Raw genomic sequence first — 288,358 nt, 5'->3', positions numbered from 1 at the left:
GGCACATCGTTGGCAAAACATAAAATTCTTAATGCAGACGGTTGCCTTGAAATTTCAAGTATTCTCAACTATTCTTTTTTTTACAGTGTATCTGTGTATTGGTATGTTCTTCAACTATTGCGAGTGAAAACTAAATGGCATTAGTAGCAATAGTTATGGCGAGAGAAGATTTAATGTGTCCTTTCAATTCATTGGCTAGATGGATATACGACGATTTTTTAAGAGAGTGAGTGAGGAACAGGAGAGTGACAAGGGAGCTGATGCTAAAGAGGTCTGCATGATCGAGGTCAGTAAATGTCAGAGAAAACAGGGCCGAGTTCAACCAATGCACCATTTTGAGACGGTTTAGCTACGGTTTGATCTAGGCCACTATAATTGAACGAGGTAGCCTATTTGGCTAAAAATAATAATAATAATTCGGCGCGCGCGCGCGCATTACTGATCACACTCCTGGAAGCCCCCCCCCCCATCTCTCAATCCTAGTAATGTCCATGGGTACACGCTTCATCAGCTATCAGCTCATGTACGACTTGATTTTGTGGAATAACTTAATTATTTTGTCAATATTGCACACACCTATTCACTAGATCAACAATTCGGGCTTTTTTTTAAAAATCTGTTTCTTTGGAGTGTCCGTCGTACAAGTCTCCGTGAATGAGCTGTTACTATGGAAATGATGTGTTAACATAAACCTGTGATTTGTAGTTGCACTACTGACAGAGCTGCTATTACAGAAAATCAATCAAAACCCTCTGACCTTTATACAAACCTATACAGCATTGTGCAGAAGTTAAGGACTGCCATCTTGTTTTCAATCAAATTGCCGTCTGGTGGCAAAAATATCAGTGGGGGAAAAAATGTTATTTTCTGTTAAATGTGTTTTCCCATGACTAGTTAGTGTGTGTGGTTAGAATGGTCGCCTCACAGCAAGAAGGTTCTGGGTTTGAACCCAGCAGCCGGCGAGGACCTTTCTGTGTGGAGTTTGTATGTTCTCCCCGTGTCTGCGTGGATTTCCTCCAGATGCTCACCCACAGTCCAAAGACATGCGGTTAGATTAATATGGGACGGCCTTGGGCTTAAGTGCCCTTGAGCGAGGCACCGAACTCCCAACTGCTCCCCAGGCGCTGTTAGCATGGCTGCCCACTGCTCTGGGTATGTGTGTGTGTGTGTGTGTGTGTGTGTGTTCACTGCTTCAAATGGGTTAAAAATGCAGAGAGGAATTTCACAAGTGTGTGATGAATAAAGTTGTGCTTTCTTTTATATGTATATGGGGGGGGGGGGCGCTCAACATTGTATTGGTTATTATTTCAGAAACAATGTTTTTGCAATTACAGAAGCCGCGAGAGGCCCTTCATATAATCTTTTTTTATTCACCTTGTTATCCCGAGATGACGACATCTCGAGAAAACACAACTAACTCGAGATCTCGAGAAAACAAAACAATTATTCCGTGATCTCAAGAAAACAAAACAATTATTTCATGATCTCAGCTGGATCACTGTATCTCCGTCGGTAGAAACGAAGCCGGGCCAGTCTTCTGCGGACGTGCCGCGGACTAATTTTGAAATTATCCCTTATTAAAACTTAATGCAATCTCTCCCTGTGTCAACCCCTGATCAAAATATTGCCTTATTAGGTGATCGATTATTCCAGACATTCTAATGACCAAAGTTGAGTCTATACAGAATGAGAAATAGCCCCAAAGTCAGCATATCACAAGTCTCTTGGCGCACCTGAATGAACCATTTCTCAGCTGTTTACTCGAGATCATGAAATAATTGTTTTGTTTTCTCGAGATCACGGAATAATTGTTTTGTTTTCTCGAGATCTCGAATTAACGGTTTTGTTTTCTCGAGATCTCGAATTAGTTGTGTTGTTTTCTCGAGATCCTGAATTAATTATGTCGTTATCTCGGGATAACAAGGTGAATAAAAAAAAAGGATATGAAGGGCCTCTCGCGGCTTCCGTATGCAATAGACGCACAGCTTTAGATTATATACACCTTGTGTTTGACAAGTGTCGGGGGAGGAGCTTGTGATCAAAGCAAAATATGCATACTAAACGCTGGTTGGCTCAAAATGAACGACGCGTGACGCAGTTGAAACGCCTGGAGGCGCGAGGACTCCCTCATTCAGAGTGATCGAGACGCGCGCGCGCTCACTGAAGTTCACGCCGTGGGTGTTTACGGAGTGTTTAACGGAGATCCACAGGTGACACGCGCTCCGTTACGAGCCGGTTAAAGATGGCACGCGCGGAGTGACGGTGTGCAGCACATCGGCAGGTAAACGCGCAGCTTCATCTCTGCGCACTAATCAACAGCATGGAACTGCGGTGAAACAGGAAAATCTCTCATCGCTCTGTGTGTGTGTGTGTGTTGCTGTAGGATAAAAGAAACTGTTGCATCTGCCGAGTGTTTGGTGCAGTGTGTTTGAAAGCATGAACCGAATTTTTGCAAAAACGGATCAGTGAAACGTTGCGTTTTAAATGTGTATTAACACGTGTGTGTGTGTGTGTGTGTGTGTGTGTGGTCGCTGTTCAGAACAGATGGTGCTGAACTCGGGTTGCACATCAACTTCCCTTAACTCAAGTAAACCACTTTGTTTCTGGTTTTGTACAGGAATGTTTTTAATGATTTATTTCAGAAATCTGAACGTATTTCATTTCCACCTAGCTAGTGTTTAATTTAATTAACTCTCCAGTAGCTACATACTGTGTGTTTTAACATTTGCCATACAGTTTCCAGACACTGAGTTGTACAAATTGATGTAGTTCAATACCACTTTATAGTTTAAGCACTTTATCCTGATTAGGGTTGTGGTGGATTCAGAGTCCATCCTAGGAACAGTGGATATGAGGTTAGGAATACTCCTTGGATAGGACGTCGTTCAAATTGCAGGACATCGCGCGCGCGTGCGCACACACACACACAGATCGAACCAAAGACTCTGGAGCAGTCAGGCAGTAACGCTACCCACTGCACCACAATGCCACCTTTAATAGAAACAGAGAATTATGCTTCTGTACATTCCCACTCCCTGAGGCTCGTCATCTTGAAAATGGGTTCTTTAATCGTTCTTTGAAGAATTTAATGTTCCTGATTAGGATCCTTTCCAAAAGGGAAAACATGCTATTGTAGAGGTTTACATCCAATCATTAAAAGGTTCCCCCAGAGAGACAAACCGGTTCTAGATTTAAACTCCTCTTCCTTCTTATGCAGTACGTATACTCTTAAAAATAAACCTGTCTGAATGGTTCTTTACAGTGATGCCACAGAAGAACTAATTTCTATTTATTGTTTTCCCTCTAAAGGATATTTTGCTGGATGATATGTTAAACAGTTTTGGCCAATTTATGCAGAAAGATGCTGATCATTCAGTTTATTGTGGAAACAAGAAGAAATAATCATTGATAAAAAGCAGTGTTGTAATCGAGTCACTAAACCTCAAGTCCCAAGTCAGAGTCAAGTCCAAGTCATTAAAGAAAATTTTGATTCAAGTCCGAGAACAAGACTCCAACCGCACCATTTGATGGTGGCTGTTGCTGCCTTTATGTGAAAGTGTCTCTGCTACTGTGTTGGACTAACGTTACTGCTCAACTGCACCATTTTAGTTAACAGGCTACAGATAAAAAGCTTGTTCATTGCTCAGCAAGCCCCGCCCACTATCAACAGGGTAAATAACATGAGAGAAGGTTAACACTAGCTAGTTCATCGCTCAGCAAGCCCCGCTATCAACAGAGCAATGAACATAGCGTGTCACTTCCTTCTCTGGGTGGAGCCTGACCAAATGATGATTGAAGTTTGAGGTTGTCCCCGTCATCTCCTCCATAGTTCTTCTATGTACATATGGTACGCATAGCAGTGCATTTTTTCCCACTGCACGAGTAGTCTGTATAAGCAAAGCGGGCAATCCTAGGGGCGTCTCTCCAGGCATTTTAGCGCCATTAACGTTAGTTTGTTCCTGAACATGACGTATAACAGGTGAATGTACATTCTCTTGCACAAAATTACTATAAAAATTAATGTAGATATAAATATCTTATGCCAAATTATTATGGCATGTTACAAAAATAAAGAAAAAATATCTGAGTCCTTATCTCCAATTTACGAGTCCGAATGCACTTAATGCACAAGTCCAGTCAAGTCACCAGTCCTTAAAATTAAGGCACGAGTCGGACTCGAGTTCAAGTCCTGGACTAGAGTACTACAAGCCTGATCAAAAGGTTCTTTAATGGATTGAAGATGGTTGGTTGATGGTGCCAAAAATGGTTCCTCCATGGCGGTGCTTTAAAGAACTTTATTCAAGTACTTGGAAGATGATGCAAAACTCAAAACTATAAGAGAAAGCATGAAAGTGTCAGAGTTGAAGGCTTCTTCACCGGATCTCAGGAGAATTAGGTTGTAAGAAAACATACAAACACCCAACTCTAACTTTAAATTTTCATAATCAATTACATCATGCAAAATCTTGTAAACGTCCAAGTGTGCATCCACGTCGTTAAATCTAGTGATGCTTTTTGTTTTGTAGTGACAGTATAATATTGCGGGCGGCACGGTGGTGTAGCAGTAAGCGCTGTTGCCTCACAGCAAGAAGGTCCGGGTTCGAGCCCCGTGGCCGGCGAGGGCCTTTCTGTGCGGAGTTTGCATGTTCTCCCCGTGGGTTTCCTCCGGGTGCTCCGGTTTCCCCCACAGTCCAAAGACATGCAGGTTAGGTTAACTGGTGACTCTAAATTGACCGTAGGTGTGAATGTGAGTGTGAATGGTTGTCTATGTGTCAGCCCTGTGATGACCTGGCGACTTGTCCAGGGTGTACCCCGCCTTTCGCCCGTAGTCAGCTGGGATAGGCTCCAGCTTGCCTGCGACTCTGTAGAACAGGATAAAGCGGCTAGAGATAATGAGATGAGAGGAGTATAATATTGCTTTTGTCTCCTTGAACTTCGTATTTGACTGATTTGTTTTTAAGGCAAGAGTTTTAAAATGCGGTGCTTCTCTTCTACGTGCTATTTTTCTTAGCAGGTGATCGATGTTTTTGGCAGAACCTACAAAAACACTTTGACTCTGGTGTCCCCTAAAGTGAGATTTCACTTTGATGGCAGTAGACAGAGGTAGGAGAGACAGGCATAACCATTACTGCATAAAGATTAATAAGCGCCTTTGAATCTCAGTTAAGGGCAAAATGGAGAAAATATCAGTAATCCAAGTACGAGGTCTGAGTCATCAAGAGTTCTCAACCAGTTGTTGTGGAATAACTGATTTAATGAGTGAAATACTCTCTCTCTAACCCACTCGAGTCACTATTCTGTGAGCTGTGATGTGCATTCGCTTATTTTGTTGCCTCTGTTTCACTATGGTAACAAGGAATCGTTTGTATCTGGTATAGTCAGGCATTAGAAGGACTGTCGCTGGTGGCTCAGATGCATCAGCTGGGGGAAGGGAAAAAAAAAAAACAACTCCCACTCAGTTTTGGAATGGAAGGAGCATTAAATCAGCTGAACAAGACTGTCTGAAAGCTTGTAAGGATCCAAGGTTAGTCAGTTTAGTGGTGTTATAATGAAGCATTAAGTGGTGAAGAGGATCAGGAAAAGATCTATTCAGTCAGTCACTATATAAAAACAGACTGTGAGGAAAATGGGTAATAAACTGAGGTTTTAAGACAAATATACTGTAAATGTCTGTCACTCTCAAAAAAAGGGGTGTACTACGACTACTCGTCAAGTTTATTTGTATAGCGCTTTTAACCAATAAACATTGTCGCAATGCAGCTTTCTAGAGAATTAAAGACTTTAAACATGAGCTAATTTTATCCCTAATCTATCCCCAATGAGCACACCTGTGGCGACGGTGGCAAGGAAAAACTCCCTCAGACGACATGAGGAAGAAACCTCGAGAGGAACCAGACTCAAAAGGGAACCCATCCTCATTTGGGCAACAACAGACAGCATGACTATAACATTAACAGTTTTAACATGAAGTCAGTTTCGTTGATGTTATAACTCTTCATTGATGGAAACTCGAGTGCAAAACTGTTCATGACAACTGCAGTCCTATAGTTAGCAAGTCAACTGTAGTCCTCAGCCATAAAAGCATGACTGTAAGAGTCCAGAGCGTCTTCCCAGGTGTAACTTTCAACTGTCCTCATGGGGCCGTCCTCCACTAGCCTGGGCCCGCTCATCCTAAGCGTGACGCAACACGAGGGCCTGTTGCGAGCTTAGTCTGACCAAGCAAGCTATCTACAGCTCTTCCGAGCTCCCGAAAAATCGGGAGCCAATCAACTTTGAGCATCTCCAACGGCCCTGGGTAGAGGCGTGTTCAAGGCACTGACGTAGTAGAACTGCAACCGGAAGCCATAGATTGTTTATAGAATCTATGCCGGAAGCGCTTCATTCACTAGAAACATTACGAACATGGAGCAAGTTCTCATTGAAAACGGAGCAAAGAGTAGCCCTGGAGGTATTTATTGAAAGGAAGGACGTTTTCACCTTGCTCCCGACCGGCTTCGGTAAGAGTTTAATCTACCAGTTAGCCCCGTCGCGTCACATACGTCAGAGGAAAGAGTGATGTGATTGGTTTAAGCTTCATCACAGCCTTTTCTGGCTTCGACCAGTAGCAAACTGAGGCATTTCAGGGAGGCGGGTCAACCACGCACTTTGGGAAACGGTTGGGCGTAATATCTTTGCCAGACCAAATGCTCGCAGAGCTTTGAAGTCGCGTTAGCCAGACTAGTCCTCCACAGGAGTGATGCGATGAGACTCCAACCAGACACAGGGCACCAGGATGGATCAAGCAGGTCTGAGGAGCAGAAGAGGTCAGCATCTCGATCCCAGGACCAACATGTAACTACTACTACTGTATACTGTACCATTCCTTGTCACTGGGATAGTACCGTGAAGCGTACATCTTTTGTATCTTCATCATCCATCTTTAAGCTGGAAATGTGTCTGTAGTGTACCTTTACATCAAAAGGTCCAGTAATGTACACTATATCCAAAAGTTTGTGGACACCATTACACCCTTTGTCCTTGCTGAGCATCCGATTCCAGATTTATTCTCCCTTTGCTGTTATAATAAGCAACTACTAGATCTGAGCGTAGCCATGGGGATTTGTGTTCATTCAGCCACAAAAGCATTAATGAAACCAGATACTTATGTTAGCTGAGGAGGTCTGGGGGTGCAGTCGGTGTTCCAGTTCATCCTAAAGGTGTTCAGTGAGGTGGAGTTCAGTCAGGGCTCTGTGCAGGAGTTCTTTCGCTCCAAACTTAACACACCAGGGCTTTCCCCAAAGCGCGGCTATGCAGCGCTCTGCCACGCTGTATGACGTCAGCACCGTGCTGTCACTTGTACACCAAAAAAAACCCACAACAATACCATAAATTGAACAATGCAGAGTCCTTTCTGCACCTAAATATCTCCTATTCCCCTTTGAAAATGAGTAATAACTATAGAAATAGGAAGATATTGTAATATATATATAGGTCTAGACTATCCTGGTATTCAATCCGGAAGTGAAAAGAGGTTTCGCTGCGTGCACTGACTGCCATTAACAGCCATACATAAAACCACATTCTAAGTGCCGGTCGCTAGATGGCGCTGTTGCATGAGCTGATCTCGATTCTGTTCCTGGCATCCTGGAATTGGAAAATGAAAAGGCGTGCTATGAAGTGTTTCCATTTCAAATCTAATTTTGCCCTTTAAATTTTGTCCCTTGCATATTTGACAATTTCACCATGTTGAATTGTGCTTCAAATCAGCCCTAGATGCCACAAAAATGCACCATTTGAAGTCTCCAATTTCAGAATTTTCCATGGTAACATGACCCCGGACCCCCCTAGCAGCCAGCCCTTACAGTTTGGGCACCACATCAGTAGCACCGCTGTGATATTTTTTTTTTCTGGGGAAAGTCCTGCACACTAAGTCTACATGGAGCTCGTTTTGTGCACAGGAACACTGTCAGGCTGGAATAGGTTGGACCTCTTGGTTCTAGTGAAAGGAAACTGTAAAGCTCCAGAATACAGAGACATTCTATACAATGGTGTGCTTCCAACTTTGTGACAAGAGTATGGTGGAAGCAGTGTACACCATCAACGTTTTCCAGGAGAAAGATACATGCTAAACGCTATAAAAGACAAAGGCAGTGTTGTTGTCAAGTCACTAAACCTCGAGTCCAAGTCCAGTCTCAAGTCCCCAGTGTTCAAGTCATTAAAGAAAATGTCGAGTCGAGTCCAACACAAGCCCCGCCCACTATCAACAGGGCAAATAACATGAGAGAGGGTTAACATTAGCTAGTTCATTGCTCAGCAAGCAAGCCCTGCTATCAACAGAGCAATGAACGCAGCGTGTCACTTCCTTCCCTGGGTGGAGTCTTGCCAAATGCCGACTGAAGTTCAAGGTTGTCCCCGTCGTCTCCTCGATAGTTCTTCTACATATGAAACACATAGCAGTGCATTTTTCCCCACTGCATGAGAAGTCTGTATAAGCAAAGTGAACAATCCTAGGGGCGTCTCTCCAGGCATTTTAGCACCATTAACATTAGCTTGTTCCTGAACATGACGAATGAACAGGTGAATGTGCATTCTGTTGCACAAAATTACTATAAAAATTAATGTAGATATAAATATCTTATGCCTAATTATTATGGCACGTTACAAAAAATAAAGAAAAAAAAAAATCAGACTCCTCGTCTCCAGTTTATGAGTCGGAATATAGTTAATGCACAAGTCCGAGTCAAAGTCCGAGTCATCAGTGCTCAAGTCCAAGTCAAGTCACGAGTCCTTAAAATTAGGGCACGAGTCAGACTAGAGTCCTAGACTCGAGTACTACAAGCCTGGACAAAAGGTACCATCCTTGTTCTTGTTCATGTATTATTCTTATTACATGAGTAAAATATGATTACTAAACAGATATTTTCAAGAAGCAGTATGAAGTCTGGTTAAATCTTTACACAAAAGTTTCTTTCCACATCCTTGTACATGACAAAAAGCACAACAGTCATGTCCCTGTGCAGAGTAATGGGTGTGCTGTAGTGTGACTTGAGCAGAGTCCAGAGGGAAACACCTTGTGGAATTTTTGGAGAGTCGCAGCCGAGTACAGAAGGGATGAGAAACAGTGGAGAAAGGAACGCAGACACACAATACAACCTTGATTCCAAAAAAGTTGGGACAAAGTACAAATTGTAAATAAAAACGGAATGCAATAATTTACAAATCTCACAAACTGATATTGGCAGATTCTACCATAACAGAGGCCAGTTAAGTCCCATCTCCTTAAATTGCTGAATTGATTATTTTGATCATTCTATTAAGTTTTTCTAGTAGCATTTGGGGTCTTGGACATTCACAGTAAATTTTAGGACAGTAATCCTGGTAACTAATTAATAAAAGCCTGACATGACAGACATGCTAAATGACAATAGAAACACATCGGTTTCTATCATCAAAGTCTGACAGACAAACTAACGTCTACCATCATATTCTGACAGACACTCTAGATGACAATAGCAACAAAACTGTTTCTTACATTATTAATCTGACAAATTTAGTAATAATATTAAAATCTCATCACTAGAACCAAATAATAAAATATTGAAATAAAAAAGATAAAATTTATTTTCAAAATTGAAATATCAACAATAATTGTCAGAACAGTGACGATAGACACGACTGTCACTTTCGCGGGGAAATAACACATTGAAATGGCCTGTCGGCTGAAAGGGTCGCAAGTGGCTCTGATTTATCTCAACTTACGATAGTTTTCCTCCAGAAAAATTTAAATATGAATGCACAAATATATTCTCAATGTTTCTATCGTCAAAAATTTCTATCGTCAGGATAGCCGAGTGAAAATCTTACCTTGATTTATTTGATGAAATCTAGCTGTCAGAACTCCAAGTCTTGCCCAGAAGTAAATGTCTGCTGTCACAAAAATCATGCGCAGTAGAATTTCCTCTTTGCGTCAGTCAACATGTGCGTGGTGAGGGCTTGAATTTTGCTATCGTCAGGTGCATTTGACTGACAGACTGACGATAGCATTTTTTAAAAATAACTGGGCTTCTCTCGTGAACGAAATAGATTAACAGCGAAAAAACTATTTCAACTCTATCTGTTGACACCCAAAAATTATAAAGCCTGCTTCCACACGATAACTACCAAAGATCCATAATGGCGGAGTCTATCATCAGGTCATCTGACAGAAATTCACTGACGATAGCAACAGGGATAATGAAAGGGATTTTTAAAATGGGAGTTATGTCTGTCAGATATGTCAAAGAAATAGAACTTTATTCTTTAAAAATCTTTTATTGATATACTCAGTGTATTTTTAAATGACGTGCTGTTTTAGAAGACCAAATACCATATTTTCAATCTTGAAAATATTACCTCACTGAAAAAAGGACAAGAAAGATTTCTTATTTTGTGGGCAAGTGGTTAATGGATCCAGTTACGGTAGAATCTATTCACAATAGAACACAGACAACATATCAAATGTCGAAAGTGAGACATTTTGAAATTTCATGCCAAATATTGGCTCATTTGAAATTTCATGACAGCAACACATCTCAAAAAAGTTGGGACAGGGGCAATAAGAGGCTGGAAAAGTTAAAGGTACAAAAAAGGAACAGCTGGAGGACCAAACTGCAACTCATTAGGTCAATTGGCAATAGGTCATTAACATGACTGGGTATAAAAAGAGCATCTTGGAGTGGCAGTGGCTCTCAGAAGTAAAGATGGGAAGAGGATCACCAATCCCCCTAATTCTGCGCCGACAAATAGTGGAGCAATATTAGAAAGGAGTTCGACAGTGTAAAATTGCAAAGAGTTTGAACATATCATCATCTACAGAGCATAATATCATCAAAAGATTCAGAGAATCTGGAAGAATCTCTGTGCGTAAGGGTCAAGGCCGGAAAACCATACCGGGTGCCCGTGATCTTCAGGCCCTTAGACGGCACTGCATCACATACAGGCATGCTTCTGTATTGGAAATCACAAAATGGGCTCAGGAATATTTCCAGAGAACATTATCTGTGAACACAATTCACCGTGCCATTCGCCGTTGCCAGCTAAAACTCTATAGTTCAAAGAAGAAGCCTTATCTAAACATGATCCAGAAGCGCAGACGTCTTCTCTGGGCCAAGGCTCATTTAAAATGGACTGTGGCAAAGTGGAAAACTGTTCTGTGGTCAGACGAATCAAAATTTGAAGTTCTTGATGGAAATCAGGGACGCCGTGTCATTCGGACTAAAGAGGAGAAGGACGACCCAAGTTGTTATCGGCGCTCAGTTCAGAAGCCTGCATCTCTGACAGTATGGGGTTGCATTAGTGCGTGTGGCATGGGCAGCTTACACATCTGGAAAAACACCATCAATGCTGAAAGGTATATCCAGGTTCTAGAGCAACTTATGGCCCTTTTCCACTACCCTTTTTCAGCTCACTTCAGCTCGCTTCAGCTCACTTCAGCCCGACACGGCTCGCGTTTCGACTACCTTAAAACAGCACGACTCAGCTCGCTTCAGCCCTGCTTAGCCCCAAAACTCGCACGGTTTTGGAGTGGGGCTGAAGCGAGCCAAACCGAGCTGAGTGAGGCTGGGGGCGTGAGCAGACACTCCCCTGTGCACTGATTGGTGAGGAGGAGTGTCCTCACACGCCCCGCGAGCACCCTGAGATCTGTAAACCCGGAAGAAGGAGAATTACGAATTACGAGAATCTCTGAAGCCTTATGCGCCTCGTCTCATCTATACGCTCTTGCCAGTATCTGTTGGCGTTGTCGGTGACAACAAGCCACAGCACCAAGACCAGCAACACTAACGACTCCATGTCCTCCATGTTTATTGTTTACTATCCGGGTTGTGAGACTACCGCTTAAAAGCTCACTCATGTCACTGTTTGCGCCGCTTAACGACATCACGTGACGTCCACCCACTTTCACTAACTCCACCCAATGTGTCCACCCACTTCCAGCCAGCACGGTTCAGCGCGGTTGTAGTCGAAATGCAACTCCAATAGCCCCATTTGGCTCGACTCAGCACGGCACGGCTCAGCCGCGTTTGTAGTGGAAAAGCGGCAATATGCTCCCATCCAGACGACGTCTCTTTCAGGGAAGACCTTGCATTTTCCAACACGACAATGCCAAACCACATACTGCATCAATTACAGCATCATGGCTGCGTAGAAGAAGGGTCCGGGTACTGAACTGGCCAGCCTGCAGTCCAGATCTTTCACCCATAGAAAACATTTGGCGCATCATAAAACGGAAGATACGACAGAAAAGACCTAAGACAGTAGAGCAATTAGAATCCTACATTAGACAAGAATGGGTTAACATTCCTATCCCTAAACTTGAGCAACTTGTCTCCTCAGTCCCCAGATGTTTACAGACTGTTGTAAAGAGAAAAGGGGATGTCTCACAGTGGTAAACATGGCCTTGTCCCAACTTTTTTGAGATGGGGTGTTGTCATGAAATTTAAAAATCACCTAATTTTTCTCTTTAAATGATACATTTTCTCAGTTTAAACATTTGATATGTCATCTATGTTCTATTCTGAATAAAATATGGAATTTTGAAACTTCCACATCATTGCATTCCGTTTTTATTTACAATTTGTACTTTGTCCCAACCTTTTTGGAATTGGGGTTGTAAATATATTTATATATATATATATATATATATATTTTTTTTTTTTTTTTTTTTTTTTTTAAGCGGATAAGACAGAAATGTGTGTGTGTGTGTGTGTGTGTGTGTGTGTGTGTGTGTGTGTGTGGAGAAATAAGGCTTTGAAAACGAGGCACCATTTATTTAACTGAATGCTTTGTAATTACTTTGATGTCCAAAATTATCTGAAAGAAACTCTGATGGAGATCCTGAGAAACTAAGTTTCCCTTTGTTCAAGGTTCATCAAGTGTTTTCAAGACATTGTGCATTTTCTGAAAACTGGAGCCCTTTAGCTGGAAACTTTTAGCAGGCAGAACCAGAAAGTGTTTGATGAAGAGAACATGAAATCATCTTTGTGGTTTCTTTTTTGTTTTGTTTTTTTAAAAAACAGTGGTGATCGAGTTGAAAGCATGGCAAAAACCTTCTACAGACTGCAACGCTTTTTAAAACAGGCCCAGCTGCTGTTTCTTTTCCTGGGTGTGGCTTACATCATGGCAGGAAGTGTGCTGCTGCTCCAGCGTTCCAATGTGGCCTTGTTTCAAAAAGGAACCTATCCACCCTCGTTATCCTCCTCTGTACCATTGCCCCCAAGATCCCTGCAGGCACCGAGTGTTCGCTGGCACCACAGGAGACCTGGAGCCACGATAATTCAGGATGTGGAGAATAATCCGGATTTGTCAGGAAGTACAGCAGATCGAGAACGATTCATGTCTCGGAACCTGAAGATTAGACATCTGAGACGACACTGGATTCAGGGCCGGAGAACAGACCAAGAGAACTCGGCAGAACGCAGTCCATCAAACAGGGAGACCAGGCATAAAGGTACGAGAGGAATCATGTTAAAATGTCTAATTTTACTTGCTCTCAGAACTTTCACATTAATTATTCTCTTAAGGAATCTACATCGGATGCTTCGTAAATGACGACAAACAACATGCACTTGGAGGAACCGTACTTTACGACTTCCGAAAAATGACCAGCTCCTTGTGTCACGACACCTGCTCTGAAAGGTACGCACAGGACTGAAATATTGAATAGGAGACAAATCAGTGTTTGGTAACACTCTTTATGAAGCCCATGTTCATAAGTTATTATGCTAGAAACCAATCATCGGCACTTAACAACGAATTATAAGCATGTGGCGTACTGCACAGCCTTTAGGACGAATAGTGAGCTGTGCTTAATTATAAAACAACTAATATTTAATAACAATTATAAAAATTACTACCAAGTTCATCACCAAGTGAAAGATGTTAAATTATTCCTTGTTATAAGTAAGACGCTATTATAGCCAGGTTTACAGTGTACAATTTTTGGCTCATGAGTTGAAATCGTCAGCAACAAAGTTCTGACCGTGTCGTAAATCTTGAACCAGTTCCGTTCAGGATTTGTTGAACCTTGGTGCCTGCTAGCGAACCAGCCCACGTTTTCACCAGTTTCGAGCCAAACCGTTGTAATTAAGGATGCGTCATGAACAGAGGGAGTGGCACAATTCATAACCAGTAGTAAACAGTAGTCGTAGCAAGATAGAGTGCAGCAATTACCTGTGAGCTTTTGTTTTGTTTTTGCAGGTATTCGTTTTCACTCCATTTTTCTTGTAGATGTATCCTTTTCCATTGTGTTCTCCATTGCTGATTTCTGATTCCTCTCCAAACTGACATACCCACTGATTTTCAGCAGCATGGTTCGTGCTAGAAAAACTAGCTACATTTTGGTTCCATTTGAGACCATTTTGGTTTTCAGGCTCCAAACCAATTTTCGGTAATGGTTCAAAATTTGGTGAGTGAACCAGAACAGAACCCATTCCCTGTTGGTTGAAAAGGGGTACGTTTGAGAGCTGCGATGACACAAATCTAAACTCCACCAATAGGTGGACAGTTTAGTATAACGCCAAATTCACAGGACAACTACAATTATTCTATCCACATTTCACTGGATATGAGCAATCGCGCACTCTGACTGGCTACTACTAGGATATCGGCTCATATACCGTGAGTAGAGAAAAACAAAATGGTGGAGCGTGTTGCTGAACCAACAAAGGACAAAATAAAACTCTACTCGAAAACAAAACCCCAAAAATTGTGATCAAGTATTTAAAAGAAACAGAAATAAAAGGACGTAGTCCCCCCCCCCATATCTCCTGTTCCACACTCCAGCCCAGTCGGTGGTGGTAATGCACCTTTAAGTTGGTTTGTCAACTGCCAAAAAACCCTGAAGAAGAAAATCCCCCCAAAAAAATTTAAAAATGGAATAAAAAAGTATTTGATGGTAAGAACGTATCTCTTTATTTTTTCAAGAATTATCGCATTTCACAAATTTCTCCTGTCATTTCGTCGGTTTGTTTACATTCTAAGCGGAAATGATTTTGTACATTTTACATAAAGTTTTTATTTATCGAACTTGCAAAAAAATAAAAATGCTCCGTTTCTTAAAATCCAGTGAATTTGGATATTAACAGTTATTCCACTCAATCTCATACATGGCTTATAGATAACTCTGTGCCACGCGCCTCGTCGGCTGTCAGCTCATGTACGACTCGATTTCATGGAATAACTGTTGAAGGGAGACGGCCTTTCAATTTCATAAAAATCGGTGAAATTTAGTTCCCTCTGAAATTTGGTCCTTGTGATACTTATTTCTGTAATATCTCAAAAAAAAAAAAAAAACCACGCCATTCTGTGGCTAGGAAGTTATTTAATTTGAGGGGATTCCCGAACAAATCATGTGCATGAAATTGCTCGCTTCACACAGTCAAGCAGACAGAGGAAGTCCGTATGCGCAGGTTTACCTTTGAGCGTGCACTGACAGTTCCATCATTCTGTCACTAAATGAACAGCTGATCACACCGAGGTGCTCGCTGAGCACCAATATTTATTAGTTTGGTCCTGCGTTTCCTTTCCTTCGCAACATAACGTCTTTTCTTCTCGCTTTCTGTTACTGTAGTCAGTCTTTCACATTTCATTCGCACACTCGCGTCCTCCATTTTTCTCTCCTGTTTCAAATTTGTATCCCATAATGCCTTGTGTGAACGGGGAAAGCCCACCATGTGATGCATGATGTATCTTGAATTGGGTCATGGTGAAGCAGGAAAAAATAGCGGAGAATTTAGGGCCACTTGGCCTTAAATTAATTAATTCTTCTATTTAAAAAAAACTAATAAAATTGGAAGTCTGTGATTCGAATTCAGTAGCTTTCGGTCCACTAAACAAAAATAATTGGGTGTCGGGGAAAATTATTTTTGTGATCTACACTTGAAAATCTGAAAGGCAGGCTACCTTTACATATGGTAGGGTTGATGGCAAAACATAAGTAAAGAATACTACTGAACAGAGAAATCACTGAGAAGAATGTTTTTTGCAGAAACTGATTGATGCTGTACAGAGTCATTTTCTTTCATCGTAGGTCGATCATTAGAGGATCTTCATGAAGAACACACATTACAGCACAGTGTTATAGAATTCATCTTGTACAGTGACTGGTTCTGAAATCTCTATCTGTTGTGCAGTTGCTTAGAGCTGTATGACGCGTTATTACAAGGCGTCATTATCAGCACCGTGGGAACGAGTTACAAATGTTGGATTGTTTTGAGCAAGTGAGGGAGAATGCAGGCAGTGTTGGTCAGCAGGCACAGGTGCCAGAATACATACACACACACACACACACACGTACACGTGTTGGGGCTGTACCAGAATATATGTGTGTGCGTGTGCACACATCTTTTATTTGCTTTACAAAACATTCAGCATGCTCAAAGGCTTTGACAGCCCAAAGCACACTAAAAACATCCTGATCACTCGTAGGCAAATTGCCACAAAAGCTTAATACTCATCTCAGAAATGGAACGTATTTGTCTTGGATATAATTGCACTGTCAGCATCACTGCTCTGATTCAAAGCCAGAAAAAGTAAAGAAATGTCATCCAGAACCATGCTGTCTGCTCTGCCAGTGATACATAATTAATACCATTGAAACATAAAAGCTCATTGTCTCACAGAGCAGGGCAAAACTTTCTCTGGCTCAGATGGTGGGAGATGAATCAAGCTGCATGCTGTTCAGGTGGTTTTTTTTTTTTTTTAACTCCAGAAAATATATACATTTCTTAAGTATCCATTAGATTAGAGCGTTGGTTCTCAAAGATCCCCCAGGGTCTGTGATAGGGTATTAGGCAGAAAAAGAAATTTACCAGTCAAAAATAATATTTTATATAATCCTGATAAGCGCCGCAGGTGCGAAGACGAGCGCCGCAGGCGCGAAGTCCCTCTAGGGGGGTCTGGGGGCATGCCCCCCAGAAAATTTTTGAAATTTAGACTTCATTTCCTGCATTCTAGGACATTTTCAGGGTGAAATGGCGTGTAATTTTTGATCAGAAATATTGCATATTTTTACTTTGTATTTTTTTCAGTTTCACTCCTGAATGTATCAGATGTATGTATGGTGTTTGATTTGGTAACAAAAGTGAAAAGAAAATAAACAACAATGAATTGTATATAATCTTTTGATCTAGTTACAGTATTTAATAAAAAAAAAAAAAACCAACAGTATTCTATTTTACCATACCCCAATGAAACCCCCTTGTTAATCAATGTATCACACATACCTTTTCTGTCTTTTTGTGGAAAAACGAATCAGTTTTTGTCACATTCAATTTGGGGCGTTTGTTGGGATTCATCTTGATCCAGAAGAGTGAGTCAGCAAAAAAAAATGCGGTTCTCCCGCCAAGAAAGAGGAAACTACAACGCAGGGTGTTTGGCAATTTTCGACCAATCAGAATTCGCGATTTATTCAGTCCGCATGTTACAAGATTCAGTGCGGGCCAAAATGGCGGAAACGATGAAATATTCTGATTTTTCATTTCAAGTTTTCAGTATTTTTCGTATTAAACTGTGTTTCTTACGATTTGTAAATGATGGCGGAACCACACACGGACTGGCCATCGGGAGTAGCGGGAGTTTTCCCAGTGGGCCGGTGGTTCAGTGTGGGCCAGCGGAGAAAAAAAAAAAAAAAAAACAGTTGCGCGCTGGCCTTTAATATGATAAGCAATGTTAACAGTTTCTTTAACAAACTGTTAACATTGCTTATCATATTAAAGGCCAGCGCGCAACTGTAATAAGCAATGTTAACAGTTTGTTAAAGAAACTTAACATTGCTTATCATATTAAAGGCCAGCGCGCAACTGTAATAAGCAATGTTAACAGTTTGTTAAAGAAACTGTTAACATTGCTTATCATATTAAAGGCCAGCGCGCAACTGTTTTTTTTTTTTTTTTTTCTCCGCCGGCCCACGCTGAACCACCAGCCCACCGGGAAAACTCCCGCTACTCCCGATGGCCAGTCCGTGTGTGGGCGGAACATAACTGGATTTATCGGATGACATGTGGGAGTATTCATGTGCGAAAATTTTCGGCATTATCGTCCGTTTCAGTATCCGTCTGTGTGTATACTTGCCCGTTGAAATCGGCAATTGCCCGTCAAATTTACGGGTGGACGGGTCTCTGCCTAATACCTTAGTCTGTGATGTATACCCAGTGATGTGTTCCTGACTGTATTGCTTTTTTAAAATGGCATGACACTAACCGATGATCTCCATCACAGTCATGGTTGTTCTGGTTATTATGTAGTCGTAAAAGCTGTAAATGTAACTGACTGGCCACTTGAAACAAAATGAGTAATTTATTAATCAATCAATCATTTGACTCCATTTTTAATTAACCGAGGAAGTGATGTTAATGTAACACACAGCGTTTCAAATCTACATCTGGGTGAGAGGAAAGTTCAGGAAGAAAAAGCTCCAATTGTTCAAAACCCGCACAATGTTAAAGATAATTAGTTAATTTGCTAGAAAGTAACAGGAAGTCGTGTAGGCAAGACTAATGGCATCCACAGAGACGTGGCAGTGTGCAGCCCACTCAGCAAGACTACCGAGTAAAAAGAAAGCTCTCAGGAGAATACCTTTCCAACTCAGGTTGCTGGAGATGTTGCTTAATAATGAATGTCCACTCTCAGACCCAGCTGTCACAAGTGAAAGGATAGAATTACTGTATAAACTGCAGAAGTTGGTCACAGAGTACTCACAAGAGTGGCGTACAACCAAACCACTGACCACACAATCGCATAAGGACACTGTTCAGGATTCTGTAATCTCGGTAATAAAAAAAATAAAATTAAAAAAAAGGTTGGAAAATGGGCTATACTGAACAGGACAGCAGAACATCCACCTCCCAAACCCAAACTGAAGCCAGGTTTAAATCTGTTGGTTATTCTGTTGAGCTGTCAAAAATATATACTATAAAATATTTAGTTTACAATCAACACATGTGGTTGTACTTTTACATTCACCAGCCACTTATAAAAGGAATACCTCTCTCTCTCTCTCTCTCTCATATCTCACATACACACTTTTTTTTTGGCATGTCACTACAGTGACATGGCTGCTCTGACTTCCATCAGAGTTTCTAGGGTATTGGTTTCCCTTCTACTGAATTATTATAGAGGTTTTCTCCTCTCAACCATTCACACACATGGGCAATTTAGAGTAGCTAGTTAACCTAACCCCATTCTTTGGGCTGTAGGGGAAACCCGAGCACCCAGAGGAAACCCACGGTGAGAATACACAAACTCCACACAGAAAGGATCTCGTTGGCCCCTGGGCTCGAACCCAGAGTCTTCTAGCTGTGAGGCAACAGTACTAAGGCCAAAAAAAAAAAAAAGTGTGTGTGTTTCCGGTTACCTGACCGACCCTAATCCGTACCGCCCGACCCTAAACTTTTTTTTCGTTTTTTTCCCAGTCGCGACTTTTCCATATAACCCAACCGCGTGAACCGGAAGTTTTTGTCACTCACTGGGAAAATCAGGGCTTTCCACAAGCGCCGGCTGCCGGCCATACAGCCGACTACACAAGTCTAGCCGGCTACTTTAATGACTATTATTTTTGTAGCCCACAGGCTCTAAATATTAATTTTCGATTTTAATAAAATTAAATGTTTATCTAACGGACTAACAATAATGTCAAACTGAACCGCACTCATTTAAGTTGTGATGCGCGCTGTTTGTACCGATAATAACCACAAATTCCCCGCAGACTTTGTTGATCAAGGGAGAGTAACTCATCCGCGGCCCCGACATGCGGTGTATGCGCGTGCGCACTCGGCGGAGGCAGTAGTGTGTCGGGGTCATCGGAGGGAACAGAAGCAGAGAGAACGCTTATTTTGTCTTTCACCTAGAGACATGATTCAAACTTTAAAACGGAGACAAAATTCTCCTGTGTGGATCTGGCATTCAACTTTTTTGCTAGGTTCTATACTTTTTGATCAGTCACAGATCAAACACCATGAGCAAATCTGGAGAAATTCCGGCTTTATAATGGGTGTCTATTGCGTTACACACCAGTGGAGCTCAGGAGTTTAGAGTGGAGGCAGCTTGAAAAAAAAAAGCTCTAACTTTTTCATTTAAACTGTTTTCTCAGCCACAATTTTCACTCTACACACACAACTTTCTCAAAAGTTGTAGTCACACATTGTGTGAATCAAGACAAGTGTCTACCTGAGCGATAGGATTTACAGTTTTTGAATGAGAAGCCTGAAAGTGAGGAGAGGACAGCCGCGCTCTCCCATAGACTCATATTATAAACGTGGCAGCGCTTTTACTGCAAAATCAGAAAAGTCACTTGTTTTTAACTCGCTCTAGTGTCCACATTTTTTACACTAGGGACAAAAAAAATTACATTACTGTGTTCATGGGAGCCTTGTAGCACTCAATGTAAAAGAATTTTGTGAATAGCTCCTTTCGTTTCCGTGTAAATCAGCGTTGTTCGAGGAGAGGGAACTCTGAGAAAAAGCGCTCTTTACTTGTTATATTGTGTCTTTTCCCTGCACTGTTACCAAGGCGATGAGCTCCACTCAGGGAGCAGAGAGGGGCGGGGCTGCTCTCTCTCTCTCATGGTGTATTGAGCTGTTATATTTACAGAAAAATTCATGTTAAAAGGTGTCTCATGCTGCATCAGATTCATCAGAAGGTGGTAACTCAGGTGACCTGCAAAGAAATTCATTATATTTTGTGAAGTTACTCCTGTCTAAATACAAGTTATGGCAGCCATCTTGAAAAAAATTATTCAAAAAAAAAAAATGCCTGCCTACCGACCCTAGTTTTGAAATCTACGTAACCGGAAACACTTTTTTTTTTTTTTTTGGCCTAACCACTACACCACCGTGCCGCCCCAGAACACCTCTACACCTGCTTATTCATGCAATTATTTCTTAAGCCAATGATGTAGCAGCAGCACAATGCATAAAAGTCAGATATACAGGTCAAGAGATTCAGTGAATGAGGTTCATGTCAAACCTCAGAATGAACAAATGTGATCTCGGTGACTTTGTCTATGGTGTGGTTGTTGCTGCCAGATGGTCTGGTTTGAGCATTTCAGAAACTGATGACACACAGTCAACAGTCTCTACTCAGAATGGTGCAAAAAACATCCAGTGACTGATAGTTCTACAACCAGAAACACCATGTTGATGACAGAAGTCCAAAGAGATTGGCTACATTGGTTTGAGCTGACAGAAAGGCTACGGTAATTCAAACAAGTCAGTCAGTCAGTGACAGCATAGCTCAGTCCGGCCCCATAAGAAATCAAATCTGGGTAGAAGTTATATGCACCATAGGTACCCCTACCTTCATGCCAGAAAGAATCAAAATCGGTGAAGAATTGAGGGAGAAGAAGCAATTTGTGTGGGAACTGCTCGTTAGGGCTTAATTACTCCATATCTTCATTATTAATTGCAATTATGCAAATTTGGGTAGAAGCTATATGCACCCCAGGCAGACCTACCTTCCTGCCAAAATAAATAAAAATCGGTGAAAAATTGAGAGAGAGAAGTGATTTTTGTGAAATGTGGACGACAGTATGAACTCATCACCTGTCGGCGGGATGAGCTAATCACCACTCTTTATAACCACAGTGAGCAGAAAAGCATCTCAGAATGCACAACCTTGAGGTGGATGGTCAGTGAACGTATATATAATGAACAACATGGAGCCACTGATTCCTGTCGTACCATTTTGAAACAAAAAATACAAGGTTTATCCATTTTGCTTGTGGATAAAGGTATCCAACAGCCAGATCAGTACTGCGTTCTCCCTCTCACAGCGGCTACCGGTTTGCTGGATTAGAATATGGTACAGAGTGTCACTGTGGAAACCGGATTGGCGCCCCTCAGGCCCGGAGCGAGGACTGCAACCTGAGCTGCAGGGCCGAAAGGGACTCGCTGTGTGGAGGCGTGGCCAGGCTGTCAATCTACAAAGTGGAGGAGGGACTTCCTGGCCACAGGAGATGTGAGTTTGCCAGACTGAACCTTCACTTATAGGGTATACTGCATAAAGGGGATATTACATGTGTGTGCAACCTCAATTATTCCCCAGGGAAACAGGACTGATTCAAAGCTAGTATAAAAGGCACCATTTTTAGATACTGAAATCAAACTATTTAGAATGAAAACATCTGCAAATAAAATTAATACAGTACTCAAGATTCATTTAGTATTTCCAGGCCTTCATTTAATTTGATTTTTAAATTTAAATTCATTTTCAGAATTACTCCTCATAAAATGTACACAATATAATTAAAAGGTTCGGACTGCAAAGTTGAATTCCGGGCAAAATGTTCCATCACTGTTAGAGTTTCGAGATGTTGCGCTGCTGTGCGCGCGCGCGCACACACACACACACACACACACACACACACACACACACAGTATCCTGTGTGTAAATGTTTTGCCGAGATAAAAAGCGTTCCGCGTTTTACGATTCCAGAGATTGCCGAAGCAAGTGAGCAACAATATCGTGACCACCGTGGGGCCTGTTTGACCTACACTTAAACAAACATGGGCAAACATGGCGGACTCCGCGCTCCTGTCAGCTAAAAGCCAGGTGAAAAGAAAGGTTATGTGACGTGTCATTTTCTGGACAGATAACTAAATCATTCCAGCTAGCGCTTAGCAATCTTAGCCTTAGAATGCATGGGCTCGACTCCATGGTCATGGGTATGACGTTATACACCTAATGTTTTGATCTTACAGAGAAAGAAACGAGAACACAAAAGCAGTTACAGAGAAAAATATATTTGTCTTTTGTTACATGGATCTATTCACGAAGGTCAACCATCTCTGCATTACATCCCTGCGACTCAAAACTCTGAGGTTGATGCAGAGTCACGATGTTTTCCGCGTGTCACCATCTTCTTGTGACGCAGTTCCATAGTTATGCTAATTAGTTAAAGCTCCTCCCCCCCCCATTCAGCTGTTTCCTTGTGTCGGGCCATACTGTTTACCTCAAGAGGGAGGAAAACGGTCCCAAAATGGAGAAAAGCAACCCTCAGGACATCAAAATAATCACATCTCATCCGCATGATATTGTTCTTGAAAATGCCATGCACAATAAAAAAAAAATTTCAGATGACTTTGCAGTCAGTCAGTACCTTTAAATTAATTTGCGTAATAATTAATTTCTTTGCCATACATGTTACTGAGAGAAAACAGGTTTTTTTTTTAAATAGTACATTATATTTTATGAAGTTGTTTGCGTTTGTTAGACAAAACAAGTAATTTCTTCAAATGGTCAAGAAAAAAAAATTTGAATGATTGATTTTTATCCAACTATTTTTGCCTACTCTCATGAAAGGTTCCAATAAATCTGGAGTGAGTTGATAGAGGTATACTCTGCACTCCCAAACATATGCAGGCAGGCAGACACACACACACACACACACACACACACACAAACACACACTCAGTTTCATAAGAAATCGCATGTGTATATGTGGGAAGATGCAGATTTATTTCACAGGAATGTATTTAACAATATGTCCACTGTTTTTCTCTCCATAGCCGTCCCTCACACATTTACACTTCTCTCTGCTGCATCACACCTGTTTACATTTAACACCTTCACTCTCCAAGCAATAACAGAGTATTAACCAAAATAGGTATGAAAAAGATACCAACATAGAATACATATAGAAATGCCATGAAATGAAAATAAGTTTTGGATAAAATCTAGAAGACAAAATATTTAATTTGTACCCAAAAAAAAAAAAAGCGTTACGTTTCAGACGTTGCTTCATTCTAATGCACTCAACTGTACATGGCTCTTTCTATGATAAGGGGTTACTACTTTGTGACATGCCACTCAAAATTTTAAACTGCAAGGAGAGCTTTAAATATGGTTTATAATTAATAGTTATAGTACCCTGGTATATACATCATAAGGGGGAGAGAAGAGAACTCTCCCACTGTGCTGTGCAGGAGACCACATTGAAAACCATGAAATTCTGGCGTCACGCTTGTGACCTGGACGCTAATTTTTGAGCCAAAAGATTTACAAAAATAGTCATCATGATTTCGCATAGGGGAATATAGGAACTCTTCTTAAAATGAGATGGCCTTTCGATTTCATAAAATCGGTAAAATTTAGTTCCCTCTGAAATGTGGTCAGTGTGATACAGGTTTATTTCTGTAATATCTCACAAAATAAATCCAGCCATTCTGTGGCTGGGAAGTTATTTTTTTTAAGTTGAGGGGATTCCCGAGCAAATAATATGCATGAAATCGCTTGCTTTGCGCAGTCAAGCAGACAGAGGAAGTCTGGTGTGTGCGTGTTTACTTTGCGGCGTTGTCGTCGTCTTCTTTTGGGTTTTACGGCAGCTGGCATCCACAGTGTTGCATTACTGCCATCTACAGGTTTACCTTTGCCCGTGCACCAACAGTTACATCATTCTGTCACCAAACGAACAGCTGATCACACCAAGGTGCTCGCTGACTGCTGATATTTATTAGTTTGGTCCTGCGTTTCCTTTCCTTCGCAACATAACGTCTTTTCTTCTCGCTTTCCGTTACTGTAGTCACTGTTTCACGTTTCATTCACACACTCGCGTCCTCCATTTTTCTCTCCTGTTTCAAATTTGTATCCCACAATGCGTTGCGCGAATGGGGAAAGCCCACCACGTGATGCATGACGTAGTATCTTGAATTGGGTCACGGTGAAGCAGGAAAAAGTAGCAGACAATTTAGGGCCATGTGACCCTACCTGGCATATGGCATTTGTAACCCCTGATCAGAGAAAGAGCCATATAACAGTGTACAAATCTGCAAGAAAACATGCACTTACAGTCAAATTTGCTCTGATAATTGTTTCAACCTCTCTCTCTCAGACAGAAATGTCCACTATCATGGCTGCTTCCACACCCAAAAGAACATCAGCGCTGGTTTCCTGCTCCATGCTGGCCAGCATAATGTGACCTCACAGCTGTGTGTGGAGATGTGCACTGATCAGGTTGGATCCCACGTCCTTGAACTCGCTCGCTGCAGCGTTTCAGTTCGCCTCCTTTGTACTTACTTCAAAAGAGGCCATCGTCAATCAATAGCCCTTTGTGATTCAACAGCTTCTCCCCCCCAAGTCTTACACAGAAATGAAGCTCTGTTCTCTCTGTGCACAATCACTCGTTTTTGCCAGAGAAGGCATAATGGAGCTTTAATGAGAAATGGATTTATATAGTCTCATTAGTTTGTATTTTTGTTTTTGCAGTCTGAATCCATGACAGTATGATTATAGGGTGTAATATTCTGACCCACTCAGGAGCTGCCTCTGGCTGTACTGAGGGGGCGGGACTGTCTCTGTGGCCACACCTCCACTTTTCTCCTTATGCAGAAGAATGTAGACAGCCAGCTGTGTGGGCAGGGCAAAGCGACAAACCACACCTCCAACGCAGACTACTTACAGGTGTACAGCACACCTGTGCTAGGTAACACACACACACACACAGGCCCTGTGTTTACTCAGGTCACAAATAACTTTTGCTCTTATACTTGGAATAACCTATTACTAAAACCGAGTGAATTGTATATTTTAGCCTTGTATTACCTGGAGGAAATGGACTTCTGCAAATTTAATACTCTCTCCAGATGTACTAATTAGTGCACACTATTGCTGTTCCGAAAGTGACTTTTAGGTTTACTTTCTCATCGTGCGAGTCTCAAATATCCCATTCGCATTGACTACCATTTTATTATGAACATCTATTTCTTTTTCAAAAAGGTTGATTTATGTGGAAATTAATAAGAGAACGGGTGAGACCATGGAAACAAAACCTTTTAAAATAAAAATGACAAAAATAAATCTAACCATAACCTCATCCCTAATCTTAATTCTAACTACCTTTGTGAAATAACCTAGATTATCATCTCATCCGGCCAACGAGCGATGAGTTTTGCCATCATGTGTTGTCCGTCGTCCATCCGGCGGCATCCACATTTCACAAAAATCACCAGTTCTCCATCAGTTCTTCACTGATTTTTATTCTTTTTTGGCAGGAAGGTAGGTCTGCCTGGGCTGCATATGGCTTCTACCCAAATTTACATAATTGCAATTAATAATGAAGATATGGAGTAATTAATCTCTAACAAACAGTTTCCACACAAATCGCTTCTTTTCCCTCAATTCTTCACCGATTTTGATTCTTTCTGGCATGAAGGTAGGGGTGCCTAGGGTGCATATAACTTCTACCCAGATTTGCTGAATTACAAATATTAAATGAAGTTATGGACTAAGCCTTAATGAGCACTTAAAAAAAATTTAAAACGCTTCTCGGCCAGTTCCTCGCCGTTTTGGATTCTTTCTGGCAAATAGGTCGGTATTCCTAGGGTGTATACAGCTTCTATATATCTTGTATATAGTGTATATAGCTTACAACATTTATTGTGCAAGGTGGCCCACTTTAGATCACTCCTCCTAGACTAGACGGAACGAGCTACACCATCATTGATGGTCTTGTTTAATTTTTCAAATAAAAGCTGTTTGATTTAAAAAAAAAAAAATCACAGAGAAGCAGTTAAATGTCACCACACTGGTAATCATTGTCACACGTCTTTCATCTGGAGGACATCATGGCTCTCGTAATAAAGAGATAAATACATGGCCCCTCCTGCTCTCTGCTCCTGCCCAGCCCGTTCAAGACTCCTGTCTGTTCTGGTCCCCCGTTGGTGGAATGACCTTCCCATTGAGGTCAGAACTGCTGACTCCCTGACCACCTCCAAGCACGGCCTGAAGACTCCCCTTCAGGCTACACCTCTCCCCTTCTTCCCTGCCCACTGTGTAACTACACTGTGGTCTAGACCAGCCTCTCTCAACCGGGGTGCCGCGGCACCCTGGGGTGCCGTCTGGCTTCGTTGGTGTGCCGTCAAAAAATTATATATTTTAACATTGAAATAAATAAAATGAATTAAAATTCCAAAAAACAATAGTTACACTAGGGCGGCACGGTGGTGTAGTGGTTAGCGCTGTCGCCTCACAGCAAGAAGGTCCTGGGTTCGAGCCCCGGGGCCGGCGAGGGCCTTTCTGTGCGGAGTTTGCATGTTCTCCCCGTGTCCGCGTGGGTTTCCTCCGGGTGCTCCGGTTTCCCCCACAGTCCAAAGACATGCAGGTTAGGTTAACTGGTGACTCTAAATTGACCGTAGGTGTGAATGGTTGTCTGTGTCTATGTGTCAGCCCTGTGATGACCTGGCGACTTGTCCAGGGTGTACCCCGCCTTTCGCCCATAGTCAGCTGGGATAGGATCCAGCTTGCCTGCGACCCTGTAGAAGGATGAAGCGGCTAGAGATAATGAGATGAGATGAGATAGTTACACTAATGCAGATCATCGCCACCTCATGCATCATCAAAATTTGTCTCGCGACCCCCCTTCCCATGTCACAACGTCACTGCTGGGGTCAGCATATGGTCAGCGTGACTGCGTATATTTTATATGGGGATGCCTTGAGAATTTGCATACAGTGGTGCTTGAAAGTGTGAACCCTTTAGAATTTTCTATATTTCTGCATAAATATGACTTAAAATATCATCAGATTTTCACACAAGTCCTAAAAGTAGATAAAGAGAACCCAGTTAAACAAATGTGACAAAAAGATTATACTTGGCCATTTATTTATTGAGGAAAATGATCCAATATTACATATCTGTGACTGGCAAAAGTATGTGAACCTTTGCTTTCAGTATCTGGTATAACCCCCTTGTGCAGCAGTGACTGCAACTAAACGTTTGCGGTAACTGTTGATCAGTTCTGCACACTGGCTTGTAGGAATTTTAGCCCATTCCTCCATACAGAACAGCTTCAACTCTGGGATCTTGGTGGGTTTCCTCACATGAACTGCTCGCTTCAGGTCCTTCTACAACATTTTGATTAGATTAAGGTCAGGACTTTGATTTGGCCATTCCAAAACATAAACTTTATTCTTCTTTAAACATTCTTTGGTAGAAATGACTTGTGTGCTGAGGGTTGTTGTCTTGCTGCATGACCCACCTTTTGAGATTCAGTTCATGGACAGATGTCCTGACATTTTCCTTTAGAATTCGCTGGTATAATTCAGAACTCATTGTTCCATCAATGATGGCAAGCCGTCCTGGCCCAGATGCAGCAAAACAGACCCAAACCATGATACTACCACCACCATGTTTCACAGATGGGATAAGGTTCTTATGCTGGAATTCAGTGTTTTCCTTTCTCCAAACATAACGCTTCTCTTTTAAACCAAGAAGTTCTATTTTGGTCTCATCCATCCACAAAACATTTTTCCAATAACCTTCTGGCTTGTCCACATGATCTTTAGCAAACTAAACATGAGCAGCAATGTTCTTTTTGGAGAGCAGTGGCTTTCTCCTTGCAACCCTGCCATGCACACTACTGTTGTTCAGTGTTCTCCTGATGGTGGACTCATGAACATTAGCCAATGTGAGAGAGGCCTTCAGTTGCTTAGAAGTTACCCTGGGGTCCTTTGTGACCTCACTGACTGTTACACGCCTTGATCTTGGAGTGATCTTTGTTGGTCTACCACTCCTGGGGAGGGTAACAATGGTCTTGAATTTCCTCCAATTGTACACAATCTTTCTGACTGTGGATTGGTGGAATCCAAACTCTTTAGAGATGGTTTTGTAACCTTTTCCAGCCTGATGAGCATCAACAACACTTTTTCTGAGGTCCTCAGAAATCTCCTTTGTTCGTGCCATGATACACTTCCACAAACATGTGTTGTGAAGATCAGACTTTGATAGATCCCTGTTCTTTAAATAAAACATGGTGCCCACTCACACCTGATTGTCATCCCAATGATTGGAAACACCTGACTCTAATTTCACCTTCAAATTAACTGCTAATCCTAGAGGTTCACATTCTTTTGCCACTCACAGAAATGTAATATTGGATCATTTTCCTCAATAAATAAATGACCAAGTATAATATTTTTGTCTCATTTGTTTAACTGGGTTCTCTTTATCTACTTTTAGGACTTGTGTGAAAATCTGATGTTTGAGGTCATATTTATGCAGAAATATAGAAAATTCTAAAGGGTTCACAAACTTTCAAGCACCACTGTACTTCTGAAGGGTGCTGTGACTGAAAAAAGGTTGAGAAACGCTGGTCTAGACCAACCCAGGCTGTGTACAGTCTAGCCTGGGTTTAGCTGGTTTGAGTTCTCCTTTATATGGTTGGTTTGTTTCCTTGGCCGTTTGAGTATTGGTATTTCAACAGCATATTACACTTGGTATTGCTGTTACGTGTTCAGTTGGCACTAGAACTTTCTTGTCTAGAAGTTCAGCACTTCATGTACCTGACTTTTGCACTCGTTGTACGTCACTCTGGATAAGATGTAATGTAATAATGGCATCTTCAACACACAGCACTACACACACGCTCCTATTTCCCGTATTGTCAGAGTCTCAGTGTAGAGAGAGGATGTTTCTACCCGAGAGCTCATCCTCCCTCACGGCGTTGTCCAGTTTTCCTGGAGCGGGTAACACTTGGTTGCGGCACCTCATCGAGCTTGCGACAGGTTACTACACAGGCAGCTACTACTTTGATGGCTCTTTGTACAACAAAGGTGAGACCCTGTTACTTAATGTCATGGGATTAAATAAAAATTATGTTCAACGTTATGATCCATGTGGAATTTTATGAATATTGTTTTCATACAACAAACACTACCACAAATACATACAAAATGTCATTTTATTTTATCTCTATTTTACTATCACTGGTAATAGCATGCAGCCAGACACACCTCCTAAGACTATTTTTTTTAAAACGACTTTAAAAAATAAAAATAAAAAGGACTTTTTGATTGACAATGTTCGTAATTCAGAGACCAGTACCTTGTATACTCTGAGGTAATTCTTGTCCCATTAATAATGCTGAAGTTTCTGAAAGCCTTTACTGAAAATCTCACTTTTTTCAACTTTGTTAGGCTTTAAAGGAGAGAAGGATTATTGGCAAAGCAGGAGAACCATCTGTGTAAAGACGCATGAGAGCGGGCAGAGGGAGATCAAGAAGTTCGATTCAGCCATCCTGTTAATTCGGAACCCGTACCACTGCCTCGTGGCAGAGTTTAATCGCAAGAATGCTGGGCACTTGGGCTATGCCACAGAAATGCATTGGAAGAGTAACGGTAATCATGAACTAAGACAAATCTGAGTGTTGACGTTGAGTGTTTAGCATTACTCAATCATCACACCCTGTTACGCCAATTACTGTTCTGGCCTACGATGATTCTGAAGAAAATAAATAATATACTGAAATCTAAAACATGCGGAGAGTTTAAAGAACAAGCTGGCTGAGCATTCAGCTGTAAAATAAACGTTGGCATTATTTTATTAATTCAGCAACTCAAAACTGCTAAATGAAATTATAAAATGGCCAAAATCCCACACACATACACATTCATGAACTCAATTTATTATTTCATGGTTTCATTAAGTTGTATAGAACTGTTGGCAGGGTGTGCTGGATCAAGTGCTATTTTATAAACCGAATAATAATAATAATAATAATCAGCGAGTGTGGAAGGTCATTAAATTGAATAATTTAACAAAATTTTCAGTGATTCATGTCATTAGCTACAACCAGAGGTGGACAAAGTACCCAACTTCATTACTTAAGTCAAAGTACAGATCCCACTGGTTAAGTGAAAGTTGTACGGTCAAATTTTTACTTAAGTTAAAAGTACTGAAGTACCTGCTTTTAAAAATACTTAAGTATTAAAAGTACATTTTCCATCAACGAACTGTTGCATTATTGCCACAACGCTCACAATACCGAATGCCTCTGAAGCAACCTACTGGATTCACTAACTAGCTTGTAGAACCTGTAGAATAAATGCCTGGTAGAAATGTTACAAAATCAAATGCAACTGATTTGACAAAAAGAGTCAGTCATTTTTTTTTTAAACACTCCTACCCACCCCCACAAAGCAGCATGTTAGTGTTCTGACATCAAAACAAAACTAGCCATGTGTTAACGTTAGCCGTGGACAAGGCTATGGCAACTTGGCAGGCAAATCCATAGAAAGTAATTTGACTTACCAGACTGCATAGCTATTGCAACGTTATCGCTAGCTCAAAAAGCACAGACAACTTCATTGCAAACTTTCTCTTGGAATAAAACGTTTACAGACCTCAATATTCTTCCACAGGTTGGATGGTGAGTTTTTGTAGGCCGTGATGTGGTTCGTTTTAGGCAAATGAAACAAACATTTAAAACGAAACGAATCTTTAATCCTTTCAGAAAACTGAGACATGGGTTCATGGGTGCATGCATTCCCCAGAAGAACCGCCTTTTCCACTCTGCCATCAACTGATCGTGTTCAAATAATGCTGCTGAGAAATCACTGAACTTGATTTTTACACAGTCTATGGACGTGACCCTCGCAATTACTGATGGGCTGTGAAAAAAACAATCACATTTTAGAAAAGGAAAAAATCATCCACTTTCAAAGCTGCTTCATAGTAACAAGGAACGAGGACCTTGATAGAAATGTAGTGGGGTGAAAAGTACAATATTTGTCTTTCAAATGTAGTGAAGTTAGTCAAATTTTCAAAAAAAAAAAAAAAACAGTACAGTACTCAAGTAAATGTACTTCGTTACTGTCCACCTCTGGCTACAACCAGTCACGCAGCAGTATACTGGTGAAATACTAAACTCTTAACGTGCGTAAATACTGACGTAAATTTGGACTCAACTTTTCAAGTGTGTGATGAATAAAGTTGTGCTCTTTCTTTCTTTCAACTCTGAACAAAATTAATATGGAAATGGGACACTTGCCCAAACCCTGGAGGGAGGTCCACCCTGATTTTCATCATAGCTTTTATATTTTATAATACAGTAACACCTGCATGTCAATACCATACCAGATTTTCTAGTGAAATTTGAGCTCCACGTGACTTTCTTAATATTACGTCCCGTCATCCTCAGAGTGGCCCGAGTTTGTGGAGACCTACTCCTCATGGTGGGCGTCTCACGCGCTGGCTTGGCTGCAGTTCTCCAGACATTTACTGGTGGTGCATTACGAGCAGCTCCTCACAGACCTCGTCCACCAGCTCCGGCTTATGACGGCCTTCCTGAACGTCACTGTTCCTGAAGAACGACTCTTGTGTGCCGAGAGAAACCGAGACGGCCACTTCAAACGCACAGGACCTCGACGTTTCACTTTCGACCCCTTCACAGAGGGCATGAGGACTCGTATAGACGGCTACATGCTGGAAGTGGACCGTGCTCTCCGGGACAGAAATCTGAGTGGGCTGCCACAGGAATACATGCCCAGATGATGAACGCTAATAAGCTAGTGCATGAGGAAGGTGGATTTTTCTCTGCAGGATGGGACGAGAGGATACACTGGAAAAAAAAAAAGTGCCTGGGAACTCTCAGTTAACTCACACATCTTGTGGCCTTCTGGTGGTTTATGCTCTTTTTCCTTATGATCATGTTGCTTGAATAAATGGCAACAATTTGTTAACATTAAATCCCACTGTTGAACTTCTAATCATGATATCTTTGCTTCAATTCAATTATATTTAATTTATCTCGTGCTTTTAGCAACAGATGCTGTCACAAAGCAACTTTATAGAAATCCAGAAAGTAGATTTAGATCTAGGAGAAGCCAGAAGTGATGGTGGTGAGGCAAAACTTCCTCAGAAGGCAAGAAAATGAAGCCTCGAGAGGAACAAGATTCACCAGATAGTGAGATTATAAATCAGTCATTAAAGGATGTTCAGTATGAGCAGATTGTGAACCTTATTATACTTGTATTCACGCAATTTGTGCTTTTTGGTGTCCTTAATCTGATGTAATTAACCAATCAACACGCTCTGATGCAAGTGTTCGCTCAGTGAGAACCTTGTAGCTTTAATCCGTCTGGCAGTTTGAGTGGCAGACACCATGGTTTGGTGGATCGACTCCATTTGGGTTAAGGAGAACAATTTATCGATCTTTTTCTCCAAACTGCCACTTTATCCTGAAAAAGGGTGACTGAAGCAGCTGGTTTCCACTCATCACTGCCAGATGTGCTCAAACATATTCCACTTCCAGTCTCAGATGTCCTGGAGATTGAAGTAAGTAGAGCAACATGAACAACGCAGAGTCACTGCCTTTGAACTATCCAGGGGTGGAAAAAGTTTTAAATAAATAAAACTGATTCAAAACGTTGATATGAACATTTAATATACACCGAGCTAAACACTACATCAACAAACCAACTTTCACTGAAGTTCAAACCGTATGTCTACAGTTGGCATATCAGGTGAACATTCAAATTCAATCCAAATTGCTTAAAACTGCTCATTGAATTCAGAATTGAATTCAAAACATACTTTTTACAGAATTAAAATAGGCTTATACGTTCTTGAGATCTTACAAATTAAATATTGAGGGGGGAAAAAAAGGCTTAATTTTTAGAAAGTTGCCCTAATATTCTGTATGAGGATCAAATGGTCCAAAATGGGCTTCATTAACCAATGAGATCAAATGTTTTTTCTTAATAACTTTTCTATTTTTCAAGATATGTACATGGAAATTGGCAGGCCCATAGATGGTTGTATACTGAAAAAGTATGAAAAATTAGTAAAAACATGTTATGCAAAATTAGTATTAATTATGCTAATTAGGTAAAAACGTTAAATTGGTGCACTCACTGAAAAAAAGAAATGTAAAAAAAAAAAAGATTATTTCTAAATACCCTCTTTGTACTCTGTAGGGCTTTGTATTTCTCAAAAGTAGGGCCTACTAGTGTTTATATTAAAGAATATAGATGATCACCTTGGAAGCTGTGAGCTGTGAACCTCAAAAAAAAAAAAACTGTGTGAGCCACATCCAATAAACAATTCACATTAACCGAATTGAAATTAACACTTGCATTTCTGACTTCTGGTTTTTAAAATATTCTGACCACAAAGATCTCAATATTTTTCATCAAAACAGCCCCAGTTATATTCTAAAATAGTTATTTACATGAATGAGTTTGATTTGAAAAAAAAATAAAGTCAGTAAAGCTATGAAAACTCACTTCAAAGTCTCCCGTGAATCATAACATCAAAATTTTCCATCTGCTAGTTTTGCTGAATTCTTCATCAGAAACAGTGAGAGCGAGAGAACATCCCTATAAAAGTTATCTGATTGATATTAAAGGTCCCCTTGCATCGCTTTTTCATTAATTGTGCGGTGGTCTCTAGTATGAATGAATGCCCTGTGAGCCGGTTTTGGTGAAAAAAATTCTCCTGTTTCAGGCTGTTCTAGTTTGGTGGAGGAGTGGGTGGCGGGAGAATGACAGGATTTCAGCTCTTACTCATTAATATTCATGACATGCAAACGTGTTACCTCCGATTGGCTAACAGCACTGTGACGCTACCTCCAGTGGGTCAGAACAAGCGGATGTGGGTCTTTGTAAAAACTGTTTCGATTGGCTATTATGGTCTCGACATCAATGTTTTGACCAATAACAATGTAGATGTGGCAGCAGGGGCATGGCCGAGTGTCGGTCTGTGGATGGAGGGCGGAGTCAGGGAAGGTAAGTGGCAGAATCAATGCACCTGACGGGAATTAGCGTGTGTTTGTGCGTCTTCCCCAGTGACCGCGCCCTATAAGAGGAGAGGGAGAGCAGAGGAACGGAGCTCTCTCCCCAACCAGAACGCTTGTGTGTGTGCGCGCGCACGCGCGCGTGTGACTGGGAGGGATTCATTCATTCATTTAATTGAATACTCCCTGCGGCAGCGGCTCTCATCAAGGCACGGAGCGGAGCTCGCCTCGGGGGGTGTGGGGGGAATAACGTCCCCTGGCTGGGAGCTGACGGGCCCTGGCAGCGCTGGTTCGTTCGGGAGAGGGCAGGGGTCGCTGGCTGCCAAGTCTGGGGACGCTGGGACCTAGGGTTAGGGTTAGGTGAATTACGTTCCGAGGCGCGGAGCTAGCCCGCCGAGGGAGCACTCTTTCGTTCGGGAGAGGGCAGAGGCCGCTGGCTGCCAAGTCTGGGGAGGCTTGGACCTCCCCTGCCCGAGTTACGAGTGTGCAAAGTCGGGCTGCAGCCGCCGTTAGAAACGAAACTGATGCGGAGCACCGCGCTGCGCCTCGGGGCGAATTACGTCTCTCTCCTTGTGCTTTCTTCCCGTGGGCGGTCGCAAGCCAAGGTGGGCGAGGCCATGAATATTAATTTTCGAAGTGACGTAACTTCGTATGGCTTTTTCTGATCCGCTCGTTTTTCCGACTATTTTCTTTCATAAGCTAATACAGGGAATGGGAGTAGAATTACATTTTCACATGCAGCATGCATATGCAACTTGGAGTGAACTATGGTATTTCAAAAAGAGCCAGTATTAAACGTTTTTGGTGGAAGGGCACCTTTAACAAGTAATCCAGTTGGAAACCGATCAGAAGAGAGAGAGCCTGACCACTTTCCCATGACACAAAATACACCGGCAGTTTCCTGACGTCACGCGAGCAGAGTTTTTACTCTGTTGTACCGAATTCAACCTGCCGTTACTCCCAAAGTACTGAACAGATCTTAATGAGATATATCTTTGCTTTCCAAAGAAATATAAGCTTTTTAATGATAGTATTCACGATAGAAAATATTCAAGAGTTAAGCAATGACAGATTTGGAAACTTAGATGAGCGTCTGCATGCACAGTTTTCACAGCACGACCAGCGAGCGTCTGATATGCCTCTCTCTTACTTTACATTTCTAGAAATTTACTTCCCCATTAAATTGTTTTTCTCCCTTTGTTTTACTGTCAAATGTTTATTATTTTTTTCGCGGTCCAAATCCTGCGCTCTGATTGGCTGGCGAGCGGGTCCGTATCCTATGGTACGGACCCCAGTTACGGACCTCTGGTGACTCGCTCGTTCACAACAACAAACATAGTAGCATTTTTTGTCAACATTTATCTTTTTTGAGAAGATTTATTTAAAAGATAATCAAAAATCTTATAAATTTTTGCCAGCATTTCTCAGGAGAATAGCATTAATTTTACAGCATGGATGGCGATAACGACAGTGTTCACAGCGAAAGCGAGTTTTACTACCCTGAGGAAGAAGAAATAAAAGAAAACATTTCAGGAGAAAGCTAAAACCTGTAATTTGCTAATGCAGAGCAAAAACATGGCTGAATCCTGAATGACTCCTATTTGTATAAATAGGGGACTACATAGGCGGCAAAATGTAGCTTTTTTCCTGCCATGGAAGTGCACTTGTATACCGAGGAGGAAGCAATTTGCATTACAGCCGTGAATGAGGATTCAAAATAGCATTAATTTTACAGCATGGATAGCGATAACGACAGTCTTCACAGCGAAAGTGAGTTTTACTACCCTGAGGAAGACAAAATTAAAGAAAACATTTCAGGAGTAAAGCTAAAAACCTTTCCAACTTGCTAACACCGAGCAAAAACATGGCTGAATCCTGAATGACTCAGTTTTGGATAAATAGGGGACTACATAGGTGGCAAAATGTAGTTTTTTCCTGCCATGGAAGTGTACTTGTATACCAAGGAAGAAGCAATTTGCATTACAGCCGTGAATGAGGATTCAAAATGGCGGCTCGGCTCGGGTTTCCCTTTCGGGCGCTCTCGTTTTCTGTTAGAATTTGGTAAAGAAAAAATAAAAATATTATTTACCAGCTGAAGGTCGGTCCATATGGTGAAATTCCGTGACCTCGGCCTTGAATACTGACCTCGGCCCAGAGGGCCTCGCTCGGTACTTTCAAGACCTCGGTCACGGTATTTCACGATACGGACCTCCCAGCTGGTAAATAACATATTTCATTTGTACTCCATTAATGTGAACATCACATGCATCATTTCATTTTTTTCTCCATTTGTTTATCAAAACAATATTTTCATACACTTTTCTTTCCTTCTATTTTCTCCCCTCTTTCTTTTTCTAGGAGTAGCTTTAATATTCCAGAAAAATGGGCAGGTGACGGTGGGTTTATAAACACAAGACAAACAAAAATACTGAAAAGCACAGCTCCACTTTATTTAACAAAGAAAAAAAAAAAAAGCTTGTTTCCTTGATTCTACATGGCAATAACAAAACATCCCTTTGAGGCAACGCCTATATGCCATATATAGACAATTGTGGGTGTTTTGTATTTAAATGAGCAATGGAAATGCATATGCATGGTGGCTGTGAACATTTGGTATTTACTAAGCTTCCCTGCTTACATCTGTGCACATCATACGCATACACTTAATAAATCACAATTTTATTGTTCACATGAGACACAATGTTGATAAATCAGGACCTACCAGAGTCAGTGCCTGCATCCGTGATTAAATCTCATACACAGCCTGCTTGTGCTCACACACACAGAGCTAAAATTATATGCTAAGCCTGCACCTAAGCAGAAGCATGTTGTGTTGAATGAGCTGCCATCTGTTTTTCAGCTCCAGATTAGAGGTTGATTGGTTGCTCTAAAAATACCCAGGAGGTCAAACTGCAGTTGTTTGTTCTGCTTTATGGGTCCTGATGATAGTGTTTTCTTTTCCCGACACATTTAGATTGCAGTTTTATACGCCAGAGACACCGAGGATGAAATATGTTGACTGATATTTTTGATCTGCTGCCAAAGCAGTGTGATTATCATATTAAGTGAGTTTACTGCAACATATTATCGCCTTTAAATCAGCCTCATATCAATGTTGGTGTCAGGATCTGATGTCCTGATTTTAAAAAAATAAATAAAGGCAGGACATATGAACAAGCACATTGGATTCTCATCACATGCAACCTGTTGTCATAATTCAGGAAAGACAGAAGCAAGAGAAATTTATCTATGATTTCTTTATTATGGATTATCCGAGCACCATGATCAGAAAATCAGCCTGGTGGACAAAGCAGACTGATGTTTTAAAAATAAATAAATAAAAGAAAAAAAGTGTTTTACCACAGGAACCTTTGCAGGAACCAGGAATTCTACCTGGTTAGTTTTAGCTGGTCAGCCTGGAAAGCAACTCTCAGCAGCACCACTGATGCTAATTATATATACACACATTACATAATATACAAATGATACGACCGATTGTCAGAGGTGTTGAACAACTAAAACGGCTTGCAAAGCTCACAACTAGTTACAAGCACTGTTCAAGTCATCCTATTCTTTGAAATTCAGGCTACAGATGTTCAAATGTTCACTTTTCAAATCTTAAAATACTAGTCCAGATATTTGCTTTAATTATTTGGACATTTGGGGGCACAGCAATGATTGTGAATTCCGTTGTTCGCTCACAACTCAGCAGAGGATCTGAAATACACTGAGAATGGATTTTGTCCTGCATGGGAGCATCATCAGAAGCTTGGATTGTTTGTGTTCTTGTTCCACTTACACCACCAAAAACTATGTCCAGGTACTTTATCAGATCACCACTCCACTATTAAGCATGTGATCATTTTGGAATGAGAGTTTTACACTTCTATGAGACCGGTAAACCAAACTATCTGAAATATAAAAGGACTAGAGACCAGAACTCAGGGCACCAAGGAACCACCTGCCTGAGAACCTGCCCAAACTTTGTTTCCTTCCTGGAGCTGGAATCAGTAAACAGCCTTTTTTTGTGCTTGGTGAAAGCCACATTCTCAAAGATAAAAGCGCAATAACATTGGTACACCATATGTTTTTCACCACTCATTAGGCCTCTGTATCTGAAATGAGGGCTTTAATAGCAGCGGCACATATCGTCACTGTCTGAGCTCTGCCAAACAAGTCTATCCCACCATCACAAGGCTCATGACTTGCTGACGTACTGTCCATCTGCTAAATCTTTCAAGCAATTATGGCCTCATGAATGTCAGCTATAAATGCTCATTATCCCCCGCTGGCCGAAAGGCCCGAAGAGGGACTATGTCGTGGCGATGTCCATCCGTCCCAGGAAGGGTGCTCACCTCCTGAAATCAACTCCTCTCACAATTTTTGGAGGAATTTCAAGAAACTTGGCAGGATTCTTTGTTATATGTCAGTAATACTGTAATTGTGTTAAATTCGGTCACATTTTACCAGAGTTACAGCCCTTGATTAACAAAATGATACTTTGACAATTTCACGAGTGTTTGTTTTCCTTTTGAAATCAACTCCTCACAATTTTTGGACGAATTTCCCGAAGCTTGGCAAAAAGCCTCGTTTCAGACGGTAATACGCATATTGCAATTTAATTTAATTTGTGAAAATTTTACCAGAGTTTTGACCCTTGATTGAATAACTTGTACTTTGAAAATTTGATGAGGGTGTACATTCTTCTGAAATCAACTCCTCTCACAATTTGTGGAGGAATTTCACCAAACTTGGCAAAAGGCTTTGTTATATGACAGTTATACGCATATTGAAATTTCATTTTATTTGGGCAAATTTTACTAGCGTTATGCCCTTGATTATTAACAAACTTGTACTTTGGCAATTTCATCAAGGTGTGCTTGCTTTCTGAAATCAACTTCCCTCACAATTTTTATCCCCTGCTGGCCAAAAGGCCCAAAGGGGGATCATGTCGTGGCGATGTCTGTCTGTCTGTCTGTCCCAGGCAGGTACTCACCTTTTGAAAATAACTCCTTTCAATTTTTGGAGGAATTTCACAAAACTTGATAGGATTCTTTGTTATATGTCGGTAATACGCATATTGCGATTGCGTTCAGTTCAGTCGCATTTTACCAGAGTTATGGCATAGTTTCCAGCGGGGGATATTGTTTCTCTCAGAGCACTCTTGTATTACATATTATATCGGCTTTACTACTATTCTGTGCTCACAGGAAGCTATTTAGATAAAATGGTCTGTGCGTTTATAACAATCTGGCTAGAACACCAAGCATAAAGCTGTCGACAAACTGGGGTGCAGTTTGTGTTCCAGTAGATCCAAAAGGTGTTCAGTGGGGTTGAGGTCAGGGCTCTGTGCAGGATACTCGAGTTCTTCCACTCCAACCTTGGCAACCCATTCATGGATCTGGCTTTGTGCACAGCAAGACCGTCATTCTGGAACAGACATGGGCCTCAAAGACATTGTATACAATTATCCCCTTCAAACATCGAGACAAAAGTTTGGGGAAGAATGGTCAGGTGTCCACATATTATTGTCCATATCGTGTCCATCCATCCATTATCCGTAACCGCTTATCCTGTGCAGGATCACAGGCAAGCTGGAGCCTATCCCAGGGCATGAGGCAGGGTACACCCTGGACAAGTCACCAGATCATCATAGGGCTGACACAGAGACAACCATTCACACTCACATTCACACCTCCAGTCAATTTAGAGCCACCAATTAACCTAACCTGCATGTCTTTGGACTGTGGGGGAAACCGGAGCACCTGGAGGAAACCCACGCAGACATGGGGAAAACATGCACCTCCACACAGAAAGGCCCTGTCAGCCACTGGGCTCGAACACAGAACCTTCTTGCTGTGAGGCAACAGTGCTAACCACTACATTATCGTGCCACCCCTCCATAGTGTACTTCCAGTAATTCACCCCAGTTTATACCATCTACAAACTTCTTATTATCATTTTAAAAAGTGCAAGCTGCAGTACTGGACCACTCTCACATAACCACAGAGAACATGCAAGCTTATAAGGAGGTGGTTGAGGCCTTTCAGCCAAGCAAATCAGAAAGATGAATGACGTCAGACATTAAAATCTCATCACATCATCCAAGTTCAATCAGTTGGCAGGACACCAGCATGCTAATTAATCTCACAGACTGTATGCTAGCTTTGCTGTTTAGTGTTGCATCATTCAACCATTCCTAACAACTTCACTGGGGGCCAAGAAGAACGACTCCAGCCCTCATCTGATTAATCCTCATCCTCTGTTATTGCTGTAAACTTCCTCTCCTTTAGTGTCTCTCCTTTCCTACAGGGAATAAATTTCATCCACAAAAGATCCACCTCAAATGCAGGGCTAATAAAAGTGTCTGGCTTGGCCTTCTCATTTCACACAGAATCATCTCGCTGATGGAGTGGCAGTAAAAAGCAGCTGTTAAAAAAAATGTCCCTCTCGAGAGCAATGTTAGTCATAAATATCTGTTTCTGCAAGAAGAGTGTGTGTTTGTGTGTGTGAGACCACAGCATTGTCATTTCCCTCTTACATGTTTAAGGTTTAAATATCTCGCAAATAAACAAATTGAGCCAAAAGTCAGTCTTTGATACCCCTTTTCCACCAAATCAGTTCCAGGGCTGGTTCGGGGCCGGTGCTGGTGCACAACTCGTTCAACTTGCGAACCAGCTGAGAACCAGTTTGCTTTTCCATAGCTCAGGGTGCTAAGGGGAGCCACGTCATTATGTCACTGTATACGTCAGTTACGTCGCTGCGTTTGCATAAACCTTGGCGCGAACATCGAAGCAACAACAACACTGAGAAGAAGAAGAAGCAGCAACAACAACAATAATGGATGACTGCTGCTTTACTGCATCCATGATATCTCGTTGCTTATTTAAAAATGGCGCCCTCTCACAGTCTTGCTATTGTTGTTGGTCTTAACAACTCCGCCCCCTCCCCTGCTGACGTAAGCAGTTCTTTCCTCTAGCCCAGCAAAGAGCTGGTGTTACCATGGAACCGGTTTTTCTGGCCCAGTGCCAGTTCTTTGTCAGTGGAAACAGAAAACCTGGTTCCAAACTAAGCACTGGCCCCGAACCAACCAGCCCTGGAACTGATTTGGTGGAAAAGGGGTATATGTCTGTCCTAATTTAAAAAAAAAAAAAAGGCTGCATGTTGAATTTGTTCTTAACAATATAACCACTAAAGTGATGAAAATAGACGGGACTATTTTTTGTCAGGGAGGCCGCCATAACGCCATCGTGTGTGATGTCATTTTCCGCAAGCACAGCGGAGGTGTACAAGTGCATGCTGTACTAGAGTATAGTCTAATATTATGGCGTGACTTCTGGGTCAATTTGTTTGCATTTCTCCACAAAAATTATGGCAATGCAGCATTAGAAAAGGAATCAAGATAAAGTAGTGGCTAGTTTATTGCCTGTTTGTTTAAAAAAATACTTATCTGCTTATCTTCCATCCATTTGATGCACGACACGGTATGCTGTCATACTGCCGGTGTTTTGTGGTGAAACAAAGTCGGGATCGCGTCTGGTTTCAGTTGTCGTTTCTGCCTCGTATCTCGCTTCTTCCCAGTGATTTTTTTCAAACAAGTCCTCCACAAAACAATCTTCTCTAATATACTCCCTGCACAATTTGCTGCTTTTTCCAGGAGTAAAGTTTTCTAGCTTTACTTGATGAAGCCCGCTCGGCCAAATGTCTTGGGCCCAGGACGGAATGAGCAAAACGTGCGGAATCCTATGTCACGCAGCATCACCCTCGTTTTCATCTCCAAATATATCCATATATCTGGCTAATCCAGTGTGGCCACGCCCGGGGAAATGGCCCAACGGACTGATGTTACAATTTGAAAATTTTTTTTAAGCCAAGTCTGCTTAATTTTTCACATCTAGAACATCTTGTATTAATGTATAATGATGACATTTCATAACCCCGTAACTTCAAAATTTCCTGCTTAATTGCTTTAAGCTCCTTGATGAAGCCCTTCATGGGTCATTGGTTATTCTTCTGGGTGAAATTTTAAGGGTTGTGTGTAGAAACCTACAACACAGTGGTTTCAGGCAGAACCCTTTTTTCTGAAAGCTTAGATCCAATGAACCCTCTAAGAACCCTTGAAAAACCCTTGTTTCCAAAAAGTGGGCAAGTGTGTGGTGCAAATACCAAGTTATTGGTTGTTAGTTTAACACCTAGAAGCTGTCACGAGTTTGAGATTTATCCAAAATTGTTTTAGTATTTCGTACAATCTAAGAAAAAAAAAATGGTTCAAGGATTCTTTAAAGTCTCATTAGCGTTCTACTTGGAATCTTTTCTCATCGGGTTGTAGGCTTAATGGTTCCCCTAGAGAGATGACCAACGACTTTTGTATTCTGCTGAAAGATTTTTTTTAGCAATAACAACTTCAGTAACATTTATTGGTTGCAATGTGTGGTTCCTAAGTAATAGAAATAACAGAGATGCTTCATATTTGTTATAATGAACATGATATCTGAAGTGAATAAAATTAAAATGTTCAACTCTGAATCTCATCTTTGCAAGGTGGCATGGTTATTGAGAGTTTTGTCCCCCCACGTGAACACAATGCTGCTTCGTTCCAGACACCACCACCCCAGAATTACTCAAAAAGGGGACAGCGGAAAGGATAATGATGACACATTATGTAAAAATTGTGAACTAATGACCACCCAAGCAGCGGGACTCCAAGCCGAGTGAGCACTTTGCTTAACTGATGGAGGTAAAACGAAAAAGCCCCCAATTAACATTCCCCAACATCCTGCAATCTCATTTACGATGAACAACTGAGGCCAAATAAACAGTTTCCACTGCTCCATGTCTGTTTTAAAGATCAGCAGATACACCTGCTGTATGACAAAACAAATTCAAAAGCACATAAATAAACAATCGCACCTCCCTCCCCTATAGAGCGTGTATTTCATCTATCCATCTATGAAAAGTTAACAGCAGTCTGAATTTATGATGCGTTCCTATACCAGCACCAGTGAATCACTCAAAACCTCCATTAACAGCAAATGTGTCTCTGTTAATGTCACTATTATTCTACGCATCATATTTGAACTTCATTTTTTTTTAAATAAAAAGCTGTGTTTTCTTTCTCTCCCCCCCCCAATCTGTTCCTCTGAGTTACATGTCAATCCTGAGCTCTAGATGCTGAACCTCTTCTGTTCCTCAGACCTGCCTGATCCATCCTGGTGCCTTGTGTCTGGTTAGAGTCTCATCACATCGCTCCTGTGGAGGACGGCCCCATATGGACAGCTGAAAGTCACATTTGGAAGACGCTCTGAACACTTACAGTAATGGTTTTATGGCTGAGGACTACAGTTGACTTGCTAACGTTAGGACTGCAGTTGTCATGAACAGTTTACATCATTGAAGAGTTCTCATCTCATCTCATTATCTCTAGCCGCTTTATCCTGTTCTACAGGGTCGCAGGCAAGCTGGAGCCTATCCCAGCTGACTACGGGCAAAAGGCGGGGTACACCCTGGACAAGTCGCCAGGTCATCACAGGGCTGACACATAGACACAGACAACCATTCACACTCACATTCACACCTACGGTCAATTTAGAGTCACCAGTTAACCTAACCTGCATGTTTTTGGACTGTGGGGGAAACTGGAGCACCCGGAGGAAACCCACGCGGACACGGGGAGAACATGCAAACTCCGCACAGAAAGGCCCTCGCCGGCTACGGGGCTAGAACCCGGACCTTCTTGCTGTGAGGCGACAGCGCTAACCACTACACCACCGTGCCGCCCCAATGAAGAGTTATAACATTAACAAAACTGACTTCATGTTAAAACTTAATGTTATAGTCATGTCTGTTGTTGCAAAAAAAATGAGGATTGGTTCCCTTTTGAGTCTGGTTCCTCTCGAGGTTTCTTCCTCATGTTGTCTGAGGGAGTTTTTCTTTGCCACCGTCGCCACAGGGCTTGGGCCATCCTTAAAAAAAATCCGTTTCCTGTCCACCGGGTGAGCAAAAAAATTTTCAGTCGGGAGGGATTTTTTTTTTTTTAATGGATGGATAAGAAATCGCAATGCTGCGTTTGCTTTTTCTTTCAGTACTTTTTTATTACAAAAGCAGACACATTTAATAAAATGACAGTTTAATCAACTGAAACTTGTACAAAAACTTTAAGTTAGCATTTTAAACGCTGACTGCAACATTTGCAAAACTTTTACAAAGGTACTTAAAATGTCCGACACACGGACTTTTTGTAGTTCTAAATCGACCGTTAGGCCTAGTTCGGATCAAATTACACTATTAAAATGATCACTGAATGATTTGTTTTTCTGAATCTTTACTATTTTGTTGTTCGCTAGAATACCATTTTGCGATTTCACACTTACCTAAGCAAATGTTTGAAAACTCCGGATCTCCTTCCTTCATGGTGGCTGCCATTTTTTTGTGCCGCACGGTGCATGCGCAGAGCTGATTCAGTTCAGAGTGCGCGCGCACTCGGCGGAGGCAGTAGTGTGTCGGAGGGAACAGAAGCAGAGATAACGCTTATTTTGTCTCCGGTAAACCAGCCTTCTCTCGTTCAATTACGTGCTGGCATCAAAAGACACCGTTGGTTGTAAATGAAACCAAACTGAGTGGTTGGAGTGTATTTTCATACACAAATGGAAAAATGTTCGCTGAGTGTTTAATTGTGTAGCCACCACTGCAGACCATTGTCGTTGTTAATTCATAGCATGCTCAGTTGTGTGAATGTGTCATGCACTGAAAATAAGAGATTTACAAGCCAGGAACGCCTCATGATGCAATACGCAAGAAAAGAAAGAAGATTTACTGCCATTTTACTTTGTATTTGAGTAAAGTGAATAAATAAATGGTCTGTGGAAAATACATTTAATCCTGGGAACTGCGTGCACAGGAGTTTATTTTGTGTTTACTCCCCCCCTCCCCCGGCTGGCTACTTATTTGTCATGGCTGGCTAGTATGAGCCTTAGTGGAAAGCCCTGGGAATGCGTAAATGTCAAGTTCGATTTTAGATTTACGAACCCGAAAAAAAATGTCGAAAAACCGGCGTTTAAAAAAAAAAAATTTTTAACCGCACAAACGGCACTCACCCGGCCGGTGGACCGGAAACAGAACATTTTTTAATAATGGCCTTGCTCATTGGGGATAGATTAGGGATAAAATTAGCTCATGTTTTAATTCATTCAAATTCTGTAAAGCTACTTTGTGACAATGTCTATTGTTAAAAGCGCTATACAAATAAACTTGAAAACTTGAATTGAAAAGCATGTCCAAATGATACACTCATCCAGCTCCTTATCAAAATGAGTCCAGACAATTGTGCTGACAATAACACACAAATTGGGGGTGGGGTGAGGGGTGTCAATTTACTTCATTTCCTCTAGTTATTACAATTTAATGAAAGAAAAAAAAAAACCACACTTGCGTCAAAGGGGCCGAACACTTCACATCTAAAAAAGCATATCTGAAAATACAGACACATCGCCCTCAGCCTTGTTATTGCTGCCACTGTTTTAACTTGCGCTGCTCTTCATTTATTCATCTACTAATGGGCTCTGGCATTAGCACAGATAGATCAGCCACATGGCACTCACTCAAAGCAAAGGGAAAAAATAGCCAGATTTCATGTAGACTGGCTGAATACAATGAGAGAAAAAAAAAAAAGAGCTGCATTTTAGATTACGAAAGTAAACTTGCATGAGCTCTGAAACCGACAGGAAAATTTAATCCAGGATTGAGATATGGTAAAAGATGTTTACTCTGAATTACAGTGATGTAGATCATATTTTTACTTGTGGATTATATTAATTACTTATCAACTGAATGTGAGGTCTTTACGGGAAACCATCAGACCAAGGCCTTGAAAGTCTACAAAAAGACTTTGGTCTGATATTTTCCTGTAAAGACTGAGCAAGCAAGGTTCATAAGGAGGACTTTATTATATGCCTTGTTTTTATTTCTAAGATTAAAATAGACAGTTGTTATAATGAGGTGCGACACTGCTCTCAGTCACGTCATATTTGTAACGTAGTTGAGTCACACATGCAGAATAAACAGCTAACGGTTTCAAAACTGAATTAGTTACCAGTTAGAGGTTTCTGAATGCTCTTCATTGCTCTTTTTTTTTTTTGAATAACTGACTCTCGTTTGTCTTTCGTCCATTTTTGATTTCCAATTAATCTTTTTTGGTTGTTTTGTTTTTTGCAACATTGAAAGTCAATGCCTTGGAAAGTCAGTCCATAATCGCTCACGGGCATTTCAGGAAAACTCTGCCCGCCAAGGAACCAATCAGAGTGCACGATTTTATTGCACTGATTTTGCACTTGATAGATTCAGCTATTAACTGAACATCACATCGCCATGACTGAAAGTGACTGAAGGTTATTAGTTCATCCGGCTGACAGGTGATGAGTTTATGCCATCATGTTATCTGTCGTCCGTCCGGTGTCGTCCACATTTCACAAAAAACACTTCTCTCTCAATTCTTCACCAATTTTTATTCTTTTTGGCAGGAAGGTAGGTCTGCCTGGGGTGCATATAGCTTCTACACAAATTTGCATAATTGCAATTAATAATGAAGATATTGAGCAATTAAGCCCTAATGAGCAGTTCCCACACAAATCACTTCTTCTCCCTCAATTCTTCACCGATTTTGATTCTTTCTGGCATGAAGGTAGGGGTACCTAGGGTGCATATAACTTCTATCCAGATTTGATTTCTCATGGGGCCAGAGTGAGCTATGCCGTCATTGACGGTCTCATTACTTTTCACCACTCAGGATGGCGTATTTTTCTTCAAGTCTTACCAGAATCAGAAACTGATATTCACCATTAAAAAATAAATAAATAAACAAAATAAACATGAAACCTCTTGGTAGTTACAGCACATTATTTTGACACTGCTTACAAGTAGAGCAGAATCCAACTGAGAACTGAAGGAATTTGATCAAGCCAGAAAAACGTTTTCTTTCTCCAGAATCAAACGCAGCTGAGATACCAGCGTGCACATCTCATGGGTGTCGTTCTTCAAAAAAGACAAATCACGACAAGAAACTTCTCTGAAGTTACAAACTGTCCCTTAACACTTCAACCATCTGTCTGAATAAAGGCAATTTAATTAGCTTAGGGGTCACAAAGATAATGAAACTTTAAAAAGCCATTAAACAAAGACAAAGTCGTTTGCAAGGACACAGCAGTCTGTCGGACTATTCTTGTCGGAATCGGAGCTGTAACTGAACTCTAACTGACTCAGCATAATCAGGGTTTTAATGGGATACTCGGCTTTTAGCTAGCATGATGATTAAAAAGAGAAAGAAAGAAAGAGAAAGAGCAGGGTAATGCATTATTAATGAATTACTTTGCTTGAGACTTTGGGGATGTCAATCAGCTATTTTTTAAACTTCATTATTATGCAGGATCTGATGAACTGCACCTTGAGAAAAGCATAGATCCTGATGAAATGAAGCACGCATTGTGAGTGCTCAGTGCTCGCTGAATTAAAGTGCTCTCCTTCATGGTAGTCTGCGCTCATTTTAATGACCATGCTTGCTAATACCACTTTGTATGCTCATATCGTCCTCATGCTTTCTGTTAAAGATACCATTTAGATGCTACAAGGTGTTTGAGGTACTATAGTGATGCATATTTTCACAGAGCGGTTTGCAGTCTGCTTTGATTCGATTATCAGCATGTCAAATATCATGACAAGTGTCCACACTGCTGTCATTTTGCCACATTGAACCAGACAACTCAAATAGCCATGGTGCAACTCGTCCACACTGATTGAATCTCAGTATCCTTTTAAAAAAATTAAAATAAAAAATAAAAACACACACACACACACACACACAAGTAAACTGAAAATCCATTACATTTAAGAAGGACAGAATACTCTCCACAGCACAGACATATCGTTCAGACACTACATGCCTGGCGGGGCTTTACTTTATAGTGTTTATGAAAAGCACAAGCTTCTTTCTTTCATGTTTCAAAATGGAAGAGTCCACAATTTGGCAGACTCGTCCTTTAAGCGCATGGATAAATGATACGCCGATAAATTCGTGCGACAATAAAGTGATCTATCCAACTGTCCGTGTTAAAGACGACCCATCTTAAGCATCTCGCCAAAGCATATATCGGTTCCATGCCATTAGACATGCAGCATGCCGCTTCATTGCTTGAAAGTGAATGAGCAAAAGAGCAGTCATAATACATTCTCGCAGCAGGAACACGCCAGCAGGGTTTGCTCAGAACGTTGCTCAAATGGCATGACTGCCAGTGTATAGAGAGGACACTTAAGGATGTCGGCACCATCCAAAACTACTTTTAGCTGAGACAGGGAAGCACTGAGCTGTGGATAGAGAAGAAAGAAAAACTCAACAGTATAATAAACTTATAGCTGGCTCTGAGAATAGTGGCACGTCTCTATTTTTCTTTCTTCTTCTCCTCTCTCTCTTTACTACAACCAGAGTTTTGTGTAGTAATATTTTTCCTTACTCGAACAGTTTAAAAAAAAAAAGCCAACATGACGATGAGAATATATTTTGCAAGACAAAGCACGTTCATGCATATTCAAAACATTTCTTCATTGTTAATCTGGATGAAGATGTGAGTAAGTGTTTATGCAAAGGCCAGGTTCTCGTCATCATAAAAATCATGACACAGATATCCAACACGTTCTATTTATGTAGCACTCATTGGATTGCTCCCCATTGATTCAATTTCTTTGATTTTTCCATCAAATCCAGCTGACAGCGTACGCGAGCTTTTTTCAGCGCGGAGCCTGACAGCTCATCTACACACATGTCAAAGTGTCTGCTGTGCTCCTCTGTCAGGACACACGCTGCAGCGGGGCTTTGATCACAGTGACAGCTGTGTGCCCCTCCGTCCAAATAGCGCATGCACATACACACACCCACAGGAGACAGCCATCACAAGAAGTGGAACCTTGATTTGAGCACTTCCCTCATTATCCGCCGTCTCCTGTGATGCCAGAGTGGATGAGATGCAGGAAGAAGGACGTCTTAATTTAGACACAACTTGACTTTCTTCGTCAGATTTTTACTTTTGAGCCAGAAATGTTGCATCGCTGCAGGCAATTTGTGGAATGGACACATGGGAGCTCTTGACTAAATGCAGCCATGCAGTACGGAGTCTGTCTGCAAGCACATCCGGGTTTTATGCCTGTTTCCTTTCCACATAATTATTTGCCCATACTCGCACACCCAAACAACTTGCTTTATTAATCTTTATAATTAATGTGTGATCTTTAATGGCATCAAAGGTTTATTTTGTAATAGCCCTTACTTCATCTCTACATAAAGAGAACAATGCAGCAGCACTTTAGTCCTTTAATCTTCTCCAGCTCTCTCACATCTCATTTGTATGCTCTGCTCCAATGTATCAGCTTTCAAAGTTTCAACTTTCACGTCGATGCCGCCATCACGCCGCTTAACACCACTTAATGCTCGGCTTCTGATGTACACATGTAAATTTGACCATATTGGTCCAGTACTTAAGCAGCTTCATTGGTTACCAGTAGAGAAACAAACTTCAAGATTCTACTTCTGGCCTTCAAAGGGTTGTATGGTCTTGTGCCTGGTTCTATCAGTGATACCCTACAGCTCTATGTTCCAACAAGAACATTTAGATCTTCAAATGCTGTGCTTTTAAAACTAATTACCATCTCAAGACATACAGCTATCATTCTTTTGCTGTAGCTGCACCTCACCTCTGGAACACGTTACCCATGGACATTAAAGCTTGTGACTCACTCTCTCTCTCTCTCTCTAAATCAAAACTTAATATTAATCCATTTAGAACATTATATGACTCTCTTAATGCCCATTCATATATATTCATATATTGTATATTTAGCGCTCAGAACTCTTTCGCCATGAGCACTTTCTAAATATTTTTGCTGTTGTCGTTGTTAACACCATCATATTTGTCATCTCATAGGTTGCTATCTAGCCAAGCAGACTTTTTGCCATAACTCAGTGTCGTATCTACATTTCTTCAGACGCCAATGGAAGCTGCCATAACAAATGACAACCTCCGCTTGCCGGTTTTGTGCTTCCAGTTGCCTTGCAAGTGAATGACGGCACGTGACGAACATAGCTAACCAAAACTGACCTTAAAATATGTAACTAGCTGATACAAGTTTTTTAAATGGGTCCATTTTCAGCCTTTGTTGGTTGCCAGAACAATTCAAGGAAATTGAGCAGCTGACTGTCTCCACGACTCCACTCATCCTTAGCATTACCCACATCATGGGTTTAGTCTGACTGACACTCTGGCTGAACGCTACTGCTGCCTTCAGAAATATAAACTTATAAAATTATATAAATATAATTTCTGTATTTCTTCACTGTCAACACCGTCAGAAAACACAATGTGATCAATGATGTCAATGATGTCAGCTCCTTGACTTTGCTGACGAATTCCAACTCTCCATCTCTAACACCAGATTCATGAAGTCAATGAGCAAGTTATGGACTCACCAATATCCCACAGGTGCTCACTCACAATTAGACTACATCCTCTTAAGAAAGAAGTGGAACTAGACAGGGACACTCTAACGAGTGCAAACCCCGCCTTTTCCCTATTAAAATACATTGGGCGAAAATTTCGAAGTTCTGCCATGACCTTGACCTTTGACCTCCAAAATTTAATGGTTTCCTTCCTGGGTGATTGGCAACACATGTACAAAATTTGGTCCAAATCGATCCATTGGTTCTTGAGATATCTTGCAGACACACAGACAGACAGACAGACAGACAGATACACACACACACACACACACACAGACTGACGCAGGTGAAAATAATAACCCCTCCGACTACTGTCGGCGGGGTTAAAAACAGCATCAGAAACGCTCAGGCATACTCCTCTTTTGCAAGTGTTGGCTCTGACCATAGGATTGTAACCTGTTCTATCAGCTTAAGCCTTAGAGCTCTAAAGAAGTCCATCAAGCATCCCATGACGGAAATAGACTGGCGACTCGTTTCGTCCAGCCCCGATCTATCCTCCACCTATGCTATAGAAGTGTACAACAGCTTCGAGGTGCTAGCGAACCCCGACAATGATACGGATACCCAGTACCTAAATATCATGACTGCAGCCGAAGAGGTTGCACTTAAGAGCCTTCCAAGAAAGAAGAAAACCAAAGCCAACCATCTTAGTGCTCATCCGCAAGTCATCAAGGCACGGGAAACTGTCCTTCAAAGATCCAAGGCACTCCAGGGAAATCAGACACAAGCCGCCAGAACGGCCGTAGTAGATGCCCAAAGAGAACTTGATGATGCATATATCCAAGCTGAGACCGAGCTTATCCAGGGTAAAATCGCCCAGCTGGAAAAAGAAAATGCTTCGAACCTACATGCCGCCGCCTGGAAAACCATCAATGACATTACAGGCCGAAAACACAGATCCTCTTATCACCATTAAGGGTGGACCTCCAGAGAAAAGAAAGGACAACTGGCTAACCCACTTCTGTAATCTTCTAGGCCGTCCTGTAAACACTCCTGACACTCAAAATCTCCCGCGAATACAAGTTGCCGATAACTTGGACATCTCAACTGAGCCTTTCACGATGGCTGAGCTGCTTGTCGTGGTTGAGACGACTAAAATGAACAAGTCCCCTGGCCTTGATAATATCCCAGCAGCATTATGGAAGGACCCAGTATTCCACAGCTTACTCCTGGATATCTGTAATAACACCGTCACAGATCTGACGCCACCCTCGAAATGGTTAGAATCCGGCATTATTCCTGTTCCAAAGAAGGGAACTCTCACAAACCCGTTCTTCTATAGAGGCATCTCACTAATACCAATAGCAGCAAAAATGTACAACAAACTCATTCTGAACCGACTTATACCACCGGTGGGCCCGCTCCTTCGCATGAATCAGAATGGCTTCAGAAGAGGAAGATCTACCATCACCCAGATTCTGACACTCAGAAGAATAATTGAGGAGATGAACAGGTACAACATGGATGTCATCTTCTGTTTTGTAGATTTCAAGAAAGCTTTCAACTCCATCTGCAGAGAGACCATGTTTGAAATACTTCCCCTCTATGGAATACCTGACCACATCGTGAAGGCGATCCGGGCACTCTACACCAACACCAAAGCTGCTGTTATTACACCTGATGGAGTGACTGAATTCTTTGATATCCATGCTGGAGTGCTACAAGGTGATACACTGGCTCCGTTCCTCTTCATTATTGTGCTTGACTATATCCTCCGGATATCCTTAGACATGCACCCTGAGAAAGGCCTTCAGCTACAAACAAGAAAAAGCCGCAGACACCCTGCCGAATACCTTACTGATCTCGACTATGCAGATGACATAGCCATTATTTCGGAACATGTTAGAGATGCGGAGTCCCTTCTCCAAGCCCTCGAGACTTCAGCCTCCCTAGTAGGTCACTATTGTAACGAAGCCAAGACGGAATACATCTCTACTACCGCAGGTACCACAAGTATTTCCTGTCTCTCTGGTAAAGAACTAAAGCGCGTGAATGATTTTAAGTACCTTGGCTCCCACATAATGGACTCATAAGGATTTCAAGACCCGGAAGGCACTTGCCTGGAAGGCGTGGAACTCCCTTGACAAGATTTGGCGCTCGAAACTGGATAACAACCTGAAATTACACCTCTTTAAATCTGTTGTGGAGCCCGTTCTACTCTACGGAGCTGAGACCTGGACCCTAACAGTGCAACAACAGCAGCGTCTGGATGGCAATTATACCAACCTACTATGCCGTATCCAGAATATACACTGGTCGTTGCATTCCATGCTACAGGAGATCTACAAGGGCCTGCCTCAAATCTCTACTCAGGTTAGGAAAAGGAGACTCCAGTTTGCTGGGCACCGTTTCCGCGCCAAGGAAGAGGCGATCTCCCGCCTGCTGCTATGGAGCCCAAGTCGGCTTCCTGTGAGGTTGCGCAAGCTGACCTACCCTGCAACCATCTCTAGGGACACTGGAATCCCACTCTAGGATCTTCCATCGGCAATGGGCGACCGGGAAGTGTGGCGGACTGTCGTACAAGGTGTCTCGGCCAAGGCCGCAGGATGATGATGTCAATGTAGGTAACATCGGGCCATTTCTTCACGTCAAGGAAGCCATGGCCTAATGGTGAGAAAAACAGCTTTGTGACCAAAAGGTTGCCGGTTCAATTCCCTAGACCAGCAGGAATGGCTGAAGTGCCCTTGAGCAAGGCACCTAACCCCCAACTGCTCCGGGTACGGTATGTTGTTTATTGTTCTGGATAAGTGTGTCTGCTAAATGCCATTAATATCATGTCATGTCATCTACACACTCCATGAGAAGTGTATCCACCTGCATTTTTCAGCCATTTCTGCTTAAATTTGGCTTTTACAACAGCCATGACAGTCAAAACATCCACACTGACAGGCAGAGACAGTCCAACCGGAAGACCAACCAACCCGACTTCTGCTATGAATCATGGCTAAACATGAAAAGCCAGGAAACAGACAGATCATTGCTTTGCATTCTGGAACTTCATTCTTCATCCATTTTCACCAACGTCTCTCCTCATTCTATGTTCGATTTCTCTTGAATGCGAGTGCGAACATCATTGGAAAGTGGTAAACGAGAAAAGACGACCTTGCCCTTTTGTTTTTAGTAGCGAACTGTGAAACCTGATTGTTCTGCATTGTGTTTCAGATCACTGGAACTTCAATAGCAACACAGTAAGAGCATTCCCATGCGACATCAGAGTGGCAAACAACCGCTAAATTCTCACAGGAATCACAAAAATACCACAGCAACCAACAAATTAGGAACAGAATCACTAACACGTCACAAATGTTTCCGTATAAACATATCTAATGTGTTTGAGGGTGGGGTTTTTAAACATGACCAAACACTATCATAGCAAAGCAGAAGACGAGCATGGCTACTAAGCAGCAAGTCATTCTCTAACAATTATACTCAATGCACTATTGCAAAGCTTTAAAACTCAGCAATGTAAACACTAAACACTGGCATGGCGGCCATGACCAAAAACCAGCTGCAGTGGAAATAAACATGCGAATATATACACGGTTTTACCATAACCACCAGGCAAACTATTTAAATATTACAGAAGTGCATTGCATTCACAAAGGAAAGAAATTAGACACCTTATCTTGTAGTTATGAGTTACTATCTCGGAATTATGAGAAAGTTAAGGTAGTCTCATGATCAATCATCACCAAACTAAGCTACAGGATATAGCACCATCACATTTAATCTGCTGTATTTCCTTCTCTGTATGAGACACTAAAAAATATTAACGTTAGTGGATGGCATTAACATTAGTACGTCACGCTGAACCCAAACAGGAAACGCACGGCTCACCTAGCTCATCTTAGCTGTGTGAAAAAGCAGGCAAATTTTACTAACTTTAAAAAAAAATCCTTCTTTAAAATGATTTATTGCATATTTTCTCGCCTCATCAATCTCATCAGAAAGTGTTTACGTACACAGGATATAACATTTTTGCTCAAAAATAAACCAAACATTTGACACATTTCCAGTTTTACATAACTGCTCAATCCTGATCTCAGAATTACAAGACCTTTTCTTGTAATTACAAGATAGTAACTCAATTACAAGACAGTCTCTATGTTTTCCCCTTTTGTGAATGCACAGGGCTTCTGTAAAATATCAACTATTAAAACATCTGGAAAATATATATATGTGTCTGTCTCAGAAACTGGGTACTGTGGGGGTACCCCACTAAATATACCCACAGTCAATAAACTATACGGTTTTGAATGGTGACGTTGGTTTTAATTTGAAATAAAACGATGAAAGAAATAATACAGATAAAACTAAATCTTTGATGTGAATATATTCAGAATTTGGCAAAAATTCTGCTAATTTGTGGAAAAATGGCGGCTTGATCTGGGACATGATAAATGGTTGACTACATCGCATTCCCTTAAAAAGGTTGTAGTCCACTGAAAAGTCTACAGTTATCACTAATTGTATTTTAAGTTGTAACTTTATACACCTAAGGACTGGTGCGCTCACAGAATAATCATGCAAAATATTTGATCACCGTTGTAACTCCATTTTCCGCATACCCATAACCAATACGATTGTGTGTTTTGATCTAAACAGAAAGCCTCAGGGTCAAGGTCACTACCTCACCAAAAGTAGTAAATTAAAATCACTACGCCATATAAAAATTTAGTTATAAATCTGCGATTTTGTTTTTTAAAACAAAAGCTGAAAGTTAGGTATAGAATATGTTTCTTACAGAATATGTTACGATGATAGCTGGTCTTGTATGAATTTCTGAGCTATAAAATGAGTTGTGGTCTATTTTTTACCGTAACGTGTTATTTGTGTGCGGGGAAGGACACATGTTAACAATTTGCATGTGTAGAATGGAATTTTCCACTCCAACAGTTAGAAGTTGATCATGCTTCCATTTGCGGTCTTTCTGTTACACGAGTGATCTGTTCGGACGTTATCACTGAAAAGGTGAGTTTTGACAGTTTTATTTTGTTTTAGTCTTGCAGTATAAGGCAACAGAATGTTTATTTTTATGTCGCTGTTCTTTTACCAGCGCCGTTATTCTCATCTTTCCGGTGTGTTCTTGATTTTTCCATTGTGTCCGATTGTCCTATTTCGCCATATCAAATACTCAAAATGTATCAAATTCATATTTAAGTGAATAATCAATTCAGTCATCATAACTTGGCATTTTTAACCCAAGCAATCAAAAAGAGGTAATTTATTCAATATTTTCACTCATCTGTGAAGGAGGGGCTTTAATTCTTCATGATGATGTTATTTTATATGGAAATCAATTTTACAAAAGCATTTGAATTGTAATAAAAAAAATTCCACAGTGGAGGCCAGATAAAGCAAGATACTATCTTTATTCTTATTAAACATGACAAAAGAAACATTGAGTGTTAGGTAAATGCAAAAAAAAAATTTAGTAAAATTAAAAAAAATTATTTTTTGACCATAATGTCCCAAATGAGAGACCAGTTTCTGAGACGGACCCATTTATATATGTATTTTATTATATTAAAAACAAATACAGCTTTAAAAAAAAAATTCTTCATAAAGGCTCACATAACACGACTGCATGAACATATCATTTAATTTTATTCAACAAAAAAGTTTATCAGCCTCAAAATTGATCACATAACACTTTATGGAGCATTTTCTCTCTTTTTTTAAAAAAATTACTGAATTTCAAATGAAAGAACATTAAAGATATTAACAATAAGAAGTAAACTTACAGTATTTTATCTAGTTACTTTATAGAACTGAGATGTTTGTTGTGCTGTTTGTGACATTTACATTAAAATGTCTTGTTCTTATTGGACAAATACATGTAAATGAACTTTATACTCTGTATACAGTAATTATACTGTAGAAAATTGCTATATTATAGAAAATACACAAACTTTTCCATTTTCACCTGAACGTTTGGTCTTTACCGTAAACTCCGCTATATACGCACATAACAGATTCTACCGCTATAACAATAATACTTTTTAAAAAGGGAGAAAACTTATTTTACTCACTCATTTCTTGGTCATTCGACGCCACTTCTTTTCCACAAATAATGGCAATTAAACCAGCTACAAGAAGACAGAAAAATAAACCATAAACTCCAGTTTTTTAGCTAACAAACTAGCCGTACCAAACCGTTAGCAACTTGCTAACAGACTGATAAGAGTTTACTGCTTACCAACAAGTTCACTGTCGAAGTACAACAAAAAATTATCGAATTACACAAACTTTACCTTGTCAAATTATTTCTTTCTTCTTTCTCTTTGCTTTTCAGTTCCACTTTTAAAGATTTATTTTAAAAAAATATGCACATTGACACTTTTGCTAAGCTGCTCCACTGTTCCAAACCACTCACATCAATCAATCAAACTGAAGCGATTTAATTAAACCGCCAAATGAATTAGAGCACGTGACGAAAATACACGCATCCTATTGGATACAACTCGTGCTCCACAGAACTGAGAACTTTCCAGAATCAGAGATTGTATGTACCTGGAATTATATTTCAAATTCCGCAAAAATAATGCAGGATATAGTAAGGAAAAGGTCCCAGTATGAACATAAAGCTGTAAAGTAGAATAGAAAGTAAACTGTAACCATGAACTCGATTTATTTGTTGTTTAATGCCTACTTTAACAAGGTGTAAGTGACTGGGGGGATTACAGGAAAACAATCAAGGAAGGACATGATGGTGCAATGAATTCAAGTGTTTTATTCCTCTAAAAAATACAGTAATTTGCCAACAATTATGAACAGCCTGTCAGAATTCATCCATTTATAGTTGCATTCAGTGTTGTGGAGCAGCTGCAAAACCAAGTTACAGCAGCTTTAAACAGCTGTTATTCCTTCACCAGTCTCTTTTTTCCCTCCCTTTTAATGTTAAAAGTAGCCTGCCTTTCAGATTTTTCAAGTATAGGTCATAAAAAGGGGGCGGCGTAGTGGTTAGCGCTGTCGCCTCACAGGAAAGAAGGTCCTGGGTTTGAGCCCCGTGGCCGGCGAGGGCCTTTCTGTGCGGAGTTTGCATGTTGTCCGCGTGGGTTTCCTCCGGGTGCTCCGGTTTCCCCCACAGTCCAAAGACATGCAGGTTAGGTTACCTGGTGACTCTAAATTGACCGTAGATGTGAGTGTGAATGGTTGTCTGTGTCTATGTGTCAGCCCTGTGATGACCTGGCGACTTGTCCAGGGTGTACCCCGCCTTTCTCCCGTAGTCAGCTGGGATAGGCTCCAGCTTGCCTGCGACCCTGTAGAACAGGATAAAGCGGCTAGAGATAATGAGATGAGATGAGAACAATTAATGAATTTAAGGCCATGTGGCCCTAAATTCTCTGCTATTTTTTCCTGCTTCAACATGATCCAATACAAGATGCTACGTCATGCATCACATGGTGGACTTTCCCCGTTTGCACAAAGCATTGTGGAATACAAATTTGAAACAAGAAAGAAAAATGAGGGACGCGAATTAAATGCGAAAAACTGACTACCGTAACAGAAAGCGAGAAGAAAAGACGTTATGTTGCGAAGGAAAGGAAATGCAGGACCAAACTAATAAATATCGGTATGATCAGCTGTTTGTTTAGCGACAGAATGATGGAACTGTCAGTGCACAGTCAAAGGTAAACCTACGCATGCGTACACGGACTTCCTTTGTCTGCTTGACTGTACGGAGCGAGCGATTTCATGCACATTATTTGCTAGAGAATCCCCTCAAATTAAATAACTTCCTAGCCACAGGATGGGCTTTTTTGTGAGATATTACAGAAATAAACATATATCACAATGACCACATTTCAGAGGGAATTAATTTCACCAATTTTATTAAATTGAAAGGCCGTCTAGCTTTAATAAGGCAAAAATACCGCACTGTTGTTGTCATGTTACGAGAAAACACAAAGCACAAACTGTTCTTCCCTGAAGACTTTCCTATGGTGGAAATCTGACTGACCGTTACAAAGTGCTGACGCTGGAGACTTCGTCTTTAACCCTTAGATGCATGGACGACCAGACCTACACTCTTCCATGAGTGGGGTCAAAAATGACCCCAATTGGAATTAGGGCATTTTTGAGTGGAAACTGATTTTATGTTGTTCAGAGTTGATTGTTAATGCCATATTTTGATATTTGACATGTTCATTCACCACTTTGTATGTTTGTGTTTGTCTTATGTGAATTTGTTTGTTTATTTTTGTATGTCTGTACATGTACAGTTGAATTTTTGTGTGTGTGTGTGTGTGCTCATCCGTATAGCGGTATCTCAGAGGATAACATATTCTCCAGTGGAGAGAATGATGAGAGAAACAGTAATGACACAATGACAACAGTATGATGTTGTATGATGTTCTCATGCACTTTATTTACATGTTTACTTATCCCCTTAACACCCAAATATAGAAAAAAAGTGTAAAAAAAAAATTGTTCAACCTAATATATGTTGTTCTAGGAAAGTTCTGATGCAAAAATTGTGTTTCTTTTTTAATTTTGACATTTTAGCAACTTTTGGGGGAAATGTTGTAAAATTACAACGTTGGCTCTCAAGGGTAGGTAGCAGAATTTCACTGGCATCATTCACACACTGTAAATGATCTGGGTGTGTTTGTCTTCACTTTCCTGCTGATAAAGGGTCACAGAAGTGATTGTATCTTCACAACAAACAACAACAATAATAGTCAGACATGTTATATTGTTTTATGACAAGTAATTTATTCAAAAAAAGTAATTTCCACTCTTTAACCCTCTGGAGTCTAAGTGCCCACCGGTGGGCAATTTGACACTTCTCCAAAAACACATCTGTAACCCTATCGCTATTCACATGTAAAGTACCCGGTGCTTGAGTGGCTATTCAGAGGTGAGAGCACACCCATCTAATTAGTATTCGACACTGGCTTGACATACAATTACTTTTTTACATTTTGTATGGAAACAACAAAATATTTCTAAATGCTCTTTTTACTTTTATGCAGCCAACACTTTTGTTTACAAGGTTCAAACTTCAAAAGTATTGGCTAGATATATTTATTGTGTGTTTTCTTGCACTCATTGGATTGACCAACACACAGTAAAATGGCAAAGTCCAAGGATGAATGCTGTATGTACAAATCTGAAAACAAACTTAAGATGCATTTTTACATCTCCCTTCTTTACCTATGGTAGTCCAAAAAGCAGTTTCTTTGTTCTGAAAAACAAAGGCGGACATCACACTTCATACAAACAGTGTTAGTGTAGCCTTTAGCACAGTGTCTGCACCTTCCCCTGTCAGCTTTGATGGGGGAAATGACCAGTCATGTCTTTGCAGACATCACTTGGTGGGTGTGCATTTCTCCTCTTAGAGGGCCTAGCAGCTGGAGAACTCATAGGGCTTGAGGATGGCCGCCCTCGCTTTGGCACTGGGACAGATGTGCCAGTCAGGATAAGGGAGGATGCCAACTGGGCCTGAAACTGTCTCCTGATCAGGATCTCTTTCTTTGGAATAGCCCAGGCCTTGCAGTCCCGTTTGTACAGGAGCCAAGCGTTGATCACAGCTAGAATAATTGTGTGCCAGAAGATGTAGATGTACCAATGATGGGACTTGAGAGGAAACTTGTACTTGGCCGCAAATGAGTCCAGCAAATCCACTCCCCCCATGTTTTTGTTGTAGGTCGCCACGATGTTAGGCCTCTGAACTTCCACAAATGTTTTGGCAGTTTTGTCCCAACGTTTAACCTTTTCCACTGGTTCTGGGCCAGTAAAGGATGACACAAGTGTCACCTGACGGGTGTTGTACCATGTCACAGCACAAATATTGTGGTTCTCCTCCACTCTGACATCAAATGTCCCTCTTCCCAATTTCTTCAAGGTTTTCTCATCATTGAGGTTGCAGTTTGGAAGCCATACTTTACTGTTAGCACAGTAAGCTAGTGTAATAAAAATAAGTATAGAACAACATAAGTATGCAGTAACAACACAATCACACAAGATTCATTGATGTTGAAAATAAGTTAACATTTTAGGACTATTGTATGGCGAATAAAACTGATGATAATACTTACATGTGTGTTGCTGAGTAAAAATGCTCAGGTGGCTCAGGTGGATAAGGCGCCATACCATAAATCCGGGGACCCAGGTTCAATTCTGGCCTGAGGTCATTTCCCTCTCTCTCCCGCTCATTTCCTGTCTCTACACTGTCCTATCCAATAATAAAAAGGTGAAAAAAAGCCCAAAAAAAACAAGACTATGATCCTGACAGGTGATGTAATGTCTCTCTTTTTTTCATACAGTAGTGCAGTCTAAACCAGTGATGTAATGCTTCATCATCCATTTATGTTATACTTCGATAACTTAGCTTTGTCAAGTAAATCATCATTATCCAATCACATAGCTACAACACACTCTTGAATGTGAATATACAATCATGTTTGTCCTACAATAAACTGAGAAACATCTCTGAACCACTGTGTCTGCGTAAGTGATTGTTTTGCTCCCGGATCGATCCATGAGGCAGAATCTCTTAGACAGCAGAGCTCTACATTCCCAGATCACACTTTATTAATTCAACCTCCTTTGCTACAGACAGATCAAAAACCGAACAAGATGTTAGGCCCTGGTCACACTACAGCTCGCAATGGGTTTGCAAATACTTGACGATGAAAAATTCATAGCATCGCCACCAATCATGCGATGCACAGCAAATGTTCTCCGAGCTTCGCAATTTGTTTTTTGGTGTGTCTCTGCCTCACGAGGGGCCAAAAATATCGCAAAAAATTTCAATGCATGCATTGAAATTTGGTGCCGATGTTTTCGTCGGCAAACTAAGCGGCAAATACTCACAGTTGGGTTTGGGAACACTTCCTGAAGCTTGGGGAAGCATTGCCGAAAAACAAAACAAATCAGACCAAAATGATTATTTCCACCTGTAGTGGCTTGTTTTTGTGTTACTAACTCTCACCAAGGAAAAAATGAAGGAAAAATAATCAATGATTCAATAACCTTTTGCCATTAATATAGTCAGCTTTTCATATATCATGAAAGCAAGCCAAAAATCCAACAGATCTTCAGTACAGTCAGTCCAGAGGTGCTGTGTTTGAAGCCAGGCTTTTCACCTCTGAGTAAAAAGCTACTGTTGCTACCACACACACACACACACATGTACACAGTATTTCAAAATGACCTGGCTACACAACACCCACACAGCAGGGTTTATTTAAGCTGAGTGTGACTCATGAGCATGTTTTTTTTTTGGTTCTGTTTTATTTCAGACTCCATTTGCCTTTTGAAAACAAGCCTTACAACACGATCAGACACATGAACATGACATTAGCGCCTGTGTGTTTGATTGAAGATCAGCCTCATTAAGATCACTCGAGACAGGAAGTTCAGGTTGCACTCCATGACTCGTTGGGAGTTGTGTTTCTAAAAGACACTCTCCAAACCTTGGGTCTGAAATGAAGCTAAATCGGCTAGTTGCCTACCAAAACGTGTTGCCATGCAACCGAAGTCATAATCACCTTCTTTAATTCTCGCTGTGGGCCTCTCTTTTTCCTCACTTGTAGGAATGCATCTGATTATGCGAGGAAGGAAAATATCTCCTGCTCTCTGCTGGGCTCATTGTATTAGTGAGATGAAACACACTGGGGAGAAACATGCTCATGATTTCAGTCAGCTAGAAAGCAATCGACTCACAGAGATATGAGAAAAAGAGCATTTGTGCCTGTCATGTTTCTCAGCATGATGCACTTTTGCAAATGCATGCATTTCTTCTTTCATTCGATGGTCCAAATGTCACACTTGTTTTCAGACAAGCACATCAAATATCGCACTTTACGTAATGGTGATGGGCAACGTCTATGACACACCCGTCAGATCTCATTACCAATGTTACAACCAATAGCTGAGACTTGTCAAGCAGCCGAGCCATAAAGCAGAAACGACCCCAAGGCGCAGGAGCCATACTGAGAAGCCTGCAAACATGAAGAAGAGCATCTGTTCGTTGTAGCTACATCACCAATCATGTGCTAGTTGCAGATTTCCAAGAAAGCAATAATCAAGAAAGAAAAGCTTGTAAAAGAAAACCGTATGAATTAGAGATGGAGCAGTGTGCTAACATCACAAGATAAAAGGTTCTTCTGAACACACACCAAACAGGTTTTAAACTGACTCTTAAAGTCTGAATCATGTTATATAGCTTATTTTTTGCATTTAAATTGTTACCACAGTGCTAAATTATCATCCTTTCTGTCCAAAACTAATTCGTGATGAGCTCACTAATCAACTTTTAGCTACAGAATCTGTGTGCTAATCTAGCAGACTAATTAATCTAGCCAATATTAGTTTTTAGTATAAATACAGAGGTGATTAGAAAATCGCATATGTTGATTGGTTGAGAAATTCAGACTATTTCTTGATAAGCACCTCGAGCGACTTCGCAAAATGGCGGCCAATTGCTTCGTCACCGTAAGTGAGGAAGAATTAGAAATTATGAAAAACAAAATGCTTTTCCTAAAAGCACTAAAGATGCTACGAAGTTTGGTCTAAAACTATTCAAAGGTAAGATGGAATTGTGATTTATTTTGTCGATTTCAAAACAAAGTATTTTATGTGAGTCAGCGTAGATAAGAGACACAAGTCTGCGCCACACCTTTATTTCATTTGCATGCCTCTTTTGAAGACTTAAATAAATTATTTTTGTAATACTTTGAGTTTATTTTGGATTTGGTTTGGTTTATCTGCTGTTACATAAATCTGTTAGTAGATGACTAGCTACTGTACATGCTAACAAACAGTCAAATATGCAATGAATAAAAACACTCAGGGCATGCTGCCATAGGAAAATAATTAATGACAGGGTGGTGCGATGAAGCAGAGTTGCCATTATCACATAGAAGGTTATCATTTTCCAATAACAAGACATCTGGAAGTGTTTTATTCCTCTTATACAACAACAGTTTGTTTAGTGTTGTGAATCGTACACAAAACAAGTTCGGGCCCATTATCGCTTATGTTATAGCATCTACTAGTGTTCTATAAGCAGTCATTCGCTCACGAGTCTCTCTTTTCTCTCTTGAAATTGTCAGTTTACCATGTTACACAGAAACTGCAATGTGTAAATTCATCCATCCAAAGTGAAGTCGTATCCATATCAGAAAATTACAAATTTTTGTAATAACACAGTATGCTGTAGCTAATAACATACCTCATCACAGAGATCATCAGGGTGGGAGCTGGGATGAAGAGATCTGATCAGGGTAGGAGGAAGACATGAAGGCATGTCCAATTTACGAGATTAAAGACAGTTTATTATGTTAGATTATTTTAATAGTTAAAACAGACGTGCTGATGGTTTAAAGAAATGTTATTGATATTAAAATGGTAGATATGAATATTGTCACGTTTCAAAAACTGACAGAATGCTCATGTGTCGTTTTTTATAGGTGACACAGAGCCAGGAAAGGAAATAGGAGCTTTACTGGGGAGATGGTAGTGACGATAAGGGAGTCCATACCATAATCATTACTCTAGGATCATTACTTTTGATCATTCCCAGGAGCTGAGTGAAATGTTTGGAGTGTGTGGGGGAGAAGCCATCAGCCACAGACAAAGTAGTGAGACAAAAATGGTTCGCCTACAATTCACAGCTTCTGAAAAGGGTGTTGGATTTTTCTCAGGCACAGAGCATGGTGCGAGTGTCGATCTTAAAATGAATCCAAAAAGCAAGAGCTTTGTTTCAAGGAGGAAACATCTGACAGAAATATTACATACATTCCCCCATGTTATCTCCATGTGATGGTGCATTTCGACATGACTGTTACACCATGAAATTGTGCACATGAACCCAAAAAATGTCAAAATTAGCATTTCAGAATAAAATAAATGAATCATGTGAAAGAATCACATGTGAAGATAAAAACATATGCTATATATTTGAAAAAAGAGCTAAATGTGAAAAATGAGCATGAACCACATGGAAAAAAATCCATGTAAATATAAAAACAAATTGCCTAGATGTGAAAAAATTCATGTCTGAATATAATTTAATCATGTAAAAAATAAAATCACATGCAGTCCGTGGGAAAAAAGTACCATACATGAGCCAAAATGTGAAAAATTAACATGAATCATGTGAAAATGAATCACATGAAAAAAAAAATCACATGGAAAAAAATTAATCTTGTAGGGAGGAAAAATCAACATGCATGAGAGAAAGTTAACAAAAAAAGAAGTGTGAAGCGTAACACTTGAAAGTTGTAAATGTGTATCATGTGATTATTCATGCAACAGCAGCCTGTGCATGAGACACACACACACACACACACACACACACACACACACACACACACACACACACGTTCCTCCTTATGTTCCTCCATCTGGTTCTGCTTTCATCAGTAAATGCAATGACAATTGGACTCCGACTTTGCAGTCGAGTCATTAACTGGCAGCTAACTGAGCCGAGCAGTGCCACCAGTCCTATGGAGTGAATCCATCTTCATCACCTTCGCTGACAGCAGCGCAATAATCAGCACCCGTGCCAATCACACGCCAATCAATTCCTCATAGTTGAGCGTTTCTCTGAGTGAGAGACGAAGCAGCAGCTCAGCAGCTCGACTAACAGAGTCTGCGTCTCAGGGGACAGATCTTCAGAGCATCAGATCTGGGGAAGATGTCTGATGAAACCAAGAGTGGATTTTCCTCCCCATTTGAACTGGAATGATTACCTGCAACAAGGAGGTGATGTGTTCAGTGCAGTTTGTTTGTCTGTCTGTTTGTTTGTCTGCCTGTAAGTAGGATTGCGTAAAACATACCAACTCGATTTCCATGAAACTAGATGGAAGGGTGGAGGATGGCCCAAGGAAGAACCCATTAGATTTTTGGCGAATCCATGAATGTGGTTTCCGTTTCACTAACGTTGTGAGATATGACATTTTATCCACAAGTCTGAGCTCAACATTGCCAGACATCTTAAAATCCAGTAGAGTTCAATAGTAACAAAACATAGCCAGTGTAGAAATACGATGACTCCATATCACAATCCACATTCACAGACACCAGTAATCCTCTGGGATACACATGTCGGCACATAATACTAAAAGTTTTGGATATATATATATATATATATATATATATATATATATATATATATATATATATATATATATATATATATATATAAATAAAGTGGTTGCAGTTTCAGATTTGCATGTCATAGAAGAGTCATCTATTGTCCTTGGTGGAGGTCTGCGCTCTCTGAGTGCCCTTCTAGTTTCCAAGTTGGCTTTGGTATTTCATCAGCAAATTTAATTAAATAATTTTAGCAGCTTGTGCTTGAGAAGTGCCAAACGCAATTTGTGAGACATTTTATCAGGTTATTCAAGGATTATAATATTATGACTGAAACGCAACAGGCAATAATTTGCTAGATTTTCAGACTAGAACAGAATGAAACTGAACTATGAAATGAAAAAGGATTTTATGAAACAAAGGTGCCATGATGAAATAAGTCTAGTCTTTTCAAAGAAACCATTTTGAAATAAAACGTTGTTACTATGAAATAAAGCTAATCTGAATTAGACACTTCATCACTAAAAATACTACTTTAATAACAAATAGTACCATTTCACATGTGGAAAAAGTCTTATCTTTACAAGTATCTAAGAAACGTATAAGCGTTTTTTATAAGGCCTACAACCTCCATTCTACCTCTATCGTTACTAAACAGGAGAAAGATCTAGCCATCATTAGAAGGTGTGGACTAATGCTATGAGAATCTCCATCTGCAATCGCACCAAATCCATTCAATTCAGAATTCTGCATCGCACTCATATAACACCTGTTTTGAAAAATAAAATGGATTCTGAGCGGCATGGTGGTGTAGTGGTTAGCGCTGTCCGGGTGCTCCGGTTTCCCCCACAGTCCAAAGACATGCAGGTTAGGTTAACTGGTGACTCTAAATTGAGCGTAGGTGTGAATGTGAGTGTGAATGGTTGTCTGTGTCTATGTGTCAGCCCTGTGATGACCTGGCGACTTGTCCAGGGTGTACCCCGCCTTTCGCCCATAGTCAGCTGGGATAGGCTCCAGCTTGCCTGCGACCCTGTAGAACAGGATAAAGCGGCTAGAGATAATGAGATGAGATGACAAAATGGATTCCAATGTGCCTTTGCTCTGCTGGAAGTATAACTCTGAAACTGGTCATTACTTTCACTGTCTCTGGTCATGTGTTAAGTTACTGGTCTAGTATTGTTAAAGAACTGTCTGTCATATTTGATGTCCCAATTCAACTTAATCCCATGTGTCTCCTGCTTGGCTTCCCAGATGCTCATGCTGTAAACACAAAGCACAAAAGACTATTTAACCTGTTGACTTTTGCTGCCAGGAAGAACATCCTGCTCTTCTGGACTAAGGATGCTGCTCCATTCAAAAAGTCCTGGCATAATATCATTATGGAGTGCATCCCTAGTGAATATATCTCCTGTCTGCTCCACTCCACAGTGGACTCCTTTCACAAGGTCTGGGACCTTTACTTAAAATATATTGGATCTACTTTATCATCTTCTTTATTACAAGGATTTCCAAGAACATCTTAGACTGAACTTGTGCCCTCTAAATTGGACTTGAGTTTGCTGACAGCTTTCTAACCTTGTTATTCACAGATGTACACATGTTGCAGCATTTTTCTATTTCAGAGGCAGGAGTAGGTTATGATACCCACTATTACTATGTCAAGTGTTTATCTATTTATGTTTCCTGGAACTTGTTTTCCCGCCTCGTCTTTTTATCTACCATGTGATGTCCAAGCTGTTTGTGTGTTGTGTTGTTCAAGGGAAAAATCAATAAAGATATTCTGGGGGGGAAAAGATAATCTGACATTTGAGAATGTTATACACCACGAGCATATTAATTTATTTCGTTTTGCATAAAATGGCCTTCCATCCAGAACAGCCAGTTGAAAGAGCTGTTAAATGTGAAACACAAGGTGGTGCTGCCCTCTACCGGTTGACCAGAGCACTTATCCTTTCAAATACATTAATTCTGAAAATAAATTAATTCTGAATTGAAATAAAATGGACATGAAGATTTTCAAAGCCCCAGGCCCACTGAGAATGTCTACTAATGGATGATTCCATGGTTACACTGCCATTTAACTTAACTTGTGTAACTTCTCATCAACTAAACATTTTATTTGTTTGTTTTCCATAATTCAATGTAAGATACATGTAAGCATTCAAAAATACCCATCTCAGGCAATAATTACATTTTATATATGTATTTGTGAAAAATATCAAAGACACAAAATACTTAACAATATTATTATTTATCTAATAATTTACTCTTAATCAATAATTTGAGTGACAAGCCCATTCAGTCTGATTGATTCATAATTTAATGACACAACATTCCATTATATCTTCATTTATATAATCCAGTTCTGGAACTACAGTGGACCAAGCCACATGATGTCCAACAGTTAATGTCCCTTAGCAGAGAGCCCCGGCAGGCACAGAACACACCATGGTAAAGATCCACAAGTGCAGGTCTTTAGCATTACCTTGTCCAGATGTCATTATATTTCTGTAGTTTATGTATGAAATGGAAGATTGGCCAGAAGTTTGGACCTGTGTGAGCATTTAAATACATAAGTGCATTAAACACTCAGGGGTGGATGTTTAATGCACAAAAGCCTCTTAACAGGGCAGCATGGTGGTGTAGTGGTTAGCGCTGTCGCCTCACAGCAAGAAGGTCCGGGTTCGAGCCCCGTGGCCGGCGAGGGCCTTTCTGTGCGGAGTTTGCATGTTCTCCCCGTGTCCGCATGGGTTTCCTCCGGGTGCTCCGGTTTCCCCCACAGTCCAAAGACATGCAGGTTAGGTTAACTGGTGACTCTAAATTGACCGTAGGTGTGAATGTGAGTGTGAATGGTTGTCTGTGTCTATGTGTCGGCCCTGTAATGACCTGGTGACTTGTCCAGGGTGTACCCTGCCTCTCGCCCTGGGATAGGCTCCAGCTTGCCTGTGATCCTGTAGGACAGGATAAAGCGGCTAGAGATAATGAGATGAGATGAGAGGCCTCTTAATGCTAAGAGCATCTTAACTAGGAGAGAGAGCGTTCATTGTGCTGCTCGCTCGACCATTTAACGATCTTTGTGCTACTATGTTTTTGGGAAACTCAGGCCAGACCAATTATACACTGGAAAGCTTATATCTGCATCATTTTATTATGCATTTGCTATCGGCTATTTGTTGTATTCCGGGGAAATGTTGTGGCCATTTTGATTAATATGTACATTTAACATTTCAGACATTGCAAACTTTGGGCAAACAAACAAACTCTACTCAGAAAGTGGTTTGTAATTTATATGGTGTTTTTAACCTCCTCACACAATACTGTATAATACTCATGTACTATAAAGACACACTGGACACTAGGGGGAGCTAGAGCTCCTCTTTTTTTTTGTTGCTGCTGCTGCTTTTCAATGCCTCCAGACATGGCAACAGTGCAATCACTTCAATTAGGAAGACTCACTGTCTTGCTTATCCAGTCCGTCTCTCATGCAGTATTTCCAACGAAATGTCGCAGCCCCCCCCAGCTTTGCTCTGGTGTCTGGTGCTATGATTCTAATTTCTTATCGCGCTAACAATTAATGTTAGTCTGTCACCCAAAATATTAAATACAAGCTTTAAAACACATCCAGTTCTTTACTGATGTCTTTACAGAGTGCTCATGTAGTTTAAGACTTACTATCATTCATAAACATGAACTAAATATCACCATGTAGCTGAAAGCTGGAACCTCATGGAGGCGGCCATCTTGGAAAAACAGACTCACTTTGTCCTTTTGCACAGTTTGCTGTCATTCTTCAGATTAAGTTTGAAGTAGGAATTGTACTAGAAAGTGCAACTCACTGAGCAACATTTAAGAAAAAAAATGTGCCATTTTTTGCTTATTTAAATACAAAATAAGTTGAAATGCACTCAGTAAAAGGGTTCCTCAAGTGCTCTTTGAATAGTTACAGGTTCCCAGCATACTATTCCAGGTTTATCTATTTGGAATTCTCTATCACACGGTAATACTGTAATAAGGTTAAACATACAACCTATAAGGTATAAACAGAAGTGTCTTAAGTATGTAATAATAGCAATTAAATCTGTTAAAACAGTAGTCTAGCACAATGACTATCATTTCTGCCTGTACGATGCTCTTCTGATTGTTTTAACCTCCTTTGATCATTTTGATAAAATCAGTTTGTTGCACTGAAAGCATCATTCTAATCAGTGATTTCTCAGATAAGACCTCAAGTTACTTAATTTCAGAGCTACTGCTCAAAATGTGCCACAGCATCTGTCTTGGTTTTTCACATTTTTACTGATGCTGAACACATCTGTGAGATTTGTTCCAGTATAATAACCACTTGACGTGAATTTGAGATCCTTCACTCGCCTGGTTTTGAAATGGCTGTTTATGGGACGTAGACAATTTGAAATCGCAGTACGATCCGTTGATGAAATGTGAAAAAAAGAAAAGGTTTCTCGAGGCTTGTTTGGAGAGTTTTTGCCTCCTAAAGACGTTCAATTTTGCAATTGACTCTAAAAAAGAAAACATCTTGTTAGATTCTTTGTAGAATCTTTAAATTAAATTGTTAGCTACGTTATCCTGATTGATTCAGTGCCAAACTTTGGGCATTAAACACTAAGCAACTACACGAAAGAAAATAAGAACAACAACAAAAAAAGCTTCTTTAAAAGCAAAACAATTTGGAGAATTGCTGGTTCTTAGCTGACTATTTGGGTCTAATCTAGTATTAGGAACTGGAAAAAGGGAAACGTTTGCTGCAGTGTTCTTCATAGAAGTTCTCTCAGAAGGGGAAGCCAAAGACCCTTGTAGGATTATATAGTGAACACATTTTTAGGGGTTAAGTCTGAAATCATACTATTTAGTGCACTATTTTGGGACTAGTCAACTAGAAAATACCCAGTGCACTTGAGAAAAAAAAATCCATTTGTTTAGTGACTGTTTACCAACAGATCCTGGATTGTACTGAAGATTGATAATAGTGTACTTTTTGAGGATCCATATTGGTATATATAGTGAAAAGGTTGTAGTTTGGAATACAACCACTTGAGACATTACGTCTTTTCATTGTATTGTGACTTCCACTCCATGTATTGACTACTTTCACATTACCCATAATGCTTTGTGCCTGGGGGGGAACCAAAATATAAACAAACTAAAACAACACGGCATTGCACACTGACAGTAATCTTTTGAATTTAAATCTCCCTAAAACCTTCAAAGAAGTGTCAAAACTAACTAAACCAAAGCTTAAAGAAATCTGCAAAGGCTTTTCTGTGGACTTTGAGAAATCAATCGGTAATAAAGCGCTTGTAAATATCGTATCGAATGCTTTGAACATCTCTACTTTGGGCGACAGTGAGTCAGCAGCCTTCTTCGTCTGCCAACACAGGTGTTCCAACAATTACTTACCTGCAGAAGTTAAAAGATTGGCAGAAGAGCTGAGAAAGATCAACACTGATCGTAGAAAAGGCCACAGTGAAATGGTTTTTGCTGGGTGCTGATTACGACGAGAAAGCTGTAAGAAAATACAAAATGCTTCGTGCATGGGAACACAAGCAAGGAATTCACTCAGTCAAGTAAGTACTGTAAACACAGCAGAACTGTCAGATTTATCTTTAAGTTGAGGTTGATTTTGATTTCCTTCACCCTGATTTTCCTTGAGCTCATATGCTACCAGATTACGACAACCTGTGGGTTGTTCGAGGAAGCTGTTCGGACTACAGGGTCAAACACTACATTTGATCTCCCTACATAAACACTAAAAACGGAAGAACATGTAAGCTTACTTACACTGCATCGTTTGTGCTTTGTTTTGGGAGTTGATCCTTCAATAAAGTCGTCCTTTTCAGTTCTTTGACTTGTCCATGCTTTTCAGTTTTCGCACCTTTTATGACTGAACACAAAGACAGATGGGTTGTCGGCTTCGTGATTTGGATCATCAGACATTACTCCATCACTGAAGTGTGTAGCACACAGTTGCGTCATGTAAAATTTTGACGGCGAATTCTGTCTAATCACGCTTTTCGATGTTTAACCTCTTTCGGTATTCTATATTTAAATCAGGAAAAGACGTTTTTCCCCATGTGAATTCAAAGAAATGACTGAGGTGATTTGACTTAGTAAACAAATATAGCACCTGGTTACCCCCCAAGGCACAAAGCATTATGAGCATGTGAAAATAGTCAATTAGTGGACGACATTGTGGTTATGACTCCTCACACTAAAGACAAAGTGAGCTGGGAACCAATGAGGCAGGACAAGCTCATTCTGTACAGCGCAAATCCTACAAGGGTCTTTGGCTTCCCCTTCTGAGAGAACTTCTATGAAGAACACTGCAGCAAACGTTTCCCTTTTTCCAGTTCCTAATACTAGATTAGACCCAAATAGTCAGCTAAGAACCAGCAAGTCTCCAATGATTTGTTTCATTCTGAGTAAAGCTTGGACGGGATGTTTAGCGATCTGCATTTGCTTCATAAATCTCACCAATTACTTTGCTCAAAACCATTCAGTCAGTTAAGCTGCTATGGCAACACAAAACTAATAATAAAATGAAAATTATTTGTGTAGTGCAGGAGTCTAGGTCAACAGCCTTTCACTGGGTTTGTGCAACAAGATGCATACAGTCAACTCTAATTATTGGCACCCTGTTAATACATAAACTGAATAACAATAAAATGTCACGAGTGATATTTTTAAACGATTTTGAACTTTCAAAATTAAAAAGTAGTATCATTAATTATCAGTTAATATTATCTAATATCTGAAGAAAATAACAGGACTAACCCTTGTTCTTGGTCAAACAAGTTTGGAGAACATGCCTGAATTTTCTCCAGGGTTACGGATGATAAAAGTGATTTTACATGCATACAGTGCCATATTTGGTCAAAGTTACTGTGATCAATTAAAAATAAATATATTTTTTCAAGGATGACAAACTGAGCATTTATTTTGAATATTACTTTGGCATGTGAACAATTTGGCTACATTTTTAAAGGAAACTAGGATCATGCTACAGATCTGGAAACGAGTATACATGTAAATGCATTTTGCAGAAAGTTTAGATGAGAAGAGATTTGGTCAAATGCAATCTTACATGGTACAGCATGTTGGGGACATGCAAATGTATGCGGAAACTTAACACCTTATTCCCAGATGCAGGTCAGAGAGCCTTTACACCAATATGCTTAAGTAGAGTCAATTAGACACGTACTCTAATCTCCAGCTGCCTTCCAGCCCGCGTGTTATAAACGTTCCCCCTGTTCAGCCTGTCAGATCCTGCACCAAGGCCGTCCTGTGTGAAAGAGGCTCTGTGCGATAGTGTAAAAGGTGCTCCTGTGTGAGGAGTCTAAGGAGCAGCGATCAGATCAGTGACGTCGCACTCACTACCTGTTCTCGAGCGTCCGACATGTTGTGCACGATAGACGCTCTAGTGCACAGCCAGCTGTGGCGGCCATCTTTGTTCAGGGAGCCTTAATTACTGCAGAGGGGGGTTGGAAAAGAGTGAGCCGGGGAAGAAATCAATACATCATCTGCGGCCTTGATGTCTGAGACACACAGAGCAGAGGTGATTTGAAATCAATAGCTGTTTAATCAAGCCTTTCTTTCAGGTACTGCGTACGTACTGTATGCACAATGAAACCACATCCAGGGTAAACTGAACCTACTTCGCAAGAAAACCCACAACATGATGGACATGTGTCTTAGCTATTTGGCATTCCAAATTTGGGGTTAAAGAGTTTATTGCATGTAGGGCAGTAGATATGAATAAGCAGACACTACAGGAAGAAAAGAACACACGCTGAGTCTCCTTTGTCAAAGCGAATCCCGCTCCCTCTGCTTTCGCTTGCAGCTGTTTACTTTGGACTCTGCTCCTCATGGGTTGGGTTTGTAACGCCGAGGAACCGAGCTGTTTGGCTTCGCACAGATGATAGTTTGCTTTATTGTCCTCTTTTATTTCCACAGGAGATCCCTCGGGGCCGCACTTCAGAAGAAAAGTCAGCAGATTCATGATAACGTGTACAAGCAAAGAGTTTTTTGTTTTACTCAAGCAGACCCCCTCCATACACACATACACATACACCAAACCCCCCCCCCCCCCCCCCTTCCGAATTAAAAGTCGCCTTTTGTGCAGATCTGGTTTCCCAGGCCTGTGCGTCCACAAGGGTCCTTCGGGTTCAAAACCACAACTCGGGCCTGCAACAACACTGTAAAAAAAACAGCCCTCTTACAGAGAAGAGCAGTGAGATATCAGCTCAGTGCGAGCATGAAGCCTGAACAAACAGACTGCTGGAGGGGAAAGGGGGCTTGTACAAACTCAATGACATTACACGGTGGCCTTGAGATTATCTTCAGTGAAAATGAGATGCTAAACTAGAGTCATGGTTTGAGAAAAACGGCAGAGCACGAGCTGAAGAACAGCTGCTGAGTCACAGTACTTCGGTAATTTATGAAGGTCACGCGGCGTTAAATGAGTAGGATTCTGACTCTGAAAAGACACTCTGACCTTGATGTTCCCCTGTTTCTCGTCTTTTAAAACCAGACCGAGGCTCACAATAGCTTCCTAGCGCACCAGTTCTGAGCTTTAGTGTATCATATAACAATGCCGGGCTTTGATAACTTCTCAGAGGATGAGAGAACATTTTGTTTGGGAGCGACCTCAGAGACGGCATTCCTCCCACGTTTATACCGCTATTTCGGCTTCACATCTGTCTTGGCTACAAATCCAAGTCATTTAATGGTGTATTCTCTCAATATGAATCCAGAACACATCAGTGGGTGGAAGGACAACTCGGAATACTCGGAGACGTGGGACAGATTTGGATTCTCTTAAAATAGGATGCTAAACATGAAGTAAGGCCATTGTCAAAGAAACAAGGTGCTGACCCCAAGACATTCACCTCGGGGGTGGGGGGGGAGAATCAAGTCCTGAGAAGTTTTAAGGTTGGACATGATGTTTAATGGTTGAAGCTTTATTTATAGTGATTTATAATTCCCAGCTAGGTTCTGGGTTAGCCATGCATGTTTTCATCTCTTCACTCGTCAGACATCAGTTAATTAGCTGTTTATTTGCACCAGGAACGTTAAACCAAGAAATGGATACTCCAGAACCAAGTTTAGGAACCACCAATGCACTGCATCAGTTTGACTTGAAATGTGGCTTTTGTCTTTTAGAAGGTTCATTCATTTATTTTCAGTAAGCGCTTTATCCTGGTCATTGTCGTGACCCCAGAGTGTATCCCAGGAACACTGGTGAGGTAAGAATAAATCCTTGAATTGGATACCAGTCTCTAGAAGATAAAAGTCTCAGTTTGGTAGAGTTATGGATTCATTGGAGAACAAAAAGAAATAACCAGTGTTTACACTGTTACACATACCAGTCTTGGCAAAACAATGGTGTTCTTTCAATATAGGGGTAGGAAATAATAATCGCTTTGTTACTGTACTCAAGTCTGGTTTTTGCATATTTTACATATTTCTATTTTACTTGTTTTTCTCTTCACCTTACATTGAACTTTTACATTTCAGGAGAAAAATTCAACTTTCAAACGCTACATCACTACATTTCTCTGCAATCATATTTGTAAAGTCATTAAGTGACGCTTTTGCATTATAAAGTATCAGAATCTAAGTAAACTAGAAACTGGGTACTCTAAATTGCTCATAAGCGTGAACGTGAGTGTGATGGTTCTTCATCTCTGTGGTAGCCCTGCGATAGACTGGCGACCTGCCCAGAGTGTACTCTGCCTCTCGCCCAAAGTCAGCTGGGATTGGCTTGAGCTTCCCCCACGACCCTGACGGATAAGCGGTACAGATAATGGATGAATGGATCTAAACTTCAACAGATGTAACGGAATGAGATCCAATACCCATCACTGTAATCTAATCTGCTGCTGTGCACATGTTGTGTCATTATTATTATGTTAGCTAACACTTCAGAGGTTAGAAATAAAGTTGTTATTAGTTAGCTTGAGATATCTTCCCATGTTCCTTGGTTCTATAACGAATTAAACTAAAACTGTACGGTTCGAGTCAAGCATCTTTTCCTTCTGGGAATCTTTTTTCTGATTTCATTTCCAGACTTCTCATCTCATCTCATTATCTCTAGCCGCTTTATCCTGTTCTACAGGGTCGCAGGCAAGCTGGAGCCTATCCCAGCTGACTACGGGCGAAAGGCGGGGTACACCCTGGACAAGTCGCCAGGTCATCACAGGGCTGACACATAGACACAGACAACCATTCACACTCACATTCACACCTACGCTCAATTTAGAGTCACCAGTTAACCTAACCTGCATGTCTTTGGACTGTGGGGGAAACCGGAGCACCCGGAGGAAACCCACGCGGACACGGGGAGAACATGCAAACTCCGCACAGAAAGGCCCTCGCCGGCCACGGGGCTCGAACCCGGACCTTCTTGCTGTGAGGCGACAGCGCTAACCACTACACCACCGTGCCGCCCCCATTTCCAGACTTAAGTTTCCTAATATGAGTGAGGATTTTGAAGCTGTACTTCAACTTTTACCTGAGGATTTATTTACACTTTTACTTGAGCAAAAATATGGGGACTTGTATTACCCCTGCCTCAGTATGAGCCCTGAATATCAGATCTCTGGTTTATGTAAAGTCTGAGACACGTGACAGTGGGGTCGAAATTAGATTTAGCAGGAGACATTAGACTTGGCTCGCAGTCTGCCAAAATGCAAACAGGTTTGGACGACTGCTGACTCATGGTGCTAACTCAGCGTCTGCAGTTCACTGAGGTTAGAACTATGCAGCATTAAATGAGCAGGACTGGGTAATTAATTATAATTGATGATAACTGAAAACTTGACACTCCCTGATTAGTCGTCTTTTAAAGCCATTTATACTTGTAGTCATCTGAGGACGAGCTATATATGCTAGCATAAAAAGCTACTACATATGCTAGCGTTAAAAAGGATTACTCCCAAAAAGCCAAACCAGAGTCTTTGTTTTGTATTATCATCTCATATCGCACGAACCTTCACTTTGATATATTTTCACAGGACAAGAGATCATTTTGTTTGGTTTATAGATACACTGGAGTGACTGTGGAGGGAGATGGCGTCCGCCCATGTTTAATCTGTCTTAGCTACAAATCCGACTCACTTTAAGGTGTGGTCTCTTTAAAGATTTTTAAAGATGAACTCTATAATCTAGGGGGAATGAGGCTCTGAGACGTGTTTCAGCAATTTCTCCCTCGGAGTTAGGTTTGAGTAATGCACAGACAGGGAGATGTGTGTGGAGTTAATAGGAGCAGGCTGGTGAGGGACAGAGCAACTGCCTAAGCCCCTCTGCTTTGTTCCCACATTGCAAGGTTAACGATTTTCCGTCCTGGGTGGCTGAATTAGAATTCAGCTCCCGTCCTCGGCACTGAGACGCTGTCTGCTGCCTTCCCAGCAGCCCCAGCGTACGGTGACAGGGAGATGGATGATATCTGCAGCATGGGCCGCTCCGCTTGGGAGGAGGGGGAGAGGGGGCATTGAGTGCACTCTCTCTCTCTCTCTCTCTCACTCACACACCCAGACACACACACTTTTTTACACACACACAGCCAGACAGTCACATATATGACAGCACATACACATGCACGCTGTCATGCACACATGAAAGCACACACACAGATGTAAAGACACAAAGCATAACGGAGAGTCTTGCGTTTTGATGTAGATGCACGTGCACACATGACAGTGTGGACACACACAAACAACATGCACACAACACAGCATGACACATTTGCATGCAGGTATATCTGATGCAGGTGCACAAGTTAGGACATACAATTGAGCAACACACACACACAGGCATCTGTGCTTTCTGAATTACAAGCATGTACATTCTGCCTGTGTATACATAAGTACATATGCACACAGATAACATATAAAACCACATGAGTTTACATTTATACACAAATACACACAAACACAGCTTGTTTTGGGTAATATTAAATATTATCATACATATAGGCCACTTTTTCCATGAATTAAAAACATGTATTTTATTCCCTTCTAGTGGGTTTATTAATGGCATGCAGTATTGTTATTGTATCACTTATCCTCCATGTATTACGCCACTCTTCCCAATGGAGAATGAGTGTGCAATATTGTTATAATGTTGCACATTGTCAAGACAATACAACATCATACATGAAGATCCAATGACAAAACTTTTCTGCCGCGCATGCGCACGATCATTTCTTTGTCGGCCAGGAGAGAGAGAAGACAGGGTGCTAGGTTTAAGCACTAAATAAACAAACTGAAAACTGAAACTAAAGAAGCGCTGAACACCCGAAAGGCTACCAAAACTTCATTATATATTCTTCGCGCATATTTACTAGAGAAAAACATACCAACAGACATCGAAAAACTGGAAAAGAGACACATCGGAGACATAAGACTTCCGCGCTAGCAAGTGACTGTGACAGTTTGTACACAAACATGGCCACCAGGTTTACTTCGTTAAAAGCGGAAGATTTAGAGAGAATTCTGAAAGAGAAAGACACGGTGAACACCCAAAAGGCTAACAAAACTTCACTGGATATTCTTCACGCATATTTACAAGAGAAAAACATACCAATGGATATTGAAAAACTGGAAAAGAGACACGTTAGAGACGTAAGACTTCCGCACTAGCAAGCGACTGTGACAGTCTGTCCACAAACATGGCTGCCAGGTTTACTTTGTTAAAAGAGGAAGATTTAGAGAGAATTTTGAAAGAGAAAGATGCGCTGAACACCCAAAAGGCTAACAAAACCTAACTGGATATTCTTCACGCATATTTACAAGAGAAAAACATACCAACGGACATCGAAAAACTGGAAAAGAGAGCAATAGCAGAAATATTGTCAAAGATCTACGTGAAGGTGAGGAAAAGTGATGCAGACTTTTACAAGAGGACTTCACTCGTGGACTTCACTCAGCAAAGCCCTTTTGTTTTGAACAACTGCAATGCAACAATTAACTACGACCAAAAGTAACTGTGAACTTGAACTATCAACCTGGATATAGCTTGTATACAAGTTGGGTTGTTGTTCAGGCTTTTTGGACTTGGACTATTTTTATTGTTACACTGGACATGTATATTGGATTGACAGAACATTGAGTTACATTCGATCAGAATCAGGATTCAATATTGGTAAGTTACTGCCCTGTTCTTAACTTTTTGTAAAATCTATAACTGTTTCATCAAATGTGTATGTATAATAATAATAATAATAACGTTGGGTTTTTTTCATGGTATATCAGATATATTCCATTCAGCTACTCGTCTTCGACTCGTTCAATATCATGCTAGCTGAATGGAATATATCTGATAGACCATGAAAAAAATCCAGCCAATATTATATAATTAGCAAGCCTGCATGCTCAGAAAAAAGGATACTAAGCTGTACCTGTTATCTGTTGCTGGGGTAGTACTCTCAAGCATACACATTTTGTACTTTTAATATCTATCTATCTATCTATCTATCTATCTATCTATCTATCTATCTATCTATCTATCTATCTATCTATCTATCTATCTATCTATCTATATAAAAACTCTATAAAATTGATAAAGTATGTATGTGCCTTTTTTTGAAAGGGTATACTATATCTACATTTCTAGGAAATTAAAGTTATAAATGATAAGTATACCACACCAACAACATACAGGAAAGGTACGGTACAGCACCTTTATTTCTGAAGGTGGCTCGTTCTCTCAGTATCCAGCTACATCCTAACATGAACAAGTACCATGACAAACTTCAGAAAGTTCACAATTTCAAACATCACAATGAAAATGAGGAGTTTTATTGTACAGCGTTTAGAAGTGAAGTTACATTTTGTCATGATGAACACCAGTTTAGCCAGATTTGCAGACCGTAAAGATGTGGTTCATATTATATACGTGAGTGGATGTGTAGTGATTAATACAACACACAAAATAACAAACAATCCAGCAACACATTAGAAGAGACAAAAAAAATTCCATGATATTTTATTGATCATTTTGAAATTTCAAAGACACATTGTATAAATGTAATTTAAAAAAATAATAATTTTTAATAATTTCATATTTACAGTATAAGCATGTCGTATAGTACTGTGTAAAAGTCTTAGGCATCCTATTTTTTTTTAAAGTACAGACTAGTTTTTCAGTACAAAATTAAATGTTACCAAAAAAAAAAATCTTTGTATGTCAGTAAAGAAAGCAGCATATTACATAAGAGGCCACTTTACAGACATAAAAACAATGAAGGCAGCTGGGTTTTGCTGCGAAATTAAGAAGCAGGTGTGACAGTCAAAGTGTTCAGAATAACTGAGGCTATTGCCTCATTGCTATTGATACTGACTTTGCTTCAGTTATTACAGTTTACTGCTCTTTAAAGTATTTTTTGAACGTAGAAACATTTAATTTCATTATTTCTGAAGGCATCTTTGCTCGGCAGCATTTCTGTGCATGTGCCTAAGACTTCTGGACAGTACTGTATATATATTATATTTACTGAACGTCTGCTTCATCCCATTGTGGCTACGATAAAGAATAAAAGGAAAGCAGTGAATTTAAAAAGGACCAATTTGCAGAACAAGTTATACTTATTAGGTTTATGTTATTGTGGAAGTTATAGGCCTGTGTGTGTGTGTGTGTGTGTGTGTGTGTGTGTGTGTGTGTGTGTGTGTGTGTGAGTGAAAGCCTTGGCATGTATTTATATCTTGGTCACCACAAGGATAGGAATATGTGGCAGTTTTGTCCTTGTGGAGACATTTGGCTGGTCCTCAATGGACAGTCCTCATAAGGACAGTGAGGCAAGTGTGTGTGTGTGTGTGTGTGTGTGTGTGTGTGTGTGTGTGTGTGTGTGTGTGAGAGAGAGACAATGAACTCAATCACCTCTTACCTTCTGTTTGAGATGATGAATACACTCATGTGTGTCTTTGAGTCATCCGTATATGCAGAACTTACCAGATGTGCTTTCCATACGACACACACACACACACAGTCCCTACCATGTGACTTACACACACACTGCCGCAGGTGAAAGGGGTAGAGCTACATGACTTATGCATGACTGCAGTGGAAAAGCCTTTACGTCGTTCTGGATGGCTTTTGGGGAAAGTCGTAGGCTTCAGTTAGGAGACCGCGCTGCTTTACATCGGGACAAATTGCACTAACAGAAGTTTTCAGCAGCACTTAAGGTGTACCAAACCTGGAAAACAAACAAACAAGTAAATAAATAAACAATAGGTACCACCATTAGCATTATGTGAAGACATTATACTATTTTATGACATTATTATTGTACTACACAATAAAGCTGTACAGAACCGATGCAGATGTGTTACTATCCTTATGAGGACTTTACGGTGACATAGTTATTAATGAAGCTAATTATTGAACTGCTGCACCAAAATCTAACTTTAATCTGAACCTCAGTAACCAAAAGGAAATGTTTGGGCTCTTTTAGATTTTTTTATTTTTTATAAAAATTTGCATTTTTGTAAAATAGCCTGAGGAATAGCTGGATGTCCCTACAAAGTCAAACCTGTGAGATATTCCTTTTCTTGTGTATGTATATATTCTGAATTAAAAGCAAGTCCACGTGTATAAATTATAAAATACACACACTTTATTCTTCAAATTTTACTTTTTATATTTGTATCTTTCACACTCACAAAACACGAGAACCAAAGTTTTTACCTGCATGCTGCACAAGGTGACTTCTTAACTTTCAACTCCTGAAAAAAAAGAAAAAAAAAAGATGAACAGGACATGAGTTAATGAGACAATAACACGAAAAGGCAGATCTGTGTTTTTTCTTTCTTCAGAGTTCACTTGAGGATGCAGGAAAGCAGATGTACGAGTTCTTCCCTGCCAAAGCTCTCTGTGAGCTCAAGTACAAAGGAAGACCGCAAGCTGAGTAGTGTAGGTATGTGTGTGTGTGTTGCACTCTCTTTCCCCTCACAGTACAACTTCACTAAAGTTCCCACGTTCAGCTGCCAATCACACACCAGTCACATTCTATTTACACAACCACAAACACAGGTTCGCTTGAGGGAAGGTTTCAGCAATATAATCAGAATGAGTGGTGTGTGTGAGAGAGAATGAGTGTCTACAGCAGAAGGTTAGGGCTGATACACCTGCAGAGCATGTTGCTGCTGGCTGGTGGGTTAAAAGTGACGCCAGCTGCGGGTCGTATCGAAGCTGTGGCCGCTGGAAAGGCCGAGCTGTGAGACAGAGCCTCATTATCCTCTACAGTGAGAGAAAAAAAAGCTAGTCGCGGTTCAATAACTCTGAGCAGATAGCATGTTTCCCTGGCAACACCTCCGAAGCAGCTCTGCAGAGATCCCAGAGAGAGAGGCAGAAAGGGGGAGGGTGAATAAGAGGAAGGAAGGAAGGAAGGAAGGAAGGAAGGAAGGAAGGAAGGAAGGAAGGAGGAGACCTAGACAGTGTTGGGGTTGGAGGCAGTTCTGGGTGACACTTGTGCTCAAACATTAAAGACTGTTAACACACACAAACAGGAGTCGAGTCGAGACCATATACACCTATACACTTTTTTTAAAACCGGGTAATTTACTTCTAATCATGAGTTTATATGTACACATCTTGCATACACACATTTTCTCCATATTAACTTACATCCTTTAGGAGAGCAGAATCATGAGGCTCTGGAAGTAAAAACCTCACCCATAACGATTGTAGGTAATTTGATGGGCACTAGCCAAATGCCAAAACTGATGTATCTGTAGAGATTCCACATGAACAAAGATTCCACTTTTGTGACATTCACGACTTAGGAAGTCAACTTTGGGAAATTCCACTGTCACTCTACTTTTATACTCTTTATATACAGTAAGTGCAAGCTCATTACCATCAGTCATTAGATACAACAGTGATATAACAGATAGATATAACACTGAGCAGTAACAGTGAAGGATGCATGTCCTTTAAGTCTATAAGTACAGTGAAGGAGGTGTGTCCTCTATGTTTTTAAGTACAGTGAAGGAGGCGTGTCCTCTGTGCCTATAACGACAGTGAAGTAGGCGTGTTCTCTGTGCCTATCAGTACCAGTGATGGAGGTGTGTCCTCTGTGTCTATAAGTACAGTGAAGTAGGTGTCCTCAGTGCCTATCAGTACTAGTGAAGGAGGCGTGTCCTTTAAGTCTATGAGTACAGTGAAGGAGGCGTGTTCTCTGTGTCTATAAGTACAGTGAAGGAGGTGTGTCCTCTATGTTTATAAGTACAGTGAAGGAGGCGTGTCCTCTATGTCTATAAGTACAGTGAAGGTGTGTCCTCAGTGCCTATCAGTACTAGTGAAGGAGGCGTGTTCTCTGTGTCTATATGTAAGTACAGTGAAGGAGGCGTGTTCTCTGTGTCTATAAGTACAGTGAAGGAGGTGTGTCCTCTATGTTTATAAGTATAGTGAAGGAGGCGTGTCCTCTATGTCTATAAGTACAGTGAAGGTGTGTCCTCAGTGCCTATCAGTACTAGTGAAGGAGGAGTGTCCTCTGTGTCTATAAGTACAGTGAAGGAGGCGTGTCCTCTGTGCCAGTTAGTCCCAGTGAAAGGGGTGTAGCCTTTGTGCCAATCAGTACCAGTTAAGGAGGCATGTTCTTGAACCCAAACACAGAATATTGTATTGCAGCAGATAGTTTTAAAAGTATTTTTCAGGCATCAGATTGTGACAAGATGCACGACCACTGAACTACCACACACTGACCGCTAACACCAATGCTACTGGCAACGCCCACTGCAGAGCTTTTGTAAATGATCCTGATGTTTCAGTATAAGGCCAGTATGCATTAAATGGTTGGATGGTTTAATGGTTGGGTGGCTATAGCATTGTGAAGACTGCAACGGCAAAAATCTGTGGCTGTGGAGCAAATGTTTGACTTTGGATTGGGACGGAGTCCAATTCTGATTAGAACACACAATCTGTGATTGTGTTCAGGTGACTGTCTGGCCTCCCGCTGCAGTGTCTGGAAATTCAGACATCAGACTCCCCACCTGCTCCCCCCTCCTGTGTGTGCAACACACACACACACACACACACACACACACACACACACACACACACAGCTGGCTCCTCAGGCTTGGATTGATAAGACTTTGGCAAAGTCTGACATTAACACAGCCTTCGATCGAATGGAAAAACAAGGTTGTAATCCTCTAAATCTGGACATCGTCTCAAACTCCTGAGCTTTTCTTAATCTACTTTCAGCATGTTTCACATGCACAGATGTTAAGTAGAGTTTGAAAGGGACATGAGTTCTTACTTTACCCCCTCCTTGACAGGCTGCTTTAATATAAAGTCTACTACCATCAGCCTTTCTCGCTTGACATTTAACAGAATTTTCTTGTGGCGTTTCACAAGACAGGTGAGACGATGGATCAGAACGAGCACCCGCGTGCCGCATTTTCACAAAACAATGAAACCACCAAGAAGCTGCTTTAATTTAATACAAATTGCTTTAAATAAGTGTCGTATGAATGCTCATTATGGGGAATTACTGAGTTTCTAAAACTGAACTGTTTTATTACATCCCAGCTTGTGTTTTACTTTTTTGCAGGAATGTTAATTGATTATTTCATGAATGAAGACAGGCCTAACGCAAGTGAGGTGAGCTCAAGGTAAAGCTATATAATGAAAAATAAGTGACCGTGACAAGATGACAAATACTGATGACCTCCCTCAAGGGAACTAATAAAAAATAACAACCTTTTTTTCTTTTAAAGAATGTGTGCTCTGTAATTTATTATGGAACACAGTGCGCTAATCAAGCGTGTTAAAACTGTAGTAAATATGTGAGGGTGACAGACACTCCCTCATAATAAAGTCTCATAAATGAAACATGAGTTAGTTAGCAGATGCGAGTAAAGCAAATCATACAAATCAGCATTTAAAAAGCTTTTCTTTTTACTGCTTATGGAGTCAGTGATTACTGTATCATCAGGATTTGAACCTCTTTATGAAAAGGTCTTTGTGTGTAAAACAAACCAATACACACATATGACCTATATGCCAAGGTATCTCTGACTAAATCTGTAAATATTAAATGCAAGCTGAGTGAGACTGTGCGTATGTGTGCGCGCGTGTGTATGTGTGTAGCGCACCAGACCCTTTAAAACACATCAATCCGTTTATTAAACTTTTTTTTTTTTCATTTGCGGTCACACCACATCCTCTGTATTTAGCTCTGGAGGGGGGTCGAATATTTATAGGACTGTTCAGATGAGCTCTGAAATGCGCGCTGTGTGTGTGTGTTGGTGGGGGTAGGGAGAGCGGTGAATTTCATCATTGCCTTGGCGCTGCCAGGCTTCGGCAAGTGTCAGACAGATTCTAATAAAAGTGTCTGGCCCCACGGTGGGCACCGGGCTGGCGCTTGCTGTGCCGCGGCTGACTGCTTGGTATGCGTGGAGCATGGCAGCGCTTCAGCTGTTGCTGGGGGCTCCGTGGTAAAGAGTCACACTGATTAGTTGGCATCGGCCATTGTTCGGTGCGAGACCAAACGGGGGGAGAAAATACAATTAGAGCCAGAGAGAGACGGTGAAAGAGACAGTGAGACAGACAGAGAGACAGCAAAAGGGAGACAGAGACAGAGAGAGAGCGCATGAGAGCACGTCTGAGGGGAAAAGCGATTGTTTTTGAAAAACAGCATTTCTAATGTGGGTAATTTAGCAAAATTAGATTTTTAAAAGTTGAACACTCCAGGGAGGATGTAACAAAATTAGTCGTAAAACTTAATGAGTTCGGTTCGTGGAGAAAAAGAAGAAGAGCGAGTCTAACTGTACCGAGTGAACCCGGACTGCAGATCTGTTGTTAAATGTCAAGCCACCTTTCCAGTGCATGCAGATGCCTGGGTGGCATTAGAGAAATTAACCTGCCATTCGGTTCTGATTGTCTGCACTATTATGAGACGAGGTGTGTGGATTTAATTAAGTGGCAGAAACTGTACTGGGAGTCAGACTTTCTAGTAGAAAAAAAAAAGATGAACAATGAACACGTGTTTACTCAATATGTGCAACCCTTTTAAGGACAAGGTGGTGAATAATGAAGGAACACGAGGAATACCAAGTGTAATTGATTGATGTTTAAAATGGAACTGAGGGCTGAAGGATGAGCTGGGTGCCTGGATGAAAAACGGAGATGTTATTTGAATATTACGGAATATTCTTCTATTGAAAAAAAAATGCTGATTTTAAACATTATGAGCCTCCTTAAACCTCCTTGTGACTAAGAACGGTGTTTTGCTTTGCGTCTTTTCTCTGACAAGTCGATATTCAATTTTCATTCAGAGAATCGTTAAAGAAATTATCTCTTACTGACTTGAAATGGCGACGAGATGACACGTCAGTAACCTATGCATCTTAATACATGTTAAATTTTTTTTATACGTGTTGAGTAACAGAGGTTCGACAACACATTGTGCTGCCTAGTGGCCTGTGAGGGAAAAACACATCAACAGCTAAACAAGTTTGACAAAAAAAATCTTTATTTTAAAGTTTTATGCAACAATCTCGACAAGCGGAACACAGATTCATTATAGAACATGCGGCGCACTGCAAGCTGCATGGAAAAAAAAAAACGAAGAAAGGCGTTGTCTAGACAGCAAACTGCTGTAACAGCAGCTTTCCGCTAAGTCTAACTGCTTCACCGTCCCTGGTTCATTTTAGTCCCTGTTCCTAGGACATCAGTCGGCGTGCTGTATCGCTCTCCTGTCGCCTCATGAGGAAAGTTCCGAGTTCTGAGTCGCTCTTGCCCTCCGCCCAGGTCCCAAGAGCCTAACCCGTGATTTTGCATTCACTCAGCTCACAAGTTAGGGTCTCAGGGAACAGGAGAAGTACAGCATGGTCCGAAGAGATGCAGGGGTTAGAGTGTGTGGGGGGGGAAGAACCAGGATCCTGTCTCTCTCTCTCTTTATCATGCACACACACACATTTACACACACGCACTCTTTCCTGTATGGATGCTCTTTGTTCAGCGTCCGGCTCTGTTCGTCTCGGCGGGCCAAAGCTCTGTCTGGTACCATACAACAACACCGGCCCTCTGCAGATGGATCAGGATATCAAAACACACACACACAATTCCCCTCCTCTCCACCCTGATTTTTCACCAGATAACTTGTCCTGCATTCCTCGCTAGTCGCTACAATCCGAACGCTGACCCAACCGGACGAAAGAAGGCAGCACGACCGATAAAGAGCAAACGAGTTTTAAAAAAGAACACGCCTTTTCAGACTTTTTCATTTCTCCGTCAAAAACGCAGCGGCGAGTCCGTGGCACCCTGCTCTGCGCTAACTAGCCTTTGTTGGCTGAGGTAAGCCCCCAGTCAGACGGTCAGTCTCTTTTTCTCTCTCTCTCTCTCTCTCTTTCTTCTTTGTCTTCAGAGCCACAGCATTAGTGTGCATCCCTCACCTTGCTGATCTGCTGCAAGAGGCTTGTACGGAAAGGCAGAGGTGCAGCTCAGACACAGAGAAAGGGGGAAGGACTCGGGATTCGCGCCTCTCGCAAACGATTCGGTATCAGCAAAAAAAAAAAAAAAAAAAGTGTGAGACGCTGATCGGCGGCGGCTGCAGTTCTCCTCCGCTCCCCCCTACTCCCCCCAACCTGCACTCATTTAACTCAGACACACAGTCACTGCGACACCCCCGTCACCCCCCCCTCCTTCTGACAGTGGAGCGCTCCGTTCTGGACTGAAGTTGTCATTCAGACGTGATCACCAGATCGATCAGTAGAGACGACAGCGCCAGCTTTCTCACCACCTTCTTGCTAGTCCCGACATCAGACTGGCCAGGCATCAATTTCAAAAGCGCACGCGCCAGCCAAAATGTTGTTTTTCGCCACGCTTGCACACAAACACACATCACTACCAGACTCCTCCCCCCACAAACAATCAGCCAGCTTCCTCCTCCTCGAGGGAATAGGGAATGAGTGGACGCTGCCGGAAATGAGAACAGCTCGACATGCGCCTTAAACGACCCCTCCTCCCTGCCTCACACGAACACAGGCACGCCGTCAGAGCCGACACGTATGATTTGTCATTTCAGAGTAACGGTAAAAGGTAAGAGGAAAGACAGTGTGCAAGAGAGAGAGGGAGGGAGAGAGAGAGAGAGAAGGTGAGTGAGCTATCCCAGACAGAGGCAGGTCACTGAGGTGGGACAGGAGTATGTGAGGTGACGAGGCAGTCGTCTACCTCCAACACCCACTCTCACCCCCACCCCATGACACCAAATCAGTGCAATCTCTCTCTCTCTCTCTTTCATCTCATACACACTTTCCCATGCACCCCAATACCGGAAACGGTCACTCACCCCAAAAAAATACCACTCTCAATCTTTTCCCCCAGCGACCCCCTCCCCTTTCCTCTTCTCCTCCAGGTCGCCGCACCTGTCTGGCAGAGTCTCTCCAGCGCCTTGGCAAGTCTGATATCCAGTCGGCAACAGTGTGCCGCACTACGCGCCCTCCCTCTCCTTTCCTCTCCTCTCTTTCTCTCTCTCTCTCTCCTCTGTCTCACTCAGTCCATCTCGACTGCTGCAAAGCCTTCCTCCTGCACTGATCAATCCTTTCCTTTAGGGAAAAAAAGGGTTTGCAAAACACATGCTCATACACACGATGCGCAGCCAGCAGGACAGCAAGCTCGCTGTTGCTACACACACACACACACACACACACACACACACACACACACACACACACACAGAAGGTATGTTAAAATATTGAGAGCATGTTAAAAACCAAACCAAACCAAACTAAAAAACGTTAAGCCAGAGCAAAGTGATGCGATCATATCTGGAGGGAAATGTGATCTAAAAGTATGCTGAATGGTTCCAGGATTACAAATTCATATAGCATTAACTATTCAATTAGTTTAAACAGGTTTTAGGTACAAACAAAGCATAAATGACGACGACATTTAGTGGAATGTTGTAGAATGCTCAGGAATAAACTGATCAGCCTCTGGGAAGCATAACTTTTCACACACACAAAGCGTAGTGCCATGTGACAAAACCATTGCAGTTCATCAAACAACACTTAAAAAAAAAAAGAGAAAAAAAAAGCTCATGAAATTCTTCGGTCAAAGCAGCAACCAGTCTCTTTTTTTGAGGAAAAAAAAAGAAAGTAAAGCCCAGTCAGTCATGGAGTCTGAATCAATTCTCGGAGAAGCAGACACATTTGATGAGATGGGATGATGGTTGATTTATCTGTCTGGGAGCGCTTCAGGACGACCCTGTCTTAATCTCGCAACCTGTGACCTTCTCTCGCCGCTCCCCGTGGCGCAGATGGGGGTCGCGACCCTTACGCTGACAGCCAGTCATTGATTATGTGCTTAATGCAAACACCGCTGATGTCAACCGCACTGCAATGCAGAGCCTGGCGGGCACACACACACGCAGAATGGAGCAGACTAGCTGAGGGGCTGTGGTTCAACCTAATGGCGATCCGAGAGGCGACTTTGCCGATATGAGAGCACACCATGCTGGTTCAGGATGAAGAAGGGTGTCGGAGTGTGTGTGTGTGTTTGTGTGTGTGTGCGTGTGGTTTGCAGCAGCGAGGGCTGGTGAAATCAGCAGGGAAACCTTGAAGGAGTGATGGTGATCAATCAACTCTATTACCGCTGTGGCAGTGTCTGGGCCGGTGGCCAAGCTCATGCACACACGGACCGTCAGCAGAGGGCCGCCGTCACACACAATCCAGACAATAAAGCGCAGCTGAGTCCCTACACACACAACACACATTAGAGACAACCATTAACCCAAGCGCAAACGCGTAAACACACACACGCATGCATGAGCCAGACACCAAGCGACTTGCGATGCTCAGCTCACCGCCATTTTGTTGAGAAAAGAGCATTCTCGACACGGTGTGAGTCAACACTTACATGAGGTTGCTACTACAAAGGATTAAAAAAAACAAACAAAAAAACACCTTTGCACTAATTTTCTACACTCTCTGCACTGAGAAACTCTGCACTCTTTATTCACTGAAACATTTGAAACGTATCAAGATGAACAGAGCTAACAGTCGGGGGTTGTCTCGATATATCGATATCGCAAATATCAGATCATTCCCAGGTATCGTCAAATGTAAAGAATTCACTTTAAAATGGGTTAAGATAGATCTGAACTCACACGGTACATCGACTTATCCGAGAAAATCTTAACATCGTTTATCGTGAACAAGTCTGATAGTATATACGAGGATGAGTCAAACGAAAACCTTCTCACGTCCACATTGTCTATTACAAATAGGTGTCACAAATGCGTATCATTTTCCTACATAATCTCCATTTTGTTCATCTCATCTCATCTCATTATCTGTAGCCGCTTTATCCTTCTACAGGGTCGCAGGCAAGCTGGAGCCTATCCCAGCTGACTACGGGCGAAAGGCGGGGTACACCCTGGACAAGTCGCCAGGTCATCACAGGGCTGACACATAGACACAGACAACCATTCACACTCACATTCACACCTACGCTCAATTTAGAGTCACCAGTTAACCTAACCTGCATGTCTTTGGACTGTGGGGGAAACCGGAGCACCCGGAGGAAACCCACGCGTACACGGGGAGAACATGCAAACTCCACACAGAAAGGCCCTCGCCGGCCCCGGGGCTCGAACCCAGGACCTTCTTGCTGTGAGGCGACAGCGCTAACCACTACACCACCGTGCCGCCCCCATTTTGTTCACTGCGCAAAAAAAAATGTTCCAGCTTTATAACAAAAAAGAAATCTTAGCAAATTAAAATATTGCTCGCGTAGTTGATTTGACAGAATAGTTCTCATTATGAGATTCAAACCATTAGTAAAACTTTTTCTCTACATTTTACTCATTTCAGAGAAATCTCCTTCTATTCGCAGATAACTGAACTTAAAATCATGTCAATTTCCAGCTTGGATTTAGTTTAAAAAATGCAGAGACACAGGTTTAATAATCATAAATCATATTTGCTTGATAATAATCTCATGAAGAGAAACATTATTTAAATCTACCTATACTGAAGATGATTGTATGATTTATTTATATGTATATAATTGCTATACTGTTATTTGCTGTGGTGTAAAATAAGTTAAGTAGTGTCCAACTAACGAGTAAACAGACCCGAGAGCTCAAAAAGACAAGGCGTTGATCCAGAAAACTCTGCATTCTTTCTTTATCTGAAAGAAAAAAAGCCGTCACGTCAATCCAAACATGAGCCGAAATGAAATCTGGAGAAATCTGTTGTAGCGCCATCAGCATGACATTGGTTTAATGAAGGATGAAGGCTAAGATAATGTTGAATAATAATCTTGAAGAAAATAGCAAATGAATGAACGAGTAAAACAAACACACAAGAGAGTAGTGACATGGAGTAGGGGGTTGTGTGAGTCGCGCTCTCTCTCTCTCTCTCTCTCTCTCACACACACACAAAGACCAGCATTAATGACCATCGTGTCTGGTCCCTGTAGATGACAGTCCAGTCTGCAGCCGCTGATCAATCCCATCGATTTGTCCCAGAGGTCAAAGGTCACGGGTGTATTGATGGGAGAAAGTGCTTTACGCAGCAAGGCCGGTCCTGACTCCAGACAGATCAATGATGCCTCAGTCATGTACATCATATGCGTATTTATTTGCCATCAAATAATAGGATTTGGGCATTTTATTACCCGGTCTGTCTCTACACAAAAAACAGCACGGTGTATCGAGCACCTCGGCTGAAAACCAGCTCACTTGTTCACTCGCTGCAGACTTTATCACCACCAGTGATGCTCAGGTCATGTTCACTGATGCTCTGGACTTGGACGGGTGAAGGGCAGCAGGCTAAGTGTTCAATCTCACACACACACACACACACAAACAAACAAACAATTACATATGAGAATGTGCGACTGATGCAATGCACCTACAAATAATCCATGCATGTATTGAATTACGTTAAAACACGCTGTGTTATGAGGAAAATGAAGGTTATCAATAAAGCTTCAAAGCTCGACATGTTCTGCCATGTTTTGTCCAGAGAATGGCTTTCCTGCACTTATGAGACACAGACGCAAATCAATTCCTTACACTATTATTCTATTTTTATTTATTGCATTGCTTGTTTGCACGGTGGGTCAGAGAGGACTGTAATTTCATCTGTGCTGTATGTCGAGCATGTATGGCATATTTGACAATAAAGTTGACCTGACTTGACTTTCTTCACAAATGTTTTTAGCATTGTAAGAAACGTGATGGCGGCACGGTGGTGTAGTGGTTAGCGCTGTCGCCTCACAGCAAGAAGGTCCGGGTTCGATCCCCGTGGCCGGCGAGGGCCTTTCTGTGCGGAGTTTGCATGTTCTCCCCGTGTCCACGTGGGTTTCCTCCGGGTACTCCGGTTTCCCCCACAGTCCAAAGACATGCAGGTTAGGTTAACTGGTGACTCTAAATTGACCGTAGGCGTGAATGTGAATGGTTGTCTGTGTCTATGTGTCAGCCCTGTGATGACCTGGCGACTTGTCCAGGGTGTACCCCGCCTTTCGCCCGTAGTCAGCTGGGATAGGCTCCAGCTTGCCTGCGACCCTGTAGAACAGGATAAAGCGGCTACAGATAATGAGATGAGATGAGAAGAAACGTGATGATTTTCTTTTCCGTTTTTCTGCCTGTCCAGACTCTTCTTTTGTTTGGTTTTCTTACATTTAAAAGTTATTAACCGTATCATGGAAAAGGAAAACATGGAATGTGATACACAATAAGGAGGGTGAATAAGGAAAGTTTAGATCTTTACTACGTTCAGATCCTATAACTTTCACAACCAAAAAACAAAACAAAACAGAAACATGAGTGAATGTCCAAAACTCAGTGTCCAGGTCTGATAATGAAGACCCTTTTAAATTAAAAACAGACCGACATCAGAAATGTAGAAGTGTCGATAGGAATGGCTGGTATGAGAAAAATATCATACCATGATCATTTTCTGTGATATTTCTCTTGCTACTTTTTTAAATCTAAACAAAAACAAAAAATCTAATTCTTCTTCTACAGAATTTCATCTTCTAACACTGAAAAGAGGTAAAATAAAATACATATTTTTATATTCTAAAATTTATATTTTACAATGTTATTTATTGAGTTTTATCCAGTCAAACTACTGTAATAACTAAAAAAAAAACAAAAAATGAAATGTATATTAAAAGATTTCCTGATGCTCACAATAACTAAGAAAAGTCTATTGTAGTACAACCCCGATTCCAAAAAAGTTGGGACAAAATACAAATTGTAAATAAAAACGGAATGCAATAATTTACAAATCTCAAAAACTGATATTGTATTCACAATAGAACATAGACAACGTATCAAATGTCGAAACTGAGACATTTTGAAATTTCATGCCAAATATTGGCTCATTTGAAATTTCATGACAGCAACACATCTCAAAAAAGTTGGGACAGGGGCAATAAGAGGCTGGAAAAGTTAAAGGTACAAAAAAGGAACAGCTGGAGGACCAAATTGCAACTCATTAGGTCAACTGGCAATAGGTCATTAACATGACTGGGTATAAAAAGAGCATCTTGGAGTGGCAGCGGCTCTCAGAAGTAAAGATGGGAAGAGGATCACCAATCCCCCAATTCTGCGCCGACAAATAGTGGAGCAATATCAGAAAGAAGTTCGACAGTGTAAAATTGCAAAGAGTTTGAACATATCATCATCTACAGTGCATAATATCATCAAAAGATTCAGAGAATCTGGAAGAATCTCTGTGCGTAAGGGTCAAGGCCGGAAAACCATACTGGGTGCCCGTGATCTTCGGGCCCTTAGACGGCACTGCATCACATACAGGCATGCTTCTGTATTGGAAATCACAAAATGGGCTCAGGAATATTTCCAGAGAACATTATCTGTGAACACAATTCACCGTGCCATCCGCCGTTGCCAGCTGAAACTCTATAGTTCAAAGAAGTCATCGTATCTAAACACGATCCAGAAGCGCAGACGTCTTCTCTGGGCCAAGGCTCATTTAAAATGGACTGTGGCAAAGTGGAAAACTGTTCTGTGGTCAGACGAATCAAAATTTGAAGTTCTTTATGGAAATCAGGGACGCCGTGTCATTCAGACTAAAGAGGAGAAGGACGACCCAAGCTGTTATCAGCGCTCAGTTCAGAAGCCTGCATCTCTGATGGTATGGGGTTGCATTAGTGCGTGTGGCATGGGCAGCTTGCACATCTGGAAAGACACCATCAATGCTGAAAGGTATATCCAGGTTCTAGAGCAACATATGCTCCCATCCAGACGACGTCTCTTTCAGGGAAGACCTTGCATTTTCCAACGTGACAATGCCAAACCACATACTGCATCAATTACAGCATCATGGCTGCGTAGAAGAAGGGTCCGGGTACTGAACTGGCCAGCCTGCAGTCCAGATCTTTCACCCATAGAAAAAATTTGGCGCATCATAAAACGGAAGATACGACAAAAAAGACCTAAGACAGTAGAGAAACTAGAATCCTACATTAGACAAGAATGGGTTAACATTCCTATCCCTAAACTTGAGCAACTTGTCTCCTCAGTCCCCAGACGTTTACAGACTGTTGTAAAGAGAAAAGGGGATGTCTCACAGTGGGAAACATGGCCTTGTCCCAACTTTTTTGAGATGTGTTGTTGTCATGAAATTTAAAATCACCTAATTTTTCTCTTTAAATGTGACATTTTCTCAGTTTAAACATTTGATATGTCATCTATGTTCTATTCTGAATAAAATATGGAATTTTGAAACTTCCACATCATCGCATTCCGTTTTTATTTACAATTTGTACTTTGTCCCAACTTTTTTGGAATCGGGGTTGTATAATGTATCACGATCTTGCTATTATATCGTCATATTGCCGACTTCGAGCAGTAGATATCTTAATTTTTTTAAGCAAAACTGGTCATATAGAAAAGAAGAAAAATAAAAGCTGCATTTCATAAGAACTCGTAAGAAACATTTTCTAGATGCAAGAATACGTACAAGTTGGTGAATAGTTTGAGAACATTTCGAATGAGATATTTAGACATTTAGACTGCCTGATGCTAATATTAAAATACTGTCCTGTGTACACTTGATGAGAATTATGGGATAATTATTAATTTGATTCTGGTTTTCATTCAAAACCTGTCACATGATTGCGAATTCAATAAAAAGGACGGATTTTTTTTCCCCAAGTCCAGATCTGTGCAAGAAAAGTATATATTTTTTTCTTTTCCTCAAATCAATTAAGAAAGTCCTTTTTCTTAAAAAATGAGAACTCTGGTATGGTATGCTATTAAATCCCCATTAATATCCGAGGCCATTCCTTTGCATACACTTGAGAGGTGCGGATTCGCTGAAGCCGACGATGGAGTGAAACAAAAGTGTCCTCTTTCCTGCCCTATCTAATCCTGTAATTTATTTGTTCAGCTATCACATAAATCGAAGCCCAGCTGTAACCAATGAGTTGTAGCTCGGCTAGCCACGCCAGCTGGATCTGATTCTGCTGAGGCGGCGGGATTTTTTTTTTTTGACACGCTTCGCTGTGCTACATCTGGAGGAACCATCAAGGTTCAGGGGGTGAGGACAAAAACTGACTCTTAAAACAAACTCCTGCAAGTTCATCTCTCAGTGTCTGCCTAGTTTTAAGCACCAGCACCGAATTTGCAAAGTGAAAAGCTTCTTTTTGGTTTACCCAGAAAACCCTGTGCTTCCACAGTAAAACGCCAGCTTCACTGGAAAAAAAAAGAAATAAAAACGTTCCTAACATCAGATTTAAGTGGAATAAAGATCCGCAATGATAGATGGAACAGCTAAGCCGAGTCCAAAGAGGAGGGAGTTAGACGTAAAGCCAGGGATTTGGTACTTCTTCTGTCACGCAGCACATCCAGTCTGATCAGTGTCAGGATTAAAAAAAATGTCAGAATTCGCACATGTACACTGGAATAAAAAAAACCCCCAACAACTAAAAAATAGTCTTGTTGTAGGTTGCAACATATAAAAACATAAAACATGGCCTGCAACAACTTGAGATACTTCTTGAGAAAAGTTGTCAAAATTTGAAAAGTTTCAGATTAGAGGAGGATGAGATGGCAAAATATATCCTGACAACACTTAAATAAAAAAACTTGAAAGACCTCTTCACAATGCACGTTATGTAAAGTTTTTCTGAAGTTTTTCAATCACTGGCCAAGACGTTTATAAAAATTTTTAAAAAATGAAAGCAGTTCACGATCAAAATGAGGGAATAAAACAATTGGTACAATGAGTAATATTTCCGAGTGAGTAACAAATTAATTATTAAAGCAATGACACTGGAGATGATCAAATTCCCAGCTGTATTTTTATGAAAAGTTAGAAAAGTGTGAAGTTAAAGTGAGAGGTGGAGTAAGTGCTTGGAGGTTTTCATTACAGAAAATCCAACAAAATTAGTCTGACTTGTTAGAATTTCTACACATTTATTGTAATCTCATGTTGGACATCGTGTCAGTGGGACAAGGAGCATATTAAATCCAGTCTGCGTTCATGAATCAAACCTGCATTAATGCAACAGACCATTTGTTTGTGCTTTAATTAATAGCTGTTAACTCCGATTTTACCCGACTGGCTCTTTAGAAACACACAGTAACATAAAAAACAAGCCATGTGAATCTGGTGTTCACGTTGCCTCTGGAGCAGAAAAAAAAGCTGTGGATGTAAATCTCCTAAGGCTTTTCCTGAGACAGTTCCAGGAGAAACCTAGTCACTGAGTTACTGAGAACCCCAGCAATAAAAAAAACCCCAACAAAACACACACAAGGCACCAGTATTTATGTAATGGATTTACCTGTAAATTCCACATCTTTTTCACTGATCTCTCCTCAGATTCAATTCATATTCATCATTGTGTTTCTGCCGCCTGAGTTTTCAAGTCAAAACACTCATTTACGACGGCTCACCGCATTGATGAATGATTCTCAGTGACTCACGCTCCTAAATCAAATCAATTTCGCTCACATCGACAGGTCTTACTTCATGACAGTGAAACGACGCGGCAGATTTCAGAACCTCCTCCATATTTTCTCTCCTCTCCGGTCTGCTCAAATGTGCTTCACAAGCAATGGCGTGCAGCCAAAGCAACCCAGTGTCCTCGTTCTGCAGAGACAGCGCCTGTGTCCTGCTGAGCGGCAGAGGGAGGAACGAAGGTTCGGGAAGAGTCATTCTGTATGCCTGAACGCATGCTATAACACATACTCTGTGTTTTCCTCTGAGTGACGCGAGACTGTATATCAAAGACGCGCGACAGTGCAGAGACCGTAACACAGAGACCTTTCCCATATGGTACGGTTTCAACATTACGTTTCGTACGTCCTGTTTAGGTCTGGATTCTGTCTGTAAATCACTGGTTTGGAGCACTGGGTAAAATGTCAAGGCCTGGTGGGATGGAGGAAGCCTTCACTGAGGCTAAGCAAACACACAAGGCAGTGAAGGATGAAAATGGCTCCCTCATGTACGCAGGCTTGGTGCGTGCTGATATCCAAACGCCATTTTAACGCGGTTTGTCATATCATTGTTAACAATGATGTGTGGTTTGGTGAAAGAATGAAAGGAAATGCAATGCGGTCCTTAAATTTGGACAAAGTTTAAGTTTTCTGTTAAATCTTTCATTAGCGACGCCACATCACGATCGCTGAAAAAATTCTAACACAGATAATATATATATGTGTGTGTGTGCGTGTGTATGTGTGTGCAGTTATGATGATGAAATGATTAGGGTTGTGTCTTATAGCACAGGGATTCAGAAACACACACACAGTCACTAAAAGACAGAGTGTCCTAATTTTACAAGTGTCTCAAGTCTGTGTTGTCAAATAGCAAGCACGTTAAACAGAAAAATGGTTGATGCTCCAGTTCTCTCGTTCGAGCCAAGAAAAACGCAACACCGCTCTGTCAGATTATTGTGTAATTTGTACTTCAATTGCACAATCGCAGCTTGGCCTATTTACTTTTTATTCTAGACATTTTGAAAAATGGAGTAATCGAGCGAAATGAAGTAAACCACCTTATCCTTGTTCATTATACCTGTAACTGTATTTCACACACATCTCGATCATTGCTGATAATGCGTTTTGGGTGTTTCAGGAAGAAGAAAAAAAAGTCCAAACAAAGATAAGGCGGGATGTCAGCAGGGCTGCAAGATTACTGAGGAAACAGGAATCATCTTTTTTTTGTGGCTCAGTTCTGTATGGAACAATACATACATTCACTAGCCATTTTATTAGGAACACCTGTATACCTAGGTCATGCTGCACCCACTTTCGCCTCAGATTTCTGTTCTTGGCTGACAGGAGTGGAATCTGATGCTGTTTTCTGCTGTTGTAGGCCATCCGCCTCAAGGTCTGATGTGTTGTGCAAACTGAAAAGCTTTTCTATTCACCATGGCTGTAAAGAGTGTTTATTTGAGCTACTGTAGCGTTCCTGCCAGCTCGAACCAGTCTGTGGTGGGTTCCCCAAAAGCCTCTTAGGCCCTGTCCACATGGCAACGGATTCAGGTGACTCCGATACAATTGCTTATCGTTTAGGCCTGGCGTCCACACGGCACCGGCGTTTTGGGTGCCCAAAACGCAATCTTTTTGAGAATGGGTTCCAGAGTGGAAAGATCTGGCAACATTGCCATTGCGAAGTCGTCTGGATGAGTAGAACGGATTTGTTTACGATGATGTCACAACCACATGACTGTGAGTGCTTCACGCCGGGTAGAAGTGTAACGAACTCGATGCGAGTTGTCAACAAATCCTATAACTTGGTTCATGAAACGCGCTTACAAAATATTTTCACTGTGAATATTTATTGTGTAATGGTGCAAAGTGAGAGAGAGAGAGAGAGAGAGAGAGAGAGAGAGAGAAAATAGCCCTTAGGGCAGAGTCAATCCCGCCAGCAAAAATAGGGAAAAAAAGGAGCGATCTCACCTCTTCAGATGTTGGTTTAAGTCCTACAATACATTCCTCAAAAAGGGCGTAGAACAACAAATTAATCCATCAACGTGTAGCATTCAATTTATTCCGGACCATTAAAGACGCCGCCTTCCGCGTAGAATCATATGTCATCCTCGCCGCCACATTGGATAGGTCAAAGCGGAGAATAAAGATGCCTCATTCATGTGCTGCGTTTAACTGTACCAACAGGTTTACCGTCCAAACGAGATCACATGAGATTACCTTTCACAGGTGAGACTGGAAAAATACTTTTCATTGTATTTGGTCATTATAATGTAATTTTACGAACAGATTTTCCTGACTTTGTGGCTAATATGAAGTCTCGCGCATAATAGTTTATGCGCATGCGTCCTTACTTCTTCTATTGTTCTGGTGTCTCCGAAGGGACCGTCTTACAGCGCCCCTAGAGGTGTGGCATGTGTATTGCATCGTTTTCAGCAAGCGTTGCGTTGCCATATGGACCTGATATTTTACTGATCGTTGCCCATTTAGACGCGATATATTTTTAAATAACATCTCGTTGCCGTTGTCGTGTGGATGTAGCCTTAACGTTAAGAGCATCTTAACTAAGAGAGAAAGTGTTCATTGTGCTGTTCGCTCTACCATTTAACGATGATCTTTGTGCTACAATGCTTTTGGGAACTGGTCATTCTCCTTTGTTAACCTGTGTCATCAGCAAGGTGTTTCTGGTTGCAGAACAACTGTTCACTGAATGATTTTTGCACCGTTCTTTTGTAAACTCTACAGACTGAGCAGTTTCTGAAATACAACCATGCCATGCTCAAAGTTACTGAGGTCACATTATTTTCTCATTCTGGTGTTTGATTTGAACGTTACCTGAAGCTCTTGACCTCTATCTGCATGAGTTTATGCATTGCACTTCTGACACATGATTGGCTGATCGGATAACTGCACGAATGTACAGGTGTACAGGTATAGGAGAAAACTGGTCTCATCTCATCTCATTATCTGTAGCCGCTTTATCCTGTTCTACAGGGTCGCAGGCAAGCTGGAGCCTATCCCAGCTGACTACGGGCGAAAGGCGGGGTACACCCTGGACAAGTCACCAGGTCATCACAGGGCTGACATATAGACACAGACAACCATTCACATTCACACCTTCGGTCAATTTAGAGTTGGACTGTGGGGGAAACCGGAGCACCCGGAGGAAACCTACACAGACATGGGGAGAACATGCAAACTCCGCACAGAAAGGCCCTCGCCGGCCACAGGGCTCGAACCTGGACCTTCTTGCTGTGAGGCGACAGCGTTAACCACTACACCACCGTGCCGCGGCATATGGGTCATTTTTTTAAATTCTCTCAAATTTTTTCTCCCATTTTTCTTCTGTAGACTCGCTGTGGTTCAGGTACATGCCTGAGGTCTTTAGGCACAACATCTATGCTCACTGGTCACAGCAAGTAAGGATGAAGTGCAGCGCTAAATTTAATGCAAACGCTGTCTAAGTACAAAAGCTGGAGAATTATTAATACTGTTCTTGAATCAAATTGCACTGAGGACCTAATGAAGACAGATTTTAATACTGTTTAGCTCTACCACTGATAGGGCTAGGGAGCACAAAATCTACAATCTGGGTGGGAAGTCGTCGACCCCAGATCAACTGATGTGGATATAAAAGATTAAACAATAGTTTGACTGACAAAATAAAAAGCTTATGCCTGCTAGTAAATCTGATACCCACAGGACAGCCATGGTGCATCTAAACCTAGAAACGGAGCCTATTTAGTCAGTCTCTGAAATACAGTGATGACATCTGCAACTGTTTATGATAGCAATGTTAAAGGTAGACTGCCTTTCATATTTTTCAAGTGTAGGTCATAAAAAGAATTTTCCCCAACACCCAATTATTTTTGTTTAGTGGACTGAAAGCTACTGAATTCGAATCACAGGCTTGCAATTTTATTAGTTTTTGTTAACTAGAACAATTAATGAATTTAGGGCCACGTGGCCCTAAATTCTCCACTATTTTTTCCTGCTTCACCATAATGCAATACAAGATACTACTTCATGCATCACGTGGTGGGCTTTTCCCATTTGCGCATGGTATTGTGGGATACAAATTTGAAACAGGAGAGAAAAATGGAGGACACAAATGAAACATGAAAGGCCGACTACAGTAACGGAAAGCGAAAAGAAAAGAATTCACCGGAGCTTTTTTATTTTATTTTCTCCTTTTTTTTATTTAATTTTTTTTCTTTTTTCTGTGTTTGACGTTTGTTTGAGTGTTTTTGTCTGCCGGTTGTGGTGTAGCTCCGGACCCAGTTTTGGGCGTCGGTTCCCTCCAGGCCTTGGTTCGCTGTGGGTGATGCCTGTGCTCCCAGCTATAGACTGCAGTGAGCTCGTTGCTCATTTTAACATCGGGGTTGTCCAGCGCTCTGTGCTTTAGTGCTTGGCGTGACGTTCCGAGCGATGTTGCTCGGTGGCGTCGCGGCAGCTGTGCAGGCGGTTTGGGACGTACCAGCGCTCTGTGTGGCGATGCTTCTGTGCTTGCTTTGTGGATCCATGGCGTGGTGTTCGAGCGATGCTGCTGGCGGCGTCACGACGGAGGTGCTGGAGATGTGGGACTTGTTTTCGTAAGCCTTTTGGTGGGACTGTGGCTGCTACACCACTGGAATGATATCCTGACCTCTATTTGGTGGACTTTTTTCTTTTCTTTTTTCTGCCTATTATTGTAAAGCGACCTTGGGTTTTGAGAAAGGCGCTATATAAATTGAACATATATTATTGTTATGTGGCGAAGGAAAGGAAACGCAGGACTAAACTAATAAATATCGGCGATCAGCGAGCACCTTGGTATGATCAACTGTTCATTGAGTGACAGAATGATGTAAAAGGTAAACCTGCGCATGCACACACGGACTTCCTCTGTCTGCTTGACTGCACGAAGCGAGCGATTTCATGCACGTTATTTGCTTGGGAATCCCCTCAAATTAAATAACTTCCCAGCCACAAAATGGCCTGTTTTTTTTTTTTTAAGATATTACAGAAATAAACATACATCACAGTGACCAAATTCCAGAGGGAACAAAATTTCACCAATTTTATGAAATTGAAAGACTGTCTAGTTTTAAGCATTGCTGAATATTTCAGACGTTACACCAAATGTGGCTCAGAAATAACCAGAGATGATGCTGACCTTCAGCGCTTGATGTAAAAATAATTTTTTTAATTTGATGCCTCTCACAGCTTTTGAAGTATGTTTTAACCTCTGAAGGTGTGAAATCTGAGAAAATGACATACCTTCAAACTAAATGCAGGAACGGTATGGACTGAGACATAATGCTACTTTTTATCATCAATAATATCTTACAAGGCCTTCCGGAGGATTGATGTACAAAGAGTGTGCGGTGAGCGAACCACACCATGATGGATTTTTACCACTGTAGTTCAGCCTGCATGTTTATATTGTCTGTGTGCTATTATATTACAACCTGTGTGTGTGTAGTGTACTGTACATACACACAGCAGCGGATTAAATCTCCAACAAAAAATATATATATATAACCCTGCCAAATACCACTAATTGAGAGCGTGGGCTCCCCCTCGAGAAAGGGGAAAGTTAATTAACCCGGTGCATTAAAGGAAACCGTAATGTGAATTCCGCTGTCACTTTGTATTAAGCGGTTAAAAGACTTGTGTGCTTGCAAACTTTTTTCCTGCGTGTTTTAAAGAGTAAGCTACAAAACCGTACGTGTCACCAATTACTTGCATAATACTTTTAATTCATGAATTGTTTCAAGGAATGCGGCGAACACTTATCGAGTGCACACAACGGTAAGAGTATTTAAGTATGCTTAATTAAACATTGTCATTAATGTAAAACCCACTGTTGGGTTAATTTATCTGGCTCAGTGAAGCCATTTGTCTTCGTGTAATTTAGTTGTGTAACTTATACGCAACCGCATTAAATACGGATCACTCGAATCATGCAAGGCCACTGGTTCCCGCCAAAGTTTCCACTGGCTTGCTCATGCTGTAAATTACAAATCTCTCCACAACGCGCAAACATTTAAAGAATTCTGATGAGGGAGATTTAAAAAGAAATGTAAAAAAACAAACAAACAAAAAAAACCCTTCAGACTCCGCCCATTTTTCAAACCTTTTGTACAATTCGTACTTTTTCAGGAAAAAAAAAAATTAAAACAGAAATCTAGTCAGGTCCTTTGATTTGATAAAACACTTCAAGACACGTGCTTATAATAAAATAATCCACATTGGGGTGGTGTGTGTAGTAAATTTACCACCCTAAAGTAGAATATTTTCCCACAGCAACATGTCCCAATGTGTTTTATTCCTCTCATGCCACAGCGACAATTCCAAATTTTAATCTATTAAGGAATGTCAGACTTTTTAACCATTTACGGTTACATTTCATGTCATGGAACATCCATGAAACAAGTTTCTGTTATCACTTACGTTGCAACAGCTATAAACAGTCGTTCCCTCATTACTCTAGTTTCTTCTCGCTCTTGAGATTAATACGACCTAAAAAACACAACTTGTCATGTTACAGAGAAACCATAAGGTGTAACTCCTCTGTTCTGAAGACTTTCTAGTGTTAGAAAACTTGAAACTAACTATAAGTTTCACAAAGTGCTGAAACTGGAGACTCCTTCCATGAGTATGAACTAACCGTCTCCTAACAGAAAGCTTCTCACCATCACTGCTTATATACAATGTTCTTTTTTTTAAATAACACATTTTTATCCGTTTACTAATTAGCTTTTGATTATGGTGATTGGCTGCCATGCCAAGTCATGGCAAGTCCTTGTGAATGAGCTGTTACGATAGATGACTTGCAACCATGTGATCAAAATGTGCTATGTCATGAGCATCCACCATGATGGTGGATATACAAAGCAACTAGGATGGCAGCCACTGAAAGCGTGTCTGGAAACAGTGATGAATTTTCTCAGTATTACCATGATTTGAACGGTCAAGCGAAAATAGATATGTGTGGTTTTGACCCATATTATTTAAAAAAGTCAGACTTTTCTGAAGATAAGACGCTTCTACCGGCCATCGAGTACGAATACAGGTCATTTTGTCCAATGACCATTTTGTCCAAAGCCTTTTTCATACGCACTATCAATTATTTTATATTTCAGGTATTTGTTCAAAAAAGGAGGAATTAGTGGAATTAGATTGGAATTAGTGGAATTAGACTGAAGCAAAGCATATTTTTGTAAAGCGAATGAGTTCCATAGTATGGATCATATTAAATCTTTAGGTGCTGAACAGTGCTCTTGCGGGGGCTTCGTTCATGAATCCCAGGCCGAGGCGCGGTCCTCCCGACCCAAGACCGTGTTCTTTTGAAGGGGGAGGCTTAGAGGGAGGTGCCTGTAAAATTTGGCTTCGCTGTGAGATCCACTGGCTGAGTTATTAATTTTTAAAGCCAGCTGGATCATATTAAATCTTTAGGTGCTGAGCAGCACTCTTGAGGGGTTTTCGTTCGCGAACACTGGAATACCTGAAATATAAAATAATTGATAATGCGTATGAAAAAAGCTTTGGACGAAATGTCTTAACTATTGGACGAAATGGTCATTGGACGAAGTGTCCTGATCCCCTCGTCTCCCCTCCGTACTAAGCCTCAGAGTTTCCTCACCCTCTTTCCGAATCACAGACGGAATTCTAAAAAACCGGAACGTGCCACGGTCACGAGTACTGTTCTGACCACAACCATATGGCATAAGCACAAAGATATGGCATAGCTAAAGGAATGCTTAAAGCAGTGGAAAAACAAAGATAGTTGCGCACGCATGGCTATGTTTTGTATGGAATGTCGCTTGACCCCGCATTTGTAGATCCACCATGTGGCAGCGGGGGCGTGGTCAAGCATCGGTCTGTGACGGGAGGGTGGAGCCGGGGAAGGTGAGTGGCAGATTCGCTACACCTGACGGTAATTAACCTGTGTTTTGTGTGTGTTTTCCCAGTAAACCGCTCCCTATTTTAAGAGGCTGAGAGAGAGCAGAGGGAGCGCGACCCGGGAGTGGAGGCTGAGAGTGTGTCTGTGTGCTGCGAGTTCTTTTAAACTGAAAAGTTTATTAATAAAATACACTGTTACTTCCTCCAAACGTTGTCCTGCCGTCCTCTGTGCTCCACCCACGCATTGTCCGCGCTACAGTGGTGCTGAAACCCGGGAAAAGGTGGAGCACCAGTGCTACAGCTCCATGGAATCCTCCCCGTTCGCGGACTTGGTCCACGCCCTCGCCACGGCTCAGCAGAGCCAGCACCAGGCACTCGTCACGCTCCGAACGGAGCAGGAGTGCCGCTTCGAAGCCCTGGTGCTGGCTCAACAGGAAGATCGAGAGGCGTTCCGGCGGCTCCTCGCGTCGGCGGGGTCCACCAGCGCCCCGGCCGCGGGCCCGTCTCCCCTCACTGTGACCAAGATGGGCCCGCAGGACGACCCCGAGGCTTTCATCACCTTGTTCGAGCAGGTCGCCGAAGCCTCGGGGTGGCCGATGGAGCAGCGCGCGGCGCGCCTCCTCCCCCTCCTGACTGGAGAGGCGCAGCTGGCCGCGTTACAGCTCCCCGCCGACCGCCGGCTGGCCTACGCTGACCTTCGCCGGGCCGTCCTCCAGCGCGTGGGGCGCACGCCGGAGCAGCAGCGCCAGCGCTTCCGCGCGCTGCGGATGGAGGAAGCCGGCAGCCCGTTCGCGTTTGGCCAGCAGCTCCGGGACGCCTGCTGGCGGTGGCTGAGGGCCGAAGATCGCGACGCCGAGGGAATCATCGACCAGGTGGCGCTGGAACAGTTCGTTGCCCGCTTACCAGCCGGAACCGCGGAGTGGGTCCAGTGCCACCGCCCGGCGTCGCTGGATCAGGCCGTAGGACTGGCGGAGGATCATCTGGCGGCTGTACCGGCGGCAGGACAACGGATGACATCGTCTTCTGTCTCCTCTTCTCTCTCTCTGTCTTCCCCCCCTCTCTCTCTGTCTTCCCCCCCTCCTCCCGTGTCCCGTCCTCGCCCCATTCCCCCACCACGGAGGCGGGGGCCGGCCCCACCCCAGCCGGCCCGCCGCACCCGTGGTGCCCTCCCGTTTCTCCCTTCTGTGTCTGTCTCTCCCCCCCCTCAGGTGAGTGAGCCCCAGAACACAGTTGCAGAGGGGAGGCCCGGGCCGGTTTGCTGGCGCTGCGGGGAACCGGGCCACCTGCAGCAACAATGTGCAGCGATGGAGGTGGGGGCGGTGGTGCGGATCCCCAACGCGCCAGAGGCTGCCCTCGATCGGGCCGGAGCGTATCGCATACCGGTAAGTGTACAAGGGGCTACATATCAGGCGTTGGTGGATTCAGGCTGCAATCAGACCTCGATCCGCCAAAGCCTGGTGCAAGACGAGGCATTGGGGGGAGCACAAGGGGTGAAGGTGTTGTGTGTGCACGGGGATATTCACAGCTACCCGTTGGTGTCAGTCCACATATATTTTAGAGGGGAAAAATCTATAGTGAAGGCGGCGGTTAATCCTCGCCTTACCCACTCTTTGATCTTGGGGACCGATTGGCCGGGATTTCGGGGTTTAATGGCACGCCTAGTAAAGAGTGGGTCCTGCCGGTTGACGGGGGAGGGTCCCGGTGTCGCTTTGGCTGGAGCGGCGGTCGCAGAGCCGTCTACGTCACCTCCGCGACAGGGGGAGGAGCCGCCGGCCCCTCCTCTTTCTATTGGGGAATCCCTCGTGGATTTCCCACTGGAACAATCGCGAGACGAGACTCTGCGACACGCGTTTGACCAAGTGAGAGTAATCGATGGTCAAACGCTCCAGCCGAACGCCACCCCGTCCTTCCCCTATTTTTCCATTTTGAAGGATAGATTATATCGAGTGACGCAGGACACTCAGACGAAAGAGCGAGTCACCCAGTTATTAATTCCAAAGAGCCGCCGGGAATTGGTATTCCAGGCGGCCCACTTTAATCCCATGGCTGGACACCTCGGGCAGGATAAGACACTCGCCCGGATAATGGCCCGATTCTATTGGCCAGGGATTCGCGGCGACGTCCGTAAGTGGTGTACGGCGTGCCGCGAATGCCAGTTAGTAAATCCAGCGGCCATTCCAAAAGCGCCCTTGCGCCCCCTACCATTAATCGAGACCCCGTTCGAAAGAATTGGGATGGATCTCGTTGGGCCATTAGATCGGTCAACACGAGGGTACCGCTTTATATTAGTCCTGGTGGACTATGCAACGCGATACCCGGAAGCGGTGCCTCTTCGCAATATCTCAGCACGCAGTATTGCAGAGGCCCTCTTCCACGTCATCTCCCGGGTTGGAATCCCGAAAGAGATTCTGACTGACCAAGGCACCTCGTTTATGTCACGGACACTGAGCGAACTGTATGGGCTACTAGGTATTAAGCCGATCCGCACCAGCGTTTATCACCCACAGACGGACGGTTTAGTTGAACGGTTCAATCGCACCCTCAAGAATATTATTAAAAAATTCGTAAGTGATGACGCACGTAACTGGGATAAGTGGCTCGAACCCTTGTTGTTTGCAGTGCGAGAGGTCCCCCAAGCCTCCACGGGGTTTTCCCCGTTTGAATTATTATACGGGCGTAAGCCGCGCGGCATCTTAGATGTACTGCGGGAAAATTGGGAGGAGGGACCTTCACAGAGCAAAAACGAAATTCAGTACGTTATGGATCTGCGCGCAAAACTCCACACGCTCACCCACCTAACTCAGGAGAATTTGCGGCAGGCCCAGGAACGGCAAGTCCGCCTGTACAACAAGGGCACGCGCCTTAGAGAGTTCACTCCGGGAGAGAAGGTACTCGTCCTGTTGCCCACGTCGAGCTCCAAATTAATCGCCAAGTGGCAAGGACCCTTTGAGGTCACACGGCGAGTCGGGGACGTCGACTACGAGGTTAGGCGAACGGACAGGGAGGGGGCGCTACAGATCTACCACCTCAATCTGCTGAAACTCTGGAATGAGGAGGTCCCCGTGGCGTTGGTGTCGGTAGTTCCGGAGAAGGCGGAGCTGGGGCCGGAGGTCCCCAAAGGGTCATTGGCATCACGTACCTCTCCGGTCCCTTGTGGAGACCACCTCTCCCCGACCCAACTCGCGGAGGTCGCCCAGTTGCAGGCCGAGTTTTCGGATGTGTTCTCGCCCCTGCCCGGTCGCACGAACCTCATAGAACACCACATAGAGACGCCCCCGGGGGTGGTAGTGCGTAGCCGCCCTTATAGACTACCCGAACACAAAAAAAAGGTGGTTCGGGAAGAACTTCAGGCCATGCTCGAAATGGGCATCGTCGAGGAGTCCCACAGTGACTGGAGCAGCCCAGTGGTCTTGGTTCCCAAGGCCGACGGGTCGGTCCGGTTCTGTGTGGACTATAGAAAAGTCAACGCGGTGTCTAAATTCGACGCATACCCAATGCCTCGTATTGATGAGCTGCTCGATCGACTAGGCACGGCTCGCTTTTACTCGACACTGGATTTGACGAAGGGATATTGGCAGATCCCCTTGACTCCATTATCCCGAGAGAAAACGGCCTTTTCCACACCGTTCGGCTTACACCAGTTCGTCACACTTCCGTTTGGGCTGTTTGGGGCGCCCGCTACGTTTCAGCGGCTGATGGACCGAGTCCTCCGGCCGCACGCCACCTATGCGGCCGCGTACCTAGACGACATCATCATTTATAGCAATGACTGGCAGCGGCACCTGCAACACCTGAGGGCCGTCCTTAGGTCGCTGAGGCGGGCGGGACTCACTGCCAACCCGAAGAAGTGTGCGATTGGGCGGGTGGAAGTACGGTATCTGGGCTTCCACTTGGGCAACGGGCAGGTGCGTCCCCAAATTAATAAGACTGCAGCGATTGCGGCCTGCCCGAGGCCCAAGACCAAAAAGGGGGTGAGACAGTTCCTGGGGCTGGCTGGCTACTATCGTAGGTTTATACCTAATTATTCGGACGTCACCAGCCCGCTGACTGACCTCACTAAAAAGGGGGCACCAGATCCGGTCCAGTGGACGGAGCAGTGCCAGCGGGCTTTCTCTGAGGTAAAGGCTGCACTGTGTGGGGGGCCACTCTTACACTCCCCTGACTTCTCTCTCCCTTTTTTGTTGCAGACGGATGCGTCGGACAGAGGGCTGGGGGCCGTTTTGTCCCAGCAGGTGGAGGGGGAGGACCGCCCAGTCCTATACATCAGCCGCAAGCTGTCAGTGCGTGAGGGGCGCTACAGCACCATTGAGAAGGAGTGCCTGGCGATCAAGTGGGCGGTCCTCGCCCTCCGTTACTACCTGCTGGGGCGCTCTTTCACCCTCTGTTCGGACCACGCGCCCCTCCAGTGGCTCCACCGCATGAAGGATGCCAACGCGCGGATCACCCGTTGGTATCTGGCACTCCAACCCTTCAACTTCAAGGTGGTCCACAGGCCGGGGGCGCAGATGGTCGTGGCGGACTTCCTCTCCCGTCAAGGGGGGGGGGAGTCGGCTGCGGGCCGGACGGGCGCCCGGCCTGAGTCGGGCGGTGGGGGTATGTGGCAGCGGGGGCGTGGTCAAGCATCGGTCTGTGACGGGAGGGTGGAGCCGGGGAAGGTGAGTGGCAGATTCGCTACACCTGACGGTAATTAACCTGTGTTTTGTGTGTGTTTTCCCAGTAAACCGCTCCCTATTTTAAGAGGCTGAGAGACAGCAGAGGGAGCGCGACCCGGGAGTGGAGGCTGAGAGTGTGTCTGTGTGCTGCGAGTTCTTTTAAACTGAAAAGTTTATTAATAAAATACACTGTTACTTCCTCCAAACGTTGTCCTGCCGTCCTCTGTGCTCCACCCACGCATTGTCCGCGCTACACACCAATATGGCCGACATCCGGGTTTCCATTTTGCTTTGACGTCACTTGCAAGTCAAGGATAGAAACATGTTAAAATGAGTGTATTAGTATAAACCTATCATTTCTGTCCAATCAGATTCAATAACTCAACAATGCTGTTATGAATACAACATAGTTAAGCACCCTTAAATATCCAAAGAACCCTTTTGGCTCTAAGTAAAAATTTTCATACGTACATATATTCTATACTTACGCAATGAAGATCACGATTGTTCTGAACAATGTAATGTTAGTTTAATGTAGTTAGATTGCAACATCTTCTCACTACAAAGCACGGCAGCGTCTTATTAGACCCTCAGCATTTCAGGATACGATCAGAATGTGAAGAAACAGGAGGTAAAAGTGAGAGGAAATGGGAAACATCTGGTCAGCGCCAACTTCAGGGACAGAACAGGCAAAGCTTTCTACAAATGAAAACCCATTAAAAGACTAATCATACACACACAACTTGAAAGTGAGAAGTATCCACCACTTGACATTCAAACGCTATTATACTGGAATTTGCAGGAAATAAATGTATACCACACACTCAGACTATCAATCACCTACAAAGTCTTAACTCAGTGCAACAAACTGAATTTTCTGAGAGAAAGTTAAGCTAAAAAAGAAGAAAAGTCTTTACAGCTCCTTGTTTCGAGGCTAAAGTCGCTTGTTTAAGCATACATCAGGATGGGGTCTCGCTGGACGACATGAGTGTACTCCAAGGAAAGCTAGAAGGTTGTACAGTTAACTCCCATGGTGTAATTCTAAACCATACAACCTACTACCTCAACCTGGATGCACACGGTTTCTTCTCATCTCCATAGTCTGCTGCTTTACATCTGGAGCTTGAAATGGGAAAAAAAGCTCACAGTAACTAAGACATGTAGCACAACACTCGTTTTTTAAAAAGATTTACCAGGGGTTTTATCATGTTTAAGAAGATGGCACGTACGCGCGTGTCCATTGAGCTTTGCTCATCTACAGGTATTAAATTTAAAAGGGGGGAAAAAAATCCCCAAAACTATAGAACATAAATAATCAATTCATATAAAACCAGGCAGAAAAAAAGCTGATTGCACCACAGTGACAGAGACCCACAGAAGCGAGCTTGGGTTATCAGATTTGCCACAAGATCGGATCTACGGGTTTATGACACGTGGTTCAAACTCAGGAAAAAAAACCCCACCAGAAATATAAACGCATTCTATATCACAAACTGGCAATGCTAATCACTAATCAAGCAAGAACATTTTATTCCTTCGAAAGACAAGAAGAAGGTAAAACTACAACAAAGAGTAGCTCAACTGTTACAGTCAGACTTGTCTTTTCTCTCGAGTGCATCAGGTTGAGAGATTACGCCCCAGTCTGAGAAGCTCTTGTGATGATCACATGCTTGATATCTGTAGTGACGCACTCGGTATAAGAGATTAAGGCGGACAGCTTACCTGACGTAGCATGACTCCGGATGTGTATCGTAATGCACGCAGCTCATCGCACTGAAAAAACACAAACAAAGATCACTATCAATCATCAGTCACAACATCAGACAAAACCCTTGAATATTATGGACTTGCTGCTTGTGTTATTGTAATTACATAGTTATAACTACCATATTTCTGCTATTACTTATACCTTTGTTTCTAAAGGTTACATGCACAAGAAAAAAAAATCTCTCTATGTATAATGTAAACATTTCTAGCCTTTTAAGCATGACAAAAAATGAAACTTAAACAAAGGCAATAAAGCAATGCAGGATACAATCAGATGGGCAGTTCCACTGAGTACAAATCACAAGACTGAAAAATGAATCAAATTTTTCTCCATTAAAAAAAAACAAACAAAAAACACCCCACCAAAGTTCATCAGCAATCTGTTCAGACAGCCACTTGCCAGTGCGTACCATGCTTTAACATGGCAACTCTGCGCACACAGCAGTTTTATCAGACAGCAAAGAAACTCCTGGGCAGGAAACCTACCAAATAGCATTGTTATGAAAACAGCTAATGTTCATTCGGTCTGACCCGAGATGTGGATTTGAAACGATTGGTGCCAGGGTTTTTTAACAATGACAAAGTCTGTGCCAGCTTACCAACACTTCAGCTATTCATCTGGACTTTAATGTGTTTCGTTTTGAATATTTTAAAGCGTTTGCCTCGTCTAACGTTTTCTTCCCGTTCTGAGAAAAGTCGCAAGATTTGGTAAGAACAAGAAAAAAAATTAATAAGTACGAGTGCCATGCCAAATCTAAATCAGCCTGGGATAGGATCCAAAGATCTTGGCAAATTCAGGTAAAGGTCTGCACTGTGCTGCGCCGTCCGCCATTTTCTCAGGCATCGAAAGGCAGAAAAAAAGGGAAAGAATTCTCTCTCCTTTCCAAGTTTCCCCTCTCTCTCTCTTTCTTTCCCTCTATCACTCTCTGTCTCTGTCCTGGCACCATAACAAAACCTCAGCCAAAAGGTCAAACAGTTCTCCGGTTCGGGATCGGAAAAGCATTCCACTGAACCATTCAGCTGACAGTGTGAAGACATCTTTTGTCTAAATCAAAACCCTTAGCCCTGCCTACCCCGAAAATTCGGCAACCTCCAGGGGAGAAACAGAGGGGAGGGAGCGGGTAGGAATGGTGTTGGGAGTCATGGCAACCTCCACCTGGCATGCTGCCCGTCATCAGTGCACGGAGTGTGAGCGCCAGCTTGCGTGACGGAGAACAGGAATGCTCTGCTCTGTCCAAAGTCGGTCTGATATTTTCACGGCCAGGGGTTCAGTTTCACGCACAAGTGCCAGAACCACAGTCTTGTAAATGAGACAGTATCCTGGCTCAATATAGCACAAATGTCTTGCAAACTTGTCTGAGAAAGAAAAAAAAATTACGAACTTTGTTTGCTGAAATTCCTACAAACTGCGTGAGATCTTGTTACACGAGTTGCTGTTGCTTACTGCTGGCCAGACGTCCACAAATGCATTCAGGAACCGGGCGCGTAATTATGCTGCTCTGGTTGCAGATGGCAGGTGAGGCAGATGCTCAAACCCTGGAATGTGTCCTGAATCTTAACTTGTCCCAAAAATATATGAGCAGTGAGTCACTGCAGGATTACTACCTTTCCCCAAGCAACTGCATGCTGCAGCACCGATGTATTTCAAAGCCTCATTAAAACACTTCCAGTCCTCTGTATTCAAAATTAAAATACATTCAATTGGAATATGCATTACAAAACATCATACTCCATTCTTTCAGGCACACTATTGTGCTTCTGAAATAATTCGCTTCCAGTGCAGCTTGAAGCAATGAAATCTAATTGAGTGATTGGCTAATTATCAGCCGATTAACCAAATGCCAATGTGAAATTATTATAAAAAAGAATCTTAATGACTTTTTGCAGTTAATTCAAGTAACAACATCGATTCAGTGTCACATTATATAGACCAGGCGTGTCAGATTGCAGTCCTATACAGCCACTGAAGAGCTTCTACCTCATCTCATGTAGCTGATTCAACTCACCAGCTGATTACCAAAATAAAGACCTACGTACATTCGGTGTGTTTAGGAATGAAAACAAATCTGTATCTCTGGAGCAGAACAGAAAAGATGCAATATAGTTCAGCAAATACAGCAGACAACTAATATTTCTTACCCTGTATTTGTTAGACTTTCCAGATAATCTGTCCTGGGATCTATTTTTAGTTTTAAGAAATCTTAATAAATACAGGTAACACAGTAAATACAGTAATCGAGTTTAGATCAGAACCATGAATATGAGGCAGGAAAAAAAAAAACATTTTAAACAGATTATGAAGCACCTTTGTGGAATACTTGTACTGAAAAGCTTATATTGAAAGTTTGCTTTTTTTCCCCCTCCCCACTCAGATTTGGGATTCCATTCAATAACCTTAAATCACCTCGATTTTGAACTCAGTACCCTCCCCTACTGGCAACAAATAAGTCTAATTGTTCACTTGAGAGTTTCTGATTCTGACCTCATACATCCAGCCTTTTTATTTCCCCTAACTGACAGATGAGCATCTAAGAGGTCTCTCCAGAAGCAAATATTTTGTGGACTATCTTCTGGGCTGAAAAGATGGGAATGGATCGGTAACAATGCTTTCAGAACAACATTCCACAGAGAGATGCGTGCCAGGCCTTGGCCCTGTGGAATCCAGCCCGCAAAACCCGATATGTGGATTCAATTACTCTGAGCCCGCCTGCTTTGTGCCTGCATCGGCAGATAGCATCAGAGCGGACACTCTTCTGCTCCCGCTGCCCGTAGACCAGCACGAGGGATTATAGGAATGCACTTTATTTAAGGCGAAATATCTTGCTGTGGATGAACAAGGACAAGGAGCATTTTGTTTATGTCTCTGACCTTGTGAGAGCAAAGACAACTGGTATAAGACACGTACTTGTTTGCATAAACGTGTTCTGTATTGCCAAATGCTATTTTTTATTATATTGGGGACTGGGCAGGAATCAAACTAAAGGAGGACAAAAAAAGTATGTTTATTCGTAGAAATTTTTTGCGAACAAGAAAAGTCAGTTTCATTCCCACATTTAAAAAAAAAAAAAGCAACAGCGACCTAACCATTTCATGAGAAGACTTGTGTGTGAGCATTTCATTTTGATTAGTAATACTGCGATGAATAAGATAAGCCAACACAAAACAACTCCTTTAACTCTAACTCTGGGTCCAGATTTACACCATTCTTTACAAACTTTTCCTACAACCCCAAATCAGAGAAAGTTGGGACAGTAAGGAAAATGTAAATAAAAAAAGAAAGCAGTGATTTCTAAATTTACTTTGACTTGTATTTCATTGCAGACAGAATGAACCTGAGATATTTCATGTTTTGTCTTGTCAACTTCATTTCTTTTCTTAATATAGATCCTTTCCTGCATTTCAGGCCTGCAGCGCATTTCAAAAAAAGTTGGGACGGGGCGATCTGAAACAGGTTTTGAAACAGATTATATCAACAGGTAATTGTAATCATGAGTTGGTACAAAAACAGTATCCAGGAAAGGCCTAGTCTCTGAGGAGCAAAGATGGGCTGAGGATCTCCAGTTTGTCAACAAATGTGTGAGAAATTTATGGAAATGTTTAAAAACAATGCTCCTCAAAGACAGATATGAAGGGATTTTTCACCCTCTATGGTGCAGAATATCATTAAATGGTTCAAGGAATCTGGAGGAATTTTGATGCATAAAGGGCAAGGGCGCAAGCCTAAGCTGAACACCTGTGATCTCTGATATCTCAGACAGCACTGCATCAAGAACCATCATTCATCTACAGCTGATAGAACCACATGGGCTCAGGATTACTTTGGCAAACCTTTGTGAAGCTACAATACAGAGTGACACTCACAAACACCAGTTAAAACTTTACTGTGCAAAAATGAAGCCTGATGTTAAGTGTATCCAGAAGCGCAGTCGACTTCTCTGGATTCAGAGGCATCTGGGATGGACCATCACACAGTGGAAATGTGTATTGTGGTCAGACGAATCAGTATTCCAGGTCTTGTTTTGGAAGAAATGGACGCGTGTGCTCTGGACCAAAGACAAAAAGGACCATCCAAACTGTTACCAGGAACAAGTCCAAAAGCCAGAGCGTGTCATGGTATGGGGCTGTGTCAGTGCCCTTGGCAAAGCTAACTTACACTTCTGTGATGGAGCATTAATGCAGAAAAGTACACTGAGATTTTGGAGCAACATATGCTGCCTTCAAGATGACATCTTTTCCAGGGAGATTTTAACAAGACAATGCAAAACCACATTCTGCACACATTACAAAGGCGTGGCTGTGGAAGAAGAGGGTGTGTTCCCTCTGTCCTCAACAGAGAATGTTTTTTGAAACGAAAAATATGATAACGATGACCCCATACTGTTGCACACCTTAAGACATGCAGGAAGAATGAGACAAAATAACACCTGACACACTTCATCACTTTGTGTCTTCTATCCCTAACCATTTTTAAGTGTTGTAAGAAGGACTGGAAACATTACAAAGTGATAAATGTTTTACTGTCCCAACTTTTTTGAAATGTGTTGCAAGAATCAAAATTGAAATTAGTGTTTATTTTGAAAAAACAATAAAATTAATTAGGTAAAACATAAAATAATGTGCAGTCCTATTGTTTTTAGTGCAATACAGATCAAATATTATTTACAAATCAATCGTTGTTTTCAGTTTTAATTTCAACAAACCGCCCCAACTTTTTCTAATTTGGGTTGGATTAGTTTCAGTGTAGTTTCTGAATAATTCACAGTGACCAAAAAATACACCTTGAGATTATCCATCCATCCATTATCTGTAGCCGCTTATCCTGTTCTACAGGGTCGCAGTTAAGCTGGAGCCTATCCCAGCTGACTATGGGCGAGAGCTGAACAACCATTCGCACCTATGGTCAATTTAGAGCCACCAATTATCCTAACCTGCATGTCTGTGGACTGTGGGGGAAACCGGAGCACCCGGAGGAAACCCACGCAGACACGGGGAGAACATGTTGCAGACATGTTAAGATACAATTTTTCGGTATCACTTGAGATCTTGAGAGGATTTTCCTTCACATATCCTGATTGGCTGAAAAGCTCTACTCTTTAAGATGCTGAAGTCAAGCGGTTCATTCTGATAACTCATCCATATGACAGGTCTCATGACTCACTCACTCAAGGCCATCCACAAGAGAGCAGAATCTAATTTAAGCACAGAAAACCACGTCCACGTGTGTTTTCCTTACAGACAAATTTAAGGAAATAATGCTGGGTCTGGTATGCTGTGGGGGGCATTTATTTCTTGTCCCCTTACATGCAAGCATCACTGCAAATCAATACAAAGTTCTCCTGAGTATGATAAAACATTTCTATCCTGATGGGCATGGTCTCTTCCAGGATGAATTATCTATCTTTATTATCTAGACACGAGTGTTTTACTGGGAAATTGAGTAACATATTTAACAGTTATTCCACGAAATCAAGTCGTACATGAGCTGATAACTGATGAGGCTCGTAGCACCGAGTTGGCTACAAGCCATGTACAATGAGATTGAGTGGAATAACTGTTTTATTCTCTTCACATTCACTGGATTTTTGAGTAACAGAGCATTTTTTTTTTCAAATTTGATAAATAAAAACTTTATACAAAACATCCGACAAAATAATTTCCGTTTAGAATGTAAACAAACTGACGAAATGACAGTAGCAATTTGTGAAAAATCTCAACTCATCTCATTATCTCTAGCCGCTTTATCCTTCTACAGGGTCGCAGGCAAGCTGGAGCCTATCCCAGCTGACTACGGGCGAAAGGCGGGGTACACCCTGGACAAGTCGCCAGGTCATCACAGGGCTGACACATAGACACAGACAACCATTCACACTCACATTCACACCTACGCTCAATTTAGAGTCACCAGTTAACCTAACCTGCATGTCTTTGGACTGTGGGGGAAAACCGGAGCACCCGGAGGAAACCCACGCGGACACGGGGAGAACATGCAAACTCCGCACAGAAAGGCCCTCGCCGGCCCCGGGGCTCGAACCCAGGACCTTCTTGCTGTGAGGTGACAGCGCTAACCACTACACCACCGTGCCGCCCATTTGTGAAAAATGTGATAATAATAATAATTCTTGAGAAAAAAAAGTAAGTTCTTACCATCAAATACTTTAATTCCACATTTTGTTGCTTTTTTGTATTTTTGGGGGTTTTGTTTTTGAGTAGAGTTTTTATTTCATTCTCAGTTGGTTCAGCAACACTACGCCATTTTGCTTTTCTCTACCTCACGGTATATGAGCTGATATCCTCGTAGTAGAGTAGCCAATCAGAGCGTACGATTGCTCATATCCAGTGAATGTGGATAGAATCATTTCCAATATCTTCACTTGTGAGGAAATCAACAAATTGTTTTGATTAACTTGTGTAGTTTTTGTTTGTGAATGTGTCTATATAATAAAAAGAAAATGACACTTCGGTTTGAAGACATGAAGTTGATTTTCTCGTGTTAAAAAACTCCCATTTTTCATTCAAAATACATCCCGGACCTGAGCGACATATTCTCCAAAATCTTCACTTGTGAGGATATTGATGACGTCACTTCCAAAGTTTCCCCGCTGAACCAGTTTGAAATTAAAATTCTTTTGATTAACTTGTGTCCTGTTTTGTCAAGGTGTCTATATAATAAAAAGAATATTATATGGTGGCATGAAGATATGAAGTTTTTCTTCGTGTTGAAAAATAGTTCGCTCGTAAGCTGCGCTCACTCATGAAATATGTTCACCATTCGAAGATAAACTTCATATCCTCCTGCCACCATGTTCTTTCTATCTATCTATCTATCTATCTATCTATCTATCTATCTATCTATCTATCTATCTATCTATCTATCTATCTATCTATCCATCCATCCATCCATCTATCTATCTATCATGCACTGAAGCTGTTCTGGATGCTCATAGTGGCCCAACACCTTACTAACACACTTTATGGTTTTTGTTAGGCCAGAACCTCTAAAATCCTTTTTGAATTTGAGCCAGTGTTTTCTGTCTGAAAATAAATTCCAGTCCAAACAGGTAAGGAACAGTGCTTGTATACTAGTACTGAATACTTGTACTGAAAAAAATTATTTTTAACAAATATCTTTTGGAACAATCCCTTTAGGGCAGATTCAGAGATGTGTAGAACCCATGCCAAGGTGCACTAAAGCTGTTCAGACAACTCGTGGTATCTTGATACCTTAATTATTATAATTTTTTTTACTTTGTATAATTTTATCCTTTAATTTGCATGTAATTTAGGCTTAAATTCTAACTGTAGCGTGTCCACTATGCACCAAGCTTCTTCACCACTACAATGACTTAAAAAATGAAGCTGCAAAAGTTGTTTTAGTCTTGGATGGTGATTAATAATAATAAAAGGGTAAAAAGAAAATAAGGGTTGAAAATTCAAACATCTCCAGGCCATCGTGTATGCACACTCATAACATTACTTTTATAAACATACATAAATTATGCATTATGTGCATCCTCTGCTTCAAATCTTCCATCGTCCAAAAGAGTACTGGGGGGAAAAAGAGAAATTGTAACCGTAAGTGGACCTCTTTTATCCTTAATCTCTACTACGCATTGCGAAATGGAAATGGTTCTCCCACATCTTTGTTTTCGTGTCCTCCCCCAGCTTCAATGTCCCAAAAAAAAAGGACAATTTCATATCCAGAAAAACAGGCAGCTCAGGGTCAAAGTTCAACAGGGACCAGGGCAAAAAAAAAGAAAAAAAAGGAAAAAAAAAAAAAAAAGGTTTTCCCACAGGACAGGACAAACCATTACAAACCAGACAGGGGGGAATATTAGACAGACGTCCCTGTAATGCGAAACAGCCATAATGCAGTGCCACCATCGGAACGAACCAAGTGCACAATGCACAGGGGGTGGCAGAGGCAGACAAAAATACAGTTGATCGATAATCACTGCATTTACTTAACTGTGGCTATTTATTGACATACTACAACAATGTCCGCAGATATGATGGATTATCATATCATTAAAAATTTTCAATTTGCCTTATTACTTACATGCACACACTCAAAAAAAAACCCAGGGATGGAAGCCTATATTTTACTGCAGTCAAGCGCACATGTCCAGCATCTCTGAACTGAATCACTCCTGATGAAAATGAAATGTCAAACATTATTTTTACATGCCATGTTAATCTTCACGGAAAGCCTGCATGACTGGATATAAGCTCTTAAGAAACATTATATCTGCATCTTATTCTAGACAGCTCATGAGGGAGGAAGTGTTATTTTGGCCTCAAAGCCAAATAGACTTGCAGCAGAGAGGGAGCTTCATCACTGCTAATTTAATACTGCTGCAAGCAAGGTAAGAGCGATGTGCAGGTTAAAGAAGTATGTGATGGTTATTCTGACTGTATGCATGGGCAAACAATCCTTCTGGCAGCCTTGAACTGCTTCAGTCGTTCCCAATACAAAACAGAACAGAGAAAAAAAAGGGAAGAGTTGCTGATGGAGTTGCTAAAATGTATATTTCGTACTACATTTTTTTTTGTCCAAAAACAAACTGAAGCAACTTGCACATGCAATTTTTTGAATGTAATTTAGTAAAAAGCTTCCAGCGCTCTAATTTTCTGGGTTAAAGCTCTGTGGAGAGAGAAGAAAGGAAGGTGGAGGGCAAGGTACGTCTTTGAAAAAGAGATCTTCGGTTTCCCAGTGGAAAGAGGCCAAGCCTTCTACCTTTCATTAAATGCTTGCAGAGGTTTGCCAGGCAACGTGCCAAGAAAATGACTTTGTTTGACCCGACTGCCAATCAATTCAGGACGCGCGGGCCCAGACTAAACAGGCACTTTTTCAGCAAGCCCCATTGGCTGCAGCTGCCTCCTGTGGGTGGGGACGAGCACAGAAACCAGGCTGTTGACAAGGGAAAACGGAAGGAGAGAGCTGGTGCACGACGCATATTGAAAACACGTGGCCAATAGGAGTGCAGGTGATTAGTTGACCAAATTATTCCCATTAAACACGTTGTTAAAACAACAGTCGGCATCGTAAGTTAATCGGATGCCAGTGGAGGAAGTGACTGCCACTCCACTACCTTCCTGTCACTTCCATACAAAGAAATCTTCACTTTGGTGTATGTTGCTAGGCAAACTAAGCTCCCTAGTCAAAAGTCTAGATTAAAAATAAAACATAAAAGATGAACCAAATTTTTTACAGCTGTACCCCAAAATTCCCTGTATGGGGACAACCTGGATTAGTCAAGGCTCCATTAGTGGAGAGAAATCAGTCCATTTCAAGGGAAGTCCCTGATAACAATGTCACAGCATGAGTAGTGCTAATTTAATTAATGCCGACTTTGAGAAAGGAAAGCATCTCTTTGAGGGGCTCAGCCAACCTAAGGTCTCTCTTAAGCTTTGTTCAATAGAACAAGACATGACTTTGAGTCTCTTTCTTTTTTGCAGGATCACGAATATAAAACGCCTTCATTTAAAACTGGAAGCTTAATCAGTTTCTGAATAGGATGCATTGATTACCTGGACCAAATACTGCTCAGCTTATTGTTCTCTTAACAGCAGAAAACTAATCAATGCATTATGAATTTCAAGCATCTGAGTTTGTAACCTCTATTGTGTGACTTCATAAACACTCTTGAAATCAATAAAGAATGGCATTCAGCATGGACTGAAAAAGTATCACCCTAACTGGTCTGACGAAAACGAAGGTGAACGATAGTGAGATTTTAATTACTAATTGGTTCATTCAGGGTGTCCATCATGCAAATCTTTGCAAAGGACATTGGGTTATATAACACTGATATTAAGAAATAATACACACAGGTAAAATGAAACAAATGTAGGTTATAACACAATAATTCAGCAATGATAATAGGCAGCAGTGCTGGAAATAAATCCGACATTAGGAATGTTTCTTTAAATGAAATTCACTGAAAAGCTCCATGCCTGGTTTGGGTTATGCAAAAAGACTTCTCCAATAAAAAGATTTCCACTGACATTAATAAAAAAAACCCTGCCGTTTTATACATTTCTAAGACAAATGTTAAGCAGTCTGCAAGCAAGAAAACATTCATCATACTGCGTAAAGTAATCCTCAGTATGATACCATCTTGTCATTACAATCGTCAGACAATTGAAAAGAAAATTCAAAATGCAGCTGTAATTAAATAAAGGTATTCAATAAACATAATTCATGAACTAGTGAAGATACTGACACTCAAGTTTCTATATAAAACAAGTAGTTTTTGTGTGTTACATCTTACATCAGCCATTTTAACGCTCAGCGCCAGGTGATGTGAGTGAAATATGCCTTGAAATGTAAGCTACAAACAATTATGAGCTTCATAAAGACCGGGTCATATAAACACACAACCCACAGACTATTTATGCTATTTACATCTACTTCATGGCCTGCTTCTTTCCACTGTCCATTTAAGTATCCTAATTTAAATTCCTCATGCCTAAACCGCATCCCTCTACTGCAACGACGAACAGAATTTATTATGAAAAAAAAAAAACCTTTGGCATTTTCCACCGCCTGAGATGTTGTCAACTCAGCAAAATGCTCAGAGAACCACAGCAGGAATGATACACAAAGGCGTAATTATAATTCTCCTCTGTGCTATGTAGGAAATTTGCAGAACCAAAATTGCTTTGCATTTATAGAACAGGAAAACAATGACCTTCTCTCAGCCTGAGAAACGTGTAAACAGTCTAGGTAGCTATTATATGCGCAAATTAGTGTTTTATAAAGACAAAAACCCAGGTGAAAGGACACTGTTGATCACAGAGCAACAGTGAGAAAATCTTATGCATGACATTGTTGGTTGTTGATGAAAATGCACAAATGATTCACAATAACACTTCAACCTACCATCAGATTTACTCAAATTACACCCTTGCTGTATGTAGTTCTGGTAAATTGTGATGCATACACACCACTGTGTCACGGATTCTGGATATTTGGATAAAGTTAGTATCTGAGTCACGTACAGGAAAATATGAGCAGAATCGGTCCAAAGGGTTTGCTATTTGCCTCTATTTATAAATACCACAGAAATAGAGTATAAGCAGTGATATTATTACGTTGTGTGGAAGTGTTCAAACTGCCAAACGACAAAATTCATTTTTTTATGGTATGTTCTCAAGATCGCAATGAAAATGTTTGTTTTTCATTATCCTTTCGTCTCATATTAGGGTGTAATCATAACTTGATGTTGGTCTAGCATATTTTGCTCCAACATGTGGTTCGCTCACCAAAGCCCTGTACCGTAAGCAAACTAAACAGGAACTGACTGGTTTAAAAATCATGGCTGTATGGCGTTACCACTGGGTTCCCCCTGCTGTGTTACATGTTCTCAGTGTCTTTTGTTTGGTGTTAACCCATTAAATCCCACATAAGAGACCACTGAGACAAGTGTCATGTACCCTGGGGGGCCACTTTGTTTGGAACAAAGACCTTAAATGGGTTACACACCACTGCAACTGATCCTCCCCGGTTGTTTCCTTGGATTTGTATTATTCTTACAGCATGCTCCTAAACAAAACATTAAAGGTGAAGTATGTAATGTCAAGTGACATTATTCTACTTCTCAAACTAGCTATGAGTAGCAAGAGGAACTTCCCAAAACCTTTCAGTGTATTACAGTTTACTACCCAATTCCAAACAAGATTTTTCAGAGCACCGTTTTATTTGTTTTTTTCTTTAACTTGAAACTTGACCTCTGATAACCATTCAACACTTTTAGCACGACTTAGACTGCGTGCAAAATGTATACATTTACAATTGTAAAACCATGCTGGAATTCTCTTCTTGTGCAGCTTTGAAGATAAACACTATTGACCATGTTTTCAGAACTGAACTCAATCTGGGAAGCCTTGTTTATTGTGACACACAATCAGACAGCTGCATGGCATTTGTATCTACACGTTATGAACGTGCTTTGGAAAACGTAACATTTCCTGCCAAGAACTAACTTTATGTTGAATCAACCTCTCGATAATCCAGTAACAAACACAGAATTTTAGCTTTAATAATTGTCAAATAGCATTCGACTTGAACAGCTGGCAGTGACCAGTCATTATGGGAACGACTCTACACCCTATGCAAGGTAAACATGACACTGGTGTAATTACTGCACTCCTGTCCTCGATGATGAATGATGGCTGGCCTTGAGACCGATGGCAAATTAGCATTTTAAAAATAACCCATGACGTGAACAGGTTAGCAAAGCCACGACTCGAATAGTTTCTGCGTATATTTATGTAAGAACGGACAAGCCGAGGGCTAATGAGGCCCAGTAACCCAATTAGTCCCTTGTCCTGATCCTGGTCCAAACTAGACCTCCGTCTCCGGCGACTGGAGCCGATCCCGAAGGTGGTGCAGACCTCAACCCCTCCTAGCTGCCAAACAGACGCCTATCTAAACAGAGACCTTTGGCTAACTGACCCAATGAAACTAGAATTATGAGAAAAGACATTTTTACGACAAGAATGCTGTATTTTTAAGAAACGATAAAATTACTGAATTAATTTTGCAAACATATCCGGTGGTTTAAACACGGGTTTAAATTTCATACCGTAGCAATATCATAGCCGGCTTCCAAGCACAACTCTGGGACGCTTTGTGAACATTCCTGAAATACATCAGATTCACACAGCAAGTCAAGCACTATATCATTAAACACCATTGTATAGGCAGGCGAAATGTTTGTGTTTGATCTTGTGGCCCCGTTGGAGTGCTCTTGACTCTAACCAGTGGCACTCTCAAACAGAGATTAGACGAACGCCTCTGCTTTTCAGATAGTTTATGAGACATGAGGGACTCTGACAGAGCACATAAAGACAAGTTTCCTCTCGTGATTCCGCTAACAAAGTCCTCTCTGTCCTCACCTTAAATCCCTTTTGGCACAAATTCCTGATCCCTTGCCAGTATCGTCTTTTCACATAAGAAAAAAACAAAAAACAAACGAAAGAGTAGAGCCAAAAGCACCTCGCTACAGTCTATGAGCTCCTGTTTTACAGCCTCTTCACTGAAAGACGCCAAAGTCAGATGACACACGGCGAATTCAACAGATGCCTTTTTCAGCCCCATTACCCAGGACCACAACAAACACCTAATGACACTGCCACTGGGGACGTGCACGGCTGCAGTTATCACTTACACTTAGCCGGATTTACTCATGTTTTTAAATATTTTAAATGTTTTGATGATTAAATATTAATCCACACTTTCCTTTTAATCATATTTCTGTTTAGCATGTAGATGATAACCCGAGTGTGAATACATCATGAGCTCATATCAGGACAAAAACGTCACTATAATGAAATACAATGTGGGTCGTTAATTATTTTAAAGATTAAAAAAAAGCTTTTTAAATTGACTCAGTAGGCATATTTATATTCATTTCAAAAACTTTTATTTAATTAATCTGAAATTAATTTACTGTAAAATCAGTTTGTATTTCTGTGTTTCCATCATCTGGGGTTTTAGAAAGAATAACTTAGGAAAGAAATAAGGAGAATAAAAAGTGTCTTTGAATCATAAAAAAGGAAGTCTTCTGTTATTTATTTTCAAGCATCCGTTCTCTTGGAGAATTTTGGTCTTCTACAAAATTGGAGTAGTGCGTTTGTGGCTGTCCAGTCCACAGGTAATTCTGTGCAGGCTTCAGAAAGAAAAGAAAGGAGTTTCAGGACTTTATTTGTTTGTTTGTTTATTTATTTATTTAAATTTATTACGTCTCATAATGCAACACAGTCCTTCATAGTGCTGGTGCTTCAGTGGAGTCATTTTGTGTGGGGTAAAAATAATACAAAAACAAAACCATACATATATATATATGTTTTAAATATATAACTTGTATAAAACATTGCTGGTTGTTGGATTGAGGTTAATTACATTTTTAAAATGAACATGAAGTCGAAACATTTAAAGTAACTAAATCTAAAATATTTAACTGTATATTCTTTTACACTGGAGTTCAAGAAAATGAAGCCATGTGAAACTATGGGAAAAAGAGATCTTGCCAAATGCTCAAGGACAAGCAAACAGTGAAGAATATAATCAAGACAAATCCAAAAATGGCTGAAACCATTGCCTGCCCTGTTCTCCTGTTTTTAAGCTCCACATTCAAAAACCCACCATTCCGGCCACATGAGCTCAATGCGAGTAATGTCCTGAGATCTGCTCTGTGTTGTCGCTCTTTTCCTCTTTGTGCACTGCACCGAGGTTCATTTCAGCTCCGTATTAATCCTGCTGCAGCTCGGCAAGCAGGTGAACTCAGCCGAAGACTTTCCCACGATCCGAGAGAAAATCCGCTGCCCTGAGCCCTTCCTAGAAGACGGCCATCTGTCTGCTCTGATTTCACTCTGGGAGGGCAAGCGTCAGCTGCATGACCAAATTCAACGTTCCAACACTTCCCCCACAGTCACAACCCCCCGAACCTTAAACGCACACTGTCCACAAGCCACGAGAAGCCAGCCATTAAATGTGTTTGATCTTCCTTCATTTTTTTAAGAAAGACTTGAAATATAAAATGTCAACAAACAATTTAATAAAAAGTGACAGTATTTTTAAACTACCTAAATATGATGAGAAAATTAAAATAAGTTATAAATAGGATGACACACTATAAAACAAACATTCAGTATAATTATTGTGCTTTCATTTGCTATTCATCTTTCAAAATAAATAAAAAAAAATAAAAGAGATGCCATCAAAACAATCTATGTCATCCCAAACAGGGGCAAACAAAAACAAACAAACAAACAAAAAAAACCACCCCCAAAACAAAACACTCAGAGACGGACAAATCTCCCTCCATGGATAATATCTTCTTCTAAAATAAGAAACTGGTATCACCGAGATCATGTGACACACTCTACATCTACTCTGTACCTCCTCCCTCTTTTTCCCCCCTCCAAAACTGCCATGTGCTATCATTTTTGTTTTGCTCTCAAAAAGCTGCCATGCTGTTTGCGGAGTCTGTCCTGGACCGTCCTCATCCGCTTAAAATGCGTGACATTGCCTCGGCAGGAGCATGAGAACCAGAGGCTCCTCAATAGCGAGGTCTCCAAGCCCTGGCCCGTAACCATGGAAGCAGATGCCTCCTCTTACCTCCCAGTGGCCACGGGGCTGCACCCCGATTCAAAAAGCGAGTCCCGGCTCGATTTCTCTTCATCCCCAAGCGAACTTGTCTGCTCTTCAATAGGGGCAGTCATTGAGCAGGTCATTGGTCTAGACTTCGTTTGCACGGTCCAGGGAGCAGCCTTGATGTAACCCTTGCTCTCCGGCTGCAGGCGTGAGACTGCGGGATGTCAGAGACGCCGATTTGAAAAGGAGCCCTGTCTGATTTCGCCATTGTGCTTTTTCATTCATCGATCGAATGAATATCGAACCTTCTGTCGGTGCATGTGTGAAACAGATAGCTTAGCAAGCATTTTTTTCCTCCCTTCTCCTCCTCCTCCTCCTTCTCCGGTAAGGACCGGCCAAGTGGCCTGCTCCTATTCCTATTCCCCATTTAATTAATTACATAAAGTTTTTTTTATATGATTGCTGAAGATTTCTTGTGACAATCAATTTATTTTTATTTTAAAACACAAGTATGTATTCAATTACTGTTGCTCGTTACCTTTTGATTCACTTACTCACTACGGAAAATTTCATTACTGTTATTAATAATCACTGTTTTGAAAATAACCACATTACTGAATACATCTGAGGTTATTCAACATTAATTAAAATTATACATCAAAATATGACTTTTCATCAATAGACTGTATTGCTCATATTCATGTTCTAACATCCTTTGTATCATATTTAGAGAAAAAAAACAATCAAATTATAATAAATAAAATTTTTTTTAATCAGCATAGAATATAAGGATAAAGGGTAAAGTATAATAAATAAGTGCATAAAAGTGTGCACGAGATTTTAAAATGTGACTTCTGTAATTTTGTTGCTTTTTTAATTGTTTGAAATAATTCCGAACATTTTAATTAAAAAAAATAAATAAAATAATTATATTTTTTTTAAAAATAAAAAAAAAATCAGTGAAAGCTAAACATCTGACATCACATTCACTGTGTCTTCAGGGACACTCCTACTTTAAATATCAAGTGCCTCATCTCCCTCCCCCCCCCACACACAAAGTTTTAGATATTAAAACTATTTTAAAATTGTAGATTAATCTGCACTCTTAAAGCCTATAACGTAAAGTTACTCCAGAGTATTTTAGTTAAATTTGTATTATCCATTTAATTCCAACACTTCTTTATCCTACAGCATTAACATGACTTAAATGTTTTTAAAATGTATTTTTCAACATTCTTTACTCAACATGTTCATGATATTTTTCAAGCAACATTACCATTCAGGTGAAGTTGTTAAAAAAAAAAGTTTTAAATGAAGAGTAGGGAAATCCTGACCGTAACATCCACACTACATTTAAAACATATAAAGAGTGTTTTGTTGGAGGCGTCTCCGCACTCCATCTGACACATTACCATGGAGCACGGTAGGAGGAGGAGAACGAGGAGGAGGAGGAGGGAGGACAAAACCCCTGGCTGAAAGTGAGCAAATTCAAAGGCACGGGAAGGAAAAGGAGCAGTGAAGTGAGAAGACAATGTTATTGTTCCCAGGAAGCAGAAAATGAGCAGAGCAATGGTCTTTAAGCTGCTCGACTTTGATGCATAACGAAGTAAAACTGTAGTCGTAAAAGATGGGGAGGATTTCAGACCTCATCGGCAGCACAGCAGAGTGAGAATACAATTATAAAATGGGATTTGTTGTTCAGATTTTTAGCTGCAAAATACATTAAAATTTGCATCATTACACTCGCTAAAATTAATGTCAGAAAGGTTTTATAACTACATAATCCTTTATCTGCAAGGCTGCTGGGGTAATGAACCAAAATGCTATTTATGTATATATGCTGTATGAATGTATGACTTCAAAGACAAACAGAGACGGTGATCTGTTTACCACCAATATTTAAAATCAAAATGAAATGAAAATGAACAAAGCAAAATAAGGTTAAATAAAATTCTAAATATACATATACGCAATTCTTTGCCTAATTTTCAGCAGTGGTCCACTGGTCCTTATCAAGTCCTATTTTTTTTTTATTTCAACTTCAATAAAAAATAACTATTAAAATATCAGTCTGATTTTATACATTTCTCCAATTGTCATGAAAATGCCACTTCTATATCCAGATAGAGAAATAAATAAATAAACAAACATCAAACACCACAAATGCTCCATACTACATGAATATTTGTCTTTTTTTCTTTTTCTATCCACACATTTATCAACCCAGTGATGTATCTTTTCTCACATTTTCACAAATAAGACAGAGTGCAGAGAAAATATAGCCATTTTCAGATATTAAAGTGGATATAAAACGATGGTGTTTTCTTTTTTCTTGCTCGTTTTATGAGTACAAAGTATTAGCACCACAGGAAAAAAAAGCATGTCTGTTTTTTTAAAGGACAAAATCATCAGCTAGTTTGTGAAGAATAAGAGAGGAACAAATGAAGACCAGCACACTTTTAAAGCCGGAACAAAATCAGAGAAAGTAGTCAGAGAGCATGGAAGCTCCATGCCTAAGCCGTTCCTGTGTGCCCTGCATCACTGGTGCACTTTAGAAACATGGAGGTTGTCAGCCACAGCTAAACACATTAACTCAAGTTTCCACACATCCATCACATTAGCTCCATTAGAGGAAGGCCTGAATGACCGCAGAATAAATCAAAACTAGTCTGGGCTCTAAAAATATTCAAGGCCGCCCTGCGACACAGCAGTATGCTTGTCATTAGATGCAGGTAGACGTGTTAAAAATGTAGATCGAAGGTCTTCCACCAAATCATAATGAGCCACAATTAATAAATCATAGAGCTGGATGACATCCTGATATTACAAGTGGATTATTCATTACATTATGGTAATTAGAGGAAGTCTGAATGACCACAAGCAATCTCAAAAGCCAAAATGTCAGTATTTCCTTTTTTTTTTTTAAATAACCAAGTTTAAAAAAAACAACAACCCTAAAATGTTCCTAATGCATTACTGTAACTCAGACACAAACTAGTCTATAGAATTCAAATTAAAAGAAAATCGACATGCAAATGAAAAAATCTGACATTAAAGTCTTTACCATAAACCAAATTCATTAGTTTGATTATGAAAAATCTTGCTGTCATACATACAACCTAATATTCCACAAAGATCCATCTCTTCACTGAATGACAGCTTTGGATTTTTATCTATTATTATTATTTTTATTATGTTTATTTTTAAATGAAGTTACAGTATATTCATCATTGTGCGTAGCCTGATAACTGTGTGTGATGATAAAGATGGACATATATCAAGACAAATAAATTTATTATAAATAATTACACACACACAGCTATATGCTTGTGCTATATGATTGTCATTTTTATTTTAAAAACAGAATTGACGAGTTCATAAGGAGGAAAACATGAGAGAAAACAAGTTTCCATGTATTGTTATGAAGTTGATTCAAATTAAGTTCATTAATAAAAACTACGTGACCAAAGGGAACTACATCAAGGATGCTCAGCTAATTAATAAATAAATAAATAAATCAAAACAAAACCAATCCAGTTGAATCAGGAACAAACTGAAATTGCAAAGCTGATACCTTGATATATTAAATGTCTCACGCTTATGATTTTATCACACTGCTCTAGTGTTGTGTGGACAAAATGTCTACAGCATCCTGGCACACATCCCCAGTCTCGAGCAGACAGACAGACAGACATTAAATCCTCAAGGATAAACAGACCTGCTAGAGCACCGGAGGATGCCATTACTAATAAGAGGCAAAAATATATGAATGCGAGTCCTCCCCTAGGGTTTATAATGTCCAGAGGCACTACTCAAGGTGTCATATTCACTCGGGTGAACACTGCCCTCCCCTCCAGCGATGGATCGTGGATCCATAATAACGGTGTCACTTGGAATCGCCCTCCCTCTTTTCCCTCAGCACATCCCACACGCATTCATGTGTATGAAGCACCCACAGAGACACACACATTACAACATGAGTCCCGCCATTACGCGAGCTCTAATGTCAACATTACCTCACTTACCTAGTACGTAGCTGACTAATGGGCTATTGTCATTCGTGACGGTTCAAATGGTAACAAAATAAACAGCTGGAAACGGCCTTGTTTAGAGGAAAGGAACGTTATTATGGGTTAAGAGAGGAGCGCGGGATCCGACGGTGCCACTTTCATATGTTAATCCACACCGATGTTTAAGTTCATTCAGGTTAAATTATGATGAGCAAGACGTAAAACAAATTAATAATAAAAAAAAAGTCATTCCAACCCAATGACTAAACGCATCCTGTTACACACCAAGAATATGGATGTAGCAGTGACTCTCTGAAGCATCAATATGATTTTGAAATTACATTAGTGGATATAAAACACCTTCACGTTCTTTCATGATCAAAGTCCTTGATATTGTCCAATTGTTATGAATTTATACCAATTTAATGCACGCTATTTGCTTAATCACACTGTGAGGAAGTAAGAATCAGGTGTGCATATGATCAGAGTTGCAAAAGATGTTTTTTTAAATGTAAATTGAATTAAAGGTCATTTTTTAACACTATGAATTCCTGTTTGTTTTTTGTTAGACTCAACGATAAGGGTCTTACTGCTCTTTTTTTTTATTATTAATGAATAATAGTTTAACAGTTAATTGAGCTGAAATACAAATAAGAATGTAAGTTTTTTTTAATGTAAACTGAATTAAGTTTATTAAGCATACAAATATGCAACCATTTAGTCTGTTAAACATATTTCATTCTTTTACTGTCAGTCCCAAAGATGCACTTTCATTCAAATGTATTAAAACATCTTCATATTCTTTGGTAGTAACAATCCATGGTATTGACTACTGTTACTAATTTAACTGAGCCTAAATTAGTGTAAGAATCTAAGAAAGTTGGGTTTTAAATGTTAACTGAACTAAGAATCAGTTTCTCAGTTTATGAAAGGACAGATTTAGTCATGTCATCTGGTCTATTTTAGGTAACATACAATGCAATTAACTTTTTTTTTTTGCTCGTTTCAAAGATTTTTATTACATATAAAAGTCTTCACATTCTTTGATGGTAATGGTCCTTGATATTTTCCAACTGTTGTTTATTTTTTAATAATTTAACACGTGATTCAGTTAATCGAATCTACAGAAGCACCAGAATGTAAGAACAGGTGTCACAAAAGTGTTTCAGGCTGAAGGTAGCAGTAAAATTAGCTTTTACATTTTTACTTTTGTGACTACACGTTTATATCATTTTTATTTGACTCACCCACGTATAATCAGAGCTGCAATTAAGTTTTTTTTAATGTAAATTGAATTAAGGATCAGTTTTATTAATCTGTAGACATTTAGTCATGTCTTTTGGTCTGTTAGTAACTAACTTTTTTGCAAGTGACAATTTCATTCTAAAATACTATAATAAGTAAAATGTAAACTTAAAAATCAGTTGCTTGACTATTCAGACATTTATACCATATAATCTGTAAACTAAATATATAAATTTATTTTTCTTTGATACTGACCAAGGTTTTTTGTCCCCCCCCCGACTTTAAAGCCTATAGAAATGTCAGAATCTATAAATTCGGTGTGTATGACCAGAGCTGCAATAAAGTTGATTTTTAAATGTAAAGGTTAGTTGACTAGACATTGAGTCAGATCTTTTTGTTCGTTACTCAATATACTATTTATTTACTTTTTTTATTTTTAAACCTCATGTTGTTTCCAGACTTTGATTTGTATTCAACGTGTGTGCTTCATCGTGTGTGTGTGTGTGTGTGTGTGTGTGTATGTGTGCGCACGTACGCGTGTGGGGACTGGAAGAAAAAAAAAATACTCTGAACACAAAGGCTCTACTGTTTATAAAGGAACAAAACATTCCCAAAGACACTCAGGTTCATAAACGAGTGAGTAAACGAGCGTCCCATCTGCCTTTCTGTTGCAATGTTTCTCTTTTAAATGAGGCTAATGGAGAAACAACAGAGTGTCCTCATTTGAAATGACTGAAAGGCAAAACCCATTTACCTCATTCTGGCTAATAGACCACAATATTACTGTCACTCATCGCATGGTACATCAAGTAAGACGTTAAAGAAAAATAAAATATCAATAAACCTGCAATGTAATGTTGATATTTAACATTTATTTAATTTAACTTATTTAAACTTGACAAAAACAGTAGTTTTTTTTAAATAAACCTCTTCATATTAAATTTATATCTGCTTGAACTCATGTTTAAAAATGACAATGAGTAGACATACTGAGAAATTAAATCAGCAAAGACATGAAGAATAAGTTTCGTCAAGATTAAGAAAGCAGGTTCTAAACATAAGCAGTTAATTCAAGTAGTTTATTAAAAAACTAAAACACTAGTTTGTTGTGACACTGATTAACACAATCATAAAGTATAATGTAATGTGGCAGGGCATTGATAATAATCTATATCCAGCAGGACAAATCTTATTTGGTGCAAGCCGTGCAATTGGGCCGGCAGGAACCTAGCACCCTGAGGCGAGATTATGAAGGAGGCATGCATGACAGACAAAAAAAACAAAACAAAACTTAGGACCCGGCTGACGTGTTTCTTTTATCCCAGGGGCTCAACTATTCATAAACTGTCAGTGTTTTTTTTTTTTAATCTTGTGCATCTAAATTACAGATAATGGAATTACTATTAAAATCTCACACTTACACAATGCAGAGATAATTTGTTTCAGGGAGCAGAAAATCAACAGAAAAAGAATAAGGAGAAATTGAGAGAATGGGAGAAAATTATAATGTTATACTGTGTTACATGAAGCCTACTTAATTACCGTTTGTTTCTTATGGTTTAGGAAAAAAGGGGAACTGGAGCACATGGAAATATCCATATTAAAACACATTTAAAATGTGAATTAAATGCATGGAGAAATTTCTGTGTGATCCTTCAGGCCACAAAAGGATAAATAGCAGGAAAAAAATAATCAAATGAAGAACGAGGAAGGAAAAAGAAGGTTAGAGGAATAACAGTGAAATGAAGTGATGGCTGTTGGTCAGTCTTTGAGAATGCCTCATCGTCATCGAGAGAGAGAGAGAGAAAGAGAGAGAGAGTGTATGTATGTGTGTCAGAGAGAGAAGCCATGGAATGTGCTTGCTTTTCATTTCTCCTCAGCACTAGGGCCCGGGTGGTCAGGGGTCAGGCCGTACAGGCCGCTATTCATGGCCAGATCAAGTTTATGTGAGAATCTGCTCCTCCTTTGCCCCTCATTAGCATATCAATGCTTAATAAAATCACTGCGTGAACGTGTGAGATCCCGTCACCCAGGAAGTCATGCTGGGAGACTTTGGCTTGGGGGGGGGGATCTCTCTTTGCTTTGTGTTCAGAATAGACACCCCCCCACACACGCACCCGAATCACCCTTCCCTTTCTCAAACACAACTGCTTCTGCCATATGCACAATCAAAACGGTGCGCACACACACACACACACACACACACACATAACCTCTACTTCACACACCCCCTCCTGAGTGCTCTAAGCTCTCGCACATGCACACCCGCAGGTCAATCCCAATGTCAGCTGAGCAGCTTGTCATATGCGTACACATGTGTGTGCACAAACACACACACACACACACACACACACACACACACACACACACAAGCTGGATGATGCATAGTTTTCAGGGTGTGAACAGACAATGACGCGTGGGGAACGCCTCGCACACGCAACCCAGCTTCCTCTAACAGCCTCATCAAAGCCCATCTCCTGTGGGGAGACGAGGGAAGCAAAACAGACCACGGCAATACAGAAATTAGAAAACAGGAAAAAATTAAACACACCTTTAGCATTTAAAAAAAATTCTATTCAAAGTGATTAGTGACATGAGTGAACCACCAGCTCTTTCTTTTCCTCTCTGTCTATTCAACACCATTCTACTGCAGTCCAGAAAGACTGTTCCTGTCTCACAGGCAGGAGAAACGTCCCTCCCTCCTTTAAGACAGGCTTGCAGATGTGAAGCGGTCACTTGCAGGAAGGTAGGTGGGGGTGCAGTATGATATTTCAGTTATTTAGATCTCAGGAAACAGACTACCGAAAAAAAAGCACACATAAGGGGAGGATAAGGAAGTGGACCGGTGAAAGTGATGGTTCAGAGACACATGCATTCATCTCACAGACTGAAAATAAGACTATAGAAGATGGTACAGATGTTCATGGGTCAACCGAGCATATCAGTATGCACCACACAGAAGTTGTGTGTGTGATCTTCAAACTACTTCCTTTTTCCCAATACACATCACATTATTAACTTCAGGTGATGTGGCAAGTCTCATATGAACAAACACTTTTAATCTCTTTTAATATGTAAATATTAATAAGCATAACACATAAAACTTGGAACCCCACGCATAACCCCAAGTCTGACCTTCATTACACACTGAGGACAATTTCTTTAAAATGCTGCTCCACAAGCAAGGATGAACTCATGAATAAGTGTTGTGTAAACAAGCTAGGGCTAAGCTGGGAAAAAAAAGAAAAAAAAAACCCTTGATTGTTTTCAACTTTATGAACGATTCTTGATTATGATTTTTTTTGTTCTTACATAATGCAATCATCAATAAATTGCATAATTTGCACTTTGGAAAATGTAGATGTGCAAAAAATAGTAACAGCACCATCAGTAGCAAATAGTGCAAACACTGGTTCTTCACACATCACATCACATTATCTCTAGCCGCTTTATCCTTCTACAGGGTCGCAGGCAAGCTGGAGCCTATCCCAGCTGACTACGGGCGAAAGGCGGGGTACACCCTGGACAAGTCGCCAGGTCATCACAGGGCTGACACATAGACACAGACAACCATTCACACTCACATTCACACCTACGCTCAATTTAGAGTCACCAGTTAACCTAACCTGCATGTCTTTGGACTGTGGGGGAAACCGGAGCACCCGGAGGAAACCCACGCGGACACGGGGAGAACATGCAAACTCCGCACAGAAAGGCCCTCGCCGGCCCCGGGGCTCGAACCCAGGACCTTCTTGCTGTGAGGCGACAGCGCTAACCACTACACCACCGTGCCGCCCCTGGTTCTTTAGAATAAGAAATATTTTAAAAATGTATGAAAAAACATTGCTTGTACTATTTACTAGAGATGGTACTGTTAATATTTTTGCACAACTTGGTGAACCCTTCATTCTTTCTCAGAGTAAATGTGGACCGTGTTTTTCATGACATGAACTGCCACCAAGACTAAAGTCAGTTCGTGTTCTTCTTCTCAAATCCGAGTTCCTTCCGTTTACAGAGTGACGTCAAATCAACATGGCTGCCCACAGCATCAGAAACAAAGTAAAACTTCTTACGCTTCTTAAATGCATTATACTGTATATGCATGCATTAGCTCTAGATTAAATCAACATAGACATATTTGTTTGTTAAATCTAGAACACTGGTTGTACAGTTCACTGTTTGAGAAAGAAAATGTATATCTCTTTTCCAAGTCAGCTGCTTAGCTCGTTGCTAACAAAATATGAACACGGGGCCGTCTGTTTTCCCACTTCATCGATCAAACTTGCAGAGGTCAATAATCACGCAATTCCGACTGGTGAATTACTGCTTAGGCTGGATTATAATAATGCAGCATTCTTATTATTATATTTTACATAAACTTGTTCATCTGACTTTTCAAACTTCTACGAAGTCCATATTGCTGAAATAGTATTTGAAACTTTCTTTGCTACGAGCTCAGTGAAGTGCTGCCTGTTTATCTTGGCTGTATCTTTATTTTTTATTTATCTAATCGCACAGTGTTTGGGAGTAGCGCAGGCTGTAGGAGGTGTTTATCCGGTTGAGAAGGTTGTGTTTTTCCTTCATTTTGGTTTAAACTTTTAAAATCATTTATGGATGTTTTAATGATAAATATGCATTTATATATCAGGGCTCGACATTAAGGACTGCCCGATTGCCCTGGGAAAGTGAAACATTCATTTGGGCAAGTGGGATATGTCCCCGACATGCCCAACCGGGCAAGTTGGAATGAGCATATATTACAAACTAGCACCACAAAAATGAAGCTTTTTGATATTTTATTTCAGTTCCTAAAAGCGTCCCTCGCTACGTAGCCACCATTATGTCTTGGCTGTTTTCTTAGTCTCGGTTTCATTTACTGCTTTGCAAGTTATTTTATATCCCCCCGCTGTTGTAGTATGGTACGTGTACTGTTTATTGACCCCTTGTGCATGACATCACGCATCATGTGATAATTACAGCTGGGGTCAGACAGACACCGTCTTTCATGCAAGCAAGGCTTAATCTGTCTTCAGTATGGTTCATTTTTGTGCTGTTTATGCTTGTTCAAACAGAGAAATAGATAAAAAGCATTACCATCTCCTCGCTATCAAGAAAAATGTTAACAAATAGAAGCAAATGCTTCAAGAACAATGAGGAAATGAGTGGTTAAAGAATACGACAAGAGGAGCTCAGCCTGAAAACTCCAGAGAAATTCACGATTGTATTTAAAATGTATTTTACAAAAACAGAAAGTCGGAAATGAGGATGGAAGAGTTTGCTTAAGAATCTCATTTTATTTTTTTTCTGCTCGCATTTGAGTCAGCTCCTTCATGAAAGTGTTTGACTTTCTTACAGGTGAAGCCGCTTCCTTATTCGACACAGAAAACCCAAATTGGTTTCAAACAACTCAGGCATAAAAAACTCAACAAAGAGCGACATGAGCGATAAATCCTGAAAGAACAGAATGATTAAGAGCAGAGAGAGCTGGAGCTTTGTTCATGTTATCAGAGGAACACAGTCCTGTGCAAAATATTTATATATCATTTGTTTTCTTTTTGTTATATCATCCACCTCTAGGTTTTATATATATATATATATATATATATATATATATATATATATATATATATATATATATATATATATATATATATATATATATATATATATATATATATATATATATATATAAATAAAGAACCCCACTGCGTCATGACGGACCAGCTGCACTGATTCAGTTACAGGTTACCAGGTCTGTATAAAAACTCCCACAGCCTACACACTAAACAATAATTTTAAACTCAAACATTATCCTTTATCCTGTTTGTCATGACGCAGCGCGGGCTTTTTTTTTTCTTTAAACCTAGACGTGGATGATATAACAAAAAAAGATAAATAAATATTCTCAACACAATACTGTTCAAAAGTATTGGCACCCTATTGTTTTCTTCATACAAACTTTCTTATAGATTTCTATTTTATGATTTCTACATTACCGAGTAAGAAACCTACAGTCAGAGAGAGTTCTACACACACACACACACACACACTGAAATTTACAACAGCTGCATGCATGTGAAATGGAAATAAATCGACTAAGTCAGGAAAGAATATTCTGGAAAAAATTTTTATTGTCCATTACAAATAAAAGTAAAAAGTAACCAATAACCAAACTTAATAATAAACTTAATCAATAACCAAACTTCAACTCAACGTGTGATCTTCATTTTATGTTGCAATTCACAACTATTCTATTGTTTTCCTTAAAAAAAAGAAAAGAAAAAAAGTAGTGCTTGCAAAATCGGGGGCAAGTGGAAATTAACCTTAAAAGTTAATATCAAGCTCTGTATGTGTGTGTGTGTGTGTGTGTGTGTGTGTGTGTGTGTGTATATATATATATATATATATATATATATATATATATATATATATATATACACACACACATACAGTATGTTTGGACACCTACTCATTTATAGGTTTTTCTGTACTGTTTTGTGACTACTTTCTACATTGTAGAACAATACTGAAGAGATCAAAACTCTGAAATAACATCTGGAACATATACAGAAATATGCGGTAAACAAAAAAGTGTTGAAAAAACCCTAATTATGAATGATATTTTAGATTCTTCAGCGTATCCAGCGTTTACCTTGATGATGCTTTGCACACAACTGGCATTATCTTAACCAGCTTCATGAGGTAGTAACTTGGAATGCTTTTCAATTAACAAAGGTGCCTCATCAAAAGGTAATTAGTAGACGAGTTTCTTGCCTTCTTAATGTGTTTGAGATCAAACAGTAAACAGTAAATAACAATAATACAAATAATAAAAAGCCCTATTCAACAACACCACTGTAGTAATCCAAACATATGTCAAGAACCACTCAACTAAGTAAAGAGAAGCGACATCCGTTATTACTTTAAAGGTAGCCTGCCTTTCAGATTTTTCAGGTTTAGGTCATAAAAAGAATTTTCCCCGACACCAAATTATTTTCGTTTAGTGAACCGAAAGCTACTGAGTTCGAATCACAAACTTCCATTTTTATTCATTAAAAAAAAAAAATAGAACAATTAATGAATTTAGGGCCATGTGGTCCTAAATTCTCTGCTATTTTTTCCTGCTACAAAAGATACTACATCATGTATCACTTGGTGGGCTTTCCCCATTCGCACAAGGCATTGTGGGATACAAATTTGAAACAGGAGAGAAAAATGGAGGAGGTGAATGAAACGTGAAAGACTGACTACAGTAACGGAAAGCGAGAAGAAAAGACGTTATGTTGCTAAGGAAAGGAAATGCTAGTCTGGTTAACACCAGACCATATCACAAGTGAAATATGGTCTGGAATCCGCCTATTGAATTTCTCGTAGGGGAGGTGTGGTTTACAATTGTCAACGGCCGTTTACTGGACGTTGCGAATGTCTATCATTTGGCGTATACGTAGCCCATGGCCAATCATGGCAGTTGTACCCGGTGACATAGTTAGAGCGACGAAGAAGACGAAGAGGCGAAGAAAGACTGAAACGCCAAACGCCGTTCTTTTTTTAAAACAAACTTTCGCTCTAAACTATTCAGAACAGTGTCTAAAGCTTGATCGAAAGTTTGGTTCGTATCGCTCGCCGCCATGTTAAATGTGATCCGTAAACAGTCCCAAATAAACTACAAGCTTCCGTTTGTCGAGTAGTACGCGTCACCGTCTTTCCACCCCTCCCCACTCTCTGATTGGCTCCCTAACTCAGGCGAGCCTTTAGACCATAGTTTCCATGCTGTCTTTTCAGATCGGAACGATTGTGCAAAGCAGCATGGGATTTCCCAGGCTAAGGAAACGCAGGATCAAACTAATAAATATCGGCGGTCAGTGAGCACCTTGGTGTGATCAGCTGTTTGTTTAGCGACAGAATGATGGAACTGTCAGCGCACGGTCAAGGTAAACCTGTAGATGGCAGTAATGCAACACTGTGGATGCCAGCTGCTGTAAAACCCAAAAGAAGAAGAGGAAGGTAAACCTGCGCATGTGCACACGGCCTTCCTGTGTCTGCTTGACTGCACAAAGCGACAGATTTCATGCACATTATTTGTTCGGGAATCCCCTCAAATTAAAGGAGAACTGAAGGCAAATTTTTTATTATCAAAATTCTATTTATTTCATTTTATTAAATATAGGAATGCATTTTTGATCGCTATTTTGTCACTGCTATAGCAAGTTATGAGTGTTTGAAATATGCTATGTAATATATCAGTCCATCTGTCAAAGCAACGGCTGTAAACAAGATTCGTTGAGACCTGTGCGAGACATCGTAGGACGAAAGTAAAACGTACAGCGGAAATCAAAGTGACCAACATCTGCCAACGTTGTCAAAAGACGCGCGCGCCCTCTTTCGAATGCTGATGCAATCAAGCCGGAAGTTTTGTTTGTTTTGATAGCAATCAGGAAAGTTTGAAAAAAGTAGGTAGTAATCGTCATTTAAACTTGTTTTTGTGCAATATTTCATTTGGAAAACAGTTTTCAAAATGGCGGCACTGACACCTGGCTGACACTTCAAGTTTTGAAGTCTCGTACAAGTCTCGTGAAGATCGCGCGGATAAGCGACGCCTGCCGTGGACCAAACGAACTAAATTCAACATGGCTAAAAAACGAATAGCCTGATAAGTATAATATTTATTGGAATTAGTTGCCAATACGAGTCATGATATAAGGTTACTAAAACCAAAAGCGTAATTAAATAACACGTGAATTAAGAAATTAAGCAAGTTTAAAAATGACTTCAGTTCTCCTTTAAATAACTTCTCGGGCCACAGTATGGCCTGTTTTTTTTTTTCCTGAGAGATTACAGAAATAAACATATATCACAATGACCAGATTTCAGAGGGAACTAAACTTCATCGATTTTATGAAATCGAAAGGCTATCTACCGTAGCTTTAAGACATGCGCTACGTTCACACTGCAAGGCTTAATCCTCAATTCCGATTTTTTTGTGAAATCCGATTTTTTTGTGAGGTCGTTCACATTAACAAATATATGCGACTTGTATGTGATCCTCAGTATGAACGAAAAGCGACCTAAAAGTGTTCCGCATGTGCATTGCAGGATACGACGACGTCACACGCAGTGAGCATGGCCAGTGTTTACGGAAGTAAAACCGCCCGGTTGCGGTATGACCCATCCAATCTAGCTTGAATAGCTGTATCCCCCCAAATGGAAATCAGCTCCCTAACCTCTGCGTCCTTCCATTGAGAAGATTCAGAACCTTCACAGCCCGAAGCGTCCCTCGCACTGATGTCATGCGCAGGGGCGCAGATACGTTTTTTGAACTGGGGGGGGACAAAAAACTGGGGGGGACAAAGCTGCCAGCAAACCAACCCCAACCCCGATATGCCTGTCAAACTTGTTGTGGGTTACCATAGCAACCAAGCTCGAGCTCGCAACCTGTGCAGTCTGCGCAGCTCAACCAACCGAATATCAGTCTTTGTTTTGTTTTATGTGAATTGTTGCAACTATGTATACACTGCCGTGCACCTCAATAAACCGAATGGTAATTAGTCTTTTGATTTTTCCGTGAGGTTTGCCTTATGCAAAGAAAGACAGCATAGATGTTTTTTCCTCCCTATAAGTGGGGGGGACCGAGCGAGGTGAATTTAAATCTGGGTGGGACGAATCCCACCCGTCCCACCCTCTGTCTGCGCCCGTGATTATGCGCCATGTTGTTGTAACTTTTTTTGAGAGACCCGCCGCCTACTTCAGCGCAGAATAGTGACGTTTGTGGCTTGTTGATGACGTGTAAGTCGGATGAATGCGACCTGGCGGTTCAGACTGAAGTCGCATATGAAAAGAGCGGATAGGAATTGGAATTAGGACCACATATCCAAACGGCCTGGGTCGGATTTGAAAAAATCGGATCTGTGTCGTTCATATTGTCAATAAAAGATCGGATACAGGTCACATATGGGCGAAAAGATCGGATTTGAGTCACTTCAGCCTGCAGTGTGAACGTAGCCATGAAGTGTCCTTTAATTAATACAAAATAAAGAAAAAACATTTCATTAGAAGGTGTGTCCAAACTTTTGACTGGTACTGCATATATAAATAAATATAAATGTACAATCTCGATTGGAACACTCTAAAAATTGTGATAAAACATTAATTCGAAGTAACCAAATTAATTGTGAAAATCAAACAGCATTGAAACACACAAACACAAATTAAAATGGCAGCAATAACATGAAATCATGAATATAATGCAGACACGAGTCTGATGCCTCTGAGGTGGTGTTTGGAGGCCAGGGCCAAACCTGACACTCAAAAATCCAGCGTACTTCGATTTACGGTCAAGTGTAAAAATTTACATACCCTCAAGGCCAAAACTACAAAGACATGTAAAGAATGTAGTAAGTTAGATTTTCCCAGATTATTACGAACAAAAATGGTCAAGTTGAGATGTTAATAATGAAAAAAGTTGGCACTTCCCTTTTTTGATGTGATAAAATATCTTTAATAAAATGTTAGCCTGCCCTTTGCCTTTGCTTTCATTTAATACCCTCTTAGCTCAGGAGACATTCATGACAAATTATAAACTATTTTTATATAGTTAATTTTACCTTCTGTTTCGGACTTTTATCTTTCACTATAACGTGGGCTGCACTTTTGGTACGTGATTGTATAGCACATCAAAGCACTAAAACATTACTGGATCATTTACACTCAATGGTAATGATGTATACTGATACAGACAGAACTTTGTGTTTGTACTTGTTTTCTGAAAGCTAACGAAAAATGGAGCAGGTCCACTGGAAATCCCTTTTCGTACGTAAAAGAGCCTTAATGTTAAATTCCATCACTGTACTAAAAGAACAAGGCCTTTGCTTGGTGGACACAAACAGGTAGGATGCAACTACCTGCTCTGGATGCTGAGAGCTCTATTTCTGTGATAATAAAGTGCACAAAAACATGATATAAAGCCACTATGTTGTATATTTTTGGTATTATCGTGACCACCAGTGCAAGCGATAACATGGTGCATTAAAAATGGGTTGATCTGGAATGAATGTACTTTTAGGGGGTGTGGTTTTGCATGCTGCTGCGATATCCAGTCAAATCAGCTCGGATCTGAGCGTGTGCAGTGCAGCACAGGAACATTTCACAACGACACACCATGAGGTTTTACATGCAGACTTTTAACAGAAGGAATAAGCAACTGGCTGACAAAACACACAGTAAAAATATTTTCAGCTTTCCCTATCACTTTGATATTTTAGTGGTTGCGTCATAAATGTAGAAACTTGGATAGAAGTGTATGTGTGTGTTTTTACTTTGAAGGCCAACAATCCAAAAGCATCAATCGTTTAAAAAAAAAAATCTGCTCACGTTTAAAAAAAAAAAGAGCTATATTTAACATTTCATTATCAAATTAAAGAATATGTTTTTATTTATCAATAGACGTGACTGTTTACTTCTGTACTAATTAGTGTCCGTGTACTCGTTATGATTTGAGATGGCACGATCTGATACTCAGTATCGGTCTCAGCCCGATACAAGGAACAGCTGATGGACTGGCTATTAGAGAAAACATATCCAATATCAGATTGTGTAACAAACGGAAAAGACTGGAATTGGATTTGGAAAAATACATTCACTTTTGGAAATTTTTTACACACAAAGAGCCTCGAGTGGTTTTTCTTTTTCTTTTGTTAGGACTGATTTGACAATATTTACACTATATTATATTTACAATGTAAGCGATTTCTTTCTGTGAAAGAGTTTAATTGTGAAGTGCTTTATTTTTTTTTAAAGCTGAATAATTTTTAAAGAAAACAGTATCACATGGGTATCGATATCAGCTAATAGTCATGGTTTCAGTATCGTAAAAGAAAGATTTGTGACATCTTTATGTGACATCTTTATTTATGACTGATCGCATTACATGCAAACATTTGTTAAACTTGTTGAAAAATAAGTTTCTCATGCTATTTTTTTGTTTAACACCCTATAAAGCCTTTATCTACAGTATATAACCAGCTTTGCACCATTTCCAACAACACAATGCAATTTCACTTCATTTTAAAGTCAACATTAATCCCACTGAATCTGTTACTGTATTACTTGTTTTTATTTGGGGGTTTTTCTGGATTTACTACACATTTGTGTGAAGTTGTTTATTCATGTTGAGAAGTGACAAACAGTGAACATCCACAAAACCGGGTTGAAGAAATGCTTCTTTGAAGTCAGAAAAAGACTGCCTTAGGCAGTGATGCACATTTTCGGATCAAAACAGGTTTGAAAATCCTTTTGTCTTGGAGGATTTTGGATCTCGCACCTCCTCCTGTGCTGCTCCGCCTCCTTCAGCGCAGCACGTTTAGTTCTGCCCATAAAAACAGCAACAGGACAAAGTGGCTCGCGACCAACGAAAATAGCAACACGCCGGCTTTAACCAGCACGTTAAGCTTGCGTCAGAACAAAAATAGAGCCATGACGCAATTAAGTTATTATTCTTTTGATGGCCATGTTAGTCTTCATCGGGTATAGCACTGACCCCATGTGCCCACCACAGAATAGTGCCATGACATCAGCGTCCTATCATTTCAAAAGACACATAGAAGGCCCACGAACGCCACCACAGGCTCAGATGAGGCTGTCAAGTGAAACTCTAGCTAACCAGTATGCACTGCTTTTCATCGTAGCTGGTGCCGAGGGGCTCAAATAGACCCCGACAGCCATTAAGAGCCGATCTGATTACCGCACAGTCTGGGGACTCAGACCAACAACCTCCCCCCACCCCACCACTGTGATCCCTAAACACTGGGGCACTGAGTTCATCCCTCTCACGTCAGATGGCAGACATTTCCAGCTTGAGATCTCTCAGTTCGGCTGTCGGCTTTTCCAGCACGAGCATATGTGTGCTTCTCTGGCCAAGCGTAAGTGAAACCAATCACTGAGGTTGTAAACAGAGACACAAATCTTTTTTCCCCCCTGAGGGAGGTCCGGGTCTCCGGTTTAATTTCCTCTCACAGAGAAGACTTTTGCATCACTCTACTTCTATTTACACAGACTTTTTATAGAGCTTTTGTTAGTTTTTATGCATATGATCTGCATCTGACTTGATTCTCCATAAAGAAAACGGATTTAAACTTCCCAAATATGTCGACATGACAAATAGCTTTGTTCCTGAGACACATTTCATAGCCGACGTACCACAACGTCTTAAGAAGCGATCTCTCTTTTATCCTCCGAGACGAAAACATTCATCTGATTAGCAGGTATGCTGAGAAGTAAGAGGCCTCATCTTCTTCCCCATCTATTCATTGCCAGCATTTAATTTATTTTGGCTGCATAATCCTTTCACTCTCAATAGCAAATTTAATAGGCCCCACGACCGCAGCAACAGACCAGTCAATATAAAAACCAGACAACTCATTACTTCACACGCTGCTATCTCCTGCAGCTGGAGACTTCATGTACACAATAGCAGCAGCAGGCTGTATTAAGTTTCCACTTGCCAGATCCCCCTTTATTGCCTCTAAATCTGTCTCACAAGAGCCCTTTAGCTGTGTGCACACACACACTCCCTTAGGAGGAGACTCCCCAGTGTCTGGTCTGGCAGGGTCATATGAGACCCGACCTTATCTGCTCGCATATGCATGTGAAACTTTGGCCACATGTTCAGATTTTGTTTTCCTGCTAGCAAATCGGCTAGAGACGTTTACTTATTCTAATACTTTTTTTTTTGAGAATGGGTAATTAACATTTTTTTTCAAACACTGTGTCCATATGTCAAGCAGAAGTATGGTATGTGCGAGTTGGATTAGAAGGAGATAAATGTGAGCGTTTAACAAAAATGAATTAATAATGATTTGAGTCGTAAGGGAAAAAAATTAAGACTTGTCTCGCTGTTAGAACATAGCTGCATCGATTAAAATAATCTGATCACACAAATCTATAGTTTTATGTAGAATACCTACTGCTTTTAAAATGAAATGCACTCAGACAAAGGCTCGTCAGAAAACCAAAATATCTTCTTAAAAGGTGCAGAATTCTATATAAATATGAACAGCCTTTATTATAAATCAAGCATCACGATACGGTAAATCAAGATTTTAAGGTGATTTGTATATCCCCAGGATAAATTCTGATCTCAGGCCAAGTGGAGATCCAGCTGCACTGAATTAATCCAAATAAATAAATTAAAAAATAGCACATAAACAAAATAGCTTTGCCTGTCAAAAGACTGCAGTCTGCTTTCTGCACTTTTTACACCGTGATATCATTCTCCTGAATTACAGAGACCAAATTGAGAGCAACATGATGATCATGTGATGAGACAAATTTACAACTCCTCAGAGTCAGTCCAACTTCCAAAGCCTGGATCACTAACAGCACGGACTGGTGACTTTCTCCTTGTGCTGCTCCTCCAATTACGGGCAGACAATAGGACAAGTTAACCCCATGGTGTCTTGCCATTGTCTCACACTAAATATTTGCCTTTGCCTTTTGTGTCTGGTATACTCCCCTTTCCTCGTATACTCTTTAGAGCGCCAGCAACCGCCCCCCTCCACCCTCCCAGAAGACGTCCTAATGAAAACTGCCTCCCCACCCGCCAGCCTGGCCATCAAAGGGACAGCACTGAGATGCCTGGTCATTTCGAGTGGACCGTGGCTCTGAGACAAGGAGACATGTCGTGCCCTTCCAATGAGCCCCTGCTGCGGGCTTAGTAATGAGGAGGAAGTAATACCACTGTGCTTAGACAGCCAGTCTTCTCCCTTCTCTGGCACTGCCGTCACACCATGACAGCAAATGCACACGTTTGAAAGGTACGGCTGAAAAACAATTTTTTTTGGGGATGGCCTAAAAATAAAATCTTGCCTCCTTCAGGGAAGTTATTGCTATTTTCTTTGTACAATTATTAACCTTTTATTTACATTCACACCTGTCCAGATTGGGAGCTGCACAGACAGTCCGTGCTAATTTGTTTGGGGGTTTCTATCCTTCTCTCAATCCCTTTTCACTCAGCTTTGTGCCATTCAAGTGCACTGAATAAGAAATGGATCACTGCGAATGGCCACAGTCTCTGGCTCAGACATGACATCATCGCTTTTATGGCTCACCCAGTGAGGGACTGTGTGGGGGAGAAAGCTCCTTAGTGCCATTTCACTGATGATAAAACCTGTGTGTGTGTGTGTGTGAGAGAGAGAGAGAGAGAGAGAGAGAGAGAGAGAGAGAGAGCGAGAGAGCACCTCAATGGTACACAATGGACAAGTGTAGAAAATCCGTCATTGAAACAGTGTCTCGTATTATGTCTGAGACACAGGAATAGGATGGATTTTTTTTTTATGGAAAAACATACAAAGCAAAGGTTGGTTTTATGAGAGAGAATTAAACATTTAACTTTTAAACGTGTTCTGATCTCGCTAAATTAATAATAATAATAATAATAATAATAATAATAATAATAATGAACAGCAAGTGAGGCCTAATGACACATGGATAATTGAGGATAATAATGAACACAATTAAGGTGTCTAGTCTGTCTTAACAGTGATTATCTTATCTTTAACACACTTATCTTAACAATAACAGCCTGTCAGACGACTGCATTTGAGACACAGCAGTGTCTGTATAACCTCAAATACAAACAGTATTTTTGACGAATGGTTCGAGTGCCAAAACTTTAAAAAGTACTAAACAGGCTCCCGTTTACATTCACCTCACAATTTCTTCAAATATCATAGTCAGAAGTTTCAAACAGACAGATTTCTGATAAAATGAAACTAGAATTACTTTAAAAAAAGGTTTCAATTGTACATACGTATTTCAAAAAAAGACCACCCGGCTACTTCAACTTTTCAGCTCTCACACATAAAATACTTAATTATTTTAAGTGTAGAAATGCTTTTAAAACTGTCAATATCGGCTCCTTGTGAGGAAATGTAATACCTGGAGAAACACGAGAAACATGGGGTGTGTGGGGTGGGGCTGGGGGTTTCTGTTCCTCGACATGCCACCAGACACCTGGAAGCTAACAGCTCATAAAACACTGTGGCTAATTGTGGTTTTCCTTCTTTTCCCTGCAAATGGCAACACGACACATTTACGGCCTGAAAGGCAGTTAGAAACGCTGTGCACCTTGCGATACACCGGTCAGGTTGGGTGTGTGTGTGGGGTGGGGGCCAAAAACCCACATCCACCTGACTATCCGTTAGATCTCTCTCTCTCTCTCTCTCTCTCACACACACACACACACAGACACACACACATATATATGAAAAACAATACAACCCCTTTCCTTCAAAGGTCTCAAAATATCTTAACTAGAGCAGTCCTCATTAAGGTCGGTGTGGAGAGCACGGCACATTTCAAAGGAAGGAAGCTGTGTGAAAAGCTTGTGAAAATGTGTGTGTGCAGTGAGGGAGGGAGTGAGGGAGGGGGTTAGTAGATAGCTGTGTTTCAGAAAAGTCTGGGCAACAACTTATGCCTGGAGACACTTTATTAGGGAACAGCAGAGACCTCGGCCAAAAATAAACCTTCACCACAACGACTTCATAAGCCCTCGATAAGAAGGTGTACGATTCTGCTACTTCAGAAGATAGTGCCCTACATACCTAAAATAGGGAGCTAGATTCACTGGAGGAGTGTACAGACCGAGATCACCGTATCCCACTTTGACTGCAAAATGGTACATTCTGGAAAACATTTCCATGTCGGAAGGCTTGAATAAACTATTTGTTTTTTGTTTTATAACAACTTTTCCTCCCCATGTGTTCTGAAATGACACACAAAATTATAAAGCAGTTTTTTTAAGCCTATCGAAACAGCTTCACTATGTTTTCTTTTTTAACAGTTTGGAAAACAAAGAGTCCAAATTAAAATGTCAGATATAAGAATGGAAAAAGCAAGAGTCACAAGAAACAGGAGTATTTCACATTAAATGGAAAAAAAATCTCAGTTGAAATTAATTTACTGACAATAAAAATTTAAAACCCCATCAAATCTTCCAATGGCAAAGTGAACAAACAAGAAAACTGATATTTTAGGGTGTATATGAATAAAAATGCTCAGGCACTCCATGAATAGAATAGTGAACTTTAAAATATGTCTATTAAAAATGTTATTTTTTAATTTATTTATGAGATTTCAGCTTCTCTTTATCAAAATACCAAGTAAAACCTCATCATTATTATTCCTTAAATAGATTTCATTTTCTCCTTATGAAGTTGGCAAATAATTATGAGCTGATAAATACATTTTTCTGGAATGAGCTGAGGATATTACCGGCTGGTTCACTTCCTCTATTTACTTGCCTTGAACAGAAAACTCCCGAAAGCAGGTTACCAGGCCTTAATACTTTCCCTGTCCAATCCAATGATTCTGAAAGACTGCACAATATGGAAAACCATACCTTTTTTCACAGAACAACTTCAGAAATCTCCAGAGCACAAACTTAAGTGAACTGAATTCAGAGCAACATAGTGAACCTTGCTGCAAGTACAGCCAAGTCAAACCACATTTCCTATTACAAAGAAAACCTGTGTCCAATTCTCTGCAGGAGCAAGGAAACCACTTAGTTGTGCAACTGCTCAGGCAGTGCAATGTACACTCGTTTCCGAAAAGTCCCCCTCATCCATTGCCAAGTTCAAATCATGTGTGCATTTCAAGTTAAGTTGTGAAATGCAGGAAAAATGTATGTGAAAGGTATTACAGCAGGATAAGCACAAAAAGCACATTGTGCAGGCCTCGGGCAGATTTATGATCAACCGTTATCTGATTGGATTCTCTATTTCGCTATGTACAAACGCACACATCCTCTTAGGGCCGTGAGCCGGCAACACAGAAGCATTTCAAACAGCACAAAGCCCTCATTTCACCAAAACCCTGGCAGAAATGATAAGGAAGACTGAGGAAGGAAAAAAAAACACTCGTGTAGAACTCACTGCTCGTTCTGTGCAAGTACTCTGCAAGAAAGAGTAAACAAAAGCACACACAAAATCATTTCTGAAAAGCACTCCTGGGTATCGTTGTGAGGATTTTTCAGCTTGAAACAGAACAGCTCTTTGTGTGTGTGTGTGTGTGTGTGTGTGTGTGTGTGTGCAGTGCATCCAGGCAACTTTAGCGGCGCGAGGGACAGAGCAGGAGAGTTGTACTCACTGTAGTGGATAAGAGTAGCCAGCCACGGAGAAAGGAAAAGAATCCTCTGTCTTGTCCTGATCCATTCTGTATTTTGGAGCATTAAAAACAAAACAAACAAAGAAAATCTCTCTCCTGGACGGAGTTGCTGAAGCGAGGCCGCTTGCTCACTCGTTCCCTTGCTGTCAGGGTTGGGAAACCGGCTTCTGTGTGCCGTGCAGCTGTGTGCTTCTCCAGCACCCTCCTCCTCCTTCTCCTCCTCCTCCCTCGCTCCCTCCTTCCTTACTCGGGTCCCAATACAATGCACTTCTGTACCACGGTGCTGCGAACATGGCCGAAACGTTGGTTGTGTGCTACCGAAAATGTATTAGGGTGTGCAAACAGAGCTCGAGAGTAATAAATAAATAAATAAATGTATAAAGCAAGCAAGCGAAAACGCTTCAGGCACTGCCTGGTGGCAAGAAGAGCAGGTTTAAGTTTGCAGCGCTCCGCTTTCCTCCTCCTGCTCATTTTGTGGAATCGCTGCTTTTTCGACGGTGGGAGGGGACAAGGCCGAAGCTCCCGGGCTGAGGAAACTGCGCATAATCCCTACCGGCAGAAACTTCCTCTCCGGCACTAGTAATAAGCGCTGCATTGCCCGTCTGATTGAGCAGGAATGCGAGGGCTGCTCTCAAAGAGGCCCAGTTAGACAAGGCTCAAAGTCACTTCACCATGACCTCGAGGTCACACACAGCAAGTGTGTGTGTGTGTGAGGGGGAATAAGTTACAAAGGGGGAAGGGGCCGTGTTTAGCCAGTCAAAGGCAAGCATCTCTTGACAAGACATATTTCCCGACTCTACTTAAACAGGGGGAAAAAAAAGGCAGAAGAAAGAACGTTTAAAGAGACCCCCTGTTTCCTTTGAACTTAAATTCGATTTAGTTGTAATATACGAGTGATGATATGATGGTGCAACAATGAGCTGCAATAAACTGGGATAAAGAAATAATTCAGTAGAAATAATGGCGTCAGGAGAGAACAATTCCACTGAAATACACAGCAAGATTCTTCTAAGGAAACCTGCTTTTAAAAGAGGAGAAAACTCCAGCAAGCTGTATTTCTACATTGTTTTGAGTCCCTGCACTGCCACCACAGTGCTACATGACATTTAAGGTCATCCTCTTTGTAAATATGGAGTAAAAAATTAACGCGATACACTGAAAAATGTGGTGTTGGATTGTACATTTATCACAGCACACCTTAAAAAAAACCAACCAAACAAACAAAAAAAAACCATCACAGCCCTAAATCTATCAAAATGATGAATATACTCAGGACACTGAAGAAAGTTATAAAAAAAATAATAATAAGAAAACACTGATGCTGGAGGTTTTTAGACACTCATTCACATTTAGCACAATGGATTTAAATCCTGAGTAATGTGGTTCTGATGTTCGAAGAAGTTTATCAGGATTATATGAAGCAAAGATGGACTGACCTGGACATGGACATTTCAGTAATGGAAATGATAATTACTCAGAATTGCAACCGTATGTTGATTTTGAAGGAATCGCTAAAAGTCCAAAACATGATTCACAAATACAGACTACATTTCATCTGATGTTTTGGAAGAAAATGGTAATGGTATAAATAGGTTATTTACATACTTCCATGTGTTATTTAAAATATTAAAAAGCTATTTTAAAAAGTAGCAGTTTTGACCATATTAGGGATCAAAACCTTATGGCTGAATATATTTTTAAAAAATAGATAAAATAAAAAAACCCCGAGAATTACCAGAAATGTATAAGCCCAAAGTTTCTAATTACATTTCACGATTTATAAATACGAACAGATTTAAATCCACAAATGTACTTATGTACAGATTTAAATCCACAAATGTGAAAATGTATTGGCACCTGAACTCAGAGTTAAATTCTTTCTCAGATTGTTTAGTTACAGTGCAATTTCTGGCTTGGGTCTAAATTTTCTGACTGTACACACAATGAGCAGAGCTACATAACTCTGGCAAGTTAGTTAACCCTTAGGCGAAAAGTTTAAAAGTAGAATCCATTGAAATATTTCTAAATACAAATTCAATAGTCTGGTTATGAATTTAACAATGTTAACAATGTTTACAAGTGTGAGTATATCTTAAAAAGATTCATTTCCAGACCTTGGAATTATAACAGTTTAACTAATTTGGGGGCAAAAATGAATTAAAGTTATATACCTCGTTAGCACGGCCACTGAATATATGACACGTTTTACATTAAAATGTTGTTTAAAAGTATAAAAAACACACACTATACACACACACACACGTGTGTATGCATGTATGTTTTGCACTTTTAAACAACATTTTCATGTAAAACGTGTCATATATTCACACACACACACACACACACACACACACACACACACACACACACACACACACACAAGGTGAAAAGTTTACCTTATTGAGAGATAAGAAAACTTTTTGGCTTAATACTATATCTTAAAATCAGAAAATAGCAACTTGTCTATTTATTCAAGAAGTCAGGATTTATGAATTTTCCTTCCATTTATTTGACATGAGAAATATGCCTCTGTGTGTGTAGAAAGATATCTGTGAACAATTAAAAAAAATTAAGTAAGACTCTTGTACATTTGTGTTCAAGAAAGCTATCCACGACTCCACATCTCATTCCTTGCAGGGCTTAAGACACAAAATGGCTCATCACATGGATATATGTGCCGTATTGGTGAATGATTATTTTGCCTTTAACTGACAGGCATACCATAAAAAGCCAGAGCCAAGATACCAAACTCTAATGATGGCCAGAAATAACAGTGTGAAAACGGTGATAATTAGCACATTCTCTATGTTGGTTTGGCAGGAGAAAGCAGCTCATTATTGATGAGGACAACTTCTTAGAAACTGTCTTCAAGTTGAAGATTTATGTCGTATATTTCAGTCAGTGTGTTGATCTAAAAGAAAGGGCAAATAGCTCACAGGTTATCTGAAGCAATAGGGTGTGACATAAACTGGCAACGTAAACAATGAGCTTTAAAGATTTTTCATGGCCATTGATCAGAGAGAGACGAAAGAAAATCTCAGAGAGCATTTACAGGAACAAGGTTTTGAGGTTTTCACGTTTGGAGGTTTTGAAATTAATATTTCTTTCTGTGTTACATTTTATTTTTCCCAGTCCTTTCACACTGGGCCCATTTTAATAAAGAACACATTGGTTCTGGTTAAGCAGTTAATGACATGTTTGAGATTTAAAGCTGGGATGAGGCTCATGCTATAATGTAGCCTCTGTTTCTTGATCCCTTGAACATTTCTTAAACATTTTCAAGCATACAATGCTTTCAGCAGTCAGTAATTGGTTCTCTAATGTGCCAGCTATGGAGTATGGACACACAACGCTCTTGTTTGACAATAATCCAAAGTTGCTTTAAAGTTAATTACCGTTAGGTAAAAATAGGTTTTATAACATCTCAGTTTTGCTTTCATGGGCTCACAATTGCAAATTTAGCTTATATAAAACTTATAAAAAGTTATCAATGATCAAGGATTTCAGCAAGGATTATCAAATGTTGCTTTCCTTACTTCATCTGTACAACATCCACTGATATCGCTCTCACTCACTCGACTTTCTTAACTTTTCCTTTTAGTGTTGGATCACCTTGAAAATTTAAATTATTCGTTGAATTTAACTTTAATTTTCCTTTCTCTCTCTCTCTTTTTTTTTAAATAAGTCAGCTACTCAAACAAACGTGAGGCTTCCGGGGTCCGTATTATCACTGAAATAATTCTGCCCGCAAATAAATCAAGCTTCTGAGAAAAGAAATAGCCTAAAGATGTGTATGTAAGACAAATACGTCCTGTCATCAATGCTGCATGAGATAGAAGAGAATGTTCAAGATGGTTTCAGGGATTAATATAATCACCAAAGCTGAGACTAAACTGAGTAAACAAGAGTGAATTTTTATAACCAGTTTGCACAAAGAATGCAAAAATGAGGGCAAGAAAACACAACACCGAAGGGTGAAGAGATAACAGTACGATATTATTACTTCCCTTCACACTGATGGTGTATATACGAGTGATTGGATTACATTGGAACTAGATTTGACTCAACGATCTGCTTCTGTCTATTTAACTAGATGGCAGATCTACCTTAAATTTACCTCTTTTTTTTTGGTAAGCAATCAACATTAAAATCCTATAACATTCATTTTGTGTTAACAATTACAATTGAGTATTTGTAAATGTTCATTTTTTCACATTAAAGTTTCATTACATGGATGATTTCTCCAGGCAATGATATGTATCCAGGTTATACAGTACAAGAGTATTTGTCAAAATACCCAAAGCAAAGGGACTCATTTATGGGTCACTTGATCAAGATCTTTTATATTTTAAAAAGTAAAACTATGAGCAAAGCTAACAAATGATTGAACATGGATGGATAAAACTCTGAAGTTGAGAAACCAAAGTGCAGCATCATGGTACATACAACATAAAATGAGGGGAAAAAAGTTTTAGATAAGGACTATTATTTTCATTCCAAAATGGATTTGAAAAAACTACCAAAATGTGAAAATAGTGTGATTTCATAAAAAAAACCAACATATTTTTAATTCATAGATATATAATATACAGTTATAGTTTATTATTGTTGCTTTTACTTCTTTTCCTTTGTTTAACTTTTATTACCACTACTTCTGTCACATTGTTTTACACTCCGAAATACATCTGTAGAGTAACCTTGCGTGCCCTGAAAAGCACTTAAATAAAAAGTTATCATGATTATTTTTTATGGAGATAAAAGTTAAAACTTTGATTGAGATGCATGCATTTCCTTTTACTTACTAGCACCATTTACTTTATGAAAGTTAAATTCTTGTGCATTTACGATAAGCAGAATTTAAGAGGCATGCATGAATGCATTAATTAAGTGGCATGGGGGGGGGGGGGGGGGGAATCAACCTTAAGTAATTCCATTCAACCAGGAAAGCAGTCCAGAATAAGAGGCTTAAAGGGTGTGTGACCCCCAAAGTGGTGTATCCTACAGCAGCTACCTCAAATTATGATCTACAGCCAGGAAACTATTAAATCGAATAGGTGCAAGTGCAGGTCTATACCTCTATTCATTAATCAGTGGAGAAAGTAGATGCTGGCAGGCTTTTAAGGCTGTACTGTACACACAAAATGATTGCGCACTAGTATTTGGTCACTCAACTTTTTCAAGACATCTTCAAAAGTTCAGAGAATTATGTGAAGTGTATGAGAGGAAGCTGAAATTAAAGGGACGGGTCTCAGGGTAAGCAAAGAAAGTGGTATATATATACATATACACACACACACTAGTGCATCTTAAAAAATTAGAATGCCATGAAAAAGTTCCTTTTTTTCATAATTTAATTCAAAAAGGTAAACTTTCATATATTCTATATTCATTACATGTAAAGTGAAATATTTAAAGCCTTTTTCGTTTTAATTTTGATGATTATGGCTTATAGCTCATGAAAATCAGAAATCCAGTATCTCAAATTATTAGAATATTCCCTAAGATCAATCAAAAAAAGGATTTACAATACAGAAATGTCCAACTTCTGAAAAGTATATTCATTTATACACTCAGTACTTGGTTGGGGCTCCTTTACCATGAATTACTGTATCAATGCGGTGTGGCATGGATGTGATCAGTCTGTGGCACTGCTGAGGTGTTATTGAAGCCCAGGTTGCTTTGATAGTGGCCTTCAGCGTACCTGTATTTTTGGGTCGGGTGTTTCTCATCTTCCTCGACAATACCCCATAGATTCTCTATGGGGTTCAGGTCAGGCAGGTTGGCTGGCCAATCAAACACAGTAATATCATGGTCAGCAAACCATTTGGTAGCAGTTTTGGCACTGTGGGTAGGTGCCAAGTACTGCTGGAAAAGGAAATCAGCATCTCCAAAAAGCTCGTCAGCAGATGGAAGCATGAAGTGCTCTAAAATCTCCTGGTAGATGGCTGTGTTGACTTTGGACTTGATAAAATACAGTGGACCAACACCAGCAGATGACATGACACCACAAATCATCACAGACTGTGGAAACTTCACACTGGGCTTCAAACACCTTGGATTCTGTGCCTCTCTGTACTCTTCCTCCAGACTCTAGAACCGTGATTTCCAAATTAAATGCAAAATGTACTTTCATCTGAAAAGAGGACTTTGGACCACTAAGCAACAGTCCATTTCTTTCTCTCCTTAGCCCAGATAAGACACTTCTGACATTGTCTCTGGCTCAGGAGTAGCTTGATATTAGGAATGCGAAAGTTGTATCCCCTTTCTTGAAGATGTCTGTTTGTGATGGGTCTTGATACACTGACACCAGCCTCAGTCCACTCCTTGTGAAGCTCTCCCAACTTCTTGAATCAACTTTTCTTGACAATCCTCTCAAGACTGCGGCCATCCCTGTTGCTTGTGCACCTTTTCCAGCCACCCTTTTCAGCAATGACCTTTTGTGGCTTACCCCTCCTTGTGGAGGGCATCAGTGATCATCTTCTGGACAACAGTCAAGTCAGCAGTCTTCCCCATGATTGTGGTTGTGTGTACTGAACTAGACCGAGAGATACACTGTGTTCATACTGTTTTACTCAAACTCGAAATGAAATATTCTAATTTTTTGAGATGGGTTTTTTATGTTTTTGTACTGTATGCCATACTGATTAAAATTAAAATAGAAAAGTGCTTGAAACATTTTAGTTTATGTGTAATGAGTCTATAATATATAACATTTTCACTTTCTTAATTAACTGATGGAAAATATTGAACTTTTTCACAATATTCTAATTTTTTGAGATGCACTAGTATATATATATATATATATATATATATATATATATATATATATATATACATACATACATATATGAAATTAAATCTAGACTGGATTGATTACTAATATATGAAAGGATGGCACACTGTTCATTAAACAAAACGGAGAGATAGAAAATCAACATATCCCAGTTTTCTAAACAAGCAAAAGCTGGCTGAAGCGATCACTAGCAATGGCATGTTTATGTTCCTGGTGGAATTATGTTACATTCTCGGAGTCTAATTGCAAACAGCACTGTCTGGAGCAAAATTCATTAGCGTATAATTGTAAAACCCGGCTTCTCATCAACAGAGTTGATGAATAACGAAGACAGAGATGGCTGTAAATGGGCTGGAGACCGACACCAGCTTGCCTCTTGTTTGTCCACTGATGAGAATCTTGTTCAGGCTAGCTGTGTCTCCATGGAAGAGGCACCTCAAGAGCCTCTCCTCGACCAGCGACCCAAGCCCCCCACCCCCGGGTTTCAACCCGATCCCTCAGCTCTCTCCCTTCCTGTTCAGGTTGGAACAGGCAACCTCAGCTTCCCTATATGTGTCCTCGGTGTTCCTGTGAAACACCAGACTCTGGCACGATGCCCAGATAGCGATTTTTCCTCCTCATACCAACTTTTATCCGACCATAAAACACGGTCCAAGTAGAGCAGCCCTCAGAAAGTGTTGTTAAGCCCTAAGTGAGCTGACAGCAATTTGAGCTGATTTTTTTTCTTTTCTTTTTTCCTATAAGAGGCAGTACGGTGGGGAGGTTCTATTCTCAAAGATCGGTTGTTGACTGATACTCGGTTGAAATGGGAAAAAAAAGCACTCATGGGCCAAAAATATCTGGGAAAAAAAAAAAAAGTCCATGGAGTCTTTATTTTTATTGTGGACCTGCCCAAGGCACACACAAGGGACTGGGATAAATTATAAATTATCATCCAGAGCTGGTTAATGACCTTATTGCAGATGGTATAATAAACTATTTTGGTGACACAATTTGTTGGAAATCACACAGTGCCCTAATAATAATTATTATTACAATTATTATAATAAAACATGCTAAATCTTACAGCACCCAGTCACATGGTGTTTCACTGCTACTAGAGAACAGCAATCACAGCAACTGTGGCCATTCTGCAAACCCAGGATTTTTTCATGGTTGATCTAAAAATTGGTTCCAGTGGTTACTAAACAAGCACAAGTAATTTTGTAGAAAGGAGAAAAATAATGAATGGCTATTTTTTTCTGCCACCACCAACAAAAAAAAAAAAATCCCAAAACAAAACCTAGTCTTCAGAAAATACACACAATGGTCCAGGATCAGCAAGGTAAATTCTCTGTCTAGTTATTTTTTTTGCCTCTCAGATTATATTTAGGTGTGACATAAAAAAAGATGAAAGTCTGGTCAATTCTTCATTACATCTTCATTTTAATATTTAATCATGTTCTTAAAGCAAAGAATTGACACACAGACCATAGTGGGTACAAAGTCTTTCAAAGCGCCAATTAGAAATCAGAGGCTCTGTGATGATAATCCGCGAATCCAAACCAGAGAGCCTGATAGACATTGATTTTTGATGTCCTCGTTCTACCTCGGCTTAGTGTGATGCGGTGTCAGGTGTCATCAGCCGTCTAGACGCCGTGACGATGGAGTGTCGTCATGGCAACGACAGACCATTATCAGCAGAGTGTGGCAGTCAAGGACCGGGATAAATCGTGTTTAACAGACACGGCATCGGACTTTTTGAAGCCAAACTTATAAAAGGCATCAAGACAAGCAACGATTCGTTGAAGCAGAGAATGATCGATGGCTGTCCAGTGACTGGGATTTCAGAGGCAATTAAGACATGAAGTATAGGAGCCGTTTAACAAATAGCTCTAAAGGTGCAAAACTTCACACGGTAACTACTTACTAAAATACTTACCAGATAAATGCACAGGAAATTTCATGAAGACAGCAGATTCCTTAGTACAGCTGATATAAAACTGTCTCTGATGATGTACTTGTAGCCAGGCTTGTAGTATTCGAGCCCAGCACTCAGACTTGAGTCCGACTCATGCCCTAATTTTAAGGACTTGTGACTTGACTTGGACTTGAGCACTGATGACTCGGACTTGGACTCGTGCATTAACTGCATTCGGACTCGTAAACTGGAGACGAGGACTCTGATTTTTTCTTTATTCTTTGTAACATGCCATAATAATTAGGCATAATATATTTATATCTATATTAATTTTTGTACTAATTTTGTGCAAGAGAATGCACATTCACCTGTTCATACATCATGTTCAGGAACAAACTAACGTTAATGGCACTAAAATGCCTGGAGAGACGCCCCTAGGATTGTCCACTTTGCTTACACAGACTTCTTGTGCAGTGAGGAAAAAAATGCACTGCTATGTGTTCCATATGTAGAAGAACTATCGAGGAGACGACGGGGACAACCTCGAACTTCAGTCGGCATTTGGCAAGACTCCACCCAGGGAAGTAAGTGACACGCAAGGTTCATTGCCCTGTTGATAGTGGGGCTTGCATGCTGAGCGATGAACTAGCTAGTGTTAACCCTTTCTCATGTTATTTGCCCTGTTAATAGTGGGCGGGGCTCACTGAGCGATGAACAAGCTTTTTATTTGTAGCCTATTAATTAAGATGGTGCAGTCGAGCAGTAATGTTAATCCAACACAGTAGCAGAGACACTTTCACATAAAGGCAGCAACAGCCACCGTCAAATCTTGTTTTTGAACTCGACTCAGATCAATAGTAGACTCAACTCGGACTTGACTCAAAATTTTCTTTAACCTCCTAAGGCCCAAGCTGTTTTTTTACATGCATTTTTTTATTTCTCTTTGCTATTTGGGCTTATTAGAACCTGATTAGAATAAAAACTAAACATCATCTTTTGATAAGATGTACTTTTAGAGAAAAAGTATGTCCAAATATGTGGATTCTTGTTCCGAATTTCTAAAAAGTGCTGTCCACGCATGACCGCTAAGCCCTAGGAGGTTAATGACTGGGACTAGAGCTGGGGCAATGCATCGACATCATCGATGACGTTGACGCAAAAATTATGTCGACGCAAAATTTGCGTGCCGATGCGTCGGACCCAAAACAAAGAACAAATGTTAAACTCTGTTGGTTGAGGAAATGGTGGGCTGCCAGCTGCAACTGCAAGCTGGAAAAACACTTTCTGTATTAGCCTAAAGCCCCCAAATTTACATTAGTTACTGTAGGCTATTCTTTCAATTTCTCTAAGGCTACATCCACACGACAACGGCAACGAGATGTTATTTAAAAATATATCGCGTCCAAATGGGCAACGATCAGTAAAATATCAGGTCCATATGGCAACGCAACGCTTGCTGAAAACGATGCAATACACATGCCACACCTCTAGGGGCGCTGTAAGACGGTCCCTTCGGAGACACCAGAACAATAGAACAGGGTGCTTGCTCTTTTTCCAAATCAAAATTCCAGACTTTTTCCAGACTTTTTCAAAACTGATATTTTTATTCCCAAGACCTTGACTTTATGTATTTTTACACTTGCGTGCCTACTGCCTACTTTATTGGTTGAGATAGTACCAGTTGTGTTTAGTACATTTTAATAAAATCGAATTAACAAAATGAACTCAGGATAAAAATAACAAGTGAAAGAATTTCACACAAACAAGTTTCACTAAGAGGTCATCTGTAAATATAAAAACAGAAATGAATGGATGAAAGTATGTAGAATTCAGTCAATTCATTCACACCTTATTTTCTATCCTTGACATAACTGAACCTATCTTTATGTTCTCATATGTTATGTTCTATTTAACTTTAACAAGCTGTATCGCAAGAACATTCACAGAAGTGCATATATACCACCAAGCATTTGGTTAGAAAAAAAATAAGTTGCAAATGGCAAAGACTTGTCTAATTTCTAATTTCATTTAACTTCAAATCCAGCTTCTTCTGGATATCACTAAGTTCCCGTTCCTTTTCTTTGGCAGACTTCCTCATAGCATTTGACTGGGCTATCAATTGTATTTGACCGAGCTTTTCCGCTTTGGTAGCCAGGTCATCAGCGGAGGACAAGAGGCCACTGATGTTCAACTCGATCCGTTTTTTTGTTTTCTTTAGTTCATCAACATCTTCCAAGATGGCCTTTCTCTTTTCTCCATGCTGCAAGTCTTCTTTTTTCTTTTCTTCGTCCTCCAAGAAACACCTGTACTTCTGTCTAGCACATGATGCCGAAAGGAGAAGTTCTTTTGTAATTGCGACATTCGTCAAACCTCCAACATAAGAGATGTGATCACTGATGATCCTCTGTGTGACAAGTGTTCTTTCCTTCATATTTTCTACCTCTATTTCTCTGTTCACAGAAAAGCCACGCTCAACTGAGGCTTGTCCATGAGACAGCAAGAGGACCCTTCTCACCAAATCCCACAAGTTTTTCCACTCAGGTTTATTTCCCATATGTTTGTACATCAGGCTATCCAGTCTGGACTGAGGATCATCGGTCACAAACTCCTCATCTGCTCTGCAGTATGTAGAGAAGTCACTAAACTGCTTAAGGATATCATCGCAGTTCCCCTCTTTCATTTGTTTGGCACTTACAAGGTGCTCGAGACAGACCTTTAATTTCTGTTTGCACTTGTCCGAATTCTGAACAATTTGTGTAGGGTCCAACCACACCAAATTTCGAACAAGAGAATATCTGAGTGGGCATTTCTCAAATAATTTGGCAACTGTAGCCTGAATGAATGTTTTGGTGCTGGTGCGAAGGGCAAATACCTGCTTTTCTGACACCTTTTTCTTGGTTCTTAAGTCCTTGAGCATGCGATCATGGATCACATGCTTTGATCAAACATTATGAGAGAATAGCCTATCTCAGATAGCCTACAGCCCATGACTGGTAACCTAATGTCAGAATCGGGGAGAAGCAATCGGGCATGATTGTCGTGTAGTGTGTGGTGTTCTACTGTGCGTTCAAATCTTATACGAGCGTGTTTACAGTCGGAGAGAGAAAATATTGGTCAAGATTCTCTTCATGTGTGTGGCATAGTCCCGATTTTAAAAACTTATAAGATTTCAAAATCGTGTAGTGTGGGGTCAGCTTAAGTGATGCTGCCACACCACATCAAGCCGGCTGTGTAAGCACGAGTTCAGGTATTACGTTCAGCTTGTGTAAAGTTATGATATGATATATGATGTGATATATGATATATTATTTGATTTGGTAGAATGCATAGTCACAATCCGGTGTCGGCTAACTTTTTGGAAACAGTAAGTTAAGGTTTCAAGCTATGCGGTTAGCATAGCTGCTAACTTGCTAAGATGATAAAACGTTTGTTCTCTCATAGAAGTGATTATATGATAACCTTTGACGCCTGTCATGGTTACATTATTTGTGTCTTATTTTCCCCCCGTTGCTTTATTTCTTTTGTTTAGGTGCTGTGTTAAGAAATTCAGTCTGAGATGACAGCGAGAAGTTGTGAAAAGTAAGTTATGGCTTCAAGCTATGTGGTTAGCATAGCTGCTAACTTGCTAAGCAGTTAAGATGATAAAACGTTTGTTCTCTCATAGTAGAAGTGATTATATGATAACCTTTGACGTCTGTTGCGGTTACATTATTTGTGTCTTATTTTCCCCTGTTGCTTTATTTCTTTTATTTAGGTGCTGTGTTAAGAAATTCAGTCCTTCCTAATTCCACTGAGGCTGAGATGACAGCGAAGTTGTGGCTGCAGGACATCATGGATGAGCTGCACAAGTATCATAAAAGTAGCCTAAGCTAAGGTGCCAAAAAATTATGACTTCTTACTTGCCTTGCCTTGTAATGTTGCCTATATCAAAATAAATGAAATGACGACGTTTCTGACTTTGAAACTTCGGTCTCTTCATTTGTGAAACATACAAGGGTTTTAGATTTTGATGCAGCCTAAACAAATCAATAAGACCTAATATAACGGTGGGATCCTACTAGAGCGGAGAAAAGCATTCAGATGCCTCCCTCCCGTTGACTTAACTTTGGAAGGGCTGATTTTCAAACGTGCTGCAGTGTTTCCAGAGATGCCGTGAAAGTCAGCTGTTTCAGTGTTAAGCCAATGGGAGAGCGAGGCGTCCGAATGCTTTCCCAGCTCTAGTGGGATCGCACTGCATAGGTCATAGTTATGTCGGGTGTACGTTGGCTCATGAGCCGCATAGGTCACAGTTATGTCGGGTGTACGTTGGCTCATGTTCGGCCACCATTCTAATGCCAACATCTTCCCGATATATTGCCAATTAGCTACCGATCTCCATAATACATCTCACCGATGCACCATATGTCGGGCGGCGCCTGTTGCCCCAATGTCAGCAAGACCTAATTTGCTGTCTGGGTACGTGACCAGTTACCGAAATCATAGTTTTTACACCCTTCCTGTTTCTTATTTCACAATATTATGTGTCTTTGAGCATCTGTGTCTTTGAGATTTTTTCCCATACTTTATTAAGACTTTCACACAAAATCCAAGACTTTTCAAGGTCTGGAAAACAGCATTTCAAAATTCCATACTTTTCAAGACTTTCAAGACTTACGCAAGCACCCTGTAGAAGAAGTAAGGACGCATGCGCATAAACTATTATGCGCGAGACTTCATATTAGCCACAAAGTCAGGAAAATCTGTTCGTAAAATTACATTATAATGACCAAATACAATGAAAAGTATTTTTCCAGTCTCACCTGTGAAAGGTAATCTCATGTGATCTCGTTTGGACGGCAAACCTGTTGGTACAGTTAAACGCAGCTAATCTTTATTCTCCGCTTTGACCTATCCAATATGGCGGCGAGGATGACGTATGATTCTACGCGGAAGGCGGCGTCTTTAATGGTCCGGAATAAATTGAATGCTACACGTTGATGGATTAATTTGTTGTTTCTCACCTGTGAAAGGTAATCCCATGTGATCTCGTTTGGACGGTAAACCTGTTGGTACAGTTAAACGCAGCACATGAATCTTTATTCTCCGCTTTGACCTATCCAATATGGCGGCAAGGATGACGTATGATTCTACGCGGAAGGCGGCGTCTTTAATGGTCCGGAATAAATTGAATGCTACACGTTGATGGATTAATTTGCTCTTCTACGCCCTTTTTGAGGAATGTATTGTAGGACTAAAACCAACATCTGAAGAGGTGAGATCGCTCCTTTTTTTCCCTATTTTTGCTGGCGGGATTGACTCTGCCCTAAGGGCAGAGTCTCTCTCTCTCTCTCTCTCTCTCACTTTGCACTATTACACAATAAATATTCACAGTGAAAATATTTTGTAAGCGCGTTTCATGAACCAAGTTATAGGATTTCTTGACAACTCGCATCGAGTTCGTTACACTTCTACCCGGCGTGAAGCACTCACAGTCATGTGGTTGTGACATCATCGTAAACAAATCCGTTCTACTCATCCAGACGACTTCACAACGGCAACGTTGCCAGATCTTTCCACTCTGGAACCCGTTCTCAAAAAGATTGCGTTTTGGGCACCCAAAACGCCGGTGCCGTGTGGACGCCAGGCCTAAACGATAAGCAATTGTATCGGAGTCACCTGAATCCGTTGCCGTGTGGACAGGGCCTAAGAAAGTATCCTGGGTGACCTTTTTATTTTTTACTGAATGCTAGACATCAGAATGCATTATTTTGCACTTGTAGACTCTTACTTGAATAGCATTTTGGAATTCTGAGTTTAAGAGAAAAGGTGGGTGGCAGAGTGTATTACTATAAGTTGTTATTTTCATCTGAATAAATAATTAAGATGCATTATTTTCTGTAAGCTCGACCTATGTTTTCAACATAAATGGTGTTCAGAAAGGACACCATGACGAGCTGCTGGCTCCCACTGCCGCTATTTTTGTTTTTATTTTTTTGTTGTTGTTGGAAAAACACTTACTGTATTAGCTTAAAGCCCTCAAGTTTACATTAGTTACTGTATTCTTCCAATTGCTCTAAGAAAGTATTCTGGGTGACCTCTTTATTTTATATTGAATGCTACCTCAGATACAGAATACATAATTTTGCACTTATATATTCTTACTTGAATTTTATTTTGGAATTTTGAGTTTAAGAGCAATAAACATGCATTGCAATGCTAAGGAATTTGTGTTTTTTCATTCAGACGTAAATCAACATGTATAAATGGCTATATAAGTGAAGTAATGGGGAAATAATCGTTAATCAAATCAAAAAATTAATCGTTAGATTAATCGATGCATCAATAAAATAATTGCTAGATTAATCGTTTAAAAAATAATCGTTTTGCCCAGCCCTAACTGGGACTTGACTCAGACTTGAATACTGGGGACTTGAGACTGGACTCGGACTTGAGGTTTAATGACTTGACTACAACACTGCTTGTAGCTTACCTTGGATAATGTAACCTACCTTAGTTTTTACTTCTAAACTTCTTCAGTCCCAACATGGCTTACAAACGACAAAACTCAGAAGTCCACTTTCAAATCATGTCATCCTCCTCCCCATGTTGGGCGCTGTACTCGCTCCCTGATAGTGGAAATGACCTGGCCTAAATGAAAAGCAGAAAAGGAAGGAAGTACACAGTTTAAGTATTTCCATTTGGTCAGTTGGTCAAATTTCCCCAAATGTAAACAAACAGGTAATTAAACTACTCTTCAGAAAGTTCTACTTTTTAACTAGCACAATATATCAGACTGATTTCACTTGCCACACTGATCCCACTCATTCAGGAGTGGTAAGAATGAACATGAACAGCTAAATAAATAAATAAATAAATAAATAAATAAATTTCATGCCATTTCACTTAAATGTGAAATGATAAGTGCAAGAAAAGTTTTATTTACAAACTAAACTTAGTGAATTTGCGAGTCATTATAGTCATTATCAAGAGCCACCTTCAACCGCAGTACATTTTTAAAACTGTTTCCTTGTACTCCGAGTGTCATAAAAGACAATTATTGCTGTTTAATCATGAGCTTTTAGATGTGAGATGTTAATTCAGGTAAATCTAGTCAATTTGAAAATTACAAAGTGGTATCATGACACTTCATTTGCTATCGCGTTCAGGGCTTAGATGCTAAACATGTTAGATTTGCTGCATTTCAAATGTTAACTGCTTCGTTCACTGCCATCCATCATAAGCAATGAGAGAAAAAAAATCTGAATATTAATGACGTGTCGAGAGCTAGACTATTTGAAAGATAAAATTTTATATCCACTGAAATGATAAAACCTCCCACCGTATAGTTCACTCACTATGAGTGTAAAAATACAAGGCGATTCACAGGACTTGTATGAAGATTGCTTGAGGTGATGATGATGAGAAAGGAGTCTCCAGTGTCAGTGCTTTGTAACAAAAAAGGTGAAGCTGTAGCTTTAAGCTTTCTGACATCTTAGTTCAGGATGAAGGAGTTTACACTTTTGCAGCTTCTTGCTAACATGACAAGGTTTTTTTTTTTTCTTTTTTTGACTAAGTTCAAGAGAGAAAAGAAAAGAGGCTGGTGAGGGAATGGTCATTTATAGCTGCTATAAGCTGAGTGACAATGTGAACTAACTTGTATCATGGATGTTCATTAAATAATATGAAAATTGGCAAATGACATTTACAGTATTTGGCAGAAGTACAGAATACTCCTGTCATGCTTTATACAGTATACAGTACTGTGCAAAAATCTTAGGCACCCTATTTTTTTCCATACAAACTTTGTTATAGATTTCCATTTTATGACCAACATTATTGAGTCAAAGCATTACAGAAAATTTTAGAGTTCCAAACGTTCAGTTTTTTTCCAGCACAAAATTAAATGTTACAGAAAAAAATAAATGTTTGTATCTGAGCAGCATATTATATCAGAGACCACTTTTCAGATCAAAAAAAGAAGATGAGACCGTCAGTGACAGCTCACTCCAGCCCTGTCTAGTCCAGAAGGAACGATCTAAAGTGGGGCACCTTGCGCAATAAATGTTACAAGCTATATACAAAAGCTATATCTACCCTAGGAATACTGACCTATTTGCCAGAAAGAATGCAAAACGGTGAGAAATTGACTGAGAAGAAGCTATTTTTGTTGAACTGCTCATTAAGGCTTAATTAGTCCAATATTAACTTCATTAATAATTGTAATTAAGAAAATCTGGGTAGAAGTTATATGCACCCTAGGTACCCCTACCTTCATGCCAGAAAGAATCAAAATCGGTGAAGAATTGAGGGAGAAGAAGCGATTTGTGTGGAAACTGCTCGTTAGGGATTGCTTAATTACTCCATGGCAGCACGGTGGTGTAGTGGTTAGCACAGTCGCCTCACAGCAAGAAGGTTCCGGGTTTGAACCCAGCGGCTGGCGAGGGCCTTTCTGTGTGGAGTGTGCATGTTCTCCGGGTGCGCCGGTTTCCCCCACGATCCAAAGACATGCAGTTAGCAGGGCTCAACATTAACGATTGTCCGCGACAAGTGATCCTTTATGTCGGACAAGTTCCAAAATACGCCGATATTCGGGTTACATATCAAATTTATCAGTTTATTCACATGATTTCCGAAGCATCTCACTCGACATATTGTTTTGATGAATCCCCGGATGTTTCTATTCAGAAAGAGCGATGTGCGCATGCGCAATATTCCGCTTGCGAAACCGGCCAATACCGCTTCGTGTATTTGAGCTGAAAAGTAAACGGTCATTTATCAGACCCTCCAGGATTTCGTGATTTGCAACTTCAACGCAAATTCAACCAATCCCTGTGAATTCAGGACGGTGTTGCAATTATATCCAATCACCGCAACTTTCCCGCAAGTTTGACCAATCATTGGTGTCGTCTTGAGGTGACGTCGACAAACTACCTCCTGCTTTACTTCCGTGTATACATTCAAGAGAAGCAGCATGTGCGAGTCAGTGTTTATGTAGGCTTAAATTCTGTTACTGAAAGTGTGTTATGTTTTCAGTGAAGGACTGTGTGCACTTTATTTTTTACTTAATACAAGAAATTAATGGATGCCAACATTTTTGCCAAAATGGTATTTTATTTTCCATTGTTTAGGCAGCTTCAGCATCATACTGTGAGATTCTGTTCAAATTGTTTTTTTTTCTTCTATGAAGCCTGAGCCATTTATTTTATTAGTTTATAATTATTGTTTAATTTAGTCTTCAGGAGAGACTGCCTGCACACAGTACTAGTATTAATAGTTTTTTTTTCTTACATGAAAGCTGAGGCATTTATATTATATTTTAAGGTAATTTCATGTTGTGCTGTGAGGCTCTATGCACTTTAACTTTTGAACCTACAGGTGCATTTGGATAAGTAAAGCCTATTTTTCTGCATTTTTGTAGTCCTGGTAATCTTTTATATTGGTAAAGTTGTTTATAGGACCATTTCTCAGTGTCTTTGTTTTTTTAATCAATAGTTTTTCAGTAATAACTTAATATTTAACATATCACTCAATTTTAATCACAAAAAGAGAAAATCGCAACAATTTCTCGCAACTTTCACTTCCTCCCGCAATGTAATCACAACATAATCACCATCTACCTCTATATTTCCATCAGGCTTTTGAACCACGGATTATAATCACCATCTACCTCTATATTTCCATCAGGCTTTGAACCACGGATTATATTAGCAATTTTGCACAAGACATTGCACAGTATATCTACCTCTATGTTTGCACATTGTTTGTTTGCCTCTCCCTTTTTTTTTTTAAAATGTTATCTACCTTTATATTTTGCATTCCATATGCACTTTATATTTCATATATATATATATATATATATATATATATATATATATATATATATATATATACACACACATATATTTTATATATATACACACACACACACACACTTCTTTTTATATTGGTAAGCATAGTTTGGCCGGACAGTTGCAAAATAAGAATTTCATTACCCAATAATAAACCACTGTGTCTGTTATTGTGTATATGACAAATAAACATCTTGAATTTTGAAAAAAACCTAAAAAACACTGCAACTTTCATTGCAACCATTAAATACCATACAGAAGCCACGATGAATAATTAGACAACAACAATTAATCAGTGGAGGATATATATTCAAAGTTAATAATTTAAAACTGAAAATATACTGTATAATTTTAATTTTCTGGTTTTCAATTTCTCATAAATAAATTAATGATTGATGGAGTCCAATTTTTTTCTGCAGTGAATAGATTGTGTTAAAGTAATTCTGGTGAAATTAGTTTATTGCAAATAGTTTTTGTGGGTTTTTTTTCTCAAATTTTTCTTCAGACAAGTCAACTTCACATTCGGACAAGTAAATTTCCTTTCAACTTGCCCGACAGGACAAGTGGTTTCAAAAGTTAATGTAGAGCCCTGGTTAGGTTGACGTGAGGCGGCCTTGGGCTGAGGTGCCCTTGAGCAAGGTACCGAACCCCTGACTGCTCCCCGGGCTGCCCACTGCTCTGGGTGTGTGTGCGTGTGTGTTCACTGCTTCAGATGGGTTAAATGCAGAGGATGAATTTCACTGTGCTTGAAGTGTGCATGTGACAAATATCTTCATTATTAATTGCAATTATGCAAATTTGGGTAGAAGCTTTCTGCACTCCAGGCAGACCTACCTTCCTGCCAAAAAGAATAAAAATCGGTGAAAAATTGAGAGAGAAGAAGCGATTTTTGTGAAACGTGGACGACGCCGGACGGATGACAGATGATGGACAACACATGACAGCATAAACTCATCACCTGTCGGCTGGCTGAGCTAATAATGCAGGCTACTGGGTTTTGGTGCAAAATGAAGAAGCGAGTGTGACAAGTGTCCAGAAGAACTGTGGCTGGTTCTGTAAGATGCTCAGTAAAACCTACAGCTCATTTCCGCATAAAACTGCACTCATTGGACCTGAGACTACTATTTATTTAATTTTTTTCAAAGCAAAGCGTCGTCTCACACCAAATATTGATTTTGTTTCATTTATTATGGCTTACTGTTTATCTTTTTTTTTTTTAAATGTTGAAATATTTTATTTAACTCTTTGGTCAACAGCATTTCTTTACATGTGCCTAAGAGTAGGACTTTTGCACAGGACTGCATATGTAGAATAAATTTTCAACTAGTAAACCACCCACATGAGTGGTTCATTGTGATTTATTTAACTTTTAAAAACTCTGAGCAGCTTTCTTACTGTAAGCATTCAATACAATTAATTAATTAATTAATTAATTAATCAACTGAATGATACTGGATTGGCTTTTTTTTTAAATGCTAATTGGCTTCAGTGTTATTTTAATACACACACAGTGAATTTTTTAGAAATAGTCCATGAATATTATCTTAAAACCCATCAGTTATGAAATGAACAGCTTGATAATATTGAATATTTCTTCAGCGAAAGAAGCTAAAACCACACACCAGTCTCTCAACATTAGCGTTAGCATCATTTTAGACAATAAAAAAAAAATCGGGTTTTTTTTTTCTTTTCAAGTGGACACATGGATAATTCACAAAAAAAAACCTATATCAATAATTTTTTACCTCAGCTCATCCACTCTTTTCCTTTTCTTTCCTCTAGAAAGGTAAAAACTACTTTTTTTCAGCCTCTTCTCCCAAGGACAGCTCCCCCCCCCCCCCCCCCCCCCCCCCGATTTTCTGTTATAAAGAAAAAAAAATTCCCGCCACAAATCTATCAGCCAATGAGCGCAGCGATCCGCTCTGCAGTGATAATGGATGTGTCCGAAATGGCACATTGTCCACTAAATACCGCACAAGTTATGCACTCTAATGCATACCCTTCCTTCCAGTAGTGAGAATCATGATTTGGGATACAGTTCAGTCACGTGACTAACCTAGCTGTCACTCAAATTCACTTGTCGCTGTATTTACCTCAGAATTACCTCAGACGACTTCTTTTCATAAACATGAATTTTCACAAAATACTGTGACCAAAATAAATTAATATTTGATGGTTAACATCAAAATAATATAACAACACCTAGGAGAAAGGTTTATGGTTGTTAAATCATGGTGCAGACATAATTTTGGTACTGAAATGCAGTGTAAATCGAGTAAAGGCACAGCTAGCACACAGTAAATGTAGGCATGTGACAGTAAAAATCAAAAGTTAATAGATTAAGAATATTTCTACTACACTAGAAAGCACGAGAAAAGACCTTTAAAAGAATGCATGAACCAACTATCCATGACAAATATTAAGAAAGTTATGCATTTTTTAATTTCGAAAAATCGAAGGGATTTTCAGCCCTTAATTACACACTAAAACAATAGAAGAACTGTGACCGAGATCAACAACTTCTACCTGTAAATGACCATAACTTGCTTAATTTTTGTCCATCCGCCGGCAGCACTTGGACACATTGGTTTTGCTAACATTAGAAAACTATGTGCTAGTCTTTTGATTACGATGAAACTTGGCAGTAATCAAGAAAAATACTTAAGCTATCACATCTATATGTTTAGAAAATACAACCTACTCACCATCGATGCTAGCAGAAGTCAGAAGATGAGGGTCTACTTCATAAACAATTTTTTTCCACTTCCCGTTGTCACATCGCGAAAATTCGAGAACCACGAGGTTACTGAGAATATTGACTACGTCATCAGTATTTGTGTACTGAGGAAATCCGCACGGGAATCAATGTAGAAAGCAAAGACCAAAACGCGACGTATGAGTAGCCACTGCAGGCCGCTAGCGGTAGGCAGAAACAATACAAGCGCTATGCAGGTCATTGTAGTGTAACTAGTAAATGGCTAATTTTCTGTCACATAAATAAACCTTTAAACTAAAGCTAGTTAATCTGATTGTTTTTGACAAATATACGTTAGAAAACACTACAGGGAATGCTGCTAAAGGAAAATGATCATTGTGAAAGAATGGTGTGATGCTCCAAACCATAACAGCCTAATGTTTTATTCCTCTTCTACCACAATTTGCCACATCTATATTTCAGTTTATTAATTCACATCATCATGCTTTTTCACCATGTACTGTCACAGAACAGCCTTAAGATAAGTTAGTTCCTGTTATCACTTACGTTATAGCAGGTTTAAGCAATCGTTTCTTCATCAGCCTCGCTTGGTACCCTGTCTTGACGTTACTAAAACGCAAACCAGTTTGTCGTGTTATCAAGAAATTCGAAAGCAACTGAAAGTTGACTGGAACTCCTCCATCACGAAGACTTTCCCATGGCGGAAAATTTCCCAAGTTTTACAAGGCACTAACACTGGAGACTCTTTCTTAAAAAAGGCAAACAGAACATGTCTTTGCAGAAAAGTTCACCGTATTGTATAATTATGTTTTTCTTTCATAAGAAATCAACATTTTATCTGGTCATTACATGAATAAACTGTTACTCTTGCAGTAATAACCTTTTACAAGAGCATTAATATATAATTACAGCAGGAACTATGATCAGAGGTGCTGCTATGAAATCAATCAACACATTCTGACCAGTCCGATTTGAGAATTCAACAAAGCTGTGAGCCAATATGAATAACTGGCACAAACATTCAATCATTATTGGATATATTTGATCAATGTGATCAAATACAATACAAACTTTTGCACAACACTGCTACTCTTTCATTTTAAATGTTCATCACAGAGGCCAAACACTTACCAGGCTGCTAGAGGAACATCACGTGCCGTACCATTCAGTGAGTGTGCTTTTAGCTAATTATCTCTTTTTATCATTACAAAAATGGGTTTCATTACCACTAATATGACAGATTTAATACCAATAGTTCTTTCAAAGGTTATATTTACACTCATTAAAAACTCCATTGTGCCATTTTGTCATTTGTACTGCTTTACTTCTCAGGTTGTTTCCCGTGTCTACATCATCTCTTCCTAGTGTTGTACTTTATGATGAACTAAATATTTTGAAATGTGATGCACTGCTTCATACAGAGTTTATTTGTAGACCCTAGTATACGTGCAATCATGTTAACTTTGACAGTTACGGACAGCACAGGTGTTGCAGCAGGTAGTGTTGCCACCTCACAGCTCCAGGGTCTCGGGTTTGAGCCTGACCTTGGGTGGAGAGTCACATGTGCATGTAGGTTGCTCCAGGTTCTCCTGGTCTCCTCCTAGCTTCCCAAAAATATGCTGGTAGATGGATTGGTCAGTCAATTGCCCATGGTTGTGTGATTAGTGTGTGAATGTGTGTGTTAATATGTGTGCATGGTGACCTGTGATTAAAGGGTGTAAAAGTATTCCCACCTCATGGCTGATTGTCCAGCAATAGGCTGCGGATCCACCGTGATCCTGACCAGGATGAAGTGCTTCGTAAAGATGAGTGAATGAACCACACTGTATACATTGTATTGCATTGACACGAGCTCTAAACCAAACTCTAATGAAGTTTTTGCTTTAAATGGCATTGTTGATCACCTACTGAGACTGCATTGTAGTTTCTTGGAAGGAGATGTACACAGCAATCCCCTAGCATTAGTAAATGGAGGCTTAATATAATATCATGGTCAGGATAGTGTTTAGTATCAAAGCATGACTGTGTCACATCCCATGAGGCCAAAGTTCTGTGTGGCAGGAAACATGGCCCCTTCTTTCCCTGCAGGAAATGTTTTCAGGAATGCATGAACGCAGCACCTACTCCTGTTTGCTGTACAGCAAAGCAATACGTAGTGAACGTTCAGATGGCGAGTACGGCTGTGAAAGCTTATCCGAGTGTTGAAATGAAGATCTAATAAACAGCCTAACGGATGACAAAACGCTAATATCATGTTCATGCAAGGAATGTTTCCACCCAATCCCTTCTTCCAAGAAATGCGTCACACTTCCATTTGAAGCCCACTTAAATTCAAAATAACAAGCTTTAATTGAGCAAAACAGGTTTCTGGCTTAAAAGCGCCATAAATAAAACTTTATTCTCTCAATTTATTAACAAGCCGCGGGGTGTGTCCACGGCTGCCTAGCACAGCACTTAAAACTTTAAGAGTTGCAGTTCTCAGGTCAAAGACCTATACACACACATCTCTATACATCTCGAGCCATCTCTGACTCTCCCGGTCTTCACGTTCAGTCCCGTCCTTTAGAAAAACAAAACGAGTGCGATAATGCTGTGATAAAGGGGTGGCTGAGCAGCAGGTCTTTCCTTTTTACTCCAAAAAGGGTCGACACATGGAGGAAAAAAAAAAAAGTGATTGCTGGATGAAAAAGCAAATAAAAACAATAATAAAATAACTAAATACATTTTCAACCTCGTTTGATAAAGCCAGAGCAGCATGCTGCAAATTCTAAGCTGTGACGTTTGTAATCCCATTTTGTTAAACGCTGATTTTCCTTCTCCTCTGTGCCATATTAGCTTTAAAAAATGAGCGAAATCTCCAAATGCTAGTAATAATGATACGGATAAAGATGATAAAAAATGAGAACTAAAGAGAAGTAACAGCTGAAGCAGCCCTGCTTTGGAGGAAGGCTTTGGGGGGGATTAAGAGAGATCCGTGAAGGGCTCATCTACCGTCCGCGGGTGTTCGGCTGAGCGTGAGGGAGGCCATGACACGGCAGAAGCGCTCGCACAGCTCCAGGGTGGAGTATGACGGAAGCTTGGGCGGCTCGGAGAAGCTCCTGATTTCTGTGGAGCAGTCGAGCAACTTGGGGAGGAAATCGGTCAGTTTCTCCTGAAGATTAGCTGCAAAGACAGGAGAGGAATGTGTTTAGATACAGAACAACAATAAACAGATAAATGGCCCAAATCTGATGGTGATATGGGCTGAGCCAGAATAGCCTGTCATCAAAAGACTGTTTTTCACTGAACATGAACATTTTTTTCCCCCAAATGACCTGAATGAGTTAAGAGGTGCACTCATGTTTGGATGGGGGGGGGGGGGGGGGGGGGGGGGGGGGGGTGTATCCTTGATGCAAACTGGTTTAAAACATGTGGCTCACAATGTACAAGTGCCTTTTCAGCTTCGGGAAACATGAAACAGTAAATCTGATGATCTAATTTGATAGACTGCCAGCAAAACATAGTAATAAAATCTAAAGGTATCAAATAAAACTGAATGGCTGACAACTTAGACACACAGCAGGATGCTGATTGGCTTGTACAGTAGTGTTAGACAACATTATTACGAATTAATTAACAGCCTCACGTGAGCTTTTTAAAAACTGAAATGGGTCTCTACATGTGTCTGAGTTAAACCCTTAAAATGTATAAATCATAGCCGGATATTTTTGCAATAAAACTAGGGATAGGAATCTCTAGATAATTTAGATAAAAACTGCAGACATTTATTTACACACACACACACACACACACACACACACACACACACACACACTCTTTATGGATCTCAATTTTCAATTTCTATAACCTAAAAGATTTCCCTCCCACTATGCTTGCTGCTGTTTGTAAAAATAGGCTTAAATGTATTTCCATTAGCTCTGTCAGAACTAATTTCACTGTTTGAATGCTAATCGAATTTCTGTAATATTTACTTATGTTTAATATCTAATGCACTACTTTTTGTCATCTAATGGCCCTTTTCCACTACCCTTTTTCAGCTCACTTCAGCTCGCTTCAGCTCACTTCAGCCCGACACGGCTCGCGTTTCGACTACCAAAAACCAGCACGACTCAGCTCGTTTCAGCCCTGCTTAGCCCCTAAAACTCGCACCGTTTTGGAGTGGGGCTGAAGCGAGCCAAGCCGTGCCGAGTGAGGCTGGGGGCGTGAGCCGACACTCCCCTGTGCACTGATTGGTGAGGAGGAGTGTCCTCACATGCCCACACACGCCCCGCGAGCACGCTGGGATCTGTAAACACTGCAAACCCGGAAGAATAATAATTACGAATTACGAGAATTTCTGAAGCCTTATGCGCCTCGCCTCATCTATACGCTCTTGCCAGTATCTGTTGGCATTGTCGGTGACAACAAGCCACAGCACCAAGACCAGCAACACTAACGACTCCATGTCCTCCATGTTTATTGTTTACTATTCGGGTCGTGAGACTACCGCTGAAAAGATCACTGAATCAGTGACATACAGAGCATCGTGGACGAGTTCGCGGAGCGCAAGGCTCGTCGTATGCCCTTCAAATAATGCGCGCAGTAGGCTATTGATGTTTTATTATGAGCCATGTACAGTATGTCGCCTAATGTTTTTTTGTTTCTGAGTTACATGTTCGTTTGAAGGACTTAATGTACAAAATAACATAGTTGCACCCCGTAGTGTTGAAATAGGTAAACACAGTGCATTCAGTGAGGTTTGCACCGCCCTCCTTTTATTTCTGACTCTTCCTGTCACCGTTGCAACCTCTGAGCGCTCATTCGTATGCCCTTCAAATAATGCGCGTAGTATAGGCTGTTGATGTTTTATTATGAGCCATGTACAGTATCCTAATGTTTTTTGTTTCTGAGTTACATGTTCGTTTGAAGGACTTAATGTACAAAATAACATAGTTGCACCCCGGAGTGTTGAAATTGGTAAACACCGCAGTTGCGGACATTTTGTAGCCTAAAATGATGTTATGATAAGCTTTAATAAAGGGCCCGGTCATTTGCCCCACCCCCGGCCCGGCTCTGACTTGTTCCGCCACTGTCACTGATGTCACTGTTTGCGCTGCTTAACGACATCACATGACGTCCACCCACTTTCGCTAACTCCACCCAATGTGTCCATCCACTTCCAGCCAGCATGGTTCAGCGCGGTTGTAGTCGAAATGCAACTCCAACAGCCCCGCTCAGCCCGACTCAGCTCGACTCGGCACGGCACGACTCAGCCGTGTTTGTAGTGGAAAAGCGGCATAACATAACTCTACTGAAATGCACACTACCTAAAAATTTAACATAAAATTTGTATTCTATAGGAATGTCGCGTTATGTAGGATTGTTTCATTTCCGCTAAGGCGGACTTCTTAAAAACCTATCGATGGCTGCATGAATTGACTTTAGTGTTGTTGTTTTTTTGTAGAACATGCCATCTTAGTGTTGTGCCGAGATATAGAACAGTTTTAGACATTTATTTAATTCTGCCTTGGACATTTCAGTTCTGCGATTTTCAAACTTCTTTGAGCTTTTGAACCAGTCTAAAAAAATTCAACACGTTTTAATTCTTAAAGATGAAGAATGTAAACAAACTGGCGAAGTGACAGTAGCAATTTGTGAAAAATGCTCTCTCATCTCATCTCATTATCTCTAGCCGCTTTATCCTGTTCTACAGGGTCGCAGGCAAGCTGGAGCCTATCCCAGCTGACTACGGGCGAAAGGCGGGGTACACCCTGGACAAGTCGCCAGGTCATCACAGGGCTGACACATAGACACAGACAACCATTCACACTCACATTCACACCTACGGTCAATTTAGAGTCACCAGTTAACCTAACCTGCATGTCTTTGGACTGTGGGGGAAACCAGAGCACCCGGAGGAAACCCACGCAGACACAGGGAGAACATGCAAACTTCGCACAGAAAGGCCCTCGCCGGCCATGGGGCTCAAACCTGGACCTTCTTGCTGTGAGGCGACAGCGCTAACCACTACACCACCATGCCGCCCGAAAAATGCTATAATTATTGGAAAAAAATATGGTTTTGCCATCAAATACTTTCATTCCATATTTTGTTGCTTTTTTGTATTTGGGGGTGGGGGTGGGGGGGTGGGGTTGTTTTTGAGTTTTTATTTCGCCCTCGGTTGGTTCAGCAACACGCTCTGCCATTTTGTTTTTCTCTACTCACGGTATATGAGCGGATAGCCTAGTAGTAGAGAAGCCAATCAGAGCGCATGATTGCTCATATTCAGTGAATGTGGATTGAATAATTTTCCTTATCCCAAAGATATATTTTTTTAGTTACGATGTTTGGACAAAAAGGACATCCCAGTGTTAAAAGGGTTTTTTTCCTCTTCCATGAGTAATCTGAAACATAATAAAGCCCTAGTGTGACTTGTATATCTAATCGGAACAGGATTTACTCTGCTGTTTATGTAGAAATGATGCTTTGAGGGGAATATGTGAGAATTTAAAATGTACAGTTTCCTTACTTACATTAACATTTAAATTTCAATGCAAAACTAACAAGGTAAACCGATTGATTAAATTCAGTTACATTTGACGTAAAAGGCTAATAGGGAACCAATCTACAATTTTTTATATAGTTTTCTATAATATATAATAATTATAAATGGATTTACCATACTTTATAGAATTAAGGAGTGAGCATGCTGAGGATCAGAGTCAGAGTCTCCTCTTGCACTTAGGAGTTCAGCTGTGACTGATCAGTGCGAGAAGTTTTCTCATGTTTCCTTGTTAGATATTAGGTTCTTTATTAGTTTTGTGTCTTTTCTGTACATGCACAGAAATAATTCACAACAATGCTTACGCTCCATCTCCTGGCCCAGATATGAACACCAACGGTTCCTCATGTCCTCCACGGCCACCATGTCCTTCTCCTCCATCTCATCGAGCAGCAGCAGAGGGATGCACGGCACCACCAGCTCGTTCATGATGCTCAGGCCATTGTTTACTTCCTGCTCCTCACCGCTCTCGAACATGGCCGCCGCATGCTCGTTCAGCTTCTGCAGAAATCATACATGCACACAAATGCACATCATGTACCCTTCAGAGTAAAATGCTTGGTTGGCTTGTGCACGTCTCTCCAAAGTATTGTCATCTGGACAGAAATGATCTGGAATGGGGGTTTTTTTGTTGTTTTTTTTCTTTTCATTATTGACAGAAAGGCTGACGTGCCTCCTGATGCGCTTGTGACCGCTCTCGAGAGCTCTGCGGTACAAACAACCTCGTTGACCTTGCAGGCCTCTGCAAGTCAACTGCGGAATTAACGAATAGATGTGTGTCGCATTAAAGGGAAAAAAGCAGCACAGTACATTAGCTATGTCAATGTTAGCAGTATTTCCAATTAAAGCAGAGCAGCGGGGGAAATAGCCAGGGCTTGAGTAGGAGCCAGAGCCCTTGCAAAGCTCCAAAATGGTGGAGGTGAAATGAGGACAACGGCACGGTAATGTGTTTACACTCACAGCAGCGTCTGCTTCCTAGTCGCAGCCCAATGATTACATTAGAGCACAATAGCCGTTTAGGGTTACTGGGTACACACACACACACACACACACACACACACAGGTCCCAATGTTCTTAGAAGGAGCACACATTCAGAGAAACACACACACACAGACAGACAGACAGACAGAGTGTGGCTGATGATTATTCAATAAAGCTAACAAAACAGACAGGGAATCCAAAAACACAACAACCCGCACCACCTCTGTCTGCTTTTAAGTGCGACAATAAACGCAGACAAACTTATGACTTATAAGATCACTTTAGATGCACACCCTTTCCAAACGCAAAAGCACTATAGTCATTAAAGTGAAACACTTTTAATGAGCTCAGAGAGGGAGAAGAAAAGGCCAGAGGGATCGTCAACGGTTCCCATGGGTCAGCGGTATGATGAAAAAAACACAAATTGAAACGGTGTGATGTGTTTCGGGGAGAGAGAGTTTCTATCTTTCCTCTAATCAGACAGCAGAGTTTCGTGGTTTAAAAACCAAAACAGAGCATTTGATAATTTTTGTTTCCATTTCACAGAGACGTAAAGGCTTTATCAAGATTTAGCACACATTTAAATTTGGTTGTTCATTCAAACAGCATTTTCTCTCTCTCGCACACACACATGAAATTAAAATACTTATAACAATCTTTTCAAGCACATCTCCTGCCAGGTTGGATTACACTTTTGGGTTGTAAGTTAAACTGAATTGCATCATCCTTCAATTATTTGGGGTAATATAAACTAGGGCAGTGGGTGTGTTAGATCTGTGTGTGTGTGTTTGTTCGTACTGATTAATGGCGACGGCAGGATTCCAGTGTCATCTTTGCACCAATAAAATCAGATGATTAATGGATGAATACATTCCAGACTATTTTTTTTAAAATGGTGACAGTACATTTTAAAGTCTTTTAACCACTACCAAGTATCACAAAGAAAAAGCTAAATTGAACCATCTTATGCTCCTTCATGTACTTCATACGGTGGTTTCATATTTTTGCTTCCAAAGTAATGAAATTAAAGACAGCATGTCCTACAAGCATGTGCTTGTTATAGTTCAATGTCTGAACACTCACAGATTTACGTTATATCGAATCATTTTTGATGCATTTCTGATGGAAAAATGCTGCTCCACACAGCTGAGAGACACACATGGGTGGGGTGATCTGATTCTGACCCTGGGGCAAAAGGCCGCGCTGGAACCGACGCACCCACGCTCACGCACGCACTCACCAGCAGGCACTCTCTGCGATAATGGCCTATGAGCTCTTCGTCATGCCCTCGGTATGGCCCTTTGGACAGTAGCTCTTTGTTGTACTGATACGAATACACCAGGTACATCAACGCCTCCACATAACTGGAACAGAAGAAAAGGAGCACAGCACCACTATAATAAACACTATTACAGTTATTTTACAGTGAAATGGACCATGGTTTATAACCGAACACAATGTGCTGAACATGATGTACTGATATTATTATTATTATTATTATTATTATTCAATCTTTTCTGATCCAGCTGCATTTAATTGTCATTGCGACTGTTAAAATAAGCCGTAATTAATTAAGTGTACTAATTAAAAGATTTACATTTCTCACTCGGCTTCAACCCTGCCCTTGACCAAAAAAAAAATTGCTAGACGATAGCAGAGGTTACGCTGCCCCCTGGTGGAGATAAAAAGTAGCACTGCATTCTTGGGAAGGTGTTTTTTCAGTCATGTTTACCTTTTCTTCTGAAACAGCTCAAGGCCAATCATTAGGAAGATTGTGGTTTCACGGAAATTCCTGTAGTCCTGATGCCATATCTATTCACACAAAACTACAATCAGCTCACACAAAAATAATGAGTGACACTAACAATATACCAGAACAATAATAAAATGACATTAAAGGTAGACTGCCTTTCAGATTTTTCAAGTGTAGGTCATTTGTCAATTTTCCCCGACACCCAATTATTTTTGTTTAGTGGACTGAAAGCTACTGAATTTGAATCACATGCTTCCAATTTTATTCATTTTTTTAAATAGAACAATTAATGAATTTAAGGCCACTTGGCCCTAAATTCTCCGCTATTTTTTCCTGCTTCACCATGACCCAATTCAAGATACTACGTCATGCATCACATGGTGGGCTTTCCCCGTTCACGCAAAGCATTGTGGGATACAAATTTGAAACAGGAGAGAAAAATGGAGGATGCAAGTGTGCGAATGAAACGTGAAAGACCAACTACAGTAACAGAAAGCGAGAAGAAAAGACGTTATGTTGCAAAGAAAAGGACCAAACTAATAAACACTGGCACTCAGCGAGCACCTCGGTGTGACCAGCTGTTCATTTAGCGACAGAATGATGGAACTGTCAGTGCACGGTCAAAGGTAAACCTGCGCATGCGCACACAGACCTCATCTGCTTGACTGCACGAAGCAAGCGATTTCATGGACATTATTTGCACGGGAATCCCCTCAAATTAAATAACTTCCCAGCCACAGAATGGCCGGAGCTTTTTGAGATTTTACAGAAATAAACGTATCACAATGACCAAATTTCAGAGGGAACTAAATTTCACCGATTTTATGAAATCTAAAGGCTATACAGCTTTAAAAGGAACACGCTAGTGGTTTTCTTCCTTGCAGAGGAACATGGCTGTGATTACCAAAGACAAGAAATGACATTACTTCCTGTAATAAGGGGAAAAAAATTCCAGAAGACCGGTTTACTCAACATTTTTAAGAACTGGACTTTATTTGTGACTGAAGCTCTAAAGTTATATAATTCCTTCTTTCAGAGATGAGATGAATGAGATAAATTAGTACGCTTTATCGTGGTAATTGTTTGAGTCTGATGGTGCACAGATGGCACAAAATACAACCCCGATTCCAAAAAAGTTGGGACAAAGTACAAATTGTAAATAAAAACGGAATGCAATGATGTGGAAGTTTCAAAATTCCATATTTTATTCAGAATAGAACATAGATGACATATCAAATGTTTAAACTGAGAAAATGTATCATTTAAAGAGAAAAATTAGGTGATTTTAAATTTCATGACAACAACACATCTCAAAAAAGTTGGGACAAGGCCATGTTTACCACTGTGAGACATCCCCTTTTCTCTTTACAACAGTCTGTAAACGTCTGGGGACTGAGGAGACAAGTTGCTCAAGTTTAGGGATAGGAATGTTAACCCATTCTTGTCTCATGTAGGATTCTAGTTGCTCAACTGTCTTAGGTCTTTTTTGTCGTATCTTCCGTTTTATGATGCGCCAAATGTTTTCTATGGGTGAAAGATCTGGACTGCAGGCTGGCCAGTTCAGTACCCGGACCCTTCTTCTACGCAGCCATGATGCTGTAATTGATGCAGTATGTGGTTTGGCATTGTCATGTTGGAAAATGCAAGGTCTTCCCTGAAAGAGACGTCGTCTGGATGGGAGCATATGTTGCTCTAGAACCTGGATATACCTTTCAGCATTGATGGTGTCTTTCCAGATGTGTAAGCTGCCCATGCCACACGCACTAATGCAACCCCATACCATCAGAGATGCAGGCTTCTGAACTGAGCGCCGATAACAATTTGGGTCGTCCTTCTCCTCTTTAGTCTGAATGACACGGCGTCCCTGATTTCCATAAAGAACTTCAAATTTTGATTCGTCTGACCACAGAAGTTTTCCACTTTCCCACAGTCCATTTTAAATGAGCCTTGGCCCAGAGAAGACGTCTGCGCTTCTGGATCGTGTTTAGATACGGCTTCTTCTTTGAACTATAGAGTTTTAGCTGGCAACGGCGGATGGCATGGTGAATTGTGTTCACAGATAATGTTCTCTGTAAATATTCCTGAGCCTATTTTGTGATTTCCAATACAGAAACATGCCTGTATGTGATGCAGTGCCGTCTAAGGGCCCGAAGATCACGGGCACTCAGTATGGTTTTCTGGCCTTGACCCTTACGCACAGAGATTCTTCCAGATTCTCTGAATCTTTTGATGATATTATGCACTGTAGATGATGATATGTTCAAACTCTTTGCAATTTTACACTGTCGGAACTCCTTTCTGATATTGCTACACTATTTGTCGGCGCAGAATTAGGGGGATTGGTGATCCTCTTCCCATCTTTACTTCTGAGAGCCGCTGCCACTCCAAGATGCTCTTTTTATACCCAGTCATGTTAATGACCTATTGCCAGTTGACCTAATGAGTTGCAATTTGGTCCTCCAGCTGTTCCTTTTTTGTACCTTTAACTTTTCCAGCCTCTTATTGCCCCTGTCCCAACTTTTTTGAGATGTGTTGCTGTCATGAAATTTCAAATGAGCCAATATTTGGCATGAAATTTCAAAATGTCTCACTTTCGACATTTGATATGTTGTCTATGTTCTATTGTGACTACAATATCAGTTTTTGAGATTTGTAAATTATTGCATTCCGTTTTTATTTACAATTTGTACTTTGTCCCAACTTTTTTGGAATCGGGGTTGTAACTGGAACTAATTTTTTTTAAAACTAAAAAATAATTCTAGTGTGTCAAAACATTGACAAAGCTAAATAAAATCAGCTTTCTTGAGTCCTTTCTCATTCTAGTCTACTTCAGATGCTCCTCCCACACCTCACTGAAAGTTATTGTACACCTATCTGACTACGAGCTTCAGAATCTTGTGCACTGCAATCACTTCTGCGTGTGCTGACTGTCCAGCCAGTTCAATTTAATTGACCTGGCGGCCATGTTTGTTTATAAAGTTATCACAGTCGTTCACTAGCCGCACGGTGGTGTTGTGGTTAGCACTGTCGCCTCGCAGCAAGAAGGTTCTGGGTTTGAGCTCAGCGGCCAATGGGGGTCTTTCTGTTTGCATGTTCTCCCCGTGTCTGCATGGGTTTCCTCCGGGTGCTCCGGTTTCCCCCACAGTCCAAAGATGCTGTTAGGTTAACATGGGGCAGGCATGGCCTTGAGCAAGGCACCTAACCCTCAACTGCTCCCTGGGTGCTGTAGCATAGCTGCCCACTGCTCTGGGTATGTGTGTGTTTTCACTGTTTCAGATAGGTTAAATGCAGAGGAGGAATTTCACTGTGTGCTTAAAGGGGAATGGACATTAAAATTTGTCCTAAAACTGTTTCCATATCGCGATCTAGCATAAAATTTGGTTTCTTTTGATATATGGCAAGCTAGTATCCAAATCACAAAATCCAAGATATTTAACAATAACATCGGCAGTAATCGCTATCCCAGTTCGTTTTTTTTTGCTGCCATACGATAATCTGGGCGCCATATTGTGACGTCAGCGCAGTAATCCACTCCGTGTAAACAACAAGGAAAAGCAATGTCTGACTCGGATGTCAGTGAAATTAGCGTGGATTTGTCCGAATTTTCAGAAGAATTATCTGATGATAATGGGTTAGAAGAAAGAGAACTTTCACAGGTTCAACCTAGAGATATTCAACCATATCGATTTGAACCATATGTGCCAGATACAGAACTCTAAGTGTCTGATGATGATTTTTGCTCCATGCAGTCCATGCAATGTCCTTTCAGCCATGTTTTTGCTCCGTGTCATGGCTGAATCCTGAATGACTCCTATTTGTATAAATAGGGCACTACATAGGCAGCAGTGGTAGTTTCTTTTTCCCTGACATGGAAGCGCACTTGTATACTGAGGAGGAAAGCAATTTGCATTACAGCCGTGAGGCGGCTCGGCTTTCCCTTTCGGGCACTCTCGTTTTCTGTTAGAATTTGGTAAAGAAAAAAAATATATATTATTTACCAGCTTACCGGGTCCATGAACATAAATCTGACAGCTGACAAGGTCGGGATATAAACGAATCGAATACAAACCACCCGCCGGGACTCCTACTTATGTGGCTCCAGCTTATCCTTGAAGCTGGAGCCGCAGCTGGATGAAGCCGGCAGCGCGCAGTGATAAGAAGGGAGAGAAAATAGTGCCAAGCGATTTCGAGGTCTGACTTTTTATTTGGCAACGGTTTTGTGATGCAAATATATCACTCTTTTGAACACATACTGTTTTGAGACGAAAAACGTTTTACTTTCGTGACCCCAACAAGCTGGACTACTTTCGTCTGGACCAAAACTGGACTCACAGGATGCTGTCAGGGGTAAGTCAGTGTGTTTGCACGACACTATTGATGGGGATGCCATACAGATTCATGTCAAAAATCCCGAACTATCCCTTTAACATAATATTTTGTGAATGTTACATTGAGCACGGGTTCGTTGTACTTGTTTCGTCCATAGATTCCTCATATGCGAGTCCTTTGGAAACCTAAAAAGTGTCACATTGTGACTAGGAATATTACAGCAACCTGCAGCAACACATCGATTCGGCATTCTCACATAATATGTAGGAGAATCTACAACAAAAAAAAAACGATTCCGCAACTCAACGCGTATAAAGGAATGTAAACATTCATCCGAGAATTTTTCCTGGTTACTGCGCTGACGTCATATCCGGCTTCTTCCTCGCGAGTAGAACGGTTTTCGGCGGGGTGCTTGAATCTGTGATATTTCGAACCATTGTGTCGATTTGTAAAAAAACGATGTGTTTACTGATAAAAACTGCCGTGTATTGGTGGACAAAATATTATAATCTTTACGAATAAATGGACTTGTGTTGGTCCTTTCCATTCCCCTTTAAGTGTACATGTGACAAAGGTTTCTTCTTCTTTATATCTCTAATGTGTGACGTTGTGTTGTCTTGACAACCATGCAATATCATACACCATATTCAACGCTCATTATCTATTGGGTAGAGTGACGTAATACACGTAGGATAAGCGATATGCTAACAATATTGCATGCTTTCAAACCAAATGAATGAAACCCGCTAGAAGGGAATAGAACACGGTTTTATTCCATTGAAAAAGTGTCCTGGATGGATAATAATTTTTAATATTAAATTGTGCCCAAATAAACCTGTTTAATGTAGGTTGCCTCTTTAATTCTTATCCTTATCATAGGTTACAGATGAAATAGCTTGTTTATTTGAATATGTTTGCATTTGTGCATTTCTAAAATTATGCAAAATGAAAAGCAAAGCACCAAACCTTTTAGCTTAGCTAGAAGTCTGGCTTCTGAAACTTAGCCTGGCTAACGCGACTTCAAAGCTCTCCGAGCTATTGGTCTGGCCAAGATATTAAGCCCAACCGTTTCCCAGAGCCCGTGGTTGACCCGCCTCCCTGAAATGCCTCAGTTTGCTACTGGTCGAAGCCAGAAAAGGCTGTGACAAAGCTTAAACCAATCACATCACTCTTTCCTCTGACGTATGCGACGCGACGGGGCTAACTGGTAGATTGAACTCTTACCGAAGCCGGTCGGGAGCAAGGCGAAAACGTCCTTCCTTTCAATAAATACCTCCAGGGCTGCTCTTTGCTCCGTTTTCAATGAGAACTTCCCGTTGAATGCTTTCAATACAGCATCTATGCGTAATAGATGCGGAATCGTGAATGAAGCGCTTCCGGCATAGATTCTGTAAACAATCGATGGCTTCCGGTCGCAGTTCTACTACGTCAGTGCCTTGAACACGCCTCTACCCAGGGCCGTTGGAGATGCTCAAAGTTGATTGGTTCCCGATTTTTCAGGAACTTGGAAGAGCTGTAGATAGCTTGCCTGGCCAGACTAAGCTCGCAACAGGCCCTCGTGTTGCGTCACGCTTAGGATGGGCGGGCCCAGGCTATCTGAAACTAGCCTCATGTAAAATTTGTGTGATATTAGTTGCACTTTTTAATCATTAACTGACAAAATTTAATAACTGCCCTGAGGGCTAAATTGGATATCTGTTCTTTTCTCAGTATGGAAATTGGAAAAATTCTTGTTAATACAATAGTCATTTGATCTCAATGAACCTTATCAGGGATGGATGGATGGATGGATGGATGGATGGATGGATGGATAGACGGACAAACAACTAAGCAAAGACTTAAAGCTCAAAAAAAAAAGATGAAATAATAAAAATGCAGGACATGTATAATACCAATTTGTGGTTAGTGGGGGTGAAAAACTGCTGACCTCATATTCCTCCATGTTGACTTCTTCAGGCTTGATGAGCTCAAGCTTGGCGCGCGCCACCTTCATGATGCTCTTACATCTAAAGGAGAAAGAATATCGGCATTAGAGCTCAGCGTGTGCAGCGGGGCTGACTCACGAGCTAATCTGAGAAATTAGATGGCTAGATGGTGAGCCGTGTCCCGAGGCCTCGTGCCTGAGGCTATGAATCATTCTTTATTACTGTGAGCAAAATGGAAAACTGTGCTCCGGAGCTGTGTGTTTGGGCTGTGCTCACATAAATCTAATTACACTCCTCAAAATAGAGGTGGAGGAAATCAATTCGCTTATAAATATGGCTTGTGTGGCACACTTGGCATGGTACAAGCCCACAGGGGGAAGGAAGCAGGCATTGAGCAACAGAAGCGACAGAGCCATATTTTGGTATGCGAGTCGATAAAAACAGATGGACTCAGATTTTTCTGCCACATCTCACAGAAAAGTATTTCAAGCGCTCCAGCAAGAAAATAGACATGCTGTCTTACTAGAACACCATCTTGAGTTATAGCGCCAGTGACCGAAACTGTCTAGATGAAGTCATTTAGTGAGTAAACTTACTAAATTTATCTTCTCGTCTTTTTTTCCATTCATTCATTCATTCATTCATTCATTCTTCTTTAGGAATACAGGAAACAGAGTAAAAACACCATGATGCCTGAGATCATGCATCTATACAGAGTTTTGACTGAGATTCCCCCCCCAACATCACACTAAAAACATACAAATACACTTATAAACTCCTAAGTAATACAAGATGCTTTTATTCATCCTAAATACAGTATCTTGTAATGATTATTCTGTTGCTAAAATGACAGATAAACAAATGACCAAAGACAAATTCTTTCAGCTTTCTTCTTGAATGTATAAAATTTTGCTCCTAAAACAAATGTTGAGAAGACACTTTGTGTGACATATTAAATTTATGTCTGCACTAGTGTCTTCCCTTTGACACGCTCTGTACAAGAGTACTCTGAGAGCACAATATCCCCCGCTAGCAACTATGCCATAACTGGTAAAATGGGACCGAATTGAATGAAATTGCAATAATGTGTCTTACCAATATATAACAAAGAATCCTGTCAAGTTTTGTGAAATTCCTCCAAAAATTGTGAGAGGAGTTGATTTCAGAAGGTGAGCACCCTTCCCGGGACGGACATCGCCACGACATAATCCCCCTTTGGGCCTTTTGGCCAGCGGGGAATAAAAATTGTGAGGGAAGTTGATTTCAGAAAGCAAGCACACCTTGATGAAATTGCCAAAGTACACGTTTGTTAATAATCAAGGGCATAACTCTGGGAAAATTTGCCCAAATTAAACAAAATTTCAATATGCTCATAACTGTCATTTACAACCCCGATTCCAAAAAAGTTGGGACAAAGTACAAATTGTAAATAAAAACGGAATGCAATGATGTGGAAGTTTCAAAATTCCAGATTTTATTCAGAATAGAACATAGATGACATATCAAATGTTTAAACTGAGAAAATGTATCATTTAAAGAGAAAAATTAGGTGATTTTAAATTTCATGACAACAACACATCTCAAAAAAGTTGGGACAAGGCCATGTTTCCCACTGTGAGACATCCCCTTTTCTCTTTACAACAGTCTGTAAACGTCTGGGGACTGAGGAGACAAGTTGCTCAAGTTTAGGGATAGGAATGTTAACCCATTCTTGTCTAATGTAGGATTCTAGTTGCTCTACTGTCTTAGGTCTTTTTTGTCGTATCTTCCGTTTTACAGGGATGAGAATGAAAAATATTTTAAAAGTCTGAAAAAACCGGGGCAGGGCCCAAGGGGCTAATGATTTTTGGCTATTTTTTTTTTTTTTACCCCAAAACCATTAATTTTATCAGCAAAAATTTGCAATTTATTTGGAAGTAAATTCCCCTTCTTGGTGGACTCCCAGGTGAAAATGATTAATATGGTACAAGATACTTGTTTTTAATCAATTCACATTTGATGATTTCAAAAAATCAATGCACCTTTTAATATAAACGAGCTCTACAGTATTATATTTCTGCATTTTAGCTATTCATGTCTTTGAATACTCCAATCCTTTAAAATGAAGTGCAAACCAGAAAAAAGTTCTATCATATAATTCTCTTAAGCTTTCTTCTGATGTTATCATGGTAGCAGGAGGTCTTGCATATTAAGCAGGCAACATTCAACATCACTTATCACTTCCCTTTCAACTGTTGTGTGTACTAACTAGGTTTTATCTGGACAGGATGTTGTGTAATGTAATACAGATACCATATGGTCAATTTGAAGATTGAGATGGTGATTTTGAATTAAAGAACAGGCATGTACAATGGGCATTACATATTGGAAATTTTTTTAAAATCAAAAACTATAAGTTCATCTCGGCCTAAAAAATTTGGGCAGACGCTCCCGCGCGGCACATGCCAGCAATTCCGTCCCCCTATGAAATGAGCAATAAGTAGGAGAGTTATACATGCTATCATACTTAAAATTTCATCAGAAATATAGATATGATACTATGATTCTCCCCAACATGCTACATTAGATAAGCTAACCCCATTTATAAAAGATACACACTTATATATGACATGTAATTGATATATATTTTTTGGGGCGCGCGCTCTCTCTCTGCCGATCCTGTAGGCTGCACTGACTCAACTAAACTGAAAACTCCGGTCCACGAGAAAAGAGATAAAAGCCCGCCCACACTGAAAGCTGATTGGCTTATTTTGCTGAGTAAGCCAATCAAGATGCTCTTTGTCTGGCATGCGCTACATGAACAGGCACACAGGCAGTGTTGCCAGATTGGGTGGTTTTAAGTGCATTTTGGCGGGTTTTGAACATATTTTGGGCTGGAAAACGTCAGCAGTATCTGGCAACACTGCCCACAGTCTCCCTCGCGCGCGCACATGCAGACCTTAATGTTGCGCGCGCACGCTCTTGCTCACTTCTATCAATATGCAGGAGACTCCCGGAACTTCCGGGAGACTTGGGATGTCTGTGTTATAAGGTGACCACAGATCGTTAATCATAACCCCCCCCAAAAAAAAAAATTCTCAACGGATTTACATCGATCTCAAAAATGATCATTTTGGTCTGAAAAAGTTGGAAATCTGCCAATCGGCGGAAAATTCTCATCCCTGGTTTTATGATGCGCCAAATGTTTTCTATGGGTGAAAGATCTGGACTGCAGGCTGGCCAGTTCAGTACCCGGACCCTTCTTCTACGCAGCCATGATGCTGTAATTGATGCAGTATGTGGTTTGGCATTGTCATGTTGGAAAATGCAAGGTCTTCCCTGAAAGAGACGTCGTCTGGATGGGAGCATATGTTGCTCTAGAACCTGGATATACCTTTCAGCATTGATGGTGTCTTTCCAGATGTGTAAGCCGCCCATGCCACACACACTAATGCAACCCCATACCATCAGAGGTGCAGGCTTCTGAACTGAGCGCCGATAACAACTTGGGTCGTCCTTCTCCTCTTTAGTCCGAATGACACGGCGTCCCTGATTTCCATAAAGAACTTCAAATTTTGATTCGTCTGACCACAGAACAGTTTTCCACTTTGCCACAGTCCATTTTAAATGAGCCTTGGCCCAGAGAAGACGTCTGCGCTTCTGGATCGTGTTTAGATACGGCTCCTTCTTTGAACTACAGAGTTTTAGCTGGCAACGGCGGATGGCACGGTGAAGTGTGTTCACAGATAATGTTCTCTGGAAATATTCCTGAGCCCATTTTGTGATTTCCAATACAGAAGCATGCCTGTATGTGATGCAGTGCCATCTAGGGCCCGAAGATCACGGTCACCCAGTATGGTTTTCCTGCCTTGACCCTTACGCACAGAGATTCTTCCAGAGTCTCTGAATCTTTTGATGATATTATGCACTGTAGATGATGATATGTTCAAACTCTTTGCAGTTTTACACTGTCGAACTCCTTTCTGATATTGCTCCACTATTTGTCGGCGCAGAATTAGGGGGATTGGTGATCCTCTTCCCATCTTTACTTCTGAGAGCTGCTGCCACTCCAAGATGCTCTTTTTATACCCAGTCATGTTAATGACCTATTGCCAATTGACTTAATGAGTTGCAATTTGGTCCTCCAGCTGTTCCTTTTTTGTAGCTTTAACTTTTCCAGCCTCTTATTACCCCTGTCCCAACTTTTTTGAGACGTGTTGCTGTCATGAAATTTCAAATGAGCCAATATTTGGCATGAAATTTCAAAATGTCTCACTTTCGACATCTGATATTTTGTCTATGTTCTATTGTGAATACAATATCAGTTTTTGAGATTTGTAAATTATTGCATTCCGTTTTTATTAACAATTTGTACATTGTCCCCACTTTTTTGGAATCGGGGTTGTAACAAAGCCTTCTGCCAAGTTTGGTGAAATTCCTCCACAAATTGTGAGAGGAGTTGCTTTCAGAAGAATGTACACCCTGATGAAATTGTCAAAGTACAAGTTGTTTAATCAAGGGTTAAAACTCTGGGAAAATTTTCAGAAAATTAAATCGCAACCTGCGTATTACTGTCATATAACAAGGCTTTTTGCCAAGCTTCGAGAAATTCATCCAAAAACTGAGAGAAGTTGATGTCAGAAGGCGAGCACACCTTCATGAAATTGTGAAAAGTACACGATTGTTAATCAAGGGCCACAACTCTGGTAAAATGTGACAGAATTGAAGAAAATAACAATATGTGTATTACCAATGTATAACCATGCCTTTTGCCAAAGTTTGGTGAAATTCAGCCACAAATTGAGAGAGGAGTTGATTTCAGAATGTAAGCACCCTTCCCAGGACGGACGGACGGATGGACGGACGGACATCGCCATGAGATAATCCCCCTTCGGGCCTTTCAGCCAGCAGGGGATAAAAACTGTTGCAAACACGCCAGCTCAAAAACAACCACCATAAGATCAACATGTTGAAAATCTGCTTCTGATATATATTATATATATATTTTTTTGTTTTACAAAATTAATCTGAAGCTAATGTTACAATTAGTTTGCTTTGATATAAAAGACTGGAAAAAAAAGTAAGCAAAGCTTTTTACCTTTCATCAAAGCTGAGGTTTCTGTCTGCGAACTGCATGAGCAGGGTTCGCTCCAGGATCTTCTTGGGCGCTTGGTTCTGGATGAAGTAAACGATGATGTGCTGCAGCCGATGGTCATTCTGAGGGGCTGTGTCTTCCTGTGCTAACCGCACCAAACGAGTGTACTCGACTTTAATCGCCTGATGGATGAATGGGAAGAGAAAAGGAAAAGGGAAAAAAAACATCTGTTAAATGGTAGAGAAACTGCAGTTTTCAGCCTAATCATCAACGTGTGGGCGTGTCATCCGACAATGACGGACACTGGCATTTGCCTGCAATGTAAACGACAGCAGGAAAGACTAAATGTACTCTTTTGTTTTTACACCACACAGAAGTCAGAAATGTCACAGAGGAACATTTTTTTATCTATCTTTGTAGGTGTGTGAGCTCATAGCAACAGCAAAGCTAATTTAGAACTGCATGGTGTGTGTACTTGCTTGCTTGCTACTGTGCTGCTTCAAAAAGCTACACTGCTTAGCGTAAGTGGTGCAAAAGCGCTCCTAGTTTCAAATGGGCTTTAATATGCTTGTATACAACTTTCTACTATCAAAATAATAGCACGGGTTGATCCACAAGAGGAAGAAATTCAGAAATCGCTCAACTGAAAAAATCAACACAGTTCTTTCTTTTGCAGAAAAAGTGCAAGAATCTGATAGCAACAACTGGATCATGAAAATAAAATGACACCCATCAATTATGGTGTTTATTCAACATCACTGTGAGATATTCTACTGACAATACAAGATCAATTTGTCTTCGATTCTGTAATAAAACCGTTAAAGGAAAACATTTCAAGATGTACTTATAGGTGGTCCGACTGATCTCTCGTCAATCGAGGGGGGGAGCAGCAATGAATAAATATCAGCCATTAGACATCTTTCTTGACAGACTGAAAAACAGATGGCAGTTCTCACTGGGACTCGAAAACAATCCAGATCACAGCAGCGAGAGTTGCAAGAGTTTGACCGCTGCTGCTGATTTATCTGTCAACCGCTATTCTAGCACCGGCACCGTCACAGCCCACTGAAACAGACGATTAGTGTCTTAAGAGCTGTCAGTCATCTGACTCACAGCCAAGGTGGCACTGCCAATCAACAAACATCAAAGCAGGACAGATGTCGTAAAATGCAGAACAATTAAAAAGGGTGAAGATGCAGGCAGCCAAAAGGCAATTAAAACCATGGCTTTAAAAACAAATGTCAAAAAACTAACCAAACACAACATTTGGTTACAAATGACTAGATGTACTGACAGACAGAAAACAATTATGAACAAATTACTGGGCAACAAGCTTGACTTAGGAACATTTCAGCAAAATTAAACAATTAAGCTGTATTATTTTATGCAAACAAGCAACAGTTCATCATTAAACTAGAACTATCACAGCAGGCAGCAATCATCGGGGTCCAAGCACTCTTTCGCAAGTACGGTATCTGGCCCATAGCTGCCAACTTGTGCAGTTACACAGAATACTAGAGATTAGCAACATGGAAATTATAACCACATTTCTTGACATTTGACCAATGCTAATGATGTCAAATGCTTGCTGAAACCTGACGTGAACCAGATTAGCAGGATGCTAGCTAAAACAGTTCAATTCAACTGGACCATGTTATGGCGTCCCCTAATTAGATGCATGTGTCAGAATTGGGACGTTATCTGCATCGTACATGTCTATCAAAACCGTTGTCAAGAGGGTCTCTTAGGTGTCTTTAGGGCCAACACAAAAAACTTTGGACTTTTGCATGCTAGAATTGAGACAATTCATTAAAGTGCATATCACGGGTAAATTCAGGAGCAAGATCAATGTAATTCTCCTATTTTATATTAAACTTTGGTCAAATATCTGTAATATTCTGCATTCTCTGCAATTTTTTTTACCTTGCGCAATACCAGAAAAATTCAGTTGAAATCAAGCCATTTGAGGCGAATTGGTCCGCCTCTGAAAAAACTTGGCATTTGGATTTCCCGGCAAACACTGATTTTCGTGATGTCGCGTGCGGGACGCCTCCGTCTGAATCCTACGTCAGCGCTGGTTTGTTTATGAAAAAACGACCTGGTGGTTTTCTGCAAATTTCTTCAACGTTATCGCGTAATTATTAAAATGGTTAACAGATGTATCGTAGGAGGGTGTAGCAACACCAATCATGATGGGATTCGTACTCATCGTTTCCCAAAAGACCGGACAATGAGAGAGAAATGGGAGCGCTTGGTCTACACAGGCTGTGCACTGAAACCGTGCAAAGCTCGCGCAGCCTGCTGGCGCTTCCGCAGATAACGTCACGAATCTGGCTCCAGACTCCCTTGGGATTTTTCCAGACACGTTTTATTTTATTTTTTTCTGGTGTAGACAGATGACCTTGTGCAAAATTATCCTTCTGGATGAGTGTGTAAAGGGACATACTTTCATATAAAAAACCCCGAAATTGGTCCAGAATATGCACTTTAAAGTATCAGGAATCGCAGAGAAATTCCATCTATTGCAATGGCCATCAAGCTGAATAATTTACAAGTCTGTGGGAAAATGTTATTTCTGCAGCTTTAAGATCAACAAAAATAAAGTTAATAATTAAAAAAACAAACAAACCTCGAGTTAAAACCATAGCAGCTACACCTGCACAACTCTTAACCAGGTATTTTCTTGTGACCATGCCTTACAGTGTGGCCTGCATGTATGTATGTATGTATGTTGAAGGAGAAGAAGAGTAGAAAGATGAAGAATCCCAACAAAAATAATAGCATTCCAGCATTATATGCTTGGACCCCTAAAAATCCTAACAAGAACTATAAGATTGCAGCGTGAAGCGTTTGAACCCCGAACTACATTATCTAACTTCGAGTATGATTAATTATTAGAAGAATTAATGCAATTCCAGATTCAGTTTTGGAGCCAGGTTTGCTGGTGCAAAATGACACCAAACTAAGTACCGAGGAGGGAATTGACTCATGTTTCACTGCGAAACGTATAGTTTTTATACCTGAAACAACCTTTCTACATCAGATTTTTATAAATAACAGTGTGCCATACAGTGTCAGAAATTCCATCAGGTGAGATTGTGTGGTTTGAGGCATGCACTTGGATGAATTCGACTAAACCGTTTCTTTAAAACTTGACAAGAATGAACACACACAGAACAATAGCACAGCCACTGGGGCTGCGGTCTTACAGGCATGAATAGCACAAAAAGTACCTTGAAGAAGGCTGCTTCAGGACCAGACTTGTCATACACACTCCTGGCTTTGCCAATGGCCATTATAATACCCTGCATGTTTGGAGTCATCATTGTCTGCCCAAAGAAGGAAACCATGTTAATACTGTTTAGACCGGGAATCTAGCCTCGGCAGTCACACAGCGACGCTCATCACACTATGACACGCAGTCAGTCAGTGAATTCATCACCACACAAACAGGCGCAGACAGACATAAGAACCACAGCAAACTTGCTGCATTAAATCTACAGAAATCATGCAGTACCCTAATGAATGAATGTTCAGTACCTAATCCACTCAAACTCATGCTGTCTCTAATAAGGTCAACGTGGCAGTTGAGATCTAAATCTCTTCACGAGCATCTCCACAAGACCTCACGAGCATTACTTATATGATATCGACTCGATAAAAGACATGGAGCCAGGTGCGATAGAAAAATAATCAAGAATGGGGTTTTAATTAAAAGAAAGACACGTCAAACTTATCAGTTACATTTACGTCCATGAAAAAAAGTTATTGCGTACGTTATACTCTCACCGGGCACTTTATTAGGAACACCCTTCTATCCACCTGCTATTTTATGCATTTATCTAAATCAGCCAATCCCTTGACAGCAGCACAATGCATAAAATCACACAGATACAAATCTTCAGTTTATGTTCACAATGTTCAAACATCAGAATAAAAAAAACCCTGATCTCCAAGTGTGACTTTCTTTCACTGTGGTATGGGTGTTGGTTTGAGCCAGATGGACTGGTTCGAGTATTTCAGAAACTGCTGATCTCCTGGAGTTTTCACTCACACACAACAGTCTCTAGAGTTTACACAGAATGGTGCGAAAAACAAAAAACAAAACACTGAGTGAGTGACAGTTCTGCGGGTGGAAACAAACACCTTGTTGATAAGCAAGGTCAGAGGAAAATGGCCAGATCGGTTCGAGCTTTTTTGCCAGGAAGGATATAGTAACTGGTATAAATCACTCTTTACAACCGTGGTGAGCAGGAAAGCATCTCAGCATGCAACAGCAGGAGAACACATTGGGTTCCACTCCTGCAGCCAAGAACAGGAATCTTAGAATCAAGAACAAGTTCCTATTAAAGTGGCCAGTGAGTGCATCTAGCAGCTATAAGCGTTTCTTCCCTCAACAGCCTCTACTTTTTTCTCTCTCTAAGGTAATAAGACTAGATAGATAGATAGAGCTTCTTATTTTACCAAGAAACCACAAAGCACAATGTCCTCCATCTTAAAACTTTCCAGTGGTGTAAAAAAGTTACAGCTTTACCTCTGGCTCATACAAAACTCCGTGACTAACCTGCGATTCGCCTTACAGCCGGAACTGCCGATCCGAGCTGCTGGTATAAAGAATTAACGAACAGCTTCTGACCAATCAGAATTGAGAATTCAGCAGTGCTGGATTTAAACTGCATTTAGCACATACAACCCCGATTCCAAAAAAGTTGGGACAAAGTACAAATTGTAAATAAAAACGGAATGCAATAACTTACAAAGCTCAAAAACTGATATTGTATTCACAATAGAACATAGACAACATATCAAATGTCGAAAGTGAGACATTTTGAAATTTCATGCCAAATATTGGCTCATTTGAAATTTCATGACAGCAACACATCTCAAAAAAGTTGGGACAGGGGCAATAAGAGGCTGGAAAAGTTAAAGGTACAAAAAAGGAACAGCTGGAGGGCCAAATTGCAACTCATTAGGTCAATTGGCAATAGGTCATTAACATGACTGGGTATAAAAAGAGCATCTTGGAGTGGCAGCGGCTCTCAGAAGTAAAGATGGGAAGAGGATCACCAATCCCCCCAATTCTGCGCCGACAAATAGTGGAGCAATATCAGAAAGGAGTTTGACAGTGTAAAATTGCAAAGAGTTTGAACATATCATCATCTACAGTGCATAATATCATCAAAAGATTCAGAGAATCTGGAAGAATCTCTGTGCGTAAGGGTCAAGGCCGGAAAACCATACTGGGTGCCCGTGATCTTCGGGCCCTTAGACGGCACAGCATCACATACAGGCATGCTTCTGTATTGGAAATCACAAAATGGGCTCAGGAATATTTCCAGAGAACATTATCTGTGAACACAATTCACCGTGCTATCCGCCGTTGCCAGCTAAAACTCTATAGTTCAAAGAAGAAGCCATATCTAAACATGATCCAGAAGCGCAGACGTCTTCTCTGGGCCAAGGCTCATTTAAAATGGACTGTGGCAAAGTGGAAAACTGTTCTGTGGTCAGACGAATCAAAATTTGAAGTTCTTTATGGAAATCAGGGACGCCGTGTCATTCGGACTAAAGAGGAGAAGGACGACCCGAGTTGTTATCGGCGCTCAGTTCAGAAGCCTGCATCTCTGATGGTATGGGGTTGCATTAGTGCGTGTGGCATGGGCAGCTTACACATCTGGAAAGACACCATCAATGCTGAAAGGTATATCCAGGTTCTAGAGCAACACATGCTCCCATCCAGACGACGTCTCTTTCAGAGAAGACCTTGCATTTTCCAACATGACAATGCCAAACCACATACTGCATCAATTACAGCATCATGGCTGCGTAGAAGAAGGGTCCGGGTACTGAACTGGCCAGCCTGCAGTCCAGATCTTTCACCCATAGAAAAAATTTGGCGCATCATAAAACGGAAGATACGACAAAAAAGACCTAAGACAGTTGAGCAACTAGAATCCTACATTAGACAAGAATGGGTTAACATTCCTATCCCTAAACTTGAGCAACTTGTCTCCTCAGTCCCCAGACGTTTACAGACTGTTGTAAAGAGAAAAGGGGATGTCTCACAGTGGTAAATATGGCCTTGTCCCAACTTTGAGATGTGTTGTTGTCATGAAATTTAAAATCACCTAATTTTTCTCTTTAAATGATACATTTTCTCAGTTTAAACATTTGATATGTCATCTATGTTCTATTCTGAATAAAATATGGAATTTTGAAACTTCCACATCATTGCATTCCGTTTTTATTTACAATTTGTACTTTGTCCCAACTTTCTTGGAATCGGGGTTGTATAACTTAACTTCCTGTCCGTTCTGAACTATTTCCGTTCTGCATTCTAATACGAACGTTCCTGTGAAATAATGACAAAGTTTTTTAACTCAGAAACCCTATGCCGCTTTTCCACTACCAACGCGGCTGAGATGGGCTGAGCCGTGCTGTGCTGAATCGGGCTGAGTCGAGCTGAGTGGGGCTGTTGGAGTTGCATTTCGACTACAACCGCGCTGAACCGTGCTGGCTGGAAGTGGGTGGACACATTGGGTGGAGTTAGCGAAAGTGGGTGGACGTCACGTGATGTCGTTAGGCGGCGCAAACAGTGACATCAGTGACCTTTTAAGCGGTAGTCTCACGACCCGGAGAGTAAACAATAAACATGGAGTCATTAGTGTTGCTGGTCTTGGTGCTGTGGCTTGTTGTCACCGACAATGCCAACAGATACTGGCAAGAGCGTATAGATGAGGCGAGGCGCATAAGGCTTCAGAAATCCTCGTAATTCGTAATTATTATTCTTCCGGGTTTACGGTGTTTACAGATCTCAGCGTGCTCGCGGGGCGTGTGTGGGCATGTGAGGACATGCCTCCTCACCAATCAGTGCACAGGGGAGTGTCTCCTCACGCCCCTAGCCCCACTCGGCTCAGTTTGGCTCGCTTCAGCCCCACTCCAAAACCATGCGAGTTTTGGGTGCTGAGTAGGGCTGAAGCGAGCTGAGTCGCGCCGCTCTGAGGTAGTCGAAACGCGAGCCGTGTCGGGCTGAAGTGAGCAGAAGTGAGCTGAAAAAGGGTCGTGGAAAAGGGCCATTAGTCAGCTTAGCTAAAAGCTGGTCAAAGCACACTATTTTAGCACACTGAATCAGGCTGTTAATGATGCAGCTGCTCAACACCTCTGGAAAAGCCCACATCACACACACAAACACCAGCAGGAACGGGGGCTACCTCGTCATCGTACCCCCCCTCTCGGGACTGAATGACGAAGGTTCCTACGTGAGGGATGGCCACCTCCACCACCCGATGGGGAGCGGCTGCGGTGGAGGTGGACCCATCCTGTGCAGGGTCAGGGGGAGGGGTTTGGGCAGGGGATGCACAGGACTCCGCCTGCAGGGACAGAGGTGAGGAAAAAGTGCAAGAAAAATAGACAGAACATACACAAAAACAGATGGTCAAACAAACAGGAACAGCTGGGAGAAATGGAAATTGAGGACCGACATGAATAAACAAATAAATGAAACTGATTAGGATCCAGGACCCAGCGTTCATTCTCAGAGATTAACAAGAGGAATCAAACTGTAGCCTCAAGGATAAATCCCACCAACAGAAAGAATATAACTGGAGAAAAATAATTGTTCTTTCCCCATTTAGCTTATAAAATGCGTTACAGAGACAATTAGAAGTGAAGAAAGTGCAAACACCAATAATAGCCAAGCAATTGACTATAAATCCAGCTCTGAAAGTCTGAAAGTACGACATATTTATTCTACTCCCCAAGGACCAAATCACAGACTCTGTATTACGAAAGATGGCTGTTCAGTGGCATCGAACAAAATGACTTATTATGAGGGATCGAAATGAAAACCCAGGATGGTTATTCAAGCAATGTTGTTTGTTTATAAGAACTACAAGAGATTGCTCTTTCAACTTGAGTAGTCAGTGTCAGAGGTGAGAATTAATTACTGCCTTCTGAATTAATTATGTTTGAAGGACAAATCAACAAAAAAAAAGAATATTATCCAGGCCTTACTGCAAGAAGTAAATCTAAAAGCAAGTACTTGAAATACTTGGTGGGAACCATGTTGAAATGTTTTCTCAGAGCAGACATGATAATCTAACAAGGTCACCAATCTATTTTCAAGCGAAAAGTAACTAAACACTGGTGGCGTTGTCTGTGATCTAAATTTAAAAAATAAATAAATTTGAAAAGAAAAGAAACAAAGATCTTCAGGGATTTAGAGACCTTTAGGATCGAAACACTGCTGTACACATGGACATGTGTGTTTTGTTGGCAACAAGCTAACTAGCAAGCAAACATCAGTGATCTTGAGATTTATTATGGATTTACTCTCTCACCGTTATAGATTTAACCAACTAATCTGAAGTAAATACTGCTAAAATGCATTGAAAGCAGTGAAGTTTTTTTTAAATGTAAGATAATGTCATCTCCTGAACTTGGGAGTTAATGGGCAAATAAATAAGGAGGAAAAAAAGTAAATAAGGAAACAAAAACTCAGGTGAATGTGATGTTTGATAAAATTTTAAGAATGTTATAAAGCAACACCTGATGTAGTAATGTAAAGACCCGGGGGCCATATCTACCCCAACATAAAGTCTGCAAAGTACATCATCTGCACTGATCAGGGAAATAAGACACCAAGAAATAAGTCAGCCTTTAAAACCCCAACGTAGGCGTTTACTACTTTGTCAAACTAATCTAGCAGTGTCTCCCAGTAGGTCCTTTGGGTTCATTAGAAAAAGAGAGAAAACGAGTTAAATGGCCCCAGAGGAACTGACCCAGACACCACTCGTCTGGCTCCTCAGCATGTGTGCGTGCATGTGTGTTTTCTTACAGCGCAAAGCAGAGCCTCTGGATTCTTCTCATCCTGTTCAGCTGCAGCTCTGCTGATGGCTCGCTCCGTGTCCTCCTGCAGGTGTTTTGAGTCATCCGTGGGCGATGGTTGCTCCATGTAGTCCGGGTCCTGCTGGCAAGCTGAGAGTCCACACACACACACACCCCGAGTCAGCAACTCATTATGACACTCCAACCCTCTCAACAATATGTGAAGAGTCTCTGAAGGGGTCTCCATCCACATCTTTTCATATTGCTATTGAAATGCATTACATTTTGAATTGCATGACAAAACCCAGAAAAACTAGCACACCGAATTTTTACTCTCCATCAGGGCTCTTTCAAAAAGTAACTCATATAAACACAATGATCTGTCTTTTTGGAAATGGTTTCATTGCAGTTGCATTTCACCTCACAGACATGATTCGTTTGACATGACAGTGCTGTTAAATATTCAATTCTGAATCATTCTGAAGGTGTTGGATTTTCTATAACAGTAGCTCTGCTCACAGTGCAGCTTAAAATCACAGGTTAAGATCAATGTGCTTGTTCTAATACATTACTGTTCCCATAGTCACACCATAGGACTTGTATAGTCCATATTAATGGATTAAGGGGAGGGGGAAAAAACAAACAAAAAAAACCCCGTGTCTACGTTGAAGTTGATATGGTGACGTTTCCTGAAAGGAGATGTTTGGTTAAGATCTATAGAAGAAAGTCTCCAGTGTCAGCGTTATGTAACAAGCATAAGCTATACAGTAAAGCTGTAACTTTTCTCACGCTAGAAAAGTCAAGCTATGAAAGAGAAGGGAAACAGTTTATCACTGTTGTAATACAATTAACCAGAGCATCAGTGACGCAGTAGCTCACACAGTTGTACCAATCACAAAACCAGGGAGTAACTATTGTGCAAACTGATTAGATATTCCAAACAAAATAATCAGGATCAAAATCCATTGAAACTCAGGGAGGAGTAGTAATTCTGTGAATTGCGGACGGACGACCGACGGACGCCACACGAGGACAATAGCTCATCGGCCAGTGAGCTAAATATATACATGCAGCGTGTGAAAATCTTGTCAACAGTAGAATACACAGCCATGAACGACTGCTAAGTAATAAATTAGCAACTTGTAAATGAAAATTCAACAAACCAGACAGTAGCTTTTGTGAAGACTTACAATCATCCAAATAAAACAATCAAAATCAAAACCCACAGAGAACTCTGCAAGGAAAAGCAAATTTCCAGAAAGTTCATCACACAGCTTAATTAGCAATTTCTTCATAAGAAATCAACAAATGAAATAGTAACTTTTGTGAAGAACAATTAGATCTTGAAAACAAAACAATCAGAATCAAAATGCATTAAAACATCAGGAAGGACTAGTAACTTTCCTGAAAGTTTGTTAATCAAGACAAATTAGCAACTTGTTAATGAGAAATCACAAAACCAAGGAGTAAGTATTGTGCAGACTGATTAGATATTCCAAACAAAACAATGAGAATCAAAATCCATTGAAGACTCAGGGAGGAGTAATCATTTTTGTGAATTGCGGATGGAGGCCGCATGATGGCGATACCTCATCGCCTACGGCCGGTGAGCTAATAACAACAACAGGAATGAACTTGGGCTCCCAGATGGCCCAAGAGAAAAAAAAAGCGTTCGCCCAATCATCCGGAGACAGCTACTTCGAATTTCGATGATGCTCAAGAGAGCAAAACTGGCCCGTGCTCTCAGGGAGGGAGGTGTGGCATGGCATACACTCTCTGCTCTGTCAGTTACAGCGACAACAGCCAATCATGGACTGCATACAGAAGTGGGTGGACAGCACTTTCCTCGGAGTGTGTTACGCCACCCTCTAATGTTGCATAAGCAACAGTTCTAAAAGATGCAGTCGGTTGGCGTCACATGTCTCGAAGGAAGCATGTGATTGCCTTCGCCCTCCCTGGTTGGTAGCTGTCATGTGATAAGGGAGACCTGCAACTATAACTGGATAAAATGTGCCAATTTTGACGACAGACTGCACATTTCCATTTTTGGAAACCTGAATATTGGATTTGCACTAGTGACACTCATTACATACAAATAAACTAGGTTGACGTCACCAATCAGTGTCAAGTGAGATCAGGTTATGCCCCAGCAGGCGGTTTTTACCTCGCTTTCATAATGCTAACACCTCCAGGTAAGAGATAAAAATAACTGTTCACATAAGTCACGGACATATGGAAGTGTCCTGTACTTCCCTTACTCCACGCTTGTGTGTTTATACAGTGTGTATGGTGAGTGGTGAAGGCTGACCCGTGTTCTCGGCAGAGCTCAGCTCGGCGCTCATGGGACGAGGAGACGCTGCGGCGGTGGCAGCTGCAGCCATGGCCAGTTTCTCCTGCTGGGCTTTCCTAGCCTGCATGGCATCCCACTCCTCCAGCTCACGCTCAAAATGGTGGTTGTCCTCCTTCACATACTCCTTCAGGTCTGGAGGAAGCTTATCTAGACCACTCAGCGCCTGGCCTGTCTCCTTATCAAACACCTCTGAGGCGCGCACACACACACACACACACACACACACACACACACACACACACACACACTTTTGTTCACAGACTCAGCCAATGTCAACATCTTACGCCTCCTGCTTCCCAGATGTAGAAGCACAAAAGCAAACATTCTCAAGGATACAAGCTATTACTAATTTTAGAAAACGCCTTATTATTCATGAATGAAATCTTTTTTTGGGATTTTTTTTAAATCATGTTTTACTTCTACACTTCATGTTGTACGTCTTTGATTTATGCTACACATAGTTTTTGTAGGGCGGCACGGTGGTGTAGTGGTTAGCGCTGTCGCCTCACAACAAGAAGGTCCGGGTTCGAGCCCCGTGGCCGGCGAGGGCCTTTCTGTGTGGAGTTTGCATGTTCTCCCCGTGTCCGCGTGGGTTTCCTCCGGGTGCTCTGGTTTCCCCCACAGTCCAAAGACATGCAGGTTAGGTTAACTGGTGACTCTAAATTGACCGTAGGTGTGAATGTGAGTTAGGGTTGGGCGGTATCCAAATTTTGATACCTTTAAACTGTCTCTGTGTTTTCCCGGGGTATACGGTATTACCGAGAAAAAAATAATATTTTGTTTCGGCCTACTGTGTAACGTGCGCCTATGCCTCAAATGTACTATTTAAAAGCAGCATAGCGAATTGTGTGCATTGTGGTATGGATTAAGCAGCAAAGCGAATTTTGTGCATTGATGAATGGATTAAGAGATATTTCAAAGCATCACGCAACTCTTCCTTCATCTTGAAAATAGCATTCAACTGTCGTTTACACGTCTGCGTTGAAACGCCATTTGCAGCACTATTTCACCTACTCCATCAAAAAAAAGGACACGATGAGCAGGATCATACCCTTTCAAGCATGGGAAATAAAAAAAAGAAAAAGAATCAACCAACACCCAAGTCCGTTTAGACTGCGCGATAAACCATATTCTTCAGCGCAAATGAGGCGAACCTAATTCAAATGCGTGATAGCTGCACAAGGCAAAATCATATGGGCCCACGTCATGCCATGGCTGGGAAATTAATAATCAAATGGTCTTACCTTGCTTAAAACGTTGTCTTGATCACATAACTCCTTACAATTATTCCACTTAAATCCATACGGTTTAACACACCCAACAAAGATAGCAAGCGCATTGCTAATTCCCACCAGAAACCTAACAGTTTACGCTACGATGTTTTCTTCCGTTTCTTCAGTAAATGACATTTCAAACGTTTATTACCCACATCCCAAATGTCATACGTTATATTATTTTACCTTGTTGTTACTCATGTAACCTACTCAAAACACAACTCATTGGAGAGATCTCGTGGAAGTGGAGTACCCCAGGCTATGGTGTGCCTTAGGGGACATATTAGATTTTTCGTTTGGTTTGAAACCAAAATACTGCCACACTGCCGATGTTGTATTTTTTTTTGCCACTAACTCGTTATCTTGACTTGCCATCTTTCAACCGCGGTCTCAGTCTCTCTCTTTTTTTTTTTAGATAGGACAGTATAGAGAGACAGGAAATGAGCGGGGGAGAGAGAGAGAGACGGGATCGGGAAATAACCTCGGGTCGGAATCAAACCCGGGTCCCCGGATTTATGGTACGGTGCCTTAGCCATCTGAGCCATGACACCCCCGGTCTCGGTCTCTTGCGAAGCTTTCTGTCAGACTCCAAATGTCACGCAGGGTTGCCATGGTAACGACATAAACAACCCTGCACGCGATGAGAACTTCTTTAGGAAATTGATAGAATTAGTGAAAATACGATCACACAGTTATTCGGGATGATCTTCAATTTATTATTTTATATTATGACCTCATGTACTCCATATTTATTTAGATATTATATATTTTTTTTAAATGACGGTAATGAGACCGATACCGTTGGTACTTTTGGATACCTCGGGATACCTTCTTACCGTAATACTGCCCAACCCTAATGTGAGTGTGAATGGTTGTCTGTGTCAGCCCTGTGATGACCTGGCGACTTGTCCAGGGTGTACCCCGCCTTTCACCCGTAGTCAGCTGGGATAGGCTCCAGCTTGCCTGCGACCCTGTAGAAGGATAAAGCGGCTAGAGATAATGAGAGATGAGATGAGATAGTTTTCGTATCTGTCTACTGTATCTCTGTCAGTTAAAAGAATATTTACGATTTTTTTTAACCTCAAATGTAGCCACGAAGACGACACGTACTATACCTGTCGTCCAAAAGTGACCTTTTTAGTTTTTCACTGGACCCAAAAGTCTAATATAGCTAACACATACTAGATGTCTATCGTACCAGAATCTTTACAAAGCTGCTCTGAACCACATCATTAGGTGAGTCATTTTTAATTGAAATATTTAAACAAATTATTACGTATTACAGATTCAAGTTCAAAGTGGAACTTCATTATCACTATACTGAGTGAGACAGACACTTGTGAGCTACATTACCATCAGAGCTACAGCACAAAATAAATGAAGGTCAGTGGAATGACACAGTGTGTGTGCAATGAAGTGCCGTATAAATAATGTTATAAAAAGCGCTTCTCAGACAAGTGTGCACTTTCAGAAAAAGGGATTATCATGTTATCACATTAAGTGCCGTACACTTCTGTGTAATTACCCTGGACGAGGAATGGCTTCTTGTCGTTGATGTACATGAGGCAGTACGCGCTGGCATTGCGGTAGCCGCCGAACGAGTCCCTCACCAGCTCCTCCCACGACGACTTGGTCACCGAGATGTCGTTGTATTTCATCCAACAGTGATGCTGAGGGTCGTAGATGTACGCCCAGTAGTGGCCTGCGTTGGCCTGGCCCTCGTGCACCAGGACTGCATGCAGTCGGTACGGCACCTGGAGCACGATAAAAAATTTCATCACAGAAAATCAGGATTGGTTTGAATGCCAAAACAGTCCTTGTGAATATAACAAAGGGCTAATTTTGCATTTTTAAATATCTGTGACTCAGTTAATAAGTGTGCTGTTATAGGAAAATGATCTACCACAGGGTGGCGTGATCAAGCAGAGTGACTGTTACCACCCGGAAGATGATTATCTAACAATTTAGTTCCCGTTTGCACTTGTTATAATAGCTATAAACAGTCATTCCCTTTTCAATCTTTCTTGAAGATAACGTGATTTAAAAAAAAAAAAGCTCTGACACTGGAGACTCCTTCCATAAATGTTAAATAAATGTCTCTGTACAGAAAAACCTCAGCATATTAATGATTATAATTTTTCGTTGTTAAATAACAACACATTTTATTCATATGTTTATTATTCAGGCTAAGCGACCACCGTAAAATATGCTGTGAATGAGCTGTTACTATAGAAACAATAAAATATTAACTAATCAACACCTTCTGACCAATCAGATTTGAGAATTTGGTACTCTAATTCTGACTTGTTAAAAAAAAATCCTCACCTGCATCATTGTTTTGTCCGAGTACATGAGCTCGATGGTTCTGTGGATTCTGGATATACTCCCTTGCAGATCTGGCATGACAAGTACATGGTAAGCATGTGAAAACAGACATGAAATATATCTGGAAAAAAGTGTGTGCAGGAAAGTGTGCATGCTGTTTGCAATTGCTGCACCTCTTGTGTCGTTCTCCACCTCGTTCCTCCAGCGGTGTAGGCAGCCCTCGAGCACGTGCAGCTCCTCCTCGGTGATGTGGCGGGGTGCAGGGTGCATGGGCAAGTCAGGGGGCACACGTGACTGGGTGAAGGGTTTGTGGATGGGCACACGCTGTTGTTGCTGCTGCTGAGGCTGAGGTGAAGCTCCAGTGCCATCTGCAGGGGCTGAAGGGCCCTGCTCTGCCACACTGCAGAGAATTAAAGTGTATTATTAATTACAATCCACACCATTACACAGTTTAAAGCTTGCTATAAAATACAGCAAGACAAACCATTGCAATGACTGTTTCATCAATTGCGCAATAATGCAGACAAAAGAAATCTGAGGACTGTGTACGGACTCTGCATCAGCCAGAGTCGAGTCTTACTTTGGCGTAGGAGGCACCAGAGCTGTTGTGCCACCAGGTGGTGCTGATGTGTCGAAATCCTCTATGGGTGAAGTGCACACAGGCTTGCTGGAGGCAAACTCCATGGCGTACTGAAGAACATCCGCCAGAGGAAACCTCTTAGGACCCGAGCCATAACTAAGATACCTTAAACGGTGAGACAGAATGTTCTGATGAGTACTGATCTCATACACACGGGGGGGGGGGGGGGGGGGGGGGGGGGGGGGGGGGCGAGAGAGAGAGAGACAACCATATTTCAAGATCTATAAATATAACTTAAACAAACGATGTTGCTAGAGAGAGAGAGAGAGAGAGAGAGAGAGAGAGAGACAGTGTTAAAAGAGATAGAGAGCAGGACAAGTGTGTGTGTGTGTGTGTGTGTGTGTGTGTGTGTGTGTGTGTGTGAGATCCAAGTTTAAAGATCTATAAATATAACCTAAACAAACGATGCTGCTAGAGAGAGAGAGAAAAAAAACAGATGATACACCATAAGACAGATATAGAGAAAACAGGTGTGTGTGTGTGTGTGTGTGTGTGTGTGTGTGTGTGTGTGTGTGTGTGTGTGTGAGAGAGAGAGAGAGAGAGAGAGAGAGCATCAAAAGAGACAGAGATCAGGACAGGACAGTGTGTGTGTGTGTGTGTGTGTGTGTGTGTGTGTGTGTGTGTGTGTGTGTGTGAGTGAGAGAGAGAGAGAGAGAGAGAGAGAGAGAGAGAAACAGTATTAAAGTGTACCAGTACTAGTCATGCTTACAACATTAATTATGGTTTGTCTATTACTTATAGACAAAAGACATGCACATTCGGTCAAAAAAAAAAAAAACACCATAAAAGCACTTTTGTGGAAAATTTTATTCCGTGAATTACCCACAGAGGCAGAACCATGGGAAGCAGCCACTGCCAGCCGGAAGTGGAGTACAGACATTAAAGGGATAGTTCGGGATTTTTGACATGAATCTGTATGGCATCCCCATCAACAGTGTCGTGCAAACACACTGACTTGCCCCTGACAGCATCCTGTGAGTCCAGTTCTTGTCCAGTTTTGGTCCAGACGAAAGTAGTCCGGCAAGTTTGTTGGGGTCACGAAAGTAAAACGTTTTTCGTCTCAAAACAGTATGTGTTCAAAAGAGTGATATATTTGCATCACAAACCATTGCTAAATAAAAAGTCAGACCTCGAAATCGCTTGGCACTATTTTCTCTCCCTCGGTATCACTGCGCGCTGTCATGTTGACATCTGCGCAGGAATCAACACCTTTCCCATTGTTTGGCAGTGATTAGGAGTTCAGATCAGCGGCGCTAACAAGCTAATTTGAGAGCAAGAACAGTGACAAATTTATCACCTTCTATAACCTATACAATAATATATTTGTGAAAATGGTGCGCACTTGCGACTATCCAGGCTGTAGCAACAAAGATGTGGCTGAATCTCCGCACACATTTCACCGTCGTAGTCAGACATGTTGTCGCTAACTTTGCTAGTAGTAAACAATGTAGTGATGTGTCGGTCGCGAATGATCCGGTTCAAAGAGCCGGCTCTTTGAAGTGAACGATGGGAGCCGGTTCTTCGGTGGGAGCTGAATTAGTTTTTTGTCCTTAGGTGCCTCAGAGAGAGAGAGAGAGAGAGAGAGAGAGTTCAGCTCAGCTGAAGGATGATTGTCTATTTGACAACCACGATCACTGTTTTGTTGCCGTGAATTCCTAAAGCTCATGATATAAATTGTCGCTCATAAATTGACAGGTTCGGTCGGCAACCGCCTTGGCATGGCCAGATTAATCTGCGGTATACAACGAGACAGCAGTCATTATAACAGGAGCATATTTGCTGTTCCAGCGGCTTCTCATTACTGGTGGAGCAGAGTGCGGCACTTTTTTCTCTTTTTACATGCGCTCAAGGTGCCACATATTTTGTTGCACATTGTTCTGTGTTTGTTAAAATAATTTCCAACTTTGCTTCATAGTTTCTTAGGCCTGATTTATACTTCATAATTTATTTTGTGGCATTTTGTTCAAGGTCGAGTGTGAAATAAAGCCATAAAGGATAAACAGTTGATGTCTTCTGTGTATTTTATATTGGTAATATAACACAGTTTTGCATTATGTTTGTGAGAAAATAATTTATTAATTGGTAAGTAAGTTTTATTTCTATAGCTAGAACATTGTTACACTGCTATACTTTACAAAACTTTACAATGGCTACAAAAACTAAAAAATAAAATGGAAAACATCCTATTGATAAAATATAAATAATAATGTAATTAATTAACTAGTTAATTGCAGCAATTAAATCAAAAATAAAATCTCAGGAGCCGTTTGGGAGCTGAAAGAGCCGGCTCCTTATAGTAAGAAGAGCCAAAAGAGCCGGCTCCCGAAAAAGAGCCGAAATTCCCATCACTAGTAAACAATGAATGAAACAGCCGTGGCTGTCACCTGGCGGCAGCGCGCAGTGATAAGAAGGGAGAGAAAATAGTGCCAAGCGATTTCGAGGTCTGACTTTTTATTTGGCAACGGTTTTGTGATGCAAATATATCACTCTTTTGAACACATACTGTTTTGAGACGAAGAACGTTTTACTTTCGTGACCCCAACAAACTTGCCGGACTACTTTCGTCTGGACCAAAACTGGACAAGAACTGGACTCACAGGATGCTGTCAGGGGTAAGTCAGTGTGTTTGCACGACACTATTGATGGGGATGCCATACAGATTCATGTCAAAAATCCCAAACTATCCTTTTAATTCCGGGTTATTGGGTGCGAGTAAACAAGCAGTGTTCTGTCGGTCAAGATTCCCATTTCCCAGTCAAGTAACTTCAGAACACATTGAATAAACACAGATCTAATACTTGTAATAGATCTTTATTTTATGGCACATATCAATTATTTCATGGCATTATGTGCAAATAGATTTGGTTGTACTTTGGGGGTCGAGAGCTTCGCCAGCGAAGCTCGACAGGTTTAGAATGAATAGGTCATGTATTGAGATAAATATCTTCACGAGTTTATCATACAACCATAATGGACATATAGATAGTTTTCACATGACGTCACAGAGTCGGGGATTCCCTGGTGGCGGCCATCTTTGGGGCCAAGCTTACCGTACGGGTCAATGAGCACACATTGTAGCGCGCGAGTTACATTCATTTATATTTATTTACATTTATAGTTACATTACTACTATTTAAAGCTAGCAATGGTGCACACTTGTTGTATTCACGGCTGTCGTAATAGGTCAGATGATGAAGTCAAGCGGAGCTTTTATGGAATTCCCACTGTACGGGAGCACGAAGGCAAGCAAACAAACTCAGCATACCAAGGAGAAATCTATGGCTTGCGAGAATCAACCGCAAGGATTATCAGCCTTCCAAACACAGCAAAGTCTGCTCTGATCATTTTATAAGTGGTAAGTTGTTTAAATAAACAATCAATTGTGTTTAAGTTTGTTTTTGGAAACCAAAACATCATGTGAACAATCTCTGGAGAATGCCTAACTGGAACTGCTGAGTGTACGTTTACATTGTAATGTACACTTAATATTGCTCGTTTGTCACGTTTCTATTTGAAACTTGTCACTTCACTCACGCAAGGGTCATTTTTGAAAAACATTTTAGGTCTATTCTGTATGATTTGATTTGTGTTTGGGATGCAAACAGCGCACCTTTTGGCGGATGCCGCCTGAATCGCGCAGATCCGATTTTTTTTTTTTTTGGGGGGGGGTGGGGGGGGGGGGGGGGGGGGGGGGGGGCGTTGGAGTGTCTGATTATAATTTCAAAGTAAATTCTGTATTAAAATGACTAAATAAGCAAATCCGTTACAGTCCATGAAACAGGAAGTATAAGGATGAGAAAAAAACAGTTTAAATCGGGAAGCTGCGCACATTTGTGCAGCCTGGCAGGACTGCGCAAATGTGCGCAGCTTCCCGATTTAAACTTTTTTTCTCATCCTTATACTTCCTGTTTCATGGACTGTAACGGATTTGCTTATTTAGTCATTTTAATACAGAATTTACTTTGAAATTATAATCAGACACTCCAACGCCCCCCCCCTAAAAAAAAAAAATCGGATCTGCGCGATTCAGGCGGCATCCGCCAAAAGGCGCGCTGTGAATATATAAAGTTGTATATATCAGACAGCCTTTAAAGTTTGATGAAATCAGTTTCAGGCTTGGAGCAGGCTTTGGCAGTTTCAGGCTTTGGCAGGCCCCTGCATAGTCACTTGAAAATGCATCTTTGTCCACTTCATAGGGGTCAATTCCCCCAATCAAGGCCAGTTTGGCTGCATACCGTTGTCGTGAGATGTGTATCTATATACTTCTGTTTGCTTGATTTTGCCAACATTGATCTTTATTTTAGAAAACTGACTATATAACTTCATAAATTCGTCCGAGATAACGTAGCCAGTAGTGGCGATGGTCCGTTTTGTTTGCCCACCAAGATGGCGGCTGGGGGGGCGTTCCCCGGAATGCCATGACGTCAGTGGAAAACTATCTATAGACAGAAACTTTATACTTTACACTTTCCTATGTGCCCACTGACAAATAATATTATAGTTTTTAAATTACTTAAATTAGATGAAACAAAATTTGCCACCTTACTCGGTCACACCAGAGTCAGAAGGCTGAGCACCCACTCCCGCATTCATAAAAGACTATTCACATGCCCTGTGTCCGAAATCGCTCCCTACTTACTATACAGGGCACTATATAGTGAGGACACCGTTTTGTAGTGCTGTCTGAAACGATAGTGAGGATTATTACACTCTATATAGTGCACTCAAAGTATCCCACAACGCATCACGAAAAGTAGTGTACAACCGATGGTCACTAACCAAAGCAATATATCCCATCATGCATTGCGGTCACACTGAAAGAAATCAAATTAAGAGTCTCAAATTTGATTTAATACAAGGCAGCGACAAAGAAGAAAGTATTCAGCCTTGATTTAAAAAAAAATGAAAGATGCAGGTACTTTGTATTGATTAATGTGGGAAATACGCTTAGTATAATATGTATTTATCACAAAACTACATGCATGTATTTATTATTTGAAAACCCACCAGCTGGCTGATATGACGTTTTAATTGTGCAACAGTAATGACATAAATACCAGTGCAACGGACTAGTATCTGAAAGCGTTTTTTTCATTTTACCAACGAGCTCACTATATACAGTAGTCCTCTATATAGATTCCCTAGATAGGGAGTAGGGAGTAGTGAATGAGTGAGCGATTTTGGACACAGGGATGGTAACGGCATGATGATCACTTTCACTCTTTCGGTTTCGATTGGTTTCTCTTTTGTGGTGGGAACGCCCACCGTAAACAGGATAAAAATCTGTCTGACAGTTTGGGCTATTTGGAGGTAAAACCTGTTGTGAGATGACACACGGATTTTATGCGCTTCGGACGATTCAGGACAGCGATTCAATTTCAGGACAGCGAATCGGTTCAATCTTTAGAACTGCGACACTGACGATGAGCGGTGCCCTTTTTTTTTTTTAAACTTTGACTCGATCCAGCCAAAGATCAGCTCAAGTAAGTATAAATCTCATCTCATTATCTCTAGCCGCTTTATCCTGTTCTACAGGGTCGCAGACAAGCTGGAGCCTATCCCAGCTGACTACGGGCGAAATATTTCTTCTATTTCTTACAAGCAGATTCGGTTGATAATGTGTTATCTTAGACTGGTGTTTACAACACGGGGTCAGTGACCAGTCCACTATAGCTCAGACGATCAGACAAACCAACGACGGTGCGTCACTACCGGTGCCGGAACAGCCCATGAAGGAGGCAACATGCCGCTGGCCGTGCCTGACTGGCGGAGCAGTGACTTAAAACTTGCGCATACTTGACAAGAGCTTATGATGAACGTGACGTGTCAGAACCACTGGTATCATACATGATCTTTTGAAATAGCTAGTAATTAAAATTGACTATAGGTACACTAAGAGATAGAAAGCAAGACAAGACAAAGTGTGTGTGTGTGTGTGTGTGTGTGTGTGTGTGTGTGTGTGTGTGTGTGTGTGTGTGTGACAGACAGTATTACAGTGTTGAAAGAGACAGAAAGCAAGACGGAGACAAAGTGTGTGTGTGAGTGAGTGAGTGAGAGAGAGGGGGGAGTGTGTGTGTGTGTGTGTGTGTGTGTGTGTGTGTGTGTGTGTGTGTGTGTGTGTGAGAGATAGAGATCCAAATTTCAAGATCTATAAATATAAGCTAAACAAATGATGCTGTTGCGAGGTCTGCCACAGCGACAGCTCGTCTCCACTCAGACATTCACAACACACTCCTGCCATATTGCTTTACAAATATTTACCATGTCACAGCTTTCGATTACGCTACTGAAACCACGAGACGCCTGACACACACAGCACAATCATCCGTGTCCAATCGACTCTCACAGAGCACTAGAGTTACTTCAACAATCTGTTTCTCTTCAACACAGATTTATGTCCTACATTTTAGTCCCTAAAGAAGCCCGGCTGTTTTTAAACTCACCTCTCGAGCCGCTGCTGGAGGACAGTCAGGTGTTCCTTCAGTCTTCTGATCTCCTCCCGCTTGATCCGTGTGATATCACGATTTCTGTCCATGTACCTGAGCAGAGGAGGGATTTCCCAATGAAACTAATTTCAGTGTCTCATGTCCTACACATGAGAACATCACTCACCTGTCCATGTAGAGCACTGGGGGGAACTCCAGCTTGTTATGGATCTTCTCAGGTCGGCCCAAAGCCTGGTTAAACTCGAACCGTGACAGCTCGAAGGTCAAAACTGGAGGAAGTTCAGTAAACCAATGCTGAGGGGTAAAAAAACCAAACCAAAAAAAACAAAAACAAAACACACTTTTATGGTGAGGATTTAATTTGGGATGTGCACACTACCCTGTTGTCAAAATGGCTGTCGATTGTGCATGTGCACATTTAATCAGAATGTTCACCTCCTGTCCAGATTTGGCACAGTTTTCAGCAGAATGCAGAGACTCGATCTCACCCTCCACCATGGCGGCCTCCAAACACTCGTGTAGGTCTTTAAAGCCGTTCACCTGTAGCGGGTACTGTCCGAACATCTCCGTGTTCTCAAACTTCTTTCCTGAAGGAATAACACACAAGCAGAACTTAAAGACACCTCATACCTTGACAATATGTCATGCCTAAGAATCCTGAAGTTAATTTTTTGTTGTTGCTCAGCTGAAGCCTTTGCTACAATCTTGACTTTAATCCATCCGTCAGATCTGAGAAACGTCCATCCAACATCAAGGATGACTGGAGGCCTGCAGATCTCATGAACTTGCACAGTACATAAGCTCTCCACTGACTACAACTCACAATCCCTCACCTTCAAGGACACCCACAGCCAGGAAGCGACCATAGAACAGCTCCACCATCGGGTTCTTTGGCTTCTCACCCTCTCTGTAACAAGAACAAAGGAAGTGCAGTGAGGAAATCAGCTGTACTTGGGTGAGCGTTAACCCCGCCATCCCGTGGGTCATGTTCGGTGCTTATTCAATGGAACTAATCGAAGTCATGTAGGTAAATGCAGCTCATTTATCATCATAGCACTCAGCTAATGGCTAGCATACAGAACAGGTAAAAGGTTAGAGGTCATTTTGATTGATGAGGGTGCAAAGTATGTGAGAAAAGAGCAGGAAAGTTGGCCATTCGTCATAAAAAGTGAAGGTCTTGAGCTGGAGCAGATGTGCGCTCAAGCTTACCGGTCTTCCTCTGCCTTCATCTGGAACGCGTCCTCCAGCCAGTCCAGCAGTTTGTGAGTAAACTCGCTTACATCCTGCTGTTAACACACACACACTTTCACAAAGTCATAAAAGAGCTGCAGAGCATTTTACACATAGGTCACACCAACACCAGCAGCAATTAATACCCACTTATCACCACTAATCACTTACAGTATGTGTGTGTTAATATACACATTAACTCACAAGAGCCAAATACCATGCAGTGTTTTAGGCCACTGAACATCGATCAGTCTGTGGTCTGTGATCTGATCAATATCACCGACCATCAAGTCAGTCAAAAAAACCTCAAAACCTCAGCCATGAAGCTAACCTGCTGCGACTCGCTGGACTTAAAAGCGTCCTTTAGAATCTCCACAGCCTTGGATGGGTCGACGTACTTCCTCCTGGATCCTACCATCAAGGAGAAGAGATTCCTCAGTTCCTGCATGAAGGGCAGATTCCTGTGCTCCTAAACATACAGGAAAAAGATTTCAAAATATGCTACACCTGTTTGTTTGTTTTTTAATTACATACATATATACAGACACACACACACTGTATATAAACCTATATTGGAGCTTTAACTTCACACTTACATCCTATTGAGGTATTTCACCCACGTGACCAAGTCATGTGATGCTGCCATTTTGGACGGCACGGCTCGAATCAGTTTGAATGCGAGGAAGGCGACAAACGAAAAACATAAAAGAAAAAGGAGCGAGATGCAGAAAACACCTTCACTATCCAGCGACGTAGGGCATTTACAGGGCGAGCAGAGGGAGAGGTATTTGCAAAAATTGAGGTTAGCAGGCTTAGAGAACGACGTTTGCCTGCTTCCACCAGGAATGTTCACTGACGTACGGAAGTACACGAAGCCCTCGTCTTTACCTGACTTTGGCCCACATGATCTGTATACCTATGTCGTTAAAAACCCATCGCCATACACAGGTATTGATCTGAAAGCGTATGAGTTTGGATACCTACAAATATTTTGTGTCAGGCTGGGTAACATGCCTACATCAGCGGGTCGTCCCTGGAGCCGGTGGTCGCCATCTGATTACAGCTAAGGTTTGTTCACATTTTCATTTACTTTCGGTCCTCAGGATAAACAAAATGTTATTAAATGTCATTGAAATAACTTCTTAGTCTGTTGAGACATGGCCCGTTATAAATTTGCTGTTACCAGGCAGTGACCAAGAACTGTATTATTAGGGTCGGTGTCTGTGTTGTAGCAGTGTACTAGCAACTAGCTGTTAGCACTAGCTAATGTCAACAACATCATAGCTGGTATGTTACTGTAGCAATGTTTACGTTCAGTCATTTGGATGACTGTTAAAACCTTTCAGTCTCAAGTTTTTCCTTTACTGGATTTACTAGTTTACTGAGCTAGCGCGCTCGGGCAAGCTGGGAGCTAGCGTGCGCTAGCCTGCCGGCGGCCGGCGCGCGCTAGCCTGCCGGCAGCCAGTGCGCACTAGCTCAGTAAACTAGTAAATCCAGTAAAGGAAAAACTTGAGACTGAAAGGTTTTAACAGTCATCCAAATGACTGAACGTAAACATTGCTACAGTAACATACCAGCTACTGTTGTTGACATTAGCTAGCTTGACGTTCAAAATGGCGGACACCGGGGCGTCACATGACCCTGTGATGTCAGGTGAAATACCTCAATATAGTGTCCTTTTAAAAGGTATGGGATATCATTTTAAAATAGTACCGAAATACCAAAATAAAATGCAATTAATAAAAATTTCATAAACATTTGCAGCAGAGACTGAAGATGAATTTCAGGAAACATTGGGCTGCACCAGTATTTTTGGATCTAGTTGCCAATTTAATTTGCTTTCTACTGGATTTATTTTGTGTACATAAGAGACAATGCGTTGATACTTGCATTTCAGTAAAAGTGAAGCTCCAGCGATTTACTGTGGAGAAGTGATTTACAGTGATTTATGGTGACACGAGTTATTGGAAAACGCTGAGAACACTAAAAACTACAAACACACTAGCTGGAAGTATGAAGCTAAATGCAATTATAGAAATATGTTATGTATAGGACCACGAATGTCAAACTTGTTTGAACTCAAAAATTTATTTGCATGATGTTAATTTGACAGCTTGGGAAGACGTTTTATACCATGTTCCGCAAGCCTGACGAGATTTATGCTTTTCAATTATATTCAGGTTTTAATGTAATTTTGTTTTGGTGTAATTAATCTTTAATGCTAGTCATTAAGCAATGCAGTCATCTCTGTCATCATACCTGTTCTGACATGAAAAGGGTACGACTGAACAAAGTCCAAACACTGACTGTCACTTTGAAGTGATCCGGGTTCATCTGTATGGTTATTGTGCACGCAACATGGAGAATTTCTCTCACATATTAAGTGTAAATTAATTATTAAGCCAAACACAGAACATCTTAATTTGTTATAATCAAAATATATATGAAATAGTAATTAAATACTGACAATTAATATTCTGAATGCTGAAGCAGAGATGTGAGAGCCAGAGAGAGAGAGAGAGAGAGAGAGAGAGAGAGAGAGAGAGAGAGAGAGAGCATGAGTCAACCAAGTTATATAAATATAACTTAAGAGAGAGAAGTAGTTTACATTTTCAGAGCGACAGAACAAACTGGTCACTTCTCATATCCAGTGACTTCCCCCACCCTCCTCTTCTGAGTGCTATTTGTCATGCTAACAGATTACAGCTGAAACCCTGTCTGTGCTTTTCCACCAGCCTTGAAAGGCAAGCGAGAAATCAAGTGCAGGACTGAATCCTACTCGGCACGCTGGTCCAACGGCCGTGGAAGCTGCTTAGCACAGATTAGACGTAGTGTGAAAGCTAGAGAACAAATAAAGCTTGAAAATATTCTTCCTTCAGTTCACTCCCCCTGCATGATGATTAACTGGGGGGCGCGCATATATATGTGTGTGTGTGGTTGTTGTGCGAGTGTGCTGGAGTAGGAGATCACCACCTTCTGGTTTCGGGGTAAATCCTGCACCCGGGTAGGAGGAGAATAGTTCAATACCAGTCTCTGGAACTCCAGCAGGTTAAACAAGGACTGAAAAAATAAAATGCACAAAAAATGTCAGGTTTAATGAAAACTAGATTGAAATTTTTTCCACAAGTTTTTTTTCTCTTTCCTATAAACGATCAAGCGTAAAGAACACATCCAGTGTTTAAACTCTAAAACTCTCGCCTGTGTAAGTGCTACACAACAATACGGTGGAGCTCGGATACATTAGACTGTTGTGCAGGTTAAGTGATGAAAGTGTGTTTTGTTTTGACTCTTGCGCAAGTAGTCCGGCTGCATTATTAATATAATATACAAGCCTGCGCAGCTCAGAATGTCAACAGGACTCCCCGTAGCCTTCAAATGTGCTCTGGCTTCTTCAGGAGTCCGATTACACATGGCAGGCAAACAGCATGTGACTGTGTATCCAGTGACCCAAACACATTTCACTCCATGGCTCATGTTTTATTGTGAGCCAGCGAAGATCAACACACAGCACAGCACTTTGAGGGGAGATTTATTTGACACAATCAGGACAAATTAACGCTCCAGAATCTGCCTATTCCCTTTGAGAGATACATGTGATATCTGTTTACTATGAGAAATGAGTTTATGAGATATAAAGAACTTTTTAAACCAGAAAGCTCTTTTTACACACACTAATACGCCATTATCTCATATCGGATACGTCGTTGTTTTTTTGTTGTTTTTACAGAAAATTGCCGCCACATCCATCAATTCTAATATTTAGCATCCATGAAGATTTGTAGTACCTGAAGTACTCAAAATGTGGTGACAGTTCTGGGATTTGAAGTCACAACCTCACTACCTCAAACCTATTCTTCTACTTGTGGCGTGTCAATCATGTCAACTTAAAACAAGCCTACGTTCACGACTTAATATAAAACTGATTAAATCAGAAAGCCGTGCTGAACAGTGAGACCTGGGCACAATGGAGCTCACTTGTATGACGGCGCTGAACCAGCAGGTGTTGCCCACATTCTTCAGACCTACGGGGCAGTTACCCTGCCGCTTCCTGTCGTGAGGGTTGGGCGAGTCACTCCACACCTCTGTGTGTGTGCGTTTCAGGCTGGCTTTGTTCTCTGCTATACTTGCCTCCAGCACCCTATGAGACAAAACACGACCCAGTTACACCAGAATCATCTTTTGAGTCAAAGATAAGCAACGAGACGCTGTATCAATGTAGAAGAGGACAGAGCTTTTGTTGAGGTGTGTGAAGCACCTGCTGATTGCCTGCTCCTCGTCCGTGATGCCCGTCTCTCTGAAGGCCCGGTTTGACTCCTCCAGGCTGAGCGCGATGGCTCTCTGAAGGTCATCTTTATCGTCTCCCGTCAGATCAATCACATCTGAAACACAACCCAAACGTCATGCCATTTCGTTTATTCACCCTGAACTCCCACAGTGATGTAAAAGAAATATATGGATCTCTACTATAGTGAAATACACATTTACACCACCATCAAGTTTTAATAGACATTCATAGCCATGGCCTGAAGGTTAGAGAAGCAGCCTTGGGCCCAAAGGGTCGCTGGTTTGATTCCCGGGACCGGCAGGAAAAGTACGAGGGGAGTTAAGTGAATAAACAGCACTTTCCGCTCCCTCTGTATCATGCTTTGAGCAAGGCATCTAACCCTCAACTGCTCCCCGGATGCTGTAGCATAGATGCCCACTGCTTTGGGTGTGTGTGTGCACGCGTGCTCATTGTTCATTTGTGCGTGTTCACTGCTTCAGATGGGTTAAATACGCAGAGGAGGAATTTCACTGTGCTTGAGTGTACATCTGACCAAATAAAGGCTTCTTCTTCTTAATTACCAGGTCTGGCTCTTCATCCATGCCAAGAGCAGTGACATTCTTTTTCATGTATTCATGAGTCACATTTAAAAGTAGGTGACACCATCAAATACTTTCAGTTCATATACGCAGAATAGAACCTTAACCACTTGTCATCCAAGCAAGTGTACAAGTCATCACTGTCCACATGAACAATAGCTACAGAATTCAAGCTACATGAGCCAGAGGTTACCAAAAGCTGGTAATTAACCCTGGCACTTTTTTATTTTCTTCTTGAAGCTGTGTACTTTAAGTCCAGGAGCAGATGTAAATACGTACTCGTGTCGGCCTGGCTGCCCACACTGATGTATCTGTCGTTGCCAATCTGTGTGGTTTGATAGTAGGTGGCTTCATCCTGTTGAGGGACTTTGGCATTCTTCTCTGTAAGAAAGGCTACTGCCTCTGCTAGGTCACCGTTGCTGACCTGGGAACAAAACGAGACCATGCAAAATGACTCACGTTGCACTTGATGAACAAGATCAACTGTGAGCTACTGCTCACTTACATATCCCCCCGCTCTCGCTTCTATCAGAATGAAGGAATAGGACACTTATTATGAATCTTGACTTCAACAAATAATGAACCCTGAAACATGTACGTAAAGAGCAGTGTCTCTCCCCAGGGATTTCAAATAGCATCCTGGTAAACTGTCATTTTGATATAGCATTTTGCGTCTTGAAATAACGTCAAAATCCACCCTATATGTTTTGTAAATACACTGTCAGTAAACAGGAAGTTGATGTGTGACAGACCTGAAAACATCATACACGGTATAGAACCCCAAGCTGAAGTTTGGTACCAAGTAGCTATGATTTGTGGCTGCTGAGAAAAAGAGTGTCTCAGACAGACGGACAGAGGTAAACCAGTATACCCCCCTCCTTCGGAGCAGGGGTATTATAAAAATTTAGCTTTCAGTGTCACACTTGCACCAAAAGGGTTGGATTTAGGCTACTTGTTATTATTATCTAGTTAAGAACAGCTACTATTTGTGTGGTAATCTGAGAAAGCCTTAACCAAAGTCTTGGGTTTTCTCCCACAAGACTTTGTGTTTGGAGATTTCTCTGTCACAAGCTGCATCTTTTATCTTATCAACTTCAAGAGAAAATGAGAGAAATAATGTTTATGGCTGCTAAAACAGGTACTAACTTGATCAGCAGATGCGACACAACATTAAACGTAACTATAGACAGATTGTTTTAAAAATTACGGATCCTTCTATAATGAACAAAACTGTATCGCTGGCAAACTGCTGTGATAGAAGTGGAATAAAACGTTTCAAGATGTGCCATTATTGGAAAAGAATCAATTTTGGCTTGCTACCTGTAACTCCGCTTCATCCCAGGCTGCATCACACCACCCTGTCATTGATTAATTTCCTACAACGGCATGTAAAGTGAGTATCACTAGTGCGAAGACTGTATCTTTACCTGTAGGGCCTGCTGTAATAGCTGAACATCTGTAGTTCCAGTAACTTCCCTCAGCTGATTCAGTAACGTCTGTTGGTGCTGTAGAAAGAAACGCACACAAATCTCTAGTTTTATTCACAGCTAGGGACATACTGGAATTACATCATCACTCTCGTTCTGTGTCAGCTGGGAGAAGGCTGCCTATATAGGCGGCATAATTGGGCTACAAGTCAAATTTGAAACTGCAGATCAGCTGTCTAAGGTCCATATTACTTCTGGAGAAATTTAAATTGTTCTTGGAAATTTCAAAATCTTTTTAGAGAAAATGTCCTTTCTGGAGACAGTAAGCACAGCCCACATCTATAACTTGAATTACTGTAACTATAATAATGTATAAGCATGTCGTTACAATATAATAAACCTAGATACAAAGGTGATTAGTGCAAAATAAAAATTTAAAGCTGTGGTCAGGGATTTTGGATAAAGTTAGCCCTTTCTCAAAAAATCTTAACAAATCCATCCAAAAACACATGCACGCTCAGACAGACGCTCAAGTTCCTTCTCTTAAGCACAGACTCCAGCGACGATGACGACAAATAAAAATCACCGACCCCACCTTTAATCCTGACACCAGCCTGCACAAGGCCTAAAGCAAGAACTTTGAAGAAGCGATAAGCAATACAAGTGACTTGCCAAAACCACATCTCTCTCATTACACCGACGTGGCTTTGATGTCCAGATTTCTAACAGATCATGTGCTCAAGCTTTCCAAGTTCTCACCAGGAGTCTTTATTAAAAAAAAAAACCCACAATGAATAATGCAGACACCATTTCAGCTTGATAAAAATTGGAATAATAATAATAATAATAATAATAATAATAATCTCATCTCATTATCTCTAGCCGCTTTATCCTTCTACAGGGTCGCAGGCAAGCTGGAGCCTATCCCAGCTGACTACGGGCGAAAGGCGGGGTACACCCTGGACAAGTCACCAGGTCATCACAGGGCTGACACATAGACACAGACAACCATTCACACTCACATTCACACCTACGGCCAATTTAGAGTCACCAGTTAACCTAACCTGCATGTCTTTGGACTGTGGGGGAAACCGGAGCACCCGGAGGAAACCCACGCGGACACGGGGAGAACATGCAAACTCCACACAGAAAGGCCCTCGCCGGCCACGGGGCTCGAACCCGGACCTTCTTGCTGTGAGGCGACAGCGCTAACCACTACAACACCATGCCGCCCACAATAATAATAATAACAATAATAATAATAATAATAATCTCATCTCATTATCTGTAGCCGCTTTATCCTTCTACAGGGTCGCAGGCACGCTGGAGCCTATCCCAGCTGACTACAGGCGAAAGGCGGGGTACACCCTGGACAAGTCGCCAGGTCATCACAGGGCTGACACATAGACACAGACAACCATTCACACTCACGGTCAATTTAGAGTCACCAGTTAACCTAACTTGCATGTCTTTGGACTGTGGGGGAAACCGGAGCACCCGGAGGAAACCCACGCGGACACAGGGAGAACATGCAAACTCCACACAGAAAGGCCCTCGCCGGCCACGGGGCTCGAACCCGGACCTTCTTGCTGTGAGGCAACAGCGCTAACCACTACAACACCGTGCCGCCCACAATAATAATAATAACAATAATAATAATAATAATAATAATCTCATCTCATTATCTCTAGCCGCTTTATCCTTCTACAGGGTCGCAGGCAAGCTGGAGCCTATCCCAGCTGACTACAGGCGAAAGGCGGGGTACACCCTGGACAAGTCGCCAGGTCATCACAGGGCTGACACATAGACAACCATTCACACTCACGGTCAATTTAGAGTCACCAGTTAACCTAACCTGCATGTCTTTGGACTGTGGGGGAAACCGGAGCACCCGGAGGAAACCCACGTGAACACGGGGAGAACATGCAAACTCCACACAGAAAGGCCCTCGCCGGCCCCGGGGCTCAAACCCGGACCTTCTTGCTGTGAGGTGACAGCGCTAACCACTACACCACCGTGCCGCCCATAATAATAATAATAATAATAATAATGGAAATCATGCAAGATTAAAACAAAACACCTGACACCAGCTGAATTTCAGAACTGAGCTTGTTCCAGTGCACCAAGTCACATGTCGATTCCCAAACCAGCTGTTTCTGAATCATCTGCCTAATTTTAATAAAATGCCATGTGATGATACGACGAATCTATCTAGCATGTGTCACAGCAACTTTTTGCTGTTTCTCCTGCTGCAACATACCTGTGTGTGTAATATACTGTGTGTACATGATCGGGTTTATATTTACGCTTGGTGCATGACTGTGTGCGCATGCAGAAGTGGCGGCAACACAAGTGCCATCGTTCACACACTCGCATATAGTTTACGTACGTCTGGAGGATTAAAAGAGACATGCACTAGATGGCACATCAGAGCCAAAACATCCCGTGTCGGTCAGATTTCCAAATCAGACTATAATACTTCACAATTTTATGCTTAGAAACAATTGTTTCCTTTTAAAACTCTCTGCGGTCATCATGATTGTTGTCATGATCTGCGTCTCAAATATAATATCTACTTTAAAAAAAAAAAAAACACGTCTATAAAAACGGAACTTTCGGTAGGTCTGAAGGCAACATGGGCAGTTTTTAAAATTCAGACACTAACTGTAATAAATAAGAAAACCAGATGGTGTTAGTACTCAATAACTGCTTAGAATAGAAACAACTTCACATGACCACACGATACATGCTACAGCCATCTTGCGTAAATTATGCAGAGTTTAAAGCAAGTACAATTCAGCCTTTACTGGCAACTCAGTGGAATCACTGCAGTGCAGTTTAACTAATATCCCAGTGAAATGGAAGACTCTTTGGATAAAAAGCAGTGTACCAGTTAAACCTGGAATATGTAATATAGTAAATAATCAGAAATGAGTGTCCATGAGTGGAGAAGACGAACATCTTGCTGTCCTATACTAAACTTAAGAAGTTACTTTACTGTCAAAAGTAACTATATGCAACAGAAACAATAAACTGACTATGGATTTGTGATTAAGAAAAAAAATCTAAAAAGTTTATCATCACTTATGTTAATTCTTTTTTTTTTTTTAAAGATATTTTTTTGGGCTTTTTGCACCTTTATTGGATAGGACAGTGTAGAGACAGGAAATGAGCGGGAGAGAGAGACGGGAAGGGATCGGGAAATGACCTCGGGCCGGAATCGAACCCGGGTCGCCCGCATTCATGGTATGGCGCCTTAACCACCTGAGCCACGACGCCCCCCCACTTATGTTAATTCTGACAGAAAACGGCTCCACTGATGTAGGGACGCACTAAAGGTGGGATTCTTCACAAGTCTCACAATGGGATTTGAATGCAGTGTGGTTGGATTCATTCATGGTTTGGAGACAGTGGCACTGACAGAAAGACAGGAGGCTGAACTGGACGCAGTGGAGCTGAAGATACTGAGATTCTCATTGAGGAGTGATAAATTTGTACAGGATGAGAAATTAGTATATTAGAGGGACAGAGGGACATGTAGGACACCTTGGAGACAAAGTGAGAGAGGTAAGATTGAGAAGGTTTGGACACGTACAGAGGAGAGATCCGGGGTATATTGGGAAAAGAATGCTGGAGATGGAGTTGCCAGGTAGAAAGAAATGAGGAAGGGCAAAGATGAGATTTATGGATGTGGTGAAGGAGGACATGAGGAAGGTCGGTTGGTTCGACAGAAAAAGATACAGAGGACAGGAGGAGATGGAGGGACATCTGTGGTGACCCCTAACGGGAACAGCCAAAAGAGGAGGAGGAGGAGTCTGGATTCGTTTCTAAAAAGATTCTCAATGCCTTGATTTTCTACGACTGATTAAGGGCACAGATCTTTACGAGGGCCTGTTCAAGGGTTCTCTGGTTATTCCTGCTATTGCTCGCTCCTGATACAATTTCTCATATTAGCTATGTTTAAAGTAATTTATATCTTAGCACACTGCAATGGTCTTTTTTCTAATCATCAGCCTCATAATACCCAAAGTATTCCCAAATTTGCCCTTGGGGATTAATAAATTCCATCCATCCAACTAAACTGAATGAATTTTGGATCTTTGGTGTCTTGCATTGATGGAGAATCTTTTGAGAAAGAATTGCAATCCATTGTACAAACTATTGTCGTACATAAAAGATATTACATGGTTGTGTGAAGATATAAAAGTTTATCTTCAAGTGGTGAATGTATATATTTCACAAGTGAACTAAGCGAATGAGTGAAAATATTTTCCACACAAGAACATAAACTGCACATGTTCGTGCCAACATGTTATGTTCTTTATATTATATGGACACATCCACACAAAAAAGAAAAAATAAATAAAATAATAATAATAATAATAAAATAATGCAAGTTAATCAAAAGAATTTTAATTTTGAACCAGTTCGCCATTTTGAAAACGCGCATCCAGTCAGCGGGAAAACATTGTGAGTGACGTCATGGGAGTGAAATATCAGTGATTATTATACATACGGGCCACTTTTTCCATGGAATAAAAACACGTATTCTATTCCCTTCTAGAGAGTTGACTGAGAACATGCAATATTGTTATATCATTTCACTTATCCTCCATGTATTACGCCGCTCTCCCCAAAGGAGAATGGGCGTGCAATACTGTTGTAATATTGCAAGTTGCCAAGACAACACGACATCACACATCAGAACTAATGTGAAGATCCAATGACAAAACTTTTCTGCTGCGCATGTGCACAATCATTTCTTTGTTGGCCAGGAAAGAGAGAAGACGAGGCTAATCCAGTGCTACTGCTAGGATTAGCTAAGCACTAAATAAATAAACTGAAAACTCAAACCAAAGATTCAGTGAACACCAAAAAGGCTACCAAAACTTCATTATATATTCTTCACGTATATTTACAAGAGAAAACTATACCAACAGACATCGAAAAACTGGAAGAGAGACACATCGGAGATGTAAAACTTCTGCGCTAGCGAGCGACTGTGACAGTTTGTCAACAAACATGGCTGTGAGGTTTGCTTTGCTAAAAGCAGAAGATCTTGAGAGAACTTTGGCTTCCAGATTGCTCCGATGTGTGTAGCTATTGATGTTGATTTTAAAAGTAAATTACACAGGGAAAAAAAAAGACAATAATAATAATAATAATAATAATAATAATAATAATAGGCTTGACTGCGCCAGCACTGGCCTTCACTAGCACTACACCAGCTAGAAAGTAACTGGACTGCCGCGCTAACAGCACCGAGTCAAGGGTAAGCTTTCCTTGGGCTTTGAGAATGCCGATATGAAGTGTGTGTGTATGTATGATGAGAATATTGGCTGGCTTTTTTTGTGGTATATCAGATACCTTCCATTCAGCTACTCGTCTTCGACTTGTTCAGTATCATACTAGCTGAATGGAATATATCAAATATACCACTCAACACCAGCCAATATTATTTAAATATGTCACTCAGATCCAAGATGTATTTCATCTCAAAAACGTGAATTTTTCAACACGAGAAAATAAACTTCATATCTTCAAGCCAACGTGTGATTTTCTTTTTATTATATCGATATCTTCACAAACAAAAATGTACCGAAATTTATCAAAACAATTCACTGATTTCTTCAAAAGTGACCTACAGAGATTTACGTCACAGTTTTGGTTCTCCATGTCCTGGATGGAGCTCATATGAAAATACAAGTGGTGTATTTCCCAGGAAAACACTCGTGCCTGTAGAAGATTACAGCACCTCCATTTTCTTCAATTTGGACACAAAACCCAATATTCATCAAATACTAATATCCTCTGAGCAAGTGATTCAACCCTCTGCAAGCTTAAAATATATGTCAGTGTATGGGAGACTTCTCAGTGATGATGTAACAAATCACCAACGTGCAGCTCTTGTTTTTCCACACGACTGACCCGTTTGTGCAGTACTGCTCATTTCATAACTACTGACACATCAGCAGTGCTGTTTTAATTCGTTTTGTGCGCATTATGCAAATTGCACTGCATCGGGCAGAACAAACTTTCCCTTCTTCTCTACCAGACACAGATTCTCCACTCAACCTCCGAACAGCATGCACACTTATCGAGATGCTCTCCTCTCGCACAGTACGACTCACTGACTATCCCAACATGCAGAACAGCATTTCACAACTGTTATTTGATAAGTGTCAGCAATGCCAAAAACACAAGACCTCAGATAACAGTAAGTGCAAGAAGTCCTGTATGTTTTAAAGGGACATGAGGACAGGATTTCAGTCTGGGACGTGTGTAACGTGTAGTTTTGTATTAAAACATGAGACGTATTGATATATTAGGTTTATGAACCTTAAAGGCAATACTGTGTGTACTCTGACAAGCGTGCATGACACCATGACAAAAACACCTGACATAACCCCTATACAGACTGGATATTTAAAAAAAAAACCACACACACACATTTTATATATATATATATATATATATATATATATATATATATATATATATACACATACACACACACAGCGATAAAATGACCACAGGAGAACACCAGGATGTAGTTATATGATCACTGTCGAACAGCTAAAGACACCCCTTTCAAACCAATGCAAACTAGGTGCTAGTTCTGGGTTGGAGCTAGAGCTGTTTCAGACTCTATATGTCTGTACTTTGGCGGTCAGAAAGTTTTAATTGGTCTGGTTGGTCAGCGTAATCGGTTCTTGGTTCTAGATCAGCACAGTGCTCATGTTATTGGTAGTTTTCCTGACTGAGAGCTGGATCTTTAAAATGCAAAGAACTGGTTCAAAATTAGGCACCGGCTCTGAACCGGCCCTGTTTCACACAACGTAGAAATTACATCATCATCGGCATCAACTCCTCCAGCTGGCTGAAAACAGGCTCGTGGTCCTTCCCCTTCTGCTACAGAGCAAAGATGGCGATCACTGAAGGTGACCAGTGTCCAGGATTTCAAACAATTATTTTACCACTATGTGTGCACGATCTGGGTACCAGAGACTCATCGTGAGCAAGCGTAAGTACGAATGATCACGAATTGAGACACAGCAAGACGAACTGAGGAACCATATTTACTCTGAACAAGCCACGCCCCCAGGGATTGCATTTTAATTGGTTGAACACAAGACTGGTACAGAATGACGTGTGAAAATGTTTTTACACATTTTCCCATTCCTGGCTAAATTAAAATGAAAACAAAAATGCTCATGACAATACTGTACACACAGTACACACTATGCTGTATTCAACACTGACTTGCACGTGCATCACTGACAGTGTAATAAAGGCGTTATAAACATGTTATAAATGTGCATGTGGCACAGTCAGTGTGTTATAGCAGAGTAAATGACCCCAGTGACTAAACCCGTCAAAAATGAAGCCGCAAAGAAAATAAAAGTACCACAATAGTAAAGCAGTGTGCTAAACGAGATGAGGCGTTACGTGACTAGCAGCTCGAAACTAGGCGTGTCACGGAGCCCATGTCAACATTAGCTGCACAGCTAGCTGACATTAAATCCTGGAGTAGTACACATATCGAAACACAATTCACAATTTCCTAGAGGAAGAAAAAAATAAAACAGCAAGCGGGACGCAAATAAACACCAGGTTGAGACCCAAAGAAGCTAGCTAGTTTATTAGCTAGCTAAGCTAATGCTAACTTTCCCAGACTGGCGCATAGCAAAACATTGCGCGCACGAGCGCGTTACCTTCTGAGAGTGCTGCTGGAGGACATTCTGCTCCACCGTCATGGCCGCTCCAGGGTGCAAAATTAAACGAATTCACGAATTAAAAAGAATAAACGCAAGTAACGGGAACTCCAAAGTTAAATAATAGTGAATTAAAACGTTCCCCCGCTTAGCAGCTCAGCAGCGGGCGCCATGGGAAGCGCAGGCATGGGATAGGAAAAAAGAATCTCGTCGTGTTTTTTTTCCCTACCCGCATTCGAGACATCCCGCCTTCACCGCTCGGATTGGCTAACAGCCCAAATTCCTCCGAGTAAGCCAATGAGAATTCAGCCGACCGCAAAATGATGGCCAATCATAGTGCAGGATGTGAGATTCGTAGGAATACGGATGGGAAAAAACAAACAGAGAAGAAGAGGGAGAAGAGAAAAGAGAAGAGACGCTTGGTTTATACTGAGGAGTTGCGTTTCTGTTAGCTGGGTCTGGCTCAGTTTCACTTCGATCATGATGAGGATGATGAGTTATAAGAAAAGGGTTAATAATAATGAAAAAAAAACATGAAATGTGGTAAATAAGACGAATCAGTTTCTTTTCATTTTCAAAGAAAAAGAAAATGAACTGAAACTGAAACTTTGGAGACTGCAAGCTGTAATCTGAGAGGATTAAGTCATTTATTTTTTTTTTAAAAAGGAGAAATGAAACTCCAGCTGCTGAAGATGAGTTGTGGCCCGACCCTTCCTGTCAGACAAGCTTGACTAAATAAACTAGTAGATTAATCTGAGATTAAAGTGTGGGTCTGCACAGAATTAAAGTGCATTTGTCATCTAATCCTCATTCTACCTCCCCCCCAGAAAGAAAGAAAGAAAGAAAGAAAGAAAGAAAGAAAGAAAGAAAGACGAAATGAGGTGATTAATAAACATAATCTTTGCTGTTAAGAAATTTAGACAAATTTAAACTAAACTAAATACCATGGCCTAATTGTTAGAGAAGCAGCTTTTGGACCAAAAGGTCACTGGCTCAATTCCCTGGACCAGCAGGAATGGCTGAAGTGTCCTTGAGCAAGGCACCAAACGCCCAACTGCCCTCCAGGTTGCTCTGGATAAGAGCGTCTGTTAAATGCCTGTAATGTAAATAGCCTGAACAGTTAGTAGTACAAGTGTTGCCATGGTTACAGTATGTGGGTTGTCATGAAAGCAGCCTAAGATTTTTCCAAGGTTTGAATGCAAAACTGGATGTTTGAAGTGATTCAATGTGTAATACAATGTTTGGAACAAGTCTCCAGTGTCAGAGCTTTGTAACAGTCTGGGGTAAAGCTGTAAATATTTCCTCTCTCTCTCTCTCTGGAAAAAAAAAAAGTTGATGAGGGAATGACCATTTATAGCTTCTATATACATAAGTGAGAACAGGAACTAACTTGTTTCAGAGACGTTCCACAGCATTAAACATAACCATAAATGGCTAAAAAGTATGATAAATAAAAATGATTGGTAAATAAGAGGACCAAACCACTTCAGGATGTCCCATTAGAAGAAAATGACTAACTTCAAGCTCATACTGTTAACACAGCTTCATCACACCACTCTACGCTTGATTATTTTCCTATAACTGCACAAACCCAAGTCTTTTATTCCTAGCAACAAATCTAAAGAAGTTTACAGTGCTTGTCTTTGTAGATGGAAATTTGGGGCAATTCTCTATTTTTTTGTTGTGTATGTGTGTGAGCTATTTCTTTAAGATGACAGAATGTGACATGCACTAAAAAAATGAATGCATATTTCTGAAAAGCACTGTGGAAATGGAGTGGGCTGCTGTGAGAAGTGGTAGGCCGCCTCCACAAGGTTCTGCTGTGACCTTTGGAGTAGGCTGAAGGTCTCATCCTGCACTCCATACAGAGTGAGAGGTAGAATAAATACCGAGCACATAACCGTCCAGCAAACTGTGTTGGAATTCTTATGTCCTAATTATGGTACACCACATGGCTGTGAATTCTTTCCCTCTTATTTCTCTCCAACTGTTTTCCTTTAGACTCATTCTACAGCAAGTATAAACATATACGCCTCGTTCAGTGCTGGATTTCAAATTTAATAGCTTCCATTTCTTCATGATCCATCTCATCTCTGTTCCTCTGAGCATCATGGCACCGTTTTGGGTTTTTATTTGCAGGCATAAGTGCTACCTGCTTAGTAATTCGATTGCTATTAAATATTTAATCTTCTAATATTCTTCTTCCTCCCCAGTGCAGTCAGCTCTGTGATTGCTGGAGGGTAAATCATTAAAAAGAGATTCCAGTAATTTTAATGAAAAATATACACTCACCAGATACTTTAATAGGAACCTGTTCTTGATTCTAAGGTTCATGTTCTTGGCTGGCAGGAGTGGAACCCAATGTGGTCTTCTGCTGTTGCATGCTGAGATACTTTTCTGCTCACCACAGTTGTAAAGAGTGATTATATGAGTTACTATATTCTTCCTGCCAAAAAAAACTTGAACCAATCTGTCCATTTTCCTCGGCTCTCTCTTCTCAACAAGGCGTTTGCTGCCAAGCGCATTAAGATCAACTAATCTCAGAGATCATTTTTTTAAAGAAAGATTTAATCAGTTAGGTATAGCAAATTAATCGGTCAATCATTAGCATTCTGACCTATCAGAACAGAACATTCAGTACAGATGTGGTATTAATCTGTAAAAGGTTGGTTTATTGTTTGCCCAGAAACGTTTTGCGGATTGAGTTTTTTTTTTAATTCACTGCACAGAGCATGAATGTCCACCAGATGGTAGTGTTGCTCAATAATTTCCCAGGCTAAACAGTTGCATAACCTGACTCTGTGGAAGGCACCATATTTGGGAAATATAAGCGCGTACTGTTTCTACATAAAGTCCTGTCCTTCAAGGCAGCATAGAAGCTCTCATTGAGTCTATACACTGACCTGATTCTCTCCCATATGCGAAACAAACACATGCACGATTTCTATTTAAAGATGCGAATCAGGTTGCCAGGATATTATATTTTGTTGATCTGCTCCATCCCTGCTGTACGACATGTCCCTGCTCAGATAGTACAACTGCTTTAAAAAAACAATAATAAACAAACAAACAAACAAACAAACAAACAAACAAACAAACGTCATCTTTAAGCAATCATTTGAAGCAAAGATAATTTGAGATGTTGGTGAATCTTTACTTTTGATTATGGCATGACACTGATCGAACAGCGTCTCTATATAGCCTTGTTCAAAAGCTGTTCATGTGTGGTGACTGAAGACTTGTTTTGAAGGCCATACATTTTTTTTATTATCCTGAATTTTAAAAAAATGTTGGAGTTTTACAAAAGAAAGTCATGAACAAAGTCACCTCCGCTTTGACTTCCATATCAAGATTGGATGAATACACAAATTGAAAAGACACCCAAGCGTACATGTGTCTTTCTCTACACTCTGGTAAAATAGTGTGACATGGCCTGTATTTGCATACTGGAAGCTGATTGGCTCTTACATTCTGTGACACAACAACACTCACCAGTCACATTATTTAACAACAACAACAAAAAAAACCCCACAATCTTAGATTAAATTTAACTAAGTTTAGATTGATGTAAACCTTCAACTCCATGAACAGGTGTACAATTACACCATGTAACCCAGCTGTTACTATGCACAAAGTATTGGTACCCTGTAATACTCAAGAATTCATTTCAGAAGGATGAGACCACTTCCACGACGTAAAAATAAATTTCATCAGTGTGACGCAGTAGATGTTACACAGCAGTAAAATTAGGAGTGGAGCTCAGAATTTGTCACTTAATTTATTCAATTCACTGTCAACCAGGTTAACCCATAGAAATTAATATATGCTTACCGGCTACTTTAATAGGAACTTCTTGTTGATTCTAAGATCCTTGTTCTTGGCTGGTAGGAGTGGAACCCAATGCGGTGTTCTGCTGTTGCATGATGGGATGCTTTTCTGCTCACCATGGTTGTAAAGAGTTGCTATATCCTTCCTGGCAAAAAAGCTCAAACCAATCTGTCCATTTCCCTCTGATCTCTCTTATCAACAAGGCATTTGTTTCCACCCACAGAACTGCCGCTCACTCACTGGATGTTTTTTGTTTTTCGCACCATTCTGTGTAAGCTCTACAGACTGTTGTTTGTGTGTGAAAACCCCAAGAGATCAGCAGTTTCTGAAATACTCAAACCAGTCCATCTGGCTCAAACCAACACCCATGCCACAGTGAAAGAAAGTCACACTTTGAGATCACAATTTTTCCCATTCTGATGTTTGAACATTGTGAACATTAACTGAAGCTCTTGATTTGTATCTGCATGATTTTATGCACTATGCTGCCGTCAAGGGATTGGCTGATTAGATAACTGCATAAAACACAGCAGGTGGACGGTACTTTACTTTAGAAAACAATATCTATATTTATTTCTCTCCTACTACACTTAATGAGCCGTCACCCCTCTCATATGCAGCTGGTAGCAAATAAAATGTGATTAAACAAACTAAGGGACATGGAAATTTGGAGAAATCATTTTACGAGCATCATTATAGCACAACTACGACACAAGATGTATACAAGATGTGTATAATCACCTGCGCTGTGTGTGTTATTTTAACCAGCCACGAATAAGCATTTGGGACCGTTATAAAACATTACAGGAGGGGTTCAAACCCCAAAAGCCTAATCTGTACTGGCTCATTTTCAGAGACCTCTGGGATTTCGTCTCTCCCTATTCCTTACAAAGTCATCAGCGAGGTAGGAGGTAGAGTTGTGCAATTAATGTGTTCAGTTTATTATTCTTAGATTAATCTGTACTCGATGTCAGTGGATCCAAACCAGAATTTTAAGAATGACGGATTCTCATCTTGGATCGTCCTTGTAGATCTCCGCGTATCTGCATTTGGGGGGGGGGGAAACCACATTTATAAGACACACAGATTACAGAAGCTCTAGAGAGATATGGACGTGCAGCTTATGTATTTCAGTGCTATAGAACATTTCTCAAAGGTTTCAAGGTCCACTGATGCAGAGCGGCTGTCCCAATGTAATTTCAGTTCTGCTTGAATTTAGATCCTGCATGTTAAACGCGACATCATATTATACCCCTCTTCCACAAAGTTGACGCAGTTCACTGAGGTCTTCATAAAATGTCTGAGATGCTTTCGTCAAAATACTACAAGGATATATCCCCACAGCATCTTCTCACCCTAAACAGCCCTGTTCAGAACAGCAGATTTGAGCGTCTGTTCCTTTAAATGATAATGAGCCACTGTTCACTCCACCCCCCTCTTCCACCAGTCAGGTAGCACTTTCTTCATGTAAATTCATTTGCAAAGGCAGAGCCATCAGTGGAGACACCCAGACGAGGAGGTGGCATAATTCTAATGAGCTCCTTGTGACATAGAAAGTGGAGCCCAATCTGAACAACTTGTTGAAGCACAAGTTTCCTGAAATATGCAGAACCAGAACAAAAGAAACTGACTGGGTGTCTTATTTCAGAGTTTGTAGGTTGGTCGGCTCCAGATACCCAAATGAAGGAGCACAAGCGCTGAAAAAGTGAGTTTTTCGTCAACTCATATTGCTGTGAGAGTTGTGGCTTCCTAAATGAAACCCACTGACCTTCGGGTAAAGGTCAGATTTTGATTCGAACCTCTGACTGAATTTCTTGTGTTGAGTTGTCATAAAGCGGGCGGCACGGTGGTGTAGTGGTTAGCGCTGTCGCCTCACAGCAAGAAGGTCCTGGGTTCGAGCCCCGGGGCCGGCGAGGGCCTTTCTGTGTGGAGTTTGCATGTTCTCCCCGTGTCCGCGTGGGTTTCCTCCGGGTGCTCCGGTTTCCCCCACAGTCCAAAGACATGCAGGTTAGGTTAACTGGTGACTCTAAATTGAGCGTAGGTGTGAATGTGAGTGTGAATGGTTGTCTGTGTCTATGTGTCAGCCCTGTGATGACCTGGCGACTTGTCCAGGGTGTACCCCGCCTTTCGCCCGTAGTCAGCTGGGATAGGCTCCAGCTTGCCTGCGACCCTGTAGAAGGATAAAGCGGCTAGAGATAATGAGATGAGTTGTCATAAAGCAGGATGTTCTCAGTTGGTTTGCTTGTTAAATGTTCTTTTACTTTCTTTTTTTTTTTTGAAAACTAGCAAATAGACTGTTATAAGGATCAGAAGATTGTGAGGTCAAATCCCAGGATTACCAGAAAGCCCTGGAAACCTCTGTCAAAGAAAAATGTTGGGTTTTGACATGAGGAACAAACCCCAAAGAACCCCATTTATTTTAAATATAATTTTATTTCACTTAAAAAAAAAAGCCAATACTATCGTAGGCCTATGAGTGCTTACTTGGAGATAAAACTGACTTGTGTTTTCATCAAAATTGCATTCTTATAAGAAGAAAGGATTGAACATACCCAGTTTCTGAATATATCCAAAATTCATCTGAGAGAAAGAATAGAAATCCTCAATGATCAATAAATCACAAACAATCTAATTTACAGATCTAATCAAAGCATCTACTATAATCGAATAATCATATTAATTCATTTAATGAATGCTTTGATGCAAAATAAGAGTCTGCTAATTAGACTGTCTGCTACTACCGAATAAACGAGATGGATTGGGTTTTTTTTTGTTTGTTTGTTTTGGATAAAGGACACATTTGCGTTTTTATTTATTTATTTATTTATTTATCTTGAGCCCACAGACAAGTCTGAAAACCAGTTCAACTCCTTCATGTGGGTTTCTCTTACAGAGATGACCCGGGCATGTCAATGGCCAAAGTCAGTAGCTTTGGTAAAACGAGCCGGCACTGTCAAAACAACTGAATCATTGCAGTCTTTTTGCAGCAAAGAGAGAAACCGTCCACCTGAAAAGTATCCAAGCCTCTAACTACCCGAGTCACCCCATAATGTCTCCTCCAGTCCTCATGGCATCTATCTTAACTGCTCTGCGAAGGTTAGTTAAGGGTCACTCTGATGTATTGGGTCATATGGAGAGTTTCTTAGCTATGGGAGAAGGAATGAATCTTCGAGAGCACACAGCACAAATGTGCTCGCTTTGCCCTCGCCGTGACCTTTCTCAAACTTCTAATCTCAATCTAGTCTCTCTGTGAGATTGGTTGACGCCGCGCCACCGTTTGTACGTTTGCACGGTTTGGAGAAATGCTTGTGCTGGAAGTGCATGACCTGTGAAGTTGGCTCAGGGTGGGTGTGCAGGGGAAAGGCACATTCACAAGGTACAAACGATCACAGTGTCAATATGGTCAGAAACCAGGACTCGCAATCTTTAGTCTGTTACACAGCAGCGTTGCTACAGCCAAATTACTGAAATGTGAGATTTTATACTGTGCATATTCTTTATTCTGCAGAAAGATAACGGCCTCGGACTGACGCTTTCAAAGGGGTTTGTGCTGTGACTTTACACGTAGGCTGAAGGTCACATCATGTGCTACTGAGAGAGAGAGAGAGAGAGAGAGAGAGAGAGAGAGAGAGCGGATAGAAAGGGGAGAGGCAGACAGAGAAAGAGGAGGAGAGAGAGAGAGGTGCAAAAGGTAGACAGCAGTGCAGACCAAGAGAAGGCAGTTAAGGGGAGAGAGAGGGAGCGCAAAAGAGAGAGCAACAGACAGACAGTGAGCAAATAAGAAGCTAAACAGAGAGAGAGAGAGAGAGAGAGAGAACGGACAGAAAGGGGAGAGGCAGACCGAGAAAGAGGGAGAGGAGTGCAGAGCAAGACAAGGCAGGTAGGGGGAGAGAGAGGGAGAGCAAAAGAGAGCAACAGACAGTGAGCAAGTGAGAAGCTCAACAAAGAGAGACAGAGTGAGGGAGAGAGCACGAGCGATGTAGAGGAAGAGAAGGCAGAGAGAGTGGCAGACAGAGAGAGAAAGGGGAGAGGCAGACAGAGAAAGAGGGAGGGGGAGAGAGACAGGAGAGAGATGCAAAGGGAAACAGAGAGCAGTGTAGAGCAAGAGAAGGCAGGTGGGGGAGAGAGGGAGAGAGAGAGAGAGCGCAAAAGAGAGCAACAGATAGACAGTGAGCAAATGAAAAGCTAAACAAAGAGAGAGAATGTAGAGCAAGCGAAGGCACAGAAAGAGAGCAGATAGAAAGGGGAGAGGCAGACAGAGAAATAGAGAAAGAGGGAGCGAGAGAGATGCAAAGGTAGACAGAGAGAGCAGTGTACACAGCAAGAGAAGGCAGGTAGGGGAGAGAGCGCAACAGACAGTGAGCAAGTGAGAAGCTCAACAAAGAAAAACACAGAGAGAGAGAGAGAGATGTAGAGGAAGAGAAAGCAGCAAGAGAGAGTGCAACAGATAGACAGTGAGCAGCTGAAAAACAGAGTGAGATATAAACATAGATAGATAGATAGATAGATAGATAGATAGATAGATAGATAGATAGATAGATAGATAGATAGATAGATAGATGACAGAGGAAGACAGAGAGAGCGAGAGCTCTAGTGTAACAAATAAGTAATAAAGGTCTTGTGCATTGTTATGCTCCGTAATCTCATTTTTAAACAAATTATTTTGTGAAAGTAGAATATAGCATAAATCCAATGTCCAAATGAAATTAAAATGAAAGCTTATTAAAAAATGTCACCGACTAACTTTGGGAGGCGGGGCTGGAGAACAGGAGGCGGAGTTATACCAACCAGAAAGCCTTTTTAATCTCATTAATCAATCACTTGAGATCTGAGGTGAGCGCACAGCTGGGTGCAGCCTCGTACAAAAACCGGTGACTCGAGAACCTTTACAGGCTCTTCAGCTCAAAGGGTCTACACAGAACCCTGTCACAGAGTGGTTTCCTGTCAGAAAATAGGATATTTTTAGAAAATGAAGAACAACAACAACTTTCCAAAGAACACTTGTTGAGCCCCAACAGCAACATTTACTGAACTCAAGATTGCAATGTTAGTTTAAAAAAAAAAAAAGAAGAAGCAGATTACTGCTGTCATGTTGAGGGCAGATGTTGAAGCAAGGCATGCTGGGAAATGCTGGGAGCAAGTGGAGAGACAAAGGTCATGACTGTTGAGGCTCAGGCTTGAAGAAGGGCCATGATGGAATTTGAGAAAAGTCTACAGGAAAAAAAAAAACCCATAAAACACACTTATGCTTTGAAATAAGAAACTTGAGACCTTTTCACTTCTCTACTTTCACTTCCCTAAATCATATCAATACTTTCCTGGATTTTACTTGCGTGTGTGAAAATCATTTCCGATCTCAATCTTTGGTGTGTTTGTTCGAAGCGGTTAATTCTTGACACTTGCTCGTGACAGCCATCATGCTGAACGGGCCATAAAATGCAATTACACACCTTGCTGTGAATGTTTTCTGTAACAGCAGCTGGAGATTGGGATGAGAAGTTAAACATTGAACTAGGCAACACACACACACACACACACACACACACTCTGTATGACCTGGAGTTTCTGCTGTTCAGTAGCTTTATCTCGAGCTCTGACTAAGTGAAGCTCTTGTTGTCCATCCAACGCAGCTCCAGATTTCAAAGCGACAGAAGGACAAACAGGCGATTGTGGGATCTTACACACTGACCTGGGCTCCTGACTCGTGCCCTGACTCACTCTTCTCTGTTTTGGAGCCAAAGGAAATAAGGGGTTATGTGAAGTTCATGCATGATAAGAATCTGAGGATGGAGAAGCTCACGGAGAGGGGAAAAACAGGTTATTTAAAGATGAAGGAAAGGGAACTCGTTTCGGAAAGGGGGAAGTCAGGGCCTGGGGAGCAAATCTCACTCCAGAGCAGTGAGGAGAAACACAATGATGTAAAGTGTGCAGCAAAAAAGAAATAAGAAGAAGAAAAAAAGATCTTAGCAAGTGAAAATATCTTGACTATATGAGTAAATTGATCTAATATTAATACAACTAATATTTCAAATCTAAGATTATTCAGCTTCTCATTTTATGGGCAGATAGAGTAATTTTGCTTCTTTCTAGAAATAAATGCTTAACATTACAAGAAAAAAATCTGAGAAAAGTAAATACGACTATTTCATGCTTGAAATGAGTAACAAAATATCTAGAATCAAAATCATACACATGGTTTATTGTTCTGTAATCTTATAACAGGAAATACTAGACACGTGACTATAATAAAAATATTTTCACTTCTTGCCCAGATGTAATTTTTACAGTGAATGAGGTTTCTCCTAAAATAAAATCAAGATCCAAAATTTGTGATGCTTAATTAGAAATTTATGAAGTGCAAGTCTTTTTTGTATATGCTGAATTGAATTAAAGTGAATAAACAGCAGGAATGTGAGAATGAATTATTAAAGATGAACATTCTATCGCAACTGAATGAGAACGAGGAACAAAAACACATCAGGACATGCTGTTATTAGGAAATAATTGATTTTAACAGGAACTGTGCTTCATCACACCAAAACATCATCGATTATTTCCTGTGACAGCAAAATGTCAGGCGTTTTTCTTACTTCTTTACTTAATTCGCATGTTTGTTTTTATCTACAGTGACTCAGTGAAGCACATGTAGTGAATCTGTGAATCATTCATTTAAATAAATAAAGTTGATTCCCCCCCCTAAAAAAAAATTTTCTTTATGAATTGAAGATTGCATGTTAACAGTTTCCCAGATTTTGCAATTACGACCACCTGATACAGTATGTGCAATAAGTGTGTTTCATCTACTTATGTCCTCTTCTGCTGCAAACAGGAAATTTCCCCATTGTGGGATAATAAAAGTCATAAAAATCATTAAAAAAAAAGAAAAAAAAGAAATTTGTGCGCGTGTTTCACAGCTAGTACAATTTAAAAAAAAAACAAAATAAAAAACAAAAAAAAAAAACCCCATAACATTTTCCATGAAAGTCAAAGTTTGTCAGCACTTTAAATCAAATGAAACAACAAATTAAAAGATTTGAATTTAAGACAGTTCCAGACATAACAAAGGTTTTCAAATCATAAAATCTCGACAAATTAAGACCATTGAGGTTCTGCTCCAGTGTCCAAATAGTCCACTCTAGATCCCCGAAACCCTAACCTTTAAACTGCTCAGCTCTGTACTTTCACTGGATTCTGCTTTACGTGAGGATTGCTGTTGGGTGAAAGTAACCTAAGGACCTGAAGAGGTTTATGGTATGTTATGTTGTTATAGACACACTTGTGCAGCTCAAGGACACCAAGATCATTTGACGTCACTGAAGAAGGAAGTGAAAGAAAATTAACTTTGACTTCCATGTTGAAACAGACTTTCAAAAGAAGAAAAAAGATCCCATTTTTAAACGACAGCCTTCTAAAAACTCGTTTTGCATTTTTCAGGTCGAGAGAACAAGTCGTCCAGTGTGAGCAGGAGTCATGATTTCTCGTCGTACGGCATAAACCCAGTCCGAGTTTCTCTTCATGCTGACCCACCCATACGGTGCTGCCTGTACTGCTTATACAAGCTTACTCAAGCTTTGAGTAATTACATTCATGCTGCATTTGAAATTTTTACTTTTAAAAGTAGTTCATGCAGTGTGTTCCACTACTGTCCCAATGTGACGTTATCAGAAAACAAACAGTCAACAACTGGATGGTGTGGTGAAACTGAGTTACTACTGTTACCACTCTGAAAGGGAAAGGTATTTGTTCATTTTCCACATCGTACACAGTTTATAGAGATATTTACACCTCTGTATGTGTTCTTTATAATGTTGCTGTCTTGTTTGATTCTTCTTTTATAATCTGCTCCTGCTGTAACACTGACATTTCCAACTCATCTTAAATCCCAAGCATTTTATTCCTTTTCTACCTCAACAATTACTAAATATCATACTTTTCATTCATTCAAAGTTCCATTTAATAAACATGTAACATCCATGAAACACGGTTCCTCTAATCATTAACGTTAGAACAGCTATAAAGTGCTTTCTTTGATGAGAAAAAGACAAAATGCAGGTTGTGACATTCTTGAAAAACTGCAAAGCATAAACTTGTCTCTCCTGATGAAGTCTCTCTCACGTGGGGTAGAAAATTTATGGACCGTTAAACAAAAACACTAACCCTGGAGACTCGTTTCAAAAATCCTAAATAAACATCTCTTTACAGAAAACTTCACCCTATCAACAAACAAACCAAGAAACGACGAAATATTAGAGCTGGCACAACTAACAGAGCTGCTGTAATAGAGAGGAAAAAAAAATCTTTTGACCAATCAGGATAAAGATACAACGTCCAAAGTACATGTTTATACTGTACGTGTCTTATAAAATATACAAGCTTTGTGGTCTTGTGCATTTCAATATTTATTTAGATCAGTGCAAATAAACACCAGAAATAAAAAAAAAAAAAAAAAGTAAAACATCATGGTTGTCACAAGAGTATCATAAACGAAACGGATTTTTTTTTTGCTACAGATGCATTTCATGAATGCACGGCATGACGTCATCAATCCAACTTAGAGAAATGTTTTAAAGAGTAACAGAACAGGAATTCACACGAAGGGGGGAAAAAAATACAAACCACTGGATGCTTGTCTCGTCAAATTCGATGCTTTAAATAACCATCTATTTGTGATTTAAAAAAAAAAAAAATTATTTAAGACTTGACATTTCCCATTCTAGGTACTGATACGCAGGTGCTTCCCATGCATGTGCATGCAACAGGCAGCGGTGTAGAGATCAGACAGAACACGACGGCTTGCAGAACAAAGATCGAAAGATTATCGTTAGCTCACAACATAGAGACATGCAAAAAAAGAAAAAAAAAACAACAAAACTCATTTTCTGTAATCGTATGTACATTATTAGACAGATATTATATTTACAATCCAAGACGATTAAAAACTAGGGCTTTTTTCCAACAATACAAAATAGTAATATTTCATCATGAAAGCAGTATTTACACAAATTTATCAAATCCAAATGCATCTACATACAAAGGAAGGAATAAAATAGGTTGTATGACGATATTTTTTTAGTTCATATTTAACTGGACGATGGGATGGATCAAACTTTTTTTTTTTTCACAGTAGACTCTCAGCTTCACATGCTATCCTTCTATGATTTATTTACGTTTTCATATACATATATAAAATGTGAAACAGAAATCTCTCAGTTCATAGTCATCTTTGGGGGAGGGGAAAATTTCATGTTTGACACTGCAAGTCTATGAACTGCTACATATATACGTGTATATAAAGTACAAAATAATGAACGATACAAAACCGTAAAAAGATATTTTGACAGATAAAAAATACAAGTTTTCTTTATTCATGCTAAACACCCAAGAACAGCTATAGATTCATTCCTCATGTAAAAATTAAAGCATTGTAAATCAATTCAACGAGCGTTTGTGAGAGAGTGTCACCGTCATTCCTACTGCGATAGAGTTCATGGCACAAATCAATCATTCAGGTAGAACAACAAGAGATGTACCTGATCGTTCATAAAGTTCAATTTGTTTTTGTTGTTTATCCTTTATTGTTTAAGACCTGATGCTCGGATGGCACACATGCCTCTAATATAACATTGTGCTTCAGAAAATAGGAACATCTGCGGAAATAAATATAAAATCTTATGTAGCAGTAACATTTTTGGAGTCATCAAATATTGTGTGTGTATTTTGAACTAGGATGTTCTTTTTTAATAAATGTAAAAAGGAAAAAATGATAATCAGACTGGAATCGGACCTGTACAAACTTCTGAAAAATGACGTATGCATTGAAAAGAAATGAGATACGTCAAATTGCGTAAACGTAACACACTCGGTCTGTAATGTGTAATATCGCCGTTATTATGGCAAAGTGAAACAAAAAGTGGTCAGCGATACATAGTTTGCTCTTTGTTACAAAACACAAAGAAAAAAAACCCTCTCACTCATTTCTCGAAACGAGTCAGTCACTCTCATTCTTTGGCAGTTCGGATCTACGGTTTTTCTAACAGCCCGCTCAGGTGTTCACCTCCGTTGCCTTGTCGCTGTATCTGAACTGGAGAAATCGTTCTTAGTCTGGTGTCGTAGTACCGATCATCAGCACATGGCTCTACTTTGACTGTAACCCCACAGTGCGTCCTCTGCGCGTGATCTTCCACCTCTTTTCTGAGCTGGCTGTTCCTCCTCTGGAGCATATAGTACAGTATTGGATTAGACTTCATTAGAGGTGGAGAATCAGGGCTGGATTCACATTTATCCTCCCCAGCAGCAAGTGTCCACCTTGGTGAGCTTTCAGTTTCTTTCTTCACAGACTTGGGACTAGGTCTGGGGGAGGAGCAGCCCTTATCCCAAGAGGATCCCTGGATGCTGTTTCTTGGTGAGGAGAAAAGTGGGTTAAAATGGCCAGGCCCTGAGTTAAGAGTCTGGGGAAACCATGGAAAGTTCACAAGTTCATGATTGTAACTGGATTGAGTGAAGTTCCCGTTGGCTTTGCAGTTTGCCTGAGGGAGAAAAGGACTAGGGATCCCCTGGGGCTGAGACATCTCCTTCAGACAGTTGTCTGACAAAAGGAGCTGCTTCAAAACGTTGAAGCTTTGGCTGTCTCTCATGGGAGCTTTACTCACAGGACTCTTGACAAACAAGTCCTCTTCTTTCGGGCTTGGCAGCCTTCTGCTATTGTGGGCCTCAGGTGTTCCAGACACCAGACGCTCACTCACAGTATCCAATGGTCTCTGGCAAAGTTCTTTACTGAGGTGTTCAGCCAACTCCAAGCAAAGTTTCCTCTTTTTAGGAAGAGGCACCTGATAATCCTGTTGCTCCTCTTTCAATGTGCTCACAATCTGCTCTGTGCGTGGACTTGAATGATAGGTAGTTGTTTTCTGTTTCAAGAGCTGACTGAGAAGTCCATATTTAGCTTCCTCTTTAACATTGCTCTGTGCTTCGACGACAGGGCTGTGACTTTCACGCCCCAATTTCCAATGACGTCCGGCATCGTCAGAGCTGTCTGAAAGAAGACTCTCGTCTTTTGGCTCTGTTTTGACAATGACGTTAAATGAAGGTCCGTTTGAGCTGTCACATTGAAAAGAAGCCCCTGGAGGCTTTTCGTGGACTCCCATAGCCACCTCTGCATTTCTCTTCCCAGTGGATTTCTCCTTGTGGGAAGCAGTGCCAAGCAACAGCTGCAGTACAGTCCGTCTCTCCAAGAGGTTTTCAATTTGTGTCGATGCCGGAGGTGAGCGCTCTTGTCCGGAAAAGGGTGAGAAAGTGGCCAGGGGTGGTTCAAATAAAGGGGTTTGGGTCCTTTTTATTGGAGCAGTAACCCTGTCCAGAATAGTCGGAGATCTGTCTAGCTCAGGCTCCGGGCTTTGCCTTTTGCTTGGTGGCCTACAGGCTTGCAGAGGGGGTGAGGGGGACACATTCTGCAAACCACACTGAGCCAGATTTTGTAATAGCTTACTGGCCGTGAAAGCAGGTTCCACCACCTTTTCACTGGTGTGCTGCTTAGATTTGCACAAGTCCAGAGGACTGGACTGAACAAGGGGTGAAGAATAAGAGTAAGGAGAAGGAGTCTTGCTCGTATCTCCGCTGAGGGCAGAGGTCTGCCCACATCCTCCCATCAGCTGGTCAAAAGGGATCTGTGTTCTGCTCTCCTCCAGTGTTCCAAGCCGTTTAAGTGGGCTTCCAGTCATGTTTCGAAGTGTGGCATCGTCCTGCAAATCAGAATGAGGTGCAATTTTGTTTACCATCTCATTATTTCTGCGATCCAACAGCAACTGCATGAGAGTAACCTTATGATGAGATGTCATGTCTGGGCTCATTTCCAACTCCCCAGCTTCAGGGACCTTTGCTCCAGGAGTCTCTGACTTCCATTTGCTTAGAAGCGTCTCTGTGAGCTTGTCTAAAGACGCCGCCGAGGAGGGGGGCTCTGACTTTTGGCTGGAAACTCTGCTCCTCATAGAGAGGTCAATAGGGGAGCAGCTGGAGTAGCAGCTCTCTGCGTCACTACTGTCTTTGGTCAAGCTGTTTTCTGGGTTGGAGTACTCGCTGTCAGACTGATGAGAGGAGGCTTGGCTAAGAGGAGCGGTGAAGTCATCTTCCAGGTGGCCGTTCTTAGTAAGATGCTTTTGAGAGTTGTGGTTGTTGAGGAGGAGCAGAAGCAAGCTGCTGCAGTTCTGCGGGGGCCGGCTGCTGTGCCTGTCAAACGGACGCTTTTCTTTAGGGGTGTGAGAGGAGGGACGAGGGGAACTGGTGGGTGCATTTTGGCCAAGGCTCAAGGAAGGGCTTCTCTGGCTGGAATTTAATGTCGGTGAGGGGAGTGTTCCGTTTAGGGTATTAAAAGGGCTTAACATGTCTGCAGCAAATACAGACTCTCCCATGCTGGGTGGTCTATTGTCTATCGTTTGCTGTGTAGCCATGGCTGCCAGTCTCTCACTGGCTGATCGGCCACATAATTGTGCTTTTAAGGCCTGTTCTTGGGAATATTGCTGCAGATGGGCTTCACTCGAGAGCAGCAATGCTAACTGACTGCAGGCCACACTGGGTTTAGGAGAAGGAGCAGGACTGGACCTGCTCTTTACTAGACTGGCCACAGCCTTTAACCTCTCCGCACAGGATACTCCATCAGGCACCGAGCTCTGTGACGAACGAGGAGACTCTGAACGTCGGTCTTGGCTGTTGCGCCGACTGTAAGGCACAATGTTGTGGCTCTGTTGCTTGTTTTTCCTCATCAGGCCTTTGAGGCGGCTAGAGGCTGTACAGTACCCCTGCAAAGTGTCCTTATCAGTAGGGGATCTGTCGCTGCTCTCTCCATCTAGCTGCTTGTGGCTCTGTGACATGGCTACTGTCTGCAGTCGTGAGCTGAAGGACTGGAGCAGAGAGGCCAGCAGTGTGCTCTCTCCCTGTGCCGAATTATCCAGACTTATTTTATGGTGCCCTTTGTCCTGTCCATTTACCTGCACTGCAACAGGGTCTTTTTTCTGGTTGTCTCGCTCACTCCAGGTTCCTGAACGCAACAGTCTGGCCTTTTTAAGGTGCTGGGAGGACGCTCCTGGAGGGCTTCCTTTTTCTGGTGGGCTAGAGCCGTGATTCGGTAGCTGAATGCCTCTGGTCTCTTGGTTTCCTGCCTCGCCATTGTTGCTGCCAGCCTCCAGTCTCCTTGTTGCCGTGGCACCAGGCCCAGATGCAACCGGATGCATTAGTAAACCTTCCAGATACGTTAAAACAGCAGAATCCTGGTGTGTCTCAGGGCCAGGTTCCTCCCCATGAGTCATGTTCAATAGTAGGCACCCCTTGTGTGGTTGTTGACAACTACTGAAAATGTCTTCTTGATCGTTGTGCCATAGATAGCCCTAATTCCTAAAGAGGTACCTGATACTTCCTCCTTTTTAAGTTTTACAAACTGAAGGTACAAATTCCATCACACAGGGATCTGGACGGAATTCCTTTCTGTGTTCCTGTGACAAGCCAAGTTTTTGAGTGTAAACTCACAGCCGGGGAGGAGTCAGCAAACCCTCTTCACTCCCCTGGTGAAGCGTTCCATGCCGCTGAATACTTTGAATGTCTGTCACGAGGTCCCAGAGGCTGCGTGTTGTCGTTCTGCTCTTGTGCTCTCACACCGGGCCCCACAAGAACCTGCAGCAGAGGGAGCAAACAGAGGAGTGTATGAGGGGAAGTTCTACATGACAGCACACGACTCAGAGCCTCTTACATATTCAGGCCAAGCTCATACAGCGTCCTAACGAGTTCTTCAGTTTACTTCTGGAATTGAAAAAAGCTCTCCCAGGATCACTCTTTAATACATTCGATTTCATATATGCATGCTTGATAAAAAAAAAAAAGTACACATTTATTAGTCAAAATACGCTTACTGTAGCAATTTGTTTAAAAATAAATAAATAAAAATAGTATTTCCCATCGGCAGGATGCAGAGGATCAACTCCAGAAAAACAGCAGGGTGCTGTAGATTATATGAATTATGTCTGTAACACCAAGCAAAGCCCACTCTATGCGTTGTCACGTCCTGCTATGACACTTCCAGCAAACCTCTCGAGAAATGTGTCTCTGCTTGCTCTCATGCGTGAAGGGCTTTTGAGCGCCGCGCTGCTCATCAGTCGGAGAATTTCTGCGGCTTATCCCCACACACACACTCAAGGCACGGCTCACATGATTCTCTCCTGCATGGTAATGGAGGCAGGCGATACGCAAAGAGCTGACCTTACCACAGGATCTGAACGACGGGAGTGGATCTGGACCAGTGCAAAAAGGGTCACTTTGACCTGCAACTATTTAAATACTGACAGGCTTTCCTGGGAATGATCTAAAACTCACCGGGATCATGATGGTCACTAAACATGCTGTGTGGAAAACTAGAAAAAGGGCTCTCTGAATAAGGCAACTCTATGGCCTTTGGAAGTACATGCAGCAGCGGAAAGATACGAATCCCAGGAGCATGCCGTGTGATCTCACCTGAAACCATCTTCCTATCTCACACTGTGGCTGAGTGTCCAGCAGATTCACAGAGGTCAGTCCTCTCTGCCTCACTTCCCGCTTAGCAGTCACTTCCCTCTAAAGCCCGTGTCACACCAAATTGGTGTGCACAGCGCATACACAAGCTCGTAAATGCCATGAGGTAATACTACCTCCCTTCCCCCCCACCCACACTTTGTCAACTCAGTTGGATGGCTCTACCTAAAAGAGACTTGACATTCAGGCGAAGAAGTGTCTCACGATGATAGGATAAGTGTTAAAACAAGAACATGCGAGATTAAAACACAAAGTGCATCTTCTTTGACACATACAGAGTGCGTGTTTAGTGCTAATGCGTTCAGTCTGGCATTACCAGAGTGTGTAGGTGTGAAAGCTCGTTCAGATTGAAGCTGCTTGTCATCAGTCTCGATCACTTGGCGAAAGCTGGCAGGTGTAAAAGAGCAGGAGTGGGAGGAGATACAGAGAGACCTGGTGCACCTGTCAGGATGTGGCTCCACGTAGCTACAGCATCAGACCTCACGCTCTGTCAAATAGCATGACACTGCTGGTGTGCCTTGTGCTCAGAGACCCTGGATGTGAACCCTGTCAGCTCCGGCTCCACAAACAGCCCTCACTTCCCTACTGTCAGAGCCACAGCCACAAAGGTTAATTAATACAGAACACTCCAGCTTTCCCTGTGAACAATTCACTTGTCTTATCCTTCAAATCTTCCTGCCTCTGGCATCGGCGTAATGTTTCTCACAAGACTCCCGATTATGACCCGTGGCAGCTTTTTTTAGTGGAAAGAAATTGAGCTGAAAAGAAAGAAAACGCAAGGCTCGTTTCCCTTTTTTTGCAAAACTTGGTTTAGCCTGGTCAGTCACGGCTAACCTTGGCTGACTCTCGTTATAGGACCACACATTTAAATCTCATGCAAATTACATTGGATTTGAAAGGTTAGTCAACAAGTTCAAGGCTGAAAAACAACAAGCAGAGCAGAGAGGAAACCTGGTTAATGAATTATTTCAGACAAGGCTGTCGGTCTCAGTTACGGTGCTATCCTAAGCCACTGACCCAAATTTGACAGCAACAAAAGACACCGGGCCATCTGACATCTCTGACTAATCTTAATAGGCAGGATTAAGACCATTTCCTTGCCACTGGCTTATCTGTTGTAAAGAAGAAAAAAAACCCCACTGTAATGTTAAAAGACAATAAACATGCTTGGTTTATTTTTGTATTCAGGTTAGCGGGGTATTTATATTAAAGGAAAGAAAGAAAATTGGACTTTAACCAAGTGGAGCAAAACAGAAGCAAAATAGATTAAAGAAAGAAAATAAATGAAGCTAAGCCCTTTTCAGAGCAGGATTAAAACCAGATTAAAATCACAACCAACATATGTTTTCGCAGGGGGGGGGGCTTTAGAAAGGGCTATGTGAAGACTAAATTTATGCCATATATGCCAGTGTATGGATATTCAGGACAAGCCCTATTATAGCAGTCTGAAACTCAGTAGGATCTGGTGTGTGGCTCATGGGTGAAATACATCCTAAAACTGACCTCTCACACCGGACCATGGCTTTCCTTGCTCCACCATGCTGGACATAAAGGGCAACAGTGTCTCTCTCTTTCCCCATCTCACCGTGTCTGTCTTTGTCTCCTTACCAACCTCCAAGTAATTATCCTTTATCTCTGACAATGTCAACCAATAACACCCAACAGCATTTTAAGTGATTTCAACTCGCCAGTGGCAAGAGAAAAGCAGCGGCAGCCACGAATGCTTTATCATCGTGGGGTGCCTTTCCTCACTTTCCGAGACACCAAGAACAGGAAGGTCACAACATTATCAGTGGCGGGGAGGCAATTTTCAGCCCCGAGTTGGGGAGAAAATAGTCTGTGCTGCCAAGGCTGGACCTGATGCAAATGTCAGGGGTTGGATATCTAAAAGCCAATCCTCATCGTTCAACATGCGGGGTACAAGATTAATTGCAATATTCTCTCTTCTCCCCAAAAAGGGATAATAAATTACTTCCGTTGTCAGAAACTTGTCTATTTATGCTATTTAAAATGTATCCTTAATAGAAAAAGAGGAGAGAGGGAAGAGAAAAAAAAAAAAGCCACACGATTCGTGGTGGAAGTCAAGGTCATTTCGAGACTTTCACGTTGATGCAACAGCTGGTGCCCATGCAAAGCACTCAGTGTTAATAAAAAGTGACAACGAGGCCCTGGCTGTGTATATCACTAATATCGGACAGGGGGCTGGCACAGGAGTGTGCCGCATTAAATGGTAAGTCAAGGTTAAAGGAATCTAAAGGAGGCACCCAAGGCTAAACACTTTTCGATGATGTTATCTGAGGTTGGGGTGGCGCCAGCTACTCTATAGGGCTCCTTCGCTTAGGCATTTGTAAATTTAATAAAGCTCAGGGAGATTAAATAAAAACAACAGGCTTGCGAGCTGACCAAACACAATTGTAGAAATTTGAGAAAAAGAAGTTTAATATGAGACACAATATCGCCTTGGGAAGCCTGTTACTAAACACATTTTATCAGGCTTTGTATTAAATCCCAATGACGGAAAAATTTGAGACAATCTTTAAAAAAAAAGTACCAAATCGAAAATATACCCATATGGGAGGGTGAGGACTCTGCTTCCTGCTTGCGGTTGGGTTTCTCTGATTAACCAAGCACAGAGAAAGACGCACCTGACACAGCGCAAGCACCCATTGCTGCAGAACAAAACGTCCATGGGGTGGAGTTTGTTCCAGATCCTTCTACCTGGGCGGAGCTGCAGCAAAAGTCTTGGGTATTTCGGGCTGTGTTCAAGGTGTTGTTTCGTTTTGCAGTGTTACGTGGGTTAGGTTTTTTTCTTTCAACAGCCAGAACACTCTCACAGAGTCAGTTATATCACACACGGCAAAATCATCACTGAAAATCAAATCGCAATCACTCCGTGACAAGTTTACTACTCCACTTGTAATTCGTGTGTGTGGGGGGATTAAAAAGCGTAGCCACTTGAGAATAAAAATCAGATGAATTGGGAAGGAACGTTAATTTGATTACCACAATCCATGCATGATTCGTGCACACAGGAACTTGTAATGGTTACAAATCTAGACCGAGATGACCCATTTTCAAAGACAAATGTTCTTCTAACTTGCCATACAAGCACACAAACATACACGCTGCTGTTACCTCACCCCTTTGCAACACTGTTCATTACTAACCCACGTTATACTGTGGCTCTGAACTCCATCCCTGACCTACATAACTTTACTCAGACCTGCTGTCTTCCCGATTCTCCTCATAAAACATAATGTAAAAAGATCAGCAAAAAAAAAAAAAGTCAGCAAATGTGAACCCCAATGTGTTTTCATGAGCTGTAACAAAATGATGGAATTAAAAAATAAATTAATTTAAAATACAAACCCCACAGCTAACCAAATACAAAAAGACACTGGACACTGCTTCTCACATCAACTTTTTTCAAGTTGTGCCAACTTTTCTACTTCAGCCAAGAATATTTAAAATGGGGTGGTGTGTGTGTGTGTGTGGGTTCTCTTTGAATTTCAGAAATTGCCTATTCGTTAAAAACATGCTTCAATTAGGCGGATTAAAGCTTCACTCAAGATATTCGGTGGTGTCCGAACTGGGTGATTAAAAGGTGAATTCTGTCCAAAAAGGCCATTGTAGCAATGCAATAAATCCACGTCTGTCTCGATTAAATATTCATTTCACAAGGTGTTCTTAAGGGACAGATATGTACAAGATGATGAATCGCCTACAGTTTTATCCAGAAAGACTGAGAAAAGTCAAGGCTGATCGCTGGAGCTGTGTACGCCTGTCTGCACTACTCTATGACATAAAATGAATGTTCCTGATATGACTTGATGTTTGATTTATAGTATAATGGATGTGTTGTGGACGATTGGAGAACGTTTCTGGAATACGGGGAGGTTGAGTCGCAGTTTGAATGACAGAACGAGCATCCATTAGGAGCAGAGAGAGAGAGAGAACAGCAGGCATCAGTTCCTGACATGGATACAGCGCTATATAGATGAGCACAAGTGATGTCTCTAATCAGTTAAGTGCACTTAACCTATTAAAAAGCAAAACGATTGTGTGTAACCCCCTCGAGCCAGCTTCAGGTAGCGTCGAGCCAGCTGGCAAGCGTGGCATTGGGCAGCAGCCAATGAAATGCCAGACCACCAAAATGTGATTAGCCGTTCCTCCCATACGCCTCCTCTGTTCTAATCGCTAGAGTTTAGACTCCTCCACATTTCTCTCTCTCCCTCTCACACACACACACACCTCATCCAATCACTGAAGCTCTAACTCCTCCAGACTCCATTACTTCATCTGAGACTGAGCAATCTCTCTCTCTCTCACACACACACACACACACCTCCATTCTGCTGAAATTCATTCTGCCGAAATTCATTCTGCCAAGTCCAGGTCCATCCATCACCTCTGTCCCAAGAACACCTCAGTTATCCAAACTGATCCTGAAACTGGGCTCAGGCCCAAAAACCAACGGCTAAACTCACCAACATGGCATGCTGTGCTACTTTCTGTACCACCTGACCCAGAGATGCATCACAGACCACATCACCAGTGTGCATGTACAGTGAACCCTGTAGTGCTGGAGAATTCCTCTGAAAACTGCATCTTTCGTCTTCAGTCAGCGCTTTATCCTGGTCAGGATCATGGATCTGGAGATGAGATCATCCCAGGAAGGGGACACTAGTCCATCTCAGGGCACTACACACAAATAGGAGTAATTTAGTCTGCCAATCCACCTATTGGTGTGTTTTGAGAGATGGGAAGAAACCAAAGAACCTGGAGGAAACCTCCACAGACAGAGTAACAAGTTCAAGAAAGAAAGAAAGACCCCCCCGGAAAATGTTTAGGACAAATCTAAAATGGCTACGATGATCTGGCGACTTGTCCAGGGTGTACCCTGCCTTTCGCCCATAGTCAGCCGGGATAGGCTCCAGTTTGTCTGCAACCCTACACAGGATAAGCGGTTACGGATATCAAGACGGATGGATGGAAATCCCAAAACAGCAAGTTATTACGCATGCTCACTACACAGGTTATACCAGTGCTATAGAACCTACATAGTGCACCACATTCACAATACTGACTAATGGTTTATACTCAATTCAAAAACTGAAATCTAATTTTTTAAAAATGTGTGAAATTTAAAATATATGTATATTTATACCACTTTTCCTCCACCAACATTTTGCTAGACTTGCATTAGATGACTAAACGCAGGACATCCTATCTTGGATCTGTTTTTTGTCTTTGTGAATATAGCCATATTATTAAAAAATGGCCATCGGTCCAACAATGAAATTCACTCTGACAGTGCTCATATCTTGTGATCTAATTGAACAAGAAGTCGTAGCACTACCTTTTCCCCGAGCTGTGAATGCAGATACAGGTAAAGTGTGCTGATCAATTTTCCCTCCTGACAAGGATGCTTTGGCTGAATGCTAATGATTTCCCACTCTTGCCGTTCTCATATCTCCGTTTATCCTCCCCCTTGCCTCTCCCACGACGCATTTATACACTTTGCCCGGTGCCAATGGTAAAGGAGGACATGTTGTTTTGTGCTGCTACTAATCAAGGCCACGTGTACCAGGGCACAGGATTAGAGGTCTCAGACAGCACAAAGCTACACCAGTTATACCACAAGGTTACAGTTTAATCTGTGGTAACCTCGCACACAGCCTCGCTTCTCTTCCAGTAAACACTCCACGTCCACGCTCGTGTTCTCAGTCCCTCTCGGCAAACAGCACTCAGTGTTTGATGTGATAGATATTATTGGACAAACTTTGACTCTCTGAGTGTCTCGCAGCTGCATGGAGCTGTCTTCACTGCTGTGAGACATTAAAATGACGTTCATTAGGTATGCAGCACACACACCTCGGGCGAGAAACTGGAGCCTGACTAACGTCTGTCACACACAGTACTACTGAACATCTGTGATTCTTACTTCGTCGTCGTCTTCTTTTTCTTCTTCCCACCCACTGGCTAGTTCTGCTCCATCGTCCTACGAGACACCAAAATGTTCTGAGGAGCACCAAAACGTGCCTCCTCCTCCTTAGTATGAAACGTTAAACTTGTGAGGTCTGACTCAATGACAAGCCAAACGTTTACGATTGCTACACCACCTGTGAAAAATTATGTATGGAATACAAATGAGTAGAAGGCAATTTGGTTACTACAAACCAAGGCCTACCTCATATCTTCCATCAACAAATTCCAAGTTTTCTAAGAGATGTACCTTTGCTTCATATTATCTAAGGAGCAATACACTTGGGGATATGCTGTTTTTGAAAAATAATCAAGAACGGTGTGGTGTGAAAGAGCTATGGAGTTTCCTGAATAGTTTTAATTCCTTTTACAGCACCACCACAGTTTGCTGCTGATCAGCCTACATTTTTATTACTTAAAAAGTACAATGTGGTGTTCTTTTATCCATTTAACGTTGCAGAACAAATTGTCATTTATGTTCATAGCAGCTGCATAAACCCCAAAACCTCACAGCTTCCATACCTTCACCAGCCTCTTGTTTTTCCACTTTTTAAGACAAAAATTGCAGCTCGTCATCTTAGAGAGTACCAAGCACCAAACACTTACAGCTTTACCTCCGACACTGCAGACTCCTTCCAAAAACGCAAAACGTGCATTTTTCTTCCATAAAGTAACAGCACGTTTTTAAAATTTAGTATAAAATAAACACAACTGGCCAACGAGATGCTCAACACCTTCTGACCAATCAGATTCAAGAATTCAAAAGTGCTGCTTGCTGTGTAAACATTTACATAGCGACAAGTTTAAAAAAATAAATAAAAATAATAAAAGTCAGCCGCATTATCGATACAAGTCACAACGCGGTAACCCTGGTTAGTGGCGTGTATCGATAACGCTGAGAAAGCTCATGTATTAGCAGCTGCATCTTCCTCGCTCAGCAATACAGGAGGTGGAGATGAGCGAGAATCAACAGCACCTTCTGCATCAGCAGGAATATTTCATTATGTACATAACGAGTGCCATTAATCGTGCCTAACAAGAGGACACAACCTCACCTTGGCAGTCTCGCATGCAGCTGAGGGGAGGAGTTAGCAAAGGGAAAAGGAGGGACTTCCAGACAGAAAGAGACAGAAGGAGAGAGGCAGAGAAAAGAGAGAGGCAGGAACTCAACATCACCACACTCAGGAAACGGCCATCTTCTGCTCTCCCTCTTCATGCTGATGTGTGAAGACAGCCAGCGGCTGTGAAGGCAGAATAAACACCCAGAACAAATGAAAGACTACAGGACTGTGTGTGTGTGTGTGTGTGTGTGTGTGTGTGTGTGAGAGAGAGAGTGAGAGAGAGAGAGTGAGAAAGAGAGACACTGCAATGACAGCAGCGCCCTTGACACACTGACATCAGCCCGTTGTCATGTGACACTGTCATCTGCCACCTGGCAAGAACCTCCACCTTCTCACGACCTCATCCTCTGGTGACTCCCTCCCACCCCACCCTGGAGGCCCCCCCTCCCCCCTCTGAGCTGGCGGTGAAGGTCGTGCAGGTCTCTGTGCCCTCATCTGTAATCCTCCGCTATTCGTCAGTGGCCGTGCTGCGAGGGGAGAATGCCCAATTAGGCAGCTGTCACACAAACCGGAGGCTGCACAAAACAGTCCCTCTGTCAGGCGCCTGCGCAGCTGCGGGTGCCAATTACGGCCAGGGCTTTGCCTCTACTACCCCGAATCCTGCCTGCTTCTTTTCGTCTTACCACCAGGCAAAAAGTAAGAAGAATAAAACACACGATCTGCTTTGGCACAAGGCTAATATGGAAGGTTTCCTCCTGGGGGGGGTATTTATGCTGCACAGTATATCTACCTCTCGTTCTCTTTCCTGTGATGAATAATTTAGGTAAAAGTCAGAACACACTGCTGTTCTGAAACATTAAAGGAAGAAGACTTGGTGCCTAACCAAACAAGCCCGATCTTTGCAGGCTACAAGTCTTCTCCTCGCTCACTTTTATAACTGATTATATAACCAGTTAAGAGTTGCAGTGGATCCGGAGCTTATCCCAGTAACTTCAGAGCACTTCAAGTTTGGTGCTTATGGGGGGAGGGGGGGGGGGGAAGAGAGGGAGGGTTAGCGGTTTACAGTTCATGGGTTTGTTCTTACATACTGGTCTTCAAAAACCATCCGGAAAAACCATCCAAGTCCTACATGAAGCCCATCAAGAGCAGGCAGTTACACAAGCTCAATCCGAAAACTAGCCCTTGTTTGTAAAGTTGGTTGAGACGGTGCGTCCTAGGGAAACGTTAAGAAGAAACACTCCCTTGCCAGTGTATCCAAGGATGCAGCATATCTCAGTTGCTGACAAATATGTTGTAACCAAACAATCCATCATCTCCAAACACATCTGTTTTGAGTAATGGGAATGCTAATCTACAAAAATGAACGGAAACGAGTTGGAGGGCAGCCTGCGGAAGATTTACGGTCGGGCGAATCGGGACTCGCTGCGGCATTTATCGATCTTTAAGCATCCACGTCTCCGTTTAATCAAGTGGCTGGTGAAAAAGAAGCAAAACAGCAGAGATTTAAACACCGAAATGATCCACAGCACTGCTGATGGGCTGATAAAGTAGTTTCAAGCCCAGTGCATCAAAAAAAGGTCTAATACTGAGGTTCCAGCCCTTGAAATCCAGCCTGAAGGGATTATAAAACGCTGTAAAAACAATTATAAACAAATTGGTAGAACATTTAGTTTCTCTTGAAATGGATACTTTGTTAGATTACAGAACGTTCTGTTCCTCATCAACTGCTTAAGGACAGTGCGCCTTGTCGAAGATGTGTGTTCTTCCAAACAGCTCAATTTAAATCGTTTTATTCCCAGTTGGCTCATACACGTCTTCATGGGTGACAGCCTGCCTAGAGTGTTATTGCTGCTTTCCTGACAGGCTGATTTAGGCTTTCGTCTGCAAACTTCTGTCATAATCAGACCAGTGTCTAAAAAAGTTCAGCAGCACTATGCTGTCACTGTAGGTGCTGACAATGACCTTGGTGAAAAGCTGTGCCAAGTTCTGAGAAGCTGTGCAAAGGATAAACGCAAGTAGGAGTTAAGAAGAAACAATGGGGGACTGTTTAGACAGTCGTGAAGTTGAGCTAGCAAGGGGGCCACCGCGGCGAGCAAATCTCCGTGGTTGTCTCCTTAAATAACTTTAAGACCTCTCCTTGAGCTCTTGTCTACTTCTTCCAGGTTAACACCCACCCACCCACACTCTGGCATGACAAAGTCGCCTTGGAATCCTTTCAGATTTGCCAGACAGAGTGGGAGGCAGTCTTTTATCACAGAAACAAAGGTTACTGTGCTGCATAAAACAACAGATCTGGACCTGGAGTCCTGTGCCACTGAGGGGGGTTAAATCTCCTTTTCCCGTCTGCACAGGGGGGAAAGGGGGGAATGATGGATTTTACAGTGCCCCTCTTCTCCTCCCCTCCCCCCCATTTCCTGTTGTTCCTGAATGTCACGGGCAACTGTGTGTGTATGTGTGTGTGTGTGTGTGTGTGTTTTTGTTTACGTATGTGTGACCTTGAGCGTCATCGCTGGCACGACATGAGCTGCCTTGCCTGCAGGCGTCCTTGAACTGGATCTGCAAGACAAAAACCTTTCACGCCCTCTGATAGACATCTCAAATCTCTTTCAGAGTCTTCCAATCCGCACGGCTGCTCTCAACCCCCACCCCACCCAGTGGGAAAAGCATTATCAGAACACTGGATCTCTAACCTTATGAGTGAACTCCGAGATACCGGCAGAATTTCAAAAGGTCTGACTGGTTTATTTTTAACTTCCAACACAAATTCCCACTAATTCAGTGTGGGAGGGTGGGAAGAGGAGTGGGGTGGGGGGCAGTGTTTAAACAGCGTGATTCCGGATGGCGCCAGTGCCACTGTGGGTGTGGATTCAGATTTGTCTCAAGATGCCAGCGAAACTAATTCAACAATTATACTCCATTGCACAATTCCTTACAGAATGAAAATCACACACACACACACACACACACACACACACACACACACACACACACACACCCTTAACAGGAAGAACGCAAGGGCCATGAAGAAAGCTCTCGTGCAGCATGGAAGCGCTTGCCTTATCTGAGAATAATAATGAGCGTACTGCTGTAGCCGCAACGCTACCTTGGAATATGGTAGGCCTGGAAATAAGCTTTAACACGATTTGCTGAACAAACTACTGCTGAGAATGAGCAAGCCTGGAACAAGGAGGAGAGGAACGATAAAAGTATTTCATGAACTAAGCCTCAGATCAGTGGTTTGGCGATCTGCTGGGATGCCTCACGTTTCTAAGGAGCTGATAATTCGCCAGGAAAAAAAAACCCCACCTCTCCTGTAAGTGGATTCTGCAGAAGAGAGATGAGAAATGTTATCACTATGCAAATGCGGTGCCCTTGGAAGCACCATCATGCCAAGTCAAGCCAAGGTTCAGAGTATTAAACAAATATTTGGATCATCCTCCATGTCTTCGCTGCTGAAGCATGAAAGGAGAGATGAGGCATTTTATCATAAGCGTGGACAGGATGCTCGATCTTTGTGGGAGATCTCGCAGGGTCGGAGTCCATTCTGCCGGCTATGTCAAGTGACCTTTCCTGACTGTAATGCTGTCGCCTGGGTTCTGCGGTCCTGCTGGAAACCATCTGCTCCGTTCTTCCGATGATGGTTTTGGAGAGGCCAGGCTTGATCGCATTTCTGAACGACGCAGAGCCTGAGTTAATGGAGGAGATGATCTTTGTTCTGAAATGAGTCAGACCTCTGGTTCTTTTACAGCATGTAACAGCAGATCTCTTCTTTTTTTTTCGATGGAAGCAAACAAGATGCTAATCCTCAGCATATAACCCCACTCCAGCCTGATGTGTGTTATGGGTCATTTCATTCGAGGGCCTTACACACCTGTGTAAATATAGCATGCTTTCAACACAAGCAGAGTTGGATTCCATTAGCCGGAGTGCTTGTGGGCGCTTCTGCACTATGACCTGCAAGTCACACTTCTGTATAATTCAAGCACTAAAACACACACACACACCAGGTCAAAGTCCCTTTACTTATGCTATCCTGCTTGGTCAACATGGCGAAATAAGAATGAGCAGGATTTTCACTCATCAAATAGTGCACAGCGTCGTAAAGAGACTCAGTGCCACGGATAAGGCTCTGAAAATTCCAAAGTCCAGTCCTTGGTCTTTGTCATGGCGTGTTAATAGGCTTAAGTGTTAATAGGCTATTCCTAAAACAACTCACTCTCGATTTTGCTTACCTTATACACAGGCAATGATGTATTCCGTAAAACAATTTAAAACAACTTGGACTTGAACTGGGAAACCATCCAACGTTGGGATCAGCACAGTAGTACACATCATGATCGAGTGCAAACTTTACGAGGTTATTTTTGGTTCGGGTGAATTTCCACTAGAGGAGTTGAATGAAAAAAAGTAAGCGAAGAGAAGCATTATATCTTTTATCAACGAGTATTTCTGCAGGGCTTTAGTGTGCTCGCATATAATGGACTGGGGGGGGGGGGGGGGGGGAGCGAAGACCTCCATGCACGACTCTGGGCATATAATCTTCGGTTCATTTGCAGCTTCCTGCACAATACGACAAGTCGTTTACAAGATGTAGCCTTTGCCTCTGACCCACTTCCATGTAGCTGCGTCTGGAGACGAGGCCCTGCTCCCCATCTGACTGACGACAGCTCTGCCACCCTCTGCCTCCGTGAACTGTAAGAAAAATAGGTCGCCATGACCCACTTTTCCCTCCGTGTGTGTGTTTTTTTTTTTTTCTATGACAGCATGTGAAGAGTGCCGCAGAGTCTTGATCAGGCACCTCGAGGAGAGTGGAAGAGAGGGGGAAGGAAAAAAAAAGAGGAGAGAGTGGGTAGAATCAGAGCGAGCAAAGCAGAGAGGGGATAGATAGACATGAAAAATTGGAGAGACAGCAAGACTGAAAAGACTACCTTCATTAACCCCAGTGCACTAAGAACAAGCTCGCAGAAATATGAAGCTCTTATCAGGCTTCCTAATTAATTAAACAGGATTCACAGCTCAACTCCGGCAGCCCAATCACTTCATCCCTTTCTCCAGATCCTCCCTCATTCTTCCAGCTTGGGAATAGCTCCAGCCGCCAAGTGAGGAATGCATCAGCGCTGGATCTTGGGTGTAGAAATGCCCATCTTAACAGACAGACAGGTTTACTCATTAACTTCTGGTGTACGCAGACACTGCTTTCCAAATCCCCAGAGCCTGACGAAGGATCGGCGGCTACCTCTCAATCTGTGCATGTTGCTTTCGTGGGGAGGGAGAGATGTTTGCTGATAATACTGGCGCGAGCTCTCTCGCCCCCTGCGACGATCCTCTGTGTGATCCTTGTAATGTGAGACCATGTTTCCAGGCAACACAAACTGACAAATGGTCAGATATTGATCCTCGTCGCAGCATCGGCACAACAACTAATGTTTCTTCCTCCAACGTGCATAATGCATGATGTATCTATGAAACAATGTGTAATGGCAGACATGCCTCGGCATAAATGTTTCACTGTTAACGTGCGAATGTGTGAAACAGACCGAGAGGTGTAGAAGAGAAAGAAAGGGCTTTAAACCTTTATCTGACTTTCTATCCTAGGTTTTGTAAAAGCATTGAGGAGAAATACACTGTATGGCCAAAAGTTTGTGGACACCTGACCATCACACCTGTTTGTGTTTGTTGAACGTCCCATTCTAGATTTGTTTCCCCCCTCCTCCTTTTCCTTATAATAACCTCCGCTCTTCTGGGAAAGCTTTCCACTAAATTTTAGCGCATGGCTATGTCCATCAGAGCTTTGTCCATTACGCTCCAAGAGTATGAGTGAGGTCAGGCACTGATGTCAGGTGAGGAGACATGAGGTGGAAAGGAAATTGTAATGCTACAGCACACAGACATTCGAGACAATCGTGTCCTTCCAACTTTGTGGTAAAAGTTTTGGAAGACCCGCATATGGGTGTGATGGTCAAGTGTCCACAGACTTTCGACCATAGAGTGCATCTGGATAACAAAAAAATGAATCAAATTTACTCGGGTAAACTGCAGACTCGTAACCAACATCCCTGCTGCTCTGGTATCAAACTCCATGTTCACCTCTACAACAGCCATCACTCCTCTGAAAGGCACTCATATGCTGTTTGAATCATTGCTCATTGACCTTATTAAACCCATTTAAATGTATTTAGGTCAGGCCCTGCCTCGCTGCCAGCATGAAGGTCAGCCCTGAATGGAAGGGCAGGTGGCTTAAAGGGAGGCTCGGCTAAATCGGAGTCGTCTGGCCTTGATGACTCAGCCATGTAAACACAGTTACACAAGCAGAGTGTTAGCACGTTGAAGCACATACTTTCGTCTCCCCATCAGCTCCTCCAGAATAATTAACCAACTCAGGCATTTTATTCTACTGAACATGCCCAATATTTCAACCAAACTGAATCTTAACTCAATGAAAACGTTCCTTAAGTGGCAGGAAATTACCTCAGTTGGTTATCAGTACCTCCAAAATGCTTTTGTTATGGTTGCAACAGGAAACAAGCGCCTGTTAATGAGGAAGTGGAATTGCAAACTGTACGGCTAGTCTAGTTACATCCGCCAAGATTAATTAATTGATTCCATTTATGCTTATGAAAGAAAAGGGGAAAAATATCTGGAAAGAATCCAAGAGAGAAATTTTCACTGCGTATTTGACACTGGAGTAGAGTCAAACAAGGCAGGTCTCACAATCACAATGCTCCCGATAATAACAACATCATAAAAAGATCCAATGTCTTAACTTCAGGTTACAGTGCTCATAATCTTATGACCAGGCTGATAACAAGAGTTCCTTATCACTAAACAACAAATCTTCCAACAAGTATATTTCACAAAGTCCAGCACAGCCTCTCTGTGAGGAGGAAGGTCACATGATTGAACCTTGTTTCAGATTGTTATTTAAAAGCCTCTTTGGTCAAGGTCAGGTTAGTCTTAACGCCTACTCTCTACCCATGGCTTAGCCTTGAGAAGCATGAAGTGGCTTGCGAGGATGAGAAGGGCGCATTTATCTTCCCACGGCGCCCAAGGACGTCTCCCGACCCTCTGTAGGAGCTCTAACTCATTCCACTCGCTCCACTAATTGGGATGCAAGGAAAGTAGTGACGGGGCAAGGATGAGTGCTACGCCGTGTGGACTTGTGAGCCAAAAATCATGGCTGGCTGAAACAGCTTGGGAGAAAAGCGAAGCCAAAATAAGTAGCATGCCGTACTGCGCTGCGCTTGCTCGTTCATAACCGGCAGCAGTGAACACGCCACATGTCCCAGTGTGAGTAAATTCCTCTTCAGCATGCACAAAGAAGGACTATGTGGTGAGACTTCATCAACGCAGCACCACTGACTGCGACCCAGGGAAAGATATCCACTCTCCGCCATCTATCGGTACTGGAGAGGTGTCCCTTGTTGCCCGGCAACAGCGCGATTCACTTTAACCCCTGAGCGGAGGCTTTTGTGCTCCGACAGCAGGAGCTTGGTGTCAGTCAGCTTTAGGAAGTGAGACAACTTCATCTCTCGCCGCTTTTTCATGTGCCCAGAAAGGCTTATGGAGACTGCATTTTCAAGAATGTCAAGTTTCTGAGCTCCGCAGAAAACGGCGAATGTGACAAGACTTGCAAGTTAACTGGGACAGTGACAAAAGCAGAAACCCGACTGTCCGTTAAGTGCCAATATGAGACGATGAGGACGAGAGAACTCACTTTTGCTAATCTAAACTTTGGGGCTTTTATATTCAAATTGAAATTTGCATTTAATTGCTGTGTGAAAGTGGAGAGTCTGTAAACAGCTGATATTCATCCATCCATCCATCCATCTGGAGAGCAAACAATGACTGATAATCAGTTATACAGGAATATTTAACACATGTTCCTCTTACCGAGGTCACTTCTAATAATTCTACTGTTCTCCAAGTGGACTGATTGTAAATCCTGAACGACATGGATAACAGTAAATAAGCACCGTAAGAAAGTCGCCTCTTCATGATCCAAATACAGTCTTCATTCTCCAACAAAAATTCCACCTCACCAGTGGCACATGGTGCCTTCATCCTGTATTATGGCCATTTTTTTTCCTCAACTCATAAATCCTCCTTTATTTAATTGCAATTTGAAAGGAAAGCTTTTAAAGAACAGATCTTTCTTCATGTCCCAGAAGGCCTGGGTCGTACGTGTGTGCAGTCACACACACACACCCCTCCATATAAGTTGGGTCATTACGTAAATCTCTTCCCGCCACAGCTTACTGCACCAGACGCTGTGTCCTTGCCTCGGCTTTGAAGGTTTCCAAAAGGACGGCCGTGCTAAGAAGTTATGAAGGACAGTGCTGGTAATAGGCTGGCTCTGCAACGGCCTTGGACTTTGAATTCTCCGACAGACAGGTTCATGCATCAATCCTTCAGCTTTACACAGACAAGGCACTCACCTTCGTGACTCGACTCAACAGGGATGAATGGCATTTCACTTACTTGGACCTCTCGTTCTCCCCCTCTCTCTCTTACTTGATGTCTTGTTTTAAAAAAATAAATAAATAAATAAATAAATAAATAAATAAAACCCGCTGTGCATGGCTCTCCTGAAACAGACTTGGTGTTTTAATCAAACTCAGTGAGCACTTTTTGTTCTTCACTCTGACACATCAAGGACAGTACTTTATAAAAAAAAAAAAAAGACGTGTGCTGTTCAGTATAGGTGGGAACCATGTTTAGATTTCTAATGCAAAACAAAGGTGAGCAGCGAACTGCATGGGTTCCGTTTCAAAACATTTAAATAAAACGTTTGAAGGCTGAGCTGCTTGCGGGGAACGCTTGGTGGATGCCACTTCCTGGCACAGATATTTCACAGCTGCCATTTTTAAGTGGGTGATGACGGTAAGGGCGGCGTGCTTAATTTATCTGACCTGCATCTTTGCCTGGGCCTCGATCACAAATTCAGCAAGCTATAAATTGTTAATTGTAAAAAAAAAAAAAAAAAGAAAAGAAAAAAAAAACAAACCCACACACAGATCCATCAGCTGCTGTATATTCAGGTTTAATGTTGATATATTTCCTTTGTTCAGCAAGATTTTCTTGTTGTCCCCCCGAGTTATTCGTACTCATTACCCGTTATATGACAACCAGTTTTTAACACTGTACAAACACAAACTACATCAGCTGGTATTTGCTCATGATTTGTCTTCCTGTGTGTAAAGGAGGTTCCATTGGCATGATTTTGAGGTGAGAATTGGCAGGCATTGTTTTCCTCTTTCATCTCTCTATGGCACTATTCCCAAGCATAAAACAAGACATGATGGGGTCATTTACATTTTCCAAGCGACCATCAACACCACAAGTGAGTCATTGTCACACTTGGACAAACCCAATAGCGATGCTCACACTTCATGCAATCAGTCTGAGACCACAGCCTTTGGGTAGCACACCATTAAAACCCATTAAGTGCTACGTTTCTGTACAACGAAAGACACCTGGAGCTCGCGCTGAAAGTCGTGTGTTCACTTTAAAAACAATTACTCAAAATTAGCATACATGTTGTTTTGCATTGTTTTGTAGTCAACACAATGGACAAGACTTTCGATGGGGGTGACGTGACGCGACACAAATACACATCGACTTCAGAAAGGAAAAGAGAAGTCCTACACCCTCGTTTCTTTCTCACGGTCTAAGAGTGGGGTGATTAATAGCAGAACACACATCCAGCTCTGACTCGGGCTCTGACTCATCCCTGAAAGGTCAAAACAAAAACACTTTTACTCCCCGAACTGCCTCTCCGTTAGCGGTTTGCCAGCTTTTCAGGAGAGATAGTCACATATTAAACATGGTATTTTGAAATGCAGAAACCAGAATGAGGTCACAACCCCTAGTTTCTGGAATGTCGGTGAAGCTAAATCCATTGGATCAACGTGATTTACGGGATCTGAAGCTCAATATAACTCCTGATTTAAACTCCAGTAAATAAGCCACTAACTTAATCCCATGCCTGAGATAAACATCTATCAAAACCGAATTCCATTTTAGGACAAATCCTCTTGCTCAATCTTGTTTTTTTTCCCCGCCCCTCTCCTTCACCTGAACTAACAGCAGCAGCACTAACGCCCAGCACCTCCTGGTAACCTTTTGACTCTGACCTTTCGAGCCTCTTCTTATTGACAGACTCCACAGGAAACCTCATGACAACAATAAACACAGTCAAAAATTCATAGGTGATATTCACCATCGCCAGACAGGACAATGGAATAAAGGAAACACAACAGCACTTGTGCTTGACTCTTGCTTGTTTTCTGCTCAATCCCCATTAATAAGCAAGCGCATGTCTACGAGGTGCTGATTTACTAGATTAACGATAATCTATTCATTTTTTCCATAATCGAGCAAAGAAATTGACTCATGTCAACTATAAGGAAGAGTAGATTTGAGGCTTCATTAGCGGTTTAAAAATGTTCTGTGGTATGTTTGCATTTTAAATGCATCCAAATCAGTGAGCAATTTACCTCCAATTTTGCTAATACTTTTTAAACTCCCCTTATCAATTCTGCTTCATTCTGTCTGCGCTGAATGAAATTTTAACATTTAGTAAATGCACAAATTGCCGTCTCATGACCACAGACTTCCTTTACTTAACGCCAAACTCTTCCGAAAAACTGACTTCTTCACGTGATGAGTTTCGTTAACTCGGTCAACTAATTTCCTCTGAAAAAGAGTTTTGCGAAACTGAACTGTTATTTTGTACCACTTTGCAGAAATACTTTCATCAGTGTGTGGTTTCATTTTACAGAATAACGTTCTTGACATGGTCATGTCGATTGCTCAGGGTGCTGATTTCATTTCCGAGATGCAAACAAACATCACTACACATCACGAGATAGCTCAGAACGACCAAAAGTTCTCTGAACATCTGACATGTTCTGCTTCAGGTGTAGAACTACAGGTTAAAAAAACAAAAACCACCCAGACATGTTTAGAGGGCTGAAAGAAAGCTAGCATGCACTAAAGCCGGTTACATCAGCAACATTCTTCTAAAAACTGTCTATAAATGTGTATTAACCAAGAATGGAAATTTGACAGACACGAAGCTCCGCCCCTAAGTCGTATTTGGTTGGGTGTAAAAGGACTGAAGACAAACTAGCATTCCGGACCGGAAGACAGATTTCCAAACAGCTTTCCTCAGCAACTTGAGCTTTTCCTACAGCTACGGTGGGTTTTTTTTTTTAAATCACGTCCTACACATCTTCCAGATTATTTTTTTCCAACCGAGGAGTGAAATAAATCGACTATTGCACCTTTAAGAAATAACTGTGAGACGTGGACGTTAAAAGAAGGCAAACTCGAGATGGGCACCATGCAAAAAACAAACAAACAAACACCGTCGTCCTGGATAGTTTAAAGAACCTGTATCTCCTCCACCTGAGACCTGAGGTCAGTACAGTAGAGGTTGAAGGGTTAGCTCGCTGGCTAAACAGCCCCGAATGACGCTTTCTCGGTTACCATGACAATCGGCCCCTGCCTGTGGCTTCGTCCCAATCCGCAGACGACTCGACTCAGCAGTGCGTCTTAATGCGCGCAGGATCTGGAGCATTAGTGCGGTTTCTGAACGTCGCCTAAATCAAGCAGCAATGGCGCTTCTGGATCGTTTTCCGCAGTGGTTCAGGGGGAAAAAACGCCCAAATTTACTTGGCATAACAACAACAACACCTGGCATCGTCTCTCACAACAGCTGCTCTGCTCGGTTCGGTTTATTACCTGCGTGTGGAAAAACCGCGCTTCGTCTTCTGACACCAAGGGTTCTGGTACCGTGTCCGTAAGAAGTCGTCGTGTGCTCCAGCGGTGTGTGTGTGAGAGAGCAGAGTCCAGAGAGCACTCCTCACTCTGTTTAAGTGTGCGCTGAAGTGCTCGGAATCCCCGCCTGCGCCTGGCGGTGCGTGTGTTCGACTCCGCAATGTGCCCTCTAGTGATGAGTGATTCACTAACGAATCGACTCTTTTTTTAATCGACTCGCAATGATTCGAACGCTCAGTGACGTCTCTTCATCCCTGACCAAATTGACTTGACATGATTGTATGGTGATATAATATCATTAAATAATATTAGCTGGTGTTGAGTGGTATATCAGATATATTCCGTTCAGCTAGCATGAGATTGAACGAGTCGAAGATGAGTAGCTGAATGGAATATATCTGATAGACCAGCCAACATCCATCCATCATCTGTAGCCGCTTATCCTGTTCTACAGGGTCGCAGGCAAGCTGGAGCCTGAGGTGGGGTACACCTTGGACAAGTCGTCAGATCATCACAGGGCTGACACATAGAGACAAACAACCATTCACACACACTCACATTCACACCTACGGTCAATTTAGAGCCACCAATTAGCCTAACCTGCATGTCTTTGGACTGTAGGGGAAACCCACGCAGACACGGGGAGAGCATGCAAACTCCATACAGAAAGGCCCCATCAGCCACTGGGCTCAAATGCAGAACCTTCTTGCTGTGAGGCGACAGTGCTAACCACTACACCACTGCGCCGCCCCAGCCAATATCTCATCTCATTATCTCTAGCCGCTTTATCCTGTTCTACAGGGTCGCAGGCAAGCTGGATCCTATCCCAGCTGACTACGGGCGAAAGGCGGGGTACACCCTGGACAAGTCGCCAGGTCATCACAGGGCTGACACATAGACACAGACAACCATTCACACACCTTCACATTCACACCTACGGTCAATTTAGAGCCACCAATTAGCTTAACCTGCATATCTTTGGACTGTAGGGGAAACCGGAGCACCCGGAGGAAACCCACACAGACACGGGGAGAACATGCAAACTCCGCACAGAAAGGCCTTCATCGGAACCCAGGACCTTCTTGCTGTGAGGCGACAGTGCTAACCACTACACCACCGTGCCGCCCCATGCAATATTATTATTATTATTATTATTATACTATAGGCGGCACGGTGGTGTAGTGGTTAGCGCTGTCGCCTCACAGCAAGAAGGTCCTGGGTTCGAGCCCTGGGGCCGGCGAGGGCCTTTCTGTGCGGAGTTTGCATGTTCTCCCCGTGTCCGCGTGGGTTTCCTCCGGGTGCTCCGGTTTCCCCCACAGTCCAAAGACATGCAGGTTAGGTTAACTGGTGACTCTAAATTGAGCGTAGGTGTGAATGTGAGTGTGAATGGTTGTCTGTGTCTATGTGTCAGCCCTGTGATGACCTGGCGACTCGTCCAGGGTGTACCCCGCCTTTCGCCCGTAGTCAGCTGGGATAGGCTCCAGCTTGCCTGCGACCCTGTAGAAGGATAAAGCGGCTAGAGATAATGAGATGAGATGAGATGAGATTATACTATAATATAATTTCTTTCCTTTTGGTTGTTCAATGCATCTTTGTCTTTCAAAATTCTCTCAAAATCTAACTAAACAAACCTAGTGGCCATCTTAGTTTACAAATCGTCACAGTCACTCGCTAGTGCCAAAGTTTTACGTCTCCGACATGTGACGTCATGTTGTCTTGCTATATCCATCCATCCGTTATCCGTAACCACTTATCCTGTTCTATAGGGTCGTGGGCAAACTGGAGCCTATCCCAGCTGACTATGGGCGAGAGGCAGGGTACACCCTGGACAATTCGCCAGATCATCACAGGGCTGACACATAGAGACAAACAACCATTCACACACACTCACATTCACACCTACGGTCAATTTAGAGCCACCAATTAGCCTAACCTGCATGTCTTTGGACTGTAGGGGAAACCCACGCAGACACGGGGAGAGCATGCAAACTCCATACAGAAAGGCCCCATCAGCCACTGGGCTCAAACGCAGAACCTTCTTGCTGTGAGGCGACAGTGCTAACCACTACACCACCGTGCAGCCCCATGCAATATCGTAAACCATATTCAACACTCATTCTCTACTGGGTAGTGTGACGTAATACATGCCAGATAAGTGATATGCTAACAATATTGCATGCTATCAAACCAAATGAATGAAACCCGCTAGAAGGGAATAGAACACATGCTTTTATTCCATTGAAAAAGTGTCCTGTATGTATAATAATATACTATAATATAAGTAATAAAACACATGTGGGAGTGCTCTTATAGGAAAATAATCAACGAAAAAAAATGGTTGGGTGTGATTATTTCCCTATATGAGCACATCATGACATGCTTTATTCCTCTGACACTGCAGCAGTTCTCCAGCGGTTACAATTGTTAATTTGTTAACAAACAACACAGCATACAGTAGACTACTTTTTTTACCCATTTATACTTATATTTAATATTGTGGAACATCCATAAAACAATTTTCTGTTATCACTTACCTTATAAACATTTGTTTCCTCACCACTGTCTTGTGTTTTCTCTCTTGAAGTTTGACACGTTACAGAGAAACTGGAATTACATTACAGACATTTAGCGGATGCTCTTATCCAGAGCAACATACAACATACCCAGAGCAGTCTGGGGAGCAGTTAGGAGTTAGATGCCTTGCCTCCAGGGCACTTCAGACATTCCTGCTGGTCCAGGGAATGAAACCAGCAACCTTTTGGTCTCAAAGCTGCTTCTCTAACCTTTAGGCCATGGCTTCCCCCATGGTGAAGACTTTCCTGTAGTGGAAAACTTACGATTACAAAGCACTGACACTGGAGATTCCTTCCATAATATATTAAATCAGTTTCTCCGAATATAAAGCTCCAAACAAAACAATATACATTTTTTTAAGCAACAACTCATTTTTGGACTCCATTTTTAATTTATATATCATACTGTCACTATAGAAACAATATTACAGTACAATGAAGACATTATCTATCAAATCAATCTTTATTTATAAAGCACATTTAAAACAACGCTGAGGTGTTTACCAATGTGCTGAACAAACCTGAGATATAGAAACTGCGAAACAAAAATAGTATTAAGATCCTAAAATATTTAAAATAAATTGCCACAGTTACCCAGCAGAGTTGTAGTTATGATCAGGGGAAAATAAAAGGACGATATAAATAATATATACATTAATATAAACCGATGGCATAATTTTTAATTACTGTACAACCACAACAACTGCTGTTTGGAAATTAATCAACAGTGCTGTGGTATAATAGAAGCTAACGTGTGCTGTTAACTGTAAAAGTGGTCACAGACGAGCTATATTACTGCAAGTGAAATACTTTCTTTCAAAACAATATAGGTTGCTATGAATCTGTATGAAACAGTATGAAAAATGTGCTTGTGCTTTCGCTACTATGAAGCACAAAGGCACCAGAATTGCATCATTTCTCATCTCTGTTCCTGGGGACTCCCTCCTTGTTCTACCTGGTTTGAGGTTTTTCTTAGTCGTAATACACATATTTCATATTCCTCAGGTCAATATCAAGCCCTAGATGATATAAATATAAATAAATCTGAAAACTGTGTTGAGGTGGACCTGAGAACCTGTGAGAAGATCTCAATGATGTTTTAGGCATGCCACTCTGTGTAGTGAATCAAACGATTCAATCTGGTCATAGTTCAAAGGAATCGATTCAGTTAAGGCATGTCCAAAAGGGTCCGCCTTTAAGCTCCGCCCACTTCTGGCACGCCCACACAGCAGCCTTAAAGGTGCAGGAGCGCGCTGCAGTGACCAGGGATGGGCCAGACCACTGACCTGCTGAAGCTTTCGATCAATCCCAAGTATCACCAAGACCAAGAGTGTCCTGGTACTTCGATGAAAAGTCTTCTTGTGAATCTCAAAAGGGAAAATGTAGATGGGAAACTTCTACAGTGAGAATTTGCATACACACATTTCTATGAGAAATTACTAATTGAAGACCATATTCATGTCCATACTCTCTCTTTCTCTAGTGCACAGTTTGTGTGTGTGTGCTGCTGGGGTATGGGGGTGATAACTGAGGCATGCTTTTCTGGTTTCCTCTCGCTGTCATGCAGGTAGGCAGATTGCCCAAGTTAAATTGCCCCTAGGGTGTGGATACCTCTGTGTGTGTGTGCGCGTGTGTGAATAAATCTTGATGGGGGGCCAAAGGTCCTCATAAAGATCAGAACACTGAAAGCTTTACCTTGTTTTAAAATACTTAAATGAGAAAAATTTGTAACTGAGGTTCAGTTTGGGGTTTGATTTATGTGCAACATAGCATTAATTAGCTGCATTAAATATATTAATTACTATTATAGTTTGGGGGTTTTTTTATCTGTAAAAACTGCAAGTATGGATTGAAAGTGATTGAAACTGAATTGAAAGTATCAGGAAGGTATGGATCGTTCTGTCTCGTTTCGCCCATCCCTAACAACGACAGGACTACAAGCTTCACTCAGTCTTTCATTGAGACACACCCTTTCAAACCATTTCAACTCATCTATAATAATTAAATAATTTCCTTAATACATTTTAATGCCCAGGAAACATCTGTATACTTGTACCTTCAAATACATGAATATGCGATTTGGAAAATTCTGGTAAAATTCTGATAAAACAGCTTAAATTTGTAACACGTGAACATTATATAAGTCAGAGAAGTTTATTTAACAGAAGCCAAACTTACGAAAATGTACCATATAACAATATGACAAAAATATATATCTTTTTTCCCCCCCCCCGACTATCATTAGCCAAGGCATCTAGCTAGATCACCGAGTAGCAGATTCTGTGTCTAAAATTTCCAGGAATCTTGTTTTCCTCACAAAGGAAGACGCAGTCAGACTGATTCTAAGTTCGGGGGGTTGTGGCTAAAAATCACTAAGTTTTATTTTCTTCCTTTGACTCCGTTCCTGCTTATTGTGTTCCAGTCCTGAAGGTGGAAATAACGATTGCTGTGCCACACCAGTAAACATTATTCTATCCAAAAGATATACAACATCAAATGAAATCACAATGTTCGCAAATTTATTGCTTAAATAAATAAATAAATCACCCAAACTGAACAAGCTCGTGAAGGTACATAGCTGATGATCACATGATCATAACGGGGTCATGGGGAGGCACTGATCCAGCAATCTCGCCGAGTTAACTCTGGAAACCAAGCGACCTTTCATCTTTAAACTTTGACCTCAGACGCCACATGAATGGAGATACAATATTCTCCCTTTCGTTCCTCCCCCAAGCCCATCGACCTCTGCCCCCAAAGATTTTCACAGAAACGTGGTTCATGGAACTTCAACCTTTGACCCCTGAACAGAAGCGCATGTGTGCTTTCTTTTCGTCCAAGCATGTTCATGTACGTTGATCATGGCAGCTCAACGTTTTTTCTTCTTCTTTTTTTTTTAAGAACTATAACGAGGCCTTTAAACAAATGTCGTCTCGTGCTGTTTAAGCTGGGGGTCAGAGTTTCCGCTCCATTTAAACCGCTTTACAAGTTTTAGCCATTATACGAGACTTAACACACTTGTCCTGTCTGACACGAGCCAAAGGGTCCTTTATGTTTTTTAATTGAAGTGCTCAGAGATTATATCATGCAAACACCATGCAAACGCTGTTTCAACTGATGCTTTTTTTCAAGGTCTCTAAGATTTAAGATAAGTTCATGAGTCATTTGAATGTAAATAGGAGCACTGGTGTAAAGTGGGGGAATTTGATCTGGGGATTTGATTTGGTTAAAAACACCATGCTGGCGAGCAAAATCAGCGCTGGCACTTAGGGGACCGTGTATGAAAAGTGCCGTTCACCCGATTGGCATGTAAATTGCCAAAAATTAATCACATTTTGAGCTTATATTTCATTTGAAATATAATATACTGTCATGGACAGTTAAAATAGCAAAACATTCGTCGATGTCCAAATATTTATGGACCTGAGCGTATGTTTATAGTTGGTAAAAGACTAGCTTGTTTCAGGGATGCTCCACAACATTACGAAAATGTATGATTTGTCATTCTTTAACAGCCAGAAAATTGTTAACATTGGCAAACTGCTGCAGTATAAGAGAAATAAAATATTTGTTATGCCCATAGCATGTTGTTAGAAGAAAATAATCAACTTCTGGATCAGAACCACCCTGTAAGAGTTCCTTACTTCGAGCTTCTCATTCTTAAAGGGAACCAGATGTTCTGCAGCAAAGGAACATGATCCTACAAATCAATCAAAGCCCTATATATATATTGTATAGTTAGTTACTTCATAAAGTAAATATTTTTATAATTTAATTTCAAATTTAATTGAAATTTTCAAATAAAAATCCACAATTACGCAATAACCTTTCTGGGGAAAAAAAGTGGTAGGTTGGAATTCCATTATATCCTGCATGACCACACCCCTGAGTCCAAGATAAGCAAAATGATTTCCTTGATATTCTGAGTGACTGAATAGCTATCTTTATTATTCGTTATGTAATTCCAAATATCAGCGCACACTTGAGTCAAACCTCAGCCATGTAAATGTGAGTAATTTACAGATAGTGTGTGAAATAAAATCATCACACAGGCTCATGATTGGCTCAAATAATAAATAACCTCCGTTCCAGGAGATCACACAGAGGTTAAGATCCATCAGATTCGTCTGATATCCAGCACTGAGATAATCCATGCGCTGGTGCCAACAGAACAGACCTTTATGCAGTTTTATTCGTGATTTAACCCACTGTGTCAGACTGCCCGGTTCGAGAGGACACTCGGGGGCAGCGAGTCTGGATTCTGACGCCTCGCTGTCTCGAGGCCTCAGGGCCACAAGGCATTAACCTTTGACCTTTTGACCTCTCCGTGGCATAAGCTACCGGGTTGCTGGTGGGCAGAGGATAGAAAAGAAACTGCAAGCAGGTGCAAGCAGGCACATTGTACGCGCACACACACACACACACACACGCTACATAATTTCAGCCTTGTGAACTTGGCTCCAGGACCCTTACAGCATCGGATCACACGTTAACATACGGAAGTAAATTATTTCTCGACCACTAATCATCAGTGTCTCTAGACAGATCCGAAGGATTTTAGCATTGAGAATTTAACAGGTCATCACTCGCCGCAGAACTCTGACCGTAAACTTTACATAGTGAAGTCCGGAGATTAAAATGTAGCATGCATGGATCTGAGAAGAGGCCAAAGTGCAGTCCAACAGTGTGAAAGAAAAAAAAAAGACCCAGAGTTGCTCTTTAATGATGGTAATTTTGTTAAAAAAGTAAGGGATATATATATATATATATATATATATATATATATATATATATAGTGTCAGCCCTGTGATGACCTGGCGACTTGTCCAGGGTGTACCCTGCCTTTCGCCCGTAGTCAGCTGGGATAGGCTCCAGCTTGCCTGCGACCCTGTAGAACAGGATAAAGCGGCTAGAGATAATGAGATGAGATTATATATATATTAGATAGATAGATAGAGAGAGAGAGAGAGAGAGAGATACTGCATGTAGCCTCAAGTTTATTATTTTGCCCAAATCACAAACTCATCTTTGGCTCAGGGAGGCTACTGGTACATAAACAGTGTCATCATAAATAACATCAATAGGCATGAGACTCCAGTAAGAGGTGTGGCATAAAGTCTGAAAGAAGAATTATACTTCAGATCATAATAAAGTTTCAGTTTGATTTGAAGTCCTGTTCCAGAAAAATAATCAACGACATGTGGCGCGACATCAAGTGGAGCAACTGGTACCATCTCAACTTTGATTATTTTTCAATAATAGCACGTCTCTGTCCGTTTTATTCTTTTTATGCCACATCGATTTGCCAACAATTACAATTTTTAGTTTTATTAATGAATGAATGTCACACTTTTTAACCATTTATAGCTACATTTAATGTAACAAGTTATGACGTATGTTATAGCAGATATAAACAGTCTTTTCTACACCACAGCGTGTCATATTACTGAGAAACCAGAAAGTTCTTGATCTTGAAATCTCTCCTGTGGTGACCCGAACCCTCTGACTGTTACAAAGTGCTGACACTGGAGACGCCTTCATCATCATATCAGTATAGCTGCTGGGTTTCCATCGCGGTTTTGCGCATAATAGAAGCAATATTTTAAAAATTGACAAAACACAACTGTTTTGTGTTTCCACTGAGTGATATGTGATTAAAGCTGGGTTTTTTCCTCTTGCGATAGCTTTTACAGAGCACTCTTTTTATACTGTTTTTTTTTTTTTTACCTCTGTCCGTATGTCTGTATTTCCGTCCGTCCGAAACACCCTTTATCTCAGCAACCACAAATCATAGCCACTTGGTACTTGGTACCAAACTTCAGCTTGGGGTTCTATACCGTGTATACCGTTTTCAGGTCTGTCGCATATTGACTTCCTGTTTACTGACTGAATGCATTTACGAAACATATAGGGTGGATTTTGACGTTATTTCAGGAAGCAAAACGACAGTTTACCAGGATGAAATCCCTGGGGAGAGACACTGCTCTTTACTTACTTGTTTCAGCGTTCATTATTTGTTGAAGTCAACATTCATAATAAGTGTCCTATTCCTTCGATTGCTCACATTCTGATATAAGCGAGAGCGGGGGGGATACGTAAGTGAGCAGTAGCTCACAGTGGAATTTTTTTTTCCAGAAAGGTAGCATTTCCATTTGCTGTTCATGTCATACATGTGACTTAAATGCGCAACGTGTTTCTATTTCAATGTTGCTTTATCAAATCGTCCGAAAAAAATCCTTACGTGAGCGTAAACGCTTTTTTTTTTGCGATATTTGAGCTTTTTCAAAATTCACGTTTCCATTACTTGAATTTTTAGTTTGCTATTTCAAACCGCGCATTAATCATATCCAGACTACTAGACAAAACAAACCTTAACGTTATCACCAATCGCATTAGCTGACGGCCTAAAATGAATATTTTGACACCAGTGAAACTCAATCCTTCCTCAACCAGATTCGCACAGGGAGCAGAGCAAACACTGAAGCGAATCCAAACACTTCAGTGTCATTTATGGTTTAAATGACACCGCATCAATGCCAACCGCATCTACTGCCAAAAACAACATGCCCTAAATAAAAAGGCTCACAGATGATCAGATTTGCTTGATGCCAGCTCATGAAAATTCCACTTCGCCAAGAGACCCAGAAACGTCTCCGTGAAAGAATGTGACATCTTCAAACCAAATCTCCCAACCAGGCAGGTTGGAACATTAAACCCTCCGGCTTGCTGATGTGTCTCATCATGAACCTCGGTGTCTCCTTTCACCCACATGTACAGGATGTTGTTTCATGTGGTGTATTTATGTTTTTCCTGCACATGCACCGACATGGAGAAAGAAATCAGGAGCTTGACTGTGATGGAGGTTGTGCAAATATATGATACTGGAGTGAGTATTGTTAGAGAAGCTGGCATAGAAAGATTTGTGATTGAAGGAACACAATTTCTCTCTCTCGCCTGCTCTCTCTCTCTCGCGTAAGCAAGGCTTCTGACACAGCGTTCCCTGCGTTAATCAAAAGTGACGAGCGCTTTGAATGTCGTCTCATGAATAAATTAAACAAGTTTAAAACCTCCCTGGTGAACGGCGGTGTAGGGAATACACACCGCCTGTCGCCTCCTCGTGTCTTTAGGATTCAGAGACGCTTCGGCATCTGTGCTCAGACATGAAATGTAGGTTGGAGTTGATCCTGCTGATTTTCAGCATTTGAAAGAGTCTGCTCGTATACAGTGGTGCTCGTTCGAGCATGTACGTCCACTTAAACAGCACAAAATATCTTGAATATTATCAAATTCATCAATCATACACTTTCTCCAAATCTGATTTTGTGAGTAGTAAAACACAAATTTCAGATCAGAGATTGCAAACACGTAAACAATCAAAATGTGAAAAGAAATTAATCATGGGAGAAATTTGTATCTGGGGGAAAAAAAAACTCCACGTGATTTTAGATACCTGGGAAAAATAAACAGAAATGAGTGAAAAAAAAATCATATGAAAATACCAAGTACCAAGTCCACTACATGTGAGAAAGGTGTGGAAAATACATTTAATTTCACATGTGGCATTTCTGTAAGGGATTTCTCATTATATAATGGCAATAAAACTCATAATATAAAAATGTTAAGCTTATTTGGGGACTTTTCAAAGTTGAAGTTGTTAAATTCAAGCATTTATTTCTAGATTGGTGCAAAATCATGTTCCATAATTATCCACTTGCTTTAATGAGAAATACAGCTGAACAAAATATAACTACTGTATATTTGAGATATTTTTGCATCATATACTTGTTTTGTTTGTTTGTTCGTTCATTTTTGGCAGCAAAAGGCAGTGTTGTAGTCGAGTCACTAAACCTCGAGTCCAAGTCCAGTCTTGAGTCCCCAGTGTTCAAGTCCGAATCAAGTCCAAGTCATTAAAGAAAATTTTGAGTCGAGTCTGATCTGAGTTGAGTCTGACAAGCCCCTCCCACTATCACCAGGGCAAATAACATGAGAGAGGGTTCAAGGCCTCTGCATGCTCTTGCGACAAGGCTTTCGCAGATAGCTTTTCGCAGACAGTTGTAATTTATCGTTGAGCGGGGAGTAATAAGCGTGCGCGATGTTATTCACTGCCACAACGCAAGGGGGCACGAAGTCGCGAAATCGCTAGGAGTAGTTGGTGGGTGTGGTTAGTGGAGTGTTTATCCTCCGGTTACTTATAATGACTAGAACTGGAGTCGTATAGATGTACGTACTTCCTCACTTCCTCGATCAACCGCTCTTCGTGCTGCTCCATCTTCGCTCGTGTTTTTAAAAATGGCGGTCGTGAAAACAAACCAAACCAGGAAAGTAGGGAAGCGGAAGTGCGTGTACAGCAGATGTAGAGTGGACCAAGAGCCCTCTTGTCTGCGACGCTGTCTGCGAGGCTTCTGCGGTGGTCACAATTTTTGGGAGGTGCGCGCAGAGCGTCTGCGAAGGTGGGGGAGCTACGCAGACACTGTCTGCGAAGCTATCTGCGAGGACTGGGTTGTCAGCATAAATTGGCCTTAACACTAGCTAGTTCATCGCTCAGCGAGCCCCGCTATCAACAGAGCAAGGAACATAGCGCGTCACTTCCTTCTCTGGGTGGAGTCTTACCAAATGCCGATTGAAGTTCGAGGTCGTCCCCGTCGTCTCCTCGATAGTTCTTCTACATAGTTTTCCCACTGCACGAGAAGTCTGTATAAGCAAAGCGGACAATCCTAGGGGCGTCTCTCCAGGCATTTTAGCGCCATTAATGCTAGTTTGTTCCTGAACATGATGTATGAACAGGTGAATGTGCATTCTCTTGCACAAAATTAGTAGTACAAAAATTAAAGTAGATATAAATATCTTATGCCTAATTATTATGGCATGTTACAAAGAATAAAGAAAAAATCAGAGTCCTCGTCTCCAGTTTACGAGTCCGAATGCAGTTAATGCACGAGTCCGAGTCGTCAGTGCTCAAGTCCAAGTCAAGTCACAAGTCCTTAAAATTAGGGCACAAGTCGGACTCGAGTCCGAGTCTTGGACTCGAGTACTACAAGCCTGTTAAAGGGTGAGATGGGCGAGCTGCTCCAGACCTGGAACTCTACGCGCTCTAAACTTTACATCAAGCAGCATTTAGTAGAAAAACACGCTCCATCTGTGGTCCAGCTTTGAGTTGAGTTAACACTTTATTGCAGAGAAAACAGAACGAGGATTCTGGTCGCAGCTAAATTTTGATCTGAGCCGAGTTAATCTTGATAAACCTTAAAAGAACTCGCAAAGTTTAGAATCATGAGACAAGAAAGAAAGAAAGAAAGAAAGAAAGAAAGAAAGATTGCTCAATTGTAACATTAATTTCTAAATGTTTGCTTGTCACTAGATACAGTAGTTGTCATTGGATTTTCTGTACAATCACACATTCTTGAAAAAGATCACTCATTCTTCAGTTTGGGAAGATTTCAGTCGACATTCTGAAACACTGAAGTGAAGTGCAGTGAAGGCGAATGAGCCGGTGTTATAATCTCGCCACTCGGACGCGAGTTGTTTCGGGTCATCTGGTGCATTTTGCCACTGCGCCTCGTTGACCTACTTCATGTGCTCGAACTAATCCCTGTGAGTTCAGCGGGTGGTCGGAGAGGAAGCCGCACTCTCACTCTCTCCTTCATTTGAATATCAGCTAGCAAGGGCAGAGCCACTTGAAAAAACACCTCTCCACCCTGCTGAGGGATTTGAATGCCCAGTCACAACATTCCAGGCTGCTGTTTTTCTTTCTCCTTCAGACGTTGCTCACAAAAAAAACTGGTAAAAACCTGATTCCTACACTCACTACTTTCCCCAAGTTCATTTGCCACAACAACAACAACAACGTTACACGTCACACTTTCGTGGTACTGTTGAGTTTTTTGGTAGGTCAGCTTTTGTAAGTGCAGTGCACATTTCTTTGTCACACCTCACAACCCTCAGATCCCAATCTAGATAAACTGGCTATGAAATATACAGGCTCGGCTTACAAGAACAATAGGGTTTTCTAATTGACACAGTCGAGAAAGTGTCTTGGGTGAGATTTTATTACCAACATCGGCACGATCCCATTACTCTCTCGCGCATGAGCTCGCCGTGTGTTTTACAGCCTTTGAACCTAGTCATCCTTGTCAAATTGCTACTGTTATGGCCAACACATAAGTCATTCATCTATAATGCACGCATAATACAGAGTGCATTACACAATTCTACTGCAGGGTGCTCGGAAAATGGAAATACGCACGATGCATATGGAGTCGTGAAGAGAATCAGTGTGCAAATAAGGGGAAATTAAAGAAACAGGAGACAAATGGAATGCTTTAATCTGCTCAAGTCAATCTGCATGGTGTGATTGAGGCTTGTACCTGTTACCGAGTCCCCCCTTTCACCCAGTACATGGATGTGGTGTGTGTGTATATATATATATATATATATATATATATATATATATATATATATATATATATGTATGTGTGTGTGTGTGTGTGTGGAGTGGGAGGCATCCCATCCCTGTCCGCCAGGCACGTTTCATCAGTTCCCACGGGGCCATTGACATTCAATTGCCCCTGTTTACTCATTATCAGATCAGCATGGAACAGTCTGAGACCTTTTAACAGAACATCCGCTGATAAAATTCACCGTTCGAAGAAGGGGGGGAAATCGGTGACCAAAACGTTACAACAGCTTAGTACAGATTCCGCAGTCATAGCTTTTTTTTTTTTGTGCAGTCACCAGGAGGGACGATCCATAAAGCCTTAAAGATGATCCATAATCCTGGTTGGATATTATACAGAGTGGTGAGATTATATCGCAACCCTATCGCACAGAGAAGATGGCCAAGGTACTATGTATACCATAAATATCGCTGATCGATAAGAGCTGACTGGAGGACGTAAACATTTCCATGACACTGTTATACCAGCGGCGGTGATTTTGGATTTGAGGATCTGTGCATTAAATGTACATGGGCGACATGCGTTGAGTATAAAATTAGCAAAGCCATCAGGTAACACGAGAAGCCGGTGGAGTGACATTACAGATACAAATGGAGTTTAAATTGGAGACATCGGCCTTGCGCGCCAGTCGATAGCAGTCCTGACCTGCATTAAGCCACACAGAGATGCCCTTGGATCTCTGGCTTGCTGCATTCTTATCACCATCCTGGAGGCAGATTTAGAATATTTACCACTAACACTGGTTCGAGCGTTTAATAATGTGTGGTAATGTTGAATGCAACGGCTTCCTCAGCTGCTACGTGCTGAGAAATCTTATCCTTACATCTTGTGGCCCAGTCTGGGAGAATGCCTCTGGTCTTTCTTAGTCAATCCTGGATATCTAAACATCCCCTAACTGGCCTGTAGTTCCTGACAGAAAACACATTATGAAAGGCAGAGAGGTAAAATAAGTGGCCTGACCTTGAAACGGAGCTGAAATACAATCCTCTGTTACTGCTGCGGGTCGGTAACTTTGTCCTTCATGCAATTAAAGTCTATCTCCTCTAACCACCCACCCGTGCTCTGACATTTTCATTTGCACGCACATATCCACACACATTTTACAACAAGCCTCCCTGCTCTGATTCAGCAAAGCCTTATTTTGTATCTCATTCTTTTCTCAGCGTAAGGAAATTTTTTTGCTCGTTCCAAGCCTCGAGGTAGAAACGTTTAAGATGGCCTTTCTGCTTTGGCCAGCGGTTTGGTCCATGGAGATTGACCTCTCCTTTATGGAACTGTAAAACCTTTTATGCAAAACAACATACAGTGTCTTGTCAGATGAGCCAAAACGTTGATGTACAGGAAGGACGCCTCAAGACTTGCTGCCTTGGCTGAAAAATAGCAGCATGTCAGCAACTTGGAGGATGTCAGTTACGTGATGTCTAATTATGTGATCCATCTTAAAAACAACAACAACAACAACAACAACAACAAACCCAGCAACTCTAGAGATCAGCGTTCATGAGGGACAGAAAGCTTATCCCTTCAAATTGGAGGAGGGTGTACAAGAAAACTCTTAACTCAAACTTAAAATACATCATCCTTGGTTTTAGGGAATCTCATAATTCTGTTCCCCATCAGACCCAAATTCCATGAGAGCTTTTTTTTTAAAGATATTTTTTGGGCTTTTTCACCTTTATTGGATAGGACAGTGTAGAGACAGGAAATGAGTGGGAGAGAGAGACAGGGAGGGATCAGGAAACGACCTCGGGTCGGAACCGAACCTGGGTCCCCGGACCCACGGCACGGCGCCCCATCCACCCGAGCCACGACGCCCCCATTCCATGAGAGCTTTGACAAGCATGTTTCCGTAGCTCCAACCAACTACAAGTGAAATGTTCTTCTATGCACTTTTGTGCTGGTATAACAGCAGCTTATGACTATATATTTGCTACAATGTCACATCATGACATATGTAGCTAGCTAACTTTCTACGCTATTGTTTGTTAGGCTACAGTTAGTTTGCTAGCTATGAAATTATATTCTATTATCCAGCCACTGATGTAACTTTGTTTTGAAAAGTCCCCAGCATCCACAGCAGAAGTTATGCCTATATATATATATATATTAGCAAACCAATCCAACTTACTTCATCTACAGACAAGCTAATGAGACCGTTAATGACAGCGTAGCTCACTCTGGCCCCGTCTAGCCCAGAAGGAACAATCTAAAGTTGCGCAGTTCTACTCTCAACCAGTCCACCTCAAATATTTGCCAGAAAGAATCCAAAACAGCGAAGAATTGACTGAGAAGAAGCAATTTTTGTTGAACTGCTCATTAAGGCTTTATTAGTCCACTATTAACTTCATTAATGATTGTAATTAAGCAAATCTGGGTAGAAGTTATATGCATCCTAGGTACCCCTACCTTCATGCCAGAAAGAATCAAAATCAGTTAAGAATTGAGGAAGAAGAAGTGATTTGTGTGGAAACTGCTCGTTAGGGATTGATTAATTACTCCATATCTTCATTATTAATTGCAGTTATGCAAATTTGGGTGGTAGCTATATGCACCCCAGGCAGACCTACCTACCTGCCAAAAAGAATAAAAACTGGTGAAGAATTGAGAGAGAAGAAGCGATTTTTGTGAAATGTGGACGACGACGGATGGACGCTGGACGCCGGACGAAAGACGATGGCATAAGCTCATTGCCTGTTGGCTGGATGAACTAATAATCTAGCAAGAAATCGTGAATAAAGATGTTCGGACAAATGATGTTACTGAAGAGTGTCCAGAACATGATGCAATGATGTGGGTTTTTTTTTGTTGCTTTGGTTATAAAAACAGTGTAGCTCGTAAAGCTGTTGCTCCAAGAATAATTAAAATACAACTAGTTTATGTCCTTTGAGTTCAAGGCCAGGTTGACCAGCTGTGGCTCAGTGAGTGACGTTAGTGTGTGTGTGTGTTTGACAGAAAAAAGTTTTTAACGTGTTAATCGGTAAATTTGCTGTCTAACAAAACTGCCATTGAGTAGCTGGGAGATTACCAAGGTTACATATATAAATCAATAGTTACAGAATGACAGAATGGCACCGACCTCCACCCATGTCAGAAAAGACTACAGAATGAAACCATGTCTAATCACTGGCCAAGAATAACAGACATTACAGAGATAAACAGTCCATAGTTGTGCCCTTGACTGTAGATTTCACAGAATGCGAACACTTACCAGGAACCATTAACCACACAGACATAATATCTTACTCACACACTTTTCCCCAGTTATTAGTCACTGAAATATGCAACAGTGCTTTCACCAAGAACTCAATATTGACTTTCTTTACCCATGTTGATGTTCCTTCCCCTAAACATAACCTTTCAGCGCAGTCTGATGAGCGGATAGGATTAGCGTGTGGCCTGAAAATTGTCCCTGCTTAGGTATGTGCATCGTTAATATTCAAATTTATTCCACAGTGGCAGATTTTTCATTATGGCCCATACATACAGTCGGTGTCGCTGACTAATTGTCATGAGCTTCAGTAATTATAAGCTTCACAGTTTTTCATGGTTCTATAGAGTAGATACGATGATGGACAGATTGATTCACTGTGGGGGTTTGTCTTATCTATCTATACACGCTGATAAGAATAACATCCAGAGTCAACAAGCATGGAGATTACATTAAGTAAGAAATTAAATACATTGGCATGCTGTTATTTGCCAACAATTTTTTTTTATTATCGATTATAGAATGAAACCTCTTACTTTTTATCCATTTGAGGTTTAATGTCATGGAATGTCAACGAAACTGGTTAGTTCCTGTTATGACTTATTCTCTTTTTTTTCTTGAAGTGTACAAGTTAAAAATAAAGCAGATGGTCATATAACTGAGAAACCAGAATGTGAAATGTGAAAATCTGTCCTGAAGACTTTACTGTGGCGGAAAAACCTACTGACACTGGAGACTCTTTGTATAATTGTTCAATAAATGTCTTCTTACAGAAAACATCACGATATCACTGTGACACATTAAGGAACCAGATACCAATGAAATACAAAAAAAAAAAGTCTGCCTGAAGACGAGATTTTAATTGCTAACTTGCTTTTCAAACTAAATGTGTTAATGTCAAGTTTTTGGATATGTGAGATAATGAAACAAACAAAAGTTGTCACAAAAGTTGATCGTATGAAATCATCACCAGCTTTTTTTTTCTTGTTTGTGATTTTACTTACATATTGTGTATAACCTCATGTTGAGCAACTTCCTATAGCTACTTATTTACTCATAGAATCCAAGAGTTAGTTTAATGTTAGCTTTCTCATCAAATACAAACCTGACCTTATCCAGTCTGATTATTGTTGACTAGTTTCAATTCAAAGATTAAAAAAAAGACAGTTAAAGTTGTACTGCCTTTCAGTTTTTTCAAGTATAGGTCATAAAATTTTTTTTCCCTGACACCCAGTTATTTTTGTCCAGTGGACCAAAAGCTACTGAATTTGAATCACAGACTTCCAATTTTATTAGTTTACTTTTTTGAAATAGAACAATTAATGAATTTAAGGTCATGTGGCCCTAAATTCTCTGCTATTTTTTCCTGCTTCACCATGATGCAATACAAGATACTACGCCATGCATCACGTGGTGGGCTTTCCCCGTTTGCGCAAGGCATTGTGGGATACAAATTTGAAAGAGGATAGAAAAATGGAGGACGTGAGTGTGTGAATGAAACGTGAAAGCCCGACGACAGTAACAGAAAGTGAGAAGAAAAGAAACGCAGGACCAAAGTCAGCGAGCACCTCGGTGTGATCAGCTGTTCGTTTAGCGACAAAATGATGGAACTGTCAGTGCATGGTCAAAGGTAAACCAGTAGATGGCAGTAATGTGACACTGTGGATGCCAGCTGCCGTAAAACCCAAAAGAAGAAGAAGAAGAAGGTAAACCTGCGCATGTGCACACGGACTTCCTGTGTCTGCTTGATTGTGTGAAGCGAGCGATTTCATGCACATTATTTACTTTAATCCCCTCAAATTTAATAACTTCCCAGCGACAGAATGGCCTGATATTTTTTTTAGATATTACAGAAATAAACATATCTCACAATGATCACATTTCAGAGGGAACTAAATTTCACCGATTTAATGAAATCGAAAGGCCGTCTAGTTTTAGTCTAATATTACTGAGCCTGTAGTTTTAAATATATGATAAGTGATTTAATGTTCACTTAATGTTATATACAGTAGTTCACTACGAAATATTGCTCTCGGTATTATTTCCTTGCTAAAGATAGTTATGTCATGTTAAGTAATGACTTCGGCCACTTATTTAACCTAAATGTAGTTAGTTCAAGTTAAATGAAACACGTTAGCTAGTGAATGTCTTGCACTTTAGCTATCCTCACCACTTCTCTGTTTTGTTGTTAGCCCAGTGCTGTGTTTAGGAACCTGGAAAGATTAGCTAATGTGACACTCCATCCAAAGGTTTTTGCTAAGCAGGATGTCAAGATGAAGAAGGCTATTCTGTCACTCGCGAAATCCACAACGTGCTGATAAGACCACGAGTTGACTGCTTAGGAGTTAAAGATTTGCCCTGTGTGTATTTGTGTGTCTCGTTTTTTAGCAGATTTCAGCACAAACCAAATGACCTTTGTGAATTATTTAGTTTATTGACCTCTGCAGGGATTTAATATGAAGGTCGTTTCCTGCTGGCGGAGTTTGTGCCAGCGGGTCCTCAGGTGACATGGGCAAGGTCGCACGTCTCGCTGCGGTTAATAATATATTTGTCAGCGGCTGTGTATTAGAGTGGCGAACCTCTCGCTTCCACTTGATTAGCAGCGACCAATAAGCGCTGCCAAAGATGATAAAATAGACACTGGCTTAAGGAGATGTGTCAAATGTCCCTTGCCATCTTTCTCTCTCTCTCTGTCTCACACACCCAAACATACACACGCTGTTCTTGTTTTATTGTTCAGAGATAAAGGTTAAAGCGTCCGCTAAACAAACAGATCGGCGCAGGCCAGGATCAGGCATCAGCCCGGGCACAGCTCGGTGCGGAGGTGTCAGAGAGGTGGCACAGGCCGCTTGGCATGTCACAGCGGGGTTAATTCCTGACCAAGCTGTCACAGATAATCACTGAGCCTTATTAAAACTGCTGTTTTAGCACAACAGAAAACAAAACCTGGATAAATGACAGACATGGAGGACAAAAAAAAAAACAGTTCACAAACTGGGTAGTGTAATTAGGTTGGTGCAACGAGAGAGGGAGGATATGAGGTGGCGTAAATCTTTAAGCCCATTCTGGAGCAAAGTGCTACATTATTGATTTCATTATATTAAACACATGGATGATGGGAAATCCATGCAGGGCGTGCTGAGAGACTCTTCGGCAGCAGGTGACTTTCAGTTCATTTTCAGACGTTTTGCATGCCGAGGTCACGGCAAAATGATATTTAACAGCCCATGAGACACTGAGGCACACTGTCACACACGCTCACTCTAGGTGTGCCAACCTCACGCTGGAGATTTCCTGAATTGAGCTGAAGCGCAAAAGCCAACCTGAATGAAATTTCAGACCAGCTCTGTGCTTAGATAAAGAGAACCAAAGCTAAAGGAGAAGACGGAGCGTCTGCGGCTCATCAAGTCTGATAAACATCTGATAAACTGGCCGGTTATTGTCCAACAACAAACGAGATCAAAAGCTTTTAAAAATAGATTCTCGCTCAAAATATTTAGGATATGAAGTGCTCTGACGTCATGCTTGGCCTTGTAGACAGGGTGCAGCTGGAGAAAAGACGGTTTCCAGGGTCAGGGCTTGTTTTGTCTTTCTCAGGTTTCTCACACAAGATGCGAGGCTTTCACACACACACACACACACACACACACACACACACACACACACACACACACACACACACATGTTCTTCAACACTCTACAAACACATTGGCACTGTTAAATCTTTCGACAGACCTCACAGCTCTGCAGTGTGTTACGTAGGATCTCTGTGGAGGTGATTGATCTGGTCTCAATGAAGCCTGAATGGAAAAGGTCAGGAGCCCCATAGGGGTGTGTGTGTGTGTGTGTGTGAGAGAGAGCGAGAGAGAGAGAAAGAAAATGGTGCTGAGTGCAGGACCATCTCTTTCCTATGTGCTGGTCTACCATCTGTGTATAAATACACACTTTATTAACTGAAAACCCCCCCAAAACAAAACATAATGAAACAAGTGTTGCCAGGCAAAACAAACCTCATCCGGCAGCACTTATTTTATACCTATATGTTGATAATGGTAATTTTTCTCAAGCATCAGCTGTCTGGTTATAGTCCTATGAAAATCCATGACCTTCAGTTTGACATTTCAAAGTCATTCAAGGTCAAAGTTCATGGCGGCAGCTGAAAGCCCATATGGGACTTCTTTTATGTTGATAAGGGTAAACATCTGGCTATCGTTAACCATTTTAGAGTTATAGCCCTTTGAAAACCCATAACCTTCAGTTTGACCTTTCAAAGTCACTCAAGATCAAAGATCATGGTGCTAAATGAAAGGCCATATGGGAGTTCCTATATGCTCATAATAGTAAACATCTGTCTATCGGCAAACGTTTTCGAGTTATAATAGAAAATATGTTCTTTTGACCGATGACCCTGACCCCCCTGACCTTTAACCCCCAACTGCGATGGAGACTGTCCAAGCTACCCCATCATGCAGCATATGGTTGGAAGCAGAATTGAAAGCTGCACATTTTGGTTTTGGTTTGAAGAACGTAATCACAAAAAAGATTTTGACCTTTCCAGTGACCTTGACCTTGACCCGATTACCCCCAAAATTTAATCAGGTAATCTAGGGACCATTGCCCACCTACCCTGAAAATTTGAAGTCAATCGGTGCAACCGTCTAGATGCTAGATTGTTAACAGACAGACAAACAAACCGACAAACAAACAAACAAACCACACTGATTACAATACCTTGCTCTGCTGACTCTGTCACAGATGAGGTAATTATTACGCTATTTATCTGGAGACAGAAATTATAATAATTATTATAAACGCCCTGTAGATTTTACGGTAATTTCTTTTAAACTGTAAATCCGTACTGTAATTTCACAGTTTCAGAAAACCACAACAATGCAAAAAAATAAAAAATACAGCTTTAAAGGTAGCCTGCCTTTAAGATGTTTCAGGTTTAGGTCATAAAAAGAATTTTCCCCAACACCCAATTATTTTTGTTTAGTGGACTGAAAGCTACTGAATTCGAACCACAGACTTCCAGTTTTATTAGTTTTTTTAAAATAGAACAATTAATGAATTTATCTCCACATGGCCCTAAATTCTCCACTATTTTTTCCTGCTTCACCATGACCCAATACAAGATACTACGTCATGCACCACGCGGTGGGCTTTCCCCGTTCGCGCAAGGCATTGTGGGATACAAATTTGAAACAGGAGAGAAAAATGGAGGATGTGAGTGTGCGAATGAAACATGAAAGACCGACTACAGTAACAGAAAGCGAGAAGAAAAGACGTTATGTTGCAAAGGAAAGGAAACGCAGGACCAAACTAATAAATATCGGCGCTCAGCGAGCACCTCGATGTGATCAGCTGTTCGTTTAGCGACAGAATGATGGAACTGTCAGTGCACGCTCAAAGGTAAACCTGTGCATGCGGACACGGACTTCCTTCTCTCTGCTTGACTGTGCGAAGCGAGTGATTTCATGGACATTATTTGCTCAGGAATCCCCTCAAATTAAATAACTTCCCAGCCACAGAATGGCCTGGGTTTTTTTAGATATTACAGAAATAAACATATAATCACAATGACCACATTTCAAAGGGAACTAAATTTCACCGAATTTATGAAATCGAAAAGCTGTATAGCTTTAATGTTAAAGTATTCAAGTAATTTATAATATAATGTATAATTCCGTTATTATTCTAAATGCACTTACTGTGATCATTTTCACAGGAATAATCTTCCTTACAACATTTCATTTACTGCATGTAAACAAATTTTAAAAAAATCCAGAAAACGAAACATTCATGTCATTTGTATTGAAAAATATTTTCCAAAAATAATCAATCATTCAGCCATGATTAAATAAAACAAATGAAATGAAAACACGGTTATATATTCAGAAAAGTAAACTGAAAATAAGATCATGCCTAGGGAAAACCACAGACCTGGCAACCCTGCCATGTACGCAAAACAGGCTCGTGTAGCAATTTACATGAGTGTAGTAAAGAACAAGATCGAAAAGTAAGATTTCTGTCAAACTACCACGAACATCACGAGATCGTGTAAAAGATTAGCTAAATTATCTTTAAAAAACCGATTCACTTTTAACGATCTTTTCCAGGAGAACTAACGTTA

General features: G+C 41.2%; 4 protein-coding genes and 2 long non-coding RNA genes across 7 annotated transcripts; 2 read left to right on the top strand and 4 right to left on the bottom strand.

Annotated features, from left to right (window-relative positions):
- The first annotated feature begins 13,053 nt into the window (after nucleotides 1-13,053).
- wscd1b (WSC domain containing 1b) lies at nucleotides 13,054-32,277 on the top strand. The gene is made up of 8 exons (XM_060909513.1): nucleotides 13,054-13,465; nucleotides 13,539-13,653; nucleotides 21,785-21,969; nucleotides 24,842-24,963; nucleotides 25,267-25,432; nucleotides 29,394-29,558; nucleotides 29,922-30,122; nucleotides 31,925-32,277. Exons 1-8 carry the CDS (start codon nucleotides 13,054-13,056, stop codon nucleotides 32,275-32,277), a joined length of 1,719 nt encoding a protein of 572 aa, XP_060765496.1.
- A 28,046-nt stretch (nucleotides 32,278-60,323) lies between these two features.
- On the bottom strand, nucleotides 60,324-61,193 carry LOC132873793 (piggyBac transposable element-derived protein 1-like). The gene is made up of 2 exons (XM_060909595.1): nucleotides 61,097-61,193; nucleotides 60,324-60,961 (listed from the first exon to the last, which is right to left on the bottom strand). Exons 1-2 carry the CDS (start codon nucleotides 61,152-61,154, stop codon nucleotides 60,324-60,326), a joined length of 696 nt encoding a protein of 231 aa, XP_060765578.1. The 5' UTR covers nucleotides 61,155-61,193.
- Nucleotides 61,194-80,727: 19,534 nt separating this feature from the next.
- LOC132873567 (uncharacterized) lies at nucleotides 80,728-150,281 on the bottom strand. The gene is made up of 4 exons (XR_009651575.1): nucleotides 149,835-150,281; nucleotides 111,297-111,347; nucleotides 81,801-81,838; nucleotides 80,728-81,309 (listed from the first exon to the last, which is right to left on the bottom strand). It is a non-coding gene; the product is annotated as an uncharacterized LOC132873567 (long non-coding RNA).
- Nucleotides 150,282-161,040: 10,759 nt separating this feature from the next.
- Nucleotides 161,041-162,380, top strand: LOC132873833 (uncharacterized). The gene is made up of 3 exons (XR_009651603.1): nucleotides 161,041-161,168; nucleotides 162,075-162,124; nucleotides 162,300-162,380. It is a non-coding gene; the product is annotated as an uncharacterized LOC132873833 (long non-coding RNA).
- An 11,033-nt stretch (nucleotides 162,381-173,413) lies between these two features.
- Nucleotides 173,414-229,004, bottom strand: usp25 (ubiquitin specific peptidase 25). Of its 2 annotated transcripts, XM_060908543.1 has the most exons (26): nucleotides 228,789-229,004; nucleotides 221,074-221,151; nucleotides 219,926-220,070; nucleotides 219,039-219,162; nucleotides 218,759-218,921; nucleotides 217,757-217,843; nucleotides 215,115-215,252; nucleotides 214,763-214,839; nucleotides 214,387-214,460; nucleotides 213,989-214,140; nucleotides 213,720-213,847; nucleotides 213,551-213,646; nucleotides 207,048-207,212; nucleotides 206,641-206,867; nucleotides 206,468-206,538; nucleotides 205,668-205,896; nucleotides 202,827-203,057; nucleotides 200,529-200,668; nucleotides 198,904-199,062; nucleotides 194,926-195,021; nucleotides 191,696-191,874; nucleotides 186,621-186,699; nucleotides 180,344-180,423; nucleotides 179,852-179,975; nucleotides 177,935-178,130; nucleotides 173,414-174,250 (listed from the first exon to the last, which is right to left on the bottom strand). In XM_060908543.1, exons 1-26 carry the CDS (start codon nucleotides 228,828-228,830, stop codon nucleotides 174,072-174,074), a joined length of 3,459 nt encoding a protein of 1,152 aa, XP_060764526.1. In that variant the 5' UTR covers nucleotides 228,831-229,004; the 3' UTR covers nucleotides 173,414-174,071. The 2 variants fall into 2 exon arrangements, with proteins under 2 accessions (XP_060764526.1, XP_060764527.1); XM_060908544.1 differs by lacking the exons at nucleotides 194,926-195,021; nucleotides 198,904-199,062 and having other exon boundaries at nucleotides 228,789-229,003.
- A 12,016-nt stretch (nucleotides 229,005-241,020) lies between these two features.
- On the bottom strand, nucleotides 241,021-266,148 carry nrip1b (nuclear receptor interacting protein 1b). Its single transcript, XM_060908271.1, has 2 exons — nucleotides 265,955-266,148; nucleotides 241,021-246,272 (listed from the first exon to the last, which is right to left on the bottom strand). The coding sequence occupies exon 2, from the start codon at nucleotides 245,909-245,911 to the stop codon at nucleotides 242,636-242,638; it is 3,276 nt and encodes a 1,091-aa protein (XP_060764254.1). The 5' UTR covers nucleotides 245,912-246,272; nucleotides 265,955-266,148; the 3' UTR covers nucleotides 241,021-242,635.
- Nucleotides 266,149-288,358: the final 22,210 nt, after the last annotated feature.

The sequence above is a fragment of the Neoarius graeffei genome, chromosome 25 (assembly GCF_027579695.1).
Source record: "Neoarius graeffei isolate fNeoGra1 chromosome 25, fNeoGra1.pri, whole genome shotgun sequence".
Classification (NCBI taxonomy): domain Eukaryota; kingdom Metazoa; phylum Chordata; class Actinopteri; order Siluriformes; family Ariidae; genus Neoarius; species Neoarius graeffei.
This window is presented reverse-complemented; position numbering and strand designations above follow the sequence as displayed.

What these genes read in the sequence shown, in the direction of transcription:
- nrip1b (XM_060908271.1), bottom strand. Translation starts at nt 245,911, where the DNA reads ATGACTCATGGGGAGGAACCTGGCCCTGAGACACACCAGGATTCTGCT.
- wscd1b (XM_060909513.1), top strand. Translation starts at nt 13,054, where the DNA reads ATGGCAAAAACCTTCTACAGACTGCAACGCTTTTTAAAACAGGCCCAG. An exon ending in ACTTCCTGGCCACAGGAGAT is followed by an intron (nt 21,970 to 24,841) that starts GTGAGTTTGCCA and finishes TCTCTCTCTCAG; the next exon opens with ACAGAAATGTCCACTATCAT. An exon ending in GTACAGCACACCTGTGCTAG is followed by an intron (nt 25,433 to 29,393) that starts GTAACACACACA and finishes CCGTATTGTCAG; the next exon opens with AGTCTCAGTGTAGAGAGAGG.
- usp25 (XM_060908543.1), bottom strand. Translation starts at nt 228,830, where the DNA reads ATGACGGTGGAGCAGAATGTCCTCCAGCAGCACTCTCAGAAG. An exon ending in TCCAGCAGCACTCTCAGAAG is followed by an intron (nt 221,152 to 228,788) that starts GTAACGCGCTCG and finishes TTCTTTCTACAG; the next exon opens with CACCAACAGACGTTACTGAA. An exon ending in TATTACAGCAGGCCCTACAG is followed by an intron (nt 220,071 to 221,073) that starts GTAAAGATACAG and finishes TTTTGTTCCCAG; the next exon opens with GTCAGCAACGGTGACCTAGC.
- LOC132873793 (XM_060909595.1), bottom strand. Translation starts at nt 61,154, where the DNA reads ATGGTATGGCGCCTTATCCACCTGAGCCACCTGAGCATTTTTACTCAG. An exon ending in TTTTACTCAGCAACACACAT is followed by an intron (nt 60,962 to 61,096) that starts GTAAGTATTATC and finishes TTATTACACTAG; the next exon opens with CTTACTGTGCTAACAGTAAA.